General features: G+C 32.3%; 25 protein-coding genes and 2 long non-coding RNA genes across 43 annotated transcripts; 13 read left to right on the top strand and 14 right to left on the bottom strand.

The window, feature by feature from the left end:
- The first annotated feature begins 1,641 nt into the window (after positions 1 to 1,641).
- Positions 1,642 to 18,807, top strand: LOC117213836 (putative protein FAM10A4). Its single transcript, XM_033459533.1, has 5 exons — positions 1,642 to 1,844; positions 2,139 to 2,429; positions 2,572 to 2,984; positions 17,817 to 18,032; positions 18,363 to 18,807. The coding sequence occupies exons 2-5, from the start codon at positions 2,147 to 2,149 to the stop codon at positions 18,588 to 18,590; spliced, it is 1,140 nt and encodes a 379-aa protein (XP_033315424.1). The 5' UTR covers positions 1,642 to 1,844; positions 2,139 to 2,146; the 3' UTR covers positions 18,591 to 18,807.
- Positions 3,288 to 13,720, bottom strand: LOC117213835 (sarcalumenin). Of its 3 annotated transcripts, none has more exons than XM_033459531.1 (10): positions 13,519 to 13,720; positions 8,120 to 8,206; positions 7,968 to 8,053; positions 7,736 to 7,877; positions 6,192 to 7,358; positions 5,931 to 6,047; positions 5,516 to 5,745; positions 5,250 to 5,441; positions 4,923 to 5,186; positions 3,288 to 4,820 (listed from the first exon to the last, which is right to left on the bottom strand). In XM_033459531.1, exons 1-10 carry the CDS (start codon positions 13,589 to 13,591, stop codon positions 4,440 to 4,442), a joined length of 2,739 nt encoding a protein of 912 aa, XP_033315422.1. In that variant the 5' UTR covers positions 13,592 to 13,720; the 3' UTR covers positions 3,288 to 4,439. The 3 variants fall into 3 exon arrangements, with proteins under 3 accessions (XP_033315422.1, XP_033315421.1, XP_033315423.1); XM_033459530.1 differs by having other exon boundaries at positions 7,721 to 7,877; positions 13,519 to 13,714; XM_033459532.1 differs by having other exon boundaries at positions 5,516 to 5,688; positions 7,721 to 7,877; positions 13,519 to 13,711.
- A 1,140-nt stretch (positions 18,808 to 19,947) lies between the features above and the next one.
- Positions 19,948 to 21,263, bottom strand: LOC117213838 (lateral signaling target protein 2 homolog). Its single transcript, XM_033459535.1, has one exon. The coding sequence runs from the start codon at positions 21,158 to 21,160 to the stop codon at positions 20,729 to 20,731; it is 432 nt and encodes a 143-aa protein (XP_033315426.1). The 5' UTR covers positions 21,161 to 21,263; the 3' UTR covers positions 19,948 to 20,728.
- Positions 21,264 to 21,482: 219 nt separating this feature from the next.
- On the bottom strand, positions 21,483 to 44,081 carry LOC117213834 (proton channel OtopLc-like). The gene is made up of 8 exons (XM_033459529.1): positions 42,973 to 44,081; positions 28,923 to 29,148; positions 28,515 to 28,629; positions 24,865 to 25,090; positions 24,087 to 24,244; positions 22,909 to 23,125; positions 22,612 to 22,774; positions 21,483 to 22,491 (listed from the first exon to the last, which is right to left on the bottom strand). The coding sequence occupies exons 1-8, from the start codon at positions 44,054 to 44,056 to the stop codon at positions 21,657 to 21,659; spliced, it is 3,024 nt and encodes a 1,007-aa protein (XP_033315420.1). The 5' UTR covers positions 44,057 to 44,081; the 3' UTR covers positions 21,483 to 21,656.
- Positions 44,082 to 50,221: 6,140 nt separating this feature from the next.
- Positions 50,222 to 52,119, bottom strand: LOC117213837 (zinc finger matrin-type protein 2). Its single transcript, XM_033459534.1, has 5 exons — positions 51,966 to 52,119; positions 51,378 to 51,598; positions 51,220 to 51,293; positions 50,982 to 51,127; positions 50,222 to 50,892 (listed from the first exon to the last, which is right to left on the bottom strand). Exons 1-5 carry the CDS (start codon positions 51,972 to 51,974, stop codon positions 50,749 to 50,751), a joined length of 594 nt encoding a protein of 197 aa, XP_033315425.1. The 5' UTR covers positions 51,975 to 52,119; the 3' UTR covers positions 50,222 to 50,748.
- A 368-nt stretch (positions 52,120 to 52,487) lies between these two features.
- On the bottom strand, positions 52,488 to 55,215 carry LOC117213682 (adenosine kinase-like). Its single transcript, XM_033459227.1, has 6 exons — positions 55,135 to 55,215; positions 54,545 to 54,766; positions 54,094 to 54,267; positions 53,747 to 54,017; positions 53,363 to 53,632; positions 52,488 to 53,291 (listed from the first exon to the last, which is right to left on the bottom strand). Exons 2-6 carry the CDS (start codon positions 54,742 to 54,744, stop codon positions 53,091 to 53,093), a joined length of 1,116 nt encoding a protein of 371 aa, XP_033315118.1. The 5' UTR covers positions 54,745 to 54,766; positions 55,135 to 55,215; the 3' UTR covers positions 52,488 to 53,090.
- A 235-nt stretch (positions 55,216 to 55,450) lies between these two features.
- Positions 55,451 to 59,970, top strand: LOC117213603 (RNA cytidine acetyltransferase). The gene is made up of 17 exons (XM_033459087.1): positions 55,451 to 55,669; positions 55,796 to 56,059; positions 56,125 to 56,283; positions 56,414 to 56,650; positions 56,730 to 56,934; positions 56,995 to 57,116; positions 57,194 to 57,330; positions 57,413 to 57,688; positions 57,763 to 57,844; positions 57,908 to 58,024; positions 58,101 to 58,277; positions 58,342 to 58,489; positions 58,575 to 58,719; positions 58,795 to 59,000; positions 59,077 to 59,249; positions 59,349 to 59,597; positions 59,690 to 59,970. The coding sequence occupies exons 1-17, from the start codon at positions 55,562 to 55,564 to the stop codon at positions 59,915 to 59,917; spliced, it is 3,033 nt and encodes a 1,010-aa protein (XP_033314978.1). The 5' UTR covers positions 55,451 to 55,561; the 3' UTR covers positions 59,918 to 59,970.
- Positions 59,971 to 60,050: 80 nt separating this feature from the next.
- LOC117213604 (nuclear fragile X mental retardation-interacting protein 1-like) lies at positions 60,051 to 66,252 on the bottom strand. The gene is made up of 6 exons (XM_033459088.1): positions 65,488 to 66,252; positions 64,768 to 64,959; positions 61,076 to 61,374; positions 60,777 to 61,006; positions 60,496 to 60,681; positions 60,051 to 60,385 (listed from the first exon to the last, which is right to left on the bottom strand). Exons 1-6 carry the CDS (start codon positions 65,914 to 65,916, stop codon positions 60,066 to 60,068), a joined length of 1,656 nt encoding a protein of 551 aa, XP_033314979.1. The 5' UTR covers positions 65,917 to 66,252; the 3' UTR covers positions 60,051 to 60,065.
- Positions 66,253 to 67,034: 782 nt separating this feature from the next.
- On the top strand, positions 67,035 to 69,199 carry LOC117213844 (cyclin-A2). The gene is made up of 6 exons (XM_033459544.1): positions 67,035 to 67,426; positions 67,624 to 68,094; positions 68,180 to 68,403; positions 68,490 to 68,694; positions 68,764 to 69,011; positions 69,105 to 69,199. The coding sequence occupies exons 1-6, from the start codon at positions 67,265 to 67,267 to the stop codon at positions 69,184 to 69,186; spliced, it is 1,392 nt and encodes a 463-aa protein (XP_033315435.1). The 5' UTR covers positions 67,035 to 67,264; the 3' UTR covers positions 69,187 to 69,199.
- Positions 69,200 to 70,478: 1,279 nt separating this feature from the next.
- LOC117213845 (clathrin light chain) lies at positions 70,479 to 73,338 on the top strand. Of its 2 annotated transcripts, XM_033459545.1 has the most exons (7): positions 70,480 to 70,636; positions 71,098 to 71,256; positions 71,458 to 71,541; positions 71,621 to 71,710; positions 71,794 to 71,905; positions 72,113 to 72,124; positions 72,956 to 73,338. In XM_033459545.1, the coding sequence occupies exons 2-7, from the start codon at positions 71,103 to 71,105 to the stop codon at positions 73,134 to 73,136; spliced, it is 633 nt and encodes a 210-aa protein (XP_033315436.1). In that variant the 5' UTR covers positions 70,480 to 70,636; positions 71,098 to 71,102; the 3' UTR covers positions 73,137 to 73,338. The 2 variants fall into 2 exon arrangements, with proteins under 2 accessions (XP_033315437.1, XP_033315436.1); XM_033459546.1 differs by lacking the exon at positions 72,113 to 72,124 and having other exon boundaries at positions 70,479 to 70,636.
- A 132-nt stretch (positions 73,339 to 73,470) lies between these two features.
- LOC117213843 (ankyrin repeat and LEM domain-containing protein 2) lies at positions 73,471 to 77,474 on the bottom strand. Its single transcript, XM_033459543.1, has 10 exons — positions 76,901 to 77,474; positions 76,473 to 76,804; positions 76,071 to 76,379; positions 75,794 to 75,946; positions 75,501 to 75,727; positions 75,272 to 75,419; positions 74,280 to 74,415; positions 74,085 to 74,190; positions 73,850 to 73,978; positions 73,471 to 73,705 (listed from the first exon to the last, which is right to left on the bottom strand). The coding sequence occupies exons 1-10, from the start codon at positions 77,025 to 77,027 to the stop codon at positions 73,657 to 73,659; spliced, it is 1,716 nt and encodes a 571-aa protein (XP_033315434.1). The 5' UTR covers positions 77,028 to 77,474; the 3' UTR covers positions 73,471 to 73,656.
- A 1,139-nt stretch (positions 77,475 to 78,613) lies between these two features.
- On the top strand, positions 78,614 to 89,853 carry LOC117213842 (1-acylglycerol-3-phosphate O-acyltransferase Pnpla3). Of its 2 annotated transcripts, XM_033459540.1 has the most exons (13): positions 78,614 to 79,090; positions 85,642 to 85,754; positions 85,925 to 86,044; positions 86,138 to 86,326; positions 86,475 to 86,558; positions 86,869 to 87,045; positions 87,122 to 87,297; positions 87,852 to 87,962; positions 88,492 to 88,646; positions 88,727 to 88,814; positions 88,895 to 88,988; positions 89,065 to 89,263; positions 89,338 to 89,853. In XM_033459540.1, the coding sequence occupies exons 1-13, from the start codon at positions 78,931 to 78,933 to the stop codon at positions 89,526 to 89,528; spliced, it is 1,857 nt and encodes a 618-aa protein (XP_033315431.1). In that variant the 5' UTR covers positions 78,614 to 78,930; the 3' UTR covers positions 89,529 to 89,853. The 2 variants fall into 2 exon arrangements, with proteins under 2 accessions (XP_033315431.1, XP_033315433.1); XM_033459542.1 differs by lacking the exon at positions 87,852 to 87,962 and having other exon boundaries at positions 78,617 to 79,090.
- A 3,423-nt stretch (positions 89,854 to 93,276) lies between these two features.
- LOC117213841 (transcription factor SPT20 homolog) lies at positions 93,277 to 100,256 on the bottom strand. 3 transcript variants are annotated; one of them, XM_033459539.1, is made up of 22 exons: positions 99,956 to 100,255; positions 98,846 to 98,956; positions 98,562 to 98,753; positions 98,329 to 98,447; positions 97,973 to 98,222; positions 97,610 to 97,822; positions 97,310 to 97,488; positions 97,019 to 97,228; positions 96,757 to 96,916; positions 96,599 to 96,673; positions 96,463 to 96,481; positions 96,149 to 96,375; positions 95,903 to 96,062; positions 95,614 to 95,819; positions 95,397 to 95,544; positions 95,099 to 95,292; positions 94,888 to 95,025; positions 94,706 to 94,802; positions 94,459 to 94,535; positions 94,190 to 94,373; positions 93,810 to 93,976; positions 93,277 to 93,663 (listed from the first exon to the last, which is right to left on the bottom strand). In XM_033459539.1, the coding sequence occupies exons 2-22, from the start codon at positions 98,891 to 98,893 to the stop codon at positions 93,508 to 93,510; spliced, it is 3,219 nt and encodes a 1,072-aa protein (XP_033315430.1). In that variant the 5' UTR covers positions 98,894 to 98,956; positions 99,956 to 100,255; the 3' UTR covers positions 93,277 to 93,507. The 3 variants fall into 3 exon arrangements, with proteins under 3 accessions (XP_033315430.1, XP_033315429.1, XP_033315428.1); XM_033459538.1 differs by having other exon boundaries at positions 93,810 to 93,973; positions 96,149 to 96,481; positions 99,956 to 100,256; XM_033459537.1 differs by having other exon boundaries at positions 96,149 to 96,481.
- A 450-nt stretch (positions 100,257 to 100,706) lies between these two features.
- Positions 100,707 to 110,271, top strand: LOC117213556 (rho GTPase-activating protein 26). Of its 5 annotated transcripts, XM_033458987.1 has the most exons (22): positions 100,707 to 100,725; positions 100,790 to 100,874; positions 101,847 to 102,010; positions 102,464 to 102,621; positions 105,461 to 105,532; positions 105,627 to 105,728; positions 105,799 to 105,909; positions 106,010 to 106,114; positions 106,678 to 106,749; positions 106,992 to 107,058; positions 107,138 to 107,235; positions 107,325 to 107,419; positions 107,492 to 107,573; positions 107,669 to 107,771; positions 107,854 to 108,075; positions 108,216 to 108,321; positions 108,410 to 108,731; positions 108,832 to 109,021; positions 109,105 to 109,261; positions 109,341 to 109,397; positions 109,503 to 109,582; positions 109,666 to 109,905. In XM_033458987.1, exons 3-22 carry the CDS (start codon positions 101,851 to 101,853, stop codon positions 109,755 to 109,757), a joined length of 2,451 nt encoding a protein of 816 aa, XP_033314878.1. In that variant the 5' UTR covers positions 100,707 to 100,725; positions 100,790 to 100,874; positions 101,847 to 101,850; the 3' UTR covers positions 109,758 to 109,905. The 5 variants fall into 5 exon arrangements, with proteins under 5 accessions (XP_033314878.1, XP_033314877.1, XP_033314879.1 ...); XM_033458986.1 differs by having other exon boundaries at positions 100,708 to 100,874; XM_033458988.1 differs by lacking the exon at positions 106,678 to 106,749 and having other exon boundaries at positions 100,708 to 100,874.
- A 586-nt stretch (positions 110,272 to 110,857) lies between these two features.
- LOC117213557 (putative neutral sphingomyelinase) lies at positions 110,858 to 113,893 on the bottom strand. 2 transcript variants are annotated; one of them, XM_033458991.1, is made up of 7 exons: positions 113,775 to 113,893; positions 112,758 to 112,890; positions 112,408 to 112,581; positions 112,144 to 112,327; positions 111,733 to 112,059; positions 111,544 to 111,649; positions 110,858 to 111,432 (listed from the first exon to the last, which is right to left on the bottom strand). In XM_033458991.1, the coding sequence occupies exons 2-7, from the start codon at positions 112,829 to 112,831 to the stop codon at positions 111,086 to 111,088; spliced, it is 1,212 nt and encodes a 403-aa protein (XP_033314882.1). In that variant the 5' UTR covers positions 112,832 to 112,890; positions 113,775 to 113,893; the 3' UTR covers positions 110,858 to 111,085. The 2 variants fall into 2 exon arrangements, with proteins under 2 accessions (XP_033314882.1, XP_033314883.1); XM_033458992.1 differs by lacking the exon at positions 113,775 to 113,893 and having other exon boundaries at positions 112,485 to 112,581; positions 112,758 to 113,154.
- A 24-nt stretch (positions 113,894 to 113,917) lies between these two features.
- On the top strand, positions 113,918 to 120,258 carry LOC117213555 (cytoplasmic FMR1-interacting protein). Its single transcript, XM_033458985.1, has 19 exons — positions 113,918 to 114,056; positions 114,239 to 114,466; positions 114,554 to 114,733; positions 114,831 to 115,012; positions 115,085 to 115,609; positions 115,687 to 115,891; positions 115,959 to 116,173; positions 116,281 to 116,411; positions 116,488 to 116,658; positions 116,731 to 116,813; positions 116,954 to 117,022; positions 117,397 to 117,470; positions 117,536 to 117,941; positions 118,033 to 118,232; positions 118,324 to 118,853; positions 118,923 to 119,017; positions 119,122 to 119,360; positions 119,430 to 119,577; positions 119,652 to 120,258. The coding sequence occupies exons 2-19, from the start codon at positions 114,257 to 114,259 to the stop codon at positions 119,865 to 119,867; spliced, it is 3,879 nt and encodes a 1,292-aa protein (XP_033314876.1). The 5' UTR covers positions 113,918 to 114,056; positions 114,239 to 114,256; the 3' UTR covers positions 119,868 to 120,258.
- A 1,086-nt stretch (positions 120,259 to 121,344) lies between these two features.
- On the bottom strand, positions 121,345 to 123,573 carry LOC117213825 (WD repeat-containing protein 55 homolog). Its single transcript, XM_033459519.1, has 8 exons — positions 123,459 to 123,573; positions 123,070 to 123,234; positions 122,742 to 122,934; positions 122,460 to 122,642; positions 122,313 to 122,386; positions 122,078 to 122,244; positions 121,782 to 121,999; positions 121,345 to 121,699 (listed from the first exon to the last, which is right to left on the bottom strand). The coding sequence occupies exons 1-8, from the start codon at positions 123,481 to 123,483 to the stop codon at positions 121,438 to 121,440; spliced, it is 1,287 nt and encodes a 428-aa protein (XP_033315410.1). The 5' UTR covers positions 123,484 to 123,573; the 3' UTR covers positions 121,345 to 121,437.
- Positions 123,574 to 124,376: 803 nt separating this feature from the next.
- Positions 124,377 to 129,561, top strand: LOC117213824 (E3 ubiquitin-protein ligase TRIM33). 2 transcript variants are annotated; one of them, XM_033459518.1, is made up of 12 exons: positions 124,377 to 124,470; positions 124,681 to 125,205; positions 125,921 to 126,150; positions 126,238 to 126,518; positions 126,615 to 126,725; positions 126,803 to 126,997; positions 127,070 to 127,182; positions 127,343 to 128,521; positions 128,654 to 128,792; positions 128,865 to 129,048; positions 129,133 to 129,285; positions 129,388 to 129,561. In XM_033459518.1, the coding sequence occupies exons 2-12, from the start codon at positions 124,875 to 124,877 to the stop codon at positions 129,559 to 129,561; spliced, it is 3,090 nt and encodes a 1,029-aa protein (XP_033315409.1). In that variant the 5' UTR covers positions 124,377 to 124,470; positions 124,681 to 124,874. The 2 variants fall into 2 exon arrangements, with proteins under 2 accessions (XP_033315409.1, XP_033315408.1); XM_033459517.1 differs by having other exon boundaries at positions 124,379 to 124,470; positions 128,633 to 128,792.
- Positions 128,029 to 131,322, bottom strand: LOC117213829. Its single transcript, XR_004488729.1, has 4 exons — positions 131,118 to 131,322; positions 128,397 to 128,506; positions 128,249 to 128,323; positions 128,029 to 128,165 (listed from the first exon to the last, which is right to left on the bottom strand). It is a non-coding gene; the product is annotated as an uncharacterized LOC117213829 (long non-coding RNA).
- A 317-nt stretch (positions 131,323 to 131,639) lies between these two features.
- LOC117213823 (centromere protein J) lies at positions 131,640 to 135,879 on the top strand. Of its 3 annotated transcripts, none has more exons than XR_004488728.1 (3): positions 131,640 to 135,204; positions 135,354 to 135,496; positions 135,619 to 135,718. XR_004488728.1 is itself a non-coding variant. In XM_033459515.1 (3 exons), exons 1-3 carry the CDS (start codon positions 131,831 to 131,833, stop codon positions 135,745 to 135,747), a joined length of 3,699 nt encoding a protein of 1,232 aa, XP_033315406.1. In that variant the 5' UTR covers positions 131,640 to 131,830; the 3' UTR covers positions 135,748 to 135,879. The 3 variants fall into 3 exon arrangements, 2 of the variants coding, with proteins under 2 accessions (XP_033315406.1, XP_033315407.1); XM_033459515.1 differs by having other exon boundaries at positions 135,301 to 135,496; positions 135,619 to 135,879; XM_033459516.1 differs by lacking the exon at positions 135,619 to 135,718 and having other exon boundaries at positions 135,275 to 135,443.
- LOC117213830 lies at positions 135,858 to 136,466 on the bottom strand. Its single transcript, XR_004488730.1, has 2 exons — positions 136,200 to 136,466; positions 135,858 to 136,134 (listed from the first exon to the last, which is right to left on the bottom strand). It is a non-coding gene; the product is annotated as an uncharacterized LOC117213830 (long non-coding RNA).
- LOC117213828 (serine/threonine-protein phosphatase PGAM5, mitochondrial-like) lies at positions 136,465 to 138,971 on the top strand. Its single transcript, XM_033459523.1, has 5 exons — positions 136,465 to 136,955; positions 137,338 to 137,516; positions 138,190 to 138,404; positions 138,512 to 138,642; positions 138,720 to 138,971. Exons 1-5 carry the CDS (start codon positions 136,801 to 136,803, stop codon positions 138,862 to 138,864), a joined length of 825 nt encoding a protein of 274 aa, XP_033315414.1. The 5' UTR covers positions 136,465 to 136,800; the 3' UTR covers positions 138,865 to 138,971.
- Positions 138,972 to 139,666: 695 nt separating this feature from the next.
- LOC117213827 (serine/threonine-protein phosphatase PGAM5, mitochondrial-like) lies at positions 139,667 to 141,870 on the top strand. The gene is made up of 5 exons (XM_033459521.1): positions 139,667 to 139,976; positions 140,289 to 140,476; positions 140,590 to 140,804; positions 140,879 to 141,009; positions 141,165 to 141,870. Exons 1-5 carry the CDS (start codon positions 139,813 to 139,815, stop codon positions 141,313 to 141,315), a joined length of 849 nt encoding a protein of 282 aa, XP_033315412.1. The 5' UTR covers positions 139,667 to 139,812; the 3' UTR covers positions 141,316 to 141,870.
- On the bottom strand, positions 141,598 to 143,657 carry LOC117213826 (nuclear speckle splicing regulatory protein 1). The gene is made up of 3 exons (XM_033459520.1): positions 143,536 to 143,657; positions 143,049 to 143,268; positions 141,598 to 142,968 (listed from the first exon to the last, which is right to left on the bottom strand). The coding sequence occupies exons 2-3, from the start codon at positions 143,072 to 143,074 to the stop codon at positions 141,849 to 141,851; spliced, it is 1,146 nt and encodes a 381-aa protein (XP_033315411.1). The 5' UTR covers positions 143,075 to 143,268; positions 143,536 to 143,657; the 3' UTR covers positions 141,598 to 141,848.
- A 249-nt stretch (positions 143,658 to 143,906) lies between these two features.
- Positions 143,907 to 152,926, top strand: LOC117213585 (carboxypeptidase D-like). Its single transcript, XM_033459055.1, has 15 exons — positions 143,907 to 144,491; positions 144,586 to 144,830; positions 144,918 to 145,073; positions 145,154 to 145,329; positions 145,405 to 145,552; positions 145,634 to 145,728; positions 147,361 to 147,863; positions 147,987 to 148,463; positions 148,542 to 148,810; positions 149,252 to 149,429; positions 149,522 to 149,907; positions 150,060 to 150,201; positions 150,288 to 151,767; positions 151,854 to 152,030; positions 152,249 to 152,926. The coding sequence occupies exons 1-15, from the start codon at positions 144,033 to 144,035 to the stop codon at positions 152,383 to 152,385; spliced, it is 5,028 nt and encodes a 1,675-aa protein (XP_033314946.1). The 5' UTR covers positions 143,907 to 144,032; the 3' UTR covers positions 152,386 to 152,926.
- A 1,225-nt stretch (positions 152,927 to 154,151) lies between these two features.
- On the top strand, positions 154,152 to 158,193 carry LOC117213661 (cysteine--tRNA ligase, cytoplasmic). The gene is made up of 10 exons (XM_033459197.1): positions 154,152 to 154,759; positions 154,855 to 155,049; positions 155,165 to 155,507; positions 155,652 to 155,792; positions 155,875 to 156,085; positions 156,151 to 156,620; positions 156,729 to 156,873; positions 157,023 to 157,228; positions 157,297 to 157,659; positions 157,719 to 158,193. The coding sequence occupies exons 2-10, from the start codon at positions 154,871 to 154,873 to the stop codon at positions 157,842 to 157,844; spliced, it is 2,184 nt and encodes a 727-aa protein (XP_033315088.1). The 5' UTR covers positions 154,152 to 154,759; positions 154,855 to 154,870; the 3' UTR covers positions 157,845 to 158,193.
- Positions 158,194 to 194,604: 36,411 nt separating this feature from the next.
- LOC117213662 (protein krueppel-like) lies at positions 194,605 to 203,456 on the bottom strand. 3 transcript variants are annotated; one of them, XM_033459198.1, is made up of 3 exons: positions 202,845 to 203,456; positions 197,620 to 198,295; positions 194,605 to 196,466 (listed from the first exon to the last, which is right to left on the bottom strand). In XM_033459198.1, exons 1-3 carry the CDS (start codon positions 202,882 to 202,884, stop codon positions 195,653 to 195,655), a joined length of 1,530 nt encoding a protein of 509 aa, XP_033315089.1. In that variant the 5' UTR covers positions 202,885 to 203,456; the 3' UTR covers positions 194,605 to 195,652. The 3 variants fall into 3 exon arrangements, with proteins under 3 accessions (XP_033315089.1, XP_033315090.1, XP_033315091.1); XM_033459199.1 differs by having other exon boundaries at positions 197,620 to 198,286; XM_033459200.1 differs by lacking the exon at positions 202,845 to 203,456 and adding an exon at positions 201,710 to 202,572.
- Positions 203,457 to 243,793: the final 40,337 nt, after the last annotated feature.

The following is a 243,793-nucleotide window of genomic DNA, read 5'->3' as shown; positions in this document are numbered from 1 at the left end:
AACAACCAATTTCTTACAATAGGGCACAGCATAATATATTGCAGCGTGGCTGGATATTTCTATACAGTAAAGTAATTTCTACGATATAGACTTGGTGTGCACTGTGAAGAACCGTCTTGTAATTGTTGATAATTTTTAATGAGAGTGGATGATAAGGTATATCCACATACTGTGCCGTCTTGTAATGAACTTGTCGATATAATATCAAATTTTTGAAAACTTATTGTTAAGCTTGCGTTACACACCTCATTTGTAAATATTAGATCATATTTTTGTCTGTAGCATAATGAGGATTTTAACTGCAATTTATTTAGTTCATAGTATAAGATAATAAAGCTGGAAAATATAATGGGACAAAAAGAGCGTTATCATTTCTCTAGTTTCTAATTACAAGTGATGTAGTTCTATATAGAATGGGATAACATTTTTTTATTATATATTCAGATCATTTTATTATCCTCCGAAGTTTTATTACTTCCCTACTATCAAATGATAAAGTTGATACTTCAAAACGATGGAAAGTTAAGGTTAAAGGTTATGTATAATAAAATACAGTTATACATAAAATTAATCATGTTTTTTTATTATTTGCATATACTACTAACATGTATATTCTTTCCTAGTAAATAATAAGGAAAGTTATTATTAATTATATTCCATCCAACGAGACAAATCGATAATATACAAAACGTAATTACTGCGGCTGTAGCTACTGGCTGTCGGTTAATAATACTTGAACGTTGCTTGTGTTACTAGTCGATGGCCAATAGGAGACAGAAAATGTTCTAATTTCACAGTACAGGTGATGCACCATGCGGTCAAGTGCTGAAGCTGATCGACGCTAGCATGTACAAGAACCAAAAAATTAGGGATCTACCCTGTGTTTGGTTCCACGTTAGTATAGACAAAAACCTGTTTAATTATAAATTACTATTATATTATAATTATAAATTAATTTTACGGAAAAGTTTTTTTTATGGAAACTCTTTTATGAAAAATTTACTTTTCTATCCGAAATAAGCAAGTATGAGAATAACAAAATTGCGCAATAATTAAAGTAATTGCAACTTGTTTAAGAAAGAGAAATTATTTACTTACTATATTTTTTTTAGAGAAAAAAGAAAATATGCGGCGAATTTTGAAAAATGTACTCATATTTGGTAAAGTATGATATTTTTGACATAATAGTGACATTGAGATCATATTGTCACATATTTAGATATATTACGAAAAATGTACATGGAATGCTGATGAAGAACAAAATAAAATAATTGGCTGTACCAGATGTTGTACTTTACTTTAGGGGACATAAAATTATTGACTTTTTTTTTTATATATTATTACAGTTTTCGACACGCAGAATATAGAAATAAAAATCTTAAGCTTAGAAATCTGGCGGTTGAAAAGTTATGCGTATTAAATTTGATCCAAAACATATCTTTATTTTCTCTTGTTATTTCTATGTCAATATTTATTATCGTATTCGCGTAAACACACTTTTCTATTATTATTTAAAGTAAGAAATTCAAACTAATCAGATGTTACTTGCATAAATGATGCCAGTTGTAAACTTGCCAACATATCAATATGTGTATTCTGCCCTGCCTAGTACAGTATTGCGTATCAGATCTAACGATCAGATGAATTTGGTCTCTCCGTCTCTGTTAGGATATAATAGTACGTATCTACTTCGATCGTATGCCTAGTGCATTTTGTTGTGCTCCAAATATTAATTTCATATTTTGTGAACTCGAATAATACAAATTATTTTCAATAATATCAGAACCTTAAATATTTATTTCATACCTTTCGTCGAAATCTACGTAAATTCTATATTATTATCGGTAAGTATGCGAATTCTGATACGTATTAGAACTATCCATTACCGGTATTTCGAACATTGTAATTCTTTTTCTATTGTACATATCAAAAAATCAAAATGTATTAAAAGATCGAACTTTATTTAAGTCACATAAATTTTTTGCATATTGACTAATCATTCGACATACATAATTGATACATATATGGTTATATGTTGGTCGTGTTTACGTGTTTGCTAGAATTTTCTTTCATATTTATGCAGCATAAATGCGCATAATACATTTTGTATAATTTATTAATTTCATTTGTTGTTTTAGGTAGCAAAATGTCTGTTCCTTTAAAACCAGAGCTTCTTGCACAATTGGAAGCATTTTTCAATATATGCATGATAAATCCTTCTTTGTTAAATCAGCCAGAATATTCCTTTATAAAAACGTTCATTGAATTTTTTGGAGGACGGATACCAAAAACAAATCAACAATCAAGTAATGAACCACCAAGCAAAAAATCAGAAGATGCAAATGCATCTAAAGAACCTGAACCAAAACCAGAACCGGAACCAGAAAGCGAAGAAAGTGATATTGATCTTGATATGAGTGGAGTAATTGGTAAAAGTTTATCTAAAATTTTATCTTAATTTTCATTAATTTTTTTATTTAATCTTAATTTTTTGTATGCATCTTTAATAATATTGAGATTTAAATAGAATTTATACTAATATTTAATAATATTTCTAAATTACAATTGTAGAACCAGATGAAGATACTCCTCAAAAAATGGGAAATCCTACTTTGCAACCAACAGAAGAAGAAATTGCAGAATCTCAGGCTAAACGTTCCGAAGCTGTATCAGCTTTTATAGAAAAAGATTATGAAAAGGCTATAGAACTTTATACAGAAGCTATAGTATTAAATCCACAGGCATCGTTACTTTATGCCAAACGTGGACAAATTTTCATGTTAATGAATAAGCCTAATGCCTGTATTCGTGATTGTAATCGTGCTTTGGAACTAAATCCGGATAGTGCAGCAGCTCACAAGTTTAGAGGAAGGGCCTATCACTTGCTTGGAAAATTCGAAGAAGCGGCTACTGATTTGAGACTTGCTTGTAAATTTGACTTTGATGAGCAAGCTGATGAGTGGTTACGAGAAGTTACACCAAACGTAAGTATCTTCCTTTTAAATTGTTACTATCTTTCTCATAATTTAATTTATTATTTCAATCACTTGGCATATTTTTCAAATTTTTTATTATTGAAAAGATTGCATGCTCACTTAATAAGAATACCTATCAATTAATCATATTGTAATTTTTCTTATAGTATTATTTTATGTAACTAAGATCAGTTAAATCCTGTTTGTTATATTAGATTGATATATCATACTTTTAGTTATCTATTAAATCTTATTTATTATATATATAAATAATCTGTATTTGGGATTGAGAATATCACATTTACACAAATGACAAGTATAATTTATATATTCCTATTTGAAAAATACATAAATTAAGTCTATTAAACCTCAATACTTAACTTACGTAGAATAACATAACAATTTGCTTACTTTCAAAAAAATCAATCACACATGTGAACAACAATAACAATGCAAAACAATTCATGATTTATATGAGGCATTTAATTTACACAAGGTACATTAAAAATCAAATTTTTTACTAAAACAAACAATATATTCATTCACATTGAAATATAGTTTATATATCAACATGGGAAGTTATTATTGAGTAATTAATTAATTTTTTTTAAATAAATATTTATAACTTTTAATAAGAACACGATTTGTAGCTTCAAAAAGAGATCATTCTTATCTCTTTCTTAATGGAAATATTTTTATTTATTTTATTTTACATACTTATAATATGCAACTGCTCTCATCGTATGTTGTTCTGATGGCTGAAAGTGTCACAGCGTTATGCTATAATTAGCACAACCATTACACTAAGTTCCAAAAAAGTCTATCGCGCGAGTTCACTATATTTCCAACTTCTATATTTGTGTGTTAGACAATAGGACCCACCATTATTGTGATATGTTTTCCATAACTGTGTAATCAAAGCTGTATTGGAACACATTCAAAGGAAACACACTATTCTTTTCTTAGATTGGAATGGTAACACTCGTCCTATTTTCCAAACACAGGTTTCTTGAAACCTTCAATTCATTCCAATCCACTAATACACTTAAATATATGTTAAGCATATCATTAACCAACCATATCATCTTCCTTATTGTGTCATTAGTATCCATATTATTTACCTACAAAACCAACAGTACGTTTTCATACTCCACAGTATGTCTTCTCATCCTTAAATGAACTATTTAATATTATCGCGCAAAATAATGTTCCAGGAGAATTCTGTTTAGGTCTTGCATTCTCTTCTCTTCATGTATGATCCAGTTGGACTTTTATCTGAAGGCGATCCAAACCTAAGTTTTTGCTATTTCAGGAAAGAAACTTCTTCTCTGTACTGCTTCAAGTAATGAACTTACACCAATGTTCGTTTCCTCTCACTCTTTCTCTTGTTTGTTTTGTACGATTTGCTCTCACCTCATATCTCATGTGGCATCAAGAGCTTTGTTTGAGAATGTAGGATTACACTCAACTAGAAGGACTTGTTTCATACTCGTGTATGACTTGCTCTACTGATTTCTTGTATTTGCCTACGAGCTCTGGCAAATCGTAAGCAATGGCAACATCGAGTCTATTGATCGGACATCCACGGAAGTACGTGCACGTAGAGCTTAGTAGAGGGAAATCATAAAGAGGATTTAATCGGAAGAAGTCTCGATAAACGTCTGGATCAGGCAAGTCATAGCGTGATATATTCTTCAAAGTACTTAAGCCCTCGTAGATATGGTAATCTTGTGGATTATCGGTAATCTTGTCACTGATCTCTTTTTTGTTTCCAAAGAATGTCTTGTGATTGTAGTACGTGGTTAGATAGCAATCTACCATTTTAGCATGATTGCGCACTCGTACCTATAAGCACGAAGAAATATTTCATATTTAATCACCGATCAAAGACAACAGATTAAGAAGATGAAAAATCATATTAATGAATAATCGATCGTAATAACTTACAGCGAATCTTCTGGCGCTCGCTATCTTATGCTCGACACGTTTGTCGATGGCAGTACGTAAGTCACGTAGGAATGCACGTTCCTGAGCATACAATAATCTGGTAGGTGCACCAGCTTCGTATGGTAACGACCACAATGATGTGGAGTACATTATCGGTGGCTCAGCGCTGGACATCAGCGGGGATATATTCCAAATCAGAGCGCCTTGCACTCTCATCAGTTCTTCTGGTTTTACTTGATCAGCTTTGTTGAGAATGATGCGTGTCTGTTGTGGAAGTTCACATTATCCTGGTGTTAACAGTGTCCAGATTTTAATATCGAAGCTTACCTGGTGTTCCCTTCCTTTCAATTGATCAAGGATAGCCTCTGTTTCTGGCCCAACGTCTAACTTAGATGGATCGTATACTAGAAATATTATGTCTGCGCGGTCAATGAACCATTGACACGCATCGTTAAACGGGAACAAACGTTGGACTTGTTTTCGAATTTCTAAAATTCCTGGTATCTCGACGATATTGACCTATTAATGTAAAAAAATACATCATTGAAATAACAAATTTTTATAGAATGAAATTATTTAAAGAATATATTTACTTTTTCTAGCAATTTATTGTCAAGTCGTAAACCCTTAAGACGATCGAGCAATCCTTGGCCGAATTTTTGTAATCCGGAGAAAGTCCAGTCGGCGGCTAGCTGTGTGCCATCGAGGATCTCCTCTTCCTCTCCGTGCATAATAATATTGAAGTAGGCCGGAGATGGCTCGGCTCCTGTGTCATTTCCATTTGGCGTTTTGCATTGCTCCTCAAAGCACTCTCTCAAACCACCTAAACACTATCTGTATATTCATGCTCCTAGCATGCTTCTAGCGCTAAATCTTTACATCAGCATTGTTTTACTATTTGAAGGCGTGATCACGGCCGACTTAGTTAAGCGTCAATATAAAGTAAGTCGAAGCATCCTCGCACAACAAATTCTCACTACTTTCTTCGTTTTCTCGCTACTTACGCACCTGTTCTTAACGATGTCTGGCTGTACTCGATATCGAGCAAATAGTTTATGATGGAAGATTTCCCACCGCTCCACGGACCCATGAAGAGGACTAGTGGCTTCGAAAATATTTCCGGATCTATAAAGTTAATGTTACATATTTAAATATCGAATATTAGTACTTTAGTATTAGTAGTATTTTTGAATATTACTATTTTAAGGAATAATCTTTTTATCAATTAATAGTGACCTATCTCATTTTGTTTATATTAATTATGCTTACCACCAAAGTGTCTATTGCTCAAGTCTCTATATTTATACAAAGACTCCAATGGTTGGATGGCATTGTCATAAACCCTCTTCAGTTCCTTTAGTATAACATCCGCGTGTTTCTGTATTGCTCGTTCTTTCTCTTCATTTTCTTCATCCAGTTTTAACAGCTGATTAATATGATCACGCGGTCGTAAATTCTCCGGTACCACTATCTCTCGGATCAAGTCTTCCTCTGGGGTAGGTTCTTCTTCGCTTTCTCCTGGTTCCTTCGAGCCTTCGCTATCTCCTTCGCCTTCTTCGCCTTCTCCTACGCCTTCTTCTCCGCCTTCTTCTTCGCCTTCTTTTCCGCCAACTTCTCTCCTAGCACGAGACTTCGGCTTATCAGTTTCTTCCTCTGCTGATTTAGCTTCTTCTTCAGTTCCCTTCTCCGTCGACTTCTCCGCTTCTTCTTCTTCTTCCACTGATTTTGCAGTTTCTTCTTCCACTGATTTTACAGTTTCTTCTTCAGCTGATTTTGCGGTTTCTTCTTCAGACTTACCTTCTTCAGCTTCTTCACTCTGTTTTGCTTTCTCCTCTGTTTGGCCTTCTGTACTTTCACCTTCACCTTCACCTTCTTTACTCTCTTCCTTTGCTTCTTCTCCGCTTACTTGTTGCTCCACTGATTGACCTTCCTCTTCAGTTTTACTATCTTGGTCTTTTTCACCTTCTTCTTTAGAAACTGCTTCTTCTGCCTTTTCCGCCTTCGAATCGGTCGCGTCGTCTTCGGTTTTCTCTTCGTCAGACTTCACCTCCTCGGTCTTGGCTTTTTCGTCGGATTTCTCCTCGTCGATTTTCGCTTCTTCAGTCGATTCTCCTTCGGCTTGTGCTTCGTCGGATTTTCCATCGTCAGCCTGCGATTTTTCCTCGGATTTTCCTTCATCTACATCGATTTCAGCATCCCGTTGTACTTCTTCTTCTGATTTTCCAGCATCCGCTGGTTCTTCTTCCTCAGACTTTTCCACTTGTGCTGCCTCCTCCGATTTTTCCTCTTCACCAGATTTTACATCCTTACCCTCTTCAGTTCCTTCCTGAGCAGAATCTTCACCACCCTCTTCCGCTTGTTCCACAGATTCCTCCTTATCCTCCTCGGTTTCTTTGACTACTTCTCCGGACTTTTCATCTGGTTGCTCACTTTCACCTAGAAGCAATAATATGTTTTTTAATACTTTGGCAATAGTAATGAATCATGAAAGAAGAGACGTGATATTGTATTCTAGCTTCCTTTGTTTTATGATTCTACAAAAGCTCCAGGAATTTAATCTAATTTGTTAAGGTAAGAAATTTTATTGAGTTAAGATACTTTATTTAAGATAAGAAAAATTATATAAAAAGGCAAGAATAATTAGATAACAATCGAAAGAAGTATCTATGCTCATAAAGGAGCAGTATTGAGTATACAGTATTAGTTTGGTGCAATATTAATTACCTAACTTGAATGAATTTATAGATGTAAGAAGAAGATTAACAGGTTGATGCAAATACTGATCCTTTAACATTTACCTCCTTCTGCTTCACCTGCTTCGGCACTTTCTCCAGGTTCTTCTCCAGCTTCAGCACTTTGCACACCTTGTTCGGCACTTTCTGCGCCTCCAGTTTCTTCTACCGATTCTTGTTTATCTTCTTCCGTTGCCACATCTTCCTTTGAAGGCTTACCTTCCTACAACGAATGTCAAAAAACATTTTCATGATCTTCATACATTAAAATGATAATTATTGATTTTAGAATGAAAAAGATACTTCGTCTTACTTCTTCGCTCGCAGGTTTTGCTTCATCTTCTTGACTCTCTTTATCGACGTCGGTCCCGGCCTCGGCACTGGTCTGCTCCAAAGATCCTTCAAACGAAAGATTCTAGAAATCGTTGTGCTCCAGTTGAATATCCCTCGACATTTTAACATTACCTGTACCGAGATCCTTCAACGCCTTCTCTATATATGGTCGACACAGATCCTCTGGCGGCACTTCTAGCTCTTCTTCGCTTTGCACTCCTGAAAACACGAGTTCAGTCTCAGAATTACTACAGGAATTTACGTATTTATTAGAAGAGAAGAAGTAGTACTCATGTTGAAAAGTATAAAAAGATTATTACTACGAATATTAGTTAATTATGAATTTATTGCACGTTTGAGGAAGCACTTGGTTTCCATTTCAAAATTATTGGAATTTCAATTCCTTTTCTTCAATTTTTTTTTTTTTTTTATAAAAGAACAGATTGTGTATCTGAAATATAATATTTTATTGATACAATAACAGTAAAGAACCATTGGTATATCCTGATGGTCATTCATGAACGTATACGAGGTGTATATACAATAACAAGAAATGTTTATATGAAGTATTTTTCTTTTGTACGAATTTTACACAAGATTTCACGGTTGGCTTGGTTCTATGCCGATTCTTTGAGTGCCAGGAATTTTCGTCGAGAGTTCTCACTATGCTAAACACGCGGTGCCAAAAGAAGGTGCGGAGTATTAGATAACCTAGCACGGAGCTTAGCAGGAGAGTTTAACGCCACGCGACCACCAAAAATATCTGACCCAGGTGACGCAAGATCTTGTCAGAGTCATTACACATCGTTTGGGTTGAACGCGTGCTCGAACAGTGACAGGTGTGCCGAAACAACAACCATGCTTGATCGTGATCTAAGAAACTAGGAAAAGATAAGTACCGTTCCTAAAGGGCATTAAAAGTCCAATAGTAAAAGATCATAGATTTCCAAAGTTTGAGACGCAACCCACTAATGGATCAAATATTAAAGTATGAGAGTAGTTTACATGTTTATCAGGAAAGTTTTACTCATCAAGAATCTTCGATAAATAATTTTAACTGAAAGAAGAATATCTTCGGTATATCCTATGGAATGTAATTTCTTGTCCAAGTAGATTTATTGCTTGATAAATTGAACTTAAACAAGTACAAATATTTTGATATTTAGAATGTTCAACGTCAAGTTCTTTAGAAGAAGATGGCTTTTGAAAACAACATATGAAAATAATAGTTCAACAGCCATTGTGAAGTGAAGAAGAAGATGATGATGAAAAGAAATGTACAATAATGGGAACATTGAAGATGATGATAAAGAATGGTTTTCGATTAAGAATGATGTTTTTAGAAATCTATTAGAGTAAGTAGATTTACAGAAGAGAAATTAAAGAAGAATGTAAATGCTGCCAAGTAAAGTTTTAAGAACACAGCAGTAAAGAGTTACTAAGTAATTAATCAGCGGTAGTACCTTGAAAATTTAAAGATGCATTAACACCTTGAATATATTCCAAACTGCGACGTTTTGATACCAGAACAGTTATTGAGAAATGTGGGGATCAGTTACCAGTTAGTATCCTTGTGAGAGTACAACAATAAGAATTAATTGGATTAACTATCAACACCTTTATTACTGTAAATTATTTGACACATAGAAATGTGTCAAAACGTAATATATAAACTAAAGGAAGATTTTATATACACATACATTCACTTTTACTACTATTGACAATTATTGATTATGTACTAAACATCTAGATCTAAGGCAACTAGAGGAAAATGAAGAAACTTCTACAATCTAAATATTACAACAAATCCTCAGGATCCATTAGACTAAAATTGTACTTCACATGCTGTGAAATCATTTCCAAATTTATTGAAAGGGAAAAGGACACAAATAAGCACACTGTTTCAACGTTGAAGACTATGAATCCTATGAATAATGAAGATGACTTTAAATGAAATGTGTCAATACCCTCACACGTTTGTCTATGAAAACATGGTACGCCAGGATCTAGTTTTGGTGTTATAATATGTGCCACCGTATATAAAATCTCGGTCGATGAAAATGTCGATATCATCTTTCTAGGCAGTACCTGGGAGGCCGGTTTCTAAGTTTAGCGACGAGTAGGCGGCTTTGAGCCGAGCAACACTTGAAAATATTTATATATTGGATGAGCGAAACGTATTTTTATCGGTTATTCGCAACGAAAAAGTACAAATACTTTAGCCGAGATTCTTCGACGATACAAAATTCATTGATACCGTTGATGATGATATCAACGCATTGGAACAACAAATTGAAGAGCAACATCGACAGAAGATATACTAGTATACTAGAGATACTGGATATACTAGTTAATGATTATATAGGAACCAACGATTTCTTACTATGAAATAACTATGAAGAATTTATATGGAGTCAGGTTTCCTGTTCCTTAGCCGATGATGCAATTTTCAAAGTGAAATTTAGTTACTCTGTAGGTATAGATGAAAAGAAAATACGTAGCATGTATTGCTCATAAATTTTCATCATTACATCACACGTGTTGGTACTCTTGGCACGAGATCTTATCATTTTGCACGCTTTAGCCTTTTGTCTCCCACAAAATCAGAGGGAATTTTAATAAAGTTCTAACGATACTTAATTATTTATTGAATTTTAACTTGACTTTACGAGACTCGTCAAATTATTTATGTAGCTTTTCTTCCTCTTTTATTTGTTTTTGTTCTATAGCGGATTTCAAGATTTTATTTTGATTTAGATTTACTGTTTCGTTACTGAATATTATGAGAACAAACAAAGAAGTAAATTATAAGTGAAGAGCTGCTACCGCTAATTTACAGGCGGAATATTAATTTTAGACTTTAGCGATCTGTAAGATAATATGTTGAAATTATGTATGTTGCAAAATAATCCTCGAAAATGTCAAGATACGGGTAATGGAAGTAGAGGTAAGCAGCTGTCGTTTGGCACAAGCATAGCCACCAAGGATAAAGATAGATTCTGAAGTCTTGTTCCGCGCACTGTGGCATGTATAGTCTTTAATCTTTTTGCTATAAAAGTTAGATTTACTTGAAAAGTGCATTGTTCATTTTTTCTTGACTTGCCATTGATCTATTATATTACTCTAATCATTTTTACAAGTACTCTTTCCTTATGAAAGAAAATTTTCATATAAAGATTTTTATAAAGAAATTAAATTATAAAGATTGTATTAATTATTATATTGCTTGATATAGATATAATTTATTTAAGAAATTGCACCTTGGTATAATACTATATTCTTTAATAATATTAAGAGTGTCATTGCATAAGTGCACGTTTTTTTTTATAGTAATTTGTAAAAGTTTCAATATTATATGTTTACCATATATTTTACGAGCACGTCAATATATTTGACGAATATTAATTTATGATCTGTTCGTAAGTGGTAAACATGGATTCTGATTATCCTTCGTTGTCCATTGCCATCAGCAAACATGTTAAGGTTTAGGTATCGCTTTAAACGGAATTCACGATCAAATTTGTAGAATTTAGAGCGAATCTGGCACGGATTTATGCCTGTTCTTATGTAATTATTTGCAAGTTGTTGACAGTCGGTTTCCATCGATTCCTAAAATAACAAATTCTTGAATCCACGATCAAAATCGTTTACTCGATCGTCGTCCCATTTCGCTTCGTTAATTTGACCGCAATACCATTATCGTTGTTCTCCAACTGCATTTTACATCTACAATAACCATTCCATATTGCATAAAAAAGAAAAAAGAACGGAAAGAAAAAAAATAAATAATAACCACTAAATGCCTAACATTTTAAATAAATATTCTTTTATATCTATCAAAACTATGGAAAACGAAAAATTTAGTTTATTTAAGAGATTAAAAGAGAACATAATAGCACGTAATTCCTTCAACTTCTTTCATTTCTTCAATTTACAAAGTGCAATCATTTTGTATTCTTTTTGATATAGATATATATTTATAATGTTTTTATAATATTTTCAAGAAAATGATTCTATTTTATTAAGAACCGTTACTGATATGACGTATATGTACATAATTATCGGTACTATTTTAAAATGATTCTATTGCGTTAAGAATCACTATTGAACTATCGATACTATTCGAAGGAGTTTGTAAGACGTCACGATGTATCAAGGAAATAAAGTTAAACGTTGAAAGGAAGAGCACGTGACGTTGAATGGAGAAGAGATGCTCGTTAACGGTATCGACATAACAAACCAACGATGATGCAATGGATCGTAGGTTCATCGGTTCGATCGCACGTTTGCTCGATGCTGAAGAGGCTTTGACAAGCCAGGCAACCGATGACGCAGACCAGTGACTTTACGTAACATTGACCTTCATCAATCGTCACACGTTCGTCAGCGCGTCATCCATATCATCGACCGCTAAAACTTCTAGAAACTTGACCACACTGACACCTACGCGCTTGAAAAATCGACGATCTAGATCAATCCTAACAATTGGAAACGATAAAATCAAAAGATTCTCAGGTCCACGATCATCTTCACGAATAATATCGTGAATCATACTCGTGCAAAAGCAAGGTGTTGCTCTTCGTTTATAAAATTAACGACGAATAAACGTCGAATAAACGACGTCGCGTAGATACATTCTAAAAAAGCGTCTCGTGACAACTCGTTAAAAATAACGCGAAAACAAATGATGATGTCAATGCATGGATTTGTTTGGCAGCTCTGTTCCCGGTTAGAATTGAAACGAATCGATGGAGAAAATTCCGTAAAGGAGATTATGAATATATATACGATGAACGAGGTAGTCTCTTTAGAGAAAATCTTGGCACGAACACTTGGTTTTGAAATTCTACGAAACGATGCAACAATGAGGAGAAGAACCAATTCTCTTCTAAAAAGTTCTTGTTTAATTTCTTTCGTAAATTGGAAAACTGTTAAGAAAATCATGCACGAAGAAAAAAGAAGAATAGTACATACGCATGTAAGACTTCGTAGTGACTTCCAGAATTCCATCAACTTTGAGTATCGTATTTAATTGTCATAAAACATAGAACAAAATTAGAACCGGAAGCAGAGATACGTTGATCACTTCCTGATATAAATTTTTCTAAATAAAAACTTGGACGAGAAACTGCGTCAAAAACACTCAAAATAGATGAACTCCCTTGAATCAAACGATTGCGGAATAATTGAAAAACAGGGATGAAGATGGTGCAAAGTCTCTTTCTCAAGGGACGATAAAACTTTGGAAGATAAACTGTATCAGATATAAAGATCAACTTTCTCAAATCGAACGATTGCACAATAATCGGAAAACATGGATGATGATGATGATGATGATGATGATGATACAAGATCGCTTCCTGAAGGAACGATAAAATCTTGGAAAATAAACCGTAGCGGAAATACTCGAGAGATTAATTACTTCAAATGAAGCGTTTACGGAAGAATCGAAAGAGAAGAATGATAATACAAAGCGAACAGGGGAAGAGAAGCATCCTTGGAGGGAAGGGGCCTGATCGAGGGCTACTCACCCTGTAAGGCGACGGCTAGAAGGGCCAGCAAGAGGCCCACGAAGTACGCGGGTCTCAGCCGCGAGCCCGTCATCTCGTTTCACTAGGCACTACACGATGAGCCAGGGCTGGCAGCTCGTCTCACTCGATAGTCGCCTTCGACTCCAACTCGCCCGCGAGGAACTGGCATTGTCACTACCGCCAAACCCCGAAGTCGCCCCTCTACTTCTCACCCCACAGCCGGGACCACGCGAGCCATCATTTTCTCGTTTTTTCCCGCCTGATCGCGAGATTCCATTCGCGTAATTTTCGAATATCTATTGTTTTTGGTATTTGCTGGCGAGAAGAATTGCATGTTAAATTCCTTATCGTTTATTGGATGGATTAGCGTCAAATGAAATAAAATTAAATTTCAATCGAGAAGATCTTAGTACGTCCGAAGGAAGGAAGAGTGTTTCTTCACACTTTCCCTAAGTGTTCTAGAAATTGGAAACATTTTTAATATATATATTATCGATGGAGAAAGGATATGCGCGTGAAGATTTGGATTGTTACTTGGACTTTGTATAATTAATTACGACGTGATGATATAAATGGAAGTAAATGATTCTATGCTGCAGAGAAGATCTAGAGTACATACAGGTATACTCTATAAATAATTACTCGATATTTGATGGAGTAAACATGTTTGTTTCGAAAGCGTTAGGAGAGAAAAAGAAATGAATCTAAGCGAAGAAGATCGAAATCTTTAATGTTGATGTTGCTGATTTCGTAACGTGTTGATAGCGAGGATGATAGGTTTAAATAGAAGATACTATACTAGGATTTTAATGAAAGATTAAACCTGAATTGAGTTATTTTGACAATTTATCAGGTTCCTTCTCTACTCGACTTCTTTACTCAAATCAATAGATTGATCAAAGCAACTCGTAGAAAGTTCTATAATTACGAGAATTAACCAAAAAGTACGGCTTTTAAACGAGTCCAATGAAGCGTTGCTTTTATTCGAGGCTAGCAATAGTCTACAAAACGACAATTTGGTTTTTCCTGAAGTATGCAGAAGATGCCTGAGCACGACCACCACTGATTCACCGAATCATTATCTCGTACAATCCGTAGATACTGGTCGTAGAGTGGCAGTTTTAAAAATACCTCTTGGCGGCCCGGTTTTCTCGGGTTTGCAGGGTCTACCTGGCCGACAGACCGCTAAGACATTGACTAGCGACCGTGCACGAAGATCCTGCACACGTTTCGACCTAACTATCACGTCATCCTCAACCTCGTTTCCATCGTCGTCGTCTTCGTCGATCTTTTCTTCCTCCTCTTCCTGCGTGTTTTTTTTTTTTTTTTTTTAATGTATGACGAAAGTCTGTCATCGACCGTTTTTCTGTTGCTATATTTTCTCATCGATGGTCACAGTATGTTACCCCCAGAATTTGGTAGGCCAGATGAAGGAAAGTCGATGACGGAAATTCATGACGAGTATAAAGATAGAGGTTTATAAATAATCACGATGATCTCTCGCAGATATATTTTCTTTGTCTTCGCAATGAAAATTACGATGCTTTATCGAAGATCAAAGTTGTGTAGTTACTTAATACGAGCCAATTATATGCGCCGCAGTCGTAGAATTCCTAAAATACATGCGTGATACGGGGACAAGGTCGTCATGGAAATCGGCAGAAAGTTAGATGTTGATGAAAGTAGTACATCTTTGATCTCGAGGAATGTGTGTTGGTTTTACTAGTCAAAATAAATGGAATATCTTAATCAAATAGTACCGAAATTGTAATACTTCGAGTCTTTAGAAAATAAGCCTCCGTGATTCCTATTTAGTATATAGGAATTTGGAATAATTCGATTGTTTAATTTTCCATTTTCAACTTCTTTATATTGTTAAAGGTAGGAAAATCGAAGTATAATTTCATTCTCATTGAAAAAATTCTATCTAATACATTGTTATATTTGATAATATGCTACGTAACTTATTATAGGTTTTCATTGTCAATGAAAATAACGTTACATCAAATAAACTCTCCTCTTGAAATATTCAGGATGCAAGTGTAATAATTCTCAGTAGCATATACGCTACATCGTATACTCGCATTTGCAAGTTCTGTATAACATTAGCAGGTATCAGTGCTTGTATATTGTTATAGTTATATATATATAGTTACTTGTATATAGTTCCTTATAAAACTCGGAGTTTTATACAATATACAAACACTGAAGCTCGGAATTTCATAAAAAATTCCCAATATATATATGGTTAATATATATAATGTATAATAAATAATATACAATAAATAGAACATAAAAGATTATATCGAACGCATCGTAAACACATAAGAGATAGTCAATTCTCAAAATTACAATCAAAATCACATACCAAATAACAATTTACATCTTCCTGGCTTCGATAACCAGATTAATACAAAGTACAAAAATAGTTTTAATTGCCTGAACCTAAATTCCTAAAGCATATTCTAAAGTATTTTAAACAGATATAATACAACATGATACATAAAAGTCCATTAAATTTTCCAATTATAATAGCAAAAGTCAGATCAGGACAAGACTTTAAGAACTCGTTCTATTAACAAGAACTCAAAGGCGCCATCTCCACCAATTTTTCAATTACTAAAATACTCTGTACTACTTGGAAATCGCTAGAATAAAATTTCACATAACGTGGGCAGCAAGCTTCCAACGAAACGCTTCGTTCTGAAATTAAAGAACCGTGAACACGAGAACACGAAAGGTGGAAAGGGGACAAACTTTTGTGCGACGTAATATTAGCGGAATTCCAGACGTCTGTTATCGACGGTCCCAACGAGAAAATGTGGCTGCGGCGCGTGTAGCAAAGAGAAGAGATTCGCAGCGAAATGCGTGCTCGTTCGGACAGAGAGAAGCATCGAAACGACGGGCGCCTTTATATTTAGAAGCCCGGGTCGCCGCCGTATAAGGTGGTGCTTCCCTCGTGCAAAAGTTCTCGCGTTTGCTCGCTATCTCCCGTGCTCTCTCCTTTATCCTTTCTTCTTCTTATCTCTTTATCTTCTCTTATCTATAACATTATTCTATCAGGTTATCGATCTTATAGTATTGTTCAAAGGTTCTGTCAGTTTAGGTAATAAAAATATAACAAGTGTTTTTAATATCTTCGTTTATTCCCTTATGTCTATGTGTCGTCTATTTAATTCTTTATATGAACTTCAATCATGGATATCTTTCCGCCTTAATTATCATTGTCATGACAAAGAGTCATTTTATTTATTTATTGTTGAAATAAGACATTCGTAGTTATTATATAGAACTAGTTTCTATTTAAGTCTATCACAATGTAGTTAAGAAACAATGCTATTGATAAGTAACGTAGAAACTGACAGCACTTCTGCATCCATCTAATTATAAATCGTTGTTGTCCTTTCTTCTTATCTTTGTATTATAAATGGCTCGTTACGGTCAAACTTCAATATTAAAATATAAATGTTGCGCTTCTATGCGATGGATAATTTCCATTATAACATTGAATATTTCTACCTATTATTCATTGATATTTAAATAAACTACGATAAAACACTCTGATTTGATATAGTTCCTCTATTATAAATATTCCTTCGAAACAGAGATTTCAATGTTTCATTATTCGTTATGATTTTGCGTAGTACGTGAGACAATGTAAAATTCTTTTCATTGACGCCAAAACGGTGGAATGTTTAGGTACGAGCGTAGATTTCATCATTGTAGCAACGATGGGGCATAGTTTAGTGCACACAAAATTTTCATGGTCTATTCGAAACGCTAACTGATCCTTGCCAAAGATAGGAGCTGAAGTGTAAAACTGAATTACAAATGGAAAGCTGTCGAGTATGTATGAAGTGTAAAAGAGGGAAGTATAACGAGAACGGGAAAAGTATCGATTTGAGAAACGAAGTTTACTGGCCAAATTGGCCGGTACACGATCTATAATAAGCTCGTAATCGTATGAGGTCACAATACGGCTTGGACAGACGTGTTTCACGTCATTATGATTTAGTATTTGGACAGGTTCCTGAACCTGGACAGATCCCTGAGTTACTCCTTTCACGGAACATAATGATTAGAGTACTTTGTTTGTGTTAGATCGCAAGCATCGTACAAACATTCGTTCTTTTATATATTTTAATTAAAATAATATTCAAAATATATAAATTTAAATTAGACATTAAAAATAAAGATTCTTTCTATGTATTATTTTTACTTACTGTATTTATTATATTATTTTGTCTATTATATTCTGCGATAAACCAGTGTATTTTATATCAAATTTTCCTTTATAGGCTCGGAAGATCGAGGAACATAAGAGAAAGAAGGAACGCAAGATACAAGAAAAATTAGAGCGCGAAAGACAAGAAAGATTAAGGAAAGCTCGAGAAAGTGCAAAAGCTTATGAGGACAACACCCGTACTTCCCAAACTGATCATCCCGGAGATAGCCCTGGAATGGGAGACTTTTATAAATTTTTAAATGATCCAGACGTTCTCCAAGCTTTCCAGGTAAATATCTACTAATCAGTTCATTCGACGATATCGTTTATGCGTTAAAATAAACTTCTGTATCACATGGTTATATAGAAGTTAAATTATATAATTAAATTAAAATATATAAAACTCGTGATATCACTGCACTGATATAATCTTTCTGGTAATTTTTGGAGTTCTTATAGCGTGGATTATCACTTTCGTGTCAGAACGAAATCTATTCTGATATTAGTATTATTAACTCTTCACTAAATTTTTCAATTAATTCTTCAATTAATTTTTCAGTAAATTTTTGAATTAATTTCTCGATTAATTTTCTAACTAATATTAATTTTTCTTTTGCAGGATCCTGAAATCGCTGAGGCCTTCAAAGAAATTTCTACAAACCCAGCAAATATTTTGAAGTACCAAAACAATCCGACGATCATGGCGTTTATTAATAAGATGGCTTCGAAATTTGGCGGAGCTGGTAATATCCCAGGTGGTTTTCCTGGTATGATGGGTGGTATGCCCGGAGCCCCAAGAGCTGGAGCTCCAAAACCGAAACCACAGGACGACGTTGGCCTTGATTAAAGCTGGTGTGCTCGAAATTCCTTCTCAATTTACCTTCAGATGATTTACAAGGCTCTGAATAATTGAGCTAAAGCGACCATTATATGGTGTCTTATTAAACTAATACTAACAAATTAACCGCGAGTTGGATTGTAAAAAGATATATCTTTGTTGCCATAAAGAAGATTTATTCGTTTCTCGATAAACTTGAGAAAGAAGCATAATTATAAAAATCCTATATAATATAGCTTAAAGTTAGAACTGTAATCTAAATATGGAATATATCGACATTTGTTATTCTGTAAACGTCCAACTGAACTTCTAGATAATAATCGAATAGCATATATTCTATATTAATATAATATAGACTAATATAGTCTGCTGAACAATTTTACCATTTTGATTTCAAACTTGTTTGATTGATTTTAAATTTGCAGAAGGAATTTTTTTGCGGAAGGGATTTTAAATTGGAGAAGGAATTACTTTATGCCTTTTAATGCTTCTTTCTTAAATAATCCTTAATTTTTAGATGTTCATTATATGGAAATGCATTCTAGAGTAACGAGTGATACTAGAATTCATTTCTATTAAACGTATACGTATAGCTTTTTCATTTTTTCAAGTTTAATACTTTATATGTTTAAGCTAATTGTCTACTTATGTTATAAAACGTTTGTTCACACATCAACGAAATATGTCAACGTGAACTATCACTTAACTCTCGATTTAATTTACATTATCTATGTTTAGTATTTTACGTATATAATAGGCATTTTGTTCACTTTGCTCGATAAACAGCTGATGCTTGACTCGATACGGAACGAATACGATTTCATATGATATAATCATAATCATGAAAATCAATGGATTCTTTTTTTTTAAGGCTAAATATTATATGCATCAAGTTAATGTGAAACGTAATGCTAGATCTCCGCTAGTCCTTGAAAAGTACAGCAGATCTAAATTGAATGTATGTATTGTATATACCTACGAAGAGAGAGACAAAGGAAGAAAGAAAGGATGATTTTTGGCAAACCAAATATCGCGAAGCAGTATGATATAAAACTAGGCACTCGCAATTACTCTATGTGATTTAGAAGAGTTTTCCTAAGAGCTGAAGTTTTAGACGAACTTGATTAATTTGTTATGCAAGTTCGTTTATATATCGTACATATTAAGAAATCCATTAATTTTTAAAGGATTTCTTTTAGTTATTAACCAAAAAGATTCTTTTTTCAATTATGATCTGATGAATATTGAACCAACAGTGTGAGTTGAGCAGTCAACAAACAATATACCGCTTCGAATGTGCATTTTTGAAATATAAACTGCTATACGATGTAACGCGAGTTCAATAAATGCATCATACAGTTCTGTGTAAATATCAACAATTCTTATTTGCCACAGGAAAATTGACAAATAAATATGTACAAAAATATTGTTCGGATTAACGATAATCACATATACTTTGTTTTAAAAAGAAAGAGAGCTAAGAAAACAAGAAGAGAGCTACATCGTTGTGTCTTCGTATCTAACGATTTAAAAGAAAGGGTAACGCAATCTCAATGGCTAATAGTAACGCACTATTCGCATGACTTGCACAATAAATAATTTCCTACGCGTAAATTCTTATAAACGATAATATTGCACGTAAAATGAAAAGGTACTGCACTCTTAGGGATAATTGATTAGAGAGAATTAACTCGCTTTGATACACATACAATTATACTAGGAAGTAATTTTTTTCCAACATCTCCAAGGTCAAATAATTTTCCTCATCATTTTAGCTAGTAACATATATGTATATTGGATACATAAAAAAATATTCTATTTATTGAATAGAAGTTATATTTCTATATTCACAAATCTACCAAATGCAATAATTTTGTAAAGTTGAAGACTAAAAAGTATATAAGTAAGCTATCTAAACATTTACACTTGTAATGAGGGAAATAAGAATTGTAATCTTGAAGATGCTAAAAGTCCGACTCTCTACAATAAGATAAATAATGCCTCATCGTAACAATCCTTCGAAAAACAAGGATAAAAATAAAAAAAAAAGACAACGAGACGATCGATCAACTTATACGATATTTTCGATAAAACTCTTGCTCCTTTCGTATCATTCTAACGATCCAGGTTTGCGTCATTTTATCGTGCTAGGTTCTTCTAATTTTGAGCATGTGCAAGTTAGGATGCCATGGCACTTTCCTGAAAGTCGACGTTTTCGTCTCGTCAGGGGATGGAACTTCCTTGTCGGTATCGGCTGTCTCGCCCTCCTCGATTAATCTAAGTCCAGTAATACCCGTATCGTAGCTGAACATTCGACGATGTCGTTTTACATCTTGGTTATCGGCGTTCCAATCTCTTGTACCCGGATCGCTGACCACGCGTCGATGCTTTCTGTGATGATGATGGTGGTGTCGACGATGAGGATGATGATGATGGTGATGACGCATTTGCCTGGACGATCGTATAACGTGGGCCGAACATTGAATATCCACGGCTGGTGACGCGATGCAGAACAAAGAGTTCGGATCGAAGTAGAGCCGATTGTCGACGAAAGGAACGAAACTCACTGAATTCGTCATCCACGAATTAGGGCAGATTAATTTCTTTGGGCTTCTCTGGATCGTAGAGGACCATTCGTTGTCCTGCTGCAGGTTGATAGTTACCTTTCTGCGGCAATAAGAGCGACGCGATCTCCATTGCAATCTGTGAAAAAAATTATTTACCCCTTTTTATGAGGGAAAAGTTTGTAACGGATACCCTTTGGTGGAAGAAGGATATAAAAGAAGATTAGACTTCAATAAATATGAAATCAAACAATTTCTGTTACATTTATATAAATACTTTAACTTATTACGTAGTTTTATGATAAATATATAGGATATTTCAAAATTAAAATCAATATCCAAATACAAACATCGGGTTTGCATCATAAAAAAATTTCTTATATATAAAAATAAGTATATTGCAAGATCCAATATAACTAAAATTTTTAGTTTTGAACGTATTTATTTGTAATTAGTTAAAATAATAATTAACAACACACCTAGAGGAACATGGATGTAGCGGTCTGTGTCGTCAGTTGAGCGGATGTTCTCCCCTTGGCATCCTATAGCATTTATTCCACGCTTCCAGTAGCAGTACACAACTATGAAACCGATAAAAGATCAACAGGGGCAATCCAATTCTGGATATAATGCCCCAGGCGAGAACCCCGAAGAATCTCAGCTGCAGTTCTTGCGAGATCCAATTTTGTGTGATCACAGTATCAAAGGCCCACAAAACGGAATTACTGAACAGCAGGAAAGTGATCACTTGCCTGGCTGGTTTCGCTATTATTTGGAAACGAGCTATGCAAGATCTCTTCGATGCTTCGGCGATCAGTGTACTTTGAGCGAAACATTGGATTAGTTGTAGAATCGATGCTGTGAGTAGCATGATGTGTCTTCCTTGTGTTTCGTCGCTTTCGTCCTCTAGAAGAGCCAAGGAACAGGCAGAAACAACGATCGTGAAAATGGAGTATAATTGAACTCCGAAAAGGGCCACGTTTGATAATAAATTATCTAAAATGGCTGGTGCCCTTGACACTATGGACATCTGACGAACTTGAACAAGTCCACTGGCTGTCATTAAGGTACTCAATATTAAAATGCTGGTCAGTGTGCCACAAGTTAACCAGGATAAAGTCGACGAAGGAAAATGTTCGTCTTCTCTTACGACCAGAAATATCAGTATAACTACTATGCCAGCTACCATACATAGTATTCCTAGGAATAAACCTTTGCTGGAGCCATCGCAGCCGACTTTGGTATGACTCGTCAGATCTTTGCTACCGTGGAACTTCTGCTTGTGTGACAACCGATTTCGACCCACGTTCTGACCCATTACAAAAGTTACTGCAGCAGCAATTAAACTGAAATCAAATTGGAAAGAATATAAAATTCAGATCACTTAAGATGTAGATTTTGTTTAGATATAGATTTTAAGGTATTATGATCTTGAATTATATATGGATCAGCGATATAAAATATACCTAAATTGCACAATAAATGGATATAAAAATGGCATGCTCGATGTCCATAATTGTCCAAGGGTGTTTGTATTCAAACATTCTTGTAATGCAATCACTTGGGAGATTTGTTCGTTCGAGATAGGTTGATATGGTTGGAAAACTTGCTTTTCTATTGGAGAATGATCTGAAAAAGATTAAATAAAAAATCAAAAAAACATATTTTTATATCGTACATTTTATAAATTGATATAATTTTTTACATGCACATTTATAATATTTATTTTCACATTAAAATAATGTTCATTGCGTAAAACATACTTATCAGATCTCGAGAATGCCTTGTCAAAGACTCCGGAAATCCTCGAAGATTTAACGGAGAAGCAGAATTGTGGATACCTCGTTGAGCTAAATGAACAAAATATGTCCATTCTTGAGCAGAATCCCAAATCACTAGACGAACCCAGACAGCAATATTCGTGGCAGTTAGATGTATAAATCCAAACCTCGCTGCTAAACCGAATCTCTCCACAAGAACCTATAAATAAAATATAGTCAATTCTATCAGCTTGTTAATCCTACTTTCACTAGTTTATTTTGCACCGTGATAGTAAAAGTTCAAAGAATTAAAAACATTTGAGTCAATTACGAACAGCTACGTATCTTGTTAGTAATCGCTGATAATCTTTAGAAATTATATCTTCAAATATCGTAAAAGAGAACGTTATTGGATTTTCAAGAAGAAAGTGAACCTATACAAAATTTAGTAAAATTGCGTTCCTTTTTTATAATCGAACTTTCCATAGCTTAGTTCTTAAATTAGAGAGTTATAATTTACTTGATTAGTTATTACTCGAATACGTGCATTTGACACATTTGTTACTCTGCTTTTAAAAAATTGCTAATTAAAATATCACATATTCATAAATATTATACAAACGAATATCTTATGTCACTAAAGAAATATGATACAAATCAAAGGAGCGATTGACTGCCACACGAATTTTATGTATTTTGTCGTAAAAGTTGCCATACATTGAAATATACAACATCATAGCATTTAATTTATGCAAAATATTATATTGTATTTACACACTTTCTCTAACAATGTTATCTAAGTCATATATATATAGGATGTGTATGCACATCGTTAAAAGTTGTTTAGTCTACGAAAATGCTAAAAAATTTAGTAACGTGAAATGAACGTAAAGAAATATGTAAATCACTGTGGAAAACTTATTTCTAGTGAAAATATTTATCTCAAGTTAATTCATCTAATTGAAAATGGCTTATCAACAATAATTATCATATATGTAGATTGGTATATCATTTACGTTTTATACCTTCGAATCAAACAGCAAAATGAAAGTAATACATATCAGAAGGATGAACAACTAAAACGAAAAATTAGAAGTATCACCTCAATTAATCTTAAGATTTCGCTTTCGATAGCCTCGACCCAATTGATTCTACACAAACATCAATTAAGATCTGCTCACCTGCGAGTTTACGAAGAGAAAGTGCATCTGCAGAAACGTAAATAGCCCATGAAGCACCGGATGTACAAAGACAACGTCGCTCAAGCATTCCGCCCCTTGCATCATGGAATGCATCGCCATCTCTAAACCGTTGAAGACGAGAGTCGCCAAACCGAAAACTGTTTAAACGTGTTCATTTTTCAATGCTATCTTCCCTTAATCTTTTTTCGTATAAAATCAACATTGCCTTATAATATCGAATCACACTCCTGACATGAATTAACTCTTTTGCTATGGTTCCTTTAAAATCGAAAGCTTTCAGCGAATAAATACCTTTGTAGATATTAGATTATTAATAAATAGTTTTATGGATATGTAATCTATCGATAGACCATTTCTATAAACATGGAAAAATAAAGTAAAATACGCATGAACGTTTTATTACTTTAAATAATTAATTGTGACGCAATACGTACAGCTGGAAATAAAAATGATTTTAAGTTATAAGATGTATTTATACGCCTTTAGCATACGATTACTCGATATTTGAGAAACTCATCTGCGAAAAAGTTAAAAACTAAATACACAGAAGACTGACTTTTATAATTTCATCGAAGTTCAATGTTACAACTTTGACTTCTCTACTCCAAATGACAACTGAATGCCATCAGTTGCTGAATGCAAAATTCTATCTAATGTTTCAATATAATGTTTCGTACTAAATGTTGCATTAAAGTAGTAAACAGTTGATCGATAAGGCAAAATGTTGATGGGCATTGAAGTGGCCAAAAACACTCACGGAGCGCTCCAACCCGAATGTAGAAACTCGTCGGTGCTGTTCTAGATCGCGAGATGTGAGCACGTTTCAATGATCCAAACCTAGTTAAAGACGCGCCACCAAGTTCCGCATCGTCCATACCGGTTGCACCGGTACCGAGACTCCCGCAGCTGTCTATCAATACCCAAATATAGATACTGATGATCACTGCTATGCTTCCTACGTACAAGTACATCAGGAATACGCCCTGCAAGTTCAAGTGGTAAAATAAACAAAATTACATTGATATCTTGGAAAATATACATTTTTACACAATGTACATTCTACACGAATAAATGGAAAAGTTTGGGGAGAGAATGATATAAATTTGGAAAAGAATTTTTCGATATTTGAAGAATTCCCTTTTCTTAAATAATACAGGAATTGATTAATATGAAAGAACTCTGAAAGTAGATTCTATTAATGAGTTGAGAGTTAACAATCTAGAGTAATTATAAATGAGATAACAACAACACGAGTTATCATTTAAAAGACCATAGATCATTAATTGTATCTTAATTAAAACACAATTATATTAGCCCTGAAATCTATTTATATCTTTCTTTTATTAATAAGCTTGAAAAATTATATGTTTAAAAATCTATGATTTTATAGTATATTTTACACGTTAATTTCTAAAATATTTCAATTGTCACCGATATCAATGCTCCACTCATGAATACCATTGTGATTCATCCTCGTCGTCAATATTTCTTTGACTAAAAGACTTAATTATCGTTATGAACTATGGTATAAAGAAAAGAACAAGAAGGCACGCCCAGGAATACGAAAGACAGGTAGGAAGATAGAATACGGTCCTCGATTCATCGTAATTCACAGACTGTAAAGCTAAAGAAATACATAACTTCATGAGTTCATCGTGCGCTGAAATACGGTTTGTGTCATAAGCAGCTTGGAAATCGTAACTACAATGCTTCAAATGACGGTTACCGTAATAACACAGTTTTTCAAGTCAAACTGATTCATAATTTAGTCAAGAGAGCATAATACAATTGGTGAAATTAATTACGAATGCCGTTTGAAATGGACAGAAATGACAAAAATGGTGACACTAATTCATGTTTCTGTTCTCGACATATCGATATAATTATATCCATGATCATATAATAGTCCTAGAGATACAATATATTCATGATTTTTGAATATGAATATACGTATATAAGTATATGCAGGATGTTCCAGTCTTTTCCGGCCATACGTTATCGGTATATTCTACAAGTCAAGATAAGAAAGAAATACGATATAAACATATGCTAATGGAGGTATTGTTAATGAGTTGTAACAAAAAAAAATCAATATCCGAAATGAGTAACGAACGTACGTTACTACGATACTAGATATGAATAGATCAAATTAGACATAACACTTGTACGACTTCGACCTCAAAGAGTAATAAACGAAAAGTTCAAAAAGCAATAAATTTTATTTGTTGCCGCAGCCAATCTTGTGTTGACGGGAATAGTGAACATTTTGAAATGGAGTTGTAATTGGAATTGTAGAAGTATTTTTTATACGTTTATATGACATTTTTTCTTGTCTTAACCCATAGAATATACTAACAATGTATGGCCGGAAAAGACAGGGACATGCTGTAGTGATTAATTCTATGATTATTACTTTCCTATTCTTATTACATCTTTACTTTAATTACTGCAAGAGTAATGAATTTAACATACAATAGCTATAATTCTCTTAAATTCTGTCTCATTTGAATTGTTTTACAGTATATCTATAACTATGTCGAATTAAAACTAAAAATTAAATCTATCTTTAAATATATTTCACACGACGTAATCCATAATTATACGAATCACAGAATTATGGAAGAAAAATTATTATTACGTATTTTATTATGAAGAATAAATCTCGTTACTTTGTACAGAAAAACAAATTGCAAGTATGGGATATAAGAAGGATATAAATTATAAGTATGGGATTTATCAGTAGAAGTATGTATATAGTAACATTTTTCATATGAAGATATTTACTTTCAAATAAATTTAAATGTAAAGGCAAGACAATTTTGTTACATATACATGTACCTATCTGATAGTACTAAATAATCAAGGGATCAAACGTTAGCCTAATATGAGAACGTGGGAAATTATTTGCAATTACGCTGAGGAAGTGGGACTAAGCCGCAAACCACTCAAAGGTCATAGAATCACATCGAATACAGGATATATTGCCATGAATCACCCTCATGTTGTGAGAACAAGCAAATCGAAAGGTCATATCACAGATCATCTCGAGGTCGTAAGATCTGCCTCATATTTGTATATGATTATACAAGTCCATAGTCTACAACTCTGCAGATTAATTTCAGCAGCGTTATGAAAACAAACTGAGTACATGGCACATTCATCATCATTCTGGGATTGTGAAACTATTTTCGGATGAAAGCATATATAACACAGACCATTTTGATATTGTAGAACCATTGAAGAAATTGGTCTTGGCAAAATTTGAAATTGCAACCGTACTACTTTGATAAAAATTTAATACAAAATAAAATTTCGATATTTATCTTTCCATCTTCGATGGGATCAAAGGACCATGTCACAAATCATCCTGATATCCTAGGACCATGGAATTTAACAAAATTTGAAATCGAAACCCTGTTACTTTAATAGAGATTTAACGCGATATGAAATGTCACTATGTATTCTTCCATTTCCTCTATAAATATTAATTCACACATGTGCAACTGCAAAACCATTCTATTATTTAAACCTCTAACGATTCAAATGAAAAATCACATGGGTATGTGTTTCATAGCTGTAAAGACGCAGTAATTGACTTAACTATCATAAAACCTATAAACGTTCGCGTTTATAGCGTATTAAGAAAGAAACGTGATCTGCGATGAACAGTTCACCAGAATTATCCCATATTTAGCGTTATCGTACCGTTATCTAACCTGGAAATTTCAAAAAATCTTACACGGAACGATCATAAAATCCACAAAGCACAGAAGAAAATTCACTAAGTTTTATGTCTAACGACCTTATGGGAACGAACGTATACGCGGAAGAGCTCAGGTAAAAACTAGAGACTCTACATTCTGGATGCGACAGCAACACTAAAATGATAACCCAATGACGCACATGTTTCTCGGTAGCTAAATAAAATACTACCGAACGTGGTATGTTTATTTCACATATTCACTTCGCAATTTGTCCCTTGCTATAATATTCGTATTTTATGGCTCGAACGCCTTCAACATCTGTTACTCTTTGACGTTTAGGATAAGTGCTAAATTCTCCAATTTTTATGATCGTAAGTTATCTGCATTAATGGTGATGCGTTTAGATAAATGAATAGTCTAGATTAATAAACAGATCTTATTTAATATTGCCCGGTAGTCGAATTTTTATGTTTCAATTCTGCTCACATTTCAACAGAAGATTTCACGAAAAGATTTGTAATATTCGAAGAAAGACTTCGCATAAAATTGGAACAATATATACGAACAGAGATTCTCTCATACTTTCTTTAAACTTGAAATTCTGTAACACTAAGAAACACAATTAGATCGAGAGTGATCCAAAAAATGGAACAAGGTTCAAATCTAACGAATCCGTTTGAAATTAAAAAATCTCTCTGCATACCTGCAAACTGAGCAAAGGAACAGGAGTGTCCATGACCTCGGCCAAGCACAGAGCGATCATCAGCACCACGACAAGCTGGCCGTAAACGTTCGAGAGAATGATCCATAGTTGAGAACTGTAACAATCACCATAAAAACCGAACCGTCGACCGCGAGATCTTCACCTCATCATTTTTCACCATAAACATGAACTCCATTCATCGTGAGTTCATCATAGCCAATACTTATCTCTGCCTTCTGATAAATTACTGTTACCTATCTCGTATAATGCGCGGAACGTATCGCAATTTATAAAATTACAGTGTTTACCCGGTGAAATCGAAGACAACCATTACTTATTCCCTTTTTACATCGTTCGAAAATTAAATGTGTATAGATCCAATAAGTTGTTTGAGAAGAGAGGTCTTACAAGGGTTCAGAATGATCCAGTAGATCGCTCGTAGATCGTGTCCTAGAAAGGATCCTGGAGACCAGAGACCTGGATGGAGCGGCCCTTGTTACTTCTGCATTGTTTGTCTCGGCCTCGGTGTTCCTTTCACCCCTATTGGGGGCTCCTCCAGGTGCACCCTCCACGGTGCCACCCGTCGTGCTTCCTGTCTCGTTCAGGCTGTCCTTGTCGTGTTGTTCATTGCTGGCTGAAATTGTTAAAGAAGATCAATGAATGATCAAGGATCTTTAACGTATCGAGTGCGGGTAACTGCACAGTGATGTCATGTCATGGCTTGGGTGCTCTCGGAGACAGGTAACGTTACGTTGTCGCGTTAAGAAAAAATTTCACGCTGAGCGGCCACGTAACTTTGGCTCCGCGACGCGTTAAACGACGTGTTAAACAGTATAATTTAGTCTAATTTTTATATTATTATAAATAATAGTTTAAATAGTAGTATATAATTTTTCAAGCATTCTTTTTAAATCGTTTAACAAGTAACTATCAATAGTAATTGAGAATTCTGATGTTAAGAAACTGTCTGTTATATTTTAATATGCTGTTATATATTTATATTCGTTCAATGTATTTCAATTATCTGCATAAAACAAAAATTATTTTTCTTTCTGTTTTTTCCGTAGATACACTAAAATAAGATTTTTTAAATAATTTCATAGTTTTTTCTGAAATATTCGATTTATTTTCAGAACTTTCTTTACAATCATATTGTTCATTTTCGTTCAGAGACGCAGGAACTAAGGATCGAAGAACACTAAAAAATGTACTTATTTGCATACAAAGCACTAGATACTGCAGAAGTTTGTACAATAATATATATATAAGACGTATATATGTATAAGACATATAAATAATGTATATATAAGACAGTAACATATATCCAGGTGGGAAAGTGTAAATAAGAGAAACTGAAAGAAGAATGGCCACGAAACTTGGGAAGCATGAAAAATGCATCAGATTAGGCTACATACCATCAAATTACTACAGATTCGAAGAGTTGTTGATCTCAAATCTTTTTCAAGTCACATAAACAGACTGGAACATGGCCTTTTCACTTTCTTCATTATACAACTTTACTAATTAAGAAGACTGATGAAATTGTAGATCAATGAACCATAATATGCATACAGATGCTTGCATAAATTAAAATTTTATATAATACGTATAAAGATTCTGATAATAAGCTGAATGGCTGCCAAATTTTACCTGGTGATTTTCTGTTGAGTAATCTTTTTCTGAAGTTTTTTATATCTGTTTTTTTCGTCTTTATTACAGAATTTAGATTGTCATAACCACTTAGCTTCGACAGTCAAGGTTAGCATTATATTGTTATTAACATTAAGCTTATTAGAGTTTTTTTATTAAAGTTCATTATCGTTAAATCTTTAAATTCTTAAACTTATAGATTATTCAAAAAATGAAGATAACAGTATCAATTAATTAATATTAATATCAGTTAATGAATATTAAAATAGTAAAGCAAATAGTAAAACTTGCGTATTTAGAAGAAAAATCATTAAAATGTTATTTGTTACATCTAAACTCAGGTATTTAACCAAATATTCAACTATTTAATTTGCTTGAAAATTCGTGATTTCATTCTGCTCTTCTTTAACTTATCGCTTACTACTTTGCCCTATTTACTCATCATTTCAAAATTTATCCTGAAACCGAAATAAATTTACTTTTACAATGCTTAAAAAGGACTCTTGAGCTTAATTTACATAAAGAGCTATCTCTTTTTAAAATTTCATTAGCTTTAACAGTTGTATGTATAACACAGTAGCAAGAAATTATCATCATGATACACATATTTAAGATAAAGTGGATTTTCGAAACTGTTGCCCAAATTCCATTTGGAGGCTCGTTAACTGAGTCTACTCTCCGTGGCCTTTTGGGTCAGTAGAGTAATACGAGCAACTTTCGCTAGAGGAATTCGTACATCCAACTGTTCCTTCGGTAATTTCGACTCGACTGATTTAAAAACGTTCTAAACGCGACGAAACGGATCTGAGAGTTAGAAAACTCGATCACTTTAACGAACAAGGTAAATAAAAAATTACTAATGTATTGAAAGTTAGAAACAATTATAACAGGCCAAAAGTATAATGATATTCGTCATAACAGATAATATTGGAAATTAAATGATATTGATGATAAATCGAAATCCAAAGATATATCGAGGATTAGGAATGTAATTATGACAAATCAATAGTATGTTATAACATTATACCTCATGATATTAGGTTGAAAAATTTGTAGCATCTCTGACAATTAATATCAAGTTTCATTATATGTATATTTAGCTCAGATGAAAGAAGATTGTTTTTATCTTAGAAGCTTACAAACACGGCAAGTTTTTTCTAAAAAGTGATCATAAATCTACATAGATGAATATAAGTAAGCACTACATAGTAAAAATTTACCATTAAATATTCCTAAAATCGCAGAATTCATTAAATTGTCCAACAGACGATATAAGAAGCTAAATCCATAAAAATATATTAGCCGTGAATTTTTCTCAAACATCATCACCACTAAAATAATCTAATAGAATGTGTCATAATAGTTGGAATTAAAAATCAAAGCACTATTTCACAATTGAAACGCAAGTGACCATGAAGCGTTGATAAATTAAAGGAATTCATTTCTTTGAAAGCCGCATCGTAAATTCGTTAATTGATGCAACCACAATGCAAATAATTGTTTTCCTTTACATTTCTTATTCTTACTCTGATGTCGATGTACATATATAGACGTTCTCGAGATTTGTTAAGTCACTGGCAATTAACTGGGCCCGCGCTACCGTATAATTGAGTTGTTTAAGGTAAAAGTGATGTAAGCCAGTTTTTCGCGTACTTCGTTTAACACCACATCTCGAAAGCGTAAACTTAATTCTAGTTTATGCAGAAGTGATGTAAGTATATCTTCATTGGTTTCCCGATGAATAGCAGATTAAGTGAGAGTCGTCCACTCGATCCCTTACAGAATTTTTAATTTATCTTCACTATCAAGTAATCGACTTTTTTGACACAATTAATTCCAAGAAAAACTGATCGTCTTTCTCTATACACATAAACCTGCTCGAGTACAAGAGAACGTCACTTCATTACGATCATAGAAATACATAGTTGAAATACTAATCTCACCTCCATTCATATTAACCTAACGTCAAACGATATTCAAACGATATTCCAGATAGATCATCTGGATTCTTATTGTTCCCCGACAGAGATTGAAATCGGTAAAGTGAAGAACGATCGTCGGTGGTTGTAAGGATTGTTCATAATGATCTGTAATAAATGGACAGTCATGAATACCGCTCGTTTCAAAATGTTCGATAAGCATATTCGCCGAAGAATATTCCGTTACTTCGTGATATAAATTATTATTACTTCAGTTTCAAGCTGTAGGCGGTCTTCGTACAAAATCAATAGTACTATTGGTAGACTTCTACAGAGATGAATACCTGATTATGCAACGTCAGAACTTGAAGGTGAAGAGTCAACATTCGACAATTATTTTACAGAGATCATCAACAGTAACTCTGTATTCACATATCCATAGTACCGTTAATATTATTTTGCGGTACCATATACACTGGTTATGGGAATAAATAAAAATAGAGTATATGTTTAAATGATTGAGAAATATAACTTTGCCAATATAGCCTGTAATATAATCACTTGAAACAGATTCAGATCTGCGACTGGATAGTCTTGATCCCATTAATCTATTGGTATACTGATGTTTTCGCACTAAACTTTCCTATGTATACCTACTATTTTCTCTAAATCAAGATTACTATTTATTCTTATTAGTAATAGATAAAAAATATTGAATGTTTGAGTTACTAAAAGTTGAATTAAGAATGTACACAAAACTACAATGTCTTAGCTATATTTGTTAATGCATTAAAGAATTACCAAATAGAATAAATAACAAAAGGTTGCAATCTCTTAAAGATAACTGAAATAAAAATTGGTAGAAAATGCAGTACCCTACTATAATATTCCATTCAGGATTAAAGAAAATGAGGCGCAGTGGGAACTTGATAGCAGTGACACGATGATGAATGGGCCAAGAAGAATAATACGAATTGAAAAGAAACACGCAAGATCATTTGAAGTTTAAAATTAAAGATAAAAATTGTACTATATTATGAACGTAACTTTTATTCAAACGAAAAAGATGTGACATTTTTTATCGTAAATTGTTGATGCTATTGAATTATGAAAAAACTTGCTCTCCTTAATTTATAGATAAATAATAATTCATTATAGGTAATTGATACCTTTGAATTATGGAAAAATAATACTTGGTGTGCTTGATTTATTGCTACATAATATGTACAGTAATGTATAAATGAAGAAACTTACAAAATATGTTAAGATATTCGAAAAAGCGTATCATTGGATTAGCGCGATTCTAAGTCGTAAAATATATATATAGAATCAATCATCAAAATACGCGGATATAACTTCAACGGTGAATTAGATTCGATGGAAATACTAAGAAAAGTTGGTATGAAATCATTGGCCTATTTAATCAAATGGGTAACAGAGCTCGGTGAAAATTATTTATCATAAAATACGCCCGTATGTTTTCACACAACCTGTTATATATAACTTGCAATTAAAAAAATTCTAAGATATAGATATAGATAGTCATAGATCTTAAACGTTATGGCACAATAAATTTGCGGGAAGTAAATCCCACAGAATGTTGAATGAAATTAAATTTCTTTAAAAAGAATATTTACATCAAAATGGTGAGGTATAAAAAATATGAACAGAAACTGTTTCTTTAGAGAAAAAAAAGAAAGAAAAGTTAGCATTATAGAAAAAATAATGTTTATGTTGAAATATATCAGACTTTAATATTCTGTAGGGATTAAGTTAATTGTTGAGCGAGAATAAGCAGATATGAGTATCTTTTTCAAACTGAGTATAAAATAATTAATCAATACCTAAAAATATATGTTAAAATACTAAGAATTATTAGTAGAATAATTATAGTAAATAAAGTAAGAATTTATAGTTAAATATAGAATATATTATATAATGTGTTTTATCGCTTTTGATCCGTTTATATGGCTTGGAAGGAATCGTCGGTATTATGAAGTGAAATGTGAAATTTTGTGACCCAGCTGGGTAGAAAAATTAGGTCGATACCGCGTAAATTTGAGACCTTACGGTTTATCTTGAAACACGGTCTGTCATTACGCTGTCGGAGAGTTGCAAAAAAGGTAGAAACTCGTCTGTCAGCTGGCAGAAGGATTCGAGAAATTCATTTTCTTTCTGACACCATGCTTGCAAAAAAATAGATTCTCCGAAGTTTTATTTCTATGTCATAAATCATGAAATGAATTGGCGCCTGTTATTAGCATTTTTGACAGCTTTTACAGAAAATGACTAACGATTCATTCAAATCATTTTCATTTCAATACGATTGATATTATAAAAAAGTTTTAAATAAAACAATAAATAATTCAATAAGTATACTGTTAAAAACACATAAACTACATGTACTAAAATACATATACGCTTAAACAGAGCAAAGATATTAAATCATCCAATTACTATGAATAACACATTTAACAAATAAATCTCAATCAACAATTCATTCGCTATTGTTAATATGAATGTTTCAGAAAAACAAAAACGACAAAAATGAAGAAAGACCATTAAGCATAAACTCACAATCACATCATCAACATATGGCATACTACGTCATCAACTAATAACAATAAACTATCAATTCGACATTTATTATTATAATTCACCATATGCACGAGTCCAAGAGAAATCTATATAAAAAACAAAGAACCCGTTACTTACACCAACTGTTCGCGACGTTAATTAACATACAAAAATTTACCTCGCGGGGCTTTCTTAAAAGAAAACAATCGTCATCACAGGCACGCTTGAATCATCGTCCATGATAAACGTTGACGTGCGTTCCTATAGCAGAAGACAGGCAGCGTGCACCACGATATGCAACTGAACAAGAGAGATGTGCTCCAGAGACTACCACCAAACGGAATGGCTTGTAACCCAGAAACATGCCAGGAACATATCGACTGGTCTGGGACACAACACGGTGGTGGTAACCAAGATGATGATGAGAACTATGATGATAATGAAGATGACCGCCAGGATGATGATGCCGTTTCTCGTAGCCTCGTTTTCAACACTTCGACAAGACTATACGATCAACGTATGCCGCTTAGCTTCTGTTACTTTGATATTTTCGCAATGATGGTGGCGGATACCGTAGGATATTTGAAATTTCCCGTGGAATTGGATAACGACCTGACCTAGATGCATCTTCACAAAATTGAATTCACAATCGGATCATATTATTTCTTTGTTTCGGCGAATAACACGATATTATTATTCGTTATTCCCTTATTTCTCTATTTATTTATTTATTATCCCTTTTCGTAGGGTTTCTTGTATAATTAATAATTCTGATATTATTATACGAGATGTCAAGAAGGATCGGAAACTTCAAGAGTAAAAATCTTCAGTCAGATGGATTTTTCTGCGATTAATTTAGCATTCATAAAGAAAGATTCAGTTCTTGTGCTATTAACTTATCTATCCTTGTTTTGATAAAAAGAAGGATGATCTTTCTGATTGAGTATTTTGGAACAATACTACGGCACATATGCGATAAAGAAATGTTTTATGATGTTTATTAATGAGATAATAACAAAGATTATAAAGATCTGTTTGATTCAAAGATTGTAAGGTCTGAAAAGATGCTCGATATAATTAACTTGCAATATCATTGTGTAAGGGCTACGGGTGTTTATGCATTTATTTAAAAATGCACAAAATGCATATAACGTGCAAAAATATATAAAACCAAAAAAATAACATATTCATTAGATCACCTAGATTTCATTTCTTAATTAATTATACATTTATAAAAGTATGAATTTGCGTAATCATCCGGAATCAATTTTTCATGTTAATCCACAACTTTCTAAAGATATCACTTCTAATACACAAAATTTTCCTCTTCTGACATCCTTTTCTAACGATTGCAATAATTTGCATTCACTTCCGTGTTTATGAAGGAATTCCCTCTTAATATCCCACGCATCGAACACTCAATTAAAAGATCGCGTTTCGCGAGTCCTCTGTAATTTACAGAAATGCCGTCCAGCACGTATGATGGCCAACCAAGCGGATCGAAACTTGTTTAATGTCATGACGATCAAGATGCGCCTTAAAAGATCGTGTTGCAGGACATTCGGTGGTTTTGACACGCCAACGCGCACGAGTGAACCGAAGGCGACTTCTAGAGATTAATACGATCACGAGCATGCGATCCTGTTATGATTCGATTAATCGTTCGCCTCTTACGGCGTGGCTCACGTGAAATCTTGACTTATTACACCATAATGCACAGTTCATGACACAAGAACGCTAAGAGTCGAAAGTATTCGCCGCAGCCACCTGTTGTATGAATTATCGGTTCCATTCGTGACTCGAGGTCATCCGCCTCTATGTACATACATATCTCGATTTCTTAACTTGGCTAATGCATGCTTAACAGATCTCATTAGAGGTATGAGTATGATAGATGTAGGAAATTGATAGGATGGAATTTTATATATATAAAATTACTATATTATATACTACTACTATAATACTAATATATTACTTTTATATATATATATATATATATATATATATATATATATATATATGTAAGTAACTTTAATAATAGAGCAATTTGTAAAAATCGAACGATCGATCGCAAATAAAAGATTCATTTATTCAGTTTCAAGCATTATTGCGTTAAGGCGTGGAAGAGCGGATCTTTAATAGTCTTTAATAGTCTTTAGAAAGTGTAAAATGATGTTTGGATTTTGTAAAGACTAAATGATAATATTTACAGCGGTAGTAAGGTGTAGCTGATCTTCAATGTATTCTTTGACCTTGATCAGAGAAAGCTGAATGAACAGATTCGTACAATCAAAAAGTGAGCGTTTTGGCAAACGTCTAAATTGAAGTTGAAAAGTCTATAATTTAATTCATTAAAAGAGTATTTAACTGAAAAGTATGACAAAACACGTGTTCATTCAATGAAAGTTTTAGTCTGTTCACTGTTATATTATATATTGTAGACTAAGAATGTAAAGTCGTCATTAAAGTAAAAAAGGTTATTTACGTCGATGAAGATGAACTTAACAAAACGTCTAGGTTGACTTTCCATCAATTTAAAACGCACTTTTACTTCATGACAATGAGTCACTCATCGCAAATACCTTCGTGAAAAATAAAGAACCTGTTTTCTGTACCTTTCACTTGGTCACTTGAAAGTTCAAACCGAACTACCGATAGTATCTAAAATTTCTCTTTTCTCGATTCATCTCGCATAAAAAGTGACTTTGTGAATCGACTTCGAATAGAAATAAACTTATATGTTTATGGAAGTAAACAAGAATACTACCTCTAAGAATTTGCATTTTATAAATCCAAAATTTTTATGCCAGATAAATTACTGTTATACCTGCCAACTATAAGTGCCATATTGCCAAATATTAAACGATAATTTTCAATATAAATCCCTAACATCGATTTACCATGAAGAATCAGAATAAAATCTGAAGTATCTGAATTTCTCCTTTGGTATATGACATATATCTTCGAAGGTGTCAGGAAACTATGAAAGAGAATTTTCCACAGTATACACCAGCCTCATAAAATATCGTTCCAATCTCCTCAGCTGATTGTATCTTCGCGGATTACGTGTTCCCTGAAAGGATGCCGATGATAACGCTCCTACTTTTCCTCTTTTTATACTTCAGCCATGCGAGACTAATCGTCTCGTTTTACGGCGCATAGAACTGAACGGCTCCGTGATCATCAAAAAAACGACGACTACTACCCAATTTGATATTCCTCTAATTAAGATGCATTGCTTGTCAAGAGAGAAACAAAAATGGAAAAGAAACGAAAAAAATGTGGGAAGATGCAAAAGTACGTGAATAGTTGTTAACACTACAAGTAACACTAGGAAGATCATTCCATTTCTTTCGACTCGTCATCGAATCGATAAAAGTTGTTATATTTCACAAAATTTTGACACTTGAAAGAAATACGTTTTTTTTATGTTTTATATAAAATAATAACGTACTGTCTTTAACAAATTTTCGAAATATAAGACGGTTCTCTTCTACTCTTAAGATAAACATGAAAAAAATTCTGGTAAATAAACGTCAAAATTTCACTTTGAACAAAAATATGAATGTTCCTTTCTGTTTTATACAGCAATTGATTTTTAGACAGGAGAGAAGCAATACTTAAAAAGGATATAAAAAAAAGAAATTCTGATATTTCTAGCGTTAAAATTCGATACCAAAGCGTGATAAATAATCGTGAAGATATAATAGCCTCGATAAAGAGGGAAAGAACCAGTTCCGACGTGTGACACGTGAAATTATGTTCGAAATTCATTTTCAGCGCTCAACTGGTTTCTTTGGAAAACGATCGTTCGCCACGTCGTCGTGCATCCGTTCGCAGGATAAAAATTCATGAAAGTTTGAATGAACGAGGCAACGACACACACGTTAAATCGATTTGACCGCTCTTCACGATGCAACGAATCTGCTTTCACGCGACTTGCATCGATCGTGTGCATAAAGGACAATTTGTCGTTGATCAGGAAACGAGCGTTTCAATGCGATTTCGAAGCGAAAAATTGCGCTACTCCATGGAAAAGGACATTTTCCACGGATACCTTTCACCTCGTTTTACTCTTTGCTTTCACGATGTACGCATCCTTTGTGCGTGCTTCTGCAACGCATTCTCTTGATCGTGAACTTTGCTTGAACGAACGTATTCCTGCTAAATATTATGGTAATTTTATATTTCAAAATCGTTGGATTTCGAAAATTGTTGGATCGAATATTAAATTTGGAAAGTTGCTGAATGTGAATTAAAAAGCGAAAAACGTGACTTTTCTCGAATTATTGATATAATGTATTAAGAGTTTCTTATACTCGAATGAATGACTCCAACTAATCTTATTGGAATTATTGGAGTTATTCAAATATCAAAATACTGCAGTTAGAAGTATCGTAATTTATTGAATTAAAGTTTGAAGTATCTATAACATTATATCGGTCTGAAGACATCCAATTACATGTACTAATGAATAAGATCTGTGGCAGCTGAAAGGATTAGAAATGGGCACATGACAAAAATTATGCGACATATAGAATATATGTACTTATGAGGACATTAGAGAAAGTTCAGAGGGAATTTGGACGGCATTCACAGCGCGTGGAGTGTCAAATGTCAACCGCTTAATTACGTCCTAAACGACAATTAACGGTTAGAAAACACATATGTTACTTGTATAACACTTAATGCACACAATTAATTTTTCTACTTCCTTAATAACTTGTTCACAAAACTTTATCTGTATTCATCGCGAAGGCTATGTGACATTTAACGCAAACGAAAACGGTATGTGGTATTAGATTAAAAGGCACGTTAACGACGTTAACAGAAAAATCTTGAACATCGTTAAACGGTAAATAATGATGCCTACCATATTTATTAGCTTAAACTCGACAAATTTAATAGACGTAATACCTAAAATAAAATTTTCTTCTCCTTCTGTTGAAAAGTTTAGAGTACGAGAAAATTTAAAGAAGCTTAAAGATGTTTAACGAAGGTTGAAATAAAAATGAATTCATTAAAACGGGATATAATCTCGTACTTCTAAACAATATCTTCTATTGAAATGGAGCTATCAACAGTTTTATTCCCAGAAAAAATAAAAGAATTTAATTGAATAATGAGCAAATTGCAACAATGCATGAACATGAGCTGATTTATATTCGGAATTTTCTTTTATTATCTCGTAACCAACATGCAACGAAAAATTATGCACTGAATAATTCATTAATATCCATACTCGCTTATAATCTAAACGAGATTTCCACGATTCTAATTTCATAGATTTCGACATTAAATTTGACTTCAGCAATGCTAAAAATCACAACATCTAAGAAATATTTTTATCAAACGAATTAATCGTATAATAATGATATTCTCATGAGAAACTAAGTATCAAGTACAAAAAATTTCAGACAACAACAACATAGATAATACCGAACTCACTCAACTAAAAAATTTATTTTCAGCAAAAGAATTACAACCGTTCAACAGTGCCCACATGAAACATCAAGGAAAACGGTACAAGAATTAAAATTCTCATACTTCGACTAACAGGAAAACGAAATATCACTAACAGCACAATACAGACGGCTGGAGTGAAGGATTTATCACCATTCTTTCCCATAAACTTCTCTAAAAAATGTTTTTCATCCGTAAGAAAATATTTCTGTAAAGTCTACAGACTCTCGTGTGCAAATGCAATTATACTGTTCTGGCACTCGAAAGCAATAGGGGACTATGATGCGCGAGCAAAAGTGGATAACTGTACTGAGGAAGCCGGTTACAGTAGATGGCAAAATAAAGATACAAATCCCTCGAGATGCGTCGTCTAACAACGGTAACGTGGTAATGTGTAACAGCGACAAAGCTGTCAGAAGGCCAATAATCACGGCGCCACATGTTGGATAAATCGATGTAAGTTTCGTGATTAATGATCTCGCTGATACATACCACTGTGGAAACGAAGTGGAACGAGAAAGTAAAGGGTCATCGAAGACAAAATGCTTCTTTGGATCACGCGTTTCGTACAAAGGACACGTTGCTCTCCACTTTCTTTTCCATGAAACGAAACGCGCGAAGATCGTTCAACTTTGCGCCATTAACGACCGACGACATTCGTTCGTCATGCGAGATTATTCACCAGCCACAATTCACAAATCCTTGAATTTAGATTTTGTAAATTACAAATTTCTATTAATTCTTCCTTTTCAGAATTTTAGAAAGATTATTATATTTAATTATTTCTTTATTATTCATTAAATATTTTTCTGATCTTTTTCTCACCGAGGAGACCTTATTATTTCAACTTTGAGTGAATTATAGTTTATGTTACATGTTCTATTACTGTAATCAGTATTAATTAGAAAAAAAGATTAATCTCTCATTGAGCGTTAACTTTGAATGAATCGAGAAACGCACGAGATTTTCTAAAATCATTCGTTCTACGCGTATCACTGTTATTCTCCCTCGAATATAAATAAAAGAAAGTCAATACGACATCGCATGGCTGGAGAAGTTGGGAGAAAATATTACCTGATAATTTAATATATTTATGTTAAAAGATACTAAATTAACTTATTTTCTCGTTAAAACGATGTCTGTTGTCTTATCTCGGAAAACTATCATCTGTGGATCACAATAAAGAAAGTTGGTACTGGAAGAAAACAACCGAAATTTATTTCGATAGTTCTCTTTCGTTATAACATTTTCTTTTATCAATCCTTTCATCCTTTGAATGTAGCTGTCATTTATATTTACGCTACCCATTACATAACTCAATTTCATCATTAATTTCTACGTATAAAAATTCACTAAACGCCATGATCAAAGATCCATGATACTTATCATACACGTCTACGCCATAAAGGGGAGGAAAATAAGACAGATAAGGTGCAAAAACAGCGAAAGTTGAAACCGTCTATTCATTACCGCAGACAGCGATAAAAAGTACTGGAACTATGAGATCCATGAGAGCCATTCGATGTATTCTCAAATAGAATCCTCGTCATGGTGAAAACTCGATTACTGTGTTCCACGGGGGAAGATTGAAACACGACATACGTGCGACTTTAATCCTTAACCAGCGGTATGAAAATACCGCATAACAGGCAGGATGGGGTTAATAGGCTCTGTGGCAGGCTAATTTGAAGAGTTTTTGCAGCCACTGAAAAGTTGAAGACCGGCATGTACCGTGAGTCATCGCCGACATGCCATAATGCAGGTGTATTGTACACGTTAATTATCCATCAGTTAACAACGTTATAATATGTTTCATGGTACAAACGGTACTCTTTAGCAGCGAAGATAGTTGATTGACTAAAATGGAAACTCTTCTGTAGATCATAGTTCATCCACGCTACAGCAATTTTATTATATTTGGTAAATTCAAAGTCACAGAATTGTAAAGCTAAGATTTTACGAATTTCAATTTAATCGTCTATTTCGATTTTTAGAAGTGTCATCAGTGTTTATAGCTTCATAATCGATTTAATTATAATTTTATTTTCTGAAGGAAAATAGCAGTAAAGAAAGATATCGATCGAAATAAACACAAATTATATCAATTCATATACGATAAATTCCTTATACTGATCCACATACAAAATAATATTTTATTAAATTTATTTTGATTAGTTTCAACACCCAGATTCATAACACTGTTGCTGCAGAATAAATAAAAAATTTCCACAAATGAAATTCACCTATCGCGGAAAACAACTGCAGCTCTTTAAAAAGGAAAGTAGGTTATTCCATTCGATCTATAGAAAATTAATCAATTGGAGAATTAAATGCTATTCACACTTCCAGCCTAGATTTCATCGAACACCTTGCCAGCTAGTTCCAATAACCGTTAACCATCGATCGAATTAGATATTAGTATCGAAAACAGTCCGACAAACAGAATATTGGTTAATGAATGCATTGCTAATAAAGAAAACTTCGCACGTATCAAGTGGACGAGACGCGTATACGCACGATTCACGTCGGATCTACCGCTAGCTATTTCTTTTGGTCGCCGACCCGATACCGTACAGTGTACAACGACTAACGAACAGCTTGCATACAAATTCATCGCGTCTTGACAAACGAAACTATGTCGCGCGCAAAGTGTTATACCGTTGTACTTGAACAACCATCGTGTCGGATGATCTCACCGCAGTTGCATCTTTCACTCAACCGGATCGCCGGAGATCGAAGAGATCACCGACTGAGAAGAGATTACCACCGATTTCCCTCTACTAGACCGAGAGTATCATCGAATAAACGGCTGTATTAGCAGAACAGAACATGAAGAATCGGTCTCTCACCCTTTTTATCCATTGCCGAAGACGTGGAAACTGTTGAAGCTTCTTCAGGCACATCCACTGCTCGTTCCTCTTTGCCAGAAACGATTCCACCGATATTTCCCTTAAAATCCTCCTCCTTCGATATCAACGCCTCGTCGTTCTTACTATAATCAATAGTAGTTTGATCGTCAACTTTCTTCCATTCCGATAAATCCTTGTTGTCCGCCTCTGTAGCAAATCCCTCGAGACCAGCTATGTTCCGAATATCAGGCACCAGGGTCTCCTCGTCGTCCTCTCTTATCCGCCATTTAGCTCTTTGATGGTGTTCAGTGGTCCCGTTGTTCTCGCGAGCCGCGATTTCACTCACAGAATCCACCACCTCCTCGACCAGCTCCTCCTCCTGAAGCATGTACTCTCTTCTCTCATTCGGATTCTGGTAAACACGGTAAGGTCCTACCAAACCGACGATTCCTCTGGGCACCGCCACGGTCCTCTTCCAATCCGCATGCAGCTGATCAAACTCTCCCAAGTGGTTCGTGTACATTTCACCGAGACTGAAGAGACGTCGCGGTTCCGGTAGCTGTCGAGACGCGACCTGTAACCAGCGGCGAAGTTCCTCTTGCCGTGAACAAACCTCCAGCTGTGCTTGCCTTTCCTCCGACGATTGTTCTTTGATCGGCTGCAGTTTCCTTTCGAAACAACACGTTTCGTTTAACTGAACTTTTTTTGGTTTTTTCACCACGCTATACAGAGGATCCTCATCTTCTTCGAGTATCGTCGAGTCTTGAAACGTTAATTTACTGTCTGTCGGTAGCCAAACGTATGGAAGCCCCCTTTGCTCCACTCGAGATACTTCGTAACCGCTTTTTCTTGGTTTTTCACTTTTCACGGCGCTTATTACGACCACTTTGTTTTTTACGTTAGATGGTAAGTTGTTGGCAGAATCGTTGCTGTCGAGAACACTGTATATAGGCTCGCGAGTAGCAGTCTGAATCCACTTCGGTCTGTTCTTTGGTTTAGTCGAGCACCTAAACTGCTGCGGATCAGCTGTTGGTGTCTTTCGTTCTGCGTTTGCAACGGGAATGTCAGTTAGTTCGGCCACCATGGTCAGGTGTTTCGATTACGATCTAGGTGATCAGGTTCGCCGGATGTCACGCTTAAATCGTGACAAACATATTCGAAGGCTATTCACCGGTCTTCTAGACCAAATGTCTTTGGGTGCGACCTGAACGTGTCAGCATTTACAGGACACCCACGATTAACGTGAATTTGGCATGAACTTATTGACATACAAAGTGCTTCTGATTTAAAGCTTGAATGATTGATCTACGAGTAATTGCAATTTTTAGATCAATACACAGTAGCTTACAATAATATTCGAACACTTACAGAAATCTTTTATATATAAATTGTATATATTATTGTAATGAGATACTTTACCGATATTGGTAAAATTTAGTACCAATAACTCATTGTTTAAATCCTTTCCTGATCTCTAAGAAATACATATATGCTTACACTAAATGTCTTGTAATTCCTATGTACAATTTCAGATCTGTTTCCAATATAGTTATAATAATCGAATCTCATTACAGTGTTAGTGAAATTTCAAAATGTTTCGTATAATACATATAACATATTCATAAAAGGTTTTTATAAGTGTTCGAATACCTTCGTGGACTACTGAAAATACAATCTTTCAAAATTTTGATAACTCTGATCGTTGCACTAAAATTTAAATCACCAATTAAAGAGACCCGTAATTGTAAAACATATGTTTCTTCGATGAAGCGAATTCCAGGTTCTTCTTTAGCAATTTCTTGCCAACTCCTTAAACGATTCTATCGATGAAATCCAGGCGCTGGAGACACTAACAGACACTTTTATATTTTTCTCGTATTTCTAAGCATTTTTGAAAGCTCCGTCTTCGACGAGTGCACCCGATCAAACACAAAAGGTAAATGTCGTTTCTTGGCTTTAGTTTTACCAGAAACAATGTCCCGTGGTCGTGGAGGTGGCTGGAGGTCGATCGTATGGATCTGGCTCTTGTTCGTGACCAGAATGACGAAAAAGGTTTCACATCCTTCATGGGAGCGATAGCTTTTACCTTTTCCATCATCTGGGTTAGGTGATTTTCCAGAAAACGTGTTTCGTTGACGTAACATCTCATTAATCAAGCTCGTCGTGGTTACGGGCCATTATCTGGATAAAATCGCTGCTTATATCCGCGAGAATAATCGTTACTTTAATAAAATGTTCAGCAACGATGACGTTCAAGATATCTATTTTATTCGTTCGTTAGATGTAATAAAAGAGAAGAATAATGGAAATTTGAGATGATATGATGATACGAAGAGTGATTCTCAATCTTAATGTAGATCAGAGATTCGCAAATTTGTTATAAATACATATCACCAGATCATCAGAACTGATTTGGGATAAAATCTATATCTTTACTGAGTAGATAGTAAGTAAAAAGTTATAAAAGTTAATTTGCTGCAAATTTCTATCTATAACACGTATGTTGTATTTTACTTCGTGGCAGACAATAAAATTATAACTTAATTGATCATAAAACTAAAGAAATGATACTTTTAAGAGTTGAAATACGTGATCAAATTCTCAAAGTTACGAATTACAACATTACAATTTTCAACTGCCATATCTTTCCAAATTATTCAATCTTCTTTCCAGAGCACCCTGTATATTCTTACAAATCTATCACCTCATCATTTGTTTTTTCTTTCTATGTATTCTACTTTTACACACCAACAGCCACATAGGCATTTCATTCAACGCGATTCTCACAAGTGGATATCAAATAATATATTACCATCCTAATTACAATCAAACCTAACAATTAGTAAGTGCGATTATGTTTCCAGTATTAAAATATCTGCAATTACGGTGACATATACAGTGTGTCGTTTTCCTATGGAGAAGCAACTGTTATCATCGGAAAATTGCAGACAGAAGAAAGACCGTTAACCCTCGGTACCGATTATGGTAAAGTGGAAACACGGATTTTTCACGTGTGAACCATAAGTTTAGAAGAGACGTGACTGAAACTTCGAGACCCTTTATCCACGGGCAAAACTAACTTAGAGAGAGAGAGACGAGCCTCTAACAGGTGTTAGAGGTCGGAGCATTCTGCCCGATAATCACTAGCTAGCTATACCGATGTTCCAACGGCAAATTCTTCCGCGTTTTGCTTTAGGCGAGCATGCTCGTTCGTAAATAGCTGGACAGTAGATAATATACCGCTAGAAAAATTGATAAACGTCGGCCATTGTAGAAACTCGCGTATCATCGTGACAAGACGCTACACAAGGTGACCAATAAATGCATTATTATTATTATAATGCATTTATTACAAAGATGATAGCACTGCAAGATGATACAATAAAATAGACTAAATTTATTTGAATGTAATTATTAACGTTAAATGAATAAATAAATTAACGTAACTGCGAATTTTTTGAGGATGATATAGTACTTTTTGATAACGATGATGAAAATGCTTGACAAATTATGTCAGGCTTGATAACACATTTATATTATATCTAATATATCACAATGCACTAACAAATATCGTTACGTATTTAAACTACAATTTATTAAAACGAAACAAATAGTCGATAAATAAATGATCGAACATATGCTATCATAATCATTGGTAAGAAAGCACAGTAACAAAAAATGTATCGACGCGTTGTCATTACAAAGAACTTATAAGGACCGAATAGTTCAAAGAACTGCATTCCAATGTCGCACTGGGAGACGTGCGATTCTTAAAACTCGCAATACAGTTATTGGTTGTATATTATAACGTCATGGTACTGTTATTTCAGAAACTAAACAACTTCTTCATTCAACACGACCTATGCTTCTAGTTCTATACAAGTATCTCTATACAAGTAAGTAATAATGATTTCATGTTCGAAACAATATTTTTCATTTATTCGATCACGAGAGTGATCATTATCATGTCGATTATATCGTAATTTAACAAATACTTTGTGCGCAAAGTATTGATATTTAAAAGTCCTCCACAATTAAACGCGTGTAACTCAATTAAAATTATTATTTAATCGCGTCGTGTGTCCACGTTGAAACAACAGCGTGACGGTAAACCTAGATTCGCTCTGCTAAACTTGGTAATTGTTATTCTCGTTTTCTATTTGATAACAGAAACTTTTTTAGACTGGATGCTCGACGTTCGAAGTTTCTCTCTTCTTCACTTTTCTTTCTTAATCAAATTTTGGTAAAATAAAAGGATTTCTTGTAGCACCTATCCACACTTTGATGCAGAATTGGAAAAGTGGCTATGTTCTTATATGAACTTCAGAAATTGATTATTTTTTATTATATAAACTCTGGAAATTGACAAAAAGTTTATACAAATGAAAACCAACAAGAGTAAAGTTCGAACAAAAAAATAAGCAAGGATAAGAAGAAGAATGAATACAACAGCATGTAAGAAGGATAGGTCAGTGATTAAAAATCGATCGAAATTACCACGTGCCAAATCATATTACGCGACAAAAAACGAACATGTTTCTAGTTTAGTTCGGCCCGCAAAGAAGAAACCCGTTATGATTGAGGACAGTGTTGTATGAATTTCGAGAGACGTCATTATGGGTACCACTCTTAAAAACTGGACATTGAAAGACTTTCAGAAAGTTCTATAGAACATGGCTATCGTTACATTAAAACTAACGTCGTACGTTAAACACCTTCTGTCGGCGACTTTCGACGTTTACTTTCTCGATCAAGCCTGATCACAAGACACAGCTAGATATTACATTCGTGAACACAATATTACTTTTATTCCAAGCAATAATTGTCTGAGATTCATTTAACTAACCACGTCAATTTGACATTAACTTATTTCGTTACTTAAAATAAATCTAAATTAATCTCAAAGTGCCACTCATATAAAATACTGGTATATAGAGGTACATAACGAACGCGTTCAGCATGACGACACAGTATTCTTATCAGGCATTGAAATCACTGGCGTTGTATATCGTTAGTGACGTTAACATTATAATACATATTGCTAATACAATCATAATAATATTAAAAATATTAGTCTTAATATAAGAATATTATATATATAAAGAATATTATAATATTATAATAAAACATTATAATAGGAGATTAGTGAATGTTATTACGAATGCATAAAATACATCTTATTAAAATTTCTATTACCTCAATATAGACGCGAACAAAAATTTCAGTTCCTTCTAACAATTATTCAGAATGTTTTATAAACCAAAATCGATATCATATCTATTTTTAACCCCTACTTCTCATATTTTGCAGAGGATTGAATAGAGAATCATGATTTTTTATCAATTCACACAGAATTTTATGAGATAAGTTAGTCTGCGCCAATACTTCTATTCATTACTCTATTTTTTTATCAATTTTAGGTTAAAAGTTAAGACAAACGAGAAATTCATCGTGATATATCGATCGTTTCGGTACATTGGTTCGATTGTGGCGATCGATCGCGCACGAGTGAACAGAAATTCTGAAAATAAAAGTCGGAGAGAAGCAAGCAAATGGCATATAACGGGAAAAATTCATTCTAGACCGATTATTTTCACTTCCGTGGAAAAGAAAAGGGAAAGTGCACGTCGTTTCAGAACAAGAAACATCGAACATCTGTAATACGTAAAAAGAGATTCTTCATATGATCCGTTAAAATACACTCCGAAGAAGATAATTTTTCATTCATTAAAAACGATTACGAATAATCGTTAAGAATAATTTGAATTATATTTTTTCAAACATTTCCGTCAAATAAATTATCTTTTTATGTGCCATATTCTATTATTATCATATTAAATTTATTAATGTAGTGAAGTTAATCTAGTTTTCAAACCATACAACGATTCACAGAATTATACGTACAGTCGGGAATTTAAAAAAATTAATGAAATAATAAGATAATAATTTTGTAATGTAGAAACATGTGTATTTAATTTGCGTACGAATAGTTTCGTGGCTCACTGTATGTAGCTAATATCTATGTTCTACAAAATTGTGGCAATATAATAATATATAATATATAATAATAATATATAATAAAATATTTTATTGTCCGCAATGTATGAATGTATAAACTAAATATATAAACTCACTTGACTTTCCGGAGTTACATTCCTGGATGGGATGGAGAGTTCGTGGCATCGTTAAGTGAAATTTCTCGAATTTTTCATAGAACGGAATAATAGTTCACCAGCACTCACGTTTGTAAAATCTATCATGAAGACATTCAAATTAATCGTTGTTCATCCGCGTTGTATCACAACGAATCTTCTGTCAGAATTGCTTGACTTCTGTCATTTCGACAACCATCACGAAACATCATATTTTTCTTGAAATTCTCGCTGCTCAATTCATTGTTTAGAACTCGAACGTTACTCTTGATTTACGTTGCTCTTGAAAATTTTCAAATTTGTTAGGTTAATTTATATTTTGCAGCATTACACTTAATTCTTCAACTACTTGAATATATGACTAAAGACATAAATTTTTATTATTTATCTACGCGTTATGAGTTTTGAAGAACGAAAATAGTAAAGTATCGACTACTTGAGTATATGATGAAGTATAAATTTTTACTGTTTATTTGCACGTTATGGATTGTAAAGAGCAAAAGAAGCAAAGTATCGAAACGTCAAATTGATGCGTGCCACTAACGCACGTGCACTGACTATAGTCAATCAGAAATCACGTGCAAACTATCTCGCGGAGGAACGACCTCCGAGACTACGGCTTCCAATCTCTTGACTACGAATGATCGACCTTCGGATAAATGGCGGCACTCGTGAACGCTCCGTGATCACAAGTGTTGACTACACTGGACTACGATGCTAAGATGAACCAAGTAAAACGGTCCCAGAGTTTAGTTCTAGGTAGGAGGAGCCTACATACTTGCTTTCAATTCTCCTGGATACCTTCTCTCTTGCAACTTCAGAAAGAAAAAGAGTGAGAATATACCTAAGTGTGCGTCGAATATGCATGTGTGCGCGTGAAGGTAAGCTGCGAGTGGATATTATCTTCCTCTTTTTCGAAGGTAAGATAAGGAACGAGAGATTGGAAGTGCAAGAAAGAAAGTTGTAGAAATGATTACGATACAGCAGCGAATACTTCAGAGGCATCCACTTTCGTTTTATCAAAAATTTGAAACTTGCTATTTATCGTAGACTTCACGTGTACAATAATGTAAATGCAGTTTTATAAACGACAATAATTCCATGTTTATAAAATCTTGTACTTTTATTGACAAATTACAATATTGTTTAAATAATGTTCATTACATTGCTGGTCCAGGAAAACTGTAAATACACTTCATAAAGCTTAACTTTAGTATTGCAGTAAATCTAGAGTACATTAACGACAAGTGACTCATAAGGCTAAAGCTATTTCACATAATTTCCATAGTGATTTTACTGTTTTATATGCTAAATCAACATACTTTCATTGTGTTAGAAAATGAATTGCTGTTCATTATATCAGATATAGATAAAAATTATCTATTCATTTAAACACTGGTCATGCAAGAAAAAGGAAATAAATTACATTATATTGAAACTTAAATATTGATATCAAAGATAAATCTTTATAATAAGATCAGTCTTTTTTATCCATGATCTTGTAGTGTTCAATGTTAATTCTCAAATGAAACATTTCTTAAGAAATTAATAACATCATAGTCTTTTCTTAAGATACATCTTCAGAAGGCAATTTTTCATCAAATAATCCGATAGTATCTCATTGTCACTTTTTTTTAGAACCAAAACCTGAAAAACCCATTATCGCTGCCATTTCATCTGAAGGTCCACCATTATCTTCATTGATTTCTTCAATTTTTCTTTTCTTGTCTTTCCTCTTCTCCTTTCTGTACTCTTTTATCTTCTCTTCCTGTGGACAATAAAAAATATTTGATTATGAAAAATTAGGTAATAAATAAAGTATACTTGCACAAAAGGAATACAAGGGATAAAACAAACCTCTTCCTTTAATTCTTTTACTCTCTGTTCTAAATCATAATCCTTCTTTTTTTCTTCTAATTTCTTTTTGTTCGTTGCAAAGCGTGCTTTAACCTGCTCTAATGTAGATCGTTCTATTTTCATTGACATACCCAAATTACGTTGATCTGAAAGATAATTATTTAAGCAATTAATATCGAAGTATACAAAATAACATAATAATGTAATAAAATAAAAAATAATGTATATAGTTGATTACGTTTTGTGCCATTGATATGATCCAAGAAATTAATAGAATCCTTGACAACACAATCGCAAACATTGCAGTAGTACCTGTAAGTATAATACGTTTACAAGAATTACAATTTTTGTATCTTATATTTCATATAAAAGAGACTTTTTAAAATGTATTTTTACCCTCCAGTTTGTGATGATGGTGTATTTTTATTAATAACAACACTTTTTCCTAATTTAGATTCAAGATCAACTTTATAATCCCTTTGTTTGAGCAACTCTCTTTTTACTGCAGGTTGTTTTGGAATTCCCAACTCTTCTTCAGCAATCTCATCCTGAAGACGCTGAAGTGCTATTCTTTCGTACTCTTCTCTGTTCCATTTTCTCCTATGATCATCAGGTCGCTAAAAAAGTTAATTTACTACGTTATTTAAATAAACTGATACCAATAAAGTATAAAAGACATATAAAATCTTAATTATGAATATGAAAAATTGTGCACTTTCGTTGTATATATGCATATAAACACATATAGATATATATTATAAGCTGCATTCATGATTTAATTTCCCTTTTTTTCTCATCATATCGAAATTAATGATTGCATGTTTAAAATATTATTATTTTTACTACTTTAACATGAAAGTTAGGTTAGGAAATACAATAAACGGTGTTTTTAATCGAAATCGTATAAATTACTTTAATGATAGAAATACATTAACGGAATTTACTATGAAACTTCATATGTATGAAGATTATTTAAATCCTTACCATAGACATTTTCAAAATTCTTAATTTCAGTCAAGTCTATTACACATAGAAAAATAAATTATTTTCCTCGCTTCGTTTTACTTGCACTAAGAGCACACTTCTATTGCGCCATTTTGTATTTGAGTATTTGTGAATTTAAATACACCTGCTTTTATGAAAAAATATTTTATAACATTTTATTATACTTAAATTAAAGCGCAAACATGATTAGAAATTCATTAACTTTCTCCCTTGTTATATTTTTTGACTGACAGTACGTTCATTAAAATTAACTTTTTATATATTCTGGAATTAATAGTTTATTGATTAAAATAAAATATTGAATAAAATAAAATAATATTTTAAACAATACTAAATTTTGTATTTATTTTTTTAATAATTTCTCACTCTTTTTTCAATAAGATATTGAAACAATATAGAAATAAATACCAATCGAATATGTTTGTATTTAACCTTAAAATTATATAGAAAAAAATTACTTTAACTGGATTAAAAAATGTCTTATGATTAAAAATGAAGAGATATTTTTCAAAATAATTTTATTTGTAAAAATAAATTTGTACAATACTTTTGTACATCAGTTTTTATAGATATAGCATCTTCCCCAGTGTATAATAAACTTTATCAGCTAAACTCTCTTTGTTTAAAAATTTAAACTATAAGATTTTGTACAATGCAATATGACAAACATTTATATATCTGAACAAAGTTATATATATTGTTCTTTTTATTAATGTTAATAGAAATTTATTAAAGATATTGTATTCTACCATTTTTAAAATACAATTAACAATATAAGTAAATCCCTTGGCACCAATCTATATGATAGATATACGATATGACTTTTTTCACAATAAAAACAATGATTATTTTTAAATTTTATAAATCTAACAATGATATAACATATTAAATAAACTAAAACTTTGTTTCTACAACAATCGTATAACAGTTGTAGATAAAGCTACAATGTAGTTTAGATGTAAACATAAATATGAAGCTTTATATTTCTATTATCACAACAATTCTTTTTCTAATAAAAGTCTGAGTAAAAGTTACTTGTAGAATTTCACATGAGATAGATAAGTATTGTTTAATGATAAACCGTTTCGTTCGTAATTAACATTGTTATTCTAATAAATCTGGTGGTACATTATCTGGTAGTGTAATACCAAGTTTGGTTACCATAAATGATGCTACTTTGCAACCATATTCTAAGCAATATTTTGGTTTCCATCGAGCTAAAACGCCGGCTAGAAAACCAGCTGCCAAAGCATCACCAGCACCTGTAGTGTCTACAACAGGAGCCTTTGGTTTAATTGGTTGTACCTGAATAAAATATAAACGAATTTTCATTCAGTTTTGTAACTTAGGAAATTGTTTCTCTCTTTGTAACATACTTGAACAGATTGACTTCTTCCCCAAACAGTAATTGCTGGAGCTGAGCCACCTTGAGTCATAACAAATACTCCCCCATGACGCAACCAATCTTCATTGACTGTATTACAAACATTAACTGTAATTCTCTTTAAACTATTCAGTAAAAATGGTATATCTGTTACATCTTCATATGTAACATTTAATGATTGAGCCAAAGCTTCCATTTCTCTTGCGTTACCAAATACAATATTTGCATACCCTACCATTTCACAAATTGCTATGTGATGATCCTACAAAAGTTGATTTAATATTATTATTAATTTCTAATACTATTACCCTAGATGTAATAATTTTGTCGTTTCATTGATTAAAACTACTAGTTAAAATTTAGAATATTTACGTACATTAAATATATATGTTCCATTTAAGTTGAAAGCAATAATTATGTCTCTCTCTTCTGCTTGTTTAACAAGATCTTTTACTAAAGGAAAACTGTGTGTTAGGAAAAATCCTTCAATATAAATTATTTTTATTGTATCCAATGATAAATTGGTTTTCTTAAGGTCATCTAGAGTATATACACCAGCAGCTCCTATATTAGCAACAAGACTACGAGTTGATTCACTTGTCAATGCTATACAATGTCCTGTAGGTAAAGTTGGATGTATTGCATATCTGTAAAAATATGTACATTTAAAAACGTATCATAAACAGAATAAACTGAGACAGAAAATTTAAAGCATCTACAAACCTGACATCCACACCTGCTGATCTAACTAAGATCTCCAACATTTTCCCCCCTGAATCATTTCCAAGTCCTCCACAATATATAGTATATTGATTTTGATGAGTTTCATCGCAAAGCCATTGTAAAACTCTCATTGAATTTTGTGCTGATCCTCCAGCACTGAATCTATGTCGTGATCTATTTCATATATATCATTAATGACATTTAAATTGTTAGTAATGTAATTGTGTTGTTTTCTTTTATAGTAATGATACTAATAAACAAACAATATTGATTGAATTAAAAAAATTTGTAAATAAATATTAAAGTGACAATGTTTGCACTGTATATTTTTTACACAAACAAATCAATTACTTTCATATTTTGATTTTTAAACCACAGGAAAAGATAAATACTTGTATAAAATATACACAATGTGAACATATAACATGTATTAACAAATATACTTATTAACTCTAGTGGTAAATCCGCCAGCAACTCCTGCATTTTTTCAACAGGAAGTTCTATTTCTCCATCCGTAGGAAGATTGAACTTTTTCAACAAATCATCATTTTTTATTGTTACATAAACATCCAGCAAAGGATTGCCAAAAGCTATAATAGCTGGACAATCCAGTTTTGCAATAGATCTTCTTAATGAAACTTTTTCAACCATTTTTTATAAATATACTACAGGGCTACATTTATAAATAAATCATTTATAATTAACCTATGACATATTTATGTATGTTATAATTATAAATATTCGACATGCACTTTGCAGTTTTTAAAAACAATAATATTTGAAACCAACTGTAATATGTTTATGATAAGAAGTACAACTAATAGTTACATTATTTATCTAAAAGTACTTTAAGTAAATTAAAAATATTTTCTTAATATTCACTTCATATAATATAAAAGTTCTCAAATGTTTTTTTTTATAAAAATATTCATGTTTTTATGAATAATATGTAATCGCGGAAAAAATCAATTACGTGTGATATGCTTTATATATTTTTGCTCTACTTAAGATCCACGTAAAGATTACTACCCTTCAAAATACCTTTAAATATATAATTATGCTTCCTGCTTTTTATTAAATAAATAATCAAAATCTTTATTCGTGTTATAATCATATACGTATAGTCAAATTATTGATACCTAAGTAAAGAAATATATAAATTTCACATACTATTCAATTTTAATATGAATCGAGTCTAAATATTTAATTTTCATCCAATTTTAATGTATTATGTATTATTGTGATATAATTAAATCGTATAGCTATAAAAATTAATGATTTTTACACTATTTATTTTTTATAATAATTAAATGTTTTCATAAAAATATCTAGTGACAATTTATTGTACATGTGGGTTAACATTAAGGATATAAGATGGATACGAGCATTGTGATTTAAACGTACACTGTGCGCGTAGTACACGTTTTCGAATAAAATTTAGACAAGAGAGAAGCATTTTATCCTCAAAATGGTTCGAAAAAAGATAGATAATCGTGTTCGTGTTTTAATTGAAAATGGTGTTGTTACGGGACATAGAACAATGTTTATTGTTATTGGTGAAAAAGCACGAGATCAGGTTAGTATACATTAAATTTGTAAATAATAAATATATAAGTGTATAATTAAATTTCTGTTATATATTTATGTTAATTTATATGTGTTAATAAATTTTAAAAATTTTAAAATTACAATTTTTTATTAGATTGTTTTACTACATCATATGTTATCAAAGACTATTGTAAAAGCTAGACCTTCCGTTCTTTGGTGTTATAAGAAAGATTTAGGCTTTAGTAGTCATAGAAAGAAGCGAATGAAATCCATACAAAAGAAAGTTAGATCAGGAAAATTGGATGTGAATGAAGATGACCCATTTGAATTATTTGTTGTTTCTACTAATATACGATATTGTTATTATCATGAAACACATAAAATATTGGGGAACACATATGGCATGTGTGTTTTACAAGTAAGATTTCCATTTATTTAAGTTGGACATAAATGATCACTTTAACAGAAAATAATTTTTCTTAGGATTTTGAAGCAATTACACCAAATTTATTAGCACGAACTATTGAAACTATTGAAGGAGGAGGACTTATAGTATTTCTTTTACAATCAATAAACTCCTTAAAACAATTATATACTATGAATATGGATGTGCATAAAAGATTTCGTACAGAAGCACATAAGGTATGTCATTAATTTTTATTTTATTAGTTTATAAATAGATTTGTTTAATTTGAACAATAGTTTTAAGTAAGTTGTAAACTAATAACATTTTAACTTAAATAATTTCTTAATATTTTTTATCTAATTCTAGGATGTTGTTGGTCGATTTAATGAAAGATTTTTATTATCTCTTGCTTCATGTAAAAGATGTTTAGTTGTTGATGATCAATTGAATGTATTGCCATTATCATCACACAATTTAAAGATTGAATCCATAGAAAAACCAACCTCTTCTGAAAATTTATCAGAATTAGATGCATTGAAAGAAAGTTTAAAAGATACACAACCTATTTCTTCTCTTGTTAATTGTTGCAAGACAATTGATCAGGTTTAATACATAAAATAAATAAATATGTATATTTTTATTTTTATGTATATTATGTAAATATGTATATTAATATTTTTAGGCAAAAGCACTTCTTAAATTTATTGAATGCATATCAGAAAAAACATTGAGATCCACTGTTTCCTTAACTGCAGCCAGAGGTCGTGGAAAATCTGCAGCATTAGGTTTAGCTGTTGCTGGTGCCATAACATTTGGTTATTCAAACATCTACATTTCAAGTCCAAGTCCAGAAAATTTGAATACGCTATTTGAATTCGTTTTTAAAGGTAAATATTAAAAGGTAATGTCATATTTCAATATAGTAAAATTTTATTTTATATTTTTAGGATTTGATGCATTAGGATATCAAGAACATCTTGATTATGGACTTGTACAATCTACAAATCCTGAATTTAATAAAGCTACTGTACGTGTAAATGTCTTTCGAGATCACAGGCAAACAATTCAGGTATACTTTTGATATATAAGATCAATTTGTCAAAATAATAATGTAAATATAATTAACAAGAAATCTATTTTTCTTAGTACATTCATCCTACTGATGCCCACAAATTAAGTCAAGCTGAATTACTTGTAATTGATGAAGCTGCAGCAATACCTCTCCCCTATGTGAAAGCTATGCTTGGTCCTTATTTAATATTTCTTGCATCAACTATTAATGGGTAATTATATCTTATGTTTCAATTATCTTCTTAATCATGGTTTAATATTTATATACAACTTATACTTATATATTTTTAATAGATATGAAGGAACAGGTAGATCTTTATCATTAAAACTATTACAACAACTAAGAAGTCAAACTATAGGCTCAAATAGTCACGAGAAACAACAAAATGAAAAGATTATTATTGGGAGGCAGTTACATGAACTGACTTTAGAGGAATCTATTCGTTATAAACCAGGAGATTCTGTTGAGCAATGGCTGTGCGATTTATTATGTTTAAATGCTACAACAAATACACCTATATTATCTGGATGCCCACCTCCTGATATGTGTCAGTTATATTACATAAATAGGTAATTAAGTTTTCAACAATAATTATTATTTTGTATAATGTTTAGTGTTTCATATTATTACATTCTTTTTTTAGAGATACCTTATTTTCTTATCACAAAGCATCTGAATTATTTTTGCAAAGATTAGTAGCTCTTTATGTCGCCTCGCACTATAAGGTAAATATATTCTTTCATTCTTTTAAAGTTTGAAAAGACACAGAATTTCTAATAATGTTTCAGAATAGTCCAAATGATTTACAAATGATGTCTGATGCGCCAGCACATCATTTATTTTGTCTTTTGGGTCCAATAGATTCAAACAGGAAAACGTTACCTGAGGTATTAGTGGTTATTCAAGTGAGTAATATAATATAATATGTATATAATGTAACTTCAATACTTCTGGTAGTTCTAATATTTCTATAATGTGTAGATTTGCTTAGAAGGTGAAGTAAGTAAAAATACTATAAATGATGGACTAGTTCGAGGGCGTAGAGCAGCTGGTGATCTTATACCATGGACTATTGCTCAACAATATCAAGATCAAGATTTTCCGGCGTTGGCTGGAGCACGTATTGTCCGCATTGCAACACATCCTGAATATCAGGGAGTAAGTGTATATCATCATATAAATCAATGAAAGTAATTTGTACTCAATAAATATTTTGATATAGATGGGATATGGTGCTAGAGCACTGGAATTATTGAAACAATATTACGAAATGAAAATACTGAATATTAACGAAACACTGCCAGAAACATGCACAACACAAATATCAAAAGTTCAAGATGAAGAAGTGAATTTGTTAGAAGAAAGATTAGGTAACTGCACAAATTTATTGTACTATATACTAAACATTATATAATTTTAATTTATCCTATTAATTTTATATTAATTATCTTTTAGAACCTCGAGCTTCTCTGCCACCACTTCTTTTAAAACTAAGCGAAAGACGCCCAGAAAGTTTGGATTATATTGGAGTGTCTTTTGGGGTTACTGAACCCCTCTTAAAATTTTGGAAACGAGCTAGTTTTGTACCAGTATATTTAAGGTTAGCATTAATGTTTATTAATATTATTACATCATATATTAAACAAAAGTAATTATTTATTTTTTCTTTCTTTAGGCAAACAACAAATGATATTACAGGTGAACATTCATGTATTATGTTGTACAAAATAAATTCTGAACAAGATGTTAAGTGGCTACAAGCATACTGGAATGACTTTCGTAAACGATTTATAAATCTGTTGTCTATATCATTTAACATGTATTCGTCCTCTTTGGCTTTAAGTATATTGATTAACAAATCGGTTTCATCAGAGATTACAAGTTAGTGCATTTCTAATGATATATTTGCCTTGATGTTTATATTTGTCTCTATAATATATATAATTACTTTCTTTAGCATTGACGAAAGATATATTAGATATTTATTTTACATCTTACGATCTAAAACGTTTAACCATGTATGGTAATAATATGGCGGACTATCATTTAATAATGGATTTATTGCCATCATTAGCACGTACATACTTTCTAAACATGATGGGTGATACTAATTTATCGGCAGTGCAATCGGTATTTATGATGTTTATAATGTCTCTAATAACATTGAAATAATTGTATTTAAATATAACTTTTTATGATATTTATTAATGTTCCTATTTTTATTCTTAGGCAATTTTATTAGGATTAGGCTTGCAACACAAAACTGTTGATAAATTAGCCGAAGAATTAGATTTACCACCAACACAGCTACTTGGTTTATTCAATCGTACAATACGTAAATTTGTACAATGCCTTAATAGAATAGCAGAGAATTTTATTGAAACCACCATGATGAAAATGGAAACTGATAATGAAAAAGTGCAATTGAATCCCATCAATGGACAAAGTTTGTACGATGAATTAGAATCTGCAGCTAAGGTTTGATTATTTTCTTTACAATATCAAATATATTAAATATTTTTTAATATATCTATAATAAAATTTATTATATTATATAAATTTAATTTTAGGAACTAAAAGCAAAACAAAAAGCTGAATTGGAAAAATTGAAAAGAGAAGACTTAGAACAATATGCAATTAAAGGGACAGAAACTGATTGGAATGATGCACTTTCAGGAAAGAAAAGTAAGCATCTTATATCTATAAAAAGTGGAGAGAAGAGAGGAGGAGAAGATGATAATGCTTCAGAAATTCCGAAGAAACAATTTAAGAAAAAAAAACGTTCTTTCAAAACTTAATTGGTGTAAATATATAACCTATAAAATTTAATAAATGATTATATATCATAATATTCATTTATCCTTGCTCTATTTTAATAAAAGATATATTTTGATATAAAGGAAGATAGTTAACAAATATCTACATTACGGATTAAACTACAAAATTTTAATCAAAAAAATTATTATCTACTATATATTTTACACATTGGCAAATTAAATTTCTCTCATGTTGAATAGATCTTGAAAGTAATTTTTGCAATAATTGGGACGTATATGGTTGTTTCTTATTTATCGTTGTATTTGAATTTCGTTTTACTGTAATAGGCTGTTTAATCTTAGAAATTTTAGGAACTGTATCTGTTGACTGCAAATTATTCCCAACAACTTTATTTTTATCAACAATTTTTTTCATTGCACTACTTTCTTCTATTATTGTGTCATTATCTAATTTTATTTGTTTAAGTGGTATTTCTTCAGGTGCATCACCTACAAATATTATTTTATAGAACTTATATATAAAATATATATGAACATTAAATAATAACTTCTCCATTACGAATAATGAGTTTATTATAAATTAATATAAATATACCTACTTTCCTCAGAAGCACTTCTGTAATCTGCTACTAAATTGGGTATACTACAAGTAGCAATAGTAAATTTTGGTAATGCAACTAATGTTTCCTCTTCATCAGAAATATAATTATTATTTTCCTTGTAGTCATCTTTAATATCATTATTAGATTGATCTTCTGTTTGTAAACTTTCATTTCTTAAGCTTACTACAAATATTATTCATATAAATATGTTAAAAACGAAAAAAGAATATTAAAATGTATATATATAAATTACATGAACACAATAATAGAATGCTCACATGTTCCAGAAAATTGATATACACCCCTGTATTTCTCTTTCAGTTCTACAAAATTGTTCGATATCTTGATAGGCTCCTTCTTTATTGCTGTTTTTTGATTATTAGAACGTACAAAATTTTTTCTTTTCCGTTTAGTAACCTCTTGTTTCTGTTTAATTATTTCTCCTCTTTGTACCTTTTCCATTTCTTCTGCCTTTCGCAATTCAACATTAGCTTTTGTAGGATATCTCCTACAATATTATTAAATATCATACAAATTATCTTAATTATTACCAACTTTAAAAATTATTATAACTTACCTTTTTCGCTCCATTATCCACTTCTCAATCTCTTCTGGAGTTGATACATTTTTTATTTTATGATACAAACCAGTATTATGTTGCATAATAATGTGCTTTTCAATAAGTAATGGATGAGCAGAGAAGGTACATCCATCAATACCACAAAGTTTATGTCCCGTTTTGTGTTCAGAAAGAGCATCTTCTGATGAAAAATCTTTATCACATATTTCACAATAAAATAATTCATCATCCTCTGAACTGATGTAATTTTCATCTCTTTGATCATATGGTTCTTCATCACTTGGATAAAGATGAGCCTAAAAATGGTTATTTCAAATATTTTTTATACATTGTTCACATTCAAATTCAATGCAAAAATACTTCTTGAGGTACAATTGTTAATGAAAGTAGTAATATGTGAGACTTCGCTGACTTCTTTCAATGTCTGTTTTATACATTAATTCCATGGTTTCATAATTTTTTGTTTTGGTACCATATAATACATGAATATTTACTTGAAATTCAAAGAGTACTGTATTTTTTAAAATAATTCTTTTGTTTAGGACATGATAGATTTTTAGTTTGAATAATTTAGATATAAAGTTATGCATAGAGTAATTGCTTACAAAGATGTTTTACATTAGTAGATGATGTAAATTATTTCTTAATTGAGATATCTACATTCACATACCTACATTCTCAATATAAAGTTTGTAGAAAAGGATATTAAAAATTAATAGGAATTATTAACGATACTGTAACATTTATAAGATTATAGAAGTATTTTTTCATAATTATTTGAGTAAAATGAATATTTGATATATGTATATAAGTAAATATAAAAATGTATTACAAATAATGATTATTTGTATGATTGCTGTTATATGCAACTATTGCTTACACTTTACATTTTAAAATCTTTTCCAGGGTATTCAGAAATTCGCTTATTAAGTTTACATAAGTATTATAAACACACATTTATATCTCATATTTTAAATCAACAATTAACATAGGATAAATTTTGTGTATAGTTACAAAAAAAAATATTTTATGGTTACCACAAATGTATAGCAGTAGAAAGTAATTTGTAAAAAATGTAAATATTATAGTCCTAAAATATAGAATTAGATTGGCAGTATAAAAAGTCCTTCATTAAAACTTTTAAGCAATATAATAAATTCTTATTTTAAATTGTTTTGAAGTAAAAGTATATCTAATATTGTAGATCTAATAATTTTACTTATCACATAATATTAATTAAACAAAGTATATCTTTATTATATGCGATGATGTAACGTGTAATTGATCAAAATTTTAGGAAGACAATACTTTTATAAAAGTTATTTGATGCATGAAATCTAAAAGGTCATTTTCATATTTCAGAACGATTATTGAACGCATATTAGAATTCTTTTTGTGGTTTATAGAGTAATTGGGGACACCAGATTTAGAACTTATAGAAATACGATTTATTCTTACAATACGTATCTTAATTACAAATTTATCTTGTTCTGAATTTATATTTTGTGGAAGTCATGTATTATTGAAATGAAAATATTCAATACTACGGCACATAATAACAAACAATTACAAAAATTGTCATATCTTGATACAGAGCCACAAGCTATGAAGAAAATACTTAAGAAACATTTTATACTGAATCAAATTTGTATGTCAGAGAATATTTTAGCGATTCCACAAAATTTTCCATTAAGAATGTTATAGCTTGCAGCACTGTATACTGGCCAAAGAGCAATTAAAGAGCTTTATGATAACAGAGTTAACAAAGGCCAGATTTTTATATAGATATATTGGTGTGAAAAAAGGTTAGGTATTTAATACTTCTAACATGAAAGTATATGTATAGGAAATATACAAAATTTTACATTTATATATAAGCATATACTAATGATGTAAGAAAAAAAAACAGTTTAGTTTTTATAAGTATTACTAAAAATAAGAGAATATCTATTATTCAAATGTTATTCATCATTAAACTCTACTTTCTCAAAATATTTTAGCATGATAGTTTAACATTACACACTTATAATATAAATGCTAAGAATGAACTTATATTGCAAAGAAATGATATTTTACAAATGACAAAAAAACGGATAATAATACAAATTTTGTGATTAAAAATGATACAAGTATTTAAACTGCAGTGTTCTCAATATACTGCACATTGAAATAAGAAAGAATCAAATCGTTCTGAAGTTTGAAAACAGAATACTTGTGTAATTTCAACTGTTCAATTGTTTATATGGAGGAGTAGCCTGAAGCTTAAGACTGTGCCTGTTCGCTGGAAGGCTGCATCTCCTCCGTTAGCTCCATTTGCTCTGATTGCTCAGTCGCATTCTCAGTTTTCTGAACACCCTCGGATTCGATCGTATTCTTATCATCTGTTTTTTGACCACCCTGTAATCAAAGCAATTTGTCAACTATGACAGGAGCCAATTAAATGATGCAAATAATATTTATCTTGTACATAAATAATATATTAGTAGTATTATTATCAAAATTAAAAATTTATTATTAGACAAATGTAATTTTTTTAGGATCTTCTTTTTGTAAAAATACTTTTATTATATTTTATAATCCCAAATATATTATTTTAAATAAAACAATTAATACAAATGAAATAAATGTATCTACATATATAATTATTATAATGCAATTAAATATTGTTGGCTTGTAAATGATTTGAATATTATAAAAAAGTATTTACATTTATAAATTATAACTATAACTGTTTAGCATGTCTATACATATATAAATCATCTCACAACAAATAAATCTAAATCCTTATATTATATATTATATTAATACCCTTAAATCTTAAGAAATGTTTTAAAAATACTTAGTGCAAATTGCTAAAACAAATGAAGTGGAATTTTATTGTACCTATGATATAAGATACACCAAATACAGTCTTTGATTATTATGTTAATACTCACAAATAGTAGAAGAATACAGATATTAATTGCATTGAAAGCATGTACAATTACTTGTTACTTATTTCTACAGGGTGGTCTACCTCTTTTGTCCTCTCATTATAATGAAATATTTATTACATAAGTAATAATAGTAAAGCTATTGTTAAAACTATTAAAAAGGATGTGCTACAAGTTAGTGTATTATACTCATTTTTTACAATAATTACTGATTATTAGAAATGTGCAGAATTGTCTCAAGACTTGGAAACTCAAAAGTCTTGGAATCCCACACAGCCATACAGATTACCAATCCTGTAACTGATATTTCACAAACTTTTTGAATTGTATAAAAGTATATAACAAATCTTTCTATAGATATGAAACTGTAAATGGTGTTGTATTTTTAATCGTAGTATAATATCTATAAACATTATAGGAAAATGTATAGTACACAAAATATCAAGTTATAAATATATAAAATATTGACTCTTCTTTATTAAAATAATTTAAAATTTATTATGCAGAAAATAAAATGATCAAAATTGCAAACTTAGTTACTGTTGTAATTTTTCCTATATTGTAGGGCTACTACTTTATATATAAAAATTACACCTTCTTCTTTTTACATAATTTGTACATAACATATTTTAAATAAAAGATATATGAAATAACTATTAATCAAAAAAGTATAGTTTAATCTCCCTTAATAAATTGTTAGTTATGAAAAGAATATTATTTTATACTATATGTACAAAAATTAAATGGAAAAAATACCTGTTCTGGATGTTTTGCAAGATAATCATTTTTAGCATCTCTGATCATCCTTGTTACTTTGTTTCTTAAATCCTTAAATTCTTCCCATTCTTTTGCATCTTTATTCTTTTTTGCTTTAGCATACAACTTATTTTTCTTTTGTATTTCACTTCGAATTTCATCAGTCATCCATGGTTTCTTTAGTTCTAATTCCTAAATAATTATAATATCTTTTAGTCAGAATTTAAATAACTTCAAAATTTGTATTCTTAATTTCTTTTTAGATATCAAAGCATATATATGTATATGATAAAACAAGTTGCTGTTTATTGTCAATCAATACATTAAATTTTATCAAAAATCTATTATTAGGCAATGAAGAATTTTAATAATTATATCTAGAAACATAAACTTTTCTCCTTCATGTGTTTCATAATAACTAATTTTAGATTAATTCATAAATCCATTTTATTTAAATACCACAATCTGAAATAAGTCACTTCAAATACAAAAGACAATTTAGAATAAAAAGTAGATAATTATTTCCTTCATAATACTACTGAGACTAAAATACAAGTAAATCATATTTAAATAAGAAAAATAATAATCAATAAATTAAATAAATTCATTGCTCATGCCTTCATTCTCATGCAGTTATTACTACATGTTTTGACAAAGTAATAGAATTATTATTTGCTCAACTCTACAAATATCAAGATGATTAAAAAACTTCATACTTACTTCAAGTTTACTGACTTTTTTTACATTATTCAGTGCTTTGCCTTTTGCATTGCCATTGCCAACTGAAAATCTTGGTCTCATATGAGATAAAATCTGAGGAGGTAATGCTCTTCTATGCCAAGGCCTCATTAATGGTCCTCTAGGTCCTACACCTCTTAAACTAATCGGTGGAACCATAGGAGCAATACCTCTGACTCTTGGACCAAATAATGGCATTGGTCCACTTGGTCGATTTACTCCAACTGGTCGTGGTGGTGGTGGTAATCTTTGTCTTATTGGCCCAAAAACTGGATTCATTGGAGGTGGTGGCATTCTTGGAGGTAAACCAGGAGGTGGAAGTCTACCACCAAATCTAGGAGGTGGTGGAGGTCGTATACCAGCGGGTGGGACTCTTGGCCCTAGCAGAGGTCCTCGATTTAAAGGACTCATTATTATTTTCTTTGATGTGAATCTTTTTCAATCACTTTTACAATTTTAAGCAGTATATGATTGATATACCGTCGAATGTGAAACGTTATTTACGAGGTTAAGACTCTAACTTCACACACTGTTTATACGAGAAATACGTAATATATGTCGATATTATACACTTCTCGATATTATCGTAATTAACTTTGATTGCAAAACCAATTACGGTATTAGTTGTAGTCGAGAAAATCGTGAAAACATTACGAACTTGTACGCAAATAAACCTTTTATACGGCAAATAGCAATCAGTACCGATGAGCTTGCTCTCAGTAGTCACGAACAACAAACTTCAAGATGTATAAATCGATTTGAAGTTCCGGTATCTGAAAGTAAAAGATATTAGAAAGTTGATCTGAAATATTTTGTACAATTTAAAAATTTGATATTGTATAATTAATACTTATTTTGCTAGCTGATTATTTTACCAATTATTTCCTTATTTTTACATTCCCTTCTCAATAGGATTATATTTCCTTATTTTATACTGTCATTTTCAGTGTAAATAGTATCTATACTATACTAGAAGAAAAATAAACATATAATACTTATTTCATAATTAACTTATAATTTATATATTATTGAATTTAGAAAAAATACGATACATATAATTTATTTCATTTTTCTATATAATAATTTTGCCATTTTCATTTTTCAATTTAAATAATTTTCTTAGCAGTACAACTTTTTAACCAATTCAATTTTTAGCCAATCAATTAAAATACATTATAAATAAATTATATAAAAAACTATATCTCCTTTTTTACATAATACGATAATAAATGCAAATATCAATCATTAAAGTATGGCTTTTACATTTAGTTATCTACATTCACTTGAAATAGCTATATTATATGATGAAACTAAGCCTTAAGAAATTTAAGGATAATTCATACGTTTAAAAATGTGTATAGATAACAAATTTTTATATTCAAAAAAGTTTTTTTATCGCACATTAATGTGTATATCCGCCTATAAGCAAGGATAATTTTAAAGGCGCAAGTTAACACGTTATTTATCTGATTGGTGTATTTCCAATTTATAAGAGACATGCTCTTCTCATTGGTCTATTTGAGCAACGCTTTTAACGTATCGCCAGCTGTTGAAGTTACGTTTGTTTGAAATCAAACGGCAACTGAAGTTTGTTGGGTTGCTTAGAGCTTCGAAATTTTATCTGCCATGTATGGACGGTAAATACTCTTAATTGTAACAAGAAGTGGGCATGCATAGTGTTTAAAAAGTAATAATAATTTAGAAAAGGAGAAGAATCGAGTTATATATAAAAGATTTGGTGTAAAATTGGAACTAAATAATGGCCACGATTCGAGTACACGAGGATCAAGAAAATCGAATTAGCGATGTTCGTCGCGGCAAAGAAAATATTTCCGTGCCTCTTCAAAGTCAAACATTGCAGCCAACAAAACGTGCAGTTTTAGGTGTTCTTCACAATAATTGTAATCGTAATACGAAACCAGTATGTATACATTTCGTAATCTTTCCTCCCGCGTTTTTCTACACTGGAAAACTCGATATTTATTATTTTTATAGTACACATTAATCAAACTGTAGAAAGTGATTTTTGAAGCTGTACAACATTTTTATGACCTTAAAATCATTTATTATCAATGTTAATAGTGAAATATGTAATTATATTCGTTTGACTTTGTGTAGGAAATATACAAGGATGAAAAGTATCCAAAAACAAAAGCTGTTATACCTACACAGTTTGAACCTTTTAAAATTTATGATGAGAAAAAGGAGGAAGTTACATTTAAAATCTATGAAGATAAGTTAGAAGAAGAAACTTCTGTTGCACTTAGAGACACAAAGGATAAGAAAGAAATAAAAGAGAAGGAAGATGTGAAACCAGAAAGAGAGAAGCCAAGGTTAGAAGTGAATCCTATGACTGTCTCAAATTTACCAACATTTTATAATGCTATTGAAGATATAAATAAAAAGAAAGAAAATGATGTCATTTTTTCACAAGGCAGTCCAATGTCTTTAGAAAAATCAATTTCTTATTTGTCTTCCTCAAAGAAAAACCATCAAAAACGAAGAAAGTCTATTAAAGAATTGAGAATGAATTTTTTTGATGTAGATGAATATAGAGCTGATATATATAATTATTTACGTGCTGCAGAAGTATGTATTTACCTAAAATTTTTTTCTAAATTTAGAGTAATTAATAGATATTAACATATTGTTTTGATAAAATATTTTATTTTAGACACAGCATAGACCAAAACCAGGCTATATGAAGAAACAACCTGATATAACATATTCAATGAGATCGATATTAGTGGATTGGCTCGTAGAAGTTGCCGAAGAGTATCGGTTACAGACAGAAACACTTTATTTAGCTGTTTCATATATAGATCGCTTTTTATCATACATGAGCGTTGTAAGAGCAAAATTACAACTTGTAGGTACAGCAGCTATGTTTATTGCTGCGTAAGTTTCACTTATTTATATATCTATTTAATTAATTATATCTAGTCTTTAGTTTTTCAAAAAATAATATTATACTAATAATTTAGAAAATACGAAGAGATTTATCCACCTGATGTAGGCGAATTTGTATATATCACAGATGACACATATACGAAAAAACAAGTATTACGTATGGAGCATTTAATATTGAGGGTTTTATCTTTTGATCTAACTGTTCCAACACCACTTACCTTCCTTATGGAATATTGTATTAGTAATAACCTTTCTGAAAAAATTAAATTTTTAGCAATGGTAAATACATTACATATATTTCCTCATTGTGTTCTCAATATATGTTAATTTTCATACAAAATTTTATAGTATCTCTGTGAATTATCAATGCTTGAGGGAGATCCATATCTCCAATTTTTACCTAGTCATTTAGCTGCATCTGCAATTGCACTTGCACGGCATACATTGTTAGAAGAGATGTGGCCACATGAGTTAGAATTATCGTCAGGGTATAGCTTAAAGGATCTTAAAGAATGCATTTTGTGTTTGAACAAAACCTTTTGCAATGCATTAAATATTCTACAACAAGCCATCCAAGAAAAATACAAAAGCAGCAAGTAAGTTTAGATATTTAATATTCAAAGTAGTTCTTTTCTTTTTATCCTTTAAATCAATGATTTTATCATTATGTCTAATATATTTTTATTTAGATATGGACATGTAGCATTATTATTACCACGATGTATTGATAATGTTACACTGAGCTCTGAAGATGAAGAAGAAAATGCCTAATAGGCATTACACAGAAATAGAAAAATCTAAAAATCTATACATATTTGGAGATAACGAACCTCCCGTTGTAAATCCCGTGTTTTGAAAGACAAGGAGGGGATTAGGGCAAGACTGAGCTATTCTTTCACAAATGAAATGAACGAGTTACTTCTATTAACATATGGTCACTATGTTTAGCCTAGACAAGCATATTGACTTTATTTTTCATATCCCACCACCACCTATACGTTTTATAGGTTGTAGGTAAATTTTAATAACTGTTTTTAGAGCTCCGTCATTATATTAACGAATGAAGCTCTAAATTATGTTATTTAGGAATTTGTATTTTTATATGCATTTTTTAGACGATTGTTAACAGAACACTTGCTCTACATACATGATATCTAAATTTTGTTGCCAGTGATCTGTCATAAAATAATAGGAAGTGTAAGAAACAATAACTGTATTTATTATTCACATTGTACTAAAAATATACATCATTGTGATGGAAACGCGTTTATGTATTAAAATGATTACAACATTCGTTTATTTTTAGGATTCTGACATAGCTATTTATTTACGATCTTTTATGGTGTAACCAACAAAAGTAATGTTATTAATCACTTTCTATTGTACATACATTTCATAGATCATGCTATTTTAAAGACATTTCTGTTTATACATTCACGTACATTTACAGATAAATTTTCATTTTAAAACATACATTATACGAATGTTCATATGGATACTTTCGTTAAATATTAAAAATATATATCATATTTTATGCATGATCTCTGAGCAAAACAAAAGTATTCAAGTGTTTGATACACTATGCGTGTCTATAATGTTCATATTAAAAAGGGATATACACATAATTTTGTTTTTTTGTTGTATTTCGATTATAATATTGAATGTTTTAATTATAATATTTACGATATATATAAAGATACATCTCATACGATAATTGTGTAATGTTTTTAAAAAGACATGACGAAATCAAATTGTTATGATACATACTTTGAATTACAAACTTTGAAAACAAATTAAGCAGGAAGTTAATAGTTAAATAGCAATATTCAATGTTAAAACGTTTAGACAAATTTAAACAAGAAACTTTGAAATAGGTGTTTTAGTAGAATATTTTTTTTCATATGCTATGACAAGAAGAATTAGGTTATTACTAATATTATTCATAAAATAAACAATGTTATTAATTTCACATATTATGACATGTGTTTTTTTAAATACATAAAACATTTGAGTATTCTTAAAGATATTCTCTTCATATTATTGATGTTGGTAGTACTGATTTCTCTTGCTTAGCCATTATATTTAATTGTGCGCATGTGTGCGTTGTGCTCTAAACTAGTATTGACGTTGACAATTTGCAGTTGATATTTAATAGAAATCAAACGAAAAGACTGTGGGAGTTTCCCGAGATAAAAATTACACATTCCATAATATTATTGAGGTATAATATTTGATTCAACATTTTCTTACGTTTATCATTAAATAAATATTCTCATTTTATTTCGCATATTATACTCAATATTTTCGATTTTATACAATTTAATCATATCTTAAATGAATAAATACATGCTTTTAGGTTACTTTTACTTATGTTTTTTAATGGATAAACAAATTTATTTATAGGATTTTAATTTAACCTATAAAATGAGTAATATATATTATATTGATTTGAAAGTTAATGTATTAAAATAAAATGAAAGTGAAAAATGTTAATATAATAATAAGTAGTTAATATAATAGTAACAGTAATATATATTTGTCTCTTATAAAATTGATTGACTGAATGTTAAACAATAAATGTATGAGAATTTTGTATAAAATAAAAGTTTATATTCATAGGGTTTTTTTTATATTTAAAAATATTAATACAAAGTTTGTCAATTTGTTTGATATTCTTATTAGACAAAATGGATATGGCATTTGGTGACAACTTTGTCAATGAGCAAGAAGTAGATCCAGTGGCAGAATTTGTAGCAAGGGAACAGGATCAGTTGGCAGGGCTTGAAAATGAAATTCCACCAGTTGCTATGTCTGCTCCTACAATGGCATCTAATATAGATGGTAGTTAAATTCAATATATGTATAAGTAGAAGAAAAGTTATCATTTTATTGTCTTTTGTAATATTTGATTTAATATCGACAAAATGTTTCATTTTTATACTGTATATTAATATACACATAATGAAACAAATCACTATAAATTACAAATATATTTTTATTTGGGTAATTCTAATTAATTATCCCAAACTTTAAAAATTTAAGTTGGCCCAGGTGGTGATGCTGAAGGTAGTTTTGAAATAATAGATGCAATTGGACAACCTGAAACACAAGCACCTCCAGTAATAGGTAAACCATATTTTATTGCTTTTTTATTAAATCATTTATAACTTATTATGGGATGTTATATTTTTAAAAATATTTTTAGAAACTGCTCCCAAGCCTCCACCTGTAAAGGAAGAACCTGAAAAAATACGAAAATGGAGAGAAGAACAAAAAACTAGACTAGAAGAAAAAGGTAAATATCTTCTTTTAGCTAGATTCCATTATATAACATTCATAATTTTAATATTTAATTATTGTTATATGTAATTTATTTAGATGCAGAAGAAGAGAAGAAAAAGGAAGAATGGAAAGAAGCTGCAAGAAGAGAATTAGAAGAATGGTATAAACATCATGCAGAAGCTATTAGTAAAACAAAAACTACAAACAGGTAATATTTAAAATTGCCATTCCTCCCTCTCTTTTAATTTATTTAATTTTGTTTTATTTTATATATTTTCAATATGTTTTTTATAAATATAACTTTTAATCGCATATCTGTAGATGCAATTAAAAGTCTTATTCTGTATAAAATTATAAATATTTTATTTAAAATATGTACTACATACAATTATATTATTTTCATTCTGCTTCTTAGGGAATCTGCCAAGTAAGTTATACTATATTTTTTTGCATGTATAATTGCATTGCATTGCTGTATAATATAGCTTGCTTATTCACTTTATAAAGCAACTTGCAGAATGGTATCGGAAATATTTTCATATATGTTAGCTGCTTTTTTGTAATAATTCGTATATTTTGTGCTTGATGCAATTATACTTGAGATCTCATTGTTTCAAATCATATCATATGTAAGCCACACATTTATTGACTTTAATTACATTAGAAATTATCATAAAGATACATGTTAAAACATTATAATATTTTATAATTTTTATATCGTTATATTTTGACATAAATGTTACAACAATTAAATTTTAACAATTTCATTATCAAATATATTAAAATGTTTCAAACGTATAAATACTATAGGAATTATTCATTTCTATATTGTATGTATACATTATATAACATCAAATTACCATATCTCTTATGATAATTTAAAGTATGGTAAAGTTATCTAACTTGTTTATCTAAGAACGGATACAAAAATATAAACGTTTCCTCTTTATTTACGATTTTCAATTTCATAGATAGAATTATATGAAATATTTGTATCAATTTTCGTTACGTAGATTATAACTTTCGTGATACATTTTATCAGAAACGAAAACAAGAAACAAAAAGCATATTTTCATGTGAATAAAAATTACAGAAAAAATTTCGAGTTTGCGTCGCTGCACACATTATATGTAAGAAACGAAAATAAAATTATTCAATACATATACTGCAATGTCATTAGTGCATTTAATGTTCAAGTATTGTCGCATTTCAATTTTTATACGTTGTAACTTATGTAATATAATGGATTTATCTCTAGGAACGCAGAAAAACAATTCGTAGCAGAAGCTGATGAAGTGGAACCAGGAACTGAATGGGAACGCATTGCAAAACTTTGCGACTTTAATCCCAAATCTTCCCGCACTTCAAAAGATGTTTCTCGAATGCGTTCAATTATTTTGCAATTGAAGCAAACTCCACCAGCTCCAGTCAGTCTTTGATTAAATTAATAATTTGGTATGGATTATAGATATATGCATATATATATACACACATACACTCACATATGTATGTATAAATATATTATGAAACAAAAGAAAAGTGTATGCAAGTTATAATAATATCATTTGAAAGAAAGATCATATATGGTCTGTTAAGAAAAAATGTAATATTATTGTGAATAAAGATTACTGATAGCAAGTACGTGCATAAATATTAAATTTAAAAAATTAAATGTGTAACGTAATTACTAATGTCGTTATATATAAAGATATACATAATAACGCCCTTACATATATAAATTTAACGATAAATGGTAGTTTACAAAACAATATATAAAATTTTCATAAATTATTTTAATCATATATAAAATTTTATGAAAATATATCGCTTTTTAGTACACTTAAAATAAGTTTTGAAGTATATTAATGTTATTTAACAAATAACTCTTATTGTGTGTAATATAAAAATTTTTTATAGTTTTAGTTTTTACATCGTTTAACATCTTGATATCTCACATATCTAAAAATTCATAATCAATTTTCTTCTAATTCCCCTTATGCTATTTTTTCTGAAAATAACAACAAATTAGATTGTATTAATAATTAATACCTATGTAATTAGAAAAATAACAAATTATAATTTGTATTATATTATTGTAAAAAATATAATATTAGTTACTTCTTACAAGTATAGAAAGATAAAAGATCGATACCTATGTAAATCACGCTTCATAGCAAGTTGCATGTCATGTTGCCAACGATATATGTTTGGATATGTAATGGAATTAAGTGATGTTGATACTGCATTATAAACAGCATGATCTAACTTTGTTGGCACTGGTCTATAAAATAATAAATAACGGAAATATATATGTATAGCAATTATAATGTGTTTATATAAAATAGTTATTTTGCTAAAAAAATATTTATTTTCATGTGATATTTTACCCTTCTAGAAATGTCCCATGTCCTTCCTCTGCATTTTGCATTTCATCATCTGAATTATCTACCGTTAATTTTGGTGATGATGGCGGTGTAAAAAATTCCAGTTCATCTAAAGAAAAAAATAAAACGTCATATTTATAGATACTTTTTATTGCATACTTTAATATGAATTTTGATTATAAAGCATTCTAGACTTACCTACATTATTTTGTTCTTCACCATTTGATGTAAGCAATGACCATGATTGTAATTTATTATATAAGTAATTTATTTCATCAATTTGCGATTTCGTTTGTAAATTTTCGTTTGAATTAATTAGGTTCTCATTTGATGTCTGTGAAAAAATTATGTAAGAAGTATAATAATTTTTAATGAATGTTTGTTACATCGGGCGATACTCTACCTAGACCAAATATATAAAATGGTCATAAAACCAATCTGGACATACGGAATAGCACTATGGGGAACAGCAGCAATGAGCCATATAACCAAAATAGAGGCAATGCAATCTAAAATACTCAGAACAATAGCAAACGCACCATGGTACGTTAGAAACGAGGACATTCAGAAAGACCTGGGAATACCAACGGTCAAGGAGGAGATTAACAGATGTGCAAGAAAGTACAGAGAAAGAATAGCAACGTACCCGAACTGGCTGGCAGCGGAAACGGTCGGCGCATCAAACATAAAAAGAAGATTAAAAAGGAAACACCCAACAGATCTCACAAAGGACATAACCTAACATACAAACACTCACCACACTAAAGAAATAAATCAATCAAATTCGAAGATGGCATCCCACTGGGGGTAGCCATCCACATGTTATATTATTATACCACTAAGTTATAATATTTTACCAAATGTCCTACTGGACAAATTGTAAAATGTAAATAAATAAAAAAAAAAACCTAGACCAGGCCATACACCGCGGGCCAGATGGGAACCAGATGTCTGCTCATCCTTATTGCGTCTTAAAGACCCATTATAAATCTCAGTAATTTGCTAGACAATAATCTACAGAAAATGATTTAGAAACAAAGATATTTGTTCGATCTGAAGGACCTTAGCTGGCAAATTACTGAGATTTATGATGGGTCCTTAAGACTATTGACCAGGCGGTGTATGGCCTGGTCTAGGTAGAGTGTCGCCCGACGTAACAGTGTTAAAAATTCAATGAATATTTGTTGTACCTGGTTATGATGAAGTAACTGATTCTGAAATTTATGTTCTAAATATTTTTCAAGTTTTATTAAACCTTCCTTAGTACGAAAATCTGCAAAATCGTTTAAAAATAGCCAATATTCCTTCCATGATACTTGGTACTCTTCTGCCAAGTCTCTAAAAATTAAATTGGGTTGCAATTCTCTTTTTTAATCTTTAATGATTATGATAAATCTTAAAATTTACTATGAAATATACCTTCCAACTCGTTCAAGTCCCTTTTCTACATCTTGTAATCTTAAAGCTAAATTATTAGTGGGACTATCTATAGCATTAGATTCATCATCAGTTTTTTTAATAGGAGTCATACGAAGACGCGGTGGCGTTTTCCACTTTTTTCTAAATTCTAATGCCCGAGATTTTGTCATTGGTCCAGCAAACGCACGTACTTCTAAACGTGGACTAATTGGATCGGTATTTAAACTCTACAAAAATGTTATCCACATAAAATATTATAGACATACGATATAAATTGAAATATTGTAACATACCAAAAGATTAGTAGGAGAGAAAGGTTCCCCAATCACAGGTTGTAATGTATTATCATCTGATCTTAATACAGGTACATAATACTGATCTTCTAGTAGCAAACGTATTTCTTTTTTTAATCCTTCATCTTCTTGACATGTTCTAGTACAAATTATCTGTAATATTAACACAAACTAAATTAACATATATTATAGTGGTAATTACAAAAATATATAGAAAATAACAAAGATTATAAATCAAAAGCAATAATAGAAAAGTTTTAAATATTTTATTACGTACATCTATTGGTAGTTGTTTATATTTATTTGGTAATGTCTTTATACAACATGGATATGAAACAAGAATTCGAACTACATTTTTTAAACCAAATTTGACTGCAAAGTGTAATGGAGTTTCATTTAATCCCTTGTCAGGTGTGTTTAAATATAAATCTAACATAATTTGTGCACGATCCACATAACTCTTGCATTCATCACCATAAAGTAACTTTATGAAGTCTGTGTTTCCAACAGTGTTTAATATTAACTCACACATATCAGGTCTGTCTGCCCTAACTGCAATATGTAATGCATTATAACGGCATCCTTCCTATAATAAGTAATAATGAAAAAATATAGCATTATATATGCATATTAGATAATTTATACCTTTCTTAAACATGATTATAAATTATAAACTTACTTGCAGAATTGCAGGTGTATCTCCACTACCAATTAAGTAACGCGGATTTCCCCATACTGTAGTTTTTACAGCATATAAATCTCCATCTTTAATTAATTTTTTAAAACATATCAGATCTTGAGATCGTGGAGCTTTAAAATTATTTGATTTTTCTTCTACTACAGGTACAGTTGCATTTATTAAGGTACTATTCACATAATTTGATTTTTCAAAGCCAGTTTGAGCATACTCTTCAGCTTCTGATCTTTTTTTAAATGATTTCAGACGACCAGTTTTAAATTCTTTAATTACTTTTAAAGCTTCTGCTTTGTCTTGATAAACTCGAATATTTTCTATAATAATTAAATGTAAATTATTTACTTCATTCAAATAATAGTTGCAAGATTATAAAAAAATAACAAGATAACTCTTTATTTTTATATATTTACCTTTAATACTGTTCTCTATTGAAGAATCAATGTTTTCTTCAGGTATGTATACTGCATGATAAATTATTTCATTTGATACATTGGAATTTCCATGAATCCCATGTAATGTTTGTACGTTTTCATCCATTGTATTCAACTTTGTTTTTCTCTTAAATTATTTTAAGTCATATAGTCATTTATTGGTTATATCGTTATATGTCACATACGAAAATGTCAAAAAACATACACTGAAACTGGAACTGCTTAAATTTAATGTGATATTTATAATTCGGTATGCAATTTCTCTTGTCTTTTCTCCTCTCTCTTTTTTTTCTAATCGGAAAATTTCATGTACTATTAATGTCTTCTTCCTTTGTAATACGTAGTTTGTTTTAAAATCTATATTGTAATTTTTAACAGTTAGTTAAAATTTATATGGTTTTTAAATATCAAATAATTGGTATTAATTTTGAAATTTATTTTTATAAAGTATCTTATTTAATATATAAAAAGCTATGATAAAATACACCAAGCATTTTTTATCAAACATAAATTTTCAAGAAACAAAATAGGAAACATATATGGTATGCCAAGTAAATTCAAGGTTAAACTTAATTTTCAAGATAATGTACAATTAAGCCGTAATTTAAGAAGCGTTTACATTAAAAATGCTATATTTATGAAATCAATATAATTCATAATATAAAGTATAACTTTCTTACGCAAAATAGAAAATGCTTAAAAACCGTATCAATTCATAATCAACTGTTATTTACAAAACGAACCAATCCTAAATGAAGTCTAAATGGTTGACCAATTACAAGACCAATTACAATTTAACCAAGTACAAGATAAAATAAAATTTTATTTATAATATTTTGACTATTTATTTTTAAATAATACTAAAATTAACTTAAATATAAATCTAGTAACACCATTTGTTTAATACATACATTAATTAATAGCATTCGTGAGAGAAATATCCTCTTTGATAATAATCATTTTCAAATCTATATTTTTCATTGATTACCAAAACAAACTAGGAAGTATCTGATTATGATTTTACAGTTTCATAACATAAAATTCCATAAGTCATTTAACTGTTAATAAGAAATATTGGGCTGGCAACTATTTGCCATTGGGTGGTATTGACAAAATCCGCAATCACTTAGTTGCCAACCCAATACATTCTCTCATATTATAATATTTCTTATATTATTATATCTATATATTAAATTAGTATTGTTATATTATTATAATATATTATTATAATATTCTTATAATAAATTCTTATAATATTCTTATAATATTCTCTTGTACCATGGACTTTATTCAGATCAATTATTTATTATATTCATTAGATTAATACAAATAAAAATTCTATTTTTGTCAATTAAATTCTATATTTATACGTAAAAATCGAAAAATTGCTAATAATTGCTTAACATAAATGCAATATTTAAAAAAATATATAAGAAAGAATATTTTATATAAAAAAGGACATTAATTGTCATTTCAGTAAATTTTACTTACATTAAATAATCATAATACGATTTGTCAAACATTATTTATTAAATGAGCATGAACGCATTTTAAGACAATCATATTGTTGGGAAAACACGTGCACCTGTAGAAATATGTATTACACATTGAATGAGTTTAAGAACGCTGAGTGGGCGGGGCTATCACCACACCATTGGGATGTGATTAAAATCGACCAATCAGAAACTTGGCAAGTATTTACAAACCGTACGTCATCAAATGTGTATTATCTCTCTGGCTGTTTGTAACATCATGTATTTTTTTTTTCAATCGTATTCAAGATTAGACTCAAGAGTTTCGGGAGACTATTGTTGCTGCTGCAAAGGACTACTAATAGTTGAAACGCGGACGTCGTGCGAAGTACGTCGTTCATACTGTCTTTCTTTATGTGCGATGTTCATAGTGCCGAAGAAAGGGAATCAGTATTTTTTATTTATCATATGATTATTCTTGACAATCGATCTAAACGAATTAACAATAAACGACATAAAGTATAAGAGAATTCCGAAATGAATTTATCGTTTGCTGGTTGCGGTTTCCTTGGTATTTACCATGTTGGTGTAGCAGTGTGCTTTAAGAAATACGCTCCACATTTACTTTTGGATAAGATTAGTGGTGCATCGGCTGGTGCTATCGCTGCTTGTTGTCTTCTTTGTGATTTACCCCTCGGTAAGTGAACTCCTTTGTTTATATATATCTACCAGATATATAGTATCTTAAATAATTAGTTTTTTTCAATGTTATGGTTCGATTTATTGACTTTCTGATATTACACGATCTTACGTTTTGTATCCATTGCGCGCATGTTAAACAAATTGTCCCGGTGGCTCCGGTGATTTCACGCTGTAATTAAACCGTAAATATCTTTATTCACTCCTTTAATATAAAATATGACGATATTGCAACTCAATATATACTTAAGGTTATGTTCATGTGCTGTTAATGTAAAAAATATAGCTGTCAAAATTGACTTTCATCAGTTTTTATATTTCCTAAATAAATCTTAAATAACGATTATAAATTTTAACATTTTTCAAGCATCATTAATTTGTTATATAGACCATATAAATGATTTTCTTTTTACTTATGTGAATAAATGATATAAAATTTATAAAACGTAATTATTGTAATTATATTTTAAAATCTCAAAATCCCTATTTCACTATATGCAGCTAAATATAATTTATTTCACTTCTGCTTGTCTCTATATTACATTTCCTATTGTTTATAAAATTTCAAAATTATTGATAGAAGCTGTATGAACTTGGTAATGTTGGAAATGAATCTCATAATTAGGTCAAGCATAGAATAAGCAAATGGGAAGTAGTAACAAGAACACTTATCAAATGCTTTTCTTTGTAGTAAGCCTGAGAATAAATATACAATATAATGGAAGCAATTATAACAGGCATATTGGCATTAGTTATTGCGCATTACTGAAAATTTTTTATTGTAATAAAAACTTATCACTTTGTGTAAAAGAGAAGTATTTTTTATTTTAGTAAATCTCACAATGGTAAAATATTTTATCAAATATTTTTAAGCTGGAATATAAAAGTAATTTCATTTAATCTTTTAATCAAAACATTGCAATAAATTTCTCAAAAAATTTACTCAAAAAATTTATAAGATGAAGATTTATAATTGGTGATAAATATCAAAATAATCGTTTGAAAAACTATATAAATGTTGTTAAAAAGTACTCTCTGAAGATTTTTAATATAAATGGGGAATAAATATGTAAACGCACAGAATATATAGACTGCGAAAATTCTTAATCGTTTCGTATATACATATATATCCGCTTATAAATTCACTGTTGTGTTTACATCCTATCTTGTAGTACAGTACCATGGCCAACTAGAAATCCGATGCTTTCGTAATACATAATATTTCGTAATAATAATAAATAACTGATAACGCATAGTTAAATATTTACGATTAGTATTACATAGTTGTTAAAACATTTTAAATAATAAGAACAACAAACATGGTACGAATAAAATGTATTATAATTTTATATATCTTTTGGAAATGTTTTGGAATAAGTATGTATTACGTGGAACATTTTTTATAGACGATACGGGTACAAATATGTTTTACATATAGAGTCATTAAAACATTATACGTCTTGTGACATATACGTAATATACATAAAATGCTAATATATTTCTTCTTTTTTATTTAGTTGTTTACATTCACAATTTGTCCAATTTGGACATTTGGTAGAATTTTTTGGCTGTTTGATTATCATGTGGGTGGCTACCCCCAGCGGGGTAGCGGGGGTACCACCTTCGTGTTTATTAGATTATATCCTTTATGAGATCTGTTGGGTGTTTCCTTTTTAGTCTTCTTTCTATGCTTGATGTGTTGATCGTTTCCGCTGCCAGTCGGTTCGGGTGCGTTGCTAATCTTTCTCTTTACCTTCTTACTCATCTGCTAATCTCCTCCTTGACCTTTGGCATTCCCAGGTCTTTCCGAATATCCTCGTTTCTAACGTACCATGGGGTGTTTACTATTGTTCTAAGAATTTTAGTTTGCATAGTCTCTATTTTGCTTATATGGCTCATTGCTGCTGTTCCCCATAGTGGTATTCCGTACGTTTTATGATCGTTTTGTATATTTTTAATTTATTTTTTGTGCTTAATTTGGATTTTCGACTTGTTAGCCAATAAATGCTAATATATGTGCGAAAGATTTATATGAAATATCCAATGTTAAAATGGAGAAAGATTAATTTGGTTCACACACATATTACATAGTTTACGTTTTATGTGTTTACATCTTTAATTTCAAAAATATACCAGTTATTTGATTAAATTTCATTTCCTTCAATACACATCACATATTTATTTATCAAATTAACAATATCACCTGATATCTTTCTAGCGTCATTACTTCCGTATCACTCTATATGGAATTATAATACATATAGCGATAACAGATCAAAGACATAGTTATACATATACAAATCAGTCTCGATATTAATAAGTTAATATTAAATCGCAAAAGATAGATGGTATTTGTTTCGAAACGGTGACTCAAATATGTATGTGTATTATTGTATACTATTACTATACATGTAGCAATCAGTCTTATCAAATTCCATTGTTAATATGCTTCTTTAATAAATGAATCCAACATTTTCGAAAAAATTATTTATTCATATTTTGAATTTTCTCAATATAGATCTTTTATGTGTAATGTATATATGCAATCAAGCATTAAATATTATTTTGATTACAATATATGATTTTTAATTAAAGTAACATTTAATGTTCATTCATATGTATTTAAAGAATCAGTATTAAATAACTCGATCATATTGAGAATATTAATTAAGTCAATCACAATTTATATATATATATATGCTCGTAATTTTAATGTATGATAATTTTATTACTGATACTTATGCGTGACAGCATTCTATAATCATGTGTATAATCTATGACGTAAACGTTTTCACAATGTTATCCTACCGAAAAGACACATTTAAGGTCGTTTCCAGATTAATGCAACTACTACATAACACGTATATTAAATATACATCAATACGTTTGTAATAAGCGATAAGTGATGCAGCTACGAAGCATTTAAAACAATATACATACATATCCTGGAAACGAAACATGTTCGACAGCTAGAGCATAATACATATTTAACACTTCAGATACAGAGAAATAATGAAATATTGGTTCGTATACCTAGAATAAGAGTATAGCTACAAAGTAAATTAGGAAATAATTGTAATTCTGTACTATTTGTAATAGGTATACTACTTTTTCAATATTCTTATATGAATATGTAATGCGGACTTTTATTCATCTATGGAAAATTTGAAGGTGTGACAATACATAGAATATACGAAAATATGTAAAATATGCAAAACGTAGTACTTATTATAATCTTTATTAAGGAAAACAATTATGTACTTCAGTCCCATTTTTTTTACGATATTCATAAAATATGAATTTGCATAAATATCCATAGTCTAATAATATGTAATTGTACCTAAGTATTTATGTATTAAGGTTATTATTGAAAAAAATTAGTACATCTATTCAACTTATATAACTACATGGTCTCTAAGATGCATATTTACTATATTTGTTATATAAACTGTAACATGTCATTCATGTTTAGAAAAAATGGAAATTTTTAAATTAACTGTAAGAAATATAAACGCGTGGTATGCAAACAGCTCGATAATATCAATTATTTCCATTATTCAGGATTTTTGTTATCGCGAAAAAAATGGTTAAAGTCTAATTAATATCAGCAAATACAGACGAGTAATTTGATATGAGGATTGAACGCGGCTGGTAATCTAAAACTGCGTCGAAATTTAAAAAAACAATGACCTATTATTCTTGTTCTTTTTTATGCTAAGATAATCGATATGTCGATGATATATCTCGATAAATTTTTTATGAAGAAAAATCAAGACATTTATTCTAAAACGAATGAAAGAATGTTTTTCTTTAAAGAATAACATCTTTTAGTTAAAAAGATTATTGTAGTTTCTCTCGTTAAAAATGCCAATTATCAAAGCGTCGTGATTTAAGTGTCCTAGTCAGAAAATAAACTATTCCCTTCTTGTATTGATAACATCAATACCATGAAACATGTTAAGCAAACAAAGGAATGTTTGTTTTTGTAGAAAGGCAATGCCAATTCATACGATAAAAGATAAGGCTATATATATGAATATATATATATATATATATATATATGACTACTATATGATTCATATATATATATATATGAATACATAAGAATTGACCACTCTATTTTACAAAATAATGCTAATCCACGGAATCCGTGAAATTGATGCGGCTGCATCTATTTTCATTAATCACGCAAAATTATATTTATGTTATAAAATATCGAACTATCTTTTATATTATGATCTCTCTCACAATCTCTCTTTCATGTTACGATGTTAGAGATTTTAACCAGGTAGTTCGTAGTAAGAAATCGCTCCAAACTTTACACTGTGAATCAGCAGCTTAAAGAATTTGTTTTTCTTCGTATAGGAGTATTTAAGGGCCCTATTCAGCATTGCCAGAGGATATTTTTTAGTATTCCCAGAAGGTTTTATAATCGTGTAATAAATCGTTTTCCTTTCTATCCTTCTATAACTCTAATGCACTTTACAATTTGTCCAAGAAGGATATTTGGTAAATTGTTTTAGTAGTGTTTTGAATATTTATCATGTAGATGCTTTCTTTTTGGTAGCTTTCCAGAGTGAATAGTTCATGTCTTCATTGGGTGATAATTTCATTATGTATTCGTGAAACTCTATATTGCAATGATTTGGGATTAATTGTTTCACTTCTTTAATGATGGCGTTTAATCTGCTTTTGTTGAGCTGTGTTTTATGTTTTTGCCAACTACTTTTCGATTTACGTTTAAACTTAATTTTCTGCAATGTATAAGCCGGGAAGGATAGATAATTTCTATCATTTTCTACTGGTTTGGTGGCTATTCAACTTGAGGTATCTAGAGGTATATTATTATTTATTTAGCTTCTAGGTATTTTTTAGATTGAGCCTAATTAGTGCTATTGTTGTATAGGTGATTTGTTACGTTTGTGTACATTGGTTTGGATGGGAGGTCTATAAGAATCGTATAGCTTGTTCTGACATTTTATCTGCGGTGTGTTAGTTTGTAATCCCCATAATTTATGCTTGACATTATAATCCCTAGCAGCAATAAATTTATTCCCTAATGATTTTAAAAAGTTTTCATACTGGTGTATCGTTATTGGTGTAATAAACCATAGATTTCAAACTGGACATTTTTCTGAATTTTATAGGTTTAAGGTCTTTACTTCGTAAGATTTTCTTATCGTGTTGCCCTTGCCGATCTAAGATACATTTGATAATAATTTATCTGTAGCCTCTGAAGAGTTATCAGCAATGTCAAATATTTTATAGTTCGAATTGAATAGAACTTTCTCAATCTATTATATTTCTGTTCTCTTTTTGCAATAACTTAATATAAGGATCTTTTATTGTCGTTTTTAATCCTATCTGTTGGCATGATAATCACATTCTATCTACCTATAATAGAAATGTTCACTTTTAGTTATTATCTTGCACTCAACGTTTCGTGCATAGATAAAAATTATGTTTACTTTATTTTCACGATTTCTAGATGAGATATTAAATGTTTAATGTTATGAACAATTTTAAATGGTAATTTTAAGGGACATAGTATAATGAGTTTATAAAAAGTGAAAAAAGTGAAAATTATAACATTGCCGGATAAGAATTTATCATATTTTTGTCCATTTTTTTAATCATTAAGTCATTAATCAAATAGTATACTTTTAAACGAACTGTAACTGCGATCATGTAATAAATGTAGAAAGTATGTCTAACTTTGAAACTGTAAGATAATTTAGGTAGATTCAACGTTGTATAATGGAAGTATAATGTAAAACGATAGTAGAAGTTATGAAATCCTACATACAATCTGTATTCATTATGAGGCTTCATAGCGTTAAATCGTATAAGTTGGCTGATGTATTAATGCTAAATAAATATGCAAAAATATCGATTTTATATTCTTATAATATTAGTTAATTCATAATATAAATTCATTCATTTTTCTGACCCTATATACATATATTTTTTCACAGCTTATAAATGAACACACCCTATAGATATAATTTTGCGTGTACTTATATTTGTGATATAGGGATATGTATATATCACAATCAATTTAATCTTGATATAATTGAAGTATATTGTAAATTCGGGATAAGATAAATACATCAGTGGTATTTGCTTCTTATTTACGTCAGGTATAAAAATATACTAAATTTATCTCGAAAAATATGTTAAGTTAATGTAATAAAAGCTTCTAAGGATTTTTGAAAAAAATAAAAAAATGTGTAAATATGAAGCTGTAAGTGAAAATATCAAGAACAACTCAAAGTTTCTTATTTTTCCTATCTTATAATTGAACAAAACAATTTATAGCTTTTTCCCATTTTATGATGGAAAAAGACAAATAAATGATCTGTTTTTAACTACACCAGATTGCATAGATCGCTATATACGATTTAAATGAAATTTCTACTTAAACGGAGTTTATGCAAGTAAATCTTAATATAATTAATTTTTAATTAATGAGATTTATTTCTATAATTTACTTTAAGTTATTCCTAGTTGTTGTTCCCTATAATAATTATAAGCACACATTTTTTATAGGGGAGATCACAAGTAACGTATTACGCGTTGCGCGTGAAGCACGACAACGAACTCTTGGTCCATTTAGTCCATCATTTAATGTACAGGAGATATTGTTAGAAAGTTTACAGAAGGTACATATCATTAACTATAATTTAAAATGAATATAAATATTCGAATTTTGCAAAAATAACATATATAGTATTTACACTTTTAAAGTTATTAAATACAGCAATAGACATTTCTAAGATGAACTCTTGTTGTTAATATTTTAATATATAACGAAATATTATCTTTGTTCCAGCATCTGCCTAATGATGCTCATATTCGTGTTAGCGGTAAGCTTCACGTTTCCTTAACAAGAGTATACGACGGAAGAAATGTAATTGTTTCACAATTCTCGTCTAAGGAAGATTTATTGCAGGTAAAACAATATTCATGTTAAAATTCATATAATTTATATAACTAAAAATTTATATAAATTTAAGTTTGTAATATTGAAACTTTTCTTTTATAGGCATTATTGGCTAGTGCATTTGTCCCAATTTTTTCTGGTCTCTTACCACCAAGATTTCATGGTGTTAGATATATGGATGGTGGTTTTAGTGATAATCTTCCTACACTTGATGAAAATACTATTACAATTAGTCCTTTTTGTGGGGAAAGTGATATTTGCCCTAGAGATGTTTCTTCCCAACTTTTCCATGTAAGTTACTTATGATTATTCAGATAATTTACGAAATATTTAAATTGAATAAATAACTGTTCTTGCTAAGATTAAATTACTAGATTACTAAAGAATAGATTACTAAATCGTATGTAAAATATAATAAATGAACATTTATAATTAATAGGTCAATCTTGCCAATACAAGTATTGAGCTTTCAAGACAAAATATATATAGGTTTGCAAGAATACTTTTCCCACCAAATCTAGAGGTAAGTTTATATGAAGTACTTGTAACATAGAGAGGATATTAAAGAAATAAAATAACATAGATAAGATAACATAAAAAGGATATTATGAAATAAAAATTAACAAAATTATATAGATAAGATTTAAACATTAATATCATAAAGCGCTTTAATATTATTAAATATAACCAGTTATATTAGTTATTAGTTATAACTAGTTATAAATATTACCAGTTATATAGTTATTAGTTATAACTAGTTATAAATATTACCAGTTATATAGTTTTATATTAATATTATTAAATATATTATAAATATATAATTGCCTTTACAGATGCTCTCAAACATGTGTAAACAAGGTTTTGATGATGCATTAAGATTTCTTCACCGCAATAATTTACTTAATTGTACCCGATGTTTAGCTGTACAGTCCACATTTGTAGTCTCAGAAACTCTTGATGATAACATGGATTATGATCCTGAATGCCTAGAATGTAAAATGCATAGACAGGTATAACTTTAATATGTGCAGTGTAAGTTACAATAAGAATATTTTTTATACATAAATGTACACATATATTTTGTAGGAAGCGCTAGTATCTAATTTACCTGAAACAGTTATGACCATATTTCAAGATGCAATTGATTCTGCCAATAAAGGTCTCATTAATTGGTTATTTAAACATCGAAGTGTAAAGCTTTTATCATTACTTAGTCTACCATGTACACTGCCAGCAGATGTAGTATATGCAACTTTCACAAAGTAAGTATATTATTATGCATTGCATCATTTGTTTATTTCTTTTTGACGAATCTTTTATTTTTAAAATAATTAATGTATATATTACATTTGTAATGTTTACATAATTTGATAGAGTTGTGTGTATCAATGGAATAAGAAACTAATATGCATGATATATTGCTTGCTTAAAACTGCATGCTACTAAAGTAATAGTGTAATTAAAATGATTTATAATTAAATTAAAAATTAATAATATATATAAATACAGACTTGTTGTTGTAGTAAAATTAGTAAGTATATTCATATCTTTTCTATCTATTAACTAATGCTGGTTATTAATTTTTATGGTTAGTTATCATTAGGAATCAAATTTATGTTTTCAACCTTTCAACTTCACTTTATGTAATATTACTTTAAAATCATATTTACATTAAAATTCCCGTAATCATCCAAATTGATAAAATATAACTTAATTTGTCTCATATTCTAATTGTCTGATTGAATGAATTTTTTTTATTTATTTGATATTGTGATTATGTATAATATCATATTTAACATTATGCATGTGGTCATAGTCTGATTGGTAACAAGATAGAAAGTCACACCTTGGAATACAATATAATTGGCAATATTCTTCATACATCTCCACAAATGTCATGTGCTAGACATAATATGACATCTTCTTGGTAAGCTTTGCATTTCTTATGTATTGCTATATAAAATGTCTTATATATTACCTGAACATACAATTATGAAAAATGAAATTGGAAAATACATAAATTGAAAATACTTACTATAAATAGAATTCTTATTACTTTGAATAAGAATTTTATAAAGTTTCATTCCATATATTCACATATAATGCATTATTATTTTAGATCTCTTTAAATATAATAAATGTATATATATATAAATTTTTCTTAAACCAGTTAAGTATGATATTTCTCAAACTTAATGTCTAGTATTAAGTGCCACAGACTATTAAATGTCAATTAGACATTACATACATGGTTCAAGCAAATAGAATTTTTTATATTTATATATAATATATGTTTTAAATTGTGAAAAAGTTATTTAAGTTATTTATTTAAATTATTTACATTTAATGTCAAAAATCTTAACTTTCTGCTTCTGTAACTTATTCTTTTTACTATGCGTATACTTTCTTAGTTTCATAACAGTTGTCTATGAATTAATATTTTATTTTATTTTCAGGTTTATTTTGAATGTGCCTAAATTGCGAAGGAACCTATTAGAATTAAGAACATTTTTATTAAACGAATTATGTATGCTATTTCCTAAAATCAATGCCTATTACCAAGTGCCACAGACTATTAAATGTCAGTTAGACATTACAGAATATGGCTCAAGTAAATAGAATTTTGTTTATTTTTTGTACTAATTATAAAAAATAACATTTTCTTGTATATTAATCTTTCTCATTTTTTAGACATATATGATATGGAAGTAGCAGACAAGACTGATAATTTATATAAAAATAAGAAAAATCTAAATTTGACATTACAATACAATGAATTGTAAGTTTATAAATCTTAATAGTATTTTAAAACTTTTTAATTAATAAATGATATTTCTTATTTTAACTTATATCTTTCAGACAACCATGGGAGGATAATAGTAATACGTCAAATTGTGTTATAAATATGTCCAATCTTTCAACTGTTGATGATACTTTTGAAAATATTCTTCAGGTAAACTACGAACATTTATTAATGATTATATATAATCAATATCAATACAATGTAAATTTTCTTCTTAAATATATAGGTAACTTCTGAGCAAGAAGCTGTAATGGCATATTATTACATGGATGATAATAACAAAGTGCAAGTGACAGAGATATTTGACGTTACAGACTCCGATTCACATGCAATGTTATCTATAGAAGAAATTGAAAATAATACAAAATTACAATTTGATGAATGGGATACACCCACATGGTTATCTCAACACACCCTCAATGATAGTAAGTTATTTTAAATACTGATTATTGTATATATATTATATAAATAGATTACACGTGAAATATTTATCTTTTAGCTGTAACAGAATCCCTATATACTGATGCAGATCAACAAAGCATAGAAAATTTATCAGAAATGTCTTTAGAAGATGATATTTTGGGTGTGTTAAATACATCTTCTGATCCAGAGAGTGAATGGGAAATAAGTAAAAATTTACAAACAACAAGAGCTTCCAACCCACCAATTTTCCAATCAGAAATGGATTAACAATGATTAAAGATTTAAAGTAAAATAGATTTTTTCTTATGATAATTGATATAGACAATGAGTATCATCACTATCTATAGTCAATTATATTATCAGGTATGCATATTTTTGTAGTCAATAATGTTGGTGATATTATAGAGAGAAATAGTATCAGTGTGCTCAATATTGATAATTTTTTATAACATTTGAAAAACATGTCGTTTAAAGAAGTAAAGAGTATGGATGAAAACACTTTTATTAAACAAGAGCAGTCTGTGTTATGCACTGATAAGTATAAGATGCAACACAAGTAACCATATAAAAATGTGATATATATATATATATATATAAGAAGTATCTTCAACAGAGCATACGCAGTATTTTATTATTAATGTATCATGGTAAAAAACATTTAACATCATTATTAAATACTTGTAAATCAAGTATGAGTAGATCTCCAAGAAAGAGGCTGACTATGATGGAAATGCACATCATAAAAGATATTTATTCGGATTTTATGTTGAGTGTTGTTAGAAGTTTCATATGTTAACCATAATGCTTCTACACTCCTCGTCAAAAAGATAACCCAGGTGTGCGATCTTTAATTTCTCAATGACGCGTGTAAACGTTTTTCGTTTGTAACGTATAATATAAAAACATTATGAGCATGAGAATATGCGGTTCGTTGAAAATAATTAAAAATATTATGAGGTTTAGTGTGTGACAAAAAAAATTGTTTTATTTTAAGAACGAAATGATAACACACTCTGTTAATATGTTTAGAAATTGCTCAGTAGTTCATGATCTATCAACGAGTAAAGATTATAGTACAATGTTATATAAATTTGTAAGGGACGCGGAAAGAGATTAAACGAGTCTGAAAAAAAGCAAATTCTTGAACTAAAACAGCAACAGTTATCAGTAGCAAAAATATCGAAAATAATAAGAAGAAGTCGTAAAGTAATACACAATTTCTTTAAAAATGTTGAAGATTATGGCAAAAAGAAAAGTACTGGTCGACCGTCATCGTTATCTGATCGTGATAAGCGAGCAATCTTGCGCGTAGCTTCCAACTCGCAGTTAACAACGAAGCAAATAATGGAAAAATCTATTGTTAGTGCCACTATTTCAAGTGTTTGTCGAGTTTTATTATCCTGCAAAGATATTAAGAGGCTACGATTGAAAAAGAAACCTTCGTTAACAACGAAACACAAAATAGAATGTTTACGCTTTGCAAAAGAAAGAATGCATTGGAAAAAGAAATGGAGAAGGGTACTATTTTTAGATGAAAAAGATTCAACTTGGATGGTTCTGATGGGTTCAAATATTATTTTCATGACATAAGAAAAGAGACAATGTCAGCAATTCGACGACAAATGGAAGAAGGCAGCGTGATGGTTTGGGCCGGCATCGGTTATTTTGGCAAGACAAGTATCAAGTTCTTCAATGGGAGAATGAATAGTGTCCGATACATAAATTTAATCAAAGAACAAATAAATAATCCTGCAGAACGCATTTCTGGACCTGATTACATCTTTCAACAAGATAATGCATCTGTACACACATCAAGATTAGTCCAATCATATTTTAATGAAAATAATATATCTATTTTGCCGTGGCCTGCACGCTCCCCGGACCTTAATATTATTGAAAATTGTAGGACAGAACTTGTTCACGGCGTATACGCGGATGGAAAGCAGTATCAACAAGTACAAGAATTAAAAAATGCAATTATACGCAAATGGGATACGTTAAGTCAAAATTATATCCAGAAACTATATAAATCGATACCAAATCTTATAATAGAAGTAATGGAAAATAAAGGGGGATGTACCCATTATTAAATAAATATATATGTTTGATAAGTAATTATTGTTAGTTACAGTTTATGTTGATTATTATTTTCTTATTGTACATGTGTTATCATTTCGTTCTTAAAATAAAACAATTTTTTTTGTTACACACTAAATCTCATAATATTTTTAATTATTTTCAACGAACCGCATATTCTGAGCTCATAATGTTTTAATATTATATGTTACAGACGAAAAACTTTACACGCATCATTAAGAAATTGAAGATAGCACACCTGGGTTATCTTTTTGACAAGGAGTGTAAGCATGAGAGCTGAGTAAATTATTTTCCCCATTTTTTCTCCTTTTCTAATTCTATTATACTTCTTAGTAAAAATATTTATGTAGATATTTTCCAACACTGAGCAGTGCCAAATTATTTGTGCAGTTCCTATTTGCAATAAATACTTAAACAAATAATGAAATTAATTATTTAAATTAGAATAAGAAAACAAATTTTGTTATTGCATACAGCTGGAACTGAATGCCAACTAATATACAAAATTTTTATACCGTTTGTTATTGACGTAATCACTGTTGAGGATATTTAATTATGGTTAAAGAATGACATTTTTGTATCATATACTGAACTAAATATCATTACGTAATAAGTGACTTATAGCAATAATTATAAAAAGCACAAGTTATACATTTAATTACATATTAAATTATATTATTATTAAAAAAAAAATTGCTGTGTTTATAGGTATATGTACTGTACCATATGTTTGACGTATGTATTAATTTAGTATAGGTATAAGAACATCCCAGATTATTATCATGTAACTTATATGTAAATGTTATATATGTATTAATTTTTATATGTTTAAAAAGTGATACTGTATATTACTTAATCTATCTAAATTGTACATAAAAAATGTTTTATGGTGTTAAAAACTGTATATAGTTACATAATTGAAATTTATTTATTTTTTCCGGCTTTATTATTCGACTTACATATTTGTAACTTCCACTCGATCCCATACATAAGTTATGTAATTTTATTTTAAGATTAATTACTTATTTGGATGAAAGATTTGTTGTATTTTAACTTATTACTTCATTTCTGGATACCTTCTCGAGTACTCCCGTATGAAACTAACGGTTCACAAATTATGTTGCAATTGTTAAGAATATAAATAACACTTCATGCTTATTTTGAACTATGAAAAATTATTTTGAAAGTTGTTTCAGTATTTGTAATTATAAATAATACTGAAAATAGCTATCTTCAAGAGTTTATATATTAAATTATGACATGTTAATATATATATAATTAATAAAATAAAAACATTAAGACAAAACTTAATTTACTTTATGTTTATGATTATTGACGAATTAACATTATGAACTTGGGATAAATTAGAATTCAGGTGGATTCGGACAAGATCTCAGAATCTTGAGAAATACGAAAATATCGGAATTCCACTCAAATTTTGATGATTCATCTCGAATCCCAAGTTGATTCCCTATTCTCGAGACAATCCCACACATTTTTAATAATTCTAATGTGTTCATATGAAGTAACATAAAACCCGATGCAGCAAATGACTTTATCCGCGCGATATCGCTGCGATCATATATCTTTATTTGTTTTCCCAGTTAACAACAACGAAAACAGACATATGATCAGAGTGATATACTGCGGACAAAGTCGCTCGTCTGCACTAGTTCTAAATGTGTAGCTAGCAGCGACCGATTTTTTACAAAAAGTGTATATCATAAAATATTTTTATTTGAAATAAATAACAATAATATAAAGAAGGGTCGAGGTCAATAAAAAATGGAATATTTATTATATTTTTTAATATAAAACAAATCATATTGTATGTATAAGTTATATATACAATAATTGAAACCATCCTCAAAGTAATATTTTGAGGCAGAAATTTTTCTTTCGTTTTTTGTAGAAATAATTTATTGCACATGTGCACAAATATGTATTATGCTGATTTTTATAAAATATGTCTTTACTGTTAAACATTGATCGTTCATGAATAAAAATTGTATAATTTACAATTATAATTGCATGCATAATTAAAATTTTCAAATGTCATATTAACTTAATATATAAAAACCTCATTACATTTCTTATAGGCAGGCTCCAATTATTTCAGTGTGATGAAATATTAATTATTTGAACATGTTCAGGCTGGATCTTCCCCAGGGCCAGATGTAGAATTTCTCTGTGGCTCAATTTGAGTCCTGTTTTGCGAATTGCTAGTTGCAACCGCTACTTTATGTTGTGTAGTTAAACACTGTAACTGTTGGAGCTGTACAGGTTTAACAAGAGTTCTCTGTAACTACAGAATAAACAATCTTTGAATTGTACTTATAATTTTAAATAAATTCAAAAGTATATATATTCTTTTATATTACATCGTCTTTTATAATATGTAATTTTCTTCTCTTAACTAAAAATTTATACTAATAATGCAAAAATACATACTTGTTGTTGTGATAATGTTGCCACTCCAAGACTTTGAGTTTGCTGACTGCACTGCCCTGTAGAAGCTCTAGCATGCAAGGATTTTGTCAATAATGTTTGTTTATTTGCAGGTACTACTTGGGAAGAAGATGTCGTCTGGGACGCCATAAGCACTGGTTTCGTTGCTGCTATAAAACATGACACTATCCTTATTTGTTGAAAAAAATTTAATATAATGTCCTAAACATGAATAAATTAAGCAGCTTATATAAAAATATTTATACATATTAATGTATAATAGAAATTGTAAAATAATATGGAAACAATAGAATTTGTTGTTACTGTCTATAATCTATTTTTAAATAACAATATATTGTGACATGGTATCTATGGTAACTTACCCATTATAGGAGTTAACACCTGTTTATTACCAGACAGTATTAACTGACTGGCTGTCACTGTTTTAGCCACAGTTACTAATTGATTTGATAAAACAGTTGATTTAACTTGATTTGGTTGTACTTGACGCGCTATATGATTAACTCGTGGCCTTTGAGATCCAACAAGTTGAATTGCCTGTCCACCCTAAGAAGTAATCTTTATCTCATTTTGGGACTTTAATAAATTATTATGTACATATTATATAACACAATATATAATTTATAAATACCTGTGCAAGGGTAACAGAATTACTACTACGTATGTTTTGTTGTGATAATCCTTTGACTGCTGAAGGTATTATTTGGGCTACAACATTTATTGTATAATAAAATACAGATTATTTCGTATATCATAATTATTCAGTTTATATAGGCATAAAACATTTACTTATCTTTGTTAGTCAAACATTAATATATTAAATAAAGTAATTTAATATGAAGATTAGAATCAGTGCATCAAAAAGAAAAAATTCTTACCAATTGGTAACGACAAATGAGTATTGGCAGGATTAGTTATTACTACTGTTGGTGTACTTCCAGCAATAGCTGTTGTAACAACTGTAGTAGCTACCATCTAGAAATATAAATCAATATTTCAGAAAAATTTAAGTGTTAAACTAACCGAAATGAGCAGACGCGTGAAATACAAAAAAACTAACACTAGAAACCGTGGTGCAAGTATTAGTTGCAGATGATATAGGCAGAGAAACAATAACTCCTGTAGGTGTAACGGAACCCGTCGTTGCTGACACATTTAGCGACATCGTAATGGGTTGTGATAGTCCAGGAAATGATACCTGTTGTATAATGAATAGTACAGTAGTATTTCATCTTCTACGCCATATGTTGAAATAAGCAGCTCTCCACAACCTGAACATTTTGAAGACCATTGATGGAATTCGACAGACTAGTAAGATTTACACCCTGCAGGTTTACATTGGTTGATGGTGGAGTACTCATTGGCGTTGCAGATTGATTATTCTGACTGGAAGAAGCAGTTAACCGCTCAAGGAGAGAAGAACCAGAATTAATTCCTGGTATTGGATTATCTGCAGATGGCGTTCCTATAATACATAATTTTAATTATGTTCATCTTAAATAAGACAGAATAGAAATAATAGAAAAAATACACACTAATTGTATCTTGTGTGTATCTTCAAATATTTACCTGCTAACAAAGCTGAAAGTCCTGACATTGATAATCCAAGTGTTGAATTAGGATCTTGCACACGAGCTAATTTCACAGCTGTTGCTTTGACTGGTTGCTGCTTACAACTTAATTGTCCTGTTAAAGTTGAACTTAAACTCACCCTTACCTAAAAATATATTTCTTACAATTTCAGAATATTGTTAAAAACGTATAAGTACGAGCTTAATTGACTTACTTGACCAGTTGTATTAGGGACATTAATGACATTTCCATGACTAAGAACTCTAGATGGGATGGAAGCATTCAAAGAGATCCTTCGTGGCTGGACTTTCTGTTGCGTCAAATTGGCAGGACTGCTATTTAACAAACTAAGGATCGCAGCATTATTTGACTTGTTTGTAGTCTGTGCATTACTATTCATAGCAGCAGCTGCTGCATTTGCTGAAAGAATGTTTAATAAAATACTTTTATTTTTAGCATTTCTTTTATTTTGTATTACAGTTTATATCAATATCATAACAAACCTGCAGCTTGCTGTTGAAATTGTTGAGCAGAATTCATGAGAGATGTTACAAGTGCTGTTATCGCGGGATTAGTAGAATGTTTTTTAAATGGTATTTCATTTTGGCTCTGATTAACGGTTTCCGTAACACAATTTTGTGTTCCAGCTTGCAATTGAGCTTGCTATAAGTAGAGAAATATGTAAAGTTGTCCGAACATCAAAATATAATGTTACACATAATTCATATAAATTCATGTATAACTCCTACCAAAACTGGAACATTTGTAGATGTAGCATTATTAATATTACTGTTTAATTTCTGCTGAAAAACTAAAATTCCAGATCCATTACAGGAATTGCCATCAGCAACCGACATAGTAGAGTTATCAATCTGTACAGATGTGGAGGCATTTGATCCACCATTAGTTAAAGGTTGCCCTGGACTCATTGACGTAGTCTCAGTCTGAGCAATAACTTGCGGAATATTTGTTGCATCTACGCATGTCAAGTTATTAGCAGAAGTAGTGGCTTCTGTCATAGATTTCATTGAAGCTACTTGACCAGCTAGAGTATTTAACTGACCTTGAGCTCTTGATAAGATCTGAAATAATTATTATTAAATATTAGTTTAGTTCAGAACAGTCTTATTAAGATTTATTACGTTTATTAAAAGTATAATAATTTTATTCAAATATTTAGCAAGAAATATTTAATTTACCTGCTGCGCAACATGTTGAGATTGAGCTTGTTGTAAATGCTGAGCAACTAATTGCGCTGCTTTTGCTTGCTGCGCCTAAAACAAGTTTATTAATCAAAAAGTATTTATTTGAAAATTCATACAATAAGAAAAAAATTTCACTTTTGTAGTATACATACTTGTTGATGTGCTCGTTGCATACCGGGTGTACATGTTACGCGAGGCACCTGCCCTGGTACAACATGTTTTATTCTAACGTTCTTTCTACCCTCTTCCGTAAATATTTCCGTAAACTGTTGAATGTAATGATTTGCCAGAACTCTTGTACCTAATGTAAATCTATAAAAAATTCCAAATATTTATTTGTCCAATCAATTTTTATAACTTCAATAAAATATAAAATTCTATTTGATAAAAAGAGAATGATGAGCAAATACTCGCCGGCATGCAGATCCGTTTTTCTCTCCTTCACGATGATTCTTATCCATATAAAGCTCTCCCAGGTACTCAGAATTAGAAGGTCTTTGTAGAATTGAGAGCTTTATGTGATCTATTTCACCTTGACTTCCTCCCGTTTCTAATATATATTCTTCTATAACATGTGGCAAACAGTCTTTTGTTTCTCGCGGGCGTTCGTATGCTTTTGCAAATCTATCATACATGAAGCATAAATTTGTATTAATACATATAGTGACGTTTGATAAATAATAGTAACTTTTTACTGAAATGTACCTTAAAACATCAATAGGTGTATTTGGTGGAAGTAGAGGAGGATTTGTAAGAGAAGGCGGTGGACAGGCAGTGGTTGTAGCTACTCCTCTCTTTGCTCTTAATTTTTGCATTAAATCTTGTATTGTTAATCCCTCTGGTTGCGCTAATTGTTCCAATTTTCTCTTACGATTAACTGTAACCTATAACAAAACAAGGTAAAATATTTCAAATATTAGAATTAAGCATGATATAATATATTTAAAAACACAAGCAAACTAAATAGAAATCACAGTTGCATTCTAGTCCATTACAATTAATTACCTGTGAAAACTTTTTGGCTTGTCGCATAAGTTGGTGATCAGTAAGCAAAGATTTAGATTGCCTTAATCGTGTTGTAGCTATGCTAGGAATAGGATTTGGATCAAGACAAAGAGGTCCTTGGGTAGCTGCGACTAAATGTGATTCTAACATTAATCGTTCTTCATGACTCCAATCACCATCACTAGTTAAGGTTGATACATCTGAGAGTACACTCTAAAAGATATTAAGACATTATGCTGATTAATTTAAATTCATTAGATAAAACTTAATTATTATTTTATTTATTATCTTATTTTGTCACTTATATTAGTATTTCTCAAATTTCATTTCTAGTGAAAAACTAGTATTTTTTTTATTTCTCACTTGTGTTGTAGGCTTAAGAAGCACATGGTGAACTTCAGCTTTAGTATGAGGAAATGCTTTTCGATAATCTCGAACTTCAGCTATTATACAACCATCATAAAATAAATGAGAATGATTAGTTTCTAGTTGCTCAGCCAACATTGCAGGCAATTGACCATTATCTATACATGAAAGCAATTCACCCTGTTCGTAACCCATCAGTTGTGTTTCAGCTAATATTGAATTTTTATCATACTGATTTCCCTTATCACTATTAAATTAAAATTACTTATTAATCTACTATTATTAATTTAGTTTCCAAATATATTGTAAATAAATATTAACATATACTTAATAGAAAAGTATAATATATTTACCTATTTCTTACAGCTAGTGAGTATCCTTTATTACCAGCATAGAGATTTACGATTAATGTATATAGACCTTCTCTTTGCACCAATCTTCCCAAAAGGTCACATTCATTTTCTAGATTATTCTACATAAATAAAAATATTATTATTAAACTAGTTTATTAATCTATATTAAATTTTTTGGAACATATTTAATATTAAGAATATTAAAAATATTATTTCTATAGAAGTATACATACCAACACAGAGTCAGGAGTTGCATGAGGAACTTTAGTAAGTTCTTCAAAATATAATCTAGTCAACTTAGACTGAATGCTGTGTTTAGAATGATTCTGTTCTTTTTTTTGAATAGATAATTTATCACAAGCTGAACTTATAGAATTTTGTCCTTGAACATTTTTCCAACATTTGGATACCTGATTTATCATATCCTGCATATAAAATGTAAATATTTAAAATTAAAAAATCTACTTGAATTAATTAGAAACTTATAATAAATTAGAAAATAATAATAAAATATTACCTGAGCCTGCCGACACGCATCTTCTAAACTACAGGCTGTATCAATCATTTTAATTTTTGATTGCTAAAACCATTTAATGTCATATCTGATATAATAATGAATTTTCACAATCTAAAATAATTTCATAAAATATTAATATCATAGTTTTTATGACACAAAATTTGTATTATATTAATTTAATAAACATTTATGCCATGATGTTTAAGTAAATAAAATACTTTACTATAAGATATTTTTTTATAATTTTTAAAATTTTACAAGATTTTTAAGATTATTACATTCTAGAAAATGTGTTTAATATAAGACTTAAATTGCTAATATTATGATATGATATTAGTTATATATATAATCATATATAATATAGTGCGATTAGTATAATCTATGAAAGAAAGAAAAAGAAAGAGAAAGGAATAGAGAAAGTATTTTTTATTCATCTAAATAGGTTATCCTTAATATAGTTTAATTATCAATAACTAAATTCATATATATATATATAAATATAAAAATTTGTGTAATAAACTTTCGTTGCTAGCATTTGTATCACATTTATAAATAAAATTAATTTAAAATTATATATCAAAACATTACATAAAGCTATATTCAATATAATACAATAATATGATATTAAATAGATAAAATATATAAAAAGATATATATACAGTACAAAATAAAAAATTATAACGTTGAAAAAGGTTTTAGTTAAGTATAATAATTTGATAAAGAGTAAGAACATAATTTGTTATGAATTGTAAAAAATACTAATGTGGAATATTTTACAAATGCATTTTTTATTACATTTGTTTATCGATGAGGCTATTATGTTTCTTATCTCGCCTTTTGAACATTATAACAAGTATTTCAAACATAATAGTAAATTAATGCAATCAGAGAGTATCAAAAGGTAAAAAATAAGATCAATAAATAAGATTTATCGAAACAGAGGGTTATGTACAAGTTACAAATAAATATGAGAGAATATGTTTTAATCATAGCGTGAATTCACCGAATGTCAAAACAAGCACGCTACATGAGAGGTTATGTAAATGTTTATGAATTAATACAAATTACATTTAAATCTTTCGAATAAAACATAAACAATAGGTTATTTACCTCTAATGGATCCACAAAGTAATCTAATAGTAAACATTGGACACAGGATGTGACTCAAGTTAATTTTCTTATCATAACCTCACACGAATTGGTAAATAATACACAAGTTTACAGATAGCGAAAATTTTTGTCAACGAGTTCTTATAATCAATAAAAATTATTTAGTGTCAAATAAATAATATTTACAAGTAAGAAACGTCATTTTAGAGGACACAATGTAACCTATTATACAAACACCACACAATCATAGACTGGAAAATTGACCACATTTCTCTCTAGTGAGTTACTCAATTTATAGTTCGCAAGCTCGACTAGCATTCGAACAACTAAAGACGAATTTAATGTTTCATGTCGAACACTGATCTCGAATTTTATTCGAGAAGAAGACAGATCTATCGGGAAAGTTATTAATGTAAGAGAGAAACAGTATTAAGAAGTCTGACCAGCTTTTAGCAAATTTATTTATGAAAAGGATACATAAATAGTAGTCTACATTAATTGATTAAAATTTTATAAGAATAAAAATTTTTTATTCAAGAATCATATATTAGCTTTAGATTTTAAACTTTTTATGAAAAACTTATATTTATTTAATTTGTATAAATTCGTTTTCATTTATGGTACAACTGTACTACTAGGTACTACATTAAAATACCATTACCAATATACAAGTGGGATTCCATTCTTTAGATAAATTGTTCATGTTCAAGATTACGATAATCCAAGCCTAAGTTCAAGACGTAGACATTTTGTATCGAAGATCGATATTTGTAAGTATACAAGCAATGTCATTTTGCTAATTACAATGTTATGTTAATGTAAAAACCATCATAGTGTTGAATGAGAAATGTATGGAATTCAAGTCAATTTAAGAAAGCAAGTTTTGCTTCCAAATTTTCGCAACAATTCCTACTCTTAGGTAAGTGATATTTTAATACTGTCATTTAGAAGGAATAATTGGAAAATTACTTAATATTTGATTATTTCTTATTTATTATAATCTTTATTATAATTATAAATTACATTTAAAAAAATGTAGAAATTTTTATCTTTTGGCAGCATTATATACTTAATTATTAAATTTGATTTTTGTAAAATATTTTATGGACATATAATACGTATATTCAATCTTTTGAATACTATATTATTCTTAATTTTATTTTAGCATAATAGGTTTATATATTCATATATCCACTTACATAAATACGTATATATATACATACACATATATTTTATATTAATATTAATTAACTATTTTTATAAATATATTTTTTATTTTTAATCAATGAGAAATTATTTATTAAAAAAGAATGGTTTGTAGCTTTTTAATTATAAGTTTTATATGTTAATGTAGTTTTTGTGAATTTATTTAAAATATTACGATAACAATGTATAGTTTCATTGTAGTAAAGGTTACTAGTTTATAAAAATAATAATTGTACACATAAGGCATAAGTTATTTTATAAAAGTACTATGTAATTGTTTTGTTTTCGCAATATATAATTTTATATTATACATTGTGTTATATCGCGGTGTTTTGAATAACCCGCCATTTAATCTGTAGTTAGTTCATTTGACTCAAGAGGGTATATGATCTTTAATCGTCGTTGTAAAGCTCCTGTCTACGTAATCGTGCTAGTGATTTAGTATTAATCTTAACGAAGATTCAGAAATATATCGTTCATGACTATCAATAAATGAAAGAAATATTGTGAACTGATTTTTCTTCACGTCAAAGAGAATTTGCGCTGCGAAGTGTTTTGATGCACATTCTGTGATATATTGTCTCCGTTAAATGATCATATATCGTAATAGTTATTCTAAGTGTTAATTTATCGGGTCTGTTGTTTTGATTTATTAATGACATTTGAATTTTAATATACAATCAAGAATAATGGGTGTTGGCCTCAAACCATTAGAGTTTACGGATTGCTTAACTGATAGTCCTTACTTTCGAGAGAATCTTCATTATCATGAGCGTGAATTGGAGAAGACCAGCCAACAAATTAAACGGCTCATCAAAGAGGTCAAAGATCTTTTATTAGCTGCCAAAAGTAAGTCTATTTGTCACAAGGTTGATAAGGTTCTATGTACACATGTAACAGCTGCTCTTATCTTATTCTATTTTACTTTCATGTTTTCCAGTAACATATTTTAGTTACAAAGTTATAATATTGAACAATTTTTTAATCAACTATATTGACACTAAATTTTTTTCAAAGTTTAGGTTATTTTTTAATTTATGATGTATGTCATATTCATATTTTGTAATATAAATATATTTGATTTGTGCTACTATACATATAGACTATACTAAATTTTAATTTTGTTTATTATTTTCGTCATATCATAAACTATGTTATAATATCATATGGAATAATGTTATATTTCATTATAATTGTATTTTTACCATTTATATAATTGAAGATACAAGTAATAAGGTTCTGAATAAATATATTTATTGTAAAATCTATGATCATGAAAATAACAGCTATTAACTTATTTAGATTTGTCCAGAGCGCAGAGAGCATTTTCCAAAACATTGCAGAATTTTAGTTTTGAATGTATTGGAGAAACTCAAACTGAGGACGAAACTCACATATCACAAAGCCTTAAGGAATTTGGTAAACTTATTGCATCAATAGAAGATGAAAGGGATCGCATGGTATGCAATGTTTTTAGTATATAAATATGTTTTATATTCATTGGAAAGACTATTCTTGAATGAAAGCAATTCATATTATAATATTTTTTATAGTTTTATTAATTTGTTATAGTTCAATTCCATAATATTTAACAATAAAAATTAAATTTTATGTTTGGCATAAGAAATCAAAAATTATAATTTTGATAAAAGTTTACCATAAAAGTCATAGTACAATTTTATGTATCATATTTTTTATTAAACTAGTAACTAAAATATTTAAAATGATATACTTTTTTTATATTTTCTGCAAAAAGACATTGTTGTGTATGATTTATTTGTTTATAAAAATATAATAAGTGTTACTATATATAAAAACTCTGTTTTTATAGAAGGAGCACATCCTGGTTATTTAATGGTATATCTTTTGAAACATATTTTCAATCAAAGTTCTTTTTATAATTAAATTATATTTATTTTTTCAATATTTTTTAAAAGTAAACAATTTAGTATATTACAATGTACATATTTCTTGTCATGTTTCTGAATGCACACACAAATAGCTTTTATTTTTGAATTACAAAAGAGCTTTTAACATTTACATTAATATCCTCTTCAAGGAACAAGTAAAAATTTTATATATTATTGCATGTAACTGTTATATACATATAACATATCTTTATAAAATGTTTCAAGCGTTTAATGCATATAAAAACAAAGACTAAGTGTTCTTAGCACTAACATGTTAGTAACATTCTTTAACAAGTTATATATTTAATAATTTTTAATGCATTAGGTAAGTTGCATATTTAATTACTGTTACAAAAAATAAGTTTTTCCCCAAATAGTGAAATAACAGAATGTTGTTATGCTTGTTTTTCTATAGCAATGTCAGTGCTTGTGTGTATGTGTGAACATAGGACACATACATGCATTTGCATTCATTTTTAAACAAGGAATGTGTCTTAGTAACTCTTTTATAGTTCAATAATTTTGTACTTAATCTTCTATTTTAGTATTGATATGGTACAAGATTTTATGATGTTTAGAATAAATAATCAGGATTGGATGATTGAATCCAGTCCCCATTCTGAATATAAGAACACAATATTGTTCAGTTTAGTATTTAGTGCTAAAGTAGTTATAATAAGCTTATTCAGGTAATGTGCGTTAATAAGTCATATATTTTCTCTTACTACTAACATATGTGTGTGTTCGTGCACATAAATACATAAATGTTACGATACATAAATGTGTAATAAATGAAATAACTAAGTTGTAGCTTAATCATTTTATTTACATAAATTGTCTAATTTGTATTATACAGGGTGGTTGGTAACTGGTGGTACAAGCGGAAAGGGGGTGGTTCTACGCGAAAAAAGAAGTCGAAAATATAGAATAAAAATTTTTTTTTTTTAATTTTTCCATCGAGACAACGATCTACAGTGAGATCCGTTATAACGAGACGTGATAAAGTGCACGCGTACCGAGCGAAAATTCAAAGTCGATTTTCTCGAAAACAAAGCCTCGAACGAAAAATTTTTATTCTATATTTTCGACTTCTTTTTTCGCTTAGAATCACCCCCTTTCCGCTTGTACCACCAGTTATCAACCACCCTGTATAAATCTTTTTATGTTACTATTATTTAGTGAGACATATTCTACATATGGCTTTTATATAAATACATATGTTAATAAAATAATTTCTAATACATTTCATTTATGTATCAAAAAAGCAATTATAAAAATTTGCAAGAAATTGAAAATCTGTAGTTAAAAATGTATTCTAAATAAAATGTCAACAAAGATTAGAGTTATTATAATCAATACATTGTTTAATATCCTTAAAAAATTATTTGATAATTACAAATTTTAAATAAACTATGTCTTTATTATACGAGGATATTATTGTTATCACCTTAAATACAGAAAACATGTTTATTGTTTCAGTTTAAAATAAACGTGTATATTATTTATTATTATACAGAGCACTCTAAATCTCTTGTGGACAATTAAGTGGGAGGTGATTCGTCATGTGAAAATGAATCGAAAAGAAAGAATATTTTCGTCCGAGGCCCCGTTTCCGAAAAAATCGAGTTTGAAAATTCGGTTAAGTATCGACTAGATATGGATAAACAATTAGCAGGAGATTATTTGTTATTACGTGCGAAAATAAGTCAAAAACGTAAAACGAAATTTTTCCGCTTAAGGCATTATTTTCAAGAAAACTAAGTTTGAACATGCTTAGTTAAGAACTGGTCTAGTGCACGCGCATGATACATTTTAAAATTTATTTTTCTTGAAAACAAAGAATTTTATACAAAATTTGAATTCTTCATCTTTTACTTATTTTCATATATATTTCAATTTTGTGTCGATTATTATTATATTTCTATTCAGTTTGCAATTAGTTAAATTCCGAAAACGGGGCACTATATGAAAAAAATGTATTCTTTCTTTTTGATTCATTTTTACATGCAGAATCATCCCCTAGTCGATCGTTCACGAGTTGCAGAACGCCCTGTATATATTATATAATATTATTTTATGTTTTCTATAATGTTGCTTTTGTAATAAACATTGGCTGTATATCTCACAATATAATTATTTAGTTTCTCTGTATATATATTTGTATTATGATTTAATTTCACTTTTTATTGTTTCTTATTATGATTAACTTTATTTATATGTTATATGTAGTTGTGCATATATGCACATATAATTCCTAAAAGTTATATAATTTTATTTCTGTATGTATTTATTTCAGTACAAGACAAGATCACTGCTTACTGTGATTCAATGAATTTTAAAGTTATTCTTTTATAAAAATTTTACTTTATTCAATAACTTTTATTTTTAGCTTGAACGTGCTTATGATCAAATTATACTCCCTTTGGAGAACTTTAGAAAAGAACACATTGGAGGCGTCAAGGTAATGTAAAAACTTTAGTAAATTAAATTTCAAAGTTAATGTATATAGTACAATCTTTTATTTATGAAATAATATGAAACTAATATATTAATAGGACGGAAAGAAGAAATTTGAGAAACAAACTATTAAATTTTGTCAAAGCCAAGAACGCTACTTGAATTTGTCTACCAAAAAACAAGACAATGTTCTTCAAGAGGTATAAATATTTGCATATTATAAAAGCAAAATATTTATAGTACTTGATCTAATAATATAATTACTTTTAGGCTGATGCAACACTGGAAATGGCTGAAAGACATTTTTGTCAAGCTAGTTTAGAGTATGTGTTCTTGCTTCAAGAAGTACAAGAACGTAAAAAATTTGAATTTGTGGAAACTGTAAGTTTTCTCTTTTTATATGTTTTTCATTAAATTATTATAGATTTTAAATCAAGAATAATTAAATATTACAAGTTACAAATAATACTATTTTTTCCAGTTACTAGGTTTTATGTTTGGTTGGTTAACATTTTATCATCAAGGACATGAAGTTGCAGAGGATTTTAAACCTTATATGACTGAACTGCAGCTAAAAATACAAAAGGTTAGTTCTCTCCTTACTTTGTATTTCATTGCTTTAAAATATATGAAAAGCATTAGAAGCACGATTCTAAAACTGATTACTTACATTAGCACTATTCAGATGACAACAAAGTTGCTTTGTGCATTATAACATTGATTTATATAAATCTATGAAATACATTGTGCATTGTTGTTTCACATTCTATCTCTCATATATCTTACAATTTATTTATTGAATTACTATACAAAATTTGGAAATGAAAATTTTATCATTTTATTATAATATAAATTACTTTGTTAACTTATGTTATTATAAGAATGTGGTACAACATATTCCAAATATTTTGAAAGATTATTTGGGATATATAATTTGGGTACTTTTAAATGTCTTGTTATGCACTTTGAAGTATTTTAATATTAGTAATTCTCTCATAATTGATTTGGTTGTTAATGTTCAACTACTTGTAGATATACTTAAATGTAACTTCTTACTAAATTATTGTGTGGTGCAAATATTATTAGGATAACAGCATGATAAATAGCTTACTAATTTTCAATTTTATGTGTGTGTGTGTGTTTTACAAGACTAGAGAAAATTTCCTTGCTACCCGGGATAAAACAGAATCACTTATGAATAAAATGAAGGATATGAAAAAGGTATGTGATATATTTTTTATTATTTTTATCATTTAATTTTAGTATACATCATTGTTATTTACAATGCATAAGAAAATGTGTTATTAAAACATAATATGTAAAATTGATTAATTAATTCTAGAAATGATTGAACATGAGTTCTATGTTCAAACATTGTATTTAAAAAAAAAATCTGTTATTGTATAATGATAAAGTTAATAGTAATCTATAATGGAAATACTAGTAATATTTTCATTTTGTAGTCTGCTGTAGAAAGTGGGGTCAATAAACTATACACACGTGAAGGTTATTTGTTTCTAATGGAAAAGAGTAAATATATAAAGTTTTATGTAGTTAATAAATGGAACGTATATTTATTACATATTAATATAATCATAAATCTTTATAGAGGCATTTGGCACAACATGGACAAAACAGTATTGCACATATCAAAAGGACAAAAAGGAATTTACAATGATACCTTATAATCAACTTACAGGAAAGTTTGTAAGTAAGCTTTAGGTTTTCTAAAATGAATGTTATTATGAATGTACTATCAAGAAAAAGCATTCATTAATATTGTCTTAACTTAATAGAGTAGCAAAGAAGTTTTTACATTGGCATCTTGTGTACGTCGTATGTCAGATACAATTGAAAAACGATTTTGCTTTGATATCACCACTATTGATAAGTAAGTTCAATTCATAATAATTCATAATACAAATATTTTTACATTACATTTACAATTCTTTTATTTTCTTAGACCTAATGTAGTATATACATTCCAAGCACTTTCTGAAGAAGATAGAAAGTTATGGCTTGATGCCATGGATGGTAAAGAACCAGTAAGTAACAATTATTATTGGATTCCTACTGCATTACTTTTTAAATCGAGAATGATTGAAAAAAATTGATACAATATCTATATTTATCATTCCAGAATTACCCTATAGTAGGTGCATCAACCAAATCTGAAGAAACCACCTTAGATGAAACTGGTTTCATGTTCGTATCAAAATGCATTACAACGCTCGAAGAAAGAGGTAAGTTTGAGGTAGCAATTTACATATTTCATATGTAAATTTCATCAGAAAATTACTTTAATATGATGTATTACTGTTCTAGGTCTTGAAGAGCAAGGTCTCTACAGAGTCGTTGGTGTTGCTTCCAAAGTAAATAAACTTTTAGCTATGGGACTAGATAGAAGGAAACTAGAGAAACTTAATCTGGATGATCGCTTTGAATGGGAAAGTAAAACTATTACTAGTGCACTCAAAACATATTTGAGGACGCTATCTGAACCGTTAATGACTTTCCGATATTATAATAGTTTCATTTCAGCTGCGAGTGCGTATAGGTATTCTCTATAATATTATTTTATTTGAAATCTTTAAATTAAAAATACCATCTTTTTTATATTAAATTTCTATAAATTAAAAAATATATTTTTTAATTATATTTTTCATTTTTATTATTCTTTTCAACAGAACAAGAAATCAAAGAAGCACGTATCAATGATATTCATAATCTTGTTTATCGACTCCCAAAAGCGAATTTCAATATGTTAGTGCTTCTTATTAAACATTTGTACAGGTATATTAATAACAAAGTCAATTTTATTGAATATTCAAAATTATGCAAATTGTGTAATTTTTTAACCTAACTATATGTTGTTTTGTAGTGTGGCGAAAAAAAGTGATAAAAATTTAATGACTGTCGGTAATTTAGCGGTATGTTTCGGGCCATCCTTACTGCGACCAGAAGAAGAAACAGTAGCTTCTATAATGGATATTAAATTTTACAACATAGTAGTCGAAATTTTAATTGAAAATTGTGAGAGAATAATTGCTGGTCCACCACAAGATACTGTACGCTCAGCACAAAATACCATTCCCTCTCGATCACAACGTGTTAATGTAGAAGATGGGTCAACATCTTCTGGTAATGGAACTCCTTTCCTAAGGTATCCAGTACATGCTAATATATCTTCACCACATGGACATGTAAGTTATATATTAGCTGATTTTACGTTTCAAAGCATAAAATAAACTTTTTGTCGATTATACGATACATACATTATTCGAAATTAAATTATTTATACAGCTTGGTACTAGATCATACTATGATAGCCCACTAGCAGTTGTTACTAAATCATCTTCTATAGATGAACGAAAAAATGGCGACTACGAAGAAACAGAACATACAAGTCACAGAATACCGACATATTTAGATAGTCGAAGTGGACGTGTTAAATTAACGAATGCAAATCTTATATATCATTCTGCAGATAAAGGTTATTTTAATTCTTTTTCAAAATGTATTTGTTTATCTGCATGATTTATAATTTAATAATTATAAATAATTATATAAATTCAGTATTAACCAGTGGCAATACGAGTAGCTCGAGTGAATCAATCGCTTCTGATCCACACTCATTTTCATCTGACTTGCCAGTAAAACAAAAACGTGGTTCTATGATGTCTGTACATTACCCGTCGGGTTACACTCAACGAAACAATCCATCGGTATCTGTGTAAGTGCCTTTTTATTAACTAAACATTTTATTTTCTTACTTGAATGTACTTTTAATATGCATACAATTTTATTTGTAGAGTTAATACATCACCTAGCAGTGGACGTTCAAGCCCTGGACAAGTACCTGGTATATGGTAAACATAAAATTCTTATTAAACATGTTCATCATAATTTGTTATGTATATATTTTCATTATGATATCAATATTGCGTTATTTAAGAATATATTTTTTCTTACAGGAGAGTCCGCACTTTGTATGCTTGTGTGGCCGAAAGCGATGGAGAATTGTCATTTGAACCAAATCAAATTATTACAAATGGTATACAAAATTTAGTACATTTAATGATTGCACATTAGAAAATTGCTTTACGAGTAAAGTACTAACATAATATTTAATTATAGTAAAGGCCTCTTTGGAACCAGGATGGTTGGAAGGTACATTAAATGGTAAGACGGGATTGGTCCCAAAGAATTATGTTGAACAATTGCCTTGAATTTGGAAAAGCCAAAGAGTGCCTACATTGTTTTTACATTGCATAATTCGTAGGGTATGTTTAGTACTATTGCCTACTGAAACATATGTTCACGAAAACGGGAATGCTATGCAATGACATTTGTGAAATATAATGTTTTCTATTTAAATTCCTTTGGGTACAATTTACATAGTCAATTACACACACGTGCGCACGCGTGCTCACATATACACATACATACAAACATCTTTATTTATTAGGAGCCTTTTTGCTCAAAAACGACTATAGTGTATATAATCACTTGTAGAAAAATTTATATATATCTACATATATAGTGCTAATATATTATATGATATTTAAATATATTTGTACTAAAAGATATTGATCCAGTATATAGCTTTTAGGAGATCTCATAGGCAATAATATTTGTTTATAGTGCGATAATCTCCACGCGTAATGTGCACGCATGTGTACACACATATAATATCAAAATGTGATAAAATAAATAAATACCAAATACAATCAGAATTTTTAATAAAGATTTTAATAGTATAAAGACTACATTAATTTATAATTAAATATATTACAAAAAAAATGTATACGTATTTGTAGTTTCCTAAATAATAATCTTACGTTTCAATTTTAAAAATTAGATAACTTATGTGTAAAACTATTAAATAAAATAATGTAAGGAATGTATTTAAAACATCACCTTATAAAATATGTTAATTTATTCATTACTGACTTTTATCTTTAATAGTAATTAAAATAATATATTACTGTAAAATAAAATTTTACATAACGAAATAAGTTTTTATCTTAAAACACTCTTTTAAATATTTTATAACAATTAAGTTGTAATAAACATAATTAACAGAATAATAGTTAAAATGATGTTCGTTATTTAATTTATCAATTAATGTAACAAGATTTTGTAACTTATTTATTCTTTCATTTTTAATATTTAATATCTATTAAGTACTTTTTATTTTTATTCCATATGAAATTTAGTTTAAAAAAGTATTATAATGTATTATCTATATAGAATTGAAATTATGTGATTTTACGAAGTTATATAAAAGATCGTTAATGCATTTTATCCAATTTATAAAAATGAGATGTTTTATATGTTTTTATGCTTTAATTTGATTATTGTCGCATAATAATATAATACTGAGTATATTAATGTATGTAAATGCTATAATTCATTAAGAATTACACTTTTTTAGTAAGAAAATATACTCTTATTAAAAATGATACTATTTGATTCTTTTGATTTGAAAAATTATGGAATAATTTAAAAAGGAAGTTCAAATTTTGAACTATGTTCTTGTAAAATGTACACAAACTTATTTTTTACATAAATTATTATTTAAATTTGCCAAATAAATTTCCATTCCTAAACATCCTGCTTTTAAAGCATTTGTTTCTACGCTATTCCATAGAGAACTCATGAACAAAATATAACATAATATTGCTGTTAAAAAAATACGTATTACATTAAGTCCAATAGTTACATCGAGAGATGTAAAGGAACAGTCTAACCCCATAGACCACACAAGTGGTATAATTAATATACAGCCTACCAATAAATACCAAAATCGCCGCCGACGAACTGTTTTCAATGACGTTTCACATATACTTATGGCTTCCTTTATTGAATCTTTGACATCTACATTTATAGTTTGAAATTCACCTATAATAATAAAAATGTAAATTAAACGTAAATGTAAATTAAAGATTAAATAACTTACCATATATATTATTATTATACATATCATACATATCACTATATTTATTAGCTTACCAGGAATAAATTTAAAAGTTGCCATAATAGCCTCATGATCAGAATAACTAAAGTCTTTGTAAGGTATCCGTTTTGGAAATGGATGTTGAAAATTTGTCACCTCTATCTACGAATAATATATTATTAATATGGTTATTTCTAGGCAATTTCCTACGAAAATAACTAACAAATAAAAATAATTTAATGCACCTTAATATTCTTTGAACCTTGATATAAAATATGATCTATACGTTTCCCCTCAGGACAAGTTCTTGCAAGTTTTGAACTAGTATAACTATTATTGGCACACTCATTGGTCCCTAAATTACTTGAAATATTTGAGCAAGCATCTGCCAAACCAGCAACGCCACAAATGATTTTATAAGCTAAATCTTGAGGTTCTGCATTAAGGTCACCTCCTAATATTACAGAATCAGCTCCACCAGAAGTCATTCTAATAAATTGGGCAGTATCAAAAGCTTGTAGAACTCTATGTGCTGTGTATTCATTACTGTGATTATTGTATTCTGCATGTAACTAAAATATTAAACATATTTAATACTTATCGATATGTCGAAAATTATATGAATAAAAACTACAAATCTCAATAATTAAATTTACATGTGCAATATAAACATTAATGTTCATATTATGAATTTGAAGTCTACAGAGTCCAACACCTTTTCCACCAAACCAATCTCCATGGTGTATTTTATGTACATATCCATTTAAAGGCCATTTATGAAATATTACATCTTTAATAGGAAATCTAGATAAGATACAAATTCCAGATCCAAGAACTCCACTACAATGCATTAAATTAAAATTATTAGTAATAAAAAGGCAAGTTTAATAGTACTATATTAATATAAATGAGATATTTGCCTGTAAAAATAATGTGAGTAAGGTAACTGTTCTTCTGTCTTAGCTCTTATCATTTTGAAATCTTTAACAGACCATACCTCTTGTAGACAAATGATATCATAATTTTCTGTAGCAAATTTTTCTGCAATTGCTGTCATACGAACATTCCTATTTTGTGAAACATATGGTATCCCCCTAAAATATAAAATGTTATGAATATATGACAGTATGTATACTTATGTTAATTATAATTTTGTATTCTAGGTATAGAAAAATATTTATCAAAAATATAATTGGTATAAAAATAATTAATTCTAAACTAGATTCAAACTGATAAAAGTAATCCTATATTACATCATAATGCAACTTACCAACAATTTAAAGTTAGAATATTTATTAACGTTTTTACATTTGTCATTTTTATATCATCTTTTACGTCTGACATCTTTTATGGTTTTATTGTTCCAAACAGATTATTGCAAATATATTTTCCCGCAATCAGACCTGCAATTGTGATATAATATGTACTTCTTCTTATTAATTCTTTCCGACGTTTATCAATATCATACTTCATACATATATATGTACTTTATATATGAAATTGTGATAATAATTTTCTTTAACCAAAATTACAAAAATATGAAGAGAATGATTTTAAAAAATTCTGACTTATTGTTCTTTTTATCACAGATTCGAAATTTAAAAGATTGGAATAGTGGCAATAATGCCTTCATGGTCACGCTAGAACTTATCACACAATTTCTTCTTCGATTGTTAGTAATAAATTGTTATCTATATATATGTTATATATATATATATAGCGCTAGAGAAGAAATCTTCTCCTTGCTAGCGTATAACGAATTTAGTCTCTACACTTAACATATATAATATCTAAGCAATGGTTCTCAACTTTCTTGTATGAACAGCAAATTTTTAATTTATCTAAAAATGTTTCTCTTTATAAATTACGTAATTAAATGTATCTAGTTATACATAGTGCAGTTGTTATAAAATGTTTAATAAAATTTAGTAGAATATGAAAATATTCTATAAAACTTTTTACAATATATCATATACAAAAAAATTGATGCAGTAACAATCACTGTAGTCAACGTAGTCATCTTTGTAATAGTACTTATTTTAATCTAATATAGTCTAATATAATCTTACTTCTAATCTTTTACTTTGGTATTTATAAATATTTTAACTAATCAATTAACAAAAATGGCTATATGAATCATAATCATGAAAAAGTAAAAATATTTAATCATCATATAACATTATTGAAATTAAATCTTAATCTTTAAGATATATATATTTTCCCGAAAAATATAGTTAATTAATAAAGTTGCATTGAATTAAATACACATTAAATAGGTTTAACCAACCTTTTTAGTATAAATTTTTATTTTAAAAGGGTCAAGTATGTAATTGATGTAGTGCTCTGTATCACTTTGTTAGTACCTAAGTATTGTTGATAGGATAATCATCTTATGTTTTCTAAGGTGAGGGTGGAGTGTTAAAGATACAATTGTGTATAAGGTACAATTAGAAATTATTGTACTAAAATGTACTGAATAAATTGCAAAATAATCAAGAATCATTTTGCTTTATCATAAAAAACTCGAGGTTTTAGCATACTTGTCTCTAGAAACGTAACCTCTATAGAGGTAAGTTAAATTATAACTGTGATTTTGATCAATTTTTATGTCAAACTTTAATTTTTGTGATTATTAACTTGCCCCTAGACTTTCATTTAAAATTCTTCCCATAAATGTTTCTAAAAAATAAATTAATTGTATATATTTTTAATACGATTTTATCATTAATAATATATAATGTTTTTATCTAGGTTTATACTTAAGTTGTAATGGCTACTGATAAAGTAACTTTGGGTGATGCCTTATCCAATGTTGATGTACTTGATGAATTTACATTACCTGATGAACAACCTTGTATTGAAGCACAACCATGTTCTGTAGTATATCAAGCCAATTTTGATACTAATTTTGAAGATAGAAATGGCTTTGTTACTGGGATTGCTAAGTACATTGAAGAAGCTACTGTTCATGCAAGTTTGGTAAATAAGTATCTGATATTAGATAACTCTATTTTTGTGCTATCGATAGAATTATTACATATATAATATATAATTTTTAATTTAAAGAATGAATTATTAGAAGAAGGTTTGAAGCATGCTGTAATGTTATATACTTGGAGATGTTGTTCTCGTGCAATACCTCAGCCAAAATCAAATGAACAGCCCAACAGAGTAGAAATTTATGAGAAAACAGTAGAAGTATTAGCACCAGAAGTAAATAAATTATTAAATTTTATGTATTTTCAAGTATGTATAATAAAAATATCTAATAACTTGTTATTATATGCATATTGACAAAGTTGAATTTATTACATACAAATAATAAATGAATGTTAATCTTCAGAGAAAGGCAATTGAAAGATTTTCTGGAGAAGTGAAACGTTTGTGTCATCATGAAAAAAGAAAAGATTTTGTTTCTGAAGCATATTTACTCACTTTAGGAAAATTTATCAATATGTTTGCAGTTTTGGATGAACTTAAAAATATGAAATCTAGTGTAAAAAATGATTATTCCACATACCGAAGGTAACTATTACTCTTTTTAAATTTATTAAATCATTAAAATTTTTATTGAAAATAGCTATATTCTCATTTTAGAGCTGCTCAGTTCCTTAAAGTGATGTCTGATTCTCAAACATTACAAGAATCTCAAAATTTATCAATGTTTTTAGCTACACAAAATAAAATTCGTGATACAGTAAAAGAAAATTTAGAAAAAATTCCAGGATATGAAGAATTACTTGCAGATGTTGTTAATATATGTGTTCATATGTTTGAAACTAAAATGTATTTGACTCCAAATGAAAAACACATGTTGGTAAAAGTGATGGGATTTGGTTTATTTTTAATGGATAGTGAGCTTTGCAATATCAATAAGTTAGATCAGAAAAAGAAATTAAAATTAGATAGAATTGATAGAATTTTCAAAAACTTGGAAGTAGTGCCATTGTTCGGTGATATGCAAATTGCACCTTTTAATTATATCAAACGATCTAAACATTTTGATGCTTCAAAATGGCCATTGTCTTCTTCATCAAATAGTATGAGTCCACAAGCAGATCTTATGGTACATCTTCCACAAATTAGGGAAGATCATGTTAAATATATTAGTGAATTAGCAAGGTGGGAATAAAAATATTTCCGAAATTAAGAAAAATGCTAATTTTTAAACTTATAAAAATATATTTGCTGTGATATAGATACAGTAATGAAGTAACTACGACATACAAGGAATGTGGCAGTGATGCGGAAAATCGAGAAACCGCAGAATTAGCGTTACGTGGATTACAATTACTTTCTCAGTGGACAAGTGTAGTAACAGAACTTTATAGTTGGAAACTTCTACATCCTACTGATCATCATATGAATAAAGAATGTCCCCAGGAAGCTGAAGAATATGAAAGAGTAAGACATATTATTTATTATTTCTACTAACTATATGATGTATACTAACACCTTTTCTTTTTATCAGGCTACGCGTTATAATTATACAGATGAAGAAAAATTTGCTCTGATAGAAGTAATTGCAATGATTAAAGGATTACAAGTATTAATGGCGCGTATGGAAACAGTTTTTATTGACGCAATACGTAGAAACATATATGCGGAATTACAAGATTTTGTTCAACTTACATTGCGAGAACCATTACGTAAAGCAATTAAAAATAAAAAGGATCTTATTAGGAGGTTTGTATATTATTTTTTATTTATATGGAAGCATGCTTTTCTTTTTTATATAAACATAGTTTCATATACTTGTTTAACGATTTATAAACGTTTATTATATTCTTCAGTATCATTGTGTCAGTACGAGAAACTTGTGCTGATTGGCATTTTGGAGTAGAGCCATTAGGAGATCCTGCATTAAAAGGAAAGAAGGATCCTGATAATGGATTTGGTATTAAAGTACCACGTCGAAATGTTGGTAAGATTAAAAATAAATATAATTATATTTTTGAATAGTATACTTCAATACTTTATTAAAAGATGTATTTTCTCAGGACCCTCTTCAACACAACTATATATGGTCCGTACTATGTTAGAATCATTAATTGCGGATAAAAGTGGCGGAAAACGTACTTTGAGGAAGGACATTGATGGCCAATACCTTGTGCAAATCGATCAATTTCATAAAACTAGTTTTTATTGGAGTTACCTCTTAAATTTTAGTGGTTAGTATAATGAATTAGATATAGTTATATTTCATATTAAAATAGGATATTAATAGCATTATTTTATTTCAGAATCATTACAAGATTGTTGTGACTTATCCCAATTGTGGTACAGAGAATTTTATCTAGAAATGACCATGGGTCGGAAGATACAAGTAACTAAACATTTGTTTAATATAGTTTAACATAGTTCCAAACTCTAAACATGTTTATTAAAGTATATTAAACATAGTTTATTAAAAAATGATAGTTGATATTATTAAATAGCGTTTTGTGTACTTGATTTCATGTCTAGAAATGCCAAGTTCGTCACCAGCATAATGAAGAGTGCAGCGATCTGATTACCATGGAGAAACGTATTCAAGTATGTTATTAGACACGAGTGATGTAGCAGTTATTTATGCTTATAATTTCTTGCAATGATCATCGTTAATATGGTTTACTGATTTCATTATTATTATTATGATGTTTCTATTGTATAAATTTTAACTAATACATAGAGAATACATGTTCTACGATTTTTTAAGCATTGAGTTGTTATAAGTTTATTGTTTCACAAATAGTGTGCATTAAATAATGAAATCAATGTATGTCTGTTAAAAAATTATTTTATTAGTACAATTGTACAAATTATTTAATGAAAATGTATAATTATTATATTATTAATGTATTAAGATCTATAATTGATAATATGCAAATTATGTTATAAGTTTTAAAAGCTTTTAATATATGTTTCAGTTTCCAATTGAAATGTCCATGCCATGGATTTTGACTGATCATATATTACGAAGCAAGGAACCATCAATGATGGAGTAAGTAAAAAGGAAATATATCTATCATTTGGAAAATATTTTGTAACATAATATTTTGTTTTTAGGTACGTTTTATATCCACTTGACTTATACAATGATAGTGCATTATATGCTTTGACAATATTTCGTAAACAGTTTCTTTATGATGAAGTAGAGGCTGAAGTAAATTTATGTTTTGATCAATTTGTTTACAAGCTTAGTGAACAAATTTTTGCTCACTATAAACAACTTGCTGCAAGTATATTGTTAGATAAAAGATTTCGAGTAGAATGTGTTGCGTTAGGAGCGTATTTGCTTCCATATCCTCGTGCTAACAGATATGAAACTTTATTAAAACAAAGACATGTTCAGTTACTTGGAAGAAGTATTGATTTGAACAAATTGATTACGCAACGCATTAATGCAGATATGCAAAAGTCATTAGATTTAGCAATTAGTAAATTTGAATCTGGCGATATAACGGGAGTTGTGGTAAGTTGAATTAATAGATTTAATATGTTGTACTTGTATTTAATTTGCATTCAATATGTATTTTAATAACTTAATATCTTGTGTACTAAAGGAATTGGAAGGACTTTTACAAGTGAATCGTCTTACTCATAAACTTTTAAGTAAATGGCTTGCATTAGATGAATATGATGCTATGTTTCGTGAAGCAAATCATAATGTTTTAGCCCCATATGGAAGAATCACTCTTCATGTATTTTGGGAATTGAATTATGACTTTTTACCGAATTATTGTTATAATGCAGCAACGAATAGGTATAATTGTGTTATAAAGTAAAACCCAATTATATAAATACATACAGAATTCATAATTATTTGTATTAAAAATAAAATATATTTATAATAGGTTTGTAAAATGTCGTGGACTTCAATTTGTACAAGCAGTACATAGAGATAAACCTCCTCAAATGTCTCATCATTATCTTTGGGGAAGTAAACAATTAAATTTAGCATATAGTACACAATATGGGCAATATTCGGGATTTGTTGGACCACAACATTTCCGTACAATGTGTAAACTTCTTGGATATCAAGGTATTGCAGTAGTAATGGAAGAACTTTTAAAAATTGTGAAATCTCTAATTCAAGGAAGTTTACATCAATTTACTAAGACATTAATGGAGGCTATGCCAAAAGTTTGTAAACTTCCAAGATACGATTATGGATCCCCAGGAGTTTTGGGATATTATCATGCTCAATTAAATGACATTGTGCAATATCCAGATGCTAAAACGGAACTTTTTCATAATTTTCGCGAGTTTGGTAACACAATCTTATTTTGTCTTTTAATGGAACAAGCTTTATCACAAGAAGAAGTTTGTGATTTGTTACATGCAGCACCATTTCAAAATATATTACCAAGACCATATTGTAAAGGTAATATTTTCAAATTATATGTGCAAAACAATCTTATTTTTGAAAATATTATAATAACTTCAATTCTAGAGGGTGAAAAACCAGAGACTAAACAAAAACGACTTGAAGCCAAATATGCAGCTTTACAAATCGTCCCCAATGTAGATAATTTAGGTACAGCTAAAGTAAGTAATAAAATGAATATACACATTATGTAACATATGCAAATAATAAAAATATATAAGATGTTTAATTGTGTTGTAAACTTAAAATTATTTTAATCATACAGCAAGCAATGATTGCCAGAGAAGGAGATTTATTAACCCGAGAACGGCTTTGTTGTGGTTTGTCTATATTTGAAGTAGTGCTCAGTAGACTACGTAGTTTCTTAGATGATCCTATTTGGGTTGGTCCTCCTCCTGTAAATGGAGTAATGAATGTTGATGAATGTACAGAATTTCATAGATTATGGAGTGCATTACAATTTGTATATTGCATTCCTGTTGGGGAAACAGAATTTACTGTTGAGTAAGTAATATTTAATTTTACTATTAGTAATAATACAAGTTTTATCATTTAATACCATTTTCATTACAGAGAACTATTTGGTGAAGGTTTACACTGGGCTGGATGTGCTATGATTGTATTACTTGGTCAACAAAGGAGATTCGAAGCTCTTGATTTTTGCTATCATATTTTGAGAGTACAACGTGTTGATGGTAAAGATGAAAATGTTAAAGGAATCGTAAGTATTTATACATGAGTTGTAATATAATCTTTTCGATTATTAAATATTTAATCGTTATTCATTTGAAATAGCACTTAAAAAGAATGGTGGATAGGATTAGAAGATTTCAAGTGCTAAATTCACAAATTTTTGCTGTATTAAACAAATATTTGAAGAGTGGAGATAGTGACGCAACAAGCGTTGAACACGTTCGATGTTTTCCACCTCCAATTCACCCCTCGCTTGCTCATGTACAACAGCAACACTATCATACACCAGAATATTTACGTCAAATGAATCATCAGTGAAATAATATAAGTATTATAAGCAAGAATATTTATAATTTAGTATAATCAAGGCTGAATCTCACTTTTTAAATTATTTGTAATATGAGTTTGGAACATTTATCTAAATTTTCTTAAGGTAATGTATGTTACGTTTACATTAGTGCATATAACGTTGAAATAAGTCAATTGAAATCTTTAAAATTTGTTTCATTTTTCTGTAAAAAGATATAAATTCTTATATATAATTTGTAATAATATTATAATTATGTTGTTAACCCCTTAAGGCCCATCTTCATAATATTACATTTAATATATTATGCAAAGCATTTTTTTAAACACATTTTTCTAAAATTCAGTGAACCCTTAAGGAGGTAATATTCAATATATTTATTAATCAATAAGAATATTCATATATCACATATTTTATTTAAAATATTTCCCAATCGTATATATTGTTTATGTAAAATAAGATTTTCATTATTAGTAACTTTTTATACATATATGAGTGCGAAAGTACGAATACTTGGAAATTGCATAAAAATTTCAAATCTTTAAATTAAGAATTATATATCTTTTACTATCAGTATTATTTATCATAATATGACAGCAAATATATTATGAACTCTGGTATTACAATCCATTTTATATATTTGTATTAAATTGATTTCTTTTTACAAATTAAATGTAAATTATAAGAAATACTTGACATATTTGTAATCATTGCTGGATATTTCGTGAATATTTTTCAATCCTTTTTGTAAACATATTTTATATGTACAAAAACAGATGTAAGCTCACATTTAGTAGAACTTTAACATTGTTTCAAAAACATAAAGCACTGTATGGTAAGCAAATTTTATAATAGATAGACTACGAATTATAAAAGGCAATATCTACTAATTAAATACTGTTCTAAAACTTATACTTCGTAATATTTTTTACATGACTTATATTTTCTGTCAATTTCCTCATGTATGTTTTATGATAATTGTACAACACATACGAAAGAATCAATTGTTTGATATCAAATCTAGTTAAAATATGAATTGAGTAAGTCACAAAATTTAGACATTTATTTGTTATTTATGGTTAATTTTCAAAAATATTTTTGTTATAATGAACATATAAAAATAAGTATAAATGGTTACTAAGATTTATTTGTTTATACATATAATTCTTGTTTTATAATATTAAAAATATTAGAAAGTAACATCAAAAATATTTTAATAAAATATTTAAAGCAATGTAAATATACATTTGAAGTATGTTTTCAGGTTGCATGAAATCTGTTTGATTTTTATCAAGCTTCTAAATTTTGACAAATGCAACAAAATACAATAAATAATGATAAATGTAGCTTAAAAATTTCACATGTAATTCATTAAAATATGTTTTTTTATTATTTTTATCTTCAAAAAGTATAATTGTGTTCAACTTTTTGTTATACATATAAACTATGTAATATGTATGTACATGTTATGTATGAATTAAGAACATATTTATATGAAAATATGTAATCTCAGTATTATATGTGAATCTAATAATTTAATCATTTGTAAATTTACAATACATTCATAATAATTTATTTTCTTTATTGAAGATCCAAAAAAAAGGTAGATGCATTATCAATTTTACTACTTGGAAGATTATGTTTTAATTGTCTTTGCTTTCCACCTTTTACACGTTTACTAACGTCTAAAGTTTCAAAATATTGTACATTCCAAAACTTGATATCATAATCATGTGACGAAGATGCAATTAAAGTACCATCACTGTTAACATCAAGTGCTTCAATAGAAAGACTATGTTCTCCTACTATTCCAAGATGATGATGAGGAAACAGGCTGGTAGCCCTGTACATTAATACATACAACAAATACATAATTATTTTAATTAATATATAAAAAAAGATACATAATAAATCTTAAACTATACCTAAGTATTCCATCTTCTCCACCTGTTATCACAACATTTTCAGTAATTGGAATCATACAGTTTATAGCTTTTTTAGTTAAATTCGGAAACTCATCTGAATGAAGACCAAATTCTCCCCAATTATATACATACATTTTTCCTTTACCTGTACCCACCAATATTTTTGTTTCATATTTAAATAAACCAAGACATGTCAGTTCCTCTTGATATTCTTCTGACTAATGAAATGATTATATATATTTATATATATATATAATTATATATAATTGGATAACATGATATCTATTTACACATACTTGAACATGTAGTTTCTTTCCTGGTATATTAAATGTAGTAAGACATCCATCTCCACTTGCGCAAACTAAGTATTTCCCTTCTTTGTTTGTTACTATAGCACTTACATAATCCTCCATTTTTTTTAATGAAAATATAGGTTTATTCTCTCTTTGTCGAAGATCCCACACTTAAAATACTTAAATATAAATATAATGGATTCAATGAAACAGAGAAGAGAAAAAAACAATAACATACTTTTTACTACACCATCATCGTCTCCAGTTGCAAACATATGTTCTCCAATTACAGTCATTGTATATATTGGCTTCCTAAAATAAATCAAACATTAAGTAATGGCACTTATATTTTTATTTATATTAACTATAATGATTATATACATACTCATGTGCATTTTCATAAAGTCTTATTAGCTTTTCTGTTTCTAGATCAGTGAGCATTACACATAAATCCTTAGCAGTAGAAAATAAAGTTGTACCAGAGTCATTGAATTCTATGTCACGACATGCTTTAAGATGCAATTCTAAAGTTGATATCAGATCTGTTTCTGTATTATTATATTTGAATCTATCAGATAAAGAAATATACATGTATACATGTGTGTCAAGCTATTCAAAATTATTAACAACATATTAATTATATGATATTAATGAATATAAAATTTACAAGTATACATCTCCTGCAATATCAGCTACAGCCATCATGTTTGAATTAGGATGGAAACATATATCTACCACATGATCTTCTGTTTTAATAGGTGGAGGATGATTTGTATTTATATCTTTTGATCTAATTATTGCCTTTACAACTTCATCTTCTTCCTCACTTGCACTTAATAAAATTGATTCTGTACTGCCACCTTTAAAAAGAAATAGAAATATTACCTTTCTATAATATTATAAGTAATAAAAAGCATATACCACTATGTTAATTTTTATTACAAAAATTAATTAAGTTTAAATTATTTAAACATTAAATTTTATATAAAATTTACTTGTGTGTGCATTATTTGAATGAAAAAGTTCCTCATCGTCTTCGTTGTCTATATCATCTATATCATAACTGCTTGAACTGCTGCCTTCTGACAATGTTTGTATACTATCGTTACTTGCATCACTGTCAAGATTATTATTCTCTTCATTATCAAGAACAAAATTACCTAAATAATACATATATTTAATTATAAATAAAGAAAAAAATCTAAGAAATATAAAAAAATTGTGTAATAGTTATTAATGAATTAATTCTTATTAACTACTGTTATTATGTTAATAGTGAAATCAATTTAAACATGTGCAAATAATATTAAGAAGTAAAAATAAGAAATAAATGATTATTTATTCTATAGTAATATAATATAAAAGGCAAAGCAAAAAAAGGTACCTGAATGTCCTTTATCTAAATTCATGTTTTAAAGATCCTAATTCTTTTTGATGATATTTATAAGGTCTCGTATATAATACAACACACAGTATGTATGACTTGTTCACCGTACGAAAACTATTAAAATTAATATTCCCTATAAATTGCACTATATAAAATGTGTTGTTACAAATTTATAGTGATTTTTCAGGAATGTGGGTTGGTACCTATGGAGCGCTGATCCGCTCTGTTCGCTAGAGTGCGGAAAATATTCAAATGAAGATGTTAAGTTCTATCGAAATGAGTACTTTGATTCATAAGATCATTCTGATAATTTTTGATACAAGTGGCGTGTCGCGATCCTAGATTGCAATGGCAAGAATCCTGATAATTTTTGTTTCTTCCTTGGCTCGTAAAGTTCCTTCTAGTTCTTCTCTTAGAATCTGGATCCTCTCAGATGACTAGTGGACTAATCGAAAAATAGTTTTCACCCTGTAGATCAACGCTTCATATCCTATACTAACTTCACTCTCCGATCTTCGTTAGTGGATGATAGTGGGAAGGCAAGACTGATGTAATCGACAACGTCGTGTGTATGTGTGAAAGAAAGCATGCACTTTGCGTGGCGCGCAGAAATTATTCGTTGAAAAAATGTATGGTTCTTTGGGCTTTCACCGAGCTAACTTAGCCGAATGCTTTTAAGACACAAAAGCAGAACGTTTAAGCATATAGTTCTAAATCTCTAATTCTTTGAAACAAACATTCAGTCGAGAGAGCCTGCGTGACTTTAACTGAAGCTGTCAATTGATTGCGATTCTTAACAAAATTTCTCAAGTTCGCTAAATAAAGTATTTTTGTTCCCAAATTTTAACTTTCCCATCGTCGTACTACGCATCAATTCTTTATACAGTTTCTAGATACATTTTGTCTTTTAGACATACACGACGATTAAAATTAACAATTCAAATTACGTTCCACATGTATATGTCGATCTTCCTAGATTAAGCCCATACTAAAGCTATATTCGAGACAGGTAATTAAAGTTATGTTCACGCGATAACATAATAGTATAAATATATATTCTATTGTTTAAATAAATAATTAATTAATAAAAGAGAAATTCTATACAATAGTTCATTATACTACAAAATTTTTATTAATTTCTTTCCTTAATATTAAAAAGATATTTGATTTATTATTAAAATTACCAAAATATCTAGAAATATCAAAATCCCTATTTCAGAGGGCGCCATTATACGTTGCATCGAATTTCTTGCCTAACTATAGTAATTGCAATCAAAGTGGAGTGTGGAGTATGTAGTGTGGAATATGTAGCATGGTGGACCATGGCGCTACATGGTTCAAGAAAGATATATTTTCATAAGATATAAAAACGATTCTTCTGTGTAGCCACGTTCATACTTTGATAATTTTAAAATGGAAACTCGGACGAATGAGTTGTTAACAACCGGTCCTATAGCAACGATTAAAGAAGAGCCACTTGATCAAACTGGCGCGAAGCAAGATATGCAACAATCTCAAGTGCAGGGCGTTTGCATTGAGGAAGAGTGCGAACAGCGTATCGAGTGTACAACTGAGGGCCAAGAAAATGAGACACGTGCATTTTTATCGAAATGTGTGTTCTGTGGAAAGACATTTACTTTCGGTGATGATCCAAAACTTTTAGAATGTTTACATGCAGCATGTTCGACATGTGTTAATAGTAAACTCAGTGATCACAACACATCGGTCGACGTGGATGTTCTGTGTAAGGCTATGTTATACGTCTACATTTTGCAACTTTATTAAATTTTGATTCCGCGAGTTTTTCTTCTTAACATCTATAGAGTGAACCTTCTAGCTTAATGATTTCAAATATCTTGTAAATTACTTGCTATATAAAAAAATTTCCCAAATAGAAATTGACTGGGATCAAAAAGAATATTATTTAACATCATTAGCTTTTCTATGGGTGGATATAAAGGATATATGAAGATTAGCTTAATGCATTAATTTTTTAAATGCATTAATTGATGTAGCAATATTACATGTAGAAAAAGTTTTAAGCTGTTTATGATATATTAAGAATACATTACTTTAGGACATATATTAATTATAATATTGTAAAATGGTACTAGTATTTGAGCTATATCGATTAATGTATTAAGAAATATATGATTCCATTTAAGTATTGTAATTGATCCTTGAAAAATTAATAGCATCAAATTATATCTGCCTCAATACTATTTAATAATCTGTATAATAATATTCATAAATATCAGAACATCTTATTTATATTAAACGACAGAAACAGCATGAAATAAGTCTTATGTTTATTTGAATAAATTTTTAGTAGTATCTTTATGATTCAAAATGGTCATTTGATATTAATATAATTTATAAAATATTTATGTTTTTATATATAAGTGTATTATATCATATAATAATTAAGCCATGACTTTAAAACATATATGTCATTGCAGTGGAAAGTAATGTAATTGCTTGTCAGATATGTAATGTCACCACACAGGCAGAAAACTTAATCGAAAATCGATTCCTATCAAAATTTATAGAAGAGGATAATAGTCCAGGTACTGATGATGAATCTAAAGAAACAGAAGAAGAAAAAAAATGTACTAGCTGTCATGATAATGCCAATGCCACAAGTTGGTGTGTAGAATGTGAAGAATTTATATGTCAAAACTGTGTTATGGTAATGAAAATATTACTCAGTAGTATTTTTATTAAATATATTTCTTTAGAAATAACGACAATTATTTTGAATTTGTGTTTCTTAAAGGCACATCAGAGATTAAAAATAACAAAGGATCACACAATTAAACCAAAGGATGAAGTTGCCAATGATAGAGATAATGTTAAAAAAAGCAACAAAAAAATACCTGGCTATTTATTTTGTACAATTCATCCACATGAACAATTATCTTTATTTTGTCAAACATGTGATAAACTTACTTGTAGAGATTGTCAGCTAAGTGAACACAGAGATCATAAGTACAAATTTATTCATGAAATTGCTACTGAAACCCGTGCTTCAGTGTCAACTTTACTTAAAGAAGTGAGGTAATTCTTCTGTATTTGTACTTTTTTTATTTATATATTTTCTATAAATATTAAAATTAACTTTTTTATGTTATGTTTAAAATCTCTGTTTTGCAGTTATAAACGAGTTTTATTAAAAAGTGCAATGAAAGTTATAGAAGACAGACAAGTTCTTATTTTAGAAAAAAAGAAAAATTTAGTGCAAGACATAACACAAATGGTGGTGCAGTAAGTTATTGTAAATTTTATATTTCAAGTTTAAGTGAAACAAAATTATTTAACTTATGTAATATTTTTTCACACAGGTTAACAAATGCAATTAATACACGAGGAAAACAATTAGTTATGCGTCTAAATGAAGTTTGTGATCAGAAACAAAACACATTAAATGAGAAAAAAGTTGCTTTAGATCAATTATCTAAGCTTACTGATCATTGTATCCAATTTGTAACTCATGCCTTAAAAAAAGGTTCAGATATGGAATTACTTTATAGCAAAAAGTATGTATTTGAAATACTAAATATATGTATATAAATATAATAAATATAAATATTCCATAATTTTTTTTGCAGATCTGTTACAAGTCATTTACAAAGAATAAAAAGTAGACGAGCTGACATTCCAAATCCAGAAATACCAGTTAGAATAAATTTGTCCTTGGAGAAAGTACCAGATTTGATAAAAGGTTAAATTAATAATAATAGGTGCTTAATTATATGTTATTAAATAGGTAGTTTTATTGCTACAAGCAAAACTGATTTCCTTTTTTTTTAAAATTAGTCATCTAATAAATATTTGGTTTGTATAATATTAAATATTTTTTTTCTTTTCTTTCTTAATTTTAGTGGTTTCATCTATTGGAGGAATAGTAGTGGATGGTAGAGTATATCCTTCAATATCTCCACTGGGTGGAGTAAATACAACACCATCTATGCCATATAATGAATCACAGACAGATCAAAAGCAAACAACTAATTTGTCAAATGTACATATGGATGGTTCTTCCATAGCTGCACAATTACCTGTTGCTACACAACAATCTAATAGTATGCAACAAAATTCCTATCAACAAGTGCCTCTTCATATAGCATCTCAACAGCAGCAACAAACACAGTCGCAAAATTATATGCAACATTATCCTATGAATAACATGCCACCTCGGTCATCACCACAAGCACATCAACCTCGTGTACCATATCCAGTTAATTTCAATAACAGATTACAACAACCAATGATGATGCAACAACGTCCTTTGGGAAGCTGCCATCAACAAGTAACATCGTCCACGCATCCTCATCAACAAGTTCACATAGATCAACTTGGTCAGAATACAAGTTTACGTGGACTTCTTGCACATAATCCACCACCTTTCCGATCTTCTACAAATCATGTATCATATCGATTGCCACCTTATAGATATCCTCCAAATAATTCCCAACGACCAGTACCACCACCTGCATATCAACCAACAAATACATCCATGGTATCTGGTATAAGACTTCAGCAATGTAATCCAACTTCTCCATCCGCACAACATATAAATTATCCTATGCAACAACCACCTACAGCTCGTTGGCATATACCTCAAAATGTCAATCCCTGTCTTCCTTTTTATACTTCCCGCCATCAATCAAATACACCTTCCATGTCAGTTCCTACTAATGATACCTACAAGATAACGTTAAAAAATCAACAATCAAATGTAAATCAAAAATATAATACACAGACGACTACTGCTTCTGATACTCCACCTCAGTCACAAAGTTCAGTGTCTGTTGGTCATACAGTTAGTTCGTCAGTACCTAAAACGCCTAGTCCTGTGCCTCCTGGAAAATCAGATGAAACTGAAAAAAGTTTAGACAAATTTTGCCAAAAATCTTTGAATGATCTAATGCTTACTATCGCAAAATTAGATAGCAATGGAATTGTAGTAATACCAGAAGCTCAACGAAACCAATTAGATTCGGCCCAAGTAGATAGTTCAACCGATGAAGGGTTGAATCCAATGGCTGAGAATTCATCAGGTAATTTAATTGAAATAATAAAAATATGTAATTGTTATTCAAAATATTGGTTAAATATGTATTTTGTATGTATAAAGTATAAGTATATATGTACAATTATGTGTCCAATAGATAATTCAAAAAATGCTGCAGCATCCATGGCAAAGGATGATCCAAATGAAGACTGGTGTGCAGTATGCATGGATGGAGGAGATGCAGTATTATGTTGTGATAAATGCCCAAAAGTCTTCCACTTATATTGTCATATTCCTAGTTTAAAATCGTTTCCTGAGTAAGTGTACGAATAATATAGTGTAATAATATTTATGTTTAATAGCTAATGTCAAATTTTGTTGTGCAATAGTGAAAGTGAAACATGGCAGTGTATGTTATGTACTAATGTACTAGACTGCTCAGATGACCCACCAGGAGAAAAAAGACCAAACACAATGAGTGCAAAAGAATTACGAATTGCACAAAGAATTGTGTTAGAACTTTATTGTCAATATGAGCAAAGCTTACCTTTCCGTGAAATAGTATCTAGTGAGGTAAATTTATTCTATGCAAATTTAAAAAGTATATAAAATATATTGAAGGAACATAACAGTTATTATTTCATTTATAATTAACAGATAGTTGATTATCATCGTATCATAAAAAAGCCAATTGCACTAGATGTAATTAGAGATAAATTAAAACCTGAGCATGCAGAACATTACACAGATTTAAGACAAGTAATGGCAGACATCAGGTTGATGTTTAAAAATGCTTTTACTTATAATCCTGTAAGTTCTCTATTGAAGAATTTATATCATATAAAATATGATACAAAATTGTTATAAAAACATTCATACATTTCATATAATCATATACTTTTTTTTATTTAGGTTGAATCACAAGTGTATCAAGAAGCACGTAATTTAGAAGAATTTTTTGAAAAATTATTATTAAAATGGGCACCAAATTACGCATATGACGATCCTTTTCTTTCGGGTGACAAGGACGAAGACGAAGAAGTGTTTCCTCCTAATAGAAAATATCGTCGTATACTTACAGACTAATTTTCACTTTCCGTAATTAAGCACATAAACAAGTATATTATTTTTAAAACACATAGCAGAATTATATTTCCATATAATGAATATTTCTTAATTATATTTAATATTGCTTTTCGTGTTTAATTAATTAATAAATGTCTATAAATACTTACGGATACTAACAATTGAGCAGACATTTACAACTGTAGTATAGACTTCTTCACATTTTATGTTCAGTGAAGAAAATTTTACTTCTTGCTTAATATTGCGAGCTTATTGCATGAATTTATAAATTAAAGGTGATCACAAATTTAGTTCATAAAATATTTGAGTGTGTTGACTATTTCTTATAAATTTATCATAAAATCTGTTAGAAAACCTATCATTTAATTATATCAATAATAAAATTACTAAAAAATAATTGCATTAATTTTACAATAAAATATTTCAGTAAATATATAAGTATTTTTTTACAAAGTATTACGACTTTATATACATGCATATATGTGTGTATGTATATAATATATACACAGAGTGTTCATATGTGACAGTATTGCAGAGTTGAGTTGAGGATATAAAAATGGAAAAACAAAAATTCAGATAAACATATGAACTATTTTTGTGTTCTCAATTTACTTCTCTAATATACTCACATAGTACGAAACATTTTGTATATCTGTATTATCATTTTAATAAAACTATAGAAAAAAATGTTGAATTACTTGTTGATAAAAAATTACAGTTAACTATGTAACATATTGACTGAAAATTTTATAAATTAATATCATTTTTAAAACGTTTTGCTGTAAGAAAACCGTTTAATTGTTAATATTCCGATGTATTTGATAAGTAAATACATGTTTGTTACACGAAAATGAACAAAAGATTGAAATATATTAACATTTGAATTTTCATGTTTATTTCTCATTTTATTATAATTAATTTTATTATTTAAATTGTCTTATATTAAAACATTTTAATGCATTTACTTGGTAGCATCAAATGTAGACAACTATGTTGTTAAATTTCACATTATTGTATTACACCAGATGTACAAAATAATCTTACATAAAATATACGGAATGGAATTTTTTAAAATTGTTTTATCGTTTCCAAAATTATAATTTGTAATACACATTTTACTCTTACAAAATTTAATATTAATTAAATTACTTTAATACAACAAAAAGATTAACAATTTTAAAATGTATTGCATCATAACTTAAAAGTTATATTACACATCAGAATAAAATTTTACAATAAAGATGAAATTGATGTGTAATAATTTTATAAGTACAATAAATTTATGTAATATTGCATGATACTCTTATATATGTATATAGTTACATAGTAATTTCTTTTCATTGTGTGGAAAATTCATATATTTATATTTACATCTTAATTTTATTTTTCTATTTTTATAATAAAAATGACAATGAAAAGTTATTTTACATAGTGTAATTTAATTCAATAAATACTTTCTATTTATATTAATGAATTATTGTTGATAATTTATTACTTCTAAATGATTCCAAATATAAAAAAGATGTATAATATTGAAAACTTTATTACCTACTTACTTTACTACTTAATGGTTGCATTGGAAGACAGTTTCGTGGCCCTTTTTCCATTATGAAAGAAACATTTGTACGAGTAACCAATCGCATGCTTGTATTCAGTAGTCAGTGTTAGGTAACTGTCTTATAACGTTATGAATTCAAATGTATGATATCCGCATACATATATATGCATATTACTTTTAAACTGTCAGTCGGGTTTTGTAGCGGAAGAAGTATTTCTGTATTTATTTAAAAACATATTATGAATTTGACAAATTTAATTTATAACGTATCTTTTATCGCTTTTGTAACTTTTCTTTCTTTAAAGGTGAAAATATAAGTATGTTAATTTTAAATGATCAATTAATACTTTTCGTGATAATATATACACGTACATACCTACATGTTTGTTTATGTGTATGTGTGTGTTTTAAGATTATTTAAAACTTTTTAATAATTTTCAGTAATTCATAGTTAGAATTTTGAATAAGAAATAAAATAATATTTTTTGTTAAAATGAATTTAAAAATTTTATACATATCAAAAGAATTTAATAATGTCACATGAGACTAATAATGTTATATCCTTAAAAATGTCATAATATAATTTACATTTTTCCGTTTGTATGTGTTAATATATATATTTATGTATGTAAATCATTGGAGTGTTTATACTTCTTTAATATATAACTATATTATAAATGAAATTTACATATTAAAATTATTATACATTCCATGCCCATTCAAAAAATGGACTTAGAAGCAACTGTAGTTAAACGTTTACAAAAACTGAGGCAGTGGCAGTTAGAACAACAAGAACGATTGTTGAAACAGCAAGAGATACAAAGACAGATGTTAACTCAGAAACAAGATTGTATGTATAAAGCACTTGAATTATCAATACAAGAACTTGATCTGGATAAAGATATATTAGATATAAATAATTCAAATGAATCTGATAAAAATACTGGAATTAATAATAAAAATCTAATTATGTTACATAATAAACCACAGACGAAAGAAAATTATACACAAGCAATAAATAAGAATGACTCATGCATTAATCAAAATATAAGTGGCAATTTTGAAAACATAATTTCACGACAAAAGTCACCGACACAAAGATTCATTAAAGATGTAATTAACATTGAAAGCCATATAAGAAAACAGTCAAAGGATAAAACTGGTATAAAAAATGACATAGAAGAAGAAAAACAACTAGAACAATTTATTATGGATGGAGTAGCACCATTACCACCTGATAAAATAGTTGTTCATCACATTTCTATTGATGATGTACCAATATTTTCTCCGAAAAAGGATTTTCATACATTGCTTGAAGAAAGATTGAAAGACAGTGAAAATGAACCTCCTGGAAAAAAGTCTAGTGCTAGTTCAGGGAATAAAATAAAAAGGCCATTTTTAAGAAAAGGAGAAGGTTTGGCTCGATTTAAATTGAATCAACAATTACAACCTTCTACATTGAAAACAAGATTACATAGTATATCATTTACTAACAATACACAATCTAGTTCTAAATGTCCTAGAAATGAAGATAAATACAATAAAACTCAACATTTAAAGAATGCACAGTTATCAAAAAAGACACATTGTATAAATGTAGCTCAAAAACATTTATGTCTAAAAAATGTTTCATTACCAAAGAAAAAAATTTGTAGTACGCCTAAATCTAATACTACAACTACATATTTGAAAGATGATATTAATGAAGTGAAAAATGCAGTTGAATTAAATACTTCAGATTTTCATTCTGGAACTCAGAAAGAATTAGAAGAAGTAAGAATATTTGAATTGTTAGAAGAAAAAGCAGAGAATTCTAGCTTCTGTTCTACATCTAGTGCAGTTACTGCATTCTTACAACAATCAACACCATTTAAAATAAAAAATGCTGAATATAGAATGGGCAGTAGTGTGCACAATGCAAAACAAGTTACTCCAAGAAGTAACATACCTAAAGAACAATTGATTGTAAAATCTAATCAAGCATATAAATGTATGAAGTCCAATAAGGATACTGATACTCACTGCGATCTCTTACCTTTTATAAATCAAAAGATTATTCATGATGATATACACGAAGATATAATGTTTTTGCAAAATACTAATGAAGACAATAGAATAAAACCAAATAGAAATGGATACATGTCATTAAGGGATCAAATCGAATCTATACATAATGAACAGAATGTTATAAATAGAATTGATGTTCCTATTGCTGAAGACAATAAAGAAGTCAGTCCTCATGTTAGATTTTCTGAATTTAATGAATACAGAACAATTGGATTAACAGATACCTCAAGTATATCAACTGAATCATTAGTAACAAAAAGCTTTTCAGATGAAAAGGCTTGGAGTGATTCCTCAATCCTAGAAACATCTACTGTACAAACATTATCAGTGCCATTTGAAGTATCACAGTCTCCTGTAATAATGAAAAGTAAAATGCATAAGGCACAAACCTGTAAAGATATGACAGAGAACAATGATTCTACTTGTAATACAGATGATATGTACCAAAATGTGTGTCATAAAGATGAATCAGAGTTATCAGATACTGAGGATTTAACTTCCAATGATGAAGTGAGTAATTTACATAAATGTGGACAAGATGATTTAACACCACAAAAAATTGATAACTTTTATGATATTGGAACATTAAAAAAAAATATGAAATTTTGTGACAACAAAAAAATAGATGAATATGTAGATAATTATAATAATGTAGTTGTAACTGAAGATCAGGAAAATATAAAATACTTACAAGAAACAAACGAAACTATTTTTAAATCAGAACTTTTAAAAGCTCGTTTATTGGAACTTGAGCAGGAAATCAATATATTTCGTAAAGAAAATGCAGCTTTATCTATGCAGCGTAAAAAATTACGTGAAGATCATCAAAGTTTACGCAAAGAGTATGCGGAAAAAGAAAAAAATTTTGCAGAAAATAAAAAACAAGTTGAAGAGCGTTTACAAGAAGAAAGGAAAAAGCTTGCACGTGAAAAGTCCGCATTAGAAAATAGAATGCGAGATTCACAAGAAAAAGCTCAACAAAGTAAATTGGAAAGACAGGAAATCCAAAATTTGAAGCAAGAAATAGAACAATTGGTGCAGGACATGCATATAAAGGAAAGTAGATGGAATGCAGCACAATCTAGACATAGATGTCAAATGAGAATATTAAAATTAGAAAATTCAAAACTGAAACAAGAAGTAGAGAAATTAAAGAAAAATAATATTAGGAACAAAGGAAGATCTGGAGCTTCTGCAAATACAAGAGCAATTCATCAAATTAATAAACAAATTAACATGCAATATAAAGAATCTAAAAAAATTAATGATGCTTCATCAGATGATGATCAAAAACTGACAGAACCAATAATGAAGACAATAAGTATAGCTAGTGAACAGGATATAGAAAGAAAGAAGGAATATAATTGTAATAGTAATACGAATATTATGAATGATAAACGACCAAAAAATCAAACAACTATAATAGATATTGTTAAAAAACGAAATTTATATGAAAATTTAATCAAAGAAGCAACATTAGATTTAACAGAAATTCCAGAAAAATTTGATGCTCTTGAAAATTTAAGTGAGTCTAAGTCAGACTCAAACAATGAATTGAAAAAAGTAAATAGTCAAACAAATGTTACAAAAGCTAATTGTAAAAAATCATATAAAGAATGTGATACACCTTTTAATCATAATGGTATTAATGACAATACTCAATTACATGTGCAAAATGATTATAAATGTTTTAATGAAAATTATACAAAAGATTTAGCATCAGCAGATAAACTACCTAATATACACATAGAGAATATATCTTTGTCTTACCGAAGTAATACTAGTACTGATAAACAAGGTATGACACAGATTGAACACCCTGATGGTTCCATTGAATGTCGATTTCCAAATGGAAATATTAAGAAGATATTTCCCGATCAAGGTATAACTAAGTTAATATATTATAATGGCGATATTCGTGAAACTAATAGAGATGGAAAAATAAAATATTTTTATGCATCAACACATACATGGCACACAACAATGCCAGATGGTTTAGAGATTTTAGAATTTTCTGAGTAAGCTTTATTCATCACTTCATTTTATTATTTAATTTTTAATTTCAGCATATAAAAATTTATTATTCAGTGAATATTACTTCTTCTATTATTTAGTGGTCAAGTAGAAAGAAGATTGCACGATGGTACAGTAGAAGTATTATTTCCAGATGGTTCAGTACGAATCGTAAAGTCAGATGGTATTGAAAAATGGACATTACCAGATGGAACATTAATGCAAATTTTTACTAATGGTGAAAAAGTTCTTACTTTACCAAATGGACAACGTGAAATACATACTAGTACTCATAAGGTAACAAGCAAGAATATTTCCACAAAAATATATATTCCTTAACTTTTTATAAAATACATATATATACAAAACATACTTATATTATACATATTTATACTTTAATACTTTTATATAAAATTTAGAGACGTGAATATCCTGATGGAACCATTAAATTAATCTATCTTGATGGCACACAGGAAACACGATATTCAAATGGCAGAATACGTCTCAAAGATAAAGATGGTAATCTTTTAATGGATTCCTATCAATAGAAATTATATCACACCTAACAAAATTGAGGATAGTATCTAATGAAACAATTAAATTTTATTTAAAGTTATGCATATTTAACATAAATATATTTTTAATAATAATAAATAAATAAAATTATAATTAGATATATTTGAGATATGTTTTAAGTAAATAAAAATAAAGACTGAATCTTTTACTGTTAACATAAAGTGTAGTAGTGTTTACAAATTATGAATATCTCTCGCATAACTAGAGTAGATTAAATAAAATTGTGATCGATGGTACATATTGCCTTTTTGAGGTGAGGAGATTACCCTGAATCATGCTTATATATACATATGTATATGATCGAACATAGAAACTCATCTCTGTATAGACAGGTGTCGACACTCGCTAGGGATAACCACCTGAAAACTAAATTGTGATTATTGTGAAAAATCAATATGGAAGATAACAAAGTTCGCGTTCTTACAAGGTAGACAGAGGTGGGTAGAATGTCTTTGTCTTTATCTAAGACAGTCATAGTATATCACACCTACATAGAACGAGAACATTCTTATGTTCCATATTGATTTTTCACGACTCAATTTTCAAATGGTTTCTTTAGTGCTTTTAATATGTCTAGACTTGTTTATATGATTGTGTTATCTACAATTTTGACGTTTGAAAAATGTTATTAATAACTAAAACATTAACTTTATAATTACTTGTTTAATATTACAATGTGGGCATAATACAGAAAAAGATGATAGAAGAAAGAAATAAATGACATGAAAGACTCCACCGCTGGATAGCGCTACTTTACACGGAAACTCCACGAGCGACATTTTATAGTGCAATATCGTGTAGTCATATGACTACCTTTGTTGTTCTTAATAGGAAAATAAAGAAAGACATATGGTCGTAGTAAAATCGCGCGCGTACGAAAATGTTGCTCGTGTACATTTAGCCTAAAGCTGTCCGAACAAAAATATATTTTTATGTTGCTATAACAACATAATCCGGTGTATACTTGGATCCGATAATGTCGATTCAAATCAGTTAAAAAATTTGATTGTTAATTTATTATAGCGATGCCTGTACGTCCAAGTTTTAAAAAATGGGTTATAGGATTTGGCGCATTAGGTGGTGCGATGTTCTTTTATCCGCATAATAATGATAATAATAAATTATTGCATACGGACAAATCTAGGATATCTTCTTCATCTTGGGATTATAACTGGGATAGGTTGTATTCATTGTTATTATTGTTACCAATAAAAATGTCACTGGCTTCGCAATACAATGATAGCGTACAATTAAAATTCTATTTTATTTCTCCTTTGTTATGTATCATAAATAAATAGAAGAACTTAAATGTTTTCTTAATAAGTAGTTGATAGATTAAAATTAAGAGCATTTCTGTTAGTTTCTTTCTAAATAATGCATAATTCTTTATTCTATTTGAGATTTTGACATTATTTTATTGATATTTTATTAAATAAATGTATGTGTTAAATATTTGTTGTTCCTTATATTATTTGATATTATATTGATATTGCATTCTGCTTTTGTGTATTTACTTTTGATTCATTATTTTGGTCCTTTTATTTGTATGATTTTATTTATAGGAGAGATCCAAAAAGTTTAGTGAAACCAATGAAACCAGACAACGAATCTAATCAAAATACATATCATGAACAATTAATAAATAAAACAGCGAAAGCTACACGTCACATAATTTTAATTCGTCATGGACAATATAATGTGGAAGCTAAGACAGATGCAGATGGGACACTTACAAATCTTGGTTAGTATTTCCAATATAAAGCATGTTTAGTTTATTCGTATATATGTTATTATTCCCTTAACTATTGAAAATACAAAAGAATGTTTTATATGAAAGACTTCATGGAGGAAATTTAATAAACTAATTCAATGTTTTTTTTATATTTTTATTTAAAAAGATTTCAATGCTGATATAAGTTTTTTTAATGGAACTCAATCAACATTCAATATATCTTTTTAATTGTATACAAAGAAGTACTTAGGTCAAAAATGATTACTTTAAAAGATGTTTCAATTTTAATCATGCAAAACTTATTGTATGAAGACAAGGAAAACATAAACATAAAAACATTTGTTGTCTTTTCATGTCTTTCATATGATAAGCTTTACAAGATTAAAGTTAAAATTGATCCAAGGATTTTTTGTAGATAATTAAAAGGTGCATTAAATACTGTATAAAAAGATGTACAGTTCCATTTTAAAAAGTTAGATTGGTATTGAAATCTCTTTAAATAAGAATATAAAAAAAACATTGAATTAGTTTATTAAATTTCCCCCATGAAGTCAAACTTTCATATAAAACATTCTTTTGTATTTTCAATAGTTAAAGAAATAATAGTGTATATGCAAATAAACCAAACATACGGTATATAGCAAAATGAACTATTATAATTATAAACTGTTAAAATGTTAAGGTAGGCAACAAGCTGAGGCAACAGGAAAACGACTGCAAGAATTAGGTTTTCCATATACTTTGCTTGTACATTCAACAATGACAAGGGCTCAAGAAACTGCTAAAATCATAGAAAAATCTCTTAAAAATATAAAGGTAAAGTGTGATCCAATTCTTAACGAGGGTTCACCAATTCAACCTGAACCTCCATCATCTAACTGGAAACCTGAAGTAAATGTAAGAATATTACTACTTATATGAATTTAAAACTTCTATGTATATATTTTTTAAACTTGATATTGTGTTTAGTTAAAATAATGTTGAATAATATTAACACATTTCAGTATTATAGAGATGGACCTAGAATCGAGGCTGCATTTAGAAAGTATTTTCATCGTGCAGATTTCAGTCAGAAAAATGATTCATATACAATTCTTGTTTGCCATGCAAATGTTATTAGATATTTTGTATGCAGGTACATTACTTTATATAATCACTCTTATAACGGACTTGTATTAAACATTTTTCCTTAAATATCGATACTCATTTCAGAGCATTGCAATTTCCACCCAAAAGTTGGTTGCGATTAAGCTTGAATCATGCTAGCATTACATGGGTTACTATTTACCCTGATGGTATTGTAAAATTATGGGTGTTTGGTGAATCAGGACATATGAAACCACAACTTATTTCATAACTAAATTGACCATAGCGTATCACTTTATTTAATGAAATACACTTACGTTATCTACATTTGATATCATTTTAATATATAAATTTTACAAGAACGTATTTTTAACCATTTATTTTATCTATGAAAGCTTATAATTTGTTAATAAAAAACTAAGAAATACTTTTTTAATTATTAACAATCAAGGACAGTACATTTAAATACTGATGAAAAATACATATTCTTATATTTGCGATAAGTCTTATTATTATAAACCTCCACCTAAACAAAATTTATGTCTCTGGTAAGATACTCCCTTTGAAACAAAGTATATAAATCCTATTTGCAAATAAATATGCAAAGTGTATAAATATTTATATATACCACGTAAAAACTATATATTACTACATATTACTACGTATAATAATAATTACTATGTATTACACCTATTACTCTGAAAATATTTTGAAAAAATATGTACTTAATCTGATTGTAAAATTACAAATATCTAATATACATATATATGTATGTATTATATATGTATATCCGCGAATCTTATATGGAATAAAAATAGTTAAATTATATTTCAATTATTAAATTCATGTTAAAATATAATTTGTACCTAATATGAACTTCAACAATGAGTCGTTTTTATAAAAAAGAGGGAAATTGATTTAAGTGCCAAAGGAATCATTTCAAATTTCCCGGACAAGAAGTAATGATTTTAAGCGGCAGTAAGCGGTTACTATTCAAATAATTTTCAAAGTATGGGAAAATTCTCCAATTTTATCTTTCTGATCTCATCACTGATATTGAAATAGCATTTAACTTATCTCGCCTCTTAACAAAACATTCTCTTTTTATAACTATTATAAAAGAAGGTATATAGATAGCGATCGCGTAAATACGTTCCACAGATGAGCAGTATTGGTTTAAATCGTTAAAAAAATTTAGTCGCTGCAATTTACTACAATAATGCCTATACGTTTAAATTTTAAAAAATGGATCGGTGGATTTGTTGCAATAGGTGGTGCAGCTCTTTTTTATCCAAATGAAAACGATCATACTCAATCATCAGAAAAACAATCTTGGATAATACCTCCGTCATCCTGGGGCAGATGGGATCATAATTGGGATAGGTTATATTCTTTACTGCTATTGTATTTATTTATAAAAATATTATTGATTCTACAAATTAATAATTATATATAATTAAGGCCCTCTTTCGTTCCTTTTTCTTACGTCAAATTAAATAAATATCACAAATAAAATTCCTGTACTAAATATACTTTGTATACATGTATATTGCTAAAATAAATATTATTCCAGTATTTGTAAATTTTCATCTACTTCATATTCATTGGATAGTGTAAAACATTTTTTTTTCTTTGTTTAGAATTTATTTCTACTATTTAAAAGTTCAATTTATAATTTGTTGTGTCTATTTGTAGACGACATTCAGAATGGCTAGCAAATGTAGCTAAATTAAACAATGAAAGTGATAAAGAGTCACGTATAAAGAGATCTATTACAAACGACAAACAACAATCAAATGTTAGACATCACATAATTTTAATCCGTCATGGGCAATATAATACAAATGGTAAAACGGATTCAGATCGAACACTTACAACTCTTGGTTGGTATCTCTCATGTTATTTATGTATTATTATGTCATATATATTAATATTTTATAATTTTATAAATATATTAAGTTTTGTCATTTACTGTGTAAAAATATACGTTACAAAGGCAGACAACAGGCTGAAGCAACAGGAAAGAGATTACAGGAATTAGGATTACCATACTCCATGATTATACAATCAACAATAGTCAGAGCTAAAGAAACTGCTAAAATTATAAAAAAATATCTTAACGATATAACTGTTAAGGAAGATTCTGTTCTTAGTGAAGGTATGCCAATTGCACCTGATCCACCAATTGATATTTGGAACTCTGAAGTCGTTGTAAGTATACTATGTTATTATGGGAATTTTTATTTTTTTTCTATTATATTATAATATTATGTAATATATTTTAGGTTTATGAAGATGGACCTAGAATAGAAGCTGCATTTAGAAAATATTTTCATCGTCCAGAACCCAGCCAGGGAAAGGATTCATATGTTATTCTTGTTTGCCATGCAAACGTTATTAGATATTTTGTATGCCGGTAACTATTCATAAAAAATGATATTCGCGTAATAGTAACGTGTTTGTTGCCCAGTCTGAAAATACCGTGCAATCGGACTTTTAAAGCAAAATCGCGGGCTAGGTAGCGAACGTATTAATACATAGAATTAAATGCTTCTTTATTATGTGTTTCAGAGCATTGCAATTTCCACCTGAGGGTTGGTTGCGTTTAAGTCTAAATCATGGAAGTATTACATGGGTATCTATTCGATCTAATGGGAGAGTAACACTAAGAAATTTAGGTGATAGTGGACATATGGAGCCACAGCTTATTTCATCTTATTGAAACTGAATGATATAACTTATACCTTTGTTTAATAATGAAATATTTAAGTTATGCAATTTATAATAAGTAATATAGGAACAAAATATTTTTGATTATTCATTTGTGAAATAACTAATATTATAACTTCATCATAAAAAATTTTTGCAAGCATTTATTAAATATCAAAAATTAAGTTTAATTTTTGAAATAATTTGAAAATTAAGAAAAATATTTATGTTTTCATTACTGTATGTTAATATTGTAGAATTTAAAGAGGTATATTATAATTATAATGTGCCATCATTTGTTTCTATGTATAGAAATTTATATTTTGTAATATTGAAAAGACAGACGTTTTTCCGGAATACAGTGTATCATTAATGCAATTTCTATACAATTTTATATTACAAATGCTATATTAAAAAAATTTTATCATACATATAGTGTAATCGTTTTCCTAAACAAAAGATTGCTGAAATTACTTAGTACTTAAACACACAGATATATAGACAAACAATTCCTTCCTTGTACACACACTTTATAGCTACATTAAATTATACAACTGATAACCTCATAGATTTTCTAGCATAATATCTTTGCAATGCTGCTTCAAATACAGGCCCAACTGTTCTTTTTTCCCAAATCTTAGATCTCTCTCTTTTCTCTGCTTCTATTTTTTCTTTTGCACTAATACTTATTTTTTCAATTTCATCATTTTTACTATTTTCTAATATTTTTTCCACATCCTTTGAATTTATGGGATTTTCTATTTTGGTCTCATTACAACTTTTTTCAAGTTTAGCACTTTCAGTTTGTTGTTTTTGTTTTTTAACATCAGGTTCCTCTATTCTTTCAGATTCCCTTTCAACATTTTTACGTTTTTCAGGTGCAGGAGTTTTTACTTTATTTTCCATTTTCTGTTGAATTTCAGTATCTGTATCACTATCTTCTTCTATTTTTCTTTGCCTATATTGTCTATTCTTTTTTATTTCTTTATTTTTTACCTGATCTTTGTTGTGATTGATATTTATTTCTTTATTTATATCCTCTAAATTGTTATCTAAATTAGTTTTATTATCATTGGTATCATTCTTAACTCCAGATTCCTCTGAAGATTGAACAACAGTCTGTTCATACAAATGTCTATAAAATCCTGAAATATCTTGTTGCTTTTTAACATCTGCAATAGCTTCTAATTTATCCATTTTATTTTCCTCTTCTTCCATTTTCTTAAATTCTTCTAATTTTGCTCTATAAGCAGAAGTAACAAAACTTTCTTTGTCTGCATACATTTCTCCCTCTGCTTCGCGTTCTTTCTGAACCATTCTTTCTATTCTATATTCCTGTTCTTTTTTTCTTCGCTCTGCAGCTTTTAAAAGATTTTGAATATACCTTGGTTTCTTTTTTTCATCTTTTGCAGTTTTGGACTGATCTTTTGTCCTTTCCATGTCATCATATACTTCATCATATTGAAATATTGTTGGGTCTTCTTTTAAAGCCTTTTGCATATTTAATCTTACTTGCCTTTTTATTTTATTTTTTTCTCCCTCTGCCTGAAGAGCCTTTTTAACCCAATCTGTACCATCTTCCTCATCCGAATCATTATTATCACCAAATATGTTGTTTACCTTCGGGGCAATACGTTGTTGCTTTTTAGGTAAAATTAAACCATACCTAAAATTTTTTGTAATAGTGAATGACCTTTTATTTTTCTATTTTCTTTAATTGGTTATTAATATTTTTACACAACTTACTGTTTTTCTTCTTTGCTGTTAGACATGTTTCGAAATATTATTCACTGAAGTCATACAAATTTTTATCTACTATTACATAAAATAATTGTGTACATTTTGTAAGCAATCGAATAAAATTCGTAGATGTAAGATCATAACCTCTCTTTGACAATATTTTTCGAAATAATTTTTAGTGAAATTACAATGTTTCTAATATTGAAACAAAGTTTTATCGTTATATCTAACAAAAGATAAGAAATAAGAAACTTAGAATATTTGAAATAAACTAATATGCATTTGACTTTCCATTATCAATTATTTATTCAATATTGTCTTTAGAATTTAATTTGAATTATACCAAGATATCTTTAAACTAAGATTTCATATAAATTAGTTATAAACATCTTTTTACTGCCAACTCAAAATTATATATACATATACATATATATTTAAGAATATCATTAGTAATTTATGAACTATTTCAACTATATATATTATGTATACATACATATGTACGTAAGTACTTAGTATCACAAAGGAAAAGGAAGAGAAAAATTATTCTTATCAAAAATTTTTATCCATGTACAGTATGTTATATACATACAAATAAAACGTTTCTTACTATGTTACTTACACATATACAAGAATTCATTTTTCTTTCATTAAAATTTCTGTAATTTTTTACGAGAAATTGTTATAGAAATTTAAAAAATAATACAGATGTTACACATGTTATATATATATATATATATATATATATATATATATATATATATATATATAGAATAATTGACCAATAAATATTTTTATTCTCAATGAAAAATTATACATATACATATATCTATATCATTCCTAGTAATCCTCTACCCTACTCTGCCCACGCTCGCACTTGTGGACGTCATCAGTACTTTTATGCTATATTGACACCGACATCGTGAATTGTGTAGAATGTTTCATTAAAGTCAAAAAAGCTTGTTATATTCTTACGCTAATAAATATTTAAATATGGTACACGCACGTATTATCTATAACATCGTGTTACTTTTTTTCTTAATTATTGGAATTATTAATGGTTTTGTGATAAATTCTGACAACAAATTAGATGAGGATTTTGTCATCCCACATTACACAAATTATGAAGAGCTTCAACAGTTGTTTAATTCATTGGTTCTAAAATATCCAAATTTGGCAAGAGTGTTTTCCATAGGAAAATCCGTGGAAGGCAGAGATTTGTTAGTTATTGAAATTTCTGAAAATGTTAAGGAACGAAAACTGTGTGAACCGATGGTGAAATATGTTGCTAATATGCATGGTGATGAAACTGTTGGTAGAGAATTATTAGTATATCTTGCTCAATATCTTTTGAAGAATTATGGGAAAGATGAAAGAATTACAAAATTAGTGAATAATACTGATATCTATCTTATGCCGTCAATGAATCCTGATGGCTTTGAAAAATCAGCGGTAATGTTTCTATTTTTTGTTATTATTTCCCTTTATGATTTAAGTTAATTTAAATCCATGCATATATTGGTCTAATGTTCTTTTGAACTTTTAGGAAGGAAACTGTGACTCGAGAAAAGATTTTTCTGGTCGTGAAAATGCAAATCATGTTGATTTAAATAGGAATTTTCCAGATCAGTTTAATAGAAGAACTAATTATCTCCAACAAGGTGGCACTATATTAGATGGACGTCAGAATGAAACAGTAGCCATGATGACTTGGATTGCTACAGAACCATTTGTATTATCAGGAAATCTTCATGGAGGTGCTGTTGTAGCAAGTTATCCTTATGATTCTGGGTAATATAATAATAAATGCAATTATAAAATAAATTATGAAATTTTACTTATTATTTTATAAAAGTTATATATTGTATTGATTTTTAGCATTCAAGGATCTTGTTGTATTGAAAGTAAAAGTCCAGATGATGAGTTATTCAAATATTTAGCACATACATATGCAGATAATCATCCACAAATGCGTACAGGTACAGCATGCAGTTCTGATGTTTTTCAGGGTGGTGTTACCAATGGTGCATATTGGTGAGCATATATATCTGAATTATTTGTTTTTGGAAAGTATTATTTGTGAAGAAAATATTATTACACTTTATCTGTTTTAGGTATGAAGTTGTTGGAGGGATGCAAGACTTCAATTATGCTCGCTCCAATGCACTTGAGATAACATTTGAACTTAGTTGTTGTAAATATCCATATGCGTCAGAAATGCCAGAACATTGGAGATTAAATAAGGAATCTCTTATAAAATATCTCGAGCAAGCCCATATTGGAGTAACAGGTCTTTAAATATTCATTAAGTATAATTATTTATTAATAACGATGGTATATATTAATTTATATTTTATAATTTTAGGTCTTGTAAGAGATATAAATGGGCAACCAATAGAAGGAGCAACTATCATTGTGCATGGAATAAATCATAATGTATCCACTACACCTCATGGAGAATATTGGCGTTTGTTACTGCCTGGAACATATAACATTCATGCAGAAGCATGGGCGTGAGTATATATAACGTTGTTACAAAACTAGTATTTTGTTTAGTAAGGTTTGATCTATATATCAACTTTTTATGATTTTAGATATCATCCAAGTGAACAAATAAATGTGACAGTAAAATCGGATGAACCAACTATTGTCAATTTCACTTTAACACAGGATACTTATGATGATCAAGGTAATCAGGATGCTCCTTTTGTTCATACACTCCCACTTCCTAATCAGAATTTTGCACTGTATAAACTAATACCATCTTATGATGATATGAATTACTAGTTATATTTACATATACGTAATTAAAGAATTTTCTTGTCTTTTATTTGTTTTCTCATAAAATTGAAAATGAAACGAAATTATTATTTTTTATATTTACATATGAATTTATTATTTGTTTCATGAATTAGTTTTATCATCATTCTTATTTTCATTTTACAGCACTGATATGATTATATCACAAGAGTATGTGATACTGCCATTTCTATACATTTTATTATCGTTTATGTCCTTAGTATAAGCAAATATAAAAAAGATACACACAAGGTATGGAGAAAAAGATAAAGAAACTTTCTGATTTGCACAAAAATAATTATTTACAGTGAAAGTTATTTACTTATGAACTAATTGGAGCATAAACATATGTTAAACATAAATTTTTTAATCATTTTTATTATTTTTATGTTTACGTTTATTTGTTATATTATTTTTTATTTGTTTTTTAAATTTATTTGTCCTGTTTTGTATCTAAGGAAAGATATTTTAAATGCAAAAGTTTGTTAAATGAAAAAGAATGTAATAAGTTTATAATTTTAAACAATTGGTCTAAATACTTTGTAGATGTACAATTGGATCATATATGAATTGTGAGAACTAAGCATTACTGCACATCAAAAACATATCTTCTTGTAACACTCACATTTTTGAGGTGAATAACTTTTATGTTATCGAACAAATAGCAAATCGTGATTTATTTTTTGTTTGAATGCTCTCTTTTATATTAGTGAACAATTACAAGAACAAATAACATAACAAATAAAGTTTTTAAAAATAATTATAAAAATATTTTGTAGTATCTCTTCCTTAAATTTCATGTGTTCATTTAAATGTTCATTTAAAGATCTGTATTATGAAAATCAGATTAAACTTTATAAACAAGAAAAACTATACACTAAAAGTAGAAGGTTTATTTCATTAAATGTAAAGAATATGTTAATCTCATTTTTATGAAGTAAATGAGATACGTATATAAGAAAATATGTATGAATTATGAAAAATATATCCAAAGATTTTTAGTATGAAACGTAAATATCTTTAGGTAATTTTATTAATATTAACAAAAATATGTAAAACACTGAGAGATGTTTATGATCATATTTGTAATTTGATGTATAGCATAATATAATCAAATTGAATGTATAATGTCTAAAAAATTAAAAAATAAAATATTATATTTGTTTCAAACAGTGAGTTAGTTTTCTCAAATGTTTTCCAGCCTTTTCCTATATTTTTTATCCATCAAGTAGTGATACATCTTGAATATTATTATAATATATTATTTATTATTTCTTTGGTTTTTTGTGTTCTCTATACCTTGTGTTGTGTTGTAAATGTTGTAATAGTTGCATATTTTTTACATTTTTAGTTTCATGTTTTTCATGATTTATTTTTGTCTTTTTAATGCATATGAAAAGTTTATTAAAGAAGATATATTTACATATGTACTTTTTGTTGAACTATTAATTTTTTTATTTAAGACATTTATTCTTACAATACGATAGTTTTAATTGTTTTGTAATATTATGTTAATTTGTAGGAAAATTAAAGTCAGATGAAGTTGAGGAATTTATTAGACCTACTGACAAATATGGTTTTCTCCATAATATGGAATTCAAACATCATAATTACATAGCAATGGAAAAATTCTTGAAAGAATTAAATTTGAATTACCCAAATATCACAAGGCTTTATAGTATAGGAGAGTCTGTTAAAGGACGTCAGTTATATGTTATGGAAATAACAGAAAATCCTGGTAAACATAGCCAAAATAAACCTGAAGTAAAATATATAGGAAACATGCATGGGAATGAAGTTGTTGGCAGAGAAATTTTACTAATGCTGTTGAAGTTCCTTTGTGAAAATTTTGGAACTGACAAAAGAGTTACGAAAATATTAAAGAGCGTCAGACTACATGTAATGCCAAGCATGAATCCAGATGGTTATGAAATTTCTAGAGAAGAAAATATATATGAAGGAAGAACAAACGCTAAAAATGTTGATCTCAACAGAAATTTTCCTGATCAATATGAAACAAATAATGTATGGATTTCCACTTATTATTGTTTCACTTTTGACGGATTTAGCACATTTTATATTTATATCTATTAAATGTTTATTGATTCTATAAATTTAAATTACTAGTTATATTTTTATATTTTACAGTATAATAAAGAACCAGAACCTGAGACGAAAGCAGTAATGAATTGGATTGCAAGTATTCCATTTGTACTTTCTGCTAATTTTCATGGAGGAGCATTAGTGGCAAATTATCCATATGATAATAAACCAGAATACATGTATGATAATGAAAATCTAAGTCCGGATGATAAAGTTTTCAAAGCTTTAGCATTAGCATATTCAAATGCTCATCCTCGTATGCATCTTGGAGAACCATGTCCTTCATTTTTAAATGGACGATTAAACACAGTACAAAATGTATTAGAGAAAAGCTTTCCAAATGGTATAACCAATGGGGCTGCTTGGTATTCTGTTAATGGAGGCATGCAAGATTATAATTACGTTCATAGCAATGATTTTGAAATTACGATAGAAGTAGGATGTACAAAATTTCCAAATGCAACTGAATTACCAGAGTATTGGTTACAAAATAGAGAACCTCTCCTACGTTTAATTGAAATGGTATTTATGTATTAATATGTATAGCATGTTATAAAAATAATTATTTCTTTCATTATACTTATACATTTTTTTTTATAGTCTCGTAAAGGAATACATGGAGTAATACGTTCATCAATTGGAAATCCTATACCTCATGCTAAAATATCTATAGAAGGAATTAAACATGATATCTATGCAGCCAATGATGGAGATTATTGGCGTCTTTTAGTCCCAGGCAAATACAATGTTACAGCCAGTGCAGTAGGGTATGAATCTCAAACGCAAATTGCAGTGGTATCAGATGATGTTAATATTGGAGAAGGAGTAGTATTGGATTTCTCATTAATGCGAGATGATCCTCAACACTGGTATAACTATATAACATATAATTTTATGATTTTCTTAAGACTAGAAAGTACTTTAATATAATTCTTATAAGCATTGCAATTTCCAGAATAATGATACTTATATATTGTTGAATGTTAAAAAGGATTGTTTTTGATAAGGAGTTATAAAAATTTCATTTTAGGAAGAAATTTAAAAACTTCACGGAAGTAAATATTTTAATATATTATAAAATATATTTCGACTATAATAAAGTAAATTACAATTATATTTTAATAGAAGCAGAACTGATTATTAGAATGCTTTATTGTATAATCATTTTATGTGTTTCCTTATCATCAAGTATTTTAATGAATAGATCTTTTTTAATTACATATTAATTTTTTCATACTTAATATAAAAACAAATTTTTGTTTCTTAATTTGGTATATATTCGTATTTTATGTAATAATTTTCTATTTCAGGTCATCTGCTTATGATTTTCGGTTAATGACAAACTTAGACAATATTTATTTAACAAATGTCGAGTTAAGTGATAAATTTAATCAATTAGAAAATGATCAACCAAACATTGCAGAATTTCAAGCTCAAGGGGAGTCATTAATCAGTGTAGATATTCGTTCTTTAAAAGTTACACATAATGTGAGCATATCATTTAAAAAATATATAGCCATTTATTCCAAATTTTACGTTTTACGATTATAAAAAAATAATTACAAATTTATTAATTATAGATGGGTGCACCAGAAGAAAATAAATATCATATTGGTTTAATTGGGGGTCTATTTGCATCTCAACCAATTGGTAGAGAAATGCTGTTACGATTAGCAACTCATATACTGAAAGGAAATCAAATTGGAGATCCCCCTATAGAAAGAATATTGAAAAACTCTGTATTACATTTTGTACCCTACATAGATCCAGGTTTTGATAATATAGTACCAAATGCTCAAGAGTGTAATCCTATTGTAGATGATGAAATAGGCAAAAGGCTATTGCTACAAAATAATAATGCTACATCAGATAAATTAAACATGATTACTAATGCATTTAAAACAATGTTATCTAATGAAAAATATGATGTAATAATAATATTAGGAAGTGGAGCACTTGAAGTCAGGTAACGAAAATTTAAGTTACTGATATAATATACTAATATATAATATAATAAAATATATTTACGTATTTGTTATTTTTTGTTATATTATATGATTCAAACTTAAAATAGTATAACATAATTTAAGATAATAATACCTTATATTCTTATTTTAGTTATACAGATGATAGCTTGAATGTGTATAAAACTCTGGCCAAAAATTATGAACATTCAATACAGAAAGAAACTTGCAGTTTTATTAACAATGATGTTAAAAAAGTACAGAGTTATATTCAAAATCAGTATAAAATACCAACAGTAAGTAATATATTTATTAATGTATAAAATCATTTCTAGTTTATATTATTTGTATATTAATCTGTTACAATCTGTTATACTTGTAGATAAGTATCAACATGGCTTGTTGTAAATATCCACTTCCAGGATCTATTCCAACTATTTGGCGTGAAAATTTATTGCCCTTGAAGCAACTTATTCAGGGTCTGACAACTGGTGTTCGAGCAGTGGTAACAGATACTGACGATGCTCCCTTAAGGGAAACTGTAGTTAAGATTGGAAATAGTTACCATGTTTCTAAAAACATGGCTTATTTTAAAATTATTCTTCTTCCTGGTGAATATTCGTTAACATTTGTTTGTGAAGGTTATATAGAACAGTCTATTAAAGTCCATGTAGATGATAAAAATATAACTGATCTTCACATTAAATTGACGAAACGTCATGTAGAAAAAGCAAAACACCAAAAATACGATAACGATCAAAAGACAAATGTTGTAAATCAAGTTTGGATCGATCTGAACAATAAATATTCACAATTATCAACTTTACATATTATTGGTAAATCACAAACGGGCACTCGAATAATATGTTTAGAAATTGGAACTGAAGGTAATTACAAACGCATTGGTCGACCATCTATAGCCTTCGTGGCTGGTATTTCAAATGGTGCACCTGTAACATCTAAAATTTTACTTCATTTTGCGACCTATTTACTAGATCGTTATCGGAAAGACACTAGAATTACAAATTATTTAGATAAATTTACGATATACATTGCACCGGATTTATCTCAAAATTCTAATGATAATCAAACTTGTGATTCATTCATTGTGGACAATTTACAATTTCCTATCAATGATAGACTAAGCACTGAGGCAAGTACACTAATTAATTGGTTCAAAAACATTAATGCTGTATTAGCAATAAATTTAAATATTGGTTCGCAACATATTGAAATTCCATTTGCGGGAAAGTATGGAAAAATATTTGAACAGATATATAACACCGATGATAATGATGTATTGCAAGATTTAGCATCATTATATACTAAACATAAGATGAACATGACTTTTAAAAATCCAGAATGTGATCACGATTTAAATATAGATTCTAATGGAATTATTCATGCTGGCATGGGTATAAGTGGAAAAAGAAAACATTCTTTAATGGATTATCTTTATTTAAATACGAGTACTTTGATGCTTGATGTATATGTTACTTGTTGCAACACTGATGATTCAAGAAATATATGGGAAGATAATAAGGCTAGTTTATTAATGATGATAGAAAAGCTTAATGAAGGAGTAAAAGGATTTGTCCTTAATGAGAACAATGAGCCAATTGAAAATGCTATTTTATCATACAATAAATCAGTGCATCATGTTAAAAGTGGAATAAATGGAGCTTACTGGTTTTTATTCAAACCTGGTGCTCATATTATAAGTGCTAGCGCATCTGGATATATTCAACAGACTAAATTGTTTATAACATCAGATGTACATAGTGTTTCGCATTTGATATTCAAATTAAAATATGATGACAACTTTCTTGGGATGCCTAGAATTGTTTTTATAGTTCTCATAAGTAAGATAATCAATATTTTTATAATATATATAACACATAAGTTATAACGTATTATTAGAATATAATTTTAAATCATATTTTTGCAGCCACTGTATGTTTGGGAATTATTGCATGTTCTATTTTTATTTGTGCTAACTGTAAATCTTCCAAAAATTTAAAAAAAAATAATTGGAATGGATATGCGTTTAGTCTTTTAAAAGATGGAACAAGCTTTTTTGATGATGATGAAAAAGAAATTGAAATATTTAGAAGACCATTGAATGGTAAGTATAATAACAAAGTGATGCATATAAAAGTCTTTTAAATATTTATTTTTTAAATATTTGTAAAAATTTAGAAGGCAACTATTTGCAGTTTCTCTTAATATGTAGAATGACAGAGTTTTGAAATATCTATTACAAATTATTAATACAGGATCGTATTATATTTTTATTATGATTAATTATATGATTATTTGTATGGTTATTTCATGTTTTTTTAGGACATATGCAACCAAACGAAGTTACAAAACCATATTTTGATGACGATAATATTTCAAGTTCTGAGGATGCTAGTGACTTAGAATTTATCAGGCCAGGCAAAGAATGGGAAGAAGAGACAAATAAAGAACATAGATAATACAATATTAATTTTTAAATGAGATGTTTTGTTATTACATTTAAATTATATATGAAAGTATAAAAACTGAACAAATAATTACTAACAGAGAAGAAAAGAATAACAATCCTAAAATGGCAACACGTACTTTTGTTTAACTTAAATGTTGAATCAATTATACTTACTAAATGATAAAATGATTTTTTCAAAAAATACTGTTCTCTGGAATAGTCAATCTTGATCAAGATAAAAAATAATAAAAACAATAAAATCATTTTATGTAGAAAAACTGTCGTACTTAAAGTAATATAAGGATAAAGCAGGATATATATAATTAAACATCTATATATTTAACAATATAATGAACTTTGTTCCGAAAAAAAAGGTATGTGTCTGAAAAACTTTAGCTAACATTTTGCATTCTATATTTTTATATATAACATAAGATTAATATTTTATATATGAATATGAATTATACACATTCCAAAGTGCTTATTTTGTATGTTATCTATGTGTGATCTTAAAATTTAATATAATAAAATGATGTAAATTTTTTAATACATATATGAAACAAGGATTTTTATGCATAATATCACATTTAAAAAAAAATCATAATATTAAGTTCATAAATGTGTGGAACATTTCACGTATTTTTACAGAATCTTTGAAATATGAAAAATATGTTTATAAAGATATTTATTATAATGACATGTACTTTATACAAGAATTTGAATAAAAATATATCACCTACTGATATAACTAAAATTTTATTTCAAGTTATGTGGGTATATTAATTTGTTTAACAAGAATGAAGTTATTGGTATATGACTACATATATGTGTTGTAATTTATAATATTATTGACGTAATATATTTATAATTCTAATATATCTAAAAGATCTAGTAAGTAATATGACAAAAATAATATTTATATATATAAATCTTATTTACAATAGATGATATATACAATCAATTTTATATTTATTTGTTTTTGATATTCAATATATATATGTTTTTGCCATTATCTGGGTGTCTGGCGTCTATATATATAAAGTACAAAAGTACTTTTATGTTTGTTCGCTTATAACTTTAAAGCTAATAAATCGATTTGAATCGGATTTGGATCGTTCGGTAGAGAATGTCCCAAAAGTGGTGTAGTCAAAATGGCATTTTATTTATTATCTCAAAATACTAAAAGATTCAGAATAAATAAACTGCACATTGCTAGTGACGCGACGGTGAGAGACGGCCCGAAGAGACCGATTATGATTCTTCGGTTGTGCTTGAAATATATATATATTTCTTGAAATATATATATATATATATATATATATATATATATATATATATACACAAATGAATATCAAAAAAAGCATTGTACATAAAGAAATATTATAAAATTATTAAATATATAATTTTCTTCAAACGATTGCTATCTACTTCCTTTTCGTTTTAACTTATTCTTTATTATTTCTATACTATTTACTATTCTGTACTCTATTTAATATTAAAATCTATCTAAAAATTCAATTATTAAGGACATACATCCGGTCAAAGACCATCAGTTAGTATGTATGTATATATATATATACATACATACATACATACATACATACATACATACATACATACATACATACATACATACATACATACATACATACATACATACATACATACATACATACATACATACATACATACATACATACATACATACATACATACATACATACATACATACACGAACACGCGCGCGCGCACACACACACACACACACACACACATATTGTAAAGCATTGAAGTCAGTACATTTCAAACTGTTAATTAGGTTAGGATGATGCAAGTTTTGTATTCGAAGACTAATTATTTATACATGAGGTTTACTTCTTTTTTTACATATGGTTTATAGTTAAAATAAATAAATTACTTTTACGACAAACAGTTCAAATATTATCACATTAAACTGTTTCTTACAACATGATATTAAAGATTGAGTAGAAGCATCGGAGATCGGAGATAACAGAAAATTTAGACAACGTCACAATGTGAACGCTCTTTCTACACTGATATATACATGCAACGATTTCCTCGTGTCTTTTCGGATATCGAACGTGAATCATTCAAGAGTTTAATGATAGTTAATGTGAACAGTATTTTATATTATTTGATTAAATTAAGAGAAATATATTAACATTAATACTAAATATCCTATACGCGAATATATTGAAAAAGTAATGTATGTGGAAACAAGTAAAAATTTGCAACAGAATTCTAGACACGTGATATTTATTTGACAATCTTTCGTTGTATATTTGTCTAAACATTTCTTTGAAAGCAATTGTACACAGAATTTTTATATCGAAATATTTTTTAGTAAAGCTTTTCATAAAGAGGTAAGTTTAATTGTATAACTTTTATTTTCTAGAAGAGGAGTAATGAGATAGATAAGATATACTTTATGGTTTTCATCACTTTTGGATATTTCCAGTTTCTAGAGATTAAAAATGGCAAAAAGGTTACAACCATCTTGGATGCCACCAGAAAGAAAAAGCAGCTCAGTTCTTAAGTTATACAACAGCTTAACTAGGGAGAAAGAAATATTTGTCCCTCAATTTGGAAATCATATATTATGGTATAGTTGTGGACCTACTGTTTATGACGCATCACATATGGGACATGCTAGGTACAAAGTTGCGTATAAAATTATGTATTTAAAAAATGCGTATTATTTTATTAAAATACTATAGATAATAATATTTATTTTTTATATATTTGTTATCATTTTTGTCACTATTTAGATCATATATATCTTTCGATATATTAAGGCGTGTCTTATCTGATTATTTTGGATACGATATTTTATATGTGATGAATATTACTGATATAGATGATAAAATTATAAAGAGAGCTAGACAAAATTATTTATATGAGAAATATATAGAAGAAAATCATACTCTTGATGAAATCCTGGATGATGCAAAATATGTAATGTGTATTTTTGAAGATACAGTGAAGAATACGAATGATACAGATAAAAAATGTATGCTAGAGGCATTGTTGTGCAATGTGGAAAAAGCTATTGAAAATTTGGAAAACGTAGTAAAGCTTAAAGATGAAGAAAAAATGAAAGAATATCAAGAAGTATATATATATTTTTCATATTTTTAGAGTATAAGTAATAAATTTATAAGTAGAGATTATGTAATTTAATATTAATAATATTCTTATTAATTTTATTTAATAATTTATCTAAAGATACTATCTTTGTAACTTCTATGGATACAGTTATTATTAAAAGAAGCACGAGATCCTTTGGCAGAATGGTTGGATAAAACGAAAGGAGCTACAGTTACAGAACATTCTATTTTTACCAAATTATCACAACATTGGGAAATGGAATTTCACAAAGATATGGATTCTTTAAATGTAATAATAAGTATATTTTCTTGATTTTAACTATATATATTTATTAATTATATTGAATAATTCATAATGAAATTTTCATTAGATATTAAGGCCAAATGTTTTAACAAGAGTTAGTGAATACATACCTGAAATTATAACATTTATTGAAAAAATTATAGAAAATGGAATTGCATATGAAAGTAATGGTTCTGTATATTTCGATGTTGCTACCTTTGATAAGCAGGATAAACATTATTATGCTAAACTCGTCCCAGAAGCATATGGCGATACATCGAGTTTGCAAGAAGGAGAAGGTAAAAATTCTTTTTTTTTGAAGATGAATGTGTTCATTTTTGATAACTTTTAATATTTTTGTTAGGAGATTTAAGTGGTACAAAGGTATCTGAAAAAAGATCACCAACTGATTTTGCACTTTGGAAATGTTCAAAGGAAGGAGAACCTTGGTGGGAAAGCCCTTGGGGTAAAGGACGACCAGGTTGGCATATAGAATGTTCAGTTATGGCATCTATAATTTGTGGAGAAAGTTTAGATATTCATACTGGAGGGATAGATTTGAAGTTTCCCCATCATGATAATGAAATGGCACAAGCAGAAGCATACTATAATAATTCTAATTGGGTTAAATATTTTCTTCATTCTGGTCATTTGACCATAGCAGGATGCAAAATGTCAAAATCACTAAAAAATTTCATTACTATACAAGATGCATTAAAAAAGCACTCAGCAAGACAACTTAGGCTTGCATTTCTTTTGCATTCATGGAAAGATACATTAGATTACAGTGATGATACCATGCATATGGCCATTCAATATGAAAAGTTTTTAAATGTAAATATAATTATTTGTTATATAATATTTTATGAATATTTTATTTAATATTATTTAATTCAACATTTAATAATGTAATATATGTACAACACCTTGTTTGTATTATAGGAATTCTTTTTAAATGTAAAATGTAAAATTAGATCTTTGGGTTCAGAGACAAATATTAATACTTTTACTAAATGGACTAAATCTGAAGTGGAATTAAATGAAAAGTTTTATCATGCCAGGGACTTAGTACATAACGCATTATGTGGTAAGTGAACATTTACAAATATTGTGCACTGTAATTGTATAACTAATATATATTTTGCTATTATGTAATTTAATATACATATTATATTATATAATTATATATTATATTATTTTGTATGTTAATAAAACCTACGATACATTTTATTATAGACAATATTGATACAAGGAGTGCGCTTGATGCCGTTAGGGATCTTGTGACGCATTGCAATATTTACATGAAAGAAATAAAACAACCAAATACACTATTACTTAGAGATGTTGCAGTTTATATTACAAAAATGTTTATTATATTTGGGGTTATATCATCGCATGATAGTATTGGTTTTCCAGTTGACAGCAATACCGCGAATTTAAATGTATGATTTATATACATTTATTTTCTCTTTCCTTATGTTCTGACTCCTTATTATAAATTTTATTAAAGGTTGAAGAAGTCGTTATGCCCTACCTTGAAATTTTGGCAAATTTCCGTGAGAAAGTAAGAAATCATGCTAAAGCTTTGAAAGCTAGTAGTATTCTTGAGGAATGTGATACATTACGTGACGATATTTTACCAAATATTGGAGTTCGTTTGGAAGATAGTAATGAAGAAGTTTGTAAAATTAAATTAGTAAATAAAGAAGAACTATTAAAAGAGAAGATTCATAAGAAGCAAATGGAGTTGGAAAGGACGTTGGAGAAGGAAAGAAGAAAAGCGGAAGCTGCAGCGAAGGAAGCGCTGAGAAAAATTCCGCCTTCTGAGATGTTTAAGCTAGAAAAAGATAAATATTCTCAATTCGATGGCAATGTATGTAGATTTATAATAATAATACATTCCATTTTCTAACTAAAAACTGTCTTGTTTAGGGTGTACCGACGCATTATATTGATGGTACAGAAATCAGTAAAGGACAGATGAAGAAGTTGCTGAAATTGCAGCAAGCCCAAGAGAAGAGATACAACGAATATCTTGCTTCTACCAATGATGCTTAACACTTTTTGTCCGCATAGCGTTAATCTTGTATACTGGAAAGTTGATTATTTAAGAAAGATATTGATTTCACCTTTTTAATATATTTATTTCAACATTACTTTTTTTATCATTGCATTTATGAACGTATTACGTTTATGAACGTATTTATGCTTACATAATATTTATGTTTATGTTTGTACAGTACTTAATTGAAGAAATTAATTTTATTTTGGCACATGTTTCCAATATTTTACAGGTTGCTTATTTATCGTTATACGCATACTTACAATATCAGTCATACTATTGTATTAAATCAACATTTAAATATTATATATGATATGTATTAAATAAAAATTTATTAAATAAATTCCTCTTTAATATTAAAAAGAATCCACATGAATTTATAAAAATAGAACTTTATAGTCGTTTAAAGTCGTTTCGGTGATATTTGTAATAAATTAGCCTAATGTTATTTACTACAGAGATATCTTTTAACATTGAGTTAATAGATTAGTGAAGGCATAAAGATAGTATAACAGAATATGTATTTTTTTGTGTCCCACGTTTTGGGGTCACTTAAGCCCTTAGCATTTTTGTTACATGCGACGTCATTATTCAGTATAGTAATGATATGAATTAAAACCATTGACGAAATATAGAAAAGACAGTGTTATAATATTAATTGCTTAAATATTATAAATTAAAAATTTTATTGTTTTCAATAAGTAATTAAAAGCCTTTTCTGATGTTTACGTTACGAGAATTTAGAGAAAAATGAGCTTGCGCGCAAGTTCGATCGGATATTCCTAATATATATACCCGATGACAGGTTACATATTTTTGACAAGGTTGCTCGAAAGTTAACGACCTTCACCGATGTCATGAAACATAATTTTTTCATTATAACAATCAAATTTAATCAAATTTAATAATTTCTACATTTTTATTGTAATTTTACGTCTTCAACAATTTATTACAATAATCATTTTTATAATTTTTATGCTTTTTTATAAGTTAAAACAAAATTTACGCTTTTATGGTACTAGTTTTTGGTTTAGAACTATGTTAATTTGCATTAAATTTTAATTATGATGAAAATAATTATACTATAATTGTTATTTATCAGTGGTTAAAAATAATCACTCAGCCTAAAGAAAAAAAGATTTACCTATGTATATAGTATTTCAACTTGTAGTAATTACTGCTTTTTTGGAATTGTTTTACAAGATTTTTAATTTTTACCTAGTCATCATAATATCTTATAACAATTTATAAATTTGTTTAACTTAATTCTAAGCATATAAATAGACGGACACACAGGCAATTTTGTTTTACTTTCTAATATAAGATTATATTAAAGTATTGTTTTAGTTGAATCACTGATTTAATTACTTATGTTATTTTATTTAATAATGTCTGTGGTTTGTTTTTAATATACGATAGCACTCCATTTATTTAAACTTGTCGCGGGATAAATAGTTCATATATGTAATAAGATCATACTGATTTTCTTTACTGCTTGCGATTTGTCGTTCATGTAATAGTAATTCACATTCAGATAAATGAATTTAATTACTAGAGGTTTATTTAATCGAGCATTAATATGTCAAAGTTTTATTTCAATAACAGAGCAGGTTTAAACGGACTAATTACATTCGGCATTATGTTACAAATTGTAGGGAGCGTAACAAAACCTCTGAATAGTCGGTATTACAGAACATGTGGCACAAAGCTCCGTAGATGACAAGTTCATTTTTATCGTTGAGTCGAATACAATTCCCATATTTGCCGTAGCAAATCGCAGAGGGCGTAAGAAACACTGATCTTTTTCGAGGTCGGTATTTCAGACCGTGAGACACGAAATCTATCCTGATATCAAGTCTATCATGCATTTAGTCAATGGCGAAGATGACGGAGTAAAGAACAATCGAAAGATATCTTAGAATGTAAGCAGATAATGTCATTGTTACATATAAAATTATTATTTTCGATCGTGCAAAATGTTTTGTGACACGTTGCGATTGGAAACACCAGAGTCCTGGAACGAAATAAACTTTGCACCATTTCCATCTAACCGGATGAATCTGACATGTGATGCTGTCCATTATTAAAGCATAATACCCCTTTCACAATGACGCATGAGTTGGTGTGTGACAGCTTTATAAATGTAAAAGCGATATAATGCTCGACTTGCGGCGAACCAGACCGATATTCATCCCGCATTCAGAAAGTGTGAAAACGCGCGGCGTGGCGAGGCGAGACGAGAAAGGCAAACGGGTCGTGTATCATGCGCTTTTCCAACTCGGGAAAATACGTTGTCCGATAATGTCTCGTATCAAAAACCTGACAGAATAATTACAAAATATCTTTCGACTTTACATATTTTTCATATTATGTACATATTTTTTTAAATTAAAAAATGGTGAAGTAATATATAGAGTGTCCGCACTATTAGCTTCTACTTCTTTCGTGTAACAGGATTTTGAGAAAAATACAAACAAACGAAGTTTTACTAATTTGTATGCGTAATACGATCGCTTGAATAGATTTGTTATATTTGTCATAACCTTCATTTAATGACGAGATTGTGAATGCTTTTAAATTGGTAACTACAATTTTCTCATACATTAGATAAAAGTGGATATAGAAACGTTTTTAATGATTTACGACACAACAGAATTTAAGATTGCTGAAATACGAAAGTTAACCGAGTGTTTTGAAGATCTTATAACATTGTATCTATTGGGAACGGTTATGAAATTTATATTGTATGCTATATTGCTGAATTCGTTGCTAATGATCAAATAATCATGGTAAACGAAATAAAATAAACGAAATAAAAGAAAAGATATAAATGCAATTATTCCTGAAGCAACCGTAACATATCTTCCTAACCCTTCGAATCACATTGGTCAAAATTCGTTCACCGGGATCACACGATATTCTAGCGAAATTACAAAATTCCTGTTAGCGTGTACTGGATTTTACCAGACGGTTTTCTTTTCGTTGCGACGCACGAAGAAAAAAGAAAAAAAAAATGCGAATGAGAGAAAGAGAAAGTAAAAAAGACGAGTAAGTTGACGTTAACAATGCGTGACGGTTGGCGCAAAAAATATGCTCTCGAATATGAAGTCAAGAGCGGTAAAAAAGCAAACAGACTTTTCGCTCGAATTCTTTCTTTTTCACTCGCCCCCTCTTTCACTCTCTTTCTCTTTTATACTCCATCTTTTTCCATCGGTGGCGGCGTGAATGAATACGTAAATTTTTTCGGGAGAAGTCCGATTTTCACACCCCAAAGTCGAAAGGTCTCGATTCTTGATTGACACCTGAATGTTCTCGTATGCATATATAAAGCCACCCTCTTTCTCTACTCTTCACCCTCTTCGTCGCACTCCTGACACGCGGTTTCGTTTCGTTCGTCGGTTTCTCTTCACTGCGAAATCGGAGTTCGGTAACTGTTGTAATTTAACGAGCACCACTTTTCACTCGTATTACCAACGTGTTCATACATTTTTTCCTTCTCCTGGTTTCTTTCACGCGTTGCCATTTTTCCTCCTCTTCCTCCACTTTCGTGACGCCACTGATCAGAGTAACCGAACGATATAAAAGAACAAAAATAGAAAAAAAAAGGAAGAAAAAATACATATAGAATGGTAGAAAGGTGAAACGTTATTGTATCGAGAGATCGACTTCGTATGGTGAATTGAATCACGTTGGTAAATTAGAATAGCACCCTGGGTTCTGTAATCTGAAAGACCTGCACGTTATGCTGATCGCACCAACGGTTTTTCTCGAATTCGTTACGTAGAAATTTGTAAGATTGATTTCGGGGGCAATGGCGAAATTAGTGGAACAAGGAAAGAACAGACTTCTCGCGAGAATTCTATACGTAGAAACATTGTTGATCATCGTACGTGTAACGTTTCACAGGTTTTGTAAAGTCCAGTTTTTAGTTATAACGTACTGTAAATTAAAAACCATTGGAAGATTGATCAAGATATCTCGAAATTATTTGAAGATAACTCAGAATAGAAGTTATCAAATTCCAAAATTGTTAGAAATTGATAAAAATCATCGACAAGAGTATATTGAAAATATTAATACATATTTTAAATACCAATTAAATACTAATTTTATCGAAGACCTTCCTCCAAGCAACCTGAATGGCCTTTCTAATTTTCCCTAATTAATTTGTTTCCTTCTTTTTCAATTTATACAATGTTTTCTTACTCAAGTATATGATATGTGCATATGTACTTAAATGTTTCATTGATTAATATATTATATATACATATATCGCTAAGCAATGATAGATTAGAGTATAAGCGTGAATTCTTTGGTACCACAAACGAATTCCGATACTAGGAAGATAACTATGAGGTAGACATAAATAATGCATTGTTCGGTATTCGAGGACAGGCATCCCAGTGTGTGCTCGTGTGGTATCGGGGTGCGTTCGAAGGGGTGGCAAGAGGCCACGAAGCCCACTTTTATAACTCTATCGACGATTTTCAGCTACCCTCTCGTCGGTTTTCGATTTACACCGCAGACTCCACCGTGCTCTTATCCTTTTGTTTGATTTATTCTTTTTTTCCCGCGGAGGAGTGATTTTCGAAACTTTCCTAGTAGCCCAGCCGATTATTGCTATTGTTGCGCCCTTTCGGCTGATCGGTCACGTTGAAACGTTCGAAAAGTCGATGACAAATTGCCGATAGAATGTTCATCGGCCTCCTTTCATCTATGTTACATTTATGTTATTTATGTTCTCGGCACAAAAATTATTATGGAAGGAATGGAATTGTTTTTGGAAATATTATGATTATATTTTTCACGAATTATGTGCATTATAATTCGTATTATATTTCTTCAATTTCTATTCGATTACAACAACTAGCTATTGCATTTCCCGTATTAAAATCTCTACAACTATATTTACATATGGATACAATGAAAGTTATAGTTACCTATATTCACCATGAAAAAGCTATGTTTTAGAAAGTTCCGATATCATCGAGGAAAGATGTCTCCTATGTAAGAAATTGCCACTGTGCATTTAATTAAATTATTGTCATATGATCTCTAACATAGTTACTTGGAATACCAATATAACTTGAAAAGCACGAAAATGTTGATTGAAAATTGAAGATTGAACTAAGAAATTGAATTTCAACCGAGGAGACCGATATGTATAGTGCTTGCGTAAGCGTTAACCGTGAGAAGCTATCCGACGAAATCGACCATCCACCATCCACCATAATTACTCCAGAATTGCTTTAAGCAGCTATAGACGCTACTTGATCGTCTGTATCCGATCTCATGGGTGAGGGTCACGTCGTGCCAGTGTGTGTTTTTCCAGCGTAAAAACAGCGCATAAATACAGCTTGTTAGACGAGTTCACCTCGAATCCGATTGCGTCTCGCGTCGTGTAATGGTACCCTTTTATGTTAATCGGTAACCCTTCCGCGTTTAACCAGCTGCGTTCGCGCATTGTCTCGGCTAAGTTTTTCACGTGCTTTTTTTCTGCCCGCGTGTTTTTAATGAAACAAAACGCACGCGCCTATGCTTTGACCTGACCCACGTGTCGACTCGCAGTTAGGCTACGTTTTAGGGGTCAGTTTTTGCCGTAGTCCGCGATAGTAAGGATGGAAAAAAAAAGGGGGAGAAGTAACCAGAAAGAAAGGTGGCGGAGGGTGAAGATTGGCTTGAATTAAATGAGAGCGAAAAAAAGACAGAAGGAAAAAATGTCAGGCTTGATGAAAAGTAAGAGCGGTTGCAAATGAACGTAACGCGCTTTCTCGCCGCCTATAATCCGCTCAACCCTTCGAGATACTTATTTATTTTTATTTTTAGACTTGACGAGGCGTTGCTGCGAGTACCGTTATCCGATTAATCACGAAAGGTTCGCGTACTTTTTTTTCTTGCAGTTTCCCAGTGTTTCGTTGGTCGAGACTTTTATTAATAATTTTGGTTGGGATGCATTAAATGAGATTAAAAATGAGCGTCTTTCGTATATAGCGACTATATTTAATCTAAATTCTCGCCAAACAATATTTTGTATTTTCATGCCTCTTCTATCAATGCTGTCGATATCGATTTTGGTAGCAATAATAATTAATTTTTAATTTACTTTTTACAAACTCGTTGCGAAGCTGTTAGACGATCTAATAAAAATGAACGAATAACCGATGTGAGACGAAAGAGTTTCTATGCGCGCAACAGTATCGTCGTGAAATAAATCAAAGCGAAGGTTTAAACAACCCTGAAACAAAGTTTCAAAAATGCAAAATTCCTACCAAAATTCATACCAAACAGAAAGTAGGCAAAGAAAGAAACGATAATTCTCTAAGGGAGAAATACGGTAGGAAGAAATTACAGATCTCGAAGACCAGCCTTCGAGCAAAGGGTGGGCAGACTTTAACCCTTTCACCCTGAAAGGCATGCGCACAGGAAAGTCTGCAATGCAACCTCGGTAATTGCTGCACCCGAGACAAAATGGTAGGCGCTCGTAGCGATGGCGGAATCGCTGAATCTGTAAACCTTATCAACACCTTAGAAACTGAAGATATAAAAACTGTTTTTATCTTCTGTTTTCATCGAATCCACCACTTTCCCATCGATCGTCGATATACATACAACATACCTATATCTGTCTTCGAGCACACGAGCAACTTTGAAATTCAAATTTGACGTCGTTTGACTTTCGACTGAGTCTCGTCTCGTTCGTTTCGTGGTTTCTGATAGGCCGATAGCGTCTTCGAGGTTGCACTGCCACGCGTAAAGTCATGCTTCGTTGAAAGGAAGCAATTACCAGAGAGATTTAAGGAGGGCAAAGAGGATCACAGCGTCTTTCCTCTTTCTTTTCTTCTTCTTTCTCCAAACTCCTTTTTCTTCCTTCTACTTGGTCCAGTCTTCTTCGGGGTTGATGGCGCGGCTTGCTCCGTAGTTAGCGGGGCGTGTCTTCAGTTTCTTTGAATTAAACATCATGCCTGCTTCAATCAGCCCATCCCCTTCGCCTCTTTCGCTCTTTTCCATTCCTTCCTCGCCGGTCCACGAGCGAATCTCGTCTTCTCTTCGTTACACAGGCCTCCGTTCGACGACTCGTCTTCGTTCACGAACACTTGGAGCGGGGTAGGGTGAGAGGTCAAAGGTGAATCCAAAGGGCAGCGGATCCCTCCCTTCCCGGGACACGCATCGCGAGATATATCTCTTTATAAATTTGTAATCAGTTCTTGCACCGGATTTCCAGTTCTACGTTCTTTCCCTTCGTCGCGTTCCTCTGCACTCGCGAAACCTGTTTCTCGTTTCATCCACGCGATTCTCAGATGTTTCAGTCGCTATTAAACGAGATCGAAGGAAAATTGTTCGGGAGGAAGGAGAATTTTAAGATTTATCGAAGACTCTTTAGAGCAAAAGGTTCGTTTGTTCGTTTGAATATTTTGCGTTTCAATTCTTTATAACGGCTTGGATTTATTTAGGAGATAAATTATGAGAGATGCAAGAAATACGGTGATCTTCGTTAATATTTGGACACAACGGCGATTGAGAGATTACTGCTTTATAATAATATTATAATATTAATATTAATTTTCTAATATGTTAGAACACTTGTTCTAGTTGGTCGAAACATTAAAATTTTATTTATTCAACGTACACATTTTCTATTTAGTAAGCGGTGAATTAAATAATGGCAGAATTAAATAATGGACTAAATAATTGTGGCGGATGGGAAGAGAGTCGTGCGTTTCGTCCCGGGACTACCGGTGGACTCATCAGTAAGGCTATGCCCGGTAGTCCCTGCCTTAGACGTAGAGAGAGTCTCGCTAGGTGCGGTATTTATATCAATCGCTCGTATATTCGACCACTAGCGAGTTAGATAGACTCGTTGTCGTCGTAGCCCTCTAGTGTTGGCGGTTGGTACCAGCGGATCGCCCGGAAGGTGTTGCGCCGCGTTGATGCCTCGACCTGTCTGCGTCCTATTGATACCGATCCGCCACGTAATAAATTAAATAATGAAATCGTAAAAGTATTCGGACAGTAAGTAAGTTACCTTACTTTCTTATATTTTTTCGAGTTTATTCATGCCAAAACTCATTCGACGTTCCACTCTTTACTTTTTTGTTTTCCGTTGAAACGCATTGGTATCGCGTTCCCTGTTTACGCATTCTTCGTTTTCATTCGACAAAAATATCTAAGAGAAAGAATCACACGGTCCTCTCATTAGTACTAATAGCAGGGTTTTTATAATTTACCATAGTTGGAGTTACTTAGGTGGCACTTTCTCGAGAAGAATGGGACCGTATACATAAATTCAGCGTTAGAGCTGGAACGTCCTTCCACAAGCGTACATAATTCTTGGACTCAGGTGGTACTGGCTCGACAGGATGTTCATACCGCGAGCTTCTGGCACTCTGCTTTTACCGAAATTTATTTTGTACCGCGTTTTACGAGTCTTGTAAACGGGAAAGGAGTGGAAGCAACGTTGAACGCGTCAAAAAGTGTAATGTAGAGGGTGTTTCGATATTTAGACAGTCGTTAGAGAATAGTTTCTCAATAAATGTGGATTCAAAAGGTTTTCGATTCGAACATACAATTATTTAATGTGTTTTTTAAGCTTCGTTTTAAAGAAAATTATTAAACACAATCGTAAGAATCTTCGATGCTAAGACGTCTTGTTAATGCAAAAGCAATGTTCTCGATTGGTCGTGAACGAGATTGATTGATAACGTAGTGAATGTTATAGTTACTTTCCTGTAAAAAATTGGAAATTATCATTGTTCTTCCTCTTACGATTTTCGCGTATGGTGGCAAACACGAATATCTTTATTAGTGAAAAAATAGAATTGCACACAGTGTCGTTGACGATTATCGAAATAGCGTAGAGCAAATGATTAGCCGCGTCGACACGTGTTATGGAGATGAAGTGTCACGAAAATGATTTCAGGGTGGCTTTCAAGAGGTGTACGCTTTCACAGGATATCAGGCTTTTTGTGTCAAATCGATCCGCACTCGATTGAGCGAGGGTGTCACGGCGGTGGACGGATACATAACACTTGGGGCGTTCCAAAAACGATGTTAAAGGGTGTCTGTTGCCGCCGTGTGTAAATTTTGTTAGGACTACACGCGTAGATTAGCGTACACACGCGTTATACCGTTCATCGATCGGTTCTTTGCCGTTATAGAATTTTTAAACGGCGATCACCGTTCAATCCTCGCGGGGATCAACGACGCAATGTTTCACACTGACTAGTCCTGTCAATTTGAATGCTTACTATGAAAACGATGATGCAAACGAAAATACCAAAAAGTATACAGATCGTCTCTTTCAAAACAGTGAATATTACATAATAAATGAAAAATAACAAGTACATTTTTGTTAATTTCTCCATTTCGAACAACTTGTTACATTTGGGCATAAATATAAATCTCTTGAAAATGGGTGATCAATTTATACAATTTTATTTATTTAAAACCATTAGATAAACCATTAAATAAAAAATCAATTCTGGAATGTTCAATAGCGTGCAAAAATACGCAGGAAAAGTATTCGAACAATAAATATCTAGTAGTTCCTATATACATTTTCCGATTGATTTTAAATTTGATATAATCACGATGATCCTGTTTTATTATAGCGCTAATGAAATTTTAAGATGTTTTATATAATGCGTACGATGTGAAGGTAAAAGGTTTCTATGGCAAGTGTCCGGATATTTTCACGAACCAGTGCACGTAATTCCATAAGCGATTCAAAGAACAGTTTTGATAACACGGAGTTGATTATTGAATTTTAAAATTGCTCATCATATTTGTCACCTGTAGTCTTCATATAAAACCAATGATCTTTGATACTGCTTTAAAAAAATACGAACGAATTTATTTATAAACGCGGTCGTTCTTACCGTTACCACTTACTATTTCCATTGATAAACGAGTTGACGAGGAACCTTCGCGTAAAGTTCGACGAACCCTTCTCAACGGAAGCGGTAAGGTACAAGGAGCAGGCACGAGGCGAAAGGATTCATCCCTTCCAGCCGCGGACCCACGGATCCGTGGTACGTAGGGGTTGAAAAAAATGGGTTGGGTGATCGTGGGTGAGTCACTACTATCGGCTAGGGTGATAGCGGCTAGGGTGGGTGCAGACTTTTTATCTATAGGGATTTGTAGCGAGCCTAGGTCCGGTTGCACCCTTATACCTAAACCCCGCGAGCTAACGTCCGATCGACCCACAGAACTCGACCCAGAGCGAAAGAGAAAGCGAGCAAAAGAGAGAAACAGAGAGGCGATGAAATTATTCATGAGATGCGCGTAACTGCTGCATCTCTCGATCGACCACCGATATTGGGAAGGGTTGCCGGAAGGAGGAAAAAAAAGAGAAGAATTTGTCCCGGGGACACAGAAACACGTTGCATCGTTACGCTGACACGTTGCAAAATTCAAACGACACAGCGGTTCCAATTATCATATAGATGGAAAAACTAGAAGGCTAGCTGGCCTGTTTAAGAAAGAGAAGGGAAGGAATTAAAGGCACAGGCGCGGGGGGCTTTCACGTGCCAGCTACAGTACGAAGCCAATGAAATTAATGAAAAAAAAAAGAAAAAACGAAAATCCTGGCAATGATCACCGAGGGGTGGCAGGACGGAATAAAGAGGATCAGAAGAGGAGGCTGGCTGTGATTGCCACTTTCCGCTGACCCAGCCGATTCTTCCACGACCTTTGCTCCGGGGCCAATTGCCGGCACGAATAAAATTTAGATGAATAACGAGATCGGCGATGCCATTTAACATTTTATAATCAAAAGTAATCCTCCTCGCGTGTTTTAGAAAGACCGCTGCCTCGAACGAAGAAGGGAAACCCACTTCCCCATTTTGGCTTCTCTCTTCGTTACCTCTTCAAAGTCTTCTTCTATAATATATTCTATTCTCGTTCAGTCAGTAGAAAAAATTAAGAAAAAAGAAACGTGCACCCCTACGATATTTTACCCCGCTGACGGCACGAGCATCGCTGACACCCCCCCTAAGAGCTGTATATCCCTGACAGGTCTGAACCGTTAGTATCAGGCGCTGGTCGCGGCGCGTTCGCCCGGGTCTCGCAAGTAATTTCGCTTAAAAACGTAATTAGTGTGCGTGGAGATGGGGTTGAAGAAAAAAATCGTTAGGGGGTAGCCAAGTTTTTTTCATAGCGCTTGGGGTGCGGCGGGCCAGGCGCTTCGCGAGGCCACCCTCTGCTCCGGACGAGAACTAGGGGACCCACCCCTCGTCCCTCGGGCCACCCTTCGCCCCTCGACCCACCCGGGACCGCGTATCTTTTTTTCCTGATCAAATCTTTGGGGTGGACTTCTCGAGTGCTGCGGAGCAACTTGGCCGTAGGGTATCGAGCCGTACATCTTCTCGCTGCTCTGAAGAAGTTGAAAGGATAAGTAGGAGGAAGGGTGAAAAGAGAAAGGGAAAGAGAGATGAGGAAAGAAAGTAGGAAGGATGGCCGAGCGGATTGATAGGCAGAGAAGGAAAGAAGCGTTACCGGGGAACGGGAAACGAACCGGCTTCTTGCAGATAACTTCGCCGTGTTATTTATATTTGACTTTGTACCTCCTGCGAGAAATCAAAGACGTATAATGTGTATGATTATGCTGCGACGGTTTACGGTGGATTGTGAAACTGGATCGACCATTATCATAGAAAAATTTGACGTTGTATGTATATTGTCTGTGTTATGTAAAACATTTTGAAATTTCATTAGCAATGTAGTGAGATACGATTGATCATATTGATCAAAATTCGAAACCAATATGAAAATATATATTAAACCTACACGACAATCATGGCAAACATATACTTGTACCAAGTACTTGTATTAAATTTCTTGTAATTTCTATATATACCTTCAGATTTGTAGCAAACTTTATCAACATTATCATGATAGTCGACTTTCATTACAATGCTAATGAAATTTCAGAATGCTTTGTATAACACACGTAATATATAGATTAAAGATTTCTACGAATATTCGAATATTTCCAGGAGCTACTGTATGTGCAGTTGAAGTTTTATTTGAAAAACAACGTTTCGCGCGTGTTTATAAGTTCGGATCATAGAACAGGAAGTTTTCATCGGAAAACGTTTCGCTTAGCCAGCTGGGAAGACAATGGGAAGCTTAACAGTAGATCAAGACGTGAAACGTTGGAAAAGTGAATCGAAGTCAAAGACGGACAAAGTGTTCTATAATTGAACACCTTTTGTATCTACTAGGACACTTTTACCAAGATATCCGCTAATGGGCTCTCATCTGACCTCGCTCGCCTCGTGTTACTCCTTCGGTTTATTATTCATGGCCCGTTACTAAACCGTGAATATTTTCCCTCTGCCGTACCCTTTTTTGGTCGCAAAAGCGGGCGTCGCCTTTTTACGCGCGCATTATTTTTTATGCCTTATGCCGAGCACTCTCTTCACCCTGTTCTGTCGCCATTGGCTCACCCCCTCCTCACTCAGCCTCGTCTTTCTTCGCTACCTTCTCGTTTGTCTCTTCCATTTCCGTCTGTCCTCCTTCCGCCTTTCTTCGCCAAGCAGACACTGTTCAGGGGAAATTGTAATTTTAATTTTTAATTTTTTTCCGCCGATCCAGCGCATTTACCGAGTCTTTGGAACAGCGACAAGGGTGAAAGGACATGGTGTGAGACGAAATTGTTCACGGTTATATATGTAGATTTTTCTGGATATTTTGATCATTGTTTGCATAGTCTAGTCGATTATTTAGTCTAACATCATACGCTGCAGATCTTCTTTCTGTATCTTCAGATCTTTTGTTCTGTAGAAGAACAAGAATGGAGCACTAGAATGATGATACTGGAACATAATAAAAAATGGCTGAGAAAATTGTACGAGAATTTGACAGTATTATAATGTGTTGTATATTCTACTTGTTATCATAACAACCCGTTTTTAATTTAAAAACAAAATTCTTAAATACAGAGTGTAAGGAATAAACCTGTTGAAAGAATGAGAATCAGAATCTGCGTTTATTAACCGAATTGAATATCGAGCATGTATAAATAATTAAAAACATTTTTAAAAAATACAACGGCGTGTCAATATACATACATACTTTCTGTATCTACATATAACTCGATTTACTAATAATCTAACAACTCGATAATTCAGCTTAATCACGCGGAAGCTATAACAAATAATTTTACCAATAAAATTTCGATATAATAAACACCCCAGTATCTATAAACCAGCCACTTTAATTACTATTTACCCTACATCTATCGGACATCTAATTAATCTGCCAACATGTATACCGCGAGGCATCCAGGAGCAGATCACTTACCCTCATTTACCCCACAAACCACACAACCCCGTTACGACAGAAAGTAGAAACTTCTGTACGATAATTGGCAAGCCGCGGATCCGCAAATTTATTTAGTCCGAAGAATTGCGTAGCGAGCGTTAACAAACTAATTTCGCTTCTTCTTTCGACCTACGAATCTGTTTTTGTCATCCTGCTTGTCTGAACTGGAGCTACTCGGTGAAAGGAGGAAGATTCCTTGAAGCGGACGCAGAAGGCGAAGAAATAAGGAACGAGGAGGAAATATTTTGACCGTAGCCCGTGGTGCTCTTCTCCTTCTGGTCCCTTAGCATCGACGATGCGACGTTCGCTGGGTGTGGGTGGTTTGTGCGCAAGGATAGAGCAGAAAGAAGGGTGAAGAAGAGAAGGGAGCGGCACGGTAGCACGCGCGATCCCCCCTCGAAGAAGTATCTTGCGTAATTAAGCAACGCAGCCGTAATGTATCCAGTGTGCAGGGGCGGCGATATTGCCCCCGGTGTGGGCCGACGAACCGAGGAGAGGGAGGTTGGAGGCCGCGCGAATCGAAGTGCCGAGGGTTGCTACCGGCAAGAGAAGAGATGGAAGGGTGAAGAGAGCCCTGGAGAAGAAGCCGAGCAAGACGGGAATAGACTGAGCTGGATATAGCGAGAAGAAGAAAGAGAAAGAGAGAGAGAGAGAGAGAGAGAAAGAGTAATGGTAAGTGGTACGAAGGGTAAGGGGAGGATCGTTGGTTAGAGTGAGGGTAATGATATGCCGGAGCACCAGCGACGACTCCGACCCTTCATCGGCCGGAGTAGGAAGAGTAGAGACCAGGAGGGGCCGAGTCGCAGGCTCGTTTCAGCGGCTTTTTCTTTTCTCCTCGACCTCGTCTTATTTTCTCCTTCTTTTCCTCTTTTTCCGCTTTCTTCCTTTTTTTATTTAATTCGGGAGCAGCAATTACAGCCACGAGACACTCGTGCCGCGATACCTTCGTCTTGCGTCTCCTCTTCTTTCTTTCTCGCTTCTACTCCGGCGTATCTTCGCATCGTCTTTCTTCCCTTCGTTGTTTCTTCTCTTGTCTAACCCCTCTTCGACGATAGGTCCATGGTCGTTGGATGTCGTTGATGTTGAATCATTCGCGGAAGAATTGTAATCAAAGTTCCTTGGGAACCGGGGGATGGTTTAAGGGAAATAGGTTGAACGAGTGGACCATTTAAGAATAGGGATCGATCAGGTAACAGGGATGAGATTTGTTTCGGAAACTGTAGCTATTTGAAGGTTTAATGATTTTTGGGTCAAATTTAATTCATTTCAAGTTATTGGATTTGTTTGAAAAGTTAAAAATAACGATATATTCGAACATGTTACTGCTCTTAGCTTGATAAATTTAAATGAGAGAATTTAGTTTAAAAAGTACTCGAAAAGGTATTTGTGCATATCCAAGAAAAGGAAGCATTCTCAATTGTATTTATGACTATACGACCCATCATTAAAATTTAGGCGCCTATTTCTCATACATTTCACCTATATCCAAAATACTGAGAACTAACTTCGCGTCTGTTAAAATCCTCACTGTTCTACTGACCAGTGAAATCGAATACTATGCGATCGAACTGTGGAATCAGTCACCAGCTGCACCGAGTTTATCTAATTTATGATGCTGTTAAGGGTGGTGATATTTAAACGAGGCCACCTATTCGCTCGTTCATGTTCGTTGAATTAATCTCGGAATCATTGGGCGTGAGAGGCAGCGTCGAATCAAGTTACATCTGCTCGTCGCGCGTCACGAATAAATCACGCCCTTGATTCGCTTAAATGATTTGCATACGATTAATTATACCGGAATAACGATCGACTCTATCCGTTCTTCGATTAATCACGTCCCACCACAAAATGATTGGTTTGTGTTTCGTAAGAAGAACGGCGAAATACAAGAAATTGCTGGCTGTTACGAAATGTAGGAATGTGTCCGCGCATAAATCACGATGAGTCGCGGTTACGTATAGGTGTTCGTGTAAGTCGTATGCTTCGGTATCGGACACTATTATGTAAATCAGCCTTGGTACACCATGGTACCCACCCATAAACGATAAAATATCCGCTATACAAGCGTTCCATTGTGAGGAATTCATAGCGGGCCTTCGAGATACGCTGCAGAGGAGAGAAGACGCGGGAAGGGTGTGTCCGACCACCGATCACTTGCAAATCACACGTAGCGAGCATTTATTTAAAAGGAAAGAAAACTTCTGTGATCCGTGACTGTGGAAAATTTGAAGTTTGCAAGGATCGCGGAATTCGATTCTTTTAATCTTTGGAAAAGTTTGAAAGCTACGCTTATGCGATTTTGTTCTTTTAATCTTTCGGATGCAAACGATCTCTAATCTTTGGCGTGCATCGACCGCAGAATTTTATTCCTTTAATTTTTCGGCAAACTCGAATTTTCCAACTGTTGTAGAATATTATTTTTCTCTTTTAGCTTTCTGAAAGTTTGAAAATTGAAGGATCGCGGAGTTCTATTCTTTTAATCTCTGAAAAATGTAATACTTGCGACGATTGTGACATTTCACTCGTCTAATCTTTAGGAAGATTAGAAATTTTCGACGATTGCGGAATTTTATTCTTTTAATTTTTTTGGAATGCTGCATCGATTACAAAAGACTGAGAAAAGTGTCTTATTTTTATAATATCTGTTTTTCGTAATTCTTTAATATCATCACAGTGTTTATAAATATTTGTTGTCACTCGAAACGTTGACGTCGAAACGAATCGTTTTAGATTAGCACGTCGCTGTTTTTTTTACATTTTATGAATCTCTCCATGAATCTCTCCAAAACTCCATTTAATAGAGCGAAGTTTTAATTAATGTCCGATTAAATAAACTACAGACTGAATCTACCTATTTCAACGTAAACTTTTTATTATATGGACGAAAAATCGAATGTACATACAGTGAATATATGTATAGTGAATATATAGTGGGGAGGATCAGGAATATTCGTTCGCTTTACAGACTCATAGCTGTAGTAGTCCCGTAGAAAAAAAATCAATGGCATCAATTCCATCGACATGCACAAATGTGTTCAAGTCCAAGGTCAACAACCGTTTTGAAATCAATCTCCTCACAGCGAGAGCTACAAGGAATTTCTGCTCGCGACGTTTCCTTTTTATTTCAATATTTCATACGTTCTTCCCTTGTAATCTTATTTTAACAATGACATAGTATTTCATCGAAGAACACGCTACATTTAATATTCTTTCTCTTATTTTCAAATGGTTGGTATAATTTTTTTTAGTTATAGATATAATTACTTGTTTTTAACGCGATGTGTTTAATATTCTTAATATATTAGATATTTTAAATATGTTGTTGAAATTATTAACGGGGTGAGTGTTTGAGATTGAAGTTGCAGAGTTTCAAAGGGAAATATTGTAAAGTGAGCATCACCCCTTTATAGATGGATACGCGTTAACCAATTGAAGGTTGTTGTTGTTTTTAAAACCGGCCTCATGTCCTTTGTTCACGGCCTGTGGCTTCGAAACCATGCCAATGTCGAATGAGAAAAACAATGACCTGTATTCTGCAAATTAATCAGGATCGTTCTACTTGAACGCAATAGTTTATTCAATTTGAGGTTGTAAAGTATAACACATGGTACAAAGTAACGCAAAAATAATATCAAGTTAATTTACCTAACTTTTATGCAATATATACGTGTTAAACCTCGAGCAAACTTTCCTTAATAAAAGGCGTACACACTCTAACACACATGAAAGGAATAAACGGTGATCGTTATAGCATCTGCTTTCGTTATAGCATCTGGCTTTTATTAATAAAAACTGTTCGCTGTGGCATATTCTACTGTATTTAATACTCGAACTGTCTAGAATCCTTTACGTCCACTTATTGTAATCTGCATCTAATGTAAGTTTATTGTATGTGTATCGTACAAATCACTATAACTATACCGATATTGTATTATAAAAGGCAAGTAGATATAGCAATGTTTCAGTATTCCAATAAAAGTATGGTAGAACCTCAATTTGCTAAACTAATTATGACACGAGAAGAAAGACAATTTTGAAGTAAAACCGTAACTCTGTCCCCCGGGAACAAAAATTTCCCTCGAATCAATGCTTCGATAGTTCATCGTACCTTTATCGCACTATTATATCCTGCATCTCAATTACGCGCGATAATTATAAAACCACCAATGCAGCTTCCGTTTACCGATACCGATTCATACAGCAATTGTACACAAAAATCTCTATACCCTTGTCAATTATTATAAAACTATTAATCCAGGTCACGCTATTCTGCTCGAAATCACAACAATTGTTTACCGATATACCAAACCCATAACCTCTAACAAGCAATTACATCCGCGCGTCTCATTCATATCGTCCTTTGGAAATCCACCTGTTCCTTTTTTTTCTCCAAGAACATTCTATCCTCAAATAAATTCCAAGACGACGAACAGCAATAGTGGTGAAAATTCGCATTCTGTTCGGTTATATCAACGAGGCGAGGCGAGGAGCTGCGGCACCCCTTTCCCTCCTCCCCCATAAGTGTAATCCATAAAAAGGATGCTCGTAGGGAACCGGCAAGGAAATAGATCAAAACTAGGCCACGCGTGATCGCGCGAATTTACTGCATATTGGCTCTCTCGGTCTCCCGTTTCTGCCGCGTAACGCGTTCGCGTTCGATTTCGAGACCCCTGACCGATTTGCTTAGCGGTGCTCGTTCTTCAAGGTGGAAACTCAAAGGCCGGGTAGTTAGTCGTTGGTCAACCCTGGTAATTGCGCGTAACCATGGAAATGCCTGTTTGTTTGGGGCTCTTTTGGTCATAGAGGCGAGGGCGCGCGCAGGGTGAAAGGGTACGCTTTTCGAGGCCACTGAATGCAAAGAAGGGTTGCAGAGGGTCGGCCGCGGAAGTCAAGGACGCATTCACTGACTTCAAGAAACTCGGCCACCGTTCTGCTCTCATTTTTTTCTTTTTTTAAGGCTGATGCTGCGTTACAGGATGATGAATGTGCGTGGAAGGTGTTTCCACTTCGTCACGTGGATTTTTCTGTTTACTTCTTATGCTTAACGCTTTGATAGGATTTAAATTATAATGGCTTTCTCACAGAAGCTTTCTGTAAGAAAGCCATTTAGATCCTTTTCTTGTCAAGTAGCTGAATCGTTATGAGGTTTTCGGTCATTTCGTAAATAGCTAACCTTAAAAGATTACTGTAACTAAACGTAATGGGATCTACACAATTTATTTGAAATTCATTTTGTTTTGTGAGCCACTTTTGCAGAAAGTTTCTCAATTGCAGGAATTTTTGAAACAAGATATTTCAACGTAAGAGAAACTTTGAAGGTTTCGGTGTTGAAGACGTTTCATATGAACGTGAATTTACGACTATTCTGTTTGACGTTTAGGTTTTTTGATGCAGGAAGAGTGGCTTGAATTTTTCAAGCGTATGCATACAAAGTGCATATCATTTTAACAAGTCTCTGATTAAATAATTTAAAGTACTCGAAAAATTCCCCTTACATTTGGTAATTCATAAGATTATTAAATTCGTGGATTAATCATTCGAATTGGTTGTAGCAGAGACACGTGTCGTTATATTTAAGAAACGAGGAACAAATTGTATTTCGCTATTTGGTATATTGATAGGTTCTTTGTGCGCGAATCCCTCGTTGGCGGAACATCGGGATACCAGGCAATACATCAATCTTTATCGAGTATTTTGGACTGCGGCACACTATTAAATCGCTATCCTTTACCGCTTAAATACGTGTTGCTCGATGCACATATATAAACATATCATTCTATACGATCGCATTTTTCACTCTGCGCTCACATTAAAATATCTCTTCCGTTTTCCAATATTTAGAGAAATTACTTTACTGTTAACCCAACTTTCTACCAATTTGCAGTGCGATAGCTGTACTTAAAAACGCATATAATCAATTCTCGAGAAACGCCTATCAATCGCAGCTTTCGCGTACAAATTTCCAAGGAATCCTCTTACAAAACAACGAATCAACGAAATGAAATTGCCTGGAAACCTTTAAGCTCGCAACGTGGAACGTAAAAATCAAATTTTTCATCAACGACATTCTGCTCTCAACGGATAACCTGATAACCATCCAGAGCATAACAAGCATATCGAAGTCGTATCGGAAGAAAGTGGAAGAAAATGGAAGAGAAGGATGTTCGTGCTCGCTAATTTCGTATTCGTGCTGTTCGACCTGCGGAGGAATAAGGAAGCGGTGCGTGTCGTTGGCGGGACGAAGAGGACCTACGAAGGCCCATTGGAAGGGTGAAAAAAAAGGGTCGAAAATGTGTAACAAGAGCAAGGGAGAGCGATGTGGTAACCCAGAGAGAGAGAGAGAGAGAGAGAGAGAGGAGAGAGAGAGAGGTATAGAGCGCGAAAAGGTTAGGAAAAAAAAAGAGCGGTACAGAGAGGGGTAAAAACCGAGGCATCCCCACCCGGTGGGCCATCCGCCCCTGAAAAAAGAGTTAATATTGATCCGTTTTTTTATTTGAGTCACCCCCAGGTTTTTCACCCTCGCTATTTTTTCTTCCCTCGGCTGCAGGGATCGCCAAGCGCGGCCCGCTGGCACGACAGAGACGGAATTAGTGTTTCTATAGCAACTCTCTACCCCGTCCGTTCGTTTCTACGTCCGTTCGTCAGTCCGTTGGTCCGTTCGTCCGTGGAACGTCCGCTGCTCCGAATTATCCCTCCTTGATTCCGAGGCATCCTCAGCCTTTCCCATTGCCTGCGCGATAAGGACGCGAACTAACTGACGAAGAAATCGCGGAAGTACACGCTTAGGCTACGGTTACGGTAGATGTACAGGGTATGATTAAGTTGGCAGAGTCGAATACGTAGATTCCTATGAGAATTATATTGGTTTTCGGATATTTTATTCGTCAACAAACAATCAAATATTAATATACACTTTTTAATTTCGTTACATTTTCTTTAGAGTATACGGTCGGTGCGCGATACCGTAGAAACGAATGATTCGCGTGTATGAGAGATCGCAAGCAGATGACACAGAGGATAGCAAATTCTAGGAGAAATTGAGAAAAGTAATGTTTGTCGTACGAATGTGGCTCCTGAAGTGTTCATATACGTAGATATTCTAAGATGGCACGGGTCGCGATTAATTCCGACAATCAATATCTGACCGTGTTTTTCGAGAATGTCGCGAAGGTTACGATAGTTTTAGAAAACTCTGGGAAACGGATCTACGATAAAACAAAAACAAAGATCCATTGTTTCTGCATCCGTTGTTTCGTAATATCAATAAGTTCGATTAAACCCGATAGTCTCCTTTATTTTCCCGATATATAATATTTTGCATTTATAAAACCCAATATAAATTTAAGAGACACTTTTATAAAAGAGATATACCATGGAATGGGAAAATTTGCGGATACAGAGGCGCGATCAAGCATGGCGAAATAACGATAAATTACAAGTTTCTCTGATCCAAGCACGCAATATGGATCATTTATAGGGACTGATAGACGCGTAAAGTCTTACCTCGGATATCTGGTGTACGCAGTTTTCTTCCGGATGGAATGCAACCTCTCGCGATTCGGTAGAGTTAAATTCACCCTAAATCAGGAAATATGAGGCTCCTCCGATCGTGCTTTTCGTATATATTCTCGCGGGAGGGTTGGTTCCGTTGGAATATCCTTCAGACTGGTAAGTCGATGCATATTTCAGAGACTCAGCCACTCTTTGTTCCGGAATATGCTCTGGGCGAACGTTCTTCTCTTCTCCTCTCTCGTTCTTTTGCATTCCCTTTGACCAGTTCCCTCCAGCCTAATAACACCCTTTTACCACTCCTTTTCTCTTTCTTTTTCTCTTTCTCTGTCTCTCTCCCTTTCTTTGATACCATGGAATCTGTTTAATGCTCACGATATCGGCTCTTCTGCGATGAAAGCGGCCTCAGAGTTTTTCAGTCTCGCGCAGTCCACAAAATCTAATTCACAAAGGACGAGATAACCTTTTAAGCAACGCGTCGAACTCGATAGTCTTCTCCGCAGTGTCACGTCTCTCTGTTTGCATATTTCCCTTTCTTTCTCTTTTTTCTCTCTTCCTTTTGTTTTTTTTTTTTTGTGCTGGTAAAACGTACTCGAAGCTGTTTGTACCGTTAATTGTGAAGCAAAGGGAAAAAAGGTAACCAGGTCTTATCGGCCTGTTTGAAACAAAAGAAGGTTGTAAAGTGCGGTATCGTATCGATTAATGGAGTAACGAAGAGAAACCGAGAGCTCTTTCAAGGAATTTTTGGATACCCGATTGGATTTCTGAAAATTGAGATTATATTGTAAATTTACGGTACTATTCACGTTATTCTGCTATACTAAAAATAGTTCTCTATTTCTTACCGAATTGTTTCTCAGTTATTTCTCTAATTCAATATATCAAGCTTATTGTGTATCACTTTTACAAATACATAAAGGATTTATATAGATAGAGATGAATCTTATTTTACATTACTCTTTTCTACGCTTGCAAATTTCTAAAAATATACTTATCCAACACGAAAGCATAACTTTGCTAAGACGTTTCAAAAATCCTCTTCACAAATTCGATAGAAATACATCTAAAATTGGCTTTTAATATTTTGGTCGATCTTTCCTTAGCAAACTAACCATCGAATGAAAGGTCACGCGATAAAAGTTATCGAAGATTAAAATTCCACAGGGCAACGCTGAATATACATTTTTGAGCAATCAACTTCTATAAAAATCACGATCAACGAATCTCTTCTCATTAGCGGAATCAAGTCCTAAAATCCACTTTCGATATTCCAACGCTCAATCTCCTGAAGGGGGACCACCAAAAAAAAAAGGGGGGGACCATGCAAGAACATTATCGAAAAATGAAATTCCACATGGAAAAGACGGCGTCCAACGTTGGACACGGGTTCGGCGTTGCCATCTTGTGAAATTCGGTTACTGTAACGCGATAAAGAAACGCGTAGGTCCATTCGGTCCGATTCTTATAGGGGTCTCCTTGCACGGAGCCAGCGGAGGAACATCGAAGCATACTGGGTTGCAGGCTGCAGGGGTTACTTTCACGGGGGTGGATCTCGAGGGGTTTGACAACCCTTGGCACGGTGGTGTCACCTAAGCGGCCAACCCCTTGGATCGTTTCATGTTCGAATCCTCCTTTTTACGAGGGCCGAGCTTACTTTTACGCGGAACTTTGTGGAAGCTACCGGCGTTTCCCACAGCTACGTGATTGCGTGGCCAAACTGCGTTGTAACGCGCCCGGGATGTCTTTAAAATACAAGTCTTTACGATGTCTCTGGTGATTCCCCAGCTTTTCGAGTCTCTTTCCGTTGATTCGTGCGGTGAATTCGATCGGACAGCGATCGAACCGCTAGAGAGACGATGGATGAAGTTTCGAACGGAAGACGGATACCTATAGGGGATGTTTGTTTGGTTACCGCGATAAGAATTATTGCTTTTCAATTAGATTTCTATGAGGAGGATCGATCGAGAATTGTTTGATTGTTTTAAAGATCTAGCAGAACAAATATAGTTTTTTTAAAGAACGAAGCGAGTAACAGGAGGATATGAGGTTTGTGTTTAGACAATTTTTTGATGAATTTAGATGTTTTTATGTGTACTTGAATAGATGCAGATTTTTCTTATCGAAGTTTAACTTTACCTATGCTTTTCTCAGAATGAAAGCGTTTATTACTCGTACAATATTTTCTCTCAGGAAGCAACATTTAATTCGGATGAATGGTAATATTTTAAAAGGCAGAAACTTTAAAAGGCAATACGTTTCAAGAATACAAATTTCACGATTAAATATTTTGATAGTAAGAATAAATTGACACAGATGGAAAATGGAAAAATTTCGATTAAAAGTGAAGCCAATAATAATCTTCGTTAATTTCGAATCGTATTCAATAGTTTCCATTGGTTCTTCGATATCGGTTCGCAAACATGTCCGAATATGTCCGATTTGAAGGATATCCGTTATGTATTCACTGTTCGTTATGTATTGTAAACGAAATTAAAGCTTATTACCGGTGTGGTGCTATTTTCGAGCATAACCGAAACGATTCTGTCCAGAATGTGGCACCTGTCACTTAGAAAGGTGGATTCTCCGTAGGCATTAGCAGACTAAGATGACAGGCGATAAATGCACACACGTATATAAACTAATACAGCGGTAAAGATAGGAAAGCAGGTGAAAACCAATGGTGGACTGCGGTAACCAAGCGTTTCTCTGATTTTATCGGATGAATTTTCTACGTAAGTGGAAACCGCGCGCTTCTCTTTAAACTCGTGAAACGGACAGCAACCGTTCGAACCTAATTTCCTGAGAGCGTTCGCGTTCGAGCCATCAGATCTCGTGAAACGATGTTTTGGATTTGATTATCGGTTCTTGTGAAACGACGCTTTGAATCCGATTTCTCGATATCCAAAAGAATATTTTCAAATCTGGAATTTTTTTACATTTCTCCTGGACATTTTTTAAATATCGACTACTATTTAATTGGGTTAAAAATTCGTTATTGACTGTACGATTAAGCGAATTAGTCAAGATCTACTTTCTTCGCTGAAGTTTAGTTCATTAGATCGAGGATACGAAGGAATGAAGTTTGTTCGACGATACTTTCTCAGTTGTAATTATTATACTTCGATAAGATGCATACTTTGTTTCTGCTGGTTATTTCGTTGTTTATTTTCCTAATTTTTATATGATACTTCCTCGCAGAGTCAAATAAACCTTCGGAGGAATTATACGAATCGTTTTCTCATTATTGATTTTTCCTCTCGCTGGACCTAAAGAGAACGATATTTTCCTATTCTTAATTAAGTTGAAAAATAATCGCGTCTCAAGATGTACGACAAGTTTGTTTGTTCGTAACTGGATGTTACAATGTCGAAGTTTAGATGACTCAAATTACCCTATAACCACGGTGTATAATATCAGGATCGGTTCGTGACGCGAAGAGTTCGTCCGAAGGTCGTGCAACTTGGTGCCTGGCGATTTTGACTGGTGGCAAAAGGATTCGCCATATGGTCTTCTACTTATCATTAGATGTGCTACGAGAAGCCGAAGAGCATTCGACTGCCGAGAGGCAACGGTGCTTTCGAGGAACGATGCCCATTTATTTGGCGTGTGCTGTATAATTAGGACTCGAAACCGGGCCTCACCGGAGCAGCTCATTGTCCTTTTTTTTCTCCCGCTAGCTGGAAAACGAGTTTCGAAAATATATTGCTCGGCTCCCCGTGCGGTCCTTCGAATTCGAATCCGCCACTTCTCCATCGTCCACTCGAAACGCACTTCCGGAAGTATCCGGTCATCAGTAAATGAAACTATTTCCATCGAACATATACCGTATATTTCTTTCTCTCTTCTCTTCTTTTTTTCTCCTTTTAGTCTTGCCATATTCATATATATTTACGTTTTTATTTTCTTCAATCATAATGGGTAAGAACAGAGATATTTTATATATTTATTACTGGATTGTACAAATATACACGTAAATACATACTTTTACGAAAATAATAGAAAGATTAGGACCCAGACAGGGATTGTGTATTATGCCTGTTTCTGCGAATTTTTGCACAGTTAAACATCCCATAAGTGCAATAAAAATCCGTTTAATATATATGACGATTATAGAGGAGCAAAATACATTCTATTTTTTGCGGGAGAGCAATTTGACAATTCAATACGTTGTTGAATGTGTTACCAAAAGTGTCTTTTTGTTTAGTTTTGGAAATCAAACAGTTTCGTGCAAGTAACTAAAAATACACGGATCCAGAGAATTCGTAGAAGCTCGAAATGAACGTAAAATTGGAATATATTAGTCGGAGAGCAGCGTCACCCTCTCCACCCTCTGTTTCGGTTCGCCTCTTAAATTCCGTAAACAGCCTAAATTTAAATGACTTCCCGTTTTACGGAAGTCGGCTTTATTCCCGACATATGGCCCAGGAACAATGAAAAAAACGATCAACGCCGCTATTTCGAACATCGCACGAAACGGCGATCTCCTTCGGGCGTGACTTCCATCTCCGGGCATTAAGTTCGATTTCCATGCAAACGATGCCACGAAGAGAACAAAAAGGAACAAAAGAACGAAATTGGTGAAGTTTTTGGATGTTTATTGCCCTGAATGGCTTGTCCCATGGTCCTCTATACCTATTAACCCTGCTGTTCTTCTTTGGGCTATGTAGCTGGAAACGAAAATTATATTTTAATAGATATACTAGCACACGAAAATATTTCAACACAGACTACGGAAAACTTGTATATTTATATTATGTGTGTTATATAAAACATTCCAAAATTTCATTAGCACTGTAACGAGATACGACTGTTGTGATTACGTCGTTCGAATTTAAAATCAATCTCAGAATATATGTAAAAGTTACGAGATATCTACAACGAACTATATTTAATAAAGAATTAATATGCATCGTGAATATCGAGGTTTACTAACATAATGAATAATCGACTGTATGAATAATAAATACCTTTCTGATTGCTACGAAATATTTACTTTCATTAAATATTTTATAGCTTCTATGCACATTTTCAGATTTATGTTGAATGTTGAATGACAGATGAGTTTCATTACAGTATCAAATACATTTCAAAATATTATATTTTATAAGTATTAAAATACTTTCGCGAACCACGGTATATAAGAGATATGGAAAATCCATTTGCAGATATTAAAAAATGCCCTTTGGAAGATTTATAATAACCGACTAACTTTCGTACAAAAAAAAAGGAATCTGCAAAGGAGGGGGTGGATCCGGTAGCTCTCCACTATCAATGTTGAAACATCGTTAATGGAAGTCCTCCGGCGATATTTAAAAAGATCGAGGACGATCTTTGAACTGACGTTAATGGAGACAACTCGACGAGGAAATTTTCGAGAAACGCGCAACTAGTTCACCATAAATTTTCCATCGGTGCACTGGGGGCAGAGAAGCATTAGAGAAAGACGTGAAATAATGACGTCGTGTGCACGCCACGCGTCCTACTAAAAGCACACACGATGAACTGAGTGAGAAGAGGGCAGAAGGAGACGCTGATGTAGCCCCTCTTCCGCTATTCCATCGGCCAGCCTCCTTGTTTTTTGTCTTTTTGGTAAAAAAAACGCTCCTTTATAGGGGCAAAGCGCGCGTGCTGTCAGGAAGAAAGAGAGATGAAAGGGATCGTGGACTGGTGGCACCCTCGGTCCTTAGGTGGCCCACCGTTGACAATGCGCCAATCCGATGCAGCGCCCCAAGAAATGCGATACCATTTACTTTTCGGAGAAACCCAAAATTACGTGAAATCCAGGCACGCATAAAAGTGTACCGTCGCTCACGGGCTTACGATTATTTGGAAGGTGGAAAAGCAGTCCACAGAGTAGATTTTCCTGTGGAATTAGAGCATGGAGTTGAAGAATGAGGCCTGGTGAGTCGGAATTGGCAGCTATTTATTTTCTATTGTTTCTTTAAGGTCTCCAGTACCGTGGTAGAATTTTTTAACCGTTTCAAGGTTTTTAAAAACCTTCGAAAGTAAATGAAGGATGCACAATGTTTCGTAACGTGTATCATTAGTTTAATCGTTAAATCTAAATCAAATAAGAAGACTGTCGATATAGAATCATAAAATCTCGTGTCGGATTTGGAAATTGTTCTATTATAATGAACGAAAGATTATCGCTTTCACTTATATTTTGCAATTTTAAGCATTATAAATATGCCGGAGAAGCATTTTGAAAAGTAATAAAACCAACCTTTCTAATAGCTGAGGTATAAATATTTTCATATTTGTAGTACTGAAATGTTCCTTGGTTTACAGGTGATATTTAATAAAAGATATTGAATGTACTTAGTTTTTCTGCTAGAGTTAGGCCAGTAAGACAATGGCTTATTGCTATATGTAGTTACTACGGTACAGATTACGTATGTTTATTTATTTTGTACCAATATTCAGGTAGCAACATAACGGTCAAAAAACCTTTCAGTTTTCCGGAGTTTAACCTCGAAAACAGTGTTTGTCTTCATGCGTTCATGGTGTTTTTCACAATAGCTTTGCAACGTCAACAGTCTGCATGCTCCCGGTAATATAAAATTGGTTGCCTCAAAGACGAACAAAAGATACAAGACAAAAATGGAGATATATTAAACTAAATGCTATAGCTTCAACGTTTCTTTTTTCAGACAGAATTATGATTTCGACAAGAGCAATAAAAAAATATAATGTATTTATCTTAGGATGTAACAGATGGTACAGATGTTGCACCGTTATCAATGTCATAAATGTCTAGTGTAAAAGTAAACAAATTTTAATCTTCTGTTTGTCAACTATCGCACTTTGTCAATTATGTATGCACTTCTTGAAAATAGATTTTAGTAATATAGGTATTGTCAAGCTACATTCCCGTATTATAGTAAGAATGATACATTACTTAAACGGCTATAACCGAAATTTCACTTGTTAATGAGCAAAGAAATTACAAATAAATTGAGTTTCTTAATTTCAGCTGCGAGCGAGAAATTAATAATTATTATCGTGATGTAGCAAGACGATGATAATATTAAGCGAGTAAAATTGAAGACGTTTTGCAAAAGTACTTTCTTTAAATCTTACTAGTTATACATATAAATACCCTAGTAAACCTGCAATTTATCTATAGAGTGTGAAAATTCTCGAAATCTTACTCTATAAACTCAAATGTTTTCATGTGTATAATATCTATTATGGATATAAAAAATCCAATATACCCACAAATTTGCATACATACACGCGATATTTTTCATTCGGTATCTCCACGAACGAATGCAATCGATATCCAATTCCATCCCTCAGTCGTACATTAAAGTGTCGTTTAACAACTCCCCGAGGACAACGGTAACTAATACCCAGAACGTGCAACTAATCAAACGAAAAAGTCTGTCGACTCATCTGATCAAAGGTAAGGAGGAACAAACATCTATCCGGACGAAGCAGACGGACACAGGAAAGGAAACTGCGCGCGGACGGATTTCACCGATCCATCGAGCCAGACTCGATCCTCTGCATCTGCCACGTGCCCCCACATTACGGCATAATGTGTCACTGTGCCACGGCCGGCTCTCTTCCCTTCTCTCTCTCGAACGATTTAACAGCGCCGGCAGCCACTCTTCTCTCACGCACACCGAGAATCTCGTGTGTGGAATCCTAGATTTTGGAAACTCGTCGAATTGAATGGCGCGCAGCTGAATGCAGCTCGTGCAGCAACGTTTCGCTCGAAAAACGAGCGAAATAGACGCGAGCATCGGAGGTGGAAGAGAGACGCGGAGTGGTTCACGGGCGCAGTTTTTCAGTATCCACCCCTTTTCACCCTCTCTCTCTACCATTTTTTTCTCTTTTTTTTTCGTTTTCCTACAATATCGGGCGTTGCTGTTGCAAGATGCAACCTCGGATGAGTTGTGAAAATATTGACGCTTTGTGGGCCGCGACAGTTTATTCGGGTCCTCGCCTCGCGGTCCTTCAGGGGATAATAGACACTGGATTTTTATCGATGGGTTCCCGAGAAACATCGATGGATCGCCGGTTCCTATGGAATCTGTTAACTTGACTAGCATAACTCCGCTATGGTTCCAGGTATGGCAGATTATACCGACGATGATCGGTTTCGTCGAGCGAAGCGCATCGAATATATAATATCGATGTTCGGACAATTGAACGATCAAATTAAATACATTTGCGCTCTGACCGAGGAATAGCGGAGAATTATCTACTTACCATGGCCACAATGATTCGTCATCGTGAATGTAGTATCTCTAGATCGTGTATTGGAAGAATGATTAATTGTGATGATTCTTTCCATAAAATATTAATCAGTATGAATATTTCTTAATATTTACGCACTCATACCTGGTTGAAGAACTCGAGAGAGTCCATCTTGACGATCTATTTAGACAGATAGGTGATGTGAGAGGAAAAAGAAAAAGCACGAGAACGATTAAACAGTGAGTTTTTAATAATAAAAATATTTTGACAGACGTCAACTCGATGGGAACATTCATTACAATGAGTGGCGGTGGTTTGCGGTATGATTCGCGAGAAATCCGGCATAGACTTTTGGTGAGAGTTAAAGAGGGGATTTGTGTGATTTGGTAGGATCGATAAAATTACAAGTAAACGCCATTATAATACAAAGAATCTGTTTTTCTGTTTCATTTTTCGTTTTCCTATTTCCAAGGTAGGAATTCGACGATCGACAGCGAAATAGCGCGGTATGATCATGACGATGACAATAATTAATAATAATTAATAATGTTTAATAATAATAACTACGGGTAGAATACTATGATTAATTATATTACTTAAAAAACGGTCTATTCGTATTTGTACGCGTAATATCTTTCTTTATAATACCCCGTTTCTTCTTTCCTCTTTCTTTATTTTACTTCTTCTTTTCACTTTAGTTTCTCTTTTTTTCCCTCTTTCCTTATCTATTTAGGAATACTATTAAAAATCAGTCTTGTGGTTCAGATATATTAGGTGTCTGGTGAGGTAGTGTCAGTTTCATAGTATACATCGAGTGCCACTTGATTCGCCGATACGCCACGTGTTTTTGCTTTTTCTATTTTTTTTATTTTTTTTATTTTTTTTTTTTTAGAAAAGAAATCTTCGATCGATCGTACACGACGTGTCTCTTAACGAACAAATTCTATCTTCTTCTCGCTTCTATTCAATGACGTGTACAGATATACAAACATTGTTTGCAGGCATGTGTTTACGCGTGCAAAATTTCTATTACAGAAAATCTTTATAACAAACGGTTGATAAATCGAGTTAGTAAATCTCTGCAAAGTTTCATGCACACAAATGACAAAATATCGTAATTTTGCAACGAGATTATGTGGTTCGACAGCTTTCAATTTCCACCCACGCACACACACACACACACACACGCGCGTATATTGATGTAATGCATACATGCTATCGTATGATTCTAATACTAAAAATAAGAAATAATCCAATTGCACAGTGTCATCACTGTAAAATGTCTACGAATTATTGTACGTCAATAATAACATTACATCGTGTAATGACGTAACGAATATGATATAAAATAGAAAACATTTGGAAATGTTGTAAATATAACAGTAGTTGAAAGACGTTAGAATATACAACACAGGATATAGTAACTTGTATAGGATGTTTATGAACGGTGGCTGCAGACTGTTTGCTGTCATTGAGAAACTTTGTATGCCTTGGATACACGCCTGCGGACAATGTTAACTTTAAAGCTGGTATCGTTAGGTAAACTTTACAATAGTTTGGGTTGAGTTACTTGTTCTTTGAGTATATATTACATACGTAAGTTAATCCAGTGACTTATCGAACAAAAATTCCAATATAGATTTAGATGTCATCTGTTAGAACTACATTGTTATAATCATTGTATAAAGTCAAACGAAGTTACAGGTAGTATTTTTCTAAAATTGTCATAAAACAAAAGAATAGTTATCTACGAGATACTGATACATCTAAAGGCACCAAACCAATTTACCTAATGATCCTCACTGATATTCACCACGTGCGACATAGTACAAATAGAAAATAGATCAGAAACTAAATCTCAGCTATTACATTTATCTGTAACTTAACAATATCAGATTCGAAGAGTTTGTCATCTTCCGACGTATGAAAAATCAAAGAATGTCCATAAGAAACGTGCACAGCGATCGACATTTCGAACAGTATACGTGTATCTGGCGCCCAATCTCAAGTAGCCTTCGTTTAATTAGAGTAGCGAGAATATCGTCTATCCGTAAATACTGCGGAACACTGTTAATCAACGTTTATAGTAGTAGTTTATAGGCATAAAATTTGTATTTGTACCGTGTGTATGGCGACGTTCGCGCGCGCGCGCGTGTTCGAAGCATTTTCACATGGTGAAAGTATAGAGACGATACTCACGTTCGTTTGGTCACCATAGAGAATAAACAACCCGCAATAACGAACATCGAGATTAACCGTATTTGAATTTGCGCGCGAACGATCGACCGGCTCGTGCATACGTGATTAGCGTCTGCGTTGACTGTACAAAATTATAACTATATACGTATAATTCTAGTTACATAGATACAGAGAAGTATACACCATAGGTACATAATGTTTAATCGAGTATTCGAGCGATCGGAAGTGACAGACGCCGACTCGAATACGTTTCCCTCCGACTTGTTCAATCGAGTAATAAATATTAAATTTTTTCGTTTGTCATATCGTACAGATATTACTACGCGTTTAGGAGATAAATCGATAATGATATACGTGATCGCTAATACAGATTATATTATACAGATTAGCTTATAGTCTGTGATAAATATCGTATGATTTCTCGTATTAATGTACATTGTATTCGAGTTTCACTTCCGCTAACTCGCGATTCCCGAACTTTTTCTTTGCGATACACATTGTATTCGATATAGTGTTATAGTATGACACAAACATATAGTAATCATATGTATACGTACGTTCTTTTTTCCCTTGTACATTAAGATTAAAAGGACAACAACGATAATGATTATTACGACAGTAGGTAGGACAAGCGATAATTCTATTTTTTTTCTTTAAATACAAATAGGTACTCGACGCGAGACTTCCGTTTTTATCTTTAATCCGTTAATTCTTTTCGTCTAATCTTCGGCTATTATTTTCAGTGATTCTGGTCTGTTTACAAAGAAACATAGAAAACAATTGGCCCGTATATATGAACCGATATATAGCGGGCCGACAGGAACGTAATTTCACCAGTATCAATTCGGAACTAACAACCATTAACTAGGAATCGATCTCTTTCAAGGTACCGTGTTTCAGAAATCGTCGTCGGGTAGAATGTATCGTCCACGAATGGAAATTGACTGGCAAGAAGAAAAAAAAGAACGAATCATACGATTTTACTTTATTCCTTTTCCTGTTTCCCCTTTCCTCTTATGGTATCAATTTTTCGCCATTTGCTTCGTGGATTTTATCTATTCGACGACGTAAATTCTACAGAATGACGTATATAAAACTAGGATAGAGCGTAGTTCGCCTCTCGTTACGTTATTAAACTTCCATTTAAAATTCGATCTTTCAAACAACTGATCGATGTCGTGCAAAACAGAATCGACGAGCGTACCGTGCTCTTAGCTTTAACTACCGAAAGACTATTTATCTTTTGCGAATATATAATCTACTCAATGGCACATAATTATAGAAAAAACAAATGGCAATCAAACGAGGAACATGATATTATTGCGGTACTGCGTAGTTTAATGGAATCTATGTTTAGTATACGTTTATTTTAACACGATCAATAGTGCGCAGGTGGTGTAGATGATTTCACTAAAATAGCTATTTTAGTGATTGTAAAGGTTTCCTAAGAAATATTTCAATTTTTATATTAACCTTTATCATATATCATATGATTAATTTATAACTTAAAAACGATCTTATTAAAATGCAAATTCTCAATGATACTAAATTAATTCAGTTTTAGATTATTTTCTAGAAATAGACTCATAATAAGAAATTAAAGAATTCAATATATGAGAGAATTCTTAGCCAAGAATTATTTTACATTTTTATTTTTCCTTTTTACCTTCTCTATTAATAGAGAATGAACCATCTCATATCAGAAAACACATTAACAAAAACAAGTTATAATACAAACTATTTTTGTAACTATTATCATCACAAGTCACTGTTGCAAGCATAAATCTTTATATGCAACGATATTCTACTTTTATATTCGCCTTTCGAACTGCTATACGATTCGGTGATTAGTTTGATTAAGTTAAAAGCTCACGTTGATTTTCAATGACAACGACATTGGTCCTTCATCCATAGATTATTATTACTAGGCTGCGAACTTTCATGCGAATTTATACTTTTATGAAGAGAGCTGTAAAAATGAAAATTAAATAGGAGAAAATCATTGTAAATTTGAAATATTCTAAACAATATTTATACCCTTGTACGTTATAAAAATTCGTAGTTTAATTGTTATATATCGAATTGTTATATGCCGAAAAGCGAATTGAAGGATTAACGGTACGCTCGCATATTACAAGAAAAACCGCAATTTATAATATTCTTTTATCTTGTATATCGCTTTATTTTGAAGTTGAGTCTCTCTAAATATACAATACACCTGGGATTCGGGGTGGTTTTTGCTTTTCTCCGGGGTACGAGGCCGGAGCTTACTGACCTCTGTCGCTGTTACTCGAATAGCTGTCGATGTTAAAATCAATTGACGTCTATTTAAAGACGAACTAATGGACGAACAAACGGAGAAGAAAAATATCTTTTATTCAAAATAAATGAAACATTCTATTTCATTCGAAACGATATATAAACAAATACAGCATGATAGAATTAACAGATTGTAGCAGTGGTACTAACTCGACTTTTTTGGAAATTCCTAAATTTCATTGCTCGGATACATGTATCGATTTCACTTACGCTTTTCAAAAGTGTGACAAATTCTGAAATATTAGCTTTTAGGATAATCGTCTTATTCGAATAAAAATTGAAATTTAAGGGAGGGTAATTTAAAGATGACATTTTTATAACTTGTTAACGACGTCGACCTGATGCGTTCCCATTGAACACTTAACATCCTTATTTCTTATCGAATTGTTCAGTAAGATATTTGGTTGTTTTCTGTGCAGTTCAAACAAGTGTAATTATACATTGATGGTAAAAACATAAATCCATGAAATGTGTTGTATAGTACCATTTATTAAAAAATGTATATGAAAAGTATCGTGTCGGTCTGCTCTCGACCGTAATTTGTATCACATGTGTCGTAATAATCTTAGAACTACAATGCAAAATAAAAAATAAACAATGAATGATTTGAAAGTTCTTACGTTACATATACATTCTCCTACACACTGTAGTGTAAGCCGTGAGTTTTTCCTATAATTTCCAAAGGAAAGGAAATTTTTGGTACGTAGAAGCAGTGTAATGAGCGATCAAAATGTTTAGCTGGAAAGAGCTCGAGAGATGCTTCATAACACGTGTATAAAAGGGCGAAAACGCGCGGTCTCAAAGAGGGAGGAAGAGGCAAGTGGGCTGGAAAATGCTCCTCGAAAGCTTGGAACGTGAATAACGAGTGAGAAGTGCGGATGAGTCGGGACCTTTGGGAAAGAATGTGGCGAAAGTGTAACGCAACGGCTATGGATTCTGTTTCCCCGGTACGACCCCAACTATATTTTCACTTTCGAAAAGAGAAAGTCCACCGATTAATTTCCAAATTTATTTCTTCTACGTCAGTTAACTGTTTACGTTTGCTTTGTGCTTCGATCGTCGATTATCGTGTCTCGTTGATAATTATGATTTTAAGATATAGATATAAAATCGATTCAATTCAAAGTTTAAATTAAAGACACATTTTCAAAAACATATGTACCAGTAAGTTTTATCTCTTAGTAGAATTATCAAGCAAAATCTCATTCTTAATATGCTAAATTATCTTCAAACGCTATCTTTAATGATTCAAACTTTTTTTTATGAAAAAGAAGGAAAAAGTATCGGTTTAAAAGACGATTCTCTAGATCCGTAGAAAATCTACATCTTAGTCTATATCCTAGGAGAAGTGAAAGAAAACTTTGGTATTTTTAGATCAAAATAATTCATTTGCTCGAAAAACCCTATTAACATTATTCATCGAAAAGCTAATTCTGAATTACGAGATATCTAACACAAAATGATGTGAACGCGAGATTTAACGAAGACCTAAACGAAACAGAGTCGAACATCCAGTGAAGAAATTGTTCTTCGCACCAGCCGGACCTTCTTTCGTTCCTTCTCTTACGAAATGGTCGTACGAATGGAACGGAAGCGAAACGAGGGCAATTTGTGTGCTCGGGAATGTTTCGTGCGACACTTGCAGGAAATGCAGACGAGGGTACCTACTTCTCTTGTCCTTTTATGTCATCGAAAAACCGAACGGTATACAAAGTACATCGTGTTATATTACGCTTGGCTTCGGCGTTACAATTTCAGAAACAAGAAATGGGGCCCAGTTAGACCCGGAAGAGGGAGGATGAAAGATGTTACCACGACCACTTCTCGCGTCCCCAAAAAGAGTCCTAGGACTGACCCATGGAACAATGAGTCGAAATGGCCTCGAACCACGCCGATGAAATTTGCATGCTGACCGGTGAACATAAATCAGAGGACCATTGAGGCAAAGTTGGCACAGGCTATCCGCTAGAAAGTCGACGACGGATGGAGGGATGCTTTATCTCGTTTCGAAGACGACCACCGGCTGCGAATTTTCGGCACGCGGCTGTGTGTATCATTGCGAAAACTGGTTCGCGCGAAACAGACGGCCGCCGTAGTCTAAGCAACAAAAGATCGTTCTCCTTCGAGCAACCGGCTGCCTGTTAGAAAAAAAGATGGAAATCGGAGAAGAAAAGATGGTCCCTGATTGTACAACGAGAATGAACAGAGAACACGTATCCTTCGTGAAACGAAGGATTCTCGTTCAAGGATCCACTCGCAGGCTTCGATCATTGTACGGATTAATGCGAATCGAAATCACGCCGGAAGATCGTCTTACGGGTTGAATTTTTTGCGAAGGCGAATGTAAATCAAGGGTGATTCGGGTTTTTTGATTCTTCGCTCTTGCGAGATGATTTTTGAACTCTGATGTGTATATTCGCGTATAGAAGAATACGTAGAGTGATTTCTGCTATATTCCATAAAATAGTGTTTTGCTATTTATTGTCACTGAAAATTCAATGCATCTTTCTAAGTTATGAAAGCATATATTAATTTAATTTATTGTGAAGCGAGACGGATGACTCTTAAGAATAGAAATCCAAAGACTTAATTAGAAGATTTTTAAGAAATTAAATTCAAATTCTCGAAATCTTAACTTACATTACTATGACTTTTAATTCGCCGTATAGTGCGAAAATTTGTGGCTATTTTCTCGATTGTTAGTTGGGAATCGGAGAAGTGTATGTAGATATAAAGCTTGTAATGATAGCGATTGATATTCCATGAATTTTAATAAAACTCTAGCGTTAAATGTGTTTTAATATTTAAATGCAATGATAGTGCAATATTTAAATATATCGAAGTCAATCTTTTGTGTCACAATTCTCTTACTTTAATATGAAATAAAGTATTTCATTAGCGAAAGGCATGATGCTAGAGGTATACGTTTGAGGGTGCAAATCAGAAACAGTAGAAGACATCTCGAGCTCGTTCTCGGTGTTACGTAACAAAAAATCATGCTGATACAGTCGGAAAGTATGAGTAGTTCTAACAGTTATGATCTCAGTTACACGCGTACATGTACTTCAGATAACTTACTTGTGTGGTACCGTTACAGACAAAATTAACTTAAAAAGGGCATTGTAAAAACGTCTTATATATTGCATAAAGTTACATTTCTCATAAAAAAAAAAAAAAAAAAAAAATAACGGAAGGAAGACGAGAAATTGAAAATCGACAAAGAATGCTGAGAAATATAAAAGAATTAAAAAAAAAGAACAATGGTGTCGACAGCTTGATAAATCAGTGAAGTGCGAAAGCGACAGAGGACCAACGAACCGATGTCACTCCCCCCCGCTACTTTTACTGTCAGAGGAACTTGTATACCAGTACATTCATTCCGTAATTTCTAGTTTTATTTTTCGATTCTCTCTCCAATCATTTACACGTGCACATATGTACATATGTGTCGAACACAATCACGCTCACATTTACACAAACGGAGACATGTACTTGCAAACTGTATATAGCTTGCGTCTGCCTCTCATATCTTTATTACTATCTAAGTAATATTAATATCTATCTAAACTCATTATCGCGGCTTTCATCGAAAAACGAAACACGCGAAACTACAGCGACCAACTAAATACACAATTATCTCTCAGTTTCTTTGTTGTCGCGTAATTATGTACACGAAGGAAATAAATCAACAGCTGAGAAAAGAAAATCCTGGCCGCTTTTCCTCTCGTATCTATAATATCGATCAATTTTCTTCTTTTTTTCATTGCCAAAAAGATTCACGTCCCTGAATGTTTGTTCCATTGTGTATAAATTACACGTTTTACGTAGAGGATACTCGTAGATCTGCCAATACGCTACTCGACATCTATCTTTCACTCCCCCCCTTGCCTCGTATAGGTACAGTAATAATTAATAATCATTTATAATAATATAATATATATATCTATAAAAAGCATCTTAACAATAGTGACTGTGAACCGGTGCGTGGAGGATTCAGTGTGAGGATTCAATTCGATTCGTGAGCCTGTCGGGACTCGATTCGCCTTGCTATCCAATATAAACGAGAAACTCCATTTTTCTCCCTTCTGACGATCTCTTTCTATTTCTTTCTCCCCTTATATCTTTTCCTTTGCCCACCCTAAAAACCTTGGAGTAGCGTTTTTCCTTGGGTAGAAGCGTCGAACCGAGATAAAGTACAGGATGGCTTTTCTACAAGTATTATGTCTACGTACCCCTAAAGACTCCACTAGGACGCGTGGCCGACATTAGCCGCGGCAGTGTTTCCAAGGGATGCGAAGTGCGTATATTTGTTGTGGTGATTTTGAACAAAAACAGCATTCGAGCTGGACGTTTCTGACATCATATCGATATCCTCCTCCTCCTCTCCGTGAATGGTGTCACTGCTTGGGCTACGACTTAATGGTGAGTCACTGATACTATTTGACTGAGAATGTGGCCTGCACTGAGACTGCATACCGGTTGACATAGATAAGTCTTCTGGTTCTGTTTGCTCTGGTAGATCCACAGGAATATCAGCTAAATTCAGTGGTATGGGCATAGAATTGCCGATGACAGGACTTGCTAATTGATTATTTAACTGCTGCACAGGCCTAACTGAAGCACTTGTTTTTCTGTTGACCAATGATGATGCTTCGGCTTCCTCTACTTCTACGTCGATATCAATGTCGATATCCTCATCTAAATCGTCGCTTGCCAAGGACGGAGAGGCAACCTGTGTCCTCGTTACTTGTCCAGAGTTGATACTGGTGCCACACTTGTGATGTATCAGGTGGTGCCTTCGTCGGAATCGCATCTGGCAGTGTTCGCATTCGAACGGTTTCTCGCCCTTGTGGATCAGTAGATGAGCTTTCAGTTGATTTGAGTCACTGAACTTGGCTGAACATAACTCGCACGCGTATGGACGTTCACCAGTGTGCACGCGCAAGTGGCGACGCAGGTTGGCTACTTGGACGAATTGGCGATCACAGTGGCTGCAGTGGTAAGGCTTCTCGCCCGTGTGAAGTCGCATGTGGGTCTTTAGATGATGGTCCCGCGTGAATCTGCATTACAAATGTAATGATTTCCTTCTTAATTTTGGAAGATTTGACTCTGGATCCTTTAATTGGATAATTGGAAGTTAAATGCACTCTGCTAAAAGGTGAAAGGATACGGTAAGTATAGGATAAATGTAGTATATTGCGTTTGTAAAAATATAGAAAAATTTTGATGTAGGATAGTATGTTGAAAGGGTTCAACCTTTGGTCAATGGAATAAATACTGTGCACCTCAAAGCTGGTATCTTGACTTTTATCTGTATCGTTTCCAGATACGTTTCAAATGGAAATATTGCGCCCGCAGATTTGCATGTTCAGAATTCTGAATAAGGAATAGTAGCACAAAGTAAACACGAGGCGAAGAAATAAGCAATATACGTCAATGGGAAAGAATTCACGATGAGTTTTACTTTTTCAATGACTTTAAGCTTATTTCGTTTTTATTAAATCATGCAAAAGCTAACTAACGTTATGTTATCTCAAACAGATACGAATGGGATTCTATTCAAGAATAACACTGATCTAATGTCATATATTTATCATACATTAATATTATTACTGAGCATCGTACAAAAATTGATATTTTTGAAACAACTTGAAAATCAAGTGAGAAATTTATATTAAGATATATAACCACGGAAAACATTTCCAAGAAAATGTTATCGTACTACGTTCTTGTCATTTTAATTTTCTTAGTAATGAAATCTTTATTCTTGCTTTCTGTCGTGCGTCATTGATGACGCAGTACGAGACACATTAACACGATTGCTTAACTTGTTTCACTAAAAATAAGACCTTCGCACGTGATATTTTATATCTTATATTTGATATCAATGCCAGTCAACATTTTAACATATCGAGATCACCATCATCCAGAGATTCTATTGCGTAACAAAAGTTACAATTTTGCGATGATATGAAGTGCTTCGATTGTTACATAAAAAATGTATAGTCCTAGTTAAAAAGATATGACCTTAGAAAAAAATTACTTTCAGGGCAGAAATTCATAACATTCGTTATTACAAACCAATCAATTTTATTCTGATATAATTTTTTATATCGATGAGAGAAACTATATAAGATGTTAAGTAATCTAAAATGAATTTAATATTCATATTAAAATACGTATGAAGAACAATCATTCTCTTCCTAAACTCACCTTTTGTGACATTCCGGACACTCGAAAGGTTTCTCACCGGTGTGGGTGCGTTCGTGGTTTTGCAGCACGTGCTTATAGCCGAACGATCTGGAGCACACTCCACAGGTGAACACCTTGTCCCTTCCGTCCTTGCCCGCTTCGGGACTGATTGAGCTTGGTGGGCTTAAAGGCGCTGAGCCCTCTAACGGTTGCTGTACAGTATCCACTTTCGACTTTTGCGATTTCCTCTTGGTCGTCTGACCTCTCTTCGTGATTTTATCACCACTACTAGTTACTACGCTGTTAATATTGTTATTGTTATTTGTGACGCCATTATTGGCGCGTTTGGACGTAGATTTACTGCTCAACGCGGGTGATACAGATCCTGGTGAGTGGTGAAGCGGTGACGGAGGTGAGGATGCGGTGGGTGGAGCCCAACCACTGAATAAAGTCTGGTGGTGTCCGTACAGAGACGGGCTGGAGGCTAATGTCGCGTGCAACGACACGGGAATTCCTGCAGCCATCAGAGCTGCTGTTCTACTTGCAGCTAGCAATTGCTGAGGTGTGAGTATAGATAAACCTGGCGCTGTGTTACCCATTCCAGGGAACATCACTTGCGACGTGTTGTTCAACGGTGACGACAATGGTTGCTTCTCCGATTCTTGCTTCATGTCGAGGTGCTGCCCGGCTGCAAGTCCTGAAATATTATTGTTGTGCTAATATTGGTGTAAAATTTCGTCAATTTTTACAAATATGGATTTAATATGTAACATTATGACCATAACTGATATTGATATCAATATGGTCTATGTTCAATTTTGAGAAATGTTTTCACGACCTTTCGTTTGTGTTATACGATTCATTAGCAAAAGAGGAAAATTTGTTGAATGGTAATTGATTACAAACGAGATAATTACGTATTATAACAGAGAAAGTTGAATACTAGTACTGAACACTGACAAAAATAATTCTGCTTTAGTTAGGACATATAGACTTTCAAGTGTTTCTTATTTCTACACTATCAATGTTACAAGAGCTTCAAAAAAGGCATACACAAACATTGACCTTCATTTTAGATAACTACTACATTAACCAATAATCATGAAATTCCTGTCAACTATCATTTCCTACACTTCTCTTATAATATATCAAATAAATGGATAAAACGAATTTAAAAATGTCAGTTTTGATTTTCGATTGAAAATATTGATTTTATAAAATACGAATACAAGATAGCTATCTTCCTAGCAATAAAAATTAAAAAAGGTCGACTTCTGGATACAGATCTTCGCAAGTTGCCTGGCGTTCTGACGAATAGCGTGGCGTTTCACAACAAATCGCGTGGTGTGGCCCGCTGGCTACGAGAGACGCGAATACGATGCGCGAAAAAGGACGAGCGTTTGTACGTGTACGGAATCGTACGACGATCTTTTCTCCCGCGTGCTCCACAGTGTGTCTGTATTTTCCTCCTTGTCACTCCCTCGCAGCCCTCCCACACACGTTCCTCACACGTGAGCGAGAAGCACGGTCCTCCTCCATTCACTCACACTCTCGTACGGCGGCGGTTCATTCATAAGCCTCGACTTCCCACCCACGTCACCGCGATGTACCCGCCTCTCTTCGACTTGAGGCCAACGACTCTGTGAAAGTGCAGGCCGTGCCTGCATTCTACGAACATCTCCACGTGGTTTTCCGCGTACACGTCGGATTTTCCACGTTTTTTCTTTCGCGTACAAATGGAATTCTCGCGGATTTCCGTGTAAAAACTGAATTTCGAAGAATTTTCAGTGTAGAAATTTCTTGGCGTGAAAAGCATGTTTTTTTTGGGAGATCTTAGAGTAGAAATTCTCTAAAAACGAACGTCTTGGGGTTTTGGCATAAAAATTGAATTTCAAAGAATTCAAGTAGAAAACCAAATTTGTGGAAGTTATCACGTAGAAATTAAATTTTTGGGAATATTCAACGTCGAAGAATTTTTCCTACAGGGAACGAAACTTTTTCGAAGTTCTCACGTAGAAATTGCATTTTGAAGATTTTTCACAGAAACCGTACTTTCAGGACTTTTCATATAGAAATTGTATTTTTGGAGGTGTTTCTACGAAGAAATCTAATTTTTTCGAGGTATGAAATGTATACGGTAGTATAAGAACTCGGAGTTTCATTGTTTATAGAGAATCGTGTTTTCTGCTTAAGAAACAGTGATATTGGAACTCTGTTTTTAAATGTTAAAAAATAAAGATTCTTAGCATATTCGTCTTTTAAAATAAAGCAATTTAAGTGAAGAAGATATTACGAAAGATAATTTTAACATCCTCGAAAAAAAAAAGAGAGCAACCCTCGTATTAGGGTTACACCTTCCGATGATTGCTTATTCGCGTGATTGGCAAGGCTCGACGAGGTAATTGAATTAATAAGAGGCTTGCTTTACGAAATTAGCGGATGCAAGAGATATTATGATAACGACGAAATAATAATTCGATGGTGCATTTACATCGGAGAGTGATCGTTTTCCTTCGAAGTTTTACTTCTTATTCGCAGAAGGAATAAATCGACATCGGGACTTAAATCGTAATTATTCGAAGACTTCTGTCTAACTGGCCACTTGCAATCTACATGCAAGATGAGACGAAGTTTAATTTAAGGAAACAATGAATCAACCGGCCATGGCGGTTCAGCCCGCCACTTACTAATTAATGGACCGTTTAGAAGGGGAACTGTAATGAGACCCAGTTGAATCAATAAGGGCGAGTAAGATCTATTCTCTTTTCTTCTCTTACCCTAAAACCTCCCTTAACGTGGCCTAAGATTCTTACAGCCTACAATCGCCGTTTCCCGGCAACACGACGAGAAGTACCGCCCCGCTCGCATCCCTACCCTAATTGGTCGCAACCCCAATATTCCATTCCGAATCCCTTTCCCTTAGGTCCGAATAAAAATTTCTTCTTCGCTGCCAGCCTCCTTTACTTCTGAACATGGAACGTAATCTCAATAAAGACTGAAAAATACATGGAATATATATTTATAAAATCTGGTCGATTCTATAAATAAAGTAGTATGTAGTTTTCTGTTAGACCATTATCTTAATTTGATTTTAATAGAATTTGAATTCTACTTAGCGACCTTTTAGCTATTCAGAGGCTGATCAAGTTCATAAATCGGAGAATAGAAAAATGTGATGATAATTACAAACACTATTTCATAAAATTTTCCTTCAAAGGTACAATAATCTTTTTATTTTCTTGCAACAAATAAAGTTAAAAGAAAGTAATTTATTTTTTAAGAAGTTCAATACCAAGTTTGATTATACATAATCGAACATCAAAATATCCAAATGTACATGATTCTTGGGCAATTTTTTTTCTTACACCAGTCTGTTTATCTTTCTACATATTCATTAAGCAATGACGAATGGCGTTGACGTTATATATATATTATGAAAGATAGTACATGAATTATGGAACCTACAGGAAACTACTTCTAAGAATAAATTAAATAAATGAAGAAATATACGAAACTGTTTGCCGTATATGGTAACCGAATAATGATGCTATAAATAAGTCCGTTTCATTTCCTTTAAGTTCCTTTCATTAACAGAATTATACACTTCTCATAATATTTTCTGTACAACATAGGATTTATATTATAGATTAGTCAATCATACCTATTTCACGAGATCATACATCGAGTAATAGCAACAAGAAATCACATATTATTCTATTAACAATGATTTTTTCATACTTCTTTCTAACTTAAGAATTTTGTACAGGACAATAAGATTGGCTAAAGAAAATACAATTGGTTAAAGACTAACCTCAAGATCATACTTCGATTAATCGAAACGAGGAATCGCATATTACTACATTACTGATTACAGACTCTTTCATAGAAACACATGATTGCCTAAAGAAAGTGCAAAGATCAACTTTCGACTAATCGAAACAAGAAGTCACGTATATATATATCCGTATAACAACAATTCTTCTAAATTATTTCTACAAATCTAAAAAGTTTCTTAAAAATAGAAGAAATATAATTATGTACGTTGAAATAATAAGCAAAGATTAATAAGATATCAATTCTATTCAAAATATCATTTATCTAACAAACTTACATGCGAATGACCGTTAGCTAATCGAATGTCGATTCGATTCAATCTGATTCTGTAACTAAAACGCGTTAGTCGAATGCGCAACACAAGTTGGCGCGCGCGCATAGAGAAAATATACCGTTGCACTTTGTTTATAACCTAGAAAACGTGTTCACAACGGACGCCGGCGGTGCACTTCACGTTTTCGAGCATTTTCGTTGCAATCACACGGTGGCATGGTTATTTTCGGACGACGGTTGCAACCGCGAAACTCGTCGAGTCTCATTTTCCTAAAGCGAGCTCTCCTCTCCCTTCCGTCGAACAATTTCACGTCTTCCTGGCTTATTGATGTTTACAATGTGTCACAACACGACTGTGTCGCCGCGAGCACTTTTAGACTTTGGCGGTATGCCAGTTTGTCGTTAACATGTCCCTTAAGCTAGAAAAACTTTATTCATTCGTCTTTTTTCACGATTGTATCCACTTCGTGGAACATGATAAATACATAACGCGATTGTGTAACTGCACGTCTCTTTCGGTACAAAACAAAGAAAAAGTGGTATCACCTTGGCCGTGTGTCAAAACAAACGCGAAACGAGAAACTGCGAATGCCTTTTGTTTTCGACCGGATGTGACGCGTGTTATACGCGATGAAACTCGTATTTATGAAACATTTAGATTGGGAATTGGCTTGTGCGGAAGATGAAATAAACGTTGGTGTCGATTGCAATATCTTTCCAAATTGGAAATTCTACCACAAACATTAACCTTTTCATAGCCACAATTGAAATTTTTGCCAAATAATAAGAGTCAGTATAAAGCATTAGATAGAACATATGTCTATTTTAGTAAAACCGATTTAGTCTTTTTATTGTGTGAATTGGTAAATAGAAATAGTAAGGGTTATAGTTTTTATGTAGAAAGTATCTTTGAAAATTAATATTTGTCAAATTTAATCCTTGTTTTTCTATATGATATATATATATATATATATATATGATATATATATGTGATAGTTATACAAATAGTCGAAATCATACGCGTGATTTTAACTGCTGACGAAAATAGTTTTTACAAAAAGTGAAAGGGTTGATGGAAGATTGTGTGTTAAATAGTGCAGCACAGAGTAGTGGGCCTATTGACAAGTGGGAATTCATACCTGCATTAATCTGCGCCTCTTGAAGATAAGACAGTGCCATTCTATGATCCGTGTTACGTGTTTTCACTATGACACTCCATCCACTTCTGTACACAATGCGCGAACACTTCCGACAATAGCAGAGAACGAGATGTATAGACGAACGCTTATACGTATAACCTAACAAACAGCGACACTGCACAAACAAAGAGCGTGGTCGAATGAAACGAATGGATCGTTTCTAAATGTTGTTCCTGTTTCCAATATTTCTTCAAAATCAATTCTTCCTTTCGTCTCGGAGTCAAGGCAGTTAAACGCGGAAAAGCGGCGCGAGAGATCACCGAAATTTTATTCATCGAACTTATATCAAATATAATGATATATTTGTCTTGATGACTGTCGTCTCTGTCGACGTTCTCGACAAAACTGGCGCGTGTCTCGCGGAACCGAACGTCCTAAAAGAAATGAAGAGCAAAAAAAAGGAGGAAAACAAGAACAGAAGAGAAAACAAGGTATGTAAAAACGTGATACTACTCTACTATAAACAACAAATGTCGCCGTCCGACTACAAGGAACGACGACAACCAACGACGTTACTCTGGGCTGACCTAACCCAATACTAACTGACAATCGAGTCGCGCTCTCTGTAGTCAAACATCCCCCACCGCCTTACTTCCAGCCTCCCCACTACCTCCTGTTCCCCCTACTATTCACAGACTTTTCTACCCTCTCGAATAGCAACCCTAGATGCGCGAGTCGCACCAAACGTGCCTCTTTGGGGGATAAGGCAAGCCTAACGCGTGTTAGACGAAGATACATAGAATGGAAGACGTAAAGGGTAGCGTGAGAGAAAAGATATACACTTGGAATACGTACTCGGTGAAATGATGGACGAGGATAGAACGTTGCATAGAAAGAGAACGTTATATTAGAGCGTTAGATTCAAAAAGAGAAAGGAATAGAGTAAACGAGAAACGAGACAGGGTGAACCTGCGACCGTGATCTTTAAGGGTGGGAGTAGTTCGGAAGTGTAGGGAAGACTGTATATTTCTCTGTCGTGTCAGGATGGACGAGTACGGCCACAGAAGGCGCGTAATTGGTGAAACCTGTGCGCGAAGAGGTAGGGAGTGGACGTGACATGAAGGAGAGGGAGCAAACAGAACGCAACGATATTCTGCAACTGTAAACGTCCTTACCTCCTTCGGATTGAGGGTTGCAAGAACGACAAAAAAAACAGGTGGAAGGGTATAAAAGGAGATTGTTACAAAAGGTGACCTTTTTCCTGCGTGATAGCCATTCTCTTGATGCATATTTTAGTTTTCCTTTTTGTCATACAGAGTCGTTTGAGAAGGAAAGTTCTTCTTGTTTATCTTTCCATACTTACTTTCGTTTCAACCTAGAAAATTATTATTTTTATTCTTTTTTTATGGGAAGCATATTTCTGGTTATTTTGTTCTTTTGCGATTAATTGTGCTTTTTGTGATATTTTTGGTAAAAATGTTGCAAATCTTATGTATGATAAACATTTTTGGCGTTATTATTACATAGCAACAATATATACAGAATGTTCAAAAGGGATACAAAAGCGATAACAAAACTTCTAACAACTTGAACATATTCGTGTTTTTATTATTTCACGAAACCATGCATATACGAGATAATGTATCCAAATATATAAAAAATATTTATAATTATATAATTAAACAATTTAGTGGTGTATTTCGAAAATAGCGAATATCTGCCCTTTTCTGAGGTACGGGCTAGTGCTTTAAGGAATCAAAAGGGATTGTATGTTTTATTGCCACTTTTCGAACCTTGTAACGCCCTAGTCATTATTACCTGAAATTCATAAATCATATATCGTTCCGTGTTTATGTTAAATACTGGTGATAAGGATGGTTTGGTATGGTTTGGTTACAAATTTAGGTATCTCATTAAATATTTACGAAAATAATTAACTTATACCTGTATTATATAGTCGATTCCCGATTTAATCGATTACATAGATTTTTATTAAGGTGAGGTAAGTGACCACTAGGTCAAAATCTGATTTTACTGTAACAGACAAATTTAAATTAAAACAGCAGAGAATATCGATTTTTTTGAAAAAGAAAATTATAATAATTATAACGATTCTGTTCATTAACAACCGATAAATGACAATTACTTGAGTATATATTAGTTTATCACAGCTAAGTTAAGCGTCGATCTACTGTACCAATAAAAAAAAGTCGAGAATGAGAGGAAAAAGAGAAAAAGGTTTCTCTAACCGATAAAAAAGAAATAAACAAAAATTCTCGTTATTCGCTCGTTCACGGTTTCTCGACAGGCTTTCCACGTAGCGTGTCTCTTTCAACAATCAAACGCGCGCCGTGAACAATACAATTTACGCAAGCGACGCGACTCGACGCGACGGTGCGCGCCGGTGTCGCAAACGAAACGCCGGGGATTTCTCGTTGCTCGCGACTTCCGTCCAACGATAACGTGCATCGTACAAACGCACAATGGTCCAGAAAGCACAGAGATCCTACTGTTTTCCGAAAAAACGAATTCTGTCGAAACACACCCCTCTCTTTTCGCGCTCGAGCACCGCTACCCCCAGGGTTGGGGTTTTTTCTTTCTTTTTTTCTCTCGGGGGTGAAAAGTACGAGACACGCGTGCACTCTCCTTCTCTCACCTGCCCGTGTCGAGCGCGTGCCTGCATCCAGAAACTTACGGGGCCACAGCACACGCTCGTGCGCGATAAAAAACTAGGAAGAATGCCCTTTCTGTATAGGCGCGGCCTTTCAGGTGTGTTTACGTGTGTATGTTTAGCGTGTATATATGTTCGACGCTGTGTAAGTATGTTTGATACGTGTACGTTCGCGGGAGCACGCTCTCCATCCTGTCAGTTTGTTGTCGTCCTCTGGATAGAGACGGAGATTCGAGATATACTAAGGGTTGGAAAGGGAAGAGAGCCAGTAGTGTGTTCCGATCGAAAGACGGAATCACGATACGCAGTCGACGAATTAACAGAGACTTTTCTTTCTTTTTTTCATGATTTGTTCATCTTTTAAGGGGGATGTATAGCATTTTTTTTCTTGGATGTGGTTATTGGTGTTGGGTGGGGTGTTTGAATATGCGTTGTAGAATTGTTAGGTCGAAGATGGAGATGGAAATTGTATCGGAATGGGAATATACAGTAGTTGTGACCGAATCGATTGCTACTGTTTTTATGTTGGGGTGAAATGATCTCCGTACAGTATTTTTAGATTATCTGTGTTTGTATGTTGCTATACGACAGAAAGCGAATGGATTGATTTTGCGTGTGTGATGGTATATATAGGAATGTGGAATGTAGAAAGTGAGGGTTAATTTAATACCATTTGTATGTTTTGTATTGTAGAAGTTTCGATAAGGTATATTATTTTTTAAAAATATAGAAAATAGAAAGTGCAACAGATACGTTACATCGCAACGTAGATCTAGAGAATGCGATTGTTTCTTATAATTATAGATACTTGCATCGATTCCTCTATTCTTAGTATCGTTGCTAATGGACGGAGACACGAAGCAGACTTTATCCGCAAATAGCGTTAAATACCTTAATTCCTGAAACAGGCTACATAAAATAGTAACGAGAAGACTATCGAGCAAACTTTTGGAATATTTCTCCATGCTCGAATTTAATGGGACGAATTTCACAGAATTCAGCGATGTGAATTGACTAAAAGGAAATTGCAAATGAAAGCTTGCGTTGATACCTAGTAGGATTAAATAAGAGAAAAGACGAGGAGAAAAAATGAGAGAAAATTAAAGATTCTTCATTCTACCTTCGAATATTTCAAATTTCTTAGCACCGAAATATTATGTCATTTTTATAATGGTAAAAACAATGAGAACAAATAGAGAAAAGATGCTTTTTAGACATTTAGATACGGTATTGGATGCGATGAATAACTATTTACAGTGGCCGAATTGTTTGTAATTATTAGGATGCCTAAGCTTTTGACGTGTGATGAAAAGGGTAAACTCTTAACCTGATGCGTCGGCCTTGTAATCCTTCCGGAAATACCTGCTGTGCACGTTACTCTGTGAATCGATACAAAGCGAAGAGCAAAGTTACTACGCGCTGTGATGATTACAACCGTATCATGACTTCTTCTTGTACTGTGTTTGACTTCTACCGTAGTTCACTGCTGGCGCCTAAAGGCGCGTAGTAAATTTATGCTTGTGTTACTGAACAAAATTGCTTTTTTGATACTGTTGACGTTTATAGATGCTTAATATTTTATCTACCATAATTCCAGCAAATCTCATTTGAATCAGATGTAAGTGAATGATAATTGAACGATTTCACATTCATTAGTCATATATTATCAATATATTATTAAATATGTTTTTTTATTCATTAAAATTTACAATCAATTCTCGCATTGAGAATTTTCAGTAATTATTTAAATATGTTTATTTCACAATTATTTTTATTTTATATTCTTAAAGTAAAAAATTGGGGTCATAAAAAGATCAGAGAAATTACATGAAAACATCAAGTAACAAATGATTCATGTTCTGATTCTGTGGAAATCGCAGTACATGTTTCTCAGTTTTAACCTTCACCATTTTAACGTTTTTTCCAATACATTTTGCCAAAAACTCACTCATAGAACTAAACAACTAATACTAAAACTCCGAATTGGTTCATTGTATAATAGGAAAGGTAGAGAATTTGGAAGATCCTAAGGTAAACACTATAAAAAAAAGAAATATATTTCAAAATGGAACAGCGATTGGTCAATATTGCGTTGGCAATAAAACGAAAGCAGGGCTGTTGAACCGTTCACTAAGTATGAATATACTACACCAAATGTCAAACGTAGTTAGGGCACCCTGATTCCAACCTTCGAGTACGTTTTACTATCCTAAAGTTCATTACTAATAAAGGACTGTATACATGGATGGATGCTTGGTAGAGTACTTCGGGGAAAGCACGTTGGTGATAAATACGAGAAACACGAAGAGGAACGTAGAACGAGAGAGCGAATTATACCTGGTAATTAAAATTACGAGAATTGCTCTACTTTTCCGTAAGTAATGGCCAGTAAAAGTGTAAGGACCTTTTTCTCTCATCAGGAAATTTTCGAGGGCGCGCCAGTTTTGCCGTGTTCAGGACGAACTAAAAATATTGGGGGATGTTCACACTTTTATAATTTTACGAGTGCAAATTATCAGGTATGAAAACATTTGGGGCTTAGGGTCTTCAAAACGACAGTTTTCGATGAACAAAAGGTGATCCTTCTTTTCTGTTTATTTGACATACGTAAAACGATATTGAATTCTTGAAATAATTCTTCCACTTGGTGACGGTCGACTATATTGCACACATTTCTTCCACAAGAAAGGCACCTTTACGAATAACGGCCAGCTTTTCGTTTTAAAACTTCCTAAAAATTTTAAAGATGTGACTTTCTTCACTTTTGTTTCCGCCAAATAAACCTGTTGTTCCATTCTTGCCACTTAGACACTTGATAGTTTCTGTTTGGTTACTTTGAAACTTCTAATTATATTTATGATTACATTCTGCGAGGATCTCTTTTTTACTTTGATTTCTTATTGGTACTCTGTAATAATTTTATTACTAACGGTATATGTATATGTAATGCTTTTCTGCATTTATGAGAAATGTAAATGTCCAGCAATGCACAGAACGCGCAATACGCATAGTACTCGTTGTAAGTACTCGTTGCAGAGTAAGCGTTTAATAGATAAAACGGTTTTTAAATAATATTTGATACATACAACTGTTTTGCTACTGAATCAACGATAAAATTGATGAACCAAGAAGATACTAAAGAGCCTTCATTGTCACGAAAGACCCATCGGATATTTACGTTGTAAAGTCATAAGAAGCTTTGCGTTTGATACTTGGCAATAAAAAAACTGCAGTGTAGTTTACAGGCCCCTTTTAAGAGGATTTCTTCTGTGCCCGTGGCGATTGATTCTTTATTTACTTGCATTGTGCAATCGTTGAGATTGATGCATTCGATCGGATATATCTTTGTAATTTTATTATGATTGCGATTTTATTGAAGTAGAAAGAAAGATATATATCGAATATACAGGGGCACGTACAGTACTTACGATATTCGTATGATCGTTGAATGACTTGAGTTAGAAAGTCTATGAGACGTGTATAAAACGATAGCGAAGATGTAAGTTATTTATTTCTTATTTATAATGTAATATAATAATTACATGAATAATTTTCTTTTATCTTTTAGTTCTTCTTCTTAGGTTCTGGTATTTCTTCTCAATGTGTTGCGTAGACAAAGCGACACGTTCGACTAAATACCCGTTAATGCGCAGCTCGATGTTCTCCAAAAATATCTGCTCCGTTTGTCGTGGCATAATATAAACAAACTAGTCTCCCGTCTACCTAATCTCGATAATCCAACGAGCTGGGTGAAAGCAACGTACACTTCGTCTCCGATAGGGGATAAAAATACGCAGTGTCTTCTTCCTTATTCTTCCGTTCAGATTTTTATATACATATGTATACCAGAAACAACATACCTTGTTTGCTACACTTCTTAAAGATAAGACGCGCCTGCGTAATATTTAAATTCTATTGAGGCATTGTAGTATTGTGGAATAATCATAAGAAACAACTTGCTAGGGGTATGAAATCTGTGATGGGGAGATGTCTTGGTGGAGAAAGTCAATTAGTCATTGCTCATCAGCTGCGGCTTAGTTACGAGTTAGCTGCGAGTTAGTTAGTCGTTGGTCATTAGTTGTCGAGTTGTTGAGAATTATGAGTTATGAGTTGTGAATTGTGAGTTGTGACTTGTGAGTTGTGAATTGTGACTTGTGAGTTGTCACTCAGAAGTTGAGTAGTTGTACAAATTTAGTTGTTTTAGTCGCATTACATTACTACATTAAGCTCTAATTAAATGAAATAATCATCGTTTTTCTGTTTCAATTACTGTAAACAAATCCATCCATCAAATAAAATAAAGTCACTATAGTAATGTGTTTGTGTGTTATAATATTATATTATGTATAGTATTTTTGTATTTGGCTTATAATTCTTCGCTAGGGATAATCTTTAGCAGATTAAATATCAAGAATAAAAAATACCGAGATAATTAAAAATCAAGAGTTAGTGTGAGAAAAACACAAAAATAATTATCTTTCTCTGGTTTCAATAAATTCCTCTCTGAAGAGATTAAATATGTCAAGATTTTTATTGCTCGGCATACTTCGTTAGAATTTACTGCAATTTTCTAGAATTATACAAAAACTATCACCACACTCATTCTCCACAACTGTTGCAAAAGAAAGTGAACGAACTTGTAGAAACTATCAAAGTTAAGCATCGCGTTTCCCGAAGAAACGGTTCGACTGGTTTTTGCGAGCGCTTTTTCACGTCGAAAACGGAAGTTCTAACGGAAAGTGGGATACTAGTGCTGGTCCAATTTATGCAAACCAATCTACCTTGAAATCTGTCCATTGTCAGATCGGAACCGCTTTACATAGGTAGCAGTGCTACAGATTAAATCGATATCTTGATCTGTGGTTGACGAGCAACCGTTGGTCATGGTTTCACCACAAAGAACTTTACGAGTCAGTTCGAGAATTTTCCGTTGCATTTCTCGAGTGGACTTTTCTTTTTCTCCTCGATCGTGACCGTTACGACAGATAAGAATCGCAGAGCTAAACTTTTTCCATGTATTTAAATATGTCATGTGGGATAATTGAAACCCCACTATTTCGCCTTCTTAATGTGGTAACGTCGATTCGAAAGCGATTCGAATCTTCGAACGCTCATCTGCCCTAAGAAAAATTCGTTGTTGTATTTCTTTCAAAGAAGTATCTTTTCGTTTCTGTAACGACTCTTTGCAACGGTCAGAAAGCACCTGTATTTTTTGTGTATGATCTAAAAATTTGTATTGCATGAAATTTGCATTCTTTCACTTGGCTTCCTCAAAGGAAGATTGAACGTTGCAATAGGAATTGAAGTTTGGGTGAAGCGATTAGAATGTTTAATTAGAGATACATGACACGTGTATTGAATTTCTGATATTTGGATCCTTACTACTATCTATCTTACGTAAACTGTGTGCTAAAGGATATATACCTCTATTTGTCTAATAAAAGCTTTGTCCCAAGTGATTGCTAAAGGCTATGAATGGTTCGTGCGATATGAAATACGTTGGCTCTTTATCGTACACCGACATTTTATTGGCTCATAAAAGAAAGAGTTATAATTGATTACAGTTGCTGATTTTAATCTAGAAATCTAACTACTTTAGTCCACAATTAATGAGATGAATTCTATGAATTCCTACAAGATTCTATTTTTATGACAATTTGGCAAGTGGATATCGTTAGTTAATGTGTAATTTAATGACTATTAGTATACATATAACTGATTATACCATATTTTGTCAATTTCTAAATATTTCTGTTCGCATGATAAAATAACCATCGTATCGTTAAAGGATGATAGTTGTTATACTACGATTACTAAATAAACTGTCCTGGAGAAACTCGGTGACACACTGATAAACTACAATATATGTATACTAGTATGTAAATGAAATAAAAGCTAAAAAATACGTTATAAGTAAGTACATGAATACGTACCCTGTTGAAACAAATTTTCAATCACTGCAATTGGATACTTCTCCAAGCACGAAGAACGACACAGTGAAGTCCAGTTAAAACTATTCACTCGAATAAATATTTAAGAATGGACTAATGGGAGTCCATTGATAAACCGCATGTTTGATAAAGTAAAAAGTTGACAATTAGGGAGACGGGCTAAAGTCCCAGGTCGAGAATTGTTGTCAACGGTGGACGCAACAATTGCGTTTTTATAATGAGAAATAGGCGTCACAATGTGTTTACTTGAACCTTAGATACCAAGATAGGAGCGTGTGTATCGTACACACAGAATTCTTCGCTATCTTCTTATTATCGATCAAGTAATATTTAGCACAACCTCATTAGAGAGTCGTTTAATCATCTGGTTCCGATGCCGCCTAATGACTGGACCTAATAATACCGATCCCGTATTAATTTCGTGTTCATCTACCGAGGAACATGTGGTGTGCGAATAGACTCGAGGAGACGAGACTGGACACACCAGCTGGTCTAGGAAGAGCGTCCTAGCTTTCATTTTTTCGCAGAGCCATCTATTTTGTCCTTGAATTAGGCGTAAATTAGCCCTGTTGCAATTTTCGAATGTTTTCGTTTAATATCGCTTTAATCTTTGAGAGTCTTTAACGTTTACCTATTAAAAAGACCTTTAACCGGTTATTGAAACGAGAAATCACATTAATTATTAGCCACGATTCTTTCATATTTTCTACAAATTTCTAAAGGTGCGAGCAATTAAATATTCGTATCAAAGGTGAAACTGCAGCGTTTCGTACTGAAGTATGAAAGTTTCGTTATATTTCTTCATATATGTCGTCATATTGCTGTATTGTATTGCCATGGTATTGTATTCCTTCTGTTCATTAAAAAATGATGGTACGATTTCAAAGAACGAAGTTATACAAGATTTAGTAGAAGCAAGTATAGAAAAGGGAATAGGAAGTAGTAATAAGAACTTAAGGTCCAAAGGTAAAGCGTAACTATATAGTGATATGAAACTACCTTTGATAAGAGAATAGAATACAAGAAAGGGGTGAAATAAGAAAGTTTCAAACAGAAAGTTTCTTACGAAAGAATCATTGAGTCGACGCAGAAAAGAGAAAAGGAAGAAGCTACTTGTATTTCGTTCCTTCTAGTATCTGGTATCATTCAGTAGTTAAATGGAATATACTGATCATTAAATTGAAGCTTTCGTAGCAATCGAATAAAACGCACAATTTGTGGTCTTTCATGATTTATCTTTTTCCAAATAGATAATTTGACTTACGTCAACTACAAACTTACTTGTTTTATTGTTACTCTTATATCATTCTTAAATAGCTTAAATTTTAACCAATTGCTTGTAAATATTTTCTTATAACCAAAGAGTACAAAAAGAATCAAAAAAGAGTAGAAAAAGGTATCTACGAAGTCCAAGATATCTTCGTGTTCAGGCATCCTCGGTATATCGATGCCTCGAGCATCCACAAAAGAATTATTCCGTGCTGGTTTACGCGGTGTGGCATCGTTCTTTAAGCGGATAGACGCACCCTAAATTTTTTCTTCAATTCTCGAAGATCCCTTCGTCTTTCCTCGCGTCCACTCGCGACTTCCGATTAACCGGGGATCTGTTCTATATGAAAGACGGGTCAGGGGGATGAAGGTACGCGAAAAGGTCGCATAAGGTATCCAGAAACGTAACAGTTGACCGGAGCACACCTGGCCACAGATCCATCGATCTGGATTGGGTTTTAACGCGACGAGACCGTTGGTCAGTTCTGTCGTTTCGTTGCCACGAATTTGTTCAGAAGGAAGGCAAACAAAATTATAAATACGTAGTCGGAGTTGTTCGAAAGAAGCATTTGGGTTTTATAGAAAGAGATTTGAGTTTTAGGAAACGATCTGTCTACTATAAGGAATATCGTAAACAGTTTCGATTGTCAAAAGTTAGCTGCCACGAATTCATTAAGAAACGATCTATCTGCCATGGATATCGGGTAAACAGTTTCGATCGTCAAGTTATTAATAATCAGTTGGATTCGTTGGTGCTTCAAGTCGATGATGCGTCACTGTCCAATTAACATCGAAACTTTGTATGAACTGGGTGCCCTAATCAAACTGTTTGAAATTACAATCGGGCTGTTGTTTTCCATATTAGAGTTCACGACGCTAGACTTGTAACTAACTGTCTTATCATCCGTACACAGCGTGTAGAAAACATCAATGAAACGGACGAGTCTCCTGGGAACGATTCAGTTTTATAGACAATTTTTTTGTCGCAATCAAAAAGGAATCGAAAACTTATTTTTCCATGGCACTTCTCTGCCTCTATGTTTACATCTTTTTCTCATAGATTTTTCTGTACACGAGCATTTACCCTCGTCGGTAGAAAGCACTCACCGAAACGGACTATTTTCACCCGGAAACGTATGCAAGACGGAAAGAAGTACGATTAGAATCGTGCAGCCCTCTCTTCTTCTCTCCTCCCTGCTCCAGATCTGTCTCTCTCTCTTCTTTCCGGGGTAACGTGCTTCTGCGTAACAAGGGCCTAACAGAGCTGTCAATCCGTCGATAAATTGAATGGAGGACCTAAAACCACCCTACATTTTCTATCGTCCTTCACCCCCTTTCATCTCTCTGTACCGCGTGCTCTTACACCCCATCGGCGGTGGTGGCGGCGACCCGAGGCTCTCGCACGATATTTTTTTTTCTCTTCTCTTCGTAACAAAAACGTCTGTCTCTGCGTTTGACGTGTGATTCGGCTACCCCTGGCGAAGAGATTTAAGGAAGCAGAAAAGTGACCGAACGCGAACTGATGCGGTGGCATCGTTCCGAGGGAATCAGCCGGATCCATTGGTACGTTGGACGATTTTCAATTTTAATTGTTACCAGTGGCTACACAAGTATCTGAATATGTATACAAACTTTCTATTAGTATATATTGCGCGTGTAATAGGACGAAAGATTTTGAGATTTCATTGATACAACGAGAGAAGATAATCGTGGTTATATTGGTGAAATTTAGAACGTATGTGAAAATGTATATGGAAGTTACAAGATATTTGTTACAGACATACGCTTCAGTCAATTGTTCATCGCATTAGTAAGCCACGATATCCAGCGAGATTATCTTTAATTGCAGATTTAAGGCCATTATTCATCGCGCGAATCATTAAACGTAGTATTACAAATAGTGAAATTTTTTTCAGTAATACAAGACTATATATATGTTTCGCAGGGATCACAAAAAAGTAGTTTTAAACAGTCGATCATCCATTACATTAACGAGCTTCAATATTATAATGAGACTATTTATTATTTATTAATATTTATTATATTCTTAAGATGGCTGTTCGTGTTAAATACCAATTTTTTACTAAATATATACGTATTTGTAATAAATATCTCGTAACTCTCATATATATTTCCAGAAGTGTTCAAATGCTTTCGTAAGCCACATAAATTCTAACGAATCATCGTCGAACGAGTTTTCCTCTCATTCGTTCCTTCACTACCGCCGCCATCGCAGCTGTAACGCGACTCGCACGAATTAGTCGTTGGCGTGGCACGAATAAAGCGATCTCGCTCTCCATTCCCCTTTCTTTTTACCTTACCCTTCGGAAATATTGGTCAAACCTGCCCCACCAGGGAGGGTGATGGAGCAACGGGGGTGGAAGGCAGGGTGCTGAAGGGTGCAGATCCTAAAGAGCAACCCCTGCACACGAACCCGCACCCCGCCTCGAATTACTCACCAGCCTTCCCTTTACCATCCCGATTTTACCCGAAAAATCCAAAAACGAGGGGATTTGTTCGTGTGTGCGGAAGGAGCATTGCGTGGGGTCGTTGCCTACCTCTTCGTCTCTTTCTCGCTGCCCTGCACTCTGCAACCCCCATCAGGGACCAACAGTTCCTCTCGTAACTGGGGCTCTTTCTCTCCTGCAAGTTATTTCGGATACGAACTCGCTATCGATGACTCTTTTTCAACGTGATCGCGAACTTACATGGGGTAAGTATATGTATCGTTCGATAAGGAAATCGAGAATGTTTTTCCTTTTGCAGGATTCTATGGTATGTGGAGAATAGCGTAGAAATAGAGGTTGGAAGATAAAGGGGATGGAAAAGATGTGTCGATTTTAATTTTTCCAGATTTAGTTGAAACTTCTCTTCGAGCAAGTACATACAGAAGTATTCAGGGTTTATAGGCCAGCTGGTCACATACAACATATAATATAACTTAACGTAATTACAAATTAAAAATGTTTTTCTCATAAAACTGGTTTGAATATCTCATTAAAATTATAGTTTTGCTTAAAACTATTACCCTGACAAGTTACATGGAAATCGGTGAGGATTAAATCTGAAGCAGACCAAATTAAAATCTTCCTAACACTTTTGTTGCAAACTGTACACTTTTTACTGTGATCAATCACATATTTTATCGCCATTCAACAGTTTATCGAACACCAATTAGCGTCAATATGACGCATCGTTCCATAAACACCACAACCTTCTTCCATCGACACCTGTATACCATCTTCATTATCATACCCATCATGCTCGTACAAGATTAAATTCTATGAGCTTTCCAACGATAGTCGACACGAAATTATGCAGTGCCTGTATTCATTCCCATTGACTTACGCCCACGGTACAATAAATTAGATTCCATAGTGGTTTCGTTCTGGCGTTTACTTGGATTTATGCGCCATTAACATAAGACAGGTGCGTGTCTCGTTGCGCAGAGGCCCCTTCGAAACTATCGTATATTTTCATCGAGAATTAATAACACGTCTCCGTAAGATTTCAATGTTAGCAACGTCGAAAAGTCTTGACAAGGTGCAATCGCATCGTCGTGGTCTTTAACGACTTAATCGGTGGTATCGTTTCGCATGATCGATGCTTTCACCCGCAGCGAAACGGTGTCACTTGTGTGGTCCACCCTTGCGTTTTTATCCGCTTGCACTGTTCGTCTTCCCATCGTCTTTTTCTCTTCCTTTTCGCATGGTTTCTTTGGCAGGCTGCCGCATTGTCGCACATCCATGGGAAGAATGTGAACCCGCGGACGAAACTGGCATGGTCGATTTAATTTCTCGCTGATTTGGAGTTTCGAAAGGCCTACGTGACCAGGCTCGGGCTTTCGACTTTGTAACGAATTCGCGCGGAATCGACCTCTCCGAATTCGAATTCGAGGAATCGTCAGTGGAATTTGTGGAAATGATAGGACAGAATTTTAGTAGCTTTTCTTATTTTCTGTTTATTTATTTCGCGTATTGATATTGTACGGTAGTATTAATATCATAGTATTGTCGATATTTGTTAATTCGAAGGATCGTTGGTAGAATTTGTGGGAATGATAAGATAATATTTTGTTGGCTGAATATAACGTTATATAAAAAAATATAATTAATATCGCATTATTAATTTTGGTATAACGATGTCTGAGAAGTGCAAAGATTTAATATTTATCATTGAAAACGTCCTCTTAAATAAATATTCCAGAGTTTGTCCTATCGATGATAGAAAAATCAATATATAGAACTTTGCAGTTTGCAAAGAGATCCATAAATATAACGTTTTAAAAATGAAGAGAGCAGTAGAAATAAATATTTAATATGAAAACCAAGAAGCTCAATTTCAACGTAAAGAAAAAGAAAAAAAGTTGTAAATACGAAGAATGGCGTGATATACATTTACGCATTTATCGGGTGTAACGTTGATAAAATTAACCGGTTGAATGGACATCAATGAGCCTCGTCTACTTCACTTTCCACTTTTTTTAATTTCAACGATTTCAATGAGTGACGGCTTTAGAATGAAGCTTTGGAAACGAGAGAAAAAGAGGGACACGCAAAAATTGACTTTCGAGGGAACTCTATTATTAAGTTGGATCGGACAATGTTGGTGTAGTTGCGCGAGACAAGTTGTCACTGTCACAGTGTTGCATAGATCGTCAAAGATTCAGCAAGTAGAAGAGGAAAAAAGTATTTGAATATGTTGGAATTGGAGCGGGGACTGGCAAAACGAGTTCGATCCCGGCGATCTCTTCGCCTTTGGATGACTTTTATTGAAGAGAGAATCGACATTCGTTATTTCAACGTTCTTCGAAATGGGAACATATCCAAGTGGGAAAAAAATGTTTTTTCCATTTATTCTATTCGATTCAACTTCGATCAGCTTTAGTTATAAGACTTTAAGCAGTTAAGATCATCAAGTCTAATCTGCAAAACATTCGTGAGATCTTCTTCGATTGATGAAAAAGGAATGTCATTGTCAAAATCATTTTTCTAGGGCAAAACATCCAATACAAAACCCTCTCGAAACCATTCTTTAGACGCTATAAAAACCACGTAGAGAGTCTACTCGACGAGAATAACTTTGACAGAAGCAACGACAGAGCCTCGAGGTACAAAAGTAGAATGCGAAGGTGTGGAGGACCAAGCCCCGGAATCCTCCGAGACCAGCATTTGTCAGTGTCCATTAGTTAGGCTGGCAGGATGACGTTTAACGCGACACAACGCTAAAGAGTTGTGTATTTGCGAAGTTAAATGAGCCTTGCACCGTGGGCGACGATTGTGCAGCTGCGAGAGTCGGTTGCCTCTTCTTTCCCTTTCTCTTCATCATCGTCGCGAGAAGAGGCGCCTCTTGAGGTGTGCCCATGCGAGAAAACTGTTAAGCATCAAAGGTATCAAGTGGAAGAAAACCAAAAGGCAAGTTCACTGGGCATAGCTCTTTCGGCGTTTATAAATAAAAGTTACTTCCACGGAGTGCATGGCCACTTTCTTCACTTTAAGCATCGTTGAAAGGGAAATGGCAGGTCGATTGAAAGAAATTGTTCGTGCAGCGCATAATAGAAGTTCGATATGTTCGCAACTGAGACTTTGTGGTATTTTGATTTTTCAATTGCTAGCTGTTCAAGCAGTTGAAAGATTTCTTAAGCTTAAGGAAAATATAGAAGAATTGTTACTGACATGACGTTTTCTGATCGAGATCTTTTTTCAAATATCGCGGGTCTTTACATTTGTTGAAACGAGTGCAGGATTAACGCGTGAACGTCCAAACATTGCAGAGGAGATAAAAATTGTTCGAAGTGAAATTGTCTTAAAGGGAAGACGAGTTCTGAGATATTTGATTATTTGGAAAATTCGTAACGGTTGATACATTTTATTGCGAATTTAATGAAATCGATGATGATTTACCTGTCAGTTCCAATGACAAGTTTAAAAAGTTCTCCAGTTCTTTAACCTCCCTCGAACCGACAAATCGACTTCGATTCTCAAAAACTGGCAACAAATCGGCCAATATTCGTCATACACGTTAACAGACACATATCAGCATACTATACGCGAACGACGAGTCTTGGTTTCCGCATCGTCAGTTCGGAGCTGAAATTCGATCGTGCAGGGGCTACCAGATAAAACATGAAACGCGTTTCTTTTCGAACGACAGAGAAGAACAATATACATGGTGAGAGGGACGGCGTTCCTCAAACGTTGGATCCTCTAAGCAGCTACACGTTGTCGGCCCTTCCCATTCACCGACTCATCCTCCGAGTCGTTTCTGTCGTGCAGCCGGTGCACACACGCGCGCACCCGACGATCCACGCGACCAGCAACAGGCTGTCGACGTTTCTTTCCCTCCTCCAGGATCCCGTGGCCGTATACTCGTGCCGATGGATCATTTTATTGCGTTCGTGCTCTCGGAAGCAGAAAGCCGCTGGTTCTGTGCACGCCACCGGTTATCGGCTCTTTCTCTTCATCCTCTTCTTTCTTATATGGGTTTATTCTTTTTCTTCTTCCTCTCTTCCTTCTCCTTCCTCTCCTTCGACTATGTACGTAGTAAGACGGCGCTTATGTCGCGTGAACACTCTCTGTTTTCACGAATGGGACAGGATAGGACAGGATGGGATGAGATGGGTTTTCTGGAGACAGGATGAACTTCAAACGAGCCGGACCATGCTACTTTCCCATCAGGAAGAAGTCGAGTGGCCGTATGGATCTCGTCGAACTGGCTGATTTTTTGGGCAGACCAACTTTCAAGAAACTTACCGGGTCTTTTATAATCTTATGGTAGGCGAAGGAGCCAGTATGCTTCCAGAGGACTCGTTTCGAGTTCTTGCTTTTGGTATCTGATGATCTTTCGTTGGATTTTCGAAAGAGATTGTTTCTGATGATGAAAACGGTATGGATTACCGCTCAATAGACTTGCGATGATTCTATCAAAGGTGGTTTGAGTTAATTTAATTAATGTTGATAGCTTTAATTGCAATGTTGGAATCCATTCGTTCTATTCATTGAATTATCGTATTACACGGATATATTTCTGTTTCTACCAAATTTTCTCAGTAATGAAAAGTCGAATAATCGTAAGACACGAAAGTTTGCAGAAACTACACGAAGTCACTGCTGAAGGAGACGAATGGTCGTTTGAAAAAGTAAAGCTAATCGATAGTATAGTAAAAAGAAGCGTTTGAAAGAAGCATATTGGGAATAACGAAAAATAAAACATAAAATATAGAATATAAGCTGCTCTCGAATAATTCTAAGAAATTCATGACGCTAAACAGACTTCTAAATATCGTTACTCATCCTGTATCCTTTATTTTGCGTTTCACTTTGTATTCCATTTCGACCGCGTCTTAAATCCATGAAGCCGTCGCCCCCACAAAGAAAAAGGAAAAAAATGTAACATCACAAAAAGAACCGAAATATCCAGAACGATGGAAGGAATACATTGCTCACGCGTTGCATAAATATTATTAAGTTTGATCATCGAAGCATGCCGGCATCTGGCTGATCGGCGGATTTTCGAATCTTCAGATCGGATATAAATTTGACAGTATCGGGGATGGAGCTTTGTGATGGTTTTTTTACTCGCTTTTTCCTGTATTGCGGGCCACGGTCTGAACACGTGCCGCGAATACACTTCATTGTTACAGAAAGGTCTCAAGAGAGAGAGATAGAGAGAGAGAGGGAGAGAGATAAGTGGAACGTTCGATTCGGTGACTCGAGCAATTCCTTCGAATCGAAAAAGCACTTTTTTCTATTTTCTCGTTTTTTGACCAGGTTTAACTTTCGTCTTTGGGATTAAACGTCTGGCTATAGGTACGTTTGCTATTATTTTTTATTTTTAGACATGTAGGTATTATTTATTTACATGTACTATATTTAATTATGCTTTGATTGTTTGCGACTGATCGTTTATTCGAATGCTAATCGTAAGAAGATAATTTCTCGAGAACAGAATATTGAAATATCCGCGTTACACCTGAAGAACGTGCGAAAGAAGATCTTGATAAAGTTGGGATTTCATTGGAAGGGATAAATGTACTTAAAGGTACTAACAGATTTTCAAGTTATTTCATCTACCAAATTATAACGAAAACTTGGAATATTTTATGTACTTCTGCATATCATGTGCATTTTATATATGTTTATACATTTCAATTTCCTATAATCGCGCGAAATCCGTAGCTTAGTAAATACAATGCCGTTAACAATCCGTAATACCGTCACGCGATTCCTTAGGAAAATCAATATACACATTTTATTCTCGACCGAATGAAATATTCAGCGCGATACGTGAACTCTGTCGTTAAAGAAAGAAGTCAAAGAACGACAGCTGTCAATTTGCCAAATACAGACATCACGATCCGCTGTCGACACGCGATTCAGAAACGCGACTCGTCACAAAGGATCCTGCAACGCGACCTGGCATTACGTAAAATTATACCAAGCCGAGGACAGGATGCGGAAGCACGAATCGCCTCTGGTTAGATCGTAGATCGTAGATTCCACGTGCGTGGGCGATTCTAAATTCAACACAATGCAGCTCTTGTGGCCAACACCTGCTTAGGTGCGAATCAAGAAACAAATATTAACGACTCTGTGGAGAGACTCGTGCGGCGAATAAAACGATACACGTTGGTTCCGTTCGAGTTTACAAGAGGTTGCAACGTGTTCTGATAAGAATTTCAAGACAAGAATCTCCTTATTTTTCAAGTTGGAATTGAATGGATATTATGTCTTGAATAGCGTCTTGTCCATTTCGGTCATTAATAATTCATGTTTGTGGCTGTTTTGTGAAACGATTTTCTAGATCGAGATCGAAATTCCGATTGTCATTACTGTTTTTATTAAAATCTTTTTGTTATTGGCTTTTTATTGTCGTTTGTTAATACTAATTTTTGAATTTAATTATACGCATGTCTAAACAAATGAACCTCTGTCTTTATATCGAGCGAAAAGTGTTGGATATTAGACATATGATTTTGCAGAAGATCTCGATCAATCGTATGATCAATGCGTGTGGCATAATGATAATCACGTTATATATATAAAAGACCGCGTACTTCGTTATGATTAATTAATAATTCCGATCGATAAATGTTAGTAGCTTTCTTCTTCTTCTTTTCGTATCTTTATACTTCACTTTATGCTACATTGATAACATCAAAATTGATTTTTATAAATCAGGCAGATTATCAAATCTAAAATAGAGAAGAGAATTTTAATTTTACGAATGTTTGTAAGATTTTTCGAAACAGGACCCTTGATTTCCAAAAGAATAAAAGTATATTTAAAGATAAAAAGAACTTTCTATTAAAACAAATTCTAATGAAAAAAAAAAAAAAAATGAAGAAAACTGATTCTGTATTAGAAAGGTTGCTTCGTAGGGAAACATCTATAAAGCACTGTAGATAGAGTAATCGATTTTAAGATGGCCGATAAGCAACGTCGACTCAAGCGAACCCTTTGCTCGTGCTCTCTTGTCCACCCTACTTTGCTCGACCAATCAAAGCGCCTCGATTCAGTTAACCCTTCCTGAATGCGTGGATCCCAACTTTAGCAGCGCTTTCCAACCCTTTGCAGCATCTGTCGAGCTTCTTTCTCGATGTAATTATGCATGCCAGACGAGTTTTTGCCGCTGGATTGGCTAAAAAAAGGGAAAGGGGCGTGCACGTTTCACCCCTTCCACCTGCTGCAGCGGCGCCTTTCGTTTTAGTCTCTGCCGCTATTAACTCTTTTAATGGCAATCCATTAAACAGTTCAACATTTCGATCTTCCAAAGTGTTTATCTACCAAAGAATTTTATGAAAATGAAGATCTACTACAATTCGTAGCAAACGATTCTCTTTTTCTATCATTATCAGACTGTGGAAAATGAGTTCTCCTTCAACGGTATCTCAAAGTTTCCCTCGAAACTTATTTCCTTCAGATTTTCAGAGCTCAAAATCAGTTTGTATTTTATTCGAAATTTCGTATGCAAGTTTAATAATCGAAATATATAAAAATAGAGACTTTACGTATCCAAAGATAGAAATCTTAATGTCGAAGTGTATAAAAGTTTCGTTACTCAATGCGTGTTGCATAACAGTTACAATTTCGATTAAGTACGATCATATCTACGAGTGACGGTAATTTGAAAAACTGTTGAAAATACAGATAAATATCGCGGTTTCGTTTGATTATGCTAATCTTCGTATTTCATCAAAGGGATGTTGGTTGTCGTCTCTACCGCGAAAACGCCGGGGAAGCTCCATAAGCGAGCGAACTTACAGAGATCGAGTAAATGGTGCTTTAAAAGTTTTCGGTATACGGCGCTGCAAAGTTTAAACCGGGGCACATGATTAATGATGTCTAGATAATCGCGGCTGAGCCACTGGATCCGAGAAAGCCTTTAAAATAATCCCCATAAAATTACACCCTAATGCCGCGTCCATTAATCCTCCGTCTTATTTTCCAAGAGGTATCTGGCGCGAAATTTCATGTCGAATTGTTCGAGCCGGCGAAACTGAGATTAGCGATTTTCATCCCGTAACAATTTTCCGATCCCCTTTCTTTATTCGCCTTATTATGTTCGTTAAAATGTTATGTTCCGTTATTCGTGTTTTTACATTTAATTTAGTTTTACATTTCTTTAATAAGAAATTTTTTTGTTCATAAAGTTTGAAGCGACAGCTTACTGTTTCATATTACGAACTGTTATTTCAACGAAACATTATAATTTAGGAATTCGTGAGGAATCGCGTTAATGTTGGTTGAAATAGATAATAGATATCATAAACATAACGTAAGTATGTGAAAGTTTGTACGGCTATCGATATCTGAATTATCATTTTATTTCTACTTCTCCTTCCACTTTCTTCATTAGGGTGAAACAACTCGGCAGATCTAATTCTTACGAAATTTACGACGTACAAGAATAAATACTTGCAAGAATAACGTACAAGAATATATATTACTTTGTCGGAGATGTAGGGACATCGGGCCTTTCTTTTGGAATTTTGAGAAGCTCCCTAATACTTTGGTCTAAACTATTTATTGTAGTTGTACTTAAATAATAGAACTTAGACGTAGTTGTTGTGATACGATCTGATTATGTTTGCCCGAGATTTGTGACACTGGGCTTGAGCTCGAGATAACACAACTGGTGGCCGAACGTAGCCACGGGCACGGGATGAACGTTTTTACTTAACAGTAGAAGTACCAATATTGAGGGACACACGCTGTATTAACAAACAAGCCCCGGGCAGGAGCAACGATGGCTCTACGCAGGTCAGCCTAGTAACGGCGCCTGGAATTTTGTTGATATCCCCGGTCAATATACGAATGACAAATGTGATCGTATCAGTCTTTTATTCTTGTGATCACCGTAGAGAGTTTACACACATCGTCTTGTCTGTCAGTCAGAAAGATACCGTGCGTCACAGCTAACGTCACTTTGTGTTTCAAAACATATTCAATTGTACAAAGAGTTTTCCCGTTGACCGTGGATTCGTTATTGAACCTAAGAACAATGTCTTTACTTTAAGAGAGTCTAATTACCACGATTGACTGTTAAACCCTGTTAAATCAACACTTGTACATATAATTGTAAATATAATCTCCATTGAACAACTACGATGGCTTGTCCTAATGAAGATACGCAACACGCTCCTAAGACTAACGCCAACTCGACAAACCCGACAACTTTTTAATAGTTGAAATGAATCTTTATCCGATGTAAGTTATATCTTTTAATGTTCATAAAAATAAAAATTCGCGTAAAGACTGTCAATCTACTAACGACGATAAGAAGAACTTATACGATCAATATCAGTAGCGATATTGAAACAAATTGTCTATAATTCTGTGCAACGAACTCACTAGCGTTGAAATATAGCTCGATAATGTTCTACGACCATCGATTAGAGGAGCGTTGAGCAGCGTAGAGGTCGTTGGAAATGGAGGAGGATCTCTAGACACGTTTCTGGCATCGAAGTTTTTCCTCCCCAACGCGTTTAAGCTGGCGGCACTGCCGGAATTAATTATTTAGGGGACAGAAATGGCACCCCTGTCCACCCCCTCGATTCTTTCTCTCCCTTGTCCCTCTGTTTCACCATTCTCGACCCTGAAGATCGTGGATCGAGCCTAACCCGAGGGCGAAGATATAATTATGGGTGGTGGGTGGCCTTCAAGTATTCATGTTTTCATTACGGCATGTGCCTTCTCAGTAACGTTCAAGACGAAGAAGACGAACTGGAAGAAGAAGGGATTTTTCTACCCCAACACCGGAGTTTCCTCTTCTTCGTCCTTCTTCCTTACCCTGAGAGATTTCCTTTTCCCTCTCATTTCCTCTCCTTCTAGTTGGATTTCTTTCGTGTTGACACGCGTTTAATCTGCCCGTTTGCAATTAATTTCTGTAGAGTTTGTCCGCTGGATGAGAATCGGTGTACATTACGAACGAATTGGAGAGAGTAAATGGCTCGCCGTTTAAAACAACCAGCGCTCGTGTTTCTGGGTAATTTGGTAGGATACATCGAGCACTGTTTACTTAATAGGAGTGTTTATTTAATAGGGTTTTGATGCACGGAGTCAAGTTATTGAATAGAGAGAGAGAGAGAGAGAGAGAGAAAGTAAATTCGTGCGGATAAAGTCCTGCGATCACATGTTTTCAGCGCCATAATTCACGTACAATTTTCTATCTAATTCAAAATAAATGAAGATATCTGTTCAGCGAATAAATTTACACGAACGAGACATTGTAATTTTATTGAACGTCATAATTCACGTACGATTTTCTACCTAATTATTTAGCTTGAAACAAATCGCCGGTAAATGACGAGTTTAAACTGCAATTGGGTAACATCGAGAGCCACGAAATGCGCATAAAGTACAGAGACAAGTTCGTCACCTCTCTTGTTGATAACAATTTCTAACGTAAAATAAATCTGTTTGTAGGTCGAAACATAAGCCTCGGACGAAGTTTCTGTAGGCGAATCTCTTTAGTCATTTTCTCTTTCGTCTAGAATAAATTCTACATAAACAAGAGCTGATACACAATACACTAAAATGACCAAAATATACGCTACTAGCCCTTTTCCTTCCCACGCTTTTTGTTTCTACATCCACAAAGTAGCTCCGACGTAAAAAGATGACGAGAATATTTTACCAAAACCGCGATGTACGTGAAACATCGTTCTTTGACCGCGTAACATCCCCTAAAATATCGCGGTACGAAGAAAACGTAGGTTACCGGTTAGTGGGCCAATTTTTCTCACCAGAGACGAACGCTTTGACCAAGGATGCTGCGGATAGGCAAGGGGTCCATCTCTTTCCCTACGCTGCCGGTGTTTTTGCCAGGGTCTGTTATCTGCTCTTTGTTCCACCGTTCTCGTACCCTTTGTCTGGATCCTCCCTTTTGTAACTTTCGAGATCTTTCGTCCATTGTCTCCCGGACCGGGGTTCGCCTCTTTTTGCAAAACGTCGCCGCTGCTAAATTAATCGACGCCGTTTTCCTTCTATGGAATGCGTTGAGGGGATCAGCCATTAAAAATTCCTGAATCAGTGCCTGCTTGCCGCTGATTAACGGCCTATCCGCCACCCTTGCTCGACGATTCGGGGAACGTCGGGAAGATGATGTTGAAGAATTCTTGACAATTTATGGCCGACGAGCAAAATGCCTCGCTTATGTCGCCTGAAAGAGATTCTCTCTTTGACGCTGATAACACAAGACGTTCTTCTCTCGGTATTGTTCTTTTCTTTACATTTTATTTCTCTCTAAGAATTGTGTGATTTCGTTCTTTTTATCATTTCTGTGATTACATACATTAGGAATTTTGTCATTTGGATCGATGGAATTCGTTTTGTTTAATGTTTACAGTAGTATTGCACGTTATGGTTTTAGTCAGTGAATATAATTTACTGTGATCTTTTTGAAGTCACTCAAAAGTTTGTAAAAAGTTTCTTCTTATCGTCGTAGATAAGTACAGATTTGAATAAAATTTTAATTTCAGTTAATTTCTCTTGCACCTTGGGATTTTCTACGGTATGTGCATAGGTCCCAGGAATGGCAGATTCTCTTGTATCGTACGATTTTTCCAGACGGCCTGCGAAAGTTTTTCAATTAACCCAAGGAAATGATTCAAAGCGAAGAAAAAGAGGAGAAATAGACTCGCGGTTTTAAAAAGATGTTCATTTTGCGTCGTTGCACTTTCAGCTGGCTCCTCCTCGAGATAACCGCTGGGGGTTTCTTATTAAAACCAACCACCCGATTTCGAGTCTTCGTCGAATCTTGCTGACGATGGCACATAAGCAATTCAGATGTAATTAACATTGGGCGCCATAGAAACGGCGCCAATGTATCGTCGAGATCTTTACACTGTAGCTTATGTCTGTCACGAAATCTTTAGGTACAAGATTGTTCTTTTCAAATATGTCTCATAGCAAACCATTACCTTGCCAAACACAAAAATGTCATGCAACTATACTCGATAATGCTTCTCAAAAAATGTCTTATCCGATATTCAATAATAAATATTCGATCCACCAAATCCATTAAAAATCCATTCTATAAAAATACCCCATAAAATCAAGAAAAAAAAGCAGTTTACCAACAGAAAGTCATACAGTTGCATTTAGTAACTTCTGCGAGAAGATTCTTCAAAAATATTTTAATTAACCAAATCAATGGAAATCCATGATACAACAGAAATTCAACAAGAGGAACAAAAAAATATTCAACCTCGCAGAACGCATATCTTTTTTTTCGTGTTGTAAAATCGAAGTCTAACCACTGTCGCTGTCGTTAATATTAGACAAGCGTGCTCGATATCGTGACCACCAATCTGTCTCTCGATACCGGTGAAACTTTCCTCGAGAACGTATCATTTGCTGGCCATGAGTTTCGTGCAAAAGTAGTGTGTGTGTGTGTGTGTGTCGTGGCCAGAGAAACAGGCTAAGTGTGGAAAAAGCGAACGAAGATGGTCGTATTGGATACTGTGGCTATCGATCGCGTAGGCACAGGCACGAGGGGTAAGTTATTGGTCAGTTGCATCGTGCACATCCCATCTGACGAGGGGGTTAGCCGCATGGACGATGGGGAGATCGTAGAAGGGGGACGTAACACCATGGCAGCGTTGTGGGATGTGCCTAGGACGAGGTTCGCTTCATTTTCTGGAATTATGGCTGTGTTCGACGCTACGATTTCCCTTTTCTCTCATTTTCCTTCTCTTTCACTCTCTCCTTCCCTTTGTTACTTTGTTGTGCGCGTTCGTTCGTAACGTTGTATTGTTCTTTAATAACATAATTGTCTTACGGTGAATTCGTTCGTTCGACGCTGTATACATTGATTTCTGAAATTATAGTTAATCTTGATGGGAGAAATAAGTATTTTGATTGCTTTAATATTACTTTACGTAGAGCACCAATTAGGAAAAATGATGGAAACGATGTTTCCTTTTCAAGATTGATTCTAGATGGAAAATTTAAACGAGAATCATTCGGCAATCTTACTCGACCACTTACCCAAATATACCAAACACTCGACATCGTATTAAAAATATTCGTAAAACCGAGAGAACGATCGTTCAGAGGTTGAGACTCGTTCGCGGCGAGGAGACAAGGCGTTGGAAAGTTGAAGGTAAAAATTTAATACGGAAATTTTCTGGTTTGCCCGGGCGAGTGGTGGCCAAGGTGTACAAAGCCGCCTCTGAATTCATAGAATATTTGATGCTCTCGTAACCGTCGACGAGTCCATCGTCGGTTTCTTCCAACTTTTTCAAAGTTGCCGCCCGAAGAAGGGAAGAAACGTTCGAACGAACGTGTGCAGAGGAAAAGAAAGGGAAAGAAAACGCGACAGAGAGAAGGGTCAAAAGTTTCCTGACCCCCGTGATACGAAAGTTGGAAGGCTCGCCGTGGATCGTGACCGGTGGATATTTTCGGATCAAGGTATATCTCTGCGCTGCATTATTCCCCGCGAGGGACCGTCGCGAAAGGGCGAAAAGATCGATAGCCCACGGTATCGTGAACAACTTTTGTTTCTCGGTGGAACGGATAAAGCACCGAGGGAATAATGGCGTTTCAACGGCCGCTAGACCTCTTCCTCCGCGTCTCTGTCGCGCCATGTTTCTTCCCTAGGATCTGACGGAATTAATCCCTGCTTGGCGACCTGACGCGCTAAAAACTTTTGCCCTCACAAGCGACGATTTCCCCTTTGATCTTCGGCTCGTGTCGATAGCTGGAGGATGGCAGGCTCCCTTCCAATATTTATCGCTTCTTGTAAGTAAATATGGGTCTTGGGATGGTTGAGCAGGAAGGTGTAGGGTATTAGGGTAGGATGCGTGAGATTGGGATGGAAGACTAGAGAATATGGGGAGTTAGTGGTCGTGGTGAATAGTTCATGATAAATGAGAGGTGGAAGATCGTAATCGAAGAGTATATGGGAAGAACGTGACAAGTGTATGTCCGTCAATTTTGGCCGATTGTCACTGCCTGGCTAAGATGGTAAAAAAGGATAACGAATACTTTTTGATTTTCTCTCGTTGGATACGAACAATCTTGAATCGAAGATACGAAGAATACAACGTATAAATCGAGTATTATTCTGTTATTACACGATATAAATCAAATAAATTCGCGATTGTCTAAATGTTCCCAATCTTCTTATTAAATGATCGTTTCAGCAAAGAAAGGAAAGAATATTTCGGTCGTTACACACAGCAGACTTTTCCATTTCGCCAATTACAATGCAAAACGAAGAAGAACAAGAAGAGAAGAAATAAAACGATCGTACCGTTAAAACAACCGTGAAGCGAAAGATACTTTGAAATGGGAGGACGCTCTATGGCTAAACCGATTTGTTACTTGATGCAAAAGTTTCGGGGCCTATGAGTGTGCATTTCGATGTTCTGAACAACAGTTAGACGCGCGTGAAGTTTGGTTAGCCCATTGGGATACGCGGCGTTTCCTCTTTCCTTCTAGTAACGTTCGTGGTATAGTTGCAGCATCACGTTCGAAAGGATCGAACAACGCCCCGATGGTGTTAGCTAATTTTACGCCGGTGTTTTCTCCCGTGATTCCGAGAACTGAGAAGATTAATTGGTTTTTTGGCCGGCGGTTTGCTTAAAGGAAACTCGTCAAACCGTTTCCGCGGGTTGGAAACGCAGCGCTTAGAAGATTAATTAACTTTAACATTGCCGTGAACGCTACTTCCATTTTCTCGTGAACAAAGTACCGCGTGTGAGGCGAAGATCGTGGATTTATACTTGTGTCTTAGGTCAGTTTGTAGGATTAAATCGTTGGAAGATTTATCGTAGCAGAAAGTTGTTTCTACGGATATTTTCTTCGTGCATGTAGTATTGTTGTTGATTAACATATTTGATATATCTAGAGCGTTCGTGAAAATATGAAACAAAATTCTGTCGTATAAACTCATGTTTTTTGAGCAAATTGAATTTGAAGATATTCGAACACGGTTTGCCTTGTTCGTTCGATTTTACTAGGTGTCTCCCTGTTTCTGATTTAATAATAATTAATTCTGATTAAATGATAATAAAAATAAATTCTGATTTAATGATAATAATTTAGATATAATCTTAGAAGGTAGCAAGTAGCGAGAATAAAATATTTCATCTTTTACGAAAGAATCGATCATTTGCATTTAAAATCTGTTTTTCGTAGCTCAAATAATTCGTCGTGTGAAAAATGACATTCCTCGAGAACGTCGTAGAAATTATTCAGCGATGAAGCAAAGAAGCAGTCGTTGTAATTCAATTTGAGGCTGAACCTGGAAGCTGAAACCGCGTCGAGAAGCAGTTCAACGAAGTATAGGTAGTTTTATTTGCGCCAAGTCGTTTCTTGCTGGCCAGTCCAGGCTTACGTGTAAGACTTTGAAGTTAGAAAGCTTCCCGAACGAGATTACGCGAGCTGGAAGGAGCTTTTCGACACTTGTGCGGTTTTTTCCATTCCCGAGTTTCAGCTTGACTCCAACCTTCTCCCCCACTTTATGGGCCCCTGGCGTCGATGTTCCTTAACGATCACGCCATTCTCTTACCTCCAGTTTTCTAGCTTTTTCCCGTTTCCTTTCTTTTTTTTTTTTTTTTTTATATATTCCGCGACATGGATCAAAGGGGACAGTCGGTAAGTGACCTTTCGCTAATTACAGAGAAACGCGAATATCGGATAGCGTATTTATGGCGGTTGTGGTTAAATGTCATTGATACGATCGATATTAAGTGAGGTTTGAAGAAAGAACGTAGGATCTTTGGATATTCATTACGGGTAATTATTTTTTAAAAACTAAACTTGAATCGTCGAGGTTCGTAATTATTATCGAATTAAGTCTGTCTATTAGAAGTTAAAGTTGCGTTACTGTCCGTGGAAGTTTTAATTTCAGACGTTCAAACAACCAAATTTTCGAATTTCCTTCGAAATTGCAAATTTTCAGATTTTTAAACATTCAAGTTCTAAAATTTCCGATTCTCCGAATTTTCAAATTTTCAAACACCCAAGTCTTTAAAATTTTCAAGCTTACAAATGTACACACTTTGAAACTTTCGTATTCACAGAGTACCAATTTTCAAATATTTAAACTCTCAGATCCCGATATTTCCAAACTTCCAAATGTTTCACTTTTCTAATCAAAAACGTTGTTCAAAAGTGCCCGAGAAATCCTATTATACAGCGTTTAAGTCGCGAACGAATTAAATCCGTTTGCAACAGCGTGTATGGATTTGCCGCGAATAAACGCAGCCACGCGTAATGCCGACAGGTCACGTCATCGATTCGAGACCACCGGTGATGTCAAAACTTTTCAAAGAACGGTTTTCCAGGAACGTTATTCACCGCAAACCAGCTTTCCCGATTTCTCCTACGGGAGGACTTACGATTTCTTTCATCTCCGTGGTTTCCCTTTCCCTCTTGCGTTTCCCTCTAACTCTTCGTCTCTCTTTCGACTCTTCTTGTCCCTTTCTTTTTTTTTATCTGCCATTTTAGCCCTAATATCCGTGCTGGACGTTGGAGGAGGAACACAGACCAGCGACCTCTCATTATCGGCACCGACTAATTCACCAGTCCACGTGTATTTCACGTTGAACGCATGATTCCGATGACCGCCGCAGCCTTTCATCCCCTTTTCGTGCGGACGTCGTTTAAACGCCACCTACTTCCGCTCGATGCCGCAACGATCATCGCGTGCACCGATAATTATTGGCTTTTAGCCGGCGCTCGAGTTTTCTAAAACCACCACTGATCCTTCTCTGCTGTGTTTTCCCAGGCCGACCGCACGCCACGTTCGAATCTTCATTGTTGTGTGTATCGAATGTGATTTCTTGAAAATTGCGAGCTTCGAGATTTGACGTCTTAAGAAGATTGAACATGAGAAGTGGAAAGATTGGTAGAGGAGCATTTCGATTTATCGTTGAGAACGATTCCATTGATCAGAAGGCTAGAGATTATGTCTGGTTTCCGATTGTGGACGATACGCTGAGTTTTAGGGTGTTGTACGTTGTAGAATGGATTGCAACGATTTCGGTCAGATTAATTATTTGTGATATTTTCGAGGATACCTCTTTCTTTCTCCGGTATTTCTATTCGCCAAGAATTTGACGTTTTCTCTGTAACGTGAAACTAACTACGCGATAAAACTAAAGTATCGTTAAAATGGTCAAGACGCGATCACATCGTGCTACAGATAATTAGAAACAGGTATGTAACGCTTATAGAAACAAAGATTTAACAAAAAATAGTCAATGATGATTCCAACTAATAAGTAATTAGAAATAATTATGCAGTAATACACTAAATGAAACATAACTTACCTGAAAATTCCCAACCAATTATCCGTTCACTACTCAAAACCGCACTCAATGTTGCTCCAAATCTCACCGTACACGATCTTACCTACGACCCTCCTTCACGGACTAGAAATCACGGAATGTACAGGTAACCCATCGGGAGTTTAACCGATCGTGAAAATGGACCGCGAAAAGAAAGAAAGAAAGAAAAAAGGAATCGGAAAAAAATAGGGATCCCATAAAAAGAAGAATTTTCTAGGTTACGAGCAAACATTATGAAAGGGGTTAGAACCCAAAGATCCTAACCTGTTCCATCCAGTTTGCTTTTCCTCCCTTACGAGGTGAAATAACGATTAGCGACACAATACTAAACTTGGGTAAAGGGTTGCCTCGCATTGTGCGATCTCCACACAGTACAAGGTGCTAGTGTGTACGTCGTATACCTGCCTCACCGCGAGACAAGGGCCCGGAAAATAAAAAAGGATAGAAAGAGAAGGATAGAAGATAGAGGAGAAGGGTTACGGCCCAGAAAACGGGAAAAGGAAGGACAGAAATAGTGAAAAGGATAGAACGAAAGGGAGCAAAAAGGGTTACCAATGTCCCAAATACTTTGGATCTCTCACCATTTCGAACCCTCTGTCTGAACGCTCGTGACCCCATAATCTACACCAATGTGAGTAACCGGTGCCCAGTAACAGGTGCCTTGCACACGCATCCATCGAAAGAGAAATTGAGAGGGTTATACCGGAGGTGACAGAGGGTTTAGGACCCTTTGGAACAGATTAAACTAATCGTAACGTTGATAGAGAACAGTATCTTGCCGACCATGAACAGTTTCGTGACTGTTAATTATAAACAATTACTTATTTAACAGTAATTTTTCAGTGTCGAAATATAATTCTGTACCCCTATAATTCACGCTCTAATGCTGCTGTGTTGAAAATCCATCAACCAGTATTTGTACGAAAATTCGTGTGGCATTTATGGTTATGTCTAAGGATATTTGAAAGGGAATGCGAAAATAAGTAATTGTTTGGTATTTTGACAAGGGATAATGAATACGTAGGTTTCTGTATCTATGGAAAATTTCATTGTGAAAAACTTAAATCTGTAGACGGTGCATAAGCCTCAACCCGTTTAATTATATTGTTAAATAATCCATAAATACGGGAGTTCTCAATATAAAAAACACTCACTATAATGCTCCCTGTATAATAATTCCTAACATAAATAAACCAATATGTCAAATTATTATATTACAAAGAATTTTCCAACAATATAATCTTCCTCGGAGTTAATCGAACCCACCACAACGAATCCATTACTTTAATTAAACTCAATATATCTTTGGTAATTGACAGAAGCATCGCAATAAACGCGTTAATAAACCGACTTCATCATGTAGCTCTTTATTTCATCGTTACTTGACGACGCGTCGTAAATACCCGCCTTTTTATAGCTGGTTTCCAACCTGTCAGTATGTCTCGTTCCACCAAACACTTTTTCGGGGCCACGATTTCGGCCCACTTCATAAAGCATCGATTTTTATCGAGTGGAAGGATATATCGCTTTCCAATTACGCGTTTTTCTCGGGGTGTGAGCAGCCCTTACGAAAAAAGATAAATAAAGAGAAGATAAAAAGGAGGAAAGAAAAGAGCTATGAAAGGGTCGACGGGGGTACAACCCTATCGATTCTGAACGAATAGGTTAAATTAGGTTTACGGATAGGTATTTTGAAAAGCGAGATCTCGCTGTTTCTCGTATGGTGTCGACTACCATAAGTGTCCTAGCGTCCCACTGTGAGAGGAGCAGGTATAAACGCATCCACAGTGACGATGGTGAAGAGAGGGTTGCGTGAAAAACGTAGGGTAGGTCCTGGGTTTAATCCATTACACGACATATTAATTCATCTGCGGCCAGGAGAGGTGATCCAGGTAGCGGCTAAAAAAAAGGGAAAAATCCAAAGAAGAAACGTGCCACGCACGCGTTCAGGTAGTCTCAAAAGGGGTCCGCTATGAGGCCCACATAAAAAAGTCGAGTTAGAAAAGAGAGAAAGAGAGGGAAAACGCGTAATTGTACGTAGCAAAGTACCTGCTACTGGAACTATGTTCTTTATGGTTTAGTAAATTTTATTTTTTGGTAAACCGCGTTTCGTTGGAATGGACATTTGTGTGTTGATAAGATCTAAGTTACAATGAAGTATTATTGTGGAGTTTAATAGTGGTATTATCGCCGTTAAAAAATTCGGACAACGATTGTTGCTGTATTTTTCATTCAGTTTCGTTTATTCGGTTTATGCGACATGTTCTTCATTCGGAGTATGAATTTGCCGGGCTTCTATAACTCGTGAAATGTTTACTCGTTTATTGTTAATTGTTGCTAAGCGTATTGATTCTAACATCTGTTCTCTCAATATTATTAAACATAGAGAACAAATTTTTCAGTTGCAACATCAAATGTCTTGCTTTATACGTAAAAGGCATTGTTTGTAGCAAGATAAGTCAATAAATCGTTACTTTTATCCATGCGCGGCTCGGCTGAAAGTTTTCCCAGTTTTATTTCAAACTTCGCGCATAAAGAGGAATATTTAGAATTGGATTGTTCAAAAAGCCGCACATTAAGTCTTTGAAAACGATAAAAGCGCCTTCTTACAGCGTAAACGGGAGAAAAAAAGGAAAGTAGGGAAACGAAATGGTCGTGCCTCGTGGCGGAAAAGTTGTTTCCGCCAGACACAGATAAGCAGAACAGTTGCTTCGAACGTAGGCAAGGGAAGGCCGTGGAATACAGAAGTGGGAAGATATCTAATGCTAAAACTTTAGAACATAGAAGAGCGTACAGCTGCTCTGACTCATTCCGCTGGATCTCGTAAACGACCGCCATTGCTGTTTTATCTGTTACTCAACTTCGTATAACCGAAAATGCGATTGTTTTGCCAATTATCGTACCGCGGAGATTTATTTTAATCACCTACGTTATACAAAATTATTATATTTCTTCAAGAAATAAAATTATACCAATGAAATAGAGAATATCGTGTGTTTCCTCTATAAACGAAGATATTTACGAATGTATTAGCAAATACCAACGTACAGTTTGACACTAAACGACATCTATGCCTACGACAGTAAGTAATCAAAATAATTCATTCGCTCATTCAAATTTAATCTAAAATCATCCTAAATCCTCTTGCCTCTCGTTGTTCCCACAAAGGCAATAATCACTCAAAGCTACCAATAACATTTCCATCCCGCCAATGTCTAATACGTATCGCCATATATCATCTAAACAATTAACCAAAGCGATTATCCACGTTCAATGCACGGCAGCTCATTCACACGTATGTACATAGTTCACGATGCAACAGATAACATCGCCGAATGAAGCCACAAGCGTCAAGACACCAATGCTCCCACATAAATCACGATCATCGGTGACTGCATGCAGATTCGACGCGCGTCGATCCTGCATATCGACCAGCTTTCGGCGATAAGTTTATCTGGAGGGATGGTAGTCTCGATGTCTCGCAAGCTTGGTCGAAATCACGAGCGACAATGGCGGTGGACAGACGGCCATTGAGCTTGGACAATGAGCAACGTTAGCGGCAACGCGAACCAACCCCCGAGCACAGTGGTTGCCAGTCTCTCCCTCTCCCTCTCTCTCTCTCTGTCTCTTTGCAGTAGTCCCCTTTTAGGCTTGTCTCCACGGTCAGAGAAAGGAGGGGTTTGCGTGCAGATTGCACAACCGTCCAACGCCAGCTGGCCAACCCCTTGACCCCGACAGGGTGGACGTTCGAACTGATCGTAAAGGCCCTACACGTAACCTGGTCCGATCTCACAGAAAGAGGGTTGAAGAAGAAAAGGTGTCCACTCGGCCGTTACTTTTGCCACTGACCGAATGTACCCTGTTCTGCCATTAAATCGCCTTGGAACGCGAATGGACGCGATGTGTGAGAGATGAGCGAAGAAGGGTGGAAGAAACGAGATTGCCAACTCGTGAAACTCGTTGCGTCGATGGACGAGGGATACAGCTGGCGTACCAATGGTAGAGATTGTCCCTGGAGCTTGTTGGTTATGAAGATGATTGTTAAGAGACGTTAGGAGACGGAATTGATTGCGTCTATAGGAGTTGGTGAGATTACGAATGTGCCACGTGGTCTCTGTGTTTCGAACTTGGACTTTTTTTAGAGACGTATTCGATCACAGTAAAACTCTGTTTATCTGCACTCCATTTATTGAAACGAAATTTATCTGAACGTGAACTCCTATTACGTGAAATAATGGGTAGTGAGGAAATTGGCGAGCTATCGAGTTCGGATAAATGGAACTTTACCGTGGATGTTAATTAAATTGAAGTTCGATTACGTGGGAAATAAAACAGAAATGCAAAGAATTTGAACTTTCTTTCAGAAAACTATCTATCTTTAACAACGATATATTTAGTTCAATGTCTCTTCGCGCATTTTAAATCATCTTAGTTCATCGAAAAACAAAGAACGAAAATTTAAGATAACAACGTTAAGTGCAAGTCGTAAATTTTGCGTGACTTGGTGGAGCACCGTTATAACGGAAACACGTGTAAAACAAAAGAATGTCGCGAAAGATTCGACGTCACTGAGAGCATCTTAAACAGGCGGAGATCTTATTAAGCAGCCAGGTTCGCACCTTTCCTGTGCGGAGGTGACATTTCCGGTGAGTTACGAGGTCCGTGCGTTGATATTTCTAATGTTTCGAAATTTATGCCGCGGCCCACCAACGGATATAGGCATTCCCGGTGACAGGAAACAAGTCACGGTTCTTCCAGGAATATTCATGTCTAGAAGTAGATTGACTTCGCTATTGTTCATAAAGCTGGAAGTCGGAGAAAGCAGGAAATGGAGGAACTATCGCGGAATATCAAGCAGGTCCTTCGGAATCTTCTCTCCAATGATTTTAGTCTTACACATTTATCGATGAATCGTTTTAATTTGTTAATCGCGTAAAAATACTAACACCGAATTAGTACCATAGTTCTACTACGTTAATGTCGATATGACGCTCCAAATTCACAGATTTTGAATTTTTCTTTGAAGAATTTTTTTTTTAATTTATTAATGGATCGTATGATACGATGGACTTACGTATTTTATTACAATTTTCACTAGGTTGTTTTCTAATTTCAAACAAAAATTTCAAAATTTCCTTCAAGAAATTGTCATTTCAACCTCATTAACGAATCACATAAATTCGATAGCATAAGAATTTTGAAAAGTACATCCTATTATCCATTACGTTTCTGCTTACATAACACAAATTATGCTAGTAATATAATAATGGTTTTAATCACACTAATAATCCTCAACAAAAATAATTTTAATATAATAATACGGAGAAATTGATTACGTAAGTCTATACCACCATTTTGTAAGGCACACCGCCATCACTGTGATTCAACCCTTGCACAACCCTATCCCTCGAAGGGTCTCTCATGTTGAGCCACGTCCGCTCACCCCTTTATTCAAAGAAAGGGCGTTAATTCGTGCCGCTGTCACAACACAACCATTCGTGCATCAATCTGTTCCTTCATTGGCTAAAATCTGGATCGGTTTCCATCCAATACTCGCATCTTTGGAACACACCTAATTAATTACAACACAGCTGCCACGTTATACATAAGATCGTCATATATAAAATACTTATCTGTACATTTTATTTTTGGTTAAAATCTGATTAGAGTCAAACGGTAACGATCACGCGTTACAGACGCTATTTTATGTTGGGAAGTGTCGTTAGTCGGCACGCTGTGTCGTTATTTGCCTGATGTTACATAGAAGCGAAAGCCGGTTTTCGATTCTTATGTATTATACGGTTCCTGTATTATGTTCTTCACACGTGTCCTCGAGAATTAATTCTTTGTCGATCCGATTCCGACCTCTGCACCTGAAGATTCTTCCGCGCACCTTTTCCTTTCTACCTGTCCGTTCGTGCAACGATATCTCGATATCTAACAAGTTTCGTTCACGTTCGAACGTGCGAAGAACGTCGTTAAATTTGTGGCGAGTGGAAACTAACGACAGAGAAGCGACTTTGAAAAAATGGTCTGGTAATTTCGAAGTAATCTTATTGATAAAATCTATAAGTTATTAAACAACTAATTATCACGTTGTTCATAATTGCCAGATATTCATATTTCCCTCCAAAAAAATAATGTTTAATATTTCGTCAAGCTTTTAATTTACTTTCAATTGGAATTTTATTTTTCTACCTTCTTTTATTTTCTATTATTATTAACAACCTACTATTTCCTTGTGCATAGTAATTTAATAAATAATCAGTAATAATAAGAAATAGTAACTAATAATATTAGTTTTGTGGCAAGATAGAAGTTTTAAATTATAGTTGTGATCTAAGAACAGTTCTTAAAATTTAACAATTTTATATTTTTAAGAATTTTTGCACACCTAACTATGCTACTGTAATTATGAAATTAACTCGTAGAACTTTGCTTCTTTTACAAAGAAAGTTTTTCTTTCGTATAAGGAAACTTAACACCGGTAGACTGAAGTTCGTGACTTGAAAAATTTCACTAATCAAAAAAGTTTCGTTTCCATCGGTGATTAAATAACAGGTGATTCCGTGTTGACGGACTCGATCAAAAACCAACACAATGACCGTTTATTCGAATATACATGTATGTCATCATACACAGAAATGCAGTTTCTCGTAGAGGGGCGGCAATTCACATTTTATGGCACATAAAGTCGATGTTTGCTCGTCGATGCTTGATTGGCTACGCAAATAACGTACAGTAATAACGATCTCAATTAACAGCAGTTTCACTTTAAATGTTCTCGAGTTTAATTCTTGTCGATTTAAAAGATTCTTCACAAAAAAAAAAGAACAAAGAACTGGAACAAGTTGTCTCTCTCTCTATTACTTCTTGCTAAATCCGTTAGCTGAAACAATTAAGATAATTACATCAAAGGATAATTAATTCGAAGAAAAAGTCTACAGAATTTTTTCAACCTTGACAGCGAAAAATAGGTCCAAAAAATCCTTTCAGAGTTCCCTTACTAACCCAGTGTCTAAATGAAGGTCGGTCCACGACAAAAAGAGGCAACGTCTCATGGTGGCAGGATTCGATTGCCAGCGTGAAAGAATATATCACGGATAGCGGTTTTTATACGCGGTCACCGATAGTTCCACAATCGATGAAAGAGTTCGAGATATTCCCTCGTTGTTCCCGCATGCGTCCAGTATAAAATAAAAGAACGCTCTCCCTTTGCTCTTGCTGTGCACTGGTGCCTGTTAAATTTTCAGTTCTTTTAGAAATACTCTTCATCCCCGTCGTTCCATTCAAACATGGACAAAGGTTGCCATTTACTCGAGACCGTATCGCGATTTTGAAAATTTATAGGATTAGCATTTCCTAGAGATTATTTTCTGCTTAGGTTTTGTTTAAACTGAAAGATAACGCGTATCGTGTACCGTACAGCATAATAGTAACAGAATTTCATTTTAGTCTGATAAATCGGAAATCATTAGGAGAAATAATCTGGAATTTGCAAAATTTACTTGTTAAATATCATTTGTTTTACCAGCGAATTTATTATTGCCGTACGAAGGAATTTATTGATACTTGTAATTTACAACTTGTGAAGTTTCACTAGCATCAGTTGAGTTCTACAAGCAAGACCTGGGTAAAGAATAAAGATAACATTATTGACAAATAAGATACACCCCAATAGCAATTTCATACATGACCATCGATGATTCCACAATCGATGAAAGGATTCGAGATACTCTTCATTGTTCCGCGCGCGCCCAACGTAAAATAAAAGGCTCCGCCACTTCTCCCTACGTTCCTCTTCCTGTGCTCCGGCCCCCGTTAAATTTTCACCTTTTTTTGGAAACAGCTCCCATCCCCCTCGCTAGTTTCCTCCGACCACGTATATACGCAGATGCGTGGTTTTCCCTTTTTCGAACTTTCGATCCTTCACTCACGTTTTTGTCTCTCTCTCTCTCTCTCTCTCTCCTTTTATCCTTTCACCCTCTGTATTCAACTTCTTTCTTGCTCGCGTAGATTTTTTGGCCCCGTGCATAGCGACGTTTGCACGCATCGTGGAACGACCCTCCCGCGTGTAACGAATCCGCGCTTTTTTCGCCCTTTTTTCCGACCAGAAATATCCAGTTTTTGGGGTGTAGCGCGCGTAGCACGCGTTGCGCACTGAGAAGGACAAGGTTGCCGACGTGGAGTAAAAGAGACACAGAGTGAAACCGCAACGAAAAGCTGGCTAGAGGGAACACGAGTGCCGGATTTGAAAAAAGTGGTTAAAAATATGTAAACCGACGTCCACGAGATACGTAGCACGTGGAGGACGGGGAAAATAGGGAGACAATGTGTCATTGGCACGCGCTTGTCTCCTCGTGTCTCGTTCTTTCGGCTTTTCCTCGATCGAGAATGCTTTTTATGGGACACGACTGCTGGGTTACGAGAATCCAAAGGGATTCTGGCAGAGGAAACTGAAACTTAGTTAGTAGTGATACTTAGTTATTGGGATTATTTGGTATTACGAGGTATCGCGATTATTCTCTCAATTGAGAATTTTTAAATAATTACTGTTTTCTGTTAGTGTTTAAACAGCAGACTGCGAAATTTATTTGTAGAAGTGCGTTACCTGGTGCGTAATTAAAATCAAACGATGACAAGTATAAGCAGGTAGAGGAAACGCTCCTATTATAAATTTTACGAAAAAATAGAGCAAAACGAGGGAGGATTATATTTTCATTCGATAAAAAATTAACGATTCATCGTTGAAAAAAGGTATTGTTATTAAAAACTTAAAAATTGTCAAAAAATAATAAAGTAAAGCACACGATTTACTTTATTCCTGGGAATAAGCGATATACGCGTTAAAGTACAGAAATGGGGATGCATTGGGGAAAATAATCAACCCAATTTGTAAGAAGCAATACATTATACGGAGCATAACCGATATACAAAAGAGAATAATCAAACGTCATACTTTTTGTTATAAAATACATGAGAGTTTCACTGGAAGTATAAAGGAAACATACCATATAAATGTAATTTATATTACTTTTTGCTAAAATTTTGACTTTTTATAGTAAATAGTAATATTTCATTTTACACGAAGAGTATAGGAGTCAAACGCACTGCAATAAAGTTGGATAAAGTGGTCAAATCGAGAGTCGTTTAGAGATCGATCGTTTGAATAATTACTCCAGAATCTCCCTTTATTGTAGTCTTACTCCAATATTTGAATAATATTAATGATTCGAACAATTACTCATAAATCTTTCTCCACGCGAATGTTTTTCCGATTTTTGAAGAATGTTGGTTATTGGAATAATTATCCAAAAGCTCTTGCACATTCAAATTTCTTTATGGTTGGTTGATAACTTTGATTATTCATAAAACTATTAAAAAATCTTGCTCCTTTAAAATTTTCCTCTAATTGTTATCTATTAAATTTCTTCCTATCTCTGAATAATATTCGAATAATTCCACCAAACTTCTGCTCCGCTGAAACTTTCTCTCCATTTTCATATAGTTAGTCGTAATTTCTCTTCCTCTAAAACTTTCTTCCGATTTCTTAATAACGTTACTTGCTCCAATAATTATCCACAGCTCTAAGTAATTACCGATAATATGCAAGACTCGAAGCAAAAATTTTCTACAGAATGAAAACATATTCGCAGAAGCGTATAAGTTTTATTCGGTCACTAATCACGTAAAAAGGTCCACGAACCAAGCAGTTTCTTTTCCTCTTTTTAACAGTCGGTAATCAACAGCGGTCGCGGACGGACAAGGCCGCTAATTATCGGAATTAATGACTCTCACTCGTTACGAGAAACACCGATAGGATAAAGATTAAGAGTAGGGGGCTGTTAGGGCGCTTTCATGGATTTTAAGGTACACGAGGAGAGACTTTATAGCGGGCGTGGTTGATGGGGGCGTTCGAGTATTTTTAGTCGTCCGACACTGGCACGCGCTCTCTTTTTTAACACAGTTCAAGCATCTGCCCTTGGTTAACGTCTCTCCCTTTTTTCCTATACGTATATAGATGTACTTATAATGGATATATAGGGACATACACAAAGTATGGTGGTTTATTGTCTCGGTTGAGAAATCGGATTAAGTTACTCGTTTAGAAAAGCGCGGCCACGCGCGTATATATAGAGTAACGAGAGAACAACGCTCCTTTATTCCTTATTCGTGTGTTCTCTTCTTAACTGAAAGTTCAATATTATTCGCACACTAACTTTTAATATAATACAAAATAGAGATTTCTTTTTGTTTGTTAATTTTTCAGATATTCTAGGATTTTTTCCCTTTTCTTTTTTCCTAAATCTATGCATTAATAATTAGATCAAATTCACGATATCGGGCGACTAAAGAAGAAGGAAGACGAAGAAGAAGAGGTAGAAGAAATGGTAATAAGAAGAGACACAACAGGTTTCGAGGATGCATATCGCGAATCGATTAACTCGATGTCATCGATTACACCGTCCTCGGACCCTCGAGTGCTCCCTATTAGCCGAATCCGATATATCATATAATTACTGGCAGGTACCGGTGAATGGAAATTATTCGTCTGAAGTTCGCCAATTACCAGAAGACGTCCGATGAACGATCGGCAGCCGTGCAACCACTTGAGAGGGCTAGGGTTACCTTAATGGACCATTCTTCGTGGTCTGATCATTTGCTTCTAGCACAAACTCTTATCCGATTCGTGAGATATTTATCAGGAACGTAGTTACCTAGATCAAGGACTTGCATTCTTGAATTTTCGATCAATTTTAGAGGAATATAATTTGAGCAACGTTTATCCGATGATCACATCTCTCTTGGGTTTCTTCTCGGGTTTGTCTTGACTCACTCCCTGAAAATGAAACAGTTGCCTAGATGCTGTCGGATATGGACATAAAAATTGAAAGTTTTGAAGAAAGTTAAGGTCCATGAATGTTTATTCTTTTATTTTCTATTACTATGATATACTCTTTCATTGAGTATAGCTCGATTGAAATTACTATAAAAAAGGCACCGACACACTAACCATTTGATAATTGAAAATATAGAATAATTGAAATAGAAATTAAATTATAATATTGTCGTTCACGGTTAATTCGCATGACTGTAATAAAAACAAGGGCACGTTAAATGTTTCATAGATTAAAATAAGCATTAATTGACATAAAGTGATAGGTTAACAAATCTTCTTAATAAAATTTCTTCAGCAATGATTGGTATCTATCTGCCACGATTGATAATTTAAGATAGAAAATAAATTTAGAATATG

The sequence above is a fragment of the Bombus bifarius genome, unplaced genomic scaffold, assembly GCF_011952205.1.
Source record: "Bombus bifarius isolate JDL3187 unplaced genomic scaffold, Bbif_JDL3187 scf7180000009125, whole genome shotgun sequence".
In the NCBI taxonomy this organism is placed as follows: Eukaryota; Metazoa; Arthropoda; class Insecta; order Hymenoptera; family Apidae; genus Bombus; species Bombus bifarius.
This window is presented reverse-complemented; position numbering and strand designations above follow the sequence as displayed.

Coding starts and splice junctions, on each gene's coding strand:
- LOC117213842 (XM_033459540.1), top strand. CDS start 78,931: ATGAATTTATCGTTTGCTGGTTGCGGTTTCCTTGGTATTTACCATGTT. Junction 87,046..87,121: donor AATGTAAAATGCATAGACAG/GTATAACTTTAA, acceptor TATATTTTGTAG/GAAGCGCTAGTATCTAATTT. Junction 88,815..88,894: donor ACATTACAATACAATGAATT/GTAAGTTTATAA, acceptor TATATCTTTCAG/ACAACCATGGGAGGATAATA.
- LOC117213845 (XM_033459545.1), top strand. CDS start 71,103: ATGGATATGGCATTTGGTGACAACTTTGTCAATGAGCAAGAAGTAGAT. Junction 71,257..71,457: donor AATGGCATCTAATATAGATG/GTAGTTAAATTC, acceptor TAAAAATTTAAG/TTGGCCCAGGTGGTGATGCT. Junction 71,711..71,793: donor AACTAGACTAGAAGAAAAAG/GTAAATATCTTC, acceptor TAATTTATTTAG/ATGCAGAAGAAGAGAAGAAA.
- LOC117213555 (XM_033458985.1), top strand. CDS start 114,257: ATGGCTACTGATAAAGTAACTTTGGGTGATGCCTTATCCAATGTTGAT. Junction 114,734..114,830: donor TAAATTTTATGTATTTTCAA/GTATGTATAATA, acceptor GTTAATCTTCAG/AGAAAGGCAATTGAAAGATT. Junction 118,854..118,922: donor ACCAAGACCATATTGTAAAG/GTAATATTTTCA, acceptor CTTCAATTCTAG/AGGGTGAAAAACCAGAGACT.
- LOC117213825 (XM_033459519.1), bottom strand. CDS start 123,483: ATGAATTTAGATAAAGGACATTCAG. Junction 122,245..122,312: donor CGATGATGGTGTAGTAAAAA/GTATGTTATTGT, acceptor AAGTATTTTAAG/TGTGGGATCTTCGACAAAGA. Junction 122,000..122,077: donor GAAAGAAACTACATGTTCAA/GTATGTGTAAAT, acceptor TCATTTCATTAG/TCAGAAGAATATCAAGAGGA.
- LOC117213824 (XM_033459517.1), top strand. CDS start 124,875: ATGGAAACTCGGACGAATGAGTTGTTAACAACCGGTCCTATAGCAACG. Junction 126,151..126,237: donor TATGTCAAAACTGTGTTATG/GTAATGAAAATA, acceptor TGTTTCTTAAAG/GCACATCAGAGATTAAAAAT. Junction 126,519..126,614: donor ACTTTACTTAAAGAAGTGAG/GTAATTCTTCTG, acceptor TCTGTTTTGCAG/TTATAAACGAGTTTTATTAA.
- LOC117213826 (XM_033459520.1), bottom strand. CDS start 143,074: ATGTCTAACAGCAAAGAAGAAAAACA. Junction 142,969..143,048: donor AACAGCAAAGAAGAAAAACA/GTAAGTTGTGTA, acceptor AAAAAATTTTAG/GTATGGTTTAATTTTACCTA.
- LOC117213823 (XM_033459515.1), top strand. CDS start 131,831: ATGCCCATTCAAAAAATGGACTTAGAAGCAACTGTAGTTAAACGTTTA. Junction 135,205..135,300: donor GAGATTTTAGAATTTTCTGA/GTAAGCTTTATT, acceptor TCTATTATTTAG/TGGTCAAGTAGAAAGAAGAT. Junction 135,497..135,618: donor TACATACTAGTACTCATAAG/GTAACAAGCAAG, acceptor TATAAAATTTAG/AGACGTGAATATCCTGATGG.
- LOC117213844 (XM_033459544.1), top strand. CDS start 67,265: ATGGCCACGATTCGAGTACACGAGGATCAAGAAAATCGAATTAGCGAT. Junction 67,427..67,623: donor GTAATCGTAATACGAAACCA/GTATGTATACAT, acceptor GACTTTGTGTAG/GAAATATACAAGGATGAAAA. Junction 68,695..68,763: donor AAATTAAATTTTTAGCAATG/GTAAATACATTA, acceptor AAAATTTTATAG/TATCTCTGTGAATTATCAAT.
- LOC117213834 (XM_033459529.1), bottom strand. CDS start 44,056: ATGGTGGCCGAACTAACTGACATTCCCGTTGCAAACGCAGAACGAAAG. Junction 24,245..24,864: donor CATTCGGGTTGGAGCGCTCC/GTGAGTGTTTTT, acceptor ACGTTTAAACAG/TTTTCGGTTTGGCGACTCTC. Junction 23,126..24,086: donor TTCTCTTCGTAAACTCGCAG/GTGAGCAGATCT, acceptor TTTTATTTATAG/GTTCTTGTGGAGAGATTCGG.
- LOC117213828 (XM_033459523.1), top strand. CDS start 136,801: ATGCCTGTACGTCCAAGTTTTAAAAAATGGGTTATAGGATTTGGCGCA. Junction 137,517..138,189: donor TGGGACACTTACAAATCTTG/GTTAGTATTTCC, acceptor TAAAATGTTAAG/GTAGGCAACAAGCTGAGGCA. Junction 138,643..138,719: donor ATTAGATATTTTGTATGCAG/GTACATTACTTT, acceptor TACTCATTTCAG/AGCATTGCAATTTCCACCCA.
- LOC117213557 (XM_033458991.1), bottom strand. CDS start 112,831: ATGTCAGACGTAAAAGATGATATAAAAATGACAAATGTAAAAACGTTA. Junction 112,060..112,143: donor TTAATGTTTATATTGCACAT/GTAAATTTAATT, acceptor TTAATATTTTAG/TTACATGCAGAATACAATAA. Junction 111,650..111,732: donor AAGGTTCAAAGAATATTAAG/GTGCATTAAATT, acceptor TATTATTCGTAG/ATAGAGGTGACAAATTTTCA.
- LOC117213841 (XM_033459537.1), bottom strand. CDS start 98,893: ATGATTGATACAGCCTGTAGTTTAGAAGATGCGTGTCGGCAGGCTCAG. Junction 96,063..96,148: donor CTACAAATGTTCCAGTTTTG/GTAGGAGTTATA, acceptor CTCTACTTATAG/CAAGCTCAATTGCAAGCTGG. Junction 93,664..93,809: donor CAACATTATCACAACAACAA/GTATGTATTTTT, acceptor TTTATTCTGTAG/TTACAGAGAACTCTTGTTAA.
- LOC117213556 (XM_033458987.1), top strand. CDS start 101,851: ATGGGTGTTGGCCTCAAACCATTAGAGTTTACGGATTGCTTAACTGAT. Junction 106,750..106,991: donor AAATGAAGGATATGAAAAAG/GTATGTGATATA, acceptor TTCATTTTGTAG/TCTGCTGTAGAAAGTGGGGT. Junction 109,262..109,340: donor AACAATCCATCGGTATCTGT/GTAAGTGCCTTT, acceptor TTTTATTTGTAG/AGTTAATACATCACCTAGCA.
- LOC117213835 (XM_033459530.1), bottom strand. CDS start 13,591: ATGACGGGCTCGCGGCTGAGACCCGCGTACTTCGTGGGCCTCTTGCTG. Junction 6,048..6,191: donor GAGCAATAGACACTTTGGTG/GTAAGCATAATT, acceptor TTAACTTTATAG/ATCCGGAAATATTTTCGAAG. Junction 5,442..5,515: donor ACAATAAATTGCTAGAAAAA/GTAAATATATTC, acceptor TTACATTAATAG/GTCAATATCGTCGAGATACC.
- LOC117213662 (XM_033459198.1), bottom strand. CDS start 202,884: ATGGCACTGTCTTATCTTCAAGAGGCGCAGATTAATGCAG. Junction 198,296..202,844: donor AGAGGCGCAGATTAATGCAG/GTATGAATTCCC, acceptor ATAATATTTCAG/GACTTGCAGCCGGGCAGCAC. Junction 196,467..197,619: donor TGTCCGGAATGTCACAAAAG/GTGAGTTTAGGA, acceptor TTTGTAATGCAG/ATTCACGCGGGACCATCATC.
- LOC117213838 (XM_033459535.1), bottom strand. CDS start 21,160: ATGACGAATTCAGTGAGTTTCGTTCCTTTCGTCGACAATCGGCTCTAC.
- LOC117213682 (XM_033459227.1), bottom strand. CDS start 54,744: ATGGTTGAAAAAGTTTCATTAAGAAGATCTATTGCAAAACTGGATTGT. Junction 54,018..54,093: donor TCAGCAGGTGTGGATGTCAG/GTTTGTAGATGC, acceptor ATATTTTTACAG/ATATGCAATACATCCAACTT. Junction 53,292..53,362: donor GAAGAAGTCAATCTGTTCAA/GTATGTTACAAA, acceptor TATTTTATTCAG/GTACAACCAATTAAACCAAA.
- LOC117213604 (XM_033459088.1), bottom strand. CDS start 65,916: ATGAGTCCTTTAAATCGAGGACCTCTGCTAGGGCCAAGAGTCCCACCC. Junction 64,960..65,487: donor AAAAAGTCAGTAAACTTGAA/GTAAGTATGAAG, acceptor ATAATTATTTAG/GAATTAGAACTAAAGAAACC. Junction 61,375..64,767: donor TTGCAAAACATCCAGAACAG/GTATTTTTTCCA, acceptor AACCATTTTTAG/GCTCATCTTTATCCAAGTGA.
- LOC117213585 (XM_033459055.1), top strand. CDS start 144,033: ATGGTACACGCACGTATTATCTATAACATCGTGTTACTTTTTTTCTTA. Junction 144,831..144,917: donor AGTTATCCTTATGATTCTGG/GTAATATAATAA, acceptor ATTGATTTTTAG/CATTCAAGGATCTTGTTGTA. Junction 145,074..145,153: donor GTTACCAATGGTGCATATTG/GTGAGCATATAT, acceptor TATCTGTTTTAG/GTATGAAGTTGTTGGAGGGA.
- LOC117213837 (XM_033459534.1), bottom strand. Junction 51,128..51,219: donor TCATATCAATGGCACAAAAC/GTAATCAACTAT, acceptor ATTATCTTTCAG/ATCAACGTAATTTGGGTATG. Junction 50,893..50,981: donor TAAAAGAATTAAAGGAAGAG/GTTTGTTTTATC, acceptor TATTGTCCACAG/GAAGAGAAGATAAAAGAGTA.
- LOC117213827 (XM_033459521.1), top strand. CDS start 139,813: ATGCCTATACGTTTAAATTTTAAAAAATGGATCGGTGGATTTGTTGCA. Junction 139,977..140,288: donor TGGGATCATAATTGGGATAG/GTTATATTCTTT, acceptor GTCTATTTGTAG/ACGACATTCAGAATGGCTAG. Junction 140,477..140,589: donor TCGAACACTTACAACTCTTG/GTTGGTATCTCT, acceptor TACGTTACAAAG/GCAGACAACAGGCTGAAGCA.
- LOC117213603 (XM_033459087.1), top strand. CDS start 55,562: ATGGTTCGAAAAAAGATAGATAATCGTGTTCGTGTTTTAATTGAAAAT. Junction 58,025..58,100: donor AGGTATTAGTGGTTATTCAA/GTGAGTAATATA, acceptor TATAATGTGTAG/ATTTGCTTAGAAGGTGAAGT. Junction 58,720..58,794: donor TTTGTACCAGTATATTTAAG/GTTAGCATTAAT, acceptor TTCTTTCTTTAG/GCAAACAACAAATGATATTA.
- LOC117213836 (XM_033459533.1), top strand. CDS start 2,147: ATGTCTGTTCCTTTAAAACCAGAGCTTCTTGCACAATTGGAAGCATTT. Junction 2,430..2,571: donor TGATATGAGTGGAGTAATTG/GTAAAAGTTTAT, acceptor TTACAATTGTAG/AACCAGATGAAGATACTCCT. Junction 18,033..18,362: donor ACGTTCTCCAAGCTTTCCAG/GTAAATATCTAC, acceptor TTTCTTTTGCAG/GATCCTGAAATCGCTGAGGC.
- LOC117213843 (XM_033459543.1), bottom strand. CDS start 77,027: ATGGATGAAAACGTACAAACATTACATGGGATTCATGGAAATTCCAAT. Junction 76,380..76,472: donor ATACACCTGCAATTCTGCAA/GTAAGTTTATAA, acceptor TACTTATTATAG/GAAGGATGCCGTTATAATGC. Junction 75,728..75,793: donor TCTCTCCTACTAATCTTTTG/GTATGTTACAAT, acceptor ACATTTTTGTAG/AGTTTAAATACCGATCCAAT.
- LOC117213661 (XM_033459197.1), top strand. CDS start 154,871: ATGGCAAAAAGGTTACAACCATCTTGGATGCCACCAGAAAGAAAAAGC. Junction 155,508..155,651: donor AAATGAAAGAATATCAAGAA/GTATATATATAT, acceptor CTATGGATACAG/TTATTATTAAAAGAAGCACG. Junction 157,229..157,296: donor GCAATACCGCGAATTTAAAT/GTATGATTTATA, acceptor ATTTTATTAAAG/GTTGAAGAAGTCGTTATGCC.